At 39.2% G+C, this 203,450-nt stretch overlaps 1 protein-coding gene across 1 annotated transcript; it reads left to right on the forward strand.

Moving 5' to 3' along the window:
* Nucleotides 1–35,356: 35,356 nt before the first annotated feature.
* Nucleotides 35,357–196,392, forward strand: RAPGEF4 (Rap guanine nucleotide exchange factor 4). Its single transcript, XM_075710086.1, has 31 exons — nt 35,357–35,421; nt 48,453–48,595; nt 49,701–49,789; nt 58,023–58,169; nt 113,099–113,171; nt 116,038–116,102; nt 140,201–140,254; nt 140,553–140,659; nt 142,545–142,666; nt 144,135–144,318; nt 150,495–150,579; nt 153,624–153,684; nt 154,449–154,525; nt 155,656–155,802; nt 157,127–157,242; nt 160,480–160,568; nt 163,506–163,584; nt 168,059–168,209; nt 169,540–169,628; nt 170,092–170,122; nt 170,363–170,441; nt 172,287–172,433; nt 173,663–173,760; nt 176,755–176,880; nt 177,333–177,511; nt 182,207–182,297; nt 184,555–184,605; nt 185,238–185,325; nt 185,662–185,726; nt 194,680–194,734; nt 196,265–196,392. Exons 1-31 carry the CDS (start codon nt 35,357–35,359, stop codon nt 196,390–196,392), a joined length of 3,081 nt encoding a protein of 1,026 aa, XP_075566201.1.
* Nucleotides 196,393–203,450: the final 7,058 nt, after the last annotated feature.

Below are 203,450 nucleotides of genomic sequence, written 5' to 3' on the forward strand. Positions count from 1 at the left end.
CTCTTCTACAATGTGCTCCACAACCCTTTTTGATATTTCTTTGCTCCTCCTCCATGCTCCCTATTTTTCTGGTGTTCCTCCCACTCCTTCTGCTTCAATATGCTTTGTTACACAGACAGTTCACTTTTCATCTTGCTCAGTTAAGGAATTCCACTACAATAAAAGGAAATGGCCATGCAATTGCAAAAAAAATTAAGTCTGGGCAGTAGAACAAATGAAAACTACCTTCCCTACTGCTATTCTGCTGCAGGGGAAGTATCCCATCATCACTGTGTTGAGCTCTGAGGAAGGAACCTCAAAAATAACAACCAAGAAACAGGAAGCATTATTTAATATCTGAGACTGGAAAACTGGAACCTGAGTTTGTTCACTGGTATTTACTTGTTATATTGTTATAAAGAATATCACACATACTGTGTGTAGTTATATTACAGTCCTCTGTGAAGGAATAGCGTTGCTATTTAGCATGTGTATCTTCAGTGCACTAAGCGTTAATAGATCTTGGTCTTGAAAGAATATGGCTTTTATACAAAGACTACAAAGCAAAATTAAAGTATAAATAAGAAACAATGAATTGTGTAGACTGAAGAGGCTGAAGGATACAAATAATGTCATGGCAAAGTTGATTCCAGTTAGATCTTATGTCCTGAGCATCTCAGAATAATGAATATGATTAGTTTGGTTCAATAGATGATGTGTTCCAAAGAAACCAACTACCTGCTTTGTAAAAGATTTCCAAGGCACCTACCACCACTGTATAGAAATAGCATGAAAAGATGATTTAAGGCCTTTGTTGTAACAGATGAAAAAATTCGTAGAAGTGTGAATCAGTAAGGGGTATTTTGATATGAGTCATCTAGAACGTGCTTTGAGAAGGAAGTTGGACTAGATCATCTCCAAAGGTCCTTCCAACCCCAACGATTCTGTAGTTCTGTGAACCATAATTTTGTTCTGCATATAAAGTAAATCAATGGTCATGTAGTCTTTGTATTTGATCATTGACAGGAATTTACCCAGAACAAAAAACGTAAGAGTGTGTGTGCATGTGTACATTTCAGCAATAGCATTACCATCCCAGGGAATTTTACCCCCCAAACTGACATTAATTGCACGCTTATCAAATCAACTAATACAAAGTGATTTACATAGATATGTAAGAATTTCTTTATATGCATATGGAAATCTCCTGTCATCACTGGCAATAAGTCTGTTTTTAGCTTTTCATCAGAAGATTATTTAGGAGCTGGTTGTTGTTATTTAAATTAATTGGCTAGTAGTGGATTCAATTAGATAAAAGAAAGACAATTAAAACAATTTCAGTTTTGTTTTTAGTTTTAACCCAGAGTAATTACTATAATCTGCTCTTTGTAACATGGATTTGTTTTCAGGATGAAAAATATTTCACCAAAAGAAAATCATTAATTATAAAGCAGACATGTTTTCCAAGTCTTACAAATTGTTTAGGTGATCTTCATTGTTTAAAATACTCTTTAGATACAAGCACCATGTGTAGTTAGAAAAGCATTTTTCCTGGAAAAGTGGATTTTTTTATTGGAAAGTAATTTTTCTTGGAAATATACCAAGTGTTGAATTTTTAGGCAAATGTTGATTTTTTTTTTTTGACATTTGAATTCAGGATACATAACTAGAGGTACTTTCTGTTTCCTTTGGTGTCTTCAGATATATCTGATGGCTCAGAGATGTAAAACTGTTCTATACCTAATGATGGTCGAGAAATAACAAGATCTAACTTGTGCACAACTTGCATATATGCTCACAATAGTATAACAAGTCCTGACGCGGTTATTTCAAACTGCCTACAAGATGTATTAAATCATCTTTCCTTAGCTGCCAGTTCCCACTCTATTCTTTCTTAAGCATAGTAAGTATATTGCTGTGTTGAAGGGATTAACTTTCTGGTACAAGTATTTGCCTGGCTTAAGGTTTTTCAGGTGACTCTGAAAACTCTTGAGACCATTTTATTATACTGATATGATTATATTCATGTAATTTAAAAAAGAATATATACATTTAGATATTTTTTTCTAAGTTCCAGATTATTAGTCTGTCATTGAGATGCAGGTGTGTTGATGAAAAGTTGTCTGGAAGGTAAAGCAAAATCTTTTAAATGCTCTGCACAGAATCTGTATTGTCCTCAAAGGGTTTTCATTCATTGGCTGCAGCCTGTGACAAGAATCTTTTTGTTAATATTTCATTTGGTAGGAGAAAGGCATAAAGGCAATTTGCCTCCCCTCTCCAAATGCTGTAGTATCTTTTCTGAGGGTTCAATTATACGAAAAATTTCTCAGTCTTACTGTATTTATTACATCTCTTCTGGGTTAAGTGGTATGAATTCCTCTGTACAAAAATGAATTTGAAACTTGGAGTTGAGCAAGAAGTGTTGCAACCCTCAGAATATTTATATACCATGAAGTATTTGAAAACAGACTTATTTTAGTCTGGTGAATTGGGCCTGTACTATCTCAACTTGCAATGCAAGCTAATACATTGTGTCTTAGATCTATTCACTTATATTTAAAAGCATTAACTTTGTCAGTTCAAATGAACTTTAGTAAGAGCTGTTCAGGCCTAGGCAGCCCACTGGGTCAATATGGTTAAGGTTGGTTTCTGCAGAATTGTCCTGGTTTCGGCTGGGATAGAAGCAGCCAGCTTCATGTCTACCTGCCTTTTGCTCCTTATAGTAAGCTTTGCTGATCCAGTAAGAAAGTCCCCACATGCTTTGTACTATTCTAAACAAGACCTGTGTTGGCTATACTGAATATTCAGAAGGTAGGCTGCCTGAAAAGAAAGCATATGGGCACGTTCCTTTAGCTTAGAGAAATGTTTGTGCTTCTGGGAACATGCAGGTCACACACTAGCCTTGCCACACCCACTGTAATGCTGTGATCCCCCTTCTACCAACAGTAGAGATAAAATAGGATACGATCTTTTACAAAATTACTTTAGTCGTCATACAATTTCTGTAGTGACTGTCTTTGCAATCTCATGCACATCCAGTTACTTACCAGAAGAAAACTCATCTCCATAATGAAACACAGTGTGTGCAGACTTTCTGTCTTTTAACTTGTATAGATACTAAAATGAAAATCTTTCCTGTGTCTTTAATGCAACAAAAGCATCAGGTTAGGTTGATGCACTAGGACATGGCTGAGTGAAGTAGTCAGTTCTTAGTTTAAATGGTTGCTAGTTCTTGCCTACAACTGACCACACTGGTCTTTTCTAGCTAGCCTAAGAGATGGTGACAGTACAGCAACCAGCCCTTTTACAGGAACAGCAATTTAGATTTTGGCTAAACAGACCCAGTGAAGGTTCAGCAGTACATTGCACTTTACCTACGCAGATGATTCACCATCCTCCAAACAAGTATGACTCAGCCTTCGGCACGTCATCCGTGCTGCCTGAAGGCATCAGCTCCTGGTGCTCAGATTCCGGACCAAGATGGGAAAGGGACCCTGAGACAGTACATTCTCACTGGATGGTGAATGTACCCCAAAGGCTGCTCAAATTTTACTTCCTTCTGAAACACTACATTTAAGTTTTGAACACCTGTTCTCAAAAAGATGGGTAAAATAAGAAAAAGGATTAAACACAAAGATAAATGTGTAGATTTCCAAATGAGAGGGGCTGAAAAGTCTGGGACTCTGTAGGTTTATGAAGATCAGCAAACAGACAACGTAGAGATACAAAAAATAGGAAGATAGATTTGCTACTTTCAATTACTACTTCTCCCAATCCAAGATCAGTGCAGAGATGAAACAGAGAAGTGTCACACATTTAAAACCTAAGTTTAGAGCTAGTGAAATATATTTTAGACGTAACGTATAAATAAATTGAATCATTCACTAGTACGAGGTATCTGCAAAACCAATAGATTAGTGGGACTGAACAAAAGAGTAATTACTTTCTAAAGGATAGTGAGAACAGCCACAAATATTTTGGACAACACAAAAATAAATGATTGGCCCAGAAAGAAAAAAACATCTAGAATAAGGTACTTTGTTGTTGTCCTTTATAGGATTTCCTTGTGTTTTGTCTGAAATACCTAGTAGTTGCCACCATCAGAGGCTGAATGATGGGCTGGACAAAGCAATGATTTGATGAAGAGTGACAAATGTAATGTTTCTGTTCCAGAAGAATCACTAAACAGGCTAATTCCTGCATGCTATTTTAGCATTTTCCTCTGAGACCATTGACAAAGGTTATTCCTTGTGGCGAATTTCTGTTTACTTACTGTTTAGCATTCGAGAACTTAGAAGGAAATACATTGCCTGTGTGTATTTCTCTTCAGCCGCACATGGGTCATCTCATAGACTACCGATGAAAATGGTTACTCCTGAGACTAGTTTTGGCTTCGTGACATGCTGGTATGTTATGTGCCCTTCCAGTAACTCCGGAGAAACACGGCCCATTCTGGAGGGACTGTTCAATCCATGTGGAGGGCATGGGAGGGGGAAGAGATGAATCGGACTAAATGGCACAGGTAGTTGAACTGTCAAATTCATGCATAGTACCTCATGACTTTTTGTAGTAGAGAAAAACAGCGAGGATTTTCTGATAGTGATTTGTTTCATTTTCTTTATCTCAGTTACAGTGGTAAGTATCCAAATATGGAAATAAGGTTAAATTTGGCTCAGCTTCTGAAAATTTGAGTTTGAATTTATGCTTTAAAAGTGCAGCTGCAGTGTTGCTGTGAAATGTGCTGCTACAACTGTACATCTACAATGAAGGGAAAAAAGCATTTTAGAATCTCGTGAAAGATAAAGCTGCTGGCTGAAGGGTGACAGGCTGCTGTAGCAGCATTTTTTTATGCTAAGCTCTTGCTGTTAAGTAGTCTGGTCACAGCCTTTTAAATAAATTCAGAAATATTTCATCTGAAATATAAGCTTAGGTAAGCCTTGGATTTAATCACTATAATGATAGGATTTTGCAACTAATTTGGATTTTCATTTTTAGCTGAATGTAACGCTATTTTACAAACATATATTTCACAAAGATTCCCTCAGACACTTTAATAAATTCATTTATAGCTACTTGCTTACACACAATAAATAAACCACTGTCTTATTTGTATCGACAATCCATACAAACTTTGTGTAATGTTGAACAATGGCAAAAGATTAAAAAAACAGAAAAAAATAATATGATCTGTTATGTATTCTTCCCTTTCCTAAACCTATTCAAAGAGGTAAGTTATTCTAGTCCATATAGGGTAATTGCAAAGTCTGGATTAATGCGCTAGATTTATTGCTTTTTTAATACGAAGTTTACTTCAGATGGTATTACATTATACATATAATGGCACCTTTTCTTCTTCTTTTTTTTTTTTTTTTTTTTTTTTTTAGCCATGACGCTTGTGTGGTATTCTTTCCCATTCTAACTTTTGGACCAAAAATTAATGTGAGTGTGTATGCTCGGCTTGAAGTTTTAGATCCCCAAAATTCTGGAGGGCCAGAAATCCTGTTCTCATTGCTAATGATTGAGCTAAATGTACTGCATCACAAAGGTAAATCAAAATAGATATGCATATAACTGAAAGGTAGTAGTACCATTTTTATTTACTGGTATGTTGACTTTTAATATGAGTTCCTGGTTTTAATGAGTAAATTGGGAAATAGTTTGTGTTAAGTGCAGACATTTGTTTTTTTTACTTCTGCTTCTTGTAAAGAACAACAGAAAACATCTGGCTTTCAGAACAGTTCAGTGTATTACTTGTGTGGGGTATTTTATTGCTGTCATGCTCAGACAGGAATTGTCTCACCTTCTTTCTTTCTTTTCCTATTTCCTGTAGCTTGTATGTGTCATCTGAGCTAGATTACCAAAAATAGTAACACCCTTTAAAATATGATTAGAAATGATAGAAATTGCCTTTCCATTGGGAAAATAGCCTTGTTTAGCATGAATATAATAAAGGGACATCTTAAAGGTAGCCATTTCTCATGGTGTATTTGGATGAGGGTTCTTCATGCTGTCTTTGGAGATCACTGATCACCAGGAGAGCTATTCATGATATTATTATGTGTACAGAAAAACACTTCATGCTTTGGAATTGAGCTTATAAAGCATTTTAAGCACATACTTTGTTACTCATTTTCTCAGCCTCAGCATTAGTCCATGTGTAATGAAGATCTGAACAGTATTAGTATTTTGATATCCTATCTGCTTGTATGTAAGTGGTGTTTTGTGAGTGAGAAGGGAAGTTAAAGCTGGTGTAGTTAGTATTTAGAGTCCCTGCTTTCTTTTATACACCCACATGACTGGAAATATTCCATAACTTTAAAAGCAAATCTGAGGTCAAGAAAAAGTCAGTTTTATTGTTGTTATGTTCTTGTTCCAACAGTTCTGTATTATCATTGTTTGCTTTAAAATTGTGTTTTTGCAGAGGGGGAGTACTGTTCTTGAATTTTTTTCATTGTCGTTCACTTTATTGATCAAGTTTATTAAGTCTGGATGTGAGGGAAAAGCCTAATGAACGGATAAAAAAAAAGAATAGGGAAAGAAAAGGGAAATAGCTCTGGGCCATGCTGATAGCACGAAACTACTAGTGGCCCTCAATTTGGACACATATTGTAAATAAGTGAAATAGTAGCACAATCAGTAGGAAAAAAATCCATCTAAGGCAATAGTAATTAAGACATTAAGCCATAAATGTAACAGCTGATCCAATTTTCAAGCACTGAGTTATTTATTTTGTAATAAAACAGTTTTTACTTGCTTGTTATATATAACTACATTATATAAATATAATCAGAGAGATGCAAATTTCAGTAGTGTGACCTATTGCCTTTCCAAGGCAAATCCAAAAGATCCATTTGAAAACTTTGTATTTGAGCGATTAAACAAAAAGAGATTATCAGAGTTTGATGCCTGAACTGTGTAAAAACTTGCACTGAAAGGAAACTAATACAAACTGAATGTGAACAGAACCAGAACCTGTCCATTCAGACAGTGTACACAGGAAATTTCACAACTTAGGAGGGAGGTTGGTGTCTTAGCATGCTATCACTCCTCTCAATGAATCATGGACCTGTAGATGTGGTAGAAACTGCCAGAAGTCACCTAGCCCATCCTCCTGCCCTGTAATGTTATAGTTCTATCATTCCTGATAGACATTTACCTTATTTCTTCCTAAAAAGCTTTGATAACAGACAACCCACAATCTCTCCAGGCAATCTATTCCAGTCTTTCAGTACATGCATTGTTAGATTTTTTTTCCCTCCCAGTGTCCAATTTTAAACTTTGTTCCAGTTTATTACTTCTTGCCCTGTGCAAAGTAGACAGGGAAAACAATATTATTCTTCTCTTCAGAATGGCCTTTTATATCCTTGAAGACTGTTACCATATTGCCTCTAGTCCTCTCACACCAAAACCTTTCGGAAATACAGTGTTGAAAATTGGACATGGTGCTTTAGCTGTGACCTAAGCAATGCAGAGCAGAGCAGAGAGATTATTTCTTGTGCCCTGCAGGTTATTCTCCTGTTTCAGCATCTCAAGATCATGTTGCCATTTTGCTTTTTTTGCTTGTTGAAAGCTTTCCTTTTTTGTTTTGCTACAGTGTGCTCAGATGTAGAAAGATTTTTATTTTTTTTTTCCCCCTAATGCATGCTAGATGTTGTACATTCCCAGGACAAATGTCAGTTATTTTTAAAATATGTCAAAAACAAATTCTGACTCTAATTTTAACCTTCTACATGCTGATTGTGAGCAGCACTACACAACTTGCCAAAGATTCCAGCTGCCCTTTTTTGTCATTTTCCAAGCAATGCATACACACAAAATGTTCTGATCTGGCAGCCAGAGCCTGAATGGTAATGTGTAGAGCAAAGTGTATTATATTTATTTATTGTAAAGAATAACTATGTGCAGTCATATATTTATATACTTTCATATAGCCTTCTGCATGGGTACACACACACACACAAACACATTTTGTTGTATTCCATCCTATGGGGTAAGAAAAGCAGAGTAAATGCAAAAGTGCTGGATCTTGGTGGGTCTGTCTCATGCTACCCTGCTTAGGCTCCATTTTCCATTTGTTTGGGTGGAATCTGCTCAGTGCCTTTTACTTTAAGCAGCAGGAAGTCACCACTGCATATTTTGTTCAGCCAGAAATAAATCTGAATTTTAAAGTCTTTGAACTCTAACCTCTCAGTTGGATGGTTCTAAGAAATTCTTGACTGAGTGCCATTTGTATATGGTTCCATCCACGTTGGAACTGTTTTTTAGAATGTTTTTACATCATATTCCCTTTAAAGTTTTCCTTGACCTGTGTCTCAGAAGAAAAAGTATTTCTTTGTTTAAAAAAAAAAATCATAAACTGTTACTGATTTTCAAGTTACAAAATGGTGGTTATACAGAACAGTTAAGTTCTGTAAGCATTGTCAGTAGACTTAAATGTATCATTTTTGTCTGAATACAAAGTGGGTGGAGGCAGCTCAAAGGTTGGTTCAGTCTCAGAGAGAACTGTATCACAGACATTTGAGTCCTACCCTGCTCTTCCTAAAGCTGATGGAAGAAGTTCCCTGTATCGACACACAGACTTCTAAACTTCTGTCCTACATACATAGACCATAATATCTATGTGGGCCTTTTGAAATCAACTGGACTCCAGAAAGAGAGACCATACCTGTTTGGAATAGATTGGCATAGTAGGGATTTACCTGTATTTTTTCATATATACATGTATCTATAAAGGCTAGCTTTCACTAGGTGCTACAAAGGTAGATGTTATTTCTCTTCAAGGATTTCCTAAAAATCTTTATATGCAAACTTTCTGATAGACCAGAACTCACTTGTGATGAACTAATCATGTGGTACTTTGCAATGTCAAACATTTTTAACTTTTGATGCATTTTCAAGTATTTCTGGAAGCACAGAATGGAGTATCAGTGTGTTTTTGGCATTTTGCAGTAGTGACCTGGAGCTGTATGATGGGAGCACACTACTTTAAAAGAAATCCAGATAACTGCTTATGAAAATGTTCTTCCAGGAAGGAACGCAAAGACAACTTCAAGAGGGCTTAGAAATCTCTTTTGGCTTGTGTGCTGGGAGACTTTACTGCTTATCAGTCTCTCTTTTATACTTCTGGTTCCAAGTAATGCATTCACTTCTAGTCATCTAAAAACAACTCCCTTTGTCTATTTCCATGAGATCAGTACAGATGCATTCTTACAGTTCAGTGAAGTTTGACAGTCTGTTGAAAACGTAATTGCTGAATCATCACTGCCTGTCCATTACGAGTAATCCCTCTTACCTTTTGAACAACATGCCTCATTTTGAAGGACACAAAAGGTATTAATTATTGTTATTGCTTCTTGGCCTAAGTGGTTATCCAGAGTTTGAGATCCTGTTGGAAAAAAAGCTTGTGATAAGAGCAGGGGATCTCTGTAAGGAGCTGCATTGAAGAATGTATGAAGATCTAATTTTGTGCTTATAGGAGGGTCTGAACAACAAGAAGCAAATTCTTTTGCCTGTAGCATCACCAGGTTTCAGCACAAAATATAGGGAAGTTTTTCTAACAACCATTCTCCTAGTGCTATTTCAGGCTGTATTTCATGTTTTCTTAGTATTTTTTTTTTCTATTTCTTGTGTTTCTCTCTTATACGAAGGTAGATAGATATTTCTTGGAATCACCTCTTCCCAGTGCGTTTAAAATCACTGCAGTCTCATATGTACCCGTGGAGTGATTACACATGCTTGCACTGTGATTTGAAGCCATTCTTGTTTATCTACAAGACATTTGTTTCAGTAGCCTGACTGAACTTAACCCGTGCAATTATTATTATTCTGTAGCAGCTTGGAAGAAAGGAGCATGGTGCTTGTGAGTATCACCTGGACAACCAGCTCAAATTTAACATTGCAAAATTTCAGTTTCCTTCTGTTTTAGATGTTCTGCCTTCTCCCTCTGTCCAGACCAGCAACCTTGCTATCATATAAGATTCTCTTTTTGTCCTATGTCCAGGTTACAGATTTGTCTGACAAGTCTATGAATTGCCTCTTTTCTGTGCACTGACCACCTCATCTGTATCCCTTACAAAAGTACTTTTGAAAACGTATCAGTTCTGGACTCCAAAAGAAAGTAAGTGTGGAAAGGAGGAAAATTATGCTGCCATGAGACTGCTTCTTCAGACAATACGGAACATACAATCCTTCAGCTGGGTTATAGATATCTGTATTTCACACCACTCAAGTTACATGACTGGGGGAGTTTATGTCAGGCCAAAAATTAGATACTAATCCCTGCAAAGCCAAAGAGGTTGTGCAGATCTAACTGGCCAAACTCCCTCCTTTAAGTCTATTCTGGCAGAATCAACCTGTGCATTGGCCTAGGTGTTTCACTGTCATACTGCTGGCTGATGAGTACATGCACAAAGTGTTAAGATGTTAATTTTGTGTGGTATCCTGAGATAAGAAACCACCTTCTGTACCCTGGGCCTTTTGAGTGAACATCTGAAAGTCTTGAGAGCCAATCTCCAGACAGCTTTTACCCCATTCCCTGCACTACCCCTCACAGTTTCTTCCCTCCAGTTTTTTGCTTGCATCACTACTCACTTCTCTTTTTTCTTTTTCTTCTGTCTTTCCCCTGCTTACATCTCAGCTGAGTGGGAAACAAGTGCCTTAACTACATCTGTGGTCTGGCCCTATCTCCTCCCCAAGCCGTCCCTAAACTTTACTGTCACAATCTCTGGCTCTATCATGAATAATCTACAAAGCATCCAAGTCACCCCTCACTTTTTTCTTCTTACCCTGTATCACACAACTCTCACTGGTGTATGTGTGCTTCAATCCTCTGCCCGACTCGCTGTGTGTGAGCCTTCATTTCACTTACCAGGAGGCAGAAAGGTGGTCTAAGGAGCACCAAGTTTGGATACCCTCGCTTTTGTTCCATGGTGGGCTGGAAGGCTAGGGCTTGATTGTGGGAATCATGAGGCAATGGGAATCTCATATTGCAAGAGGAGACAATTTGGCCAGACAGCGGCGGTTTCCTCTCTTGTTTCAGGCCATGACTCAGACTAAAGCCAGAATTGCAGAATGTGTGATGGAAATTGCAAATTGGATGGCTACAGGCCAGTTAAATCTGTAACTTGGTCAGTGAGAGTACCCCACCTGCCTAACGCAGATGATACATTTTTCGCAAGGACCTTCTGTGTTTTGTATGGTAATGAGAACCAATCAGAACCAGAAAAAATAAAATATATGTTTTTCTAAACAGCCCTAAACCACAACTTCCTGGCACTGTTGGGGTCCTGCTGGACAGTGGTAGTTACTACTTTTCAAACAAAAAAACCCTAATATTTTTGAGCAAATGGATGTTGAAACCCATACAACAACCCATGTTGTTAATCACTTTGTTTTTTTCCTTATATTCCCAAACCATTCACCTGAGGAAGGATTTCGTAATAGTGTTTTTTGCAAAGCACATTTGTAGCAAACAAATGCTGAGCATTCCTCTTCTCTGCTGCAGGGTAATTGTGTTACAGTGAAAGGCTTTTAACTACGAATCTGACTGAATTGCTTAACCCCCCTAGGAGACATTCCTGAAACATGAATTTCAGTCTGGCATGCTGAACGCACTGTTCCCGCAGCTGCTGCTATTGCTGACCAGATCCTCTGTAGGAGGAGAGCACTTTAAGAGAGTAGTGGCAAGGCAATCCTGAGAGAGTGTGGGAGCTGTTTTGGAGCCTGAATGGCATTGATTAAAAGCTTCAGCATAGATTTTATAAGTGGTATAAGAAGCAGCAATTTATATACCCATCTATGTAATAAGAGTTACTGACTGTTGTTCTGCTGACCACGGCCTTCTAACTACTTCACTGTTCTGTTAATCAGAGTAATAGAATAAAAAAGGATGCACTTTTTAGTTTTTCAGGTTAATGTCGAACCCAAAAGCAATTAAATTCCATCATGTACTATACTACTTGCGGCGATGATCAACTGTGCATCAGATTGCCTTTTCTCAGCAGTGTCTGGTTCATACATTTCTTAACGAACATAAGCGTGAAAAGGTGCTTATTACAGAGTAGCTGTCATAATTTTGATTTATTCTTATGGAAGCATGGTGTTGGCACTAAGCTCCTGGAACCTTTTGCTTTTCAACTTGATCCACTGCCCAAAAGAAATGAAGAGGCTCTGTTGCAGTTCTAATTTTCTTCTGGAAAATAATACAGAAGCACACTTCAAATGATTTTACTCTCTTACTCTAAATGGCTGAATACATAAGGAAAGTACATAAGACTTAAAGAGTCTTTATACGCATACTATCTCTTATCGTCTTTATCTGATGTCAATTACTAAATTTCCTTTGTGCTTTCCCAAACAGAGTTTATTCTTTAGAAAGTTCAAATCAGCATTTTAAATGCTATCAGCACAATTTAGGAAGCCCTGTGCTCCTCAGAACTCTCCTCTCCCTGCCTGGGCTGACCACTTTCTGAGCAAGGGGGAGTCTTTCCAGGAACTAGTCTTGGCACATAGCTCTTTAGGTAGTAAAACACAGCAAACTGAGAACAGTGTTTTAATTCCTCATTGTATCACCTGTGTACCAGCATGTTGGTGTGATTAATCTTTCCTTCTATTCAGGAAGAGGTAGGTGCAAATGAAAACAAAGCAATGTGAGACAGGATACTTGGAATATAAGTGACTCATCTCTTTTTGGTCAGTGGACTGAGATGAAAAACAAAAAGGTTTCTGAAGCCTCATGACATGCACAACCACTATCCTTCTCTGAGGGTATTTCAAAGAAGAGTAATGCATGAGAAAACCCCTAAAACCATTTAACAGCATCTTTCACACCATCAACTATAAGTGGACTCAGGGCTGAATATTGTTCTGACAAGCAAAACATTGTAATGCACAGGTTTTTAAGGTTGTGCTGGAAGATAAATGGATGGGCAGGGGCAGTTTCAGGACACTCACCCACTGTTGCAAGGTCACAAAGTCCTAGAGGATGTAACAGCTCATCCATGCTCACAGGAACATAGATGCCCCAACAGCCTGAAAGAGAGAAAATGGGCAAAATGACAGTTTCAAACTGGAAGTCCACAACAAAAATATTTGAAATATAGGATAATAAGGGATCAGGCTATGGAGCCAGGGGAATGGGAAATGCTCTGAATTAAGGAAACTCCATATGAGAGAGAGATATTCCTTATGGCTAGACTGGGATCAAGCGTGTTGTCTACAGCTTTTGTGGGGGTGTTATAAATGTAGTGGGCTTTGCTCTGGTGCTGTAACTCAGGGAGGACTCCCGTCTATCATACAAGGAAGTATAAATGTGTTTAAATATGCATGTAGTTCTATCAAGGCATTTTTATTTTATTCCCTCTGAGAATAAAATCATACTTTATTTGCTGTTTATTTTAAAAGATCCTTCAAGAACACAGCATAAGTCCTATGAAAAGCTGCTTTTGTCCATTCAGATTTGGACTCTTTCAGATTTGTATGGTAATAAACAGCTGTCATTACTGGGGTACAGGATGTGATCTCAAGGTGTACATGGTAACTGCATCCTCATTCAACTTGAGGCTGAGTCCTGAGCAGTGTTTCTCCCCAGAGCTCTAACTTTCATGAACAGAAAGCCCTTCACATGTGGGCCAAAAAGTAGCATTAGGTGCCCCAAACAGGTCTCAATCCAGATGATGGGGACTCAGACCATGTGAAATGTTGCTGTCTATACCTGCCAGGTATATACAACCTGTAAATATGTATGTGTTTTCAGATCCCACATGGTAAGAGCTCCAGAATGAAAAAAAAAAAAACCCCACTCAAAAAAACCTATTCAGGGCTTAACACCTAGAAGACATTTGGCTTTAAAAGTTAGATTTTGAAAAGAAGTAGGAACTTCTGAAACTATTGATTGGTCTGATAGACAAGAAAAGCTGAAAAATCTTTTGCTACCTCTCCCTTGCTCTCTTTCAAAATGGTCTCAGGATATCAAGTATCCAGGTTCTGGGCTGTATCAGGAAATCTGCCAGATCTCACACGTTTCTTCTGCTTTCAAGCCTAGTAGGAGTCATACCTACTTTTCTCAAGCCTGTTGAATGACACAGGTACAACTTGCAGGGACACAAAGAACATTCTGGTTGATGGGATTATTTCTAACCTAAATGTGGCTCTTGGTTGAGGTAGAAGGAAGAGAACTTTTATTGGCCTGAAAACAAGTCTCCAAAAAGCTGCTGGACTGCAAACAAGGGGGAGGATGACAGCCTGAGGAGAACACTAGGCTTACAATTCTTTTATTCCTCATTTGCACCGTTTACAATTCTGAAAGTTCCTTGTCTTGTTGGCAGGTCTCTTTCCAAGCTCAGCCAAGAAGCAGCCTATTTAGTTTGCTTTTGTTGAAGCTCTTTTTGCCTATAATAACATTTAGGGGGATGTTAGCTCATACAGGTAGATCTGAACTCTTTAGAAACCATCATGTTAGGTACCTGTCTTACAGAGGTACAATGACAAGGATAAAAAAGAGCATAGAAAGGAGTTGTCCTCTCCCAAATATACCCAAATATACCAAATAACCCTGTAACTGGGAAATCTTATAGTGCTATGATGTGTGTAGCCCATACAAATGTGATTAACACGTAATCTGTGAAGGTTAATTATTATGCCTGAGGAATATGCATTATCTGACAGAGAATGGAATAGCTGGATACCACTGGGGCTCTCAGTGAGCTAATCAAAATACATGTAGGTCAGCACTAACATTGTGAGATTGCTCCCAGGACCCAAGATAGCTCAGGTGTCTCATTCTGTTGTCCAGTCTCTTAAAGAACTATTTAAAATAGTTACTACCATTGGTTAAAAAGGTTTGGGTTTTTTTCAAATAACAAATGTATTCTTTTTCAGTGAAACTCAAAATGGTACCCTTTTAATGTCTGTGTCAAAATATGAAAATATAAGCCAAGTTCTTTAGATGGCCAAATAGATATTTTTAATTTATATTTTAAAGATTTAGTTATTTTTTGAAATCTGAAACTGTGATAAAAATTGGTATAAAAATTCAAACTCCATAACTTGTCCAAGAAGTAATTATAATAGCAAATGAAGGATTTACTTGAACATTTTTTGAATGCTCATTCTGTACCTTGACAATCTGGGAAAAGAGATACAGTATTCTTCATACATACTAAAGCGATGAAGGCAGAGACATTGTCTTTGCTTTCAAGGTGCTCAGCATATTTTAGTAAGATGGTGAAATATAGTCATATGTGCAGGCATATGTCTTTTTCAGTTGAAAATCTTACCTGTTTCTATTTCAGAAAGATGAAAAATATCTACCAGAGCCTCTCAACAATTAAGCAGTAGCTGTATATTGCACGTTTTCACATGTGAATATATGTATTTTTCCACACTAGGGCTAATTTGTTGTGACATCAGTGAAAAGCAAAACAGACTTCTTTTGTGTTTTTAATGACCTTTTGCTCTTTTTAGATTTAAGGTGTTATTACTGAAAACACCTCACAGATACAACCCTGCAGAATTCCCATAATATTGGCATTATGAGGTTTTCTAACTTGGACTTTGCACATTGTCCAAGGCAGCAACTCACAAAGGTGGTAACTTCATTTCTGTTTAAAATTCTGGACTCAGAAGTAAATTTCAGGTGCAGTCCCCATTTTTTCCAGTGGAGTTGTGAATTTTTGATACTTCTTATGAACCCACTGGTGACTAATAGCTTGAAAAGTATGTTTTACTGTACATTGCTTGCTTGTCTAGAGACAGAAGCTGAAATACTGGTGCAGATTGTAGAAACGTATAATTTCATGTGGAATGACTCATGGGATAATTATCATGGCATTCTCATGGAACATGTATTACTGACCATCCAGTTCTCTTCATACTTGAGAGGTGTAGAAAAATTTTGACTTCTCAATAAATCCCTACGCATCTCAGTTGTATAAACCTGTACATATACCATCCTGCCTCTGAGAAAAGTTGCTTCTTGTATAATGCTAAATGCTCTATAAGAATTCCTAGCTCAGGAGTGAGTTGAACAGCAGCTCTGCTACCTTTCTTCATCCACTGAGACCCAGAGAAAGGGGAGAAGGAACAGGATTAGTAGGGATGGAGAAACACCAGGACAAACATTTTGCATAACATACTGCCTTAAAGCCACAGTAGAAGTTCACTTTGCCAGTACTACTATATTGCTGGGAAGAAGTATTTTTCACCTGGTTCAAGAGATGTGTTACTGCATTAGGCACAGATGTAAGCCTGTATTACTGGGATAGTGGCACTAGCATTGCCTGTGAAGGTGGCCTTCTAAATCTCTAAGTAAAAAGCCACTTTCAGTTTTATAAAGAAAAAATGTGATTGAAAAGCATTTCTTTAATTTATTCCTTATCTTGTTCTCCATATAATCATTCAAAACTATTTTAAGTTTTTGAAAGTATTGTGCCTGGACTCAGCATTATCAAACTGCTCTACTAATTTTTGTGTTGAGGATGATTCAGTTTCGTATTGGCTTTTTAAATTTTGATATGTAAAATATTGCAGATAAGTGAAATAAAGCAGCCAATTAAATCTAGACATTTTAGTTGAGGGGTGAGGGGGAGGCAGACATTGGTTAAATCGTGTTTCCGAGTCATGAATAACTGAAGTGGTGTTTCTGTGTTGCTTAGTTACAGTTTCTGTTTAGTTGGCAATGGAGTTCACTGAAAATATTTTAGCTTCTGCTCCTGACAGCTACAAACGTGTGTTCACATGTAATCTTATAAACTCAAATACCGTTAAATGCATGCATAATATACCTCCTCAAATGTAAGCAATGGACAGCATTGCCAAGTTGCAGAGTCAACACTGAACAGCACAGTCATACTCAGCTAATTACAAAAAGTATTCATTGGTTGGTCCATTTCTTCAGCTGTTAATACTCTGCCCTGCCACATGCAGAACAAAGTTCAAAAGCAAATATGGACAATTTGGTAGTCTGGTTGGCAGAAGCCAGGCAGTACTAATGGCCTCTCGAGACTGATGCTGACTTTATGCCAATTTCAAATCTCTGCTCAGCCTCCCCAGTTTACCAAAAAAGCTACTTTTCCTTCCACCCACACTGATAAGGGCTACATGCAGAAGCCTGGTATATGACTAATGCTTGCCAAGTGTTACAAGGCTTGAACGGAGGGAAATATGAAACCTTGTGACCTTGACTCAGAACAGCCAAACTCCATCTGCTCTGGAGCTTCAAATGGTAAGAATGCCTCTGTTTTTTTGCTGTGGACATGTTTGGAGGTAGGGTAAGGAATGGTGATTAACTCACTCTTGTTCATGTTAAGCTGCAAAATTTTCATGAAAATAATTGTAAGAATATCTATGCTTAACTTTTCTGTGAAGAATTAATCTTAAGAGATTGAGACTACCCTCAGATTTGAAGCTTAAGTGATGTGTTGGATTTAAATGCAGTTGGGAGTCTTAAAGTAACCAGTAGACAAAAGACTTGCTTGTATTGTCAGCTGGAGTAACTTCAGAGTTCAGAGTAGCTGCAGGAACACAAACTGTAAATGGAGCAAATGGATCCATTTACAACATACAGACAAAAATGTTGTATTATCATGAGGAGTTGAATGACATACCACACATCGCGTGTTGTCAGGACTGAAATATCTCCGGAATTTTAAAAGTTCTCAGTGAGCATTTCACAACTCAAGGAGTTGAATTCAACACAGTGAGATTCCATGAGATCCTATTTTGCAAAATAAAGAGGGACTAACCATAGTGTTTAAAATTAGTGGTAGCTTATCTTGAAAGGATCATATGATCACATTTTTATCTGCAAACGGAAACAGTGAGAACTACTTAAACAGTTGGTGAATTTGTGGCTGAGACAAACAATTACAACAACATTCTCTAACTTTCTTGGAGTATGAATCATCTTTCACATAGTTTTACATGGTAAAACTGTGATCTTATAAGTAATGATAAATTCAGTATTTTGTCTAATTTTTTTTTTTATATGACTTTATCGAGCAGGGAAAGCTCAGAAACTGCAACTACAGAATCTCATCAAACTAGAGAAGAAGAATGAACAGGTACTATAGATTACAGCATATTAATCAGTGGCTGAGAGTGTCTTTTACAGCAAAATTTGGTATGACCCATCAGCTGATATTTGGTGTGGGGAATCATTATGACAGGTATATATATATATGTATTGGTTGGACTGGATGATCTTAAAGGTCTTTTCCAACCTAAACGATTCCATGATTCTATATTAAAAACACCAATGAATAATACCACCGATTCCTCCTTACACAAACTGAGTCACCACAAGCTGGTACACCTGAAGCCATGTGTTTATACCCACACTAGAGGATGCCTGAAATCTCACTGACATTTTTCCCTGAAATATGAATATAATGCTTCTTTCACTATCCTGAATACTTAGGTAGTTTTAAAAAGAAAAATATTAAAGGATCAGTATGCTGTATAGGAAATACTAGTAACAATTCACTATGATTGCGCAGTTTAAGTTCAGTTTTGTCATTTGTCAGTCTGATAGTTGTCAATTTTGTGCATCTTGTTGGGTTCGTTGAAACTACCAATCAGGGAAACCCTAATCATTGTGTACCATCTTTACAGAATGGGTGCTTTTGGCTATTGTTAGAGGTCACTGGTATTTTGGTGAGAAATTATTTATTTATGAAATTAAATAAACTTAATTTCTACACATATGCTTACAATCACTGGCAAACAGTAGGTTTACTGTCCAGAATAAGGCTTGGCCTTACTTTCAGGTTTGGCCCTAATAAACTGGATAATAGTGTCAAAGCCTTCTTGTTGTTACTTTTTAAACCATCACCTTTATAGTGATATGACAATAAAAACCTGAAAAGAAATTACCAAAAGAATAGGAATGACATCCCTGATCACATAAAGACTTCATCATATGCATACTTGACTCTCCCTATTCCACTGGAATCCAGGGAGTTCTCAAATGCTCTAATGCTACAAATGTGTAAAAATTTTCAGAAATGAACATAAAATGTTAATTAGTTTATGCATGCTTTTTAAAATGATTTGTAGATACTCTTTGACAACAGCTAGAATGATAAGTAAGGTAACAGCCGTGGCTTAGAATAATCTAGGAATGTACTCCCATTGCCCCATATATTTAAACCAGACAATTATTTCCTAGATCTATATTCTTCCAGATTCTTTTTCCTTGTTTCCATGTTATTTGCAAAAGTAGTTTTGTATTGCAAGGTTTTCTAATCCTGCTTTTGGAGGTGGGAGAGAAGGTTGGCTTTTTTTCTGATGATTATGAAGTCAGAACATTTCTGGTGACAGCCAAAGCCTCCTTTACCTCCAGCAAGCTATTGTCCAGCAGCTTGTGAACTGTTAGTTGTATCTGTCTTCAAATAAAATCTGATTTAGTTTTTTCTAACTTCTCCAGTCTAAGAAGATTTGCTATTTTTATCAGAAATTGAACAAGCCCAGTTTCATAAATGAAGAAAGTTATTTTCAGATACTTTGTTTTGCAGAGGATTTCTGGAATTCTCAACATAAGCTTTTCAACACATTTTTCAGTCAGATGGTCTTTGCATTTCTGGTTTAATACATAGCTGTGCAGTTCACTTAAAAGTATTTATTCCTCTGTCTACTGTCTGGAAAACTAAATTTAATTATATTCATAGAGTGAAGAATAAAAGCATGGACCATACACACTGGTGAATGAAATTCACTTTGCAAATTGTTTTTATGGTAATGTTGGAGAAGTTAGCAGGTATTCACTTTGCAGTGGTAGGAACAGGGAGAACAGTTCTGTCTCTTGCAGTGGAATATTAAACAGCAAAAACATTGAGAATAATAATAATGACCTTTCTACAAAGCACCGCTAGGGTCACTGGCTGATAAGGTCACTTGGCTACACTTCTGAACTCATTCACATTCAGTTCCTTTTTTGTTTAATTTATGAGAAATCTAAAAAGCTGTTGTTAAGACTGCATACAAATCCTACTTCATGCACCATAAAAAGATAAGTGGTTTCGGTTAAAACTAAAATTAGAACAGTAAAAATACCAAACCCAAAAGGCAATAGTTGAAATTTCTAAACCAAGGCACAGTAAAAATTTAAAGAAAGCAGGAGGAGAGTATCATCAGAAGAGATACAAATCTCCTAAGCTTGCACTACAAATGAAGACAAGTGAAGCACAAAAACATTACTTTCAAATCCCTCTTGTGTAGTGTCTTATAATTGAGCTGTCTGCTATGGCATAAAATATTCTTCTGCCAGAAAATGAGCATCATTTTAATAAACTGTGCTTTTGAAATAATTGAAAATGCAGAGTATATTAGAGTACATTAGAGCATAATATTAGTTAATCTGATTTCATGTTGTAGCAGTTGCAACTGCAAAAGCGTAATGCAACAGTACAATTTATATCAACCATATTAGTCCTCTCAGAGTGCTTGTTAATAGTACCAAAATGCTGCCAATTTTTGTACCTACAAAGTGAATGTGTTTGTATTTCTTGTACCCAGCAGCCTTAGGGTGATGGATTACAGATCCCATCCCACTTTTCTCCAAAACCCCATGCAAGATAGCGATGAGCAATGTTGTCTCTGTGTCCTAGGTTTAGGGTCTACAGGATCTACACGGCCACTTCTGCATCACTTCCATGTGTATCACATTTATATTCTACTCCAATCTCACTGGGGTTAATGGCAAAACTTCTGTATCCCTGAGAGCTTTTTCTTGGGCTCTTGGCACATTATGGAACCAGCTGCTAGCTTGGTGTGGATCCCCTGTCAGACTGCTGCTGTACACTTGCTTCCCAGAAGAACCTGTATAAAACCAAAAGCTTTCAAGGTTTTCTTCTTCCTGTGCCCCATCCAGCTGTTAGCTTTAAATAGTATCTTATCGATAAACTAAAAGAGATTGAGTACCTGTGTCGGCTAGGAACACATAACAGGTTTGTGAAGATCAGTAGCTCTGGGAAGGAAGGCTGACTGTCTGCTGGAGTGCTTTTTAATATTGAGGCTATTGCATTAGTAAAGTACATAGTTCATAGAGGTGGATGCTTCTCACTAAACATCTCTGCTAAATATAACTGTATTAAGTCTTCTAGACTCACCAGTGAGCAAACATAAGAGCCTTACCTTATAAGTAATTAAGCTTACTGCTGTAAAGCCACCACTCCACTGCTGCCTGAGTCTGGAACTCATACGTGCTTGAAGCATTAATACTAAAACCCAAGCACGTCCCCAAAACGAGGCTGTATCATAACATCACCATAGGTGCACTTCAACACTAGTGATAATAATGTGACATCAAATATTTTCTTTGTAAAGAACAATACCAATAAGATAATGCCTGAAAATGTGGTAGGAAGTGAGTGTAGCACTGCAGCATTTTTATGTTAGTTTGATCTTGCACGATGGTGTCCCTCCTTTCCTTCCTGCCCAATACTATTTTAGCAATATTCAAGGTTTTTAAAAGATCAGGCCAGAAATCAAGAGCCAGGACTTGATTTCCATACTACTCACAAATGGCAGCTGTAGGGCAAACACAAAATGTCAAGTGATCTCAATCAGTGCCTTTTTTCCTACTGAAAAGACTCTTTCTGTATTCACATAGGGTAAACTCAAAGGAAAAGCACATAAAAATGCATTTTCTCTTCTTCATAGTATTCCTTTGGCATGGATAAGAAGTATTTAAAGTACAGCAGATGTGCTTCTGCTATACAATGGAAATGAAGTCTTTTATAACATCTGTTTAAATATTTTTACTTCAACACATACATTGCTGTAATTGGACAGTGGCATGTTATCCTCATGGTCTTCTTTCCCAGAGGGAAAGTTAGTTTCCCATGTTAGTTTCAAATATTTAAATGTTTTACAAGATTATAGTAAGATGACATAATATTTCTTGGTTTATTGAGGGCAAAACCAAGAATTCCTTAACAAATAAAAGTTGTACGATTTGCATATTTCCCTGGTTTGTCTGCTAGCAAATATTAACTGAAACATTTTTAGTGCATTTGTGTAATATGTTCTCAATAGAAGGATACCGTAACCTCATCTCTTCCCGAGAGGAGAAAACCTAGAATAAATCAGTCCTTCTGCCAAAGTGAAATAAGATGGGTTAGTCAGAGGCAATGTGTGCTTGTACAGTGTACATCCCTCAACATTCAAAAACCTTAGCTGAAAACCTAAAATCTTCTATGTAAGTAATCCTGAAAAAGATCAACAATAGCAGTGAATAAGCACTTTCCTTGTTTAAGTTTTCCTGGGATCATGCTGCAACAGAAAGACAAGTGTAGTATCTGTATCCCTATCGACAGTGATTTCACCCTAGAAAATTTATTAGGTTGTGTAAAAGGCACAAACATAACCAAATTCCCCAAACCTTTTAATTAAACACTGTTTAGAAACTGTTTTGGCAAAGGTGGGCTAACAAACTACTGCTATTTTGAGGGCCTAAATTACTAAAGAGAGCAAATGTAGGTACTTTTATGAACTTCTCTTTTGAGAGCTCTGCTAAGGAGGTAAAGGAGAAGGATAGGTGCATGTGCTTCTAAAAAATGTTTAGGGGCGGCTTAACATTTTTTGATAAGCACATGGCTCATAAATTGACCAGTTTTAGCCCTCATGCTGAGGCTGTGCCACATAACCATCCCTGGGGACTATGGCAACATGAGGTCTGTTGGATATTCTGAATATCCAGTGAGGGCTGGAAGTATGCCAAGAAGGTCAGCTGAGGGCAATATTGCTGGGCTGTACTGAGATCTAGCCGATACCCATCCTGCTGTGAAGTAAAAGGATCACAGGGAATCCTGGAGTGAACTGTTGCTAGAGATTCTCTTCCATCCTAGCCCTCTGATGTACCCAGTAGGTTCATTTTTATGGCTCTTGACTAGAGGAAAATTTACATGCAGTAAGGAAAGATGGCCACTATTGGTGGTCACGAATGATGTGTATCGGAACAATATTAAAATTGCAAAGTCAGGCACTCAAAATCTAGGAAATGGCTGGATTAAAATCATCCATGGCCAACTTGTATACATTTTTTGAAGTTTGTTATGACCAGATTCACGCTTTTTTTATGAGGATGCTTCTTCCATGCAGTGAACAAATGGACTATGCTTCCCCAATGAACTTTGTTTTCTGTGTTGCTCATGTCTTGTGTTTAATTTAATACAGTCTGTTCAGACCCTATTGTGACCACAAGGTTAATGATATTTTTATGAGCTTTTCTCTGTGCTCATCACTGTACAATCAAGGTGCTTTTCAAATATTATTAACTTTCACAACAGTGCTGGGAAATAGAGGTATCCCTGTTATTCCCTCTTTTCAGATGGCTCAGTAGGATAGACTTAGAGACTTGAGCTCCAGCCTCTAAGAGAAACATCCTGCATGTGTGTACTCTCACAGGAAAAACTGAAAACCTGTATAGATTTTCAGAAAGGGCATCCTTTCAAATCTCAGGTCCCTGTTTGAGACCAGGAACACAATAAAAGTGCTTAAAGAAAAGGTCTCCAGAATGTTCACAAAAGCAGAACAATGTATATGTCCTAAGCTGTTTGGGTGACTGAACGACATTGGCTGAGGCTTTCTGACCGAAGATAGACCCCAAATATGGAAAAATTCAGTTTAAGATTTTAAACTTTGACAAACCCATACTTGTCTGAAAAGAGGGTCCAAGTGTGAGACATGTAAAGCAACCTTAATTTTGTCACCAGCATGACCAATGGCAGGTCTGGCAGTACTGGCCACAGGAAGTCTGGCAGGTGAGGTCCCAGAATGCGCCCTCCAGTCCCACTTCTTTTTCCATCTCCCGTGGCTGGAATACTACAACAATTGTGCAATGAAGTTTAAGCTTTCTAGGAACAGTCATCTAAAACAAACTCACAGAATTTTGCCTTTCCACGGGGAGCTGATTGTGCAGGCCTTGACTTGTGAACTACAATGCATTTCAAGGTCCAGGCTTGGAATAATGAAAGATCTATTTCCCGTGTCTGTTTTATCTCATTTTATTTGAACGTGAGCCAGAAAAGCGCCCGTGTAGCACAGAAAGCCAACAGCATCCTGGGCTGCATTAGGGAGAGTATGGCCAGCACGTCGAGAGACGTGATTATTCTCCTCTACCCAGCACGGATAAGGCCACATCTGGAGCGCAGTGTCCAGTTCTGGGCTCCCCAGCCTTACAGGGGATAGCCCAGGAAAGGGTAATGAAGATGATTAAGGGACTAGAGCATCTGACATATGAGGAGAGGCTGAGAGAGCTGGGACTGGTTAGCCTGGGGAAGAGAAGACCCAGGGGGGATCTTATCAATATTTATAAATACTTGATGGGGAGTGGAATAAGGAAGACGAAGCCAGACTCCTCTGAGGGATGTCCAGAGACAGAACAAGAGACAACAGGCACAAATTGAAGTGTAGGAAATTTCACTTGAACATTAAAAAGCATAATTACTGTAACAGTGATTGAATAATGGAACAGGTTAGACTGAATAGAAATAGAACATGAGCACAAAAATCAAAATGTCAAAAAATGTTAATACGGAATGAATCCCTGCCTTGTCAGGAGCAAGTTGTGGCTATGGGAGGATAATAAAAGCTGCCAGCAATTGTGCAATATTTTGTCACTTCTCTTTCCCTTTTCAGGAAAGCTTCCAAATACCATATAGTTGATGAGCCATTAGGTCAACGAGGAGGTACTTCCTCACTGCATTTCTTGGCTGCTTCTAGAATCCCAACTTCTGCTTAGTGTCTGAGAGGTCGTTGTCTCCTGTTACTTCCCCAGTGGTATCTTCATTTTTTCTTTATCTGCAGGGAGTTTTGTAAATGAGATTCTTCTCTATGGTCCTTGAGAAATTCAGATCCTGTACAAATTTGGAGTCAATGAACTGCTGACCCAGCAATCTCTTTTCTTTCCAGTCTGATGCTCACCCCTTACCCTCTTTTTGTGCTGGCCTCTCATTTGCTTTTTTTCTTAGCTTTTGTTTATCTACCCTTTCCATCTTTCCACTATGAAAGAAGCATTAGAAAAATGGGCATTTCAGGATAATTTAAAAGCTGCTGTCAGGCATGAATGTTGCTCATTTCAGGGGACAAGGGAGAATGCGAAATGCAGAGACTTTCTTCCTTCAGGAAAATTAGAAAACACTGAAGACAACAGAGCATCTCTGTAAAGATCTGCTGTATGTTGTACAGTCTCTGCTTAAAGCTTCCAGATTTGTGTAACTTTTCTCTAGAACCAATACAACTTATATGTGAATAAAAACATGCTTCAAACAAGGTATTGATTGGTTTATGCTACTGTCATGTCATTAACATATTTTTAATCCATCCAGGTCTCCTCCTGTTGTTTTCACACATGAGGTAGCACCTCATGATTGCTATTTGACTACAGGGCTGCTATAGCTGGGTTTCCTGTTACACAACTCAACATTCTGGTCTTTAACCAACAAATGCAGCCTGTCTGTACCAGCCAGGGTGCAGCCCACAGCCACAGCAGTTTCTTTCCCCACTTACCAATTGGTTCACCCTTTTTTCTCAGCCAGAATACATTATTAGGGCTGCCTATGCTGTAATCAGCTCACTCTTAGCCATTTGGTCTGAATTATTTGTGTGTATAGGCCTGCAAGCAAATTTATTGTACAGTGTATTTTCAAAGCTGTGAAAAGAAGACTATAAACATATATATAATCTGAGGTGTACTGTGTCATTTTTACCACATAAATAAATGATTGAATTTGTCTGTCTTGTTTCATTTGCTTAATTTCATTATTTGTTTTTTTACGGGTGTGTGTTGGTGCCCCCAGCAGGCTGTCAGAAAAAATAAATCTGTAATCCTGGGAACCAAACCTTGCAGAAAGAATTAACTTGTTTACTGTATTTTGATGACTAGAATAGCTGCATTGAACGTATATGAAGCTGCGCAATGAACTACTATACAAATGTGTTGTCATGCGCAAATATGTATCATGTATGATCTTTATCTATAACAGACCATACTGCACTGTACAAGTAAATATAAAGTTCTGAATACTTTCATTAGTGTACTCCTAGTATGCTAATTACAATCCTGTCCTTAGAGTAGTGAAGAACACCTATGTAAACAGGACAGTCTCAGACTTACTGAATGTCCTTGACTTTCACTGAATGTATTTATGAAATTATTACTTGCACTGAAATAATTTGCAGGTTTTATCTGAGTTCACTTTACAGAATTGGACTCATAGTTGCCTATCTTCTTGACTGAAAGAATTTGCAGAAAACTAGAATTTGAAGAAAATAATTAAAAGACTTGTTTCCTTATTCACTGAAGATGACAAGTCATTATTTCATGTAAGGTCTGATTAAATTACATGTCTCGGTTATACAGGACTTATTGACAAAGCTTTTTAGAAGTGTTTATTTTATGATATGGATACTATTTTACAGATCTCAGTTTTACAAACAAGGAATCAGTAGCAGAGCTAAGGTTGCTCACTTCTATTTAAAAACAACAGGCATTGGGAGCTAGAGAGGGAAGGCTATTGAAATCACCTGTGAACCACAGGACAGGAATTTTATTTGACAGGAATCTAAGTACCATGTCCCTTTTCCCCTTGAAAACCTCTTAATGCTAAGGAGAGGTGTGGTACTCACAAAACCAAAAGTCTCTACTACTGAGAGGCTGTATCATGAATTATCGTGAAAGAGCTCAGGGGGACTGCCTTCAACTGATTTTATGCCACACATCTTGTGAATAATACAAAAATAGAGATAAATAGAAGAATCCCAACATTGCATCAGAGCTTTGTTTTTTAAGTACTTATGCATCAATACAAAAACAAAATTGTGAAAAGAATTATAAATAGATATATTTGATTTCTGGAACTGATTGTTAGGAGAAATGGGGAACAGACTTTAGGGAAAATGAATTTCCTATAGTGATCACATAAGGTTGGAAATGAAATCTATTTGAATTTAGTATGGAAAGATCAATTATTATAAAAATAAGGGACCTAAGGAGGATCACCTTCTACCCATTACAAATTTTCTTGCTGAGCTATCATTTATGAGGACATAGCGACCACAAGGATGTTTATTGGGGCACCTTTCTCCCAGGAATTCCCAGGCTTTCCCTCAGACTCCACCCAGTAAAATGATGAAAACTAGTTACTTCATAACAACAAATTATGATAGCCTAAAGGCTTCAATAGCAGCTATAGCAAATTTAGGGGCAGGCCATGAACTAGTGCTCTTCCTGCCCAGAAGTATATCCATCTGTATCTAGCAGAGAGAGCTGACGCTAAGTTGTGAAGATAAAACTCGGCCTGAACAGTTAAAAATGTGTTCATCTGGCTCTGCAGCTAAGCAAAACCACCTTTCCTTTCAGCCTTTGACGAAAATTTATGATTGTTGAAATACAGCAAAGCTGGCAAGGAAGGATAAAGGAATAAGGAATTATGCATATAGACAATAAGAATGTAATTTGCTCTTGTACCTGGGGTGAAAGAATGAGTGAATAATTACAAGCCAATGATTAATTTCATTAGGTATGGTAAGTTAAGTATGTCCCAGAGAAAGTGAGACATTGAGCTGACAGTGCAGTGTGGATAAGGTACAGTGGAGTTTCTAGGTGCATGCTGTTTTGTTATAAATGAACACTTGCAGGGTCAGGTCAGGGCCAGAGGCGGCACAGCTGCTTTCAGACAGTGGGGAGCTAAAATAAAGTACCCGTCAGGCCCTTGTGGGTATGTGGAGAGTCAGCCTAGCGCTCCATGAACCCTAGTCCTATGACTGGGCCTAAAGCCAGACCCTCTTGACCATGTCTGTGATTCAGCCCCGGCTGATCCGTTCAATTCGGGTCCGTTAAGAAGCACTGATGTGTCTGCCCTGTACTCACAGAGTAAGGAGCATGATGGCAGGCTGTGTGGGTCTAAGGTGGCACTAAGTTCTACTGCATCCTGAATGTTGTACTGAATAGGGACATAGCACAGTGAGTCCCAGCCTGCCTCGTATCTTTGGCAACTGCAAAGTATTTTCCTGATATTTATCATCCTGAAATTCTTTATGTTGTCCTGAGTTGTGCATACAAAGTTCTGTTTAAACCCAGTGTGTTGATGTGTCTGTAGATTTAAACACTAATAAATTAAAAGAACATTTATGTAAAGTACTGCATCTTCAAAGAACTATACTTCATCAGCTAATTAATCTTCACAATACTCTTGTGACTAAGTTAGAACTTGTTGTTTATTTATTCTGGAGAAGAGGAGGCTGAGGGGAGACCTTATCGCTCTCTACAACTACCTGAAAGGAGGTTGTAGCGAGGTGGGTGTTGGTCTCTTCTCCCAAGTAGTTAGCGATAGGATGAGAGGAAAGGGGCTTAAGCTGTGCCAGGGGAGGTTTAGGTTGGAAATTAGGAAAAATTTCTTAACGGAAAGGGTGGTCAAGAATTGGAACAGGCTGCCCAGAGAGGTGGTGGAGTCCCCATCCCTGGAAGTGTTCAAAAAACGGGTAGATGTGGCACTTGGGGACATGGTTTAGTCTAGTCTACCCTTGATTGGTTTAGTGTGGACTTGGTAGTGTAGGTTAACAGTTGGACTGGATGATCTTAAAGGTCTTTTCCAACCTAAACGATTCTATGATTCTATGATTCTCTTTCAATATACTTTCTTTTTCCTGTGAAATAAGATTCTGAGATTCTGCCTTCAGTTCCCAGCCCAGCTATCTAGGTCTTGACATAACTGGGGAAGTGGATTAAACAGAATAGCCCCATTCATAGTTTCCCCTGCTCATCTAGTTTTGTAAGACTGGAAGAATTTGACAAAAATCCTATGGAGAAAACCCCTATTCAAAAGAAAGTAGTTAAAGTAAAAATATTAAACTTGTGCATACCCATCACGTTGTCAACATTAATAATTTGAAGCATATTTCTTACTGTGTGGTTTCTCTGCGTCTTTTTGGAATTAATCTCAGGATATGGGCTCAGATTTCAGATGTGCAATTCAAATGACCATCTGTTTAAAATGCAACTCCACAGAAAGGCTTTGATATTGGTCATCAAACAGAAAAATGTTTATAGCACTTCTCTGCAACATGCTGCTAAACCTGTGCCAAGTAATAATACAAAAGGTGATTGCTGGATCGTGTTTTCATAATGAGAAACGGCACCACAGACTCATTGTAATTCATGCTATGAATTTGAGAGTATTTTATTTCAAGGAGTATAAACTAATACAATCCTCCTTGTGTTGGCCCTTACTATGATATGGACAATGCTTTTATTTTACATTCATTAGGAAGGACAATGTCAAATAAGGATGGGTCAAATCATACAAAATACAGCACTAGATGTAGAATATATGCTATAATCAGAAAATCTCCACAACTAGTAAGACATATATAAAATTGGGCATATACTGTAAATCCAGTTACATCTTTTGCTTTCAGGAATTTAGGAAACAGTTCTGGTCCTGCTGAACACAACAGCAAACTGCCAACTAACTTTAAAGAGCACAGAATCTGAACTTCATTGATTCATATAAATATTAGTTCAGCTGTGTTTTCTCCACCTTTCACCTGTGCTCATGCTATGCCTTCTATATAGTACACTGTATGTTTTCTTTCCAGTGTATCTGTTTCTTACCAGTCTATCTCACTTGTATCTGTTTTGTTGTTGGCAACACCGAGACCTTTTCCAGAATATCATGGTAGAGCTATCAGGAGAAGTGTGGTGGAAGGGTTTCCTGAATGATGGGGGGAAAGGCTTGCAGTGCCATGGAATTTCTGAAGAAGGTGCTTTGAAGGGAACAGGGGAGTTGTCCTGAATCAGTGAGGAGGACAGGAGCAAGAAAGAGATAGAGCAGGGAATGATGCAGGAAATTAATTTGGGAAGGAAGTCCTTACTAGTTCTAAAAAAGCCTTTGCTGGGTCATTATATGCTGGGTTTAAGGATTAGCATTGGAGAGGAGAATCAATATGTTGCTTGTAGACTTTACAGGACAGTTTTATTAATATATTGTGTTTGGTTTTAACTTTGTACATCATTGCATCTTTTTCAGCCCTCACAGTGTACAAATCCCAAAAGAATTCATATGTAGGTTTCTCTGCCTTTATTCCACTATGTCCTGATCACTCCTTTGAAGTCAGTAGGTGTTGTGTATGTACAAAGGATAATACATTTTGCTTCCTACAACCCTAACCACACTGAATGTGGCACTGCTGGATTCTAAACATGCATCATAGTCGTGTCAGTCTCGATTTTACTTCCAGGGCTTCCGAGTGATACATTAGTTTAAACTATTGTTTGAGGTAGAATTTATGCGCTCATTCTGGACTTATGCTAATTAATTTGGCTTCCATATAGCAACACAAAACATGCTTAAAATCAGCTTAAGTGACAAACTCGAGATTCTTCTAGAGAAAGGAAATCTTAAATGTTTTAAAGCTGCTGGAGCTGGCCTTATCTTACCCTGCACCCCAGTTGTATTTTAGGGACAAAGGATTGTAGCCAATGCCTTGTGCTATCAGTTAGATTCAGTACAGTCAGTCTGAATTAGAAGAGTCCTGAGGCTGTGCAATACTTCAACAGACATAGGAATCAGGGGAGTACACTGGTGGCTGGAAGCTAGCTGTTTCCCCTAGGTACTCTCTTGAACACAGATGGCCAGAACTGAAGACTGAGCTTCTGGGGTTTTGTGCGAGTTTGCTCTGAAATTCAATTGCTTCAGTTTGCTAGCCAATGGACAGGTTATAGATTCTGTGTGCACTAATTCCTCACTATGTCATAACTGCAGTTTCATTACTATGGAGTATTATATGTAGTATCCAAAACTGCTGTAGAAAATAGGGCAACCCCTACTGCTCTTTGTTTTAACAGTATTATTGCAGTTGCTTGAAACTTCTTAAAGTCCTTGACATAATTAGTGGTGTAAAGTGGTTTCCACAGTAGGCCTCTTTTGTACCCTACTACTGTGCAACGCACACGTTAATAAATACATTTAGTAATCTTTTTCAAGCTCTAACAACTATCATTTAGTCTTTTGGTTCAAGTTTTTCATAGCAAGTTCCTGTTTGAGGGGAATTTATTTTTTTCTGTAAGATTTTAGCAAGAGCTCTTTGGCCGTATTTGAGTAAAAAAGTGAAGGAATGAGTATTTGCATTGGCAAGAAAAAGCAAAGAAATAGTCAAGGTATGAAATTCAACATGATCTGCCTTATGTCCCATAATGCAAACAATAGTTTGGACCCCACACTTTCTGACTCTTAGTCTTACAGGCACAGGATAACTTGAAGGCTGGCTGATTTCTGGTTTTCTGTGGCTTAAGGGCTTCTGCATGGCCCTGTCACTCCTTTGTAAATTGTGGAAAGTTAAAAGGCCAGTTGATCTTTCACACACCTCAGCTGGCAAATCTCCATTTCCCAGCAGCAATCTCCTTTGAAAGCAGCTGCCATCCCAAATTTTTGGCTGCATAATCAAGTCTCAAAATCAGACTGTAAAAAGTCCCATTAGCCTTCTGTTCAACAGGGAGAAATTAAATCTGAAACATTACCGTGGAGTTCCACAAATGCTGAAAAAGAAGGATGTGTTTCTGAGAAAGGTATTTTTGCACCACCATTCATTTTAATGACACATAATCCTTTATGTTTTCTCAGGTGAAACTTCACAAAAGCTGTAGTAGAAGGCATGTGTATATATATAGGTGAGACTGAGCATAAGTGCATTGTTGGCCATTAACAATCCTGGGTATCAAATATCTTTTGGGTCATCTCTTTTTCATACAAGTGTGTAACTTAGAAGAGTAATGAAGAATGGGCACTATTAGGCACCAAGAGGAGATATGGTCCTTATACTAACGAAGTGTGCTTCAGCATTTTCCTTCTAGCATATGCTCTTACTCACAGGTGAATGGGCACTTGACCCCATTAACATAAGGCCAGTATTCTCAAATTATGTGTTTCCTAGGCTTGTTACGGTCTGAATTCTTAAGAGTCACAGGATAATCTGCATTCTATTTGACTTGTCATGTGAGATATATACTGCTTATTTGGTACCTTTTATCTCAGGAGAACATGCACTAAGCTGTGGTCCAGGATTTCTGATTTCAGTAGTCAGAACTGACATTCCTGACATTTCTTTGCAGTTTGGAGACCCTTTGGTTGTCAAAGGCTGATACCTGAACCAATCAAATATTTATTCCCTGCTTCCTAGGTTTCTGTGAGAAGTTTCACTCACGTCTTAATCAGAAACTTATGTGATTACTCATAATCCAACTGCCAGAGGTACATTTTGGCTGTCTTGCTCTAATTGCAGTGTAATTGAGACACTTCTGAATGAAGTATGGATATACCCAGGGTTCCTAGCCCACTCTGGGCCTGTCTAGCTTGCACAATCCACAAAGTGTTAAACTCTCATTTAATGAAAAAAAAAAAAAAGGTACATCTCTGAGCGGTGTCTGCCCACAGCCAGGCATTTGGGCAACATCCCCTCCATGCCTACAGGCGCTGCATTCCTTGGAATCAAAAGCATTGGTAACTGCAGAGGGCTGTCCCAGGGCAGGTAGTTTGCTTGGGCAAGGGTCTGTTCATGAGCACCGACAAAGGTTTTCATAAATTGCATCCCAGGAGAGAATTCCAAAGGCCTTGTCTTTACAAGCTCGGCCTATTTTCTCCTAGTCATCTGCTTACCAAGGAAATATCCCTGCTTCCTACCTTTTATGGAGGCCTATCCTGTCCTCTAGTGGTTGGGTCATTAAACATTATATGGATGTGTCATGGTTTAACCCCAGCCAGCAACTAAGCACCACGCAGCCGCTCGCTCACTCCCCCTGGCCTGATAGGATGGGGGACAGAATTGGAGGAGTAAGAGTGAGAAAACTCCTGGGTTGAGATAAGAGCAGTTTAGTAATTGAAACAGAGTAAAATAGTAATGATAATAATAACAATATAATAGCAATAATAATATACAAAGCAAGTGATGCACAATGCCATTGCTCACCACCCGCCAACCGATACCCAGACAGTTCCCCAGCAGCAATCACTGCGCCCTGGCCAACTCCCTGCAGCTTATATACTGACCATGACGTCATACGGTATGGAATAGCCCTTTGGTCAGTTTTTTCTGGCTGTGCCCCCTCCCAGTTTCTTGTGCACCTGGCAGAGCATGGGAAGCTGAAAAGTCCTTGACTAGCATAAGCAGTACTTAGCAACAACTAAAACATCAGCGTGTTATCAACATTCTTCTCATCCTAAATCCAAAACACAGCACTATGCCTGCTACTAGGAAGAAAATTAACTCTGTCCCAGCCAAAACCAGGACAGGATGGAAGAAGACTTGACAGAGGTGGCTGGAGTGAACACTGAACAGTTGTGGCACCATGGTTTTGCTGAGCTACACTCTTGCTATGTACAAAACTGCTGGTAGTGGTATGTGTGATGCTGTTTGTGTCAGTGAAACAGCCCGTGAGAAAAGATAAAGGCCTTCAGCTACGAGCCATTTCTGGGCTCCTTCTCAGGCCTGATGCCAGTTAAAAGGAAAGAGCATCTACTGCAGCTTAAACTGGGTTGAAGGGACAAAGGGCAGTAAGGGCTGCCTTGTCTGATTGCTCTGGAAGGAAAACTGTAATTATGTGGAATAATGTGATGAATGTTTTATAATGGAAGTACAAAATTAGTGAGCTTTATTGATTCATCTATAATGTACATACTATGTTATAAATCATTAAATTGAGAATTGAAATGTCTTCCATTTGAAGCTCTTGTTCTGTTGGTTCCCAAACACTCACATATTGAGGAATGAATAGCATTGATCTTCCTCAAGTAGACTGATTGCTTAGATGCAAGAATTTCTCATTTTTTCCCCCACAGACTATAGCAAAGGAAGAGCTGCAGCTTTGATCTCACTGACTGGCAGCCTCTTCTATTCCTCTGGCACGCACTTTAATTTTTTTAAGGCAAAATGAAAGAATTGGCTTTTGTGGCATTCTCCTCTGCTATGCCAATTTCTTAGCTGTATCCTTTCAGCAAAGGGGATTTTTAGATATATTTCCTTAGATTTTTCATCATACTGTTCAGTATCCTGATGTTAACATTTATTTCTGTTAAAGTGCTGAAGAAGCTGGGGCAGCAATGAGGCTGTTAAAAGGTAGATACAAATGTGAGGTAGCGTATGTATGTAAGAAAATTACACTTGGTGCAGCAAAAGAGATTAGAACAGAGGGCAGAGAAGATAGCCCACGGAGAACTGTAAAAGGCACTGGCAAATTATCAGCATCTGAATTAATCATTTGTGTCCACACTGTAAAGCAGAGAGGAGTTATAAGCCTGAAGGGAGACACAGTTTGAGTTTCACTTTGCTATCATCTACATGTAACCCCAAACATCCTGCTGAGATTTGTGTAGCTTCCTACCCTTCTCCCACGCTACTCAAGGCAGGTTGTGTTGACTGTAAGCTGAAGCTTACGGTTATAGACAGATTACTTGGGAAGATATGATCTAGAGCTGGAAATACTTTCTAGAAAATATTTCACATAGAACTTTGCAAAACAGGGGAACCTGCTGCTCTGCATTCCTTCCCCTGCTCATGACTTTTTTAATCACGTATGCATTAGCATCCTTAAAAAACCGGCATCCTGCAGGCCACGCTATCACAACAGAAGGGTGCGGATGGTTTTCATCGCATACCAGACTCACCTTTCTCATGCTGTGCTGAGTTCCTTCCAATCGCTAAATCCTATTCACAGGCTGTGCTGCCCAGCTCATTTTTCACCTACAATAAACCAGAGCCTTCAGGACACAGTTTCACGGGCGATGACAGGATGGACAGCAGGCTGGAGGAAGGCTTCAGAAAAATTCCTGAAGTGTGGACTGCGCCTTCCTTCCGCTCAGCTACTGTGGGTCTACTACGTGGGGGGACAGACACACAGGGCTCTGGAGGGCTGCTAAAATACTCCTGAGCTGCTTGTAAGAATTAAAACCCTTGTATTTCCACCGCCCCCAACCCCAGCCAGGGACACCTCTGGTGAAGCAAGGGTAGGGACCTGTAAGCCGGGCTCCAGCGTGCGTACCGAGGAGCTCACGAAAGCGGGGGGAAGACGACACCACCTTCCAGGAGGGGAGGAACTCCTGCCCGACCCCTCCCCGGGCCGCTGCCTGCCGGCTGCGGGGCGGCAGGGCCGGGCGCTGCTCCCGGGCGGCCGAGGCGGCGGCGCCAGGGGACAGCGCTGCCGGGGGCCGAGGCGGGCGGCGGCCGGGCGGGCCCGCAGCCACGCGCACCGCTGCCTGCCGCGGGGGCCTGGGCGAGCCCATCGCGCCGCGCGCGGAGGGAGGGAGCGAGAGGACGGACCGGCCGACCGACCGGCGGGCGGGGGGAGCCGCCGCCAGCCGGGTGTGAGGCGACCTGATCCCTGTCCAACATGGTCGCCGCTCACACCTCCCATTCCTCATCCTCCGGCGAGTGGATCGCTTGCCTGGATAAAAGGTATCGGCATCTTCACAGGAGCGGCTGCGGAGGGATGCTGTGTGCGTGTAACCGGCCCCCCCTGCATGCGTGCAGGCATGCATGCATGCATGTATGTGTGCGCGTGTGTGTGTGTGTGTGCGCCGACAGCCTCCCCGCTCCCCATCGGATCCTGCCTTGCATGAGGAGCGTGCAGGTGGGAAGCAAAATGCCCGGAGGAAGCAGAGCCGGGGCGGCGGGGCAGGAGGAGGGCTCGGCGCGCTCCTGGCAGCGGAGGGGACGGGCAGCCCCCGCCGGGACAGCTGCCCTCCGCCGGGCTCTGCTGCCCCCAAAATGCTGCACGTGGTGGAGGAGGGGGAGCTCCGGGGCGGGGAGCGGGCCCCGGGGGCCTGGGGCTGCCGGGCGGGTCCCGCCCTGCCGGGCCGTGGCAGAGGCGCTGCCCGCGGTCTGCGCTCCGCATCGCCTCTGCCCACCGCCCCTCGCCTCGCCTCAGCGCACCGGCCCCGGCCCCGGCCTCGCCTCAGCGCACCGGCCCCGGCCTCGCCTCGCCTCAGCGCACCGGCCCCGGCCCCGGCCTCGCCTCGCCTCAGCGCACCGGCCCCGGCCCCGGCCCCGGCCTCGCCTCAGCGCACCGGCCCCGGCCCCGGCCTCGCCTCAGCGCACCGGCCCCGGCCCCGGCCTCGCCTCGCCTCAGCGCACCGCCCCGCCATCTCACAGCCCCCGGCCTCCCAGCTCGGGCGGGAAGGGACGGACCCTCGCCTCGGAGTGGGCTGTGGCGCAAGCCGGTGCAGGACCGCCGGCCGGAGGGGCGGGCGGGAAAATGTCCGCCCCGAAAGAGGCTGCCGGAGGCTTCCCTCAGCGGCCGCAGCCTCTTCTCCCCGCTGCGGCGTCCCGGGGGCCTGCGGTCGCCCCCCGGGCCGGCGGCAGCGTTTGCTGCGGGTCGGGGGCGGGCGGGCGGGCGGGTGGGAGTTACGGCTGGCGAAGGTGTGCTCGGCGGGGGCGTGATCGCTTCTAAAAATACGGGCGCATTATTTATTTATTTCTTTTCAATTCTTCGGCGTGGTTTCCCTGGGTGTTGCGGCAGAGAGCGAGTCGCGCAGCGTCGAGTCGCATGGTGGGTGGTTTGAACATCCTTTGCTGTATTCCTTCAGCGCGTGCTGGGTTAGCTCGGAAGCGAAGTCATTTGATCTCTGAACGCTCGCTGCGTCTCCTGCAGTCTAGGAAAATAGGTAACAAAAATTTAGACCATAAATAGGCGGTACGGGTCAAATAAAGCTATGGGAGGCAATTCACTTCCACGGCGTATAGCGGTTTACTGAGCATCATTACCCAGCTTTTGGCGCTTGATGCCATTTGGGGCTGCGCTGTGGGGAGAACCCTTTGTGCGCACGGAAGGAACCTTCCTCTTCTCATCATTTCTACCATTGCCAGGTAACCTCCTACTGTTGTAGGACTGCACCTCTAATTAGGTTTTCCTTAACAGTCTGGGCAGCAAACTATATAACCTGATGAAACTTTTGGTCTAGACACCTACCACTAGTACTGATCCCCCTCTGTTACACGTGACCTAAAAGAAGACTAACCTCTTAGAGGTTAAATAATATGTATACATGTTGAAAGTACTCTAAATGTAAATACAAACAGAACTGGTGATGGTAACCTAGCCATATAAAAACCAAAGTGAAGCAGAGGGCCTGATTCTCCACTCTGTAAACTGACACTGAGCAGATGTAAAGAAGCAGAGTATGAGCCCCAGTACTTTTAAATAGGTGACCCTGTCATTTCTCAGGTTTCTTGAAGGCAATACATTGTAAGATCTAAAGTGTAAACTAAAATTCAGGGGTTCATGCTTGATGAGGGGGATAGCCTTGGGGAGTGAATGGTGTTTTTAGGAAACACATATGAGGCATTTCATTTAGAAATATCTCTGTCATTATATTTATATGAAAATTAATATGCCCACCATTTTTATAATGGGAATTTCACTGGAGCTATTAAGATGAAACTTTTTCTTCCCTTTTTGTTACTTGGAGTAAGCTACTAGCACCAGTTTGTTGAGTGGAAAGGATCAGTTCCAGGTGCCCTGAAGGATTATGTATGATTATCCTTTTCCAGAAGGCAATCTGGATGTAAGGACAAACCCAAGACATGAGAGATTGTAAGTTTTTTCCTGGTCTCTGCCATGCTTTGCTTTGTGATTATAGGAAATACACTTAACACCCTTTGTTCTCGTTTTCCATTTAAAAAATGCAGTTAAAGCTATGTTGGAGAAGCACTACAGGAATCTAAGTACTATTAGATAAAGCTTTTTTAAATAATTTACACATGTGTATTTCTAGAGTGTATTTCTTGTCTACAGATGGTCTATCAGTGTACTCAATTATTATGTAATTTCTGTGTGTTTTAAGCCTTTAAAAAAATCGTATAGCATTTTCTGACCTAGGTGTAGATTCTGTAAATATAGGATCATTAAATGAGTCAATCCTCTGTAGGATACCATGTGTTTTTATTAAATAATAAAGATAGTTTTAATATGTTTTAGTTAATGAATATATATTTTCAGGAGAAAGGCAGTTCTAAAAGTGGTATGCTTTAGAATTTTAGATGAGCCTCAGCAAAGACAATTAAAATGGCATGTAATATGGATTATCCAACTTCATTCTTTGAAAAAGGAGAATTAAACTCTAAATGGAAATAACAAAATACAGGATGTACAGATATGGTGTATTTTGTATATGTTCTTTATGTTTTTCCTCAAGTCAAATATCAAACTAGAACTATTAACATCTAAAATGAGAGCACATATAAAAATGAAGAACCACCAAAATGTTTCAGGAGTAATGTTATTACTGTGTAGGGTACTGTGGGCTAGGGTCACCAGTGCTATAAAGTCACAAGTGCAAAGGGAAGGAAAAGCAGGAACAGAAAAGGTCAGAACACTGTGCTCTATCAAGAATATTTTATTTTTGCAGGAGAGAGAGGTAATTAGACGTGAGGAACTGTATATCCTGGTTGTACCTGGAAACATAAATAATTTTTGTGTTAAGGAAATCAGTCTTTTTATCTTTGAAGTAAATAGTTGCCTTACCACTGATTTCCTAGGGAGCTGAAGCATGCCTGCCATCTTAGCATTTTTCTATGTGTCCTATCTGGACATAATTAAAAGAAGGTTGCTGATTTATGCAAGTGTGTATAATTAGCTTAAGAACAATGTCTTCTCTACTCTCGTGGTTTCTTTCACACCAAAGGCTAACTGGACAGGAAATTTCCATGTTGACATATCTTTACTGTCTGGTAGACAGTGTTCTTTACATCTAAACCTGATCACAGTTATGAATTCAGATAAATGTTTTAATTGGATTCAGATACAAACTTTTTAATGATGTACAGCATTCACAACAGAGATTGCAGGATTTCATACCGGCCTATGGCATCTTGTGTTTTTTTCTCTGTATTAAATATAACCTTCAGTGCCTTAGCAGACTGGAGGAGCAGATCATAGAGCAAGTATGTAACTTTGCTAGCCTGTTGTGCTAAGAATGTTACGATCTTTGTTCAGCTATTTATAAATTATTTAAATATGAATGGGCGTTTAGAGGACGTATTGTACATACTGAGCTTTTATATCCTTGTCATCCTTGTTAGACTTTTGACTTGCATCATTTACATCTAACAAAACCGAAGTAACACGTTAAGAATGATATCTCAGATCTGTACCTTAAGCCAAGCTCCCGTAGATTTGAGTGTAAATTCAGACTGAAGTTATGTAACAGCAACATATTTGAGTTAGGATTTGTTTTTTAGTTCATTGTAACATATATTTGGGATGTAAGTTATTTGTATATGTTTAGTAGTCAACAGGTCTCTTGTGAGTATGCAGATAGGCTAGAATGAAGAACTGATATTCTGAAAGAATTGTAAAAGAAATATGGAAAATGCTTGTCATCCTCTATAACCTGTAATTATGTCAAAGGTAATGGGATATAGATTTATAATCAGGCAATATTGTGAGTATTTTAGAATAGCTTTATGATGCTATTTTATTTACTTTTAAAAAATATTTTTATGTGATTGGTAAAACATACACTGACTTCTATATATTTTAAATTTCTACCCTTGCTTTTTATTTGTAACAAATCCATTGAAATAACAGTACCATTTTTCACATAGTTTGGGTCTGAACAAAATCACGGACCTACACTGCAGCTCCTGTTGGCCTGTGTGCTTGGTGTTTTCTCTCTGTATGTAGTATGTGGCTAGGCTGGTGTATGCTTGGATCAAGTCTGTGTGGGGATGTATCAGCGGCAGGCATCGCAGTGTGGAAACTCAGAGACAGAGCAGTATGGACATAGCCTAAGTGCTTTCTAGCACTCACGGAAAGGTGCAATCTTCTGAGAGTGATGAATAATAACAAATTTATCTTTCTGCATCATGCAACTCATTTTCTAGTCCAGTGCAAAGGTGCAGTCTTTGATGAATAATAAAAAAGCCCCTTTTCTTTCCGTATCTCCTCAGAGAGACCAAAATAATTGTTAATATAGCTTGCCATAAGCTTGTACGTCTGTGCATTTGATTGAATATATGAATTCAAAATAAGTCATAGTGAGAGCAAGAGTTGTATTTTAAACAAATTCAGGCTGGTTTGTTCTCTGCTCATGGGCTTAGGCAGTCCTAGTATCAACTTCCATTTGTTACATGTGGTTGCAGTAAGTTACATACTTGCTCTATCGACAGGTATTAAGAGGGACAAAAAGTGATTGCCCTGGCATTCATGAGTATAAACATTGTCATGGCTCACCAGAGCAAACTAGTATGTGCATATGCCTGTTAGGACACGATATATTCAAATTTAGTTGGCAGTCTTGTGAAGTGGCCATGTGATTGGTGAGGTACTTGTGCCACTGTAGGTTTTCTCTTTTACCAGATGAAACTGGAAACTTGTCTAAACTGTCATTGCCTGAGTTATTTTTGGCATGTTGTTAGGATTTGATCTCTAAAATGCTGTATTCTGAGCAGATTAAATTTCTTTTAAAACAAAAACTCATATTCCAGCAAAGGAATAAAAAACCCAACAAACCAGCTAATTGAAATCACGCCCTCAAAGTCAGGTGGCCACCAGATATTTGTCAAATACAAGTATTTTTCTTATCCAGTGTGACATCTGGTTTTGTCTGCATCTTACAATTTGTTGCATTTAACAAGCTCATCATTCTTGTGATACTGCCTTTGTTCTGTTAGTATTTTCTGCACTATATTTGGCACGATCACTTGCTGCTCCTGCTGCTTTATCAGTATCCTCAATGAATGTTTTCTGAACTGACTTGCCACTTCATCTTTGAATTCAGCGGTTGTCAAAATGTATGTCAATGTAAATCTGTAGAAGTTATTTCATAGGTGCTGTAAGTTTTAAATTTTCGTTAGCTGTAACAATGCAGATCCTACATGGGTAAAGGTGCGTTTAGCGTAGTGTATTGATGGATGACAGTGGCCAGAGTTTGAATCAAAGGATATCATCACTTGTGCATATTGTTCAATTACAAATTTCATTTGCAATGTATCTCAGAGTCTTTCTTCATATTAAAGTGCTTTTAATGTCTATTATGAAGCTACAGTGCTGGTTAATGTAATTTCATCCAGATCTACTTCTGTCAAATGGAATTTTAACTGTCCTGAGCTCCAGTTCATGTTTATGAAAGTTGGAGGGTTTATTCAATAAGATTTATTCACACCTTTGTTGCAAAGCATGCACCATACATAAAAATTTTCATAAATGAAAGGAGAAAAATCTCCTTGCAGTTTTCTTTTTTCTCTTGAATTATTTTGTCTTTTTAAAAAGCATATGAAGGTGAAAAAAATTATTATGTTTTGTTTCCTATTATAGCTGTATTGTTCAGGTTGTGTGTTTTTAACTTGGGATAAATGTTTATGAGTGTCATTACCTAACAAATACATCTTTTGCCATTCCACTGTTTATACAGATCTGAAAATTGACCTGTTGGAAGGATGCATAATTTGTAGAGCAGGGTATGTAAAGAAATGAAGCGCAATTGATTGCTCTGTCTAATCCTCCAATAATTTTTCAGTGCATTGACCAAACTGAGTTGAAGGCACAAATACAATTGAGTCATGTAATAACGAGATGAGTGTGTAGGTAAAGGAGAGTCCCCCATATTTCCATTCTTTTGGGCCTCACTGAGGAAGACAGAACTCAACTATTACAAATTCTGTCTGACTGAAGCTGACAGCCAGTCGGTCTGCATTTAACTGACTGGTCAATCAGTACCTGCATAGATCAGGATTAGCTACAGCATTTCTTGTGCCTTGCATAGCAGGACATGAGAGATTATCACAGGGGTTCTGAGTGTAGGTGACAGTAGTAATTTGTTGGAAACTAAGCACCAGCAGTTTTACTTGTGTCGCTTGCTTTTTTTTTTTTTTTTTTGGTAACTCTGGACTGATTTGTATGTATAAGGGTCCTAGGGAACAGGGTTTAAATAAAATTTTATTTCCTGTGCGTCAGGGGAAATGTGAAAACCAGAATCCCAAAGACTTATAAAATGGAAATCAAAATAAAAGAACTGTAATTTGATTATTGTTTGAAAGCCTCATGATGAGGCTTTTCCCATGGCAAGGGAAATAGGAGCTGAAATGTGAATGTTGAAAACATGGTTTTGGTAATACTACTTATTAAACCCTTATCTGGACATTTACTTCAGATTAAAAGTAACTTCATTTATATCTAGCACTTAAATCTCTTCCCACATGTCTAAAGTGCTTTGATAGGTGACTGGTATCCCCCTCTTAAACTTCCCTTTCTCAAAGAGAAATTAAAAGTCAAAGAGCCTTACAGCATTGCCTGGAGGAGAGAGGTGCTTCAGTGTTGTCTTGCTCTCACTAAGGGAAAATGGTACTAGTAGTATTCTGCATCCTACCGCTTTGCCGCTCTGCATGTCAGGAAAGGCTAGGAGAAAGTGCAGGTAGCACAGAGGAATGGTCTGGTTTCAATGGCATTCCTTGCTGTTCTCTCCCTGCTCGTGTTTCAAAGCAGAATATACTTTAAAATACTATTAAAATTTACCAAATGGTCCATGGTGGTGGTTACTAGCACCTTCCAGCTCATAGAGTTTGCCTTTGCATCTTTGAATAGGTGCTTCAGTTTTAACCCGGAGATGAACGAGTTCCATTTGTCTATTATGTAATGTGACACTCTGTTTTCTACAAACAGCCTGGCCAGTGGAAGAAATGTGTCATGTCTGCTCATCCTTCATGGGCTGTTGGTTGCTGTCTGAAATGCAATATTGCCCTTTTAAAGAGTTAAAAAAGAGCAAGGGAAGGAAATGGACATCAGTGTTTTCATTCAGTTAGAGTAGGGTTCAGATTTTTGAACAGATGTTATAGAAATAAACGTTTTAAAATTCTAGAGGCATCTTGGCAAAGAAGGTAAAACTACATATCTTCTGTTTTTTCTTTTTCAAGTGTCAAACCAATTATGAGGAAGAACCTAAAAAAGGACATATCACATGGTAGAAGAGAAAGTAATAGGTTATAGTTAGATAAACTTGATGAAACAAAACACTCCAATTTGTTCCTTTCTTCTACTTTAAAAAGTCTTTCACAGCATACATAAACATTAAAATATTTAATCTTAACACCATCAAAATAGTTTCTTTTATAAAGCTGTATATGCTACACATCAACAGAAATACTTGCCCAAATTGTGTATGTGAAGAATTGTAGCAATTATCCTCTGTGTGTGTTTAAACTTTGAGCTTGCATAGTTTGCACTTAAAAATATGAAACAGTCTTCTGAAGATACACTTCTGGCAAGTTTTTTTATAATCTCCTTTTACAGATAGTCAAGCAGACATTGTCAAGAAAATTGTTTTATCTCTATAAAATACATGCCTGAAATCTTCACAACCAAATAAATCAGGGGTAAAATACCCTTTAAAGAAGCCTTATTGACATAATTGAATAGAGATGTGTAACTAGCATTGATGCTGTCACTTGTATATGTATGCTGTGATGTTGTATTGAAGAAGCAGGAGAAGATAGATGACGTCTATTGTGAAAACAGTACTGCCAGATAAGACTTACTATGCTCTGAAGAGGCAAATTAGTAATATAAATAAGGAGCTGGATAAAGCATTCAGTGGTGAAACAAAGCAGAAGGGCTTGTAGGATAGTGAAAATAAATTAAATACTCTTGCTTTTTGTCATTTCCTAATCATTTTGTAGCCCTGCTTTGCAACACTGGAAATGCCCACCTCACTTTGGCCACAGTGAAATGGGATGTCAGCGTAGTACCCTGTTGAGATACAAATTTAGGGACAATCGTATTAAATTGAAGATTGGAGGGGCGGGTGTAGGAGTGTCACCCATGCGTAATCCTTCATGGTAAGAGATACTGAGCCGAAGTTCTCATTTCCAAATCACTCATTCCTCCCACCTGGTTTTGTCTTGGCATTTGCTATGGTCATGGCATGATACCTTCTCAATTATGGTTGCCGGGCCAGTTAGTGAAGTGTGGTTACTACAGCAGCTGCTAAAGCTCTTTCTGGGCTTGTACCCTGCAGACAATGGAAAATGGAGATAAAGCAGCAGCTGTCCCACGAAGGTGCTGAAAACTTCAGAAAAAGGAGTAAGAAGCTGCTTTTTTAAGCAAAAAAGATGAAGAAAAATGTAACACCTCCACAGTTTGTTTTACTTAAAATTTATTTTAAATTGGGTGAGGCAGCCTTGGTAGTGGGTGCTTCACTGGATAGAGTCATAGATTTTATACAAGAAGGATGGCCTTGCCTTAAAATGCTTCTACTCTAGCTGATAGCTCTACCAAACTGTTGAGAGCTGAAGAATTTTAATTGATTTAAGAGGGTTGTCCACCCTTTTAGATTCATCATGGTCCTATTCCATACATTGGGCTAGAGCTTTCCGACACAGGAGTGCACTTAGAAAAGGACAGAAGCTTTAGTAGAAAATCCAGTGGTGATTGAAGTCTCACTGAAATGCAATTTTTAACTTGTTATGCTCATGGATATTGAGTTATAACTCTGCAGCATCAGCAGTGAGGGCACACAAGTAGCATACCAGCATCAGTGTCACAGAACAGAACCGAAGGACGTCCTCACCAGCACTAAGTTAGCAGAGGGGGCTAAGCTCAGTGAGATTGCTCTCTAGTGAACAGCAGTGGTGATAACAGAGGAGTGACTTCAGGTACTCTGATATGGTCTCTGGAAAAGCCTTTCCAGAAGCTTTTGGAGCTGTGTAGGTGGTGTGAGGAGATTCACCTCCTTGGGGTTGACTTTTGCAGCCCATCTCCCAGGTTTGGGGAATGGTTTCTTTCTGGATTAATACTACTGCCTCCTATCAGTGTAACTACAGTGATACTAAAGCTTGAATAATACTCCATCTGCCATCAGTAGTACTTTCCTAATTAATAGGTTTAATCATTAATGTTCTAAGGAATATATCATAATATTAGCTGTTTAAATATTATTCCAAACTATGCTTTAAAAAAGCCAAGTTTACAGCAATTTAGTAAGATAGCTGCGATGAGGAAGTAAATTTATGTTGTCCTGTACTGATGTTATTCCATGCTAGGCAGCTTGTACTTAGGAAATAGAAAACAAAATTTGGCATCGTAAATAGATTCATTAATGTTAATTTAATGATGATGACAACAGTTACAATGATGATAATTTTATTAAAAGATACTTTGTAGAAAGTGGTCAAACTTTGCCTGAGTTTTGCAGGCATGTGGAAAAGCAATTGATTGATGCCATGGCATTTGATTATTCTCATTATGCTCTCTCACTAAGTAAAACTTTCCTTTTGAAACCAGTCTCATTGTTATAGATTATAAGCACTTAATAGAAATGAGTTTGAGTGCTACTACTGTTACTATTACACTGCAATCTGGAGTTTTTACAGAGGCAAAACTCCATGTCCTAGTAAGGACTAGGATCACCTCAGCTTGGGACACCTAGTGTTAGTTAATTCCTTACTCCTAAACATCGAGGATACTTCCCAGGAGCACTGATCAAATCCAAAGGCATTTTGTTGTCAAACAGCTTGGATCCTAGCTCATTTTTATGTTTATTCACGATCTTAACCAAACAGCTATGTCTTAAACTAGGTGTTTGTCTGTGTGTCTCATTTGAGAGACATTAGTAGTTTGCTATTCTGGGGTACAGTAAAGATTCCTTGCATGTTTCCCTGCTGGCTGCTGCTTTTCTTTTTTTTGGTAAAACACAGCTGGAGGAGAAGGTACCTTTTCTAGGATAGATTAATGGTTAAATCATTCACTGAAAGACTCTCCCAAATTCTAGCTTCATTCCAAATGTGCTGGATCAAAATGTGTGCCCTCCCAGTAAAAATATTTGTCGAAATTTAGTTACACACAGGAATATTAAACCCAGTATGTTTTGAAGAAAGGCTACTGAAACTAATGGCTTGCAGTAATGGCTTGCAGTAATGAGTTATTAAGAAACATTGTAAGGAATATAAGAATTTTCAGATTACTACTATACATATTGCTTAGAAGTTTGGATTCCTCTTTTTGTTTAGAGCATGTCCATGTGTTCCCCTTCAAATGCCCACTTCATGTACTCCAGGTGGAAGTAACTGCTGCTTGCTAAAGCAAGCCAAATACAAAGCAATACAAAGCTCAGCTGCTTGCTAAAGCAAGCCACTAGGAACACACGGCTTTAGTTTTTCTTTCCCAATAAATATGGAGTTTGGTTTCTCACTGCTGTGCTGATGTTTAAAACTTTGAAAAGCATGGCTCAGCTACCTGTGAGAATGCTTGTCCTTCCATGATGAGTCACTTTACTGGGGTCATGAAGCAGTTTTGTCAGAAGAGCTTTTCCTGCAGTTCATCTGTCTGACACAAGACACTTCTTGGCACATCAGTGGAAGTGAGCCCTACTCTCACCTTCTTCTGAACTAGATGGAAACCCCATCTCTTCAACCTTCAGCAACTCTCGGGAAAAAAAGCTACACAGTCTATGAATTAAATCCCCCCAAATCTTGTCCTTTTGACAGGACCAGAAGTGGAAGAGATTTCTGCACTCGCATTTCAGAAAGAGCACTGAGAGAACAGTGTTGATTAAGGTTATAGAACCTGATGCATGTTGTTTGCTAACCCTGTTTGCTTTTTCCCTGCCCTACTGCATCAAACAATTAAAACAACTGAACACTGAGATCCTACAGTCAATTCTATGCAAATTAACTGATGGGCTTGAATGGAGTCAGCTATGAGCAGCTGTATGAATGAAACAGTCTCAGACACAGTTTTTCTAGGTAAAGGAGATATTCTGAGAATGATCTCCATTTTTTTCCTTGTCGGGTTTTGCTATTAATTTTGAGAGTCCATAGATTAAGGGAGTTAGCGTTCCAAGTGCTAGTGTAGTTTGGGTAGGGATCTTATATAAACATTTTAAATCTGTTTGCAAGCTGCACCTCCTAATCTTCTTAAAAGGATTTTGACAAGAGAGTTAATGCTTATTAGTACCTGTCAGCTAGTGCACAGTTAAAAAAAAGGAATGGGTGAAAATCTTACTTGAAGTATTTCAAAAGGGAGCTGTTGTAGTTGGTTGTGGTTTGAAGTGGTAAGAGGATGTCACTGTGGTGTAGAAGCAACTGTATACACCAGAGAGTTATTATTATCATCTGTAGTTAATAAAGGTGAGTTGGAGTATAAATGAGGATAGAGATTTAATCCCTCCTAGACTTAATTTAATAAGAAAGATGAGAGACACAGATTCAATGTGAGTAGGATCTGGGCTTCTTCACTGAGGCAAAGATTTGGATCTCTTAAGTCTTTGATTCCAAAGAGGAATCTTTAAAAATAATCCTGCTGGAAGGAGTGCTTACACTTTAGGTGTAACAATAAGATGGTAAAGGTACATATTTGTGAACTTAGTCTTGGTTCATTGTAAGCTACCTGACTTCTGTTAATTTAGAAGCTCATCCACTGGCTAAAACCATTTTTGTCAGTAAAATTAACTAGTAGCACTTAGGCGAGTGATAGGTCTAATGATCACAGACAGTTGTCTATCTTTCTGGTACCCCTTTATACATAAATGGTTTCTGCATCTGATCCAGCATGGTCTCCTAGGAATGTTATGTGTTTCTTTCTGTGCATAGTGGTAGGCATTTAGTCTGTTATGAAAGATTCTTTCTAATGCTGTCAGTTAGTGGTTGGCTTACCTGCTGATTCATAACGTTTGATAATCGCATTTAAAATGTGTGTTATGGAGCTAATTCACTTCAGTTTCATAAAAGTAGTAGTCTTCTGAATCTGCTGAACTGCTGGTCCACATGCTACTTTGTTGGAGTTCTACAATTTTATTTTTCTTGAAGTCTTGGTTTTTTTTAAAGATCTTACTGTCATAGATTTTAAATATTTTAAATGTTTGGATTAAAACTCTTTACCCTTGCCAATGAAGAGTTGAGATTCTTGCTTGCATATTTAATTTGTCCAACATTAAGAGACAGGAACTGCGTGAAAGAGAATGTACTTATTAAAGTTGTCTTCCTTGCTTGCAAGTGAGAAAACAGAACACTCAAGTTAGTTTGTACCCAGTAAAATGCAGAAGAGAGATGTGGATATAGGAGCTATCTAAAGCTTTCCTTTTAGCCAGGTAGAGATCTTCTATTTTGAGCAGAGATTCCACAGACCTCTTATATGTTTGGACATCTGTTTATTTGTGTTCCCTTACAAACTTAAAACTACATATGACTCTAAGCTCTTTAGAATAAGGACTGTATTGTCATACATACTTTTACAGTAATTGCTACAGCAGGACTTTGGTGCTAAATGGGGCTTCTGGACACTGCCTGTGTTGAAATGATAATAATCATGCTCAAGTTGATAACGGACAGTTTTTAGGATGTTTTGGAAGGGTTTCATTGTATACCTGTGTAATGCATTTTAATTGGTTTATATTATAGTGTGATGTTTCATGCTAACATTTGTAAGTTTGGTGCATGCAGGTGGGGATGTTTCTCTGATAAAGCCCTTGAGAATTTTGTCCTTTGTTTTCTTGCAGACCTTTGGAACGTTCCACTGAAGATGTAGATATAATATTCACACGACTGAAGGAAGTGAAAGCTTTTGAGAAATTTCATCCAAACCTTCTCCAGCAGATATGTCTCTGTGGATATTATGAAAATCTGGAAAAAGGAATCACATGTAAGAGAGCTTCATATGATGATCTGTTTTATGTAGATAAAATTGGGGGTTAGGCTGGGATTGTCTCTAGGAGATTGATGAGAGCACAATCAGTGGAACAGCAATAAAAATGTTTAGAGTCATAGTCATGGGGGAAGGCAGGACTAAAGTGCTGCTTGCTCTACAAATAGTGTGTATTGAATCTATGGTAACAAGGCACACATTATTGGATTTAGGACTCCGCCACTGTTTTGTTGAAAGATTAGAAGCAAGTCATTGCACTTAAGCCTCGTTCTTCCCCTGTAAATGTATTATTGATCTCTTTTGTAGGTGCTTTGTGATGTCAGGGGCACAAGGGTATCACCTAGGCTAGGCATATCACTAATAACATGTGGTTTGCTAACACAAGACAGATTTGCAGAGCTGCATACTGCTGTGGAGTGCAAAAGCTCTGTGCCTGCTCTGGCAGCCTGTGTGCCAGATGAAGATGGACAGCTGTGCTTGGTCTGTGAAGCTGAGGTGGAAATAAGGGGTGGTCCTGTGATGGCAATGTGTGAGTTCCCACAGCTGTACCAGGGTAATAGCTGATGGAGACCTGTGGTGTTTGGTAGAGTCTCAGGTGCTCCTCAGGTAAATCTGGCATGCTTTAGGCATACAGCACTGGGGTTTGCTTAGAGCAATGGGAATTCTGATGCTCCGTAATCACGCAGTTGGAATGTCTGAACATCAAAGTCCTGCAGTTGCTTCTCAGCCAGAACTCTTACTGAAGTCAGTGTCTGCATTGGAAGATTCTGAATTTCAAAGGGACATTGTTCAGAAAGTCTTTTTTGGGGGTTGTTTGTTTGTTTTGTTTAATTAAGAAAGAAGTAAAAGAGAAGCAAACTGGGGAGGAGAGTGAAGCAATTCTATGTGCTTTCATTGTTTCTGTAGTGTATTGACCAGTTTACTAAAATATGTGCTTTCCAGTGTCATTGGAAGTACTATTGTAATAGTAAGTAAGTAGTCGGATACGGCAAATTCTATAGTGCCAGCAGTGACTACAGTAATACAGTAATATAAGGGAAAATGTTTGTTACTGTTGCTAAACTTAGAGATAGCTCTTATTTACAAGATTTCGTTTTTCCAGTATTCCGTCAGGGTGATATTGGGACGAACTGGTATGCTGTTCTGACAGGATCACTGGATGTGAAGGTTTCTGATACAAGCAACCACCAGGTAAACCAGATTTTTCATTGAAACCATCCAGTCGGTAGTACAAAGAAAGGGTATGGCTTATGGTGAGGTAGATAACGACATACATTGTATAGATATTTTGTCTTATCACAAGTATGTTTCTCTGTGTCTCCTTTAGTCTCAGTTGTCCTTTGTCTATGGAGGCAAATCATGCCATTGATTTCAAGAAAAGTGAAGTGTAATGCTCTGAAAAGGGGTCTACATTTTAATACGAAACAAGTCTCCTCTGTCTTTTCTAATAGTGCCATATGAAGTTAAGCTAAAGATCTAAGAGTTGTTAATTCATTCCCTGGAAATATGTTAATTCAGTCCTTGTTCAGAAAGTTCAAACCAAACCCACCAACAGTGCAGTCTGGTAACAGCATACTGCAGTCTCCACTGCAAGAATGGGAAAGTATTACAGTAATAGCAGAGTATTGGGACTGCTGCCGTGTTAGACCAGAAGCCTGGAGGTAATACCTATTCAGTGTTAAGAAATAGAAGAACAAGTAAAATTCCCTCCAAATTGCAAGTGATTTCTCAGTGTCTTGGCAATTCTGGATTTACAAAATTGGGAATTTAGAGTAAATACAAAAAAAGGGTGAGATATTTCTCCTGGAGAGAGTCTCCCACCCATGTTGTCTAATCTCATGCTGACAAGTCATGCACTTCTTCCTGTGAGCTGAGTCTTCTGGGAAGGCATCATGTCCCATTCCCTGCTCCCATGTTTGAGATCTGGGATTGTCCCGTCATGTAGCTCAGCATGGGGTTGTACCTCTGACATGCGACTCACTGTGCCTTCACATGAGTGGTATAGCTACCCAGGACCTGAAGTATAACACTACCCCTTTTTCCCACCTTGATTGAATATAGCATGCATGGGGATATAGTGGTGGTGTATTCTTTGCCCAGAGTTTGGCTGATTGGGGAAGGTTTCTTGTTGGCAGAAATTGGATTTTTCACTTTGTTGAGCACTGCATCGCCAGTGAAATTGGGTCAGAATGCAAGTCAGGGCAGTGTGTGAACACTGGGTCTTTCTACTTCTTACAGTAAAATGATAGACACAAAAGGAAGTTATATCATTATTTTTAGCAACCTCTTCACTATACCAAGTAGAGACTGATTGAGAGTATAATTAGCCTAATTTGAGCAATTCTCAGCATGGCCTGGCTGTCATTGGTATTGTCACAATTTGGAACAGTACTGGGCTCTTATGAGACCCTTTTCTGTGCAAGTCTAAAGCAATCAGGAATATTTTCCGTTGTTTGTCGAAAGATGGCACTACACTGTTGTTAAGGACCAATGCTCTTTTACTGAATCAGAAAGAAATACTCCCACAAAAGTGTTCTGGATGTGGAAGTTAAACTAATAATCTGTCTGGAGTGTTGATTTGTTCCATTAGGTGGGGGGTGGAACAATGCAGCCTTTTAAGAAATCTAATGTAACTATTTTTTTCTGCTTATTCAGGTTCACTGCATTTTCCTGCCAATAGGAAACTGCAGAACTACAATTCATGTAGCTCTAGTTCTAGAAATTATATTCTGCAGTAATTTCTTAACCTTGCACCTCCTTCTCACAGGAACAATGAACTGAATTCTTACCACTGCCTAGTTGCCCTAGGATACAGCTTCACTGCCAAAAGGACAGCAGCTCATGCATTTACCTTTCCAGTCCTGGATAAGTTTGGTGATTGGGGACTCCTAAATAGTATTTGAGTCCAATATTTTCTCTGGTTTTGCTCCAGCTTGGTGTTTATACCAAGTCCCTCCTTGTCCATCCTTGGTCTCCTGCTCCTTGTCCTGCCTTTAGCTCCTGGGTGCCCTGTTCCAGGCTTGCCTGAACTTCCTTGTTGGCATGGTGCTAGTCATTCTTGAGCTTGAACTTGCTAGCGCTCCCTGCCTACTGTGCTCACTACAAACCCAGATGAAGGAGGAAATACACTGTAGCTCCATAGCTGGGCACCCCTGACAGACTCAGTTCCCAGCATGGTGCTCCCACCTAGGAATGGATGACCAGTGCTTAAGATGTAGGGATGCTTGTAACCTACCCTGGAGCACATTTTCCAATAACAGCACCCAGGCGTCAAAGCTTCCTTTGCAAAGTCATAGTAATGATTAATTACTATTATACCATAAATGGCAATAATGCTAATGAGAAACTTCCAGCAGAGCAGAAGAGATATAGAAATTTACCTGACTTTACAAGTTTAGAAGTTTGTATTCTCATGTAAAATTACAGAAGGACTATGCCATCTTTTCTAGGAAGACAGAAGCTAACTTTGTATTTAGGCTCCTATTGGTTAAAAAGTCTTTAGGCACAGCTAATAATTGTTTAAGATGACCTTCTGAGTTTTCTGGCAGCTTGAATTATCCTATGATTATGCCTACAGTGTTAATGTAAATATGGAAAATCAATTTTCTTGATTAAAAATATTAGTCCCACTTTTACTAGGTGTTTATCTGTCTACCCGGGGAAGTTAAATTTCAGCAACCTGGGAATAAATGCGTTATGTAGCAGGTACCACGTGCTAACTCTTTATGCAGTCACCTTTGGTGTTTGGTAGCTTTCTCCCATTAAAAGCGCAGTAAGTTATTGTGCACTTGGTGCTTACTAAGAATGTCTTTCTTAATGGCCTTTGCTCCTACAGAAGCATGTAGTTACATGTCTTGCACTAGAAATTATATCTAAATGCACTAATGGATCAAGACTTCAGTGTAGCTAGTGAAGTATTAATTCAACACATTCTTGCTGCATGTTAGCTTACTCATGCAGACACCTGTGACTTCTCACAGAAAATGTTAGTAATACTGATTAGGACCAACTTGAGAATTCATATAAACAGAAATATTAACATTAGATATTATTTGCTATTATGATAAGAGGAAGCATTCCATGTACTCTATTTAAATGTTTTGATAAAGACAAACACACATATTTAGGATCTCGTAGATAGCCTCACTTCCATCTTGGTTTGGAAAAAATCCTTTCTGACTGCTTGCAAAACTGTATTATGTCACAAGAGGGCAGTGTTAGAATACATAACAAACTGAGTACAGGCAATATTTAATACTAAAATAGCTCGTTTGAAAATCATATTTGACTATTTACAATATACCTGTTTTAAAGAGTTTGACCAGAGCAGATTTCTCTGTTTAGTTCTGTTCCACTGAGATGGTAAAATATGCTAGCTGCTGCTGATCATGATGGTAATTTAATTTGCCATTGAAATGGGACAATACAATTTACAATACAGAGTTCTGAAGGATTACCCATCCAGTACATCCTGAGTGGTGGCTGGTCTGCTTTCTGTACAAATTATTTATGAATTTTCTGGCTATTCAACAATCAAGAAGAGACTGAAGAGGAGTCTTTTTTTTTAAGGTAAAATGTCACACTATGAATTACAGAGGTAAGTGTAGTGAACTGTTTTGGTCTTGCCTCAACTTGTTTGTAACAAATACCCTGATAAACATTGTACTTAAAAGTCACACAAAGACTAAGTCCCCTTCAAAATAAACAGAAAATGCAGCCTGGTTAGAATCTATCAGAAAGAGGTCTTTACCCTCAGTTATGAACAGATTCTGAATTTAATTTTTATTTGACACTGTTACCTACCCAATGTTACAGCCGCGGTATAGAGTAATAAAAGTTCCTCTTATCGATATTCCTAGTTTGGTGTTGTCTTAAAAATACTGCTGACTGCTTTGTGTATGTTTAATTTTTTAACTCAGTTTCAAAAATGAACAGATTCTGAAGGATGACTGTTGGTAATGTCTCAGAATAAAGCTGGGAATAAATGCATTATGACAAAAGCATCAGTGTGACATCTTTGCCAGATTCTGCAGCATTGTGTTTTACTGAATTAGATTCAGAGCCTTTTACCCCAAATGATTAATATTTATATTACTATCTGATAAAACAGGAAGGAATGAAGAGAAGAAAGACAAAGACCAAATAGCAATTTGATCTGCAGTCCTGCTGTAGTCTGCCAGCTGAATCATAGTGTGCACTGGGGGCTATTGCTAGTTTATCTTGCCTGTGTTTTGGTGGGGTTTTTTTAAGCTGATCAGATTTTAAAAACAGACCAAATGGAACACAGGGCATTGACTTTACAAATAATTCACCTTTTTAAGAAAAGCTTCAAAGGAGCAGCTGTGGGTGCTTGGGTGGTGCCACAGTGTCACTTGTAGGAAGATGCAGAGGGCTGGGGGGCAAAAGCCAAATAAGTTAGTGGGGTTGCTGAGAAGAATGACTGTGAAGAAAGATGTTCAGATGTCCATGTAAGAAAGGGAATAATTTCCTGTCTGTTTGAAGGAAAGGGATTTTAAGAGGACAAGCCTTGCAATACTGCTTTCTGCATGTAAATGCCATTATGTATTTTGGAGATAACCTATGTGTAGTCGTGACATAGGTTTGTACTGTAGTCTCTAGTGTAGTGTAAATACGCCCAAGCTAGCTTTAAATTACTTAGTTTGAGCATGAGAACTGCTCTACCCATTGAAACGCAGAGATTGGCTGGACTAATGAAATCAGCTGAGAAGCAGGGTGTGTTGGCCCATGCTAAGCTCCACATGTCATGGTTGTACTAATTTTGGTTTTAAACCTAGTTTATTGAAAGTTAATATAGAAAAATCATTTCAGTTCTGTCTGCCAGGTAACCTAGCAAAAAGCCCAAGGCATTGCAGGTAGCTTTTAGAGGATCGGATAGAAAGATATGGAAATAATGAATGTTATTACAGTACAATTAATCTGATCTGTAAATATTTTAATTAGGAACTGGAAGAGAAGTTGGTCACAGTCTTTCTAGAAGCATCATGCCTCCTTTAAGCAAATCACCCTGTCTTGTGTAAAGAGGATGGCCTGACATATGATGGCAAACTGCAATTCTAGTGTGGGAGGATATTTCTATGTTATCTTTAAAAGTAGTTTGATAAGGATTTCCTGTCTGAATGGCTGAAACATACTCCAGTGGAGGTAATGTACCAGGAAAATCACTTCATAGAACAGGCATCCTTTGGTTTCTCTGTAATAAAAGGAAATTTTTGCTGAGGACAAACTGAACTGTGTCAAAGTAATAATAAGCAAACTTTTCAAAATGCCAGCTTTTGCAGAACTCCAATTAAACATGTAGATGGTATGGAGTCCTGGAGGGACACAGGTGCAGAGGTGAGTTAAAGGTACAAGGTGTGGGAAAATGATGAAATTAAAAACAAACTAGCTATGACAACTCTTATAAACTAAAAGCATTTAATAACCTAAAATTTCAAAGGAAAGTGCCTAATCCCTTTCAACCTAGCACTCATAATTTTTTTTCCCTATTTTCTTCATTTCTCTTTCAGACACCATGATTTTGTTTACACACAGTACAAAAATTCTGTTTGCCAGGTTGGAACATAGGGAGCGTCGCAAGTCAGGGAGGAGCATGCAGGGATGTGTCTTGTGATGGTGGGGGAGGGAGTAAGGCAGAGCCCTGTTTCTAATTCTTATCCATTCCATAGAATGGTCTTACAAATTCAATAATGTTTTAGATTGATGGGGGGGGAGGTTTAACAACTCTTTCACTGCATGTGTCTCACCTGCCAGTGAGAGTCAGTGAAGCTGAATACACAAACAGCCTCTGATATGAATGCTACCATTTTATAGTGTGCTCACAGGACAGATAGCAATGGAAACAATCTCATCTTTTTAAGTCTTTAATACTGCCTTTTAAATAGCTGTGTGAATTTTAGCTGGTTATCAGCAGCTAGAACCCCCTGCTGCTTCTGGGATTGCAGAGGGGAACAGCAAACTGAGTTTTGAGCTGCCAGCAATCCTCCTGAAGTCTACACTGAACAGCAGGAGACTCTTGAGTGTAAGGTTAACAGGTGTAATAGGAAATGCACACCTGATTCCCCCGGAGGCTGGAGATGTATAAACAAAGGGCAGAGAGAAAATGGGGCTCTGAAGTCTTGAAGAGGACAGATGGGCTTGCTTCCTAGCTGACTGCAAAACTGCATCTCAGTGGAGAGTGATGATGGCTGGGGAAAAAAACTGAAAGAACTTTCACTTGATAGAAGCCTGGACTTTTCTTTAATGAACGTAGATAGGACCATTCCAGCTCCTTGACTTAACACCCCACAATGTTAATTTATTTCTCAGGTTGAACAGCTGCCTCGTCAGAAGTTATCTTAGAAAGTGGTTCCTCAACCAACACCTTTCCTTCTCTCTTCTTCTCTATTCTGTCTTTAAAGATATATTCTTTAGGGTTGTAAAGAATCAAAAAAGGTGAGGCATTTCAAAGGAGTTTATTTTTTTGGAGGGAGGGAAGGAAGTGAGAAAGAAGTTGCAAGATTTAAATATTGCTTATGATCCACCTAATGGAAAAGTTTCTTCTTCTGCTAGGCAATTTGGTTACTCTGCTCTAAACAGAGATCTATCTGAACTTTCTAAATAAAATTGAGAATAATGTATTGGAGACCTGGAGATCAAATTTTGTGTGAGCAGTAGGCACATTTTCTTTGTAGCTCTTTTGAGTGCAATTGTGAGTATGCATGCATATAACATTTCAGCTCTGAAAGGTAAGCTTGTTAAGGCAGAACTTTAGTAGCATGTATTATAGGCTGTTTGTAGAGACATCGATTTAGGTGCCTAGGTGCTCATTCCCAAATATTCTTTCTTTTAAACAGTGTCTGTTCATATCTGCCTGCCTTGAAAATTTATTTCTGACAGTTGGTAAATTCTTCCTAGATCTTTTCTAAGATGTAATTGATTTTGTTTTCCTGAACACATAATTTTATATTGTAATATCTGTGCAAAAGCAATTTGCTATGGTTCAGGGAACTGGACTATTATGGGTATTTGTCTTTGTAATGCAATTATAAAGCTACTAACTTGATCTTAATAACATTTGCCTATTACCACTTATTAGATGCATGAAAGGAAAACAATGCAATTTTAAACACAGAAAATGATGCTGAAATATGCTCATGCATCTCTCCTGGATTATCAGACATAAAGATGTAGTGGATGGGATGACAAAATTTTCTGCTTTTATTTTTGTAGACATTTCATGAGTCCTACATTTTAGAATTAAACTATATTTCTAATGTTGTATCAAATAAAATTAACATGTGTTTATATATGTTTATGTGTATTTGTCTGTGTGCATGTGTGATTTCCTTAGTAAAGTGCAGTTTGTATCAGTTTAAATTTTTAACGCTGTTGCTATTTTTTTTAATTACTCAACAGTCACTTAAGGTCCAACTTAGAAAGAGACATATGTAAGTGTTCAGCTTCAAGCCTGTGCTCAGGAACATAGCAACTTGTAAGCCTAAAATAGAACATGTATCTAAAGATCTTGATTCAGCAAGCTATTTATTTTTGAGTACTCTAATTTTTTGTCTACAGTAGCTCATAATTTATATTGGAACTATTACAGAGGAGTTCCTGGCCAAGGGGGATTGTTTTAGACATCTTGCCATCTCATGAATGGCACATGCTCACATAGACTCTTTTGAAGTGGACTTTACTGCATGTTTGGGAACACCCTGAATACTCTATTCCAGGTTGTTTCGGATTTTTAATAGTTTTCTTGAAATCCCTGACTTATGTGAAAAGGATTTTTTTTTCTTTTTTTAGTCTGGTACTTAATCAGCAGGCATCTATTAACAATTGAGAGATTTGCTGGCATTTTCAACAGAAAGGCCAAGAGTTGATTAAACTGTATGACTGCATTGCACGCAGTCCTTGTACAATAGATAAATGCATTATAAATACAAGAGGATATTATAATTGAAAGTTATGTTTAGTGAGAAAACATAACAGTCAAATTTTCTTTCTGATGAGAGTAGCTTATACAGGGCAGGAATTTATATTCCAGGATTGCATTTCTGATGCTAGTTGTCTTCTGATCACCTCTGACATTTCTAAAGGATCTCATCATCGCAACAGCATTTAGAAGGAGATGAACAGAGTCATAACTTTCTTCCAAAGGTGAAGGTGACTTTTGTGTTCTCTGCTTTGCAGACAGGAATGTCTAATTCAACTGATGGTCATAGAAAACAGCGGTGCTACTTGCTTCCACATTGAGGTTTCCTGTGTTGTTCATCAGCATATTGATTTTCTTGTTGGCACTTTTAATTAATTTTCTTTTAAAGCAAATTGCTGAAGAATCTTAAGGCAGTGCTATTAGCAAATGTGACATACAGACTCTTAAAACATCCTGGAATATCTGTGTCCTTTTATTTTTAATTCAAAGGATGCTGTGACAATATGCACTCTGGGAATAGGAACTGCTTTTGGAGAGTCCATTCTGGATAACACTCCTCGCCATGCTACCATCGTTACCAGAGAATATAGTGAGCTCCTTCGAATTGAGCAGAAGGACTTTAAAGCACTTTGGGAGGTAAATTCAGATTTATTTGTAGTTTATGCAGAAAAAAGTGATTTAACCTTTTAAGTGTTTGTAATGAGATATAAGTATATTTATACCATAAGCAAAGTAATAATTCTTTTAAATCAGTTTGGACAAAAAGAAAAGTCTTTTTTCCTTCTTTTTATTGCTTCTTATTCTGCATGATTGCATACTCCTGTATTTCTTTCTTGCACGCTTCTTCTAGCGAAATAATTTAGGTGAAATTTCTGGTGGAACTTATTTGTACACTGCAGGTGTTGCTTTCTTAGCCTTAAACTTGCTTTTATTGCCAGCATTTATGAGGAGAGTCTATCCTTAATATACTCTGATATTTTAAATTACTCTTCTTTACTCCTGTCTCATCACCAGCTATAAGTGGTTTAGAATTTGCAGATGGATCAAGATCACTTAAAAATTAAGTTACTGATTTCATGTGAATTCCCTTAAAACTTTCCTTTGTGGAGAATGTACTGCTGAGGTTCTTCATTCTATAATCTGTATGTACTTTAGTATGAATGCTGAGAAGACTTCATTAACATGTTACTGTGATAAGTTACTGAGCTTCAATCAGATTGCATTTTTGTAAGCATTATACTTTTCAAAAAGTGTTCTGGGAATTGGAAGGCATCCTGTTGGCTGGGCCTACACTATTGCCAATTTGTACTGCCAGCTTGTTTTAAATGGTGACTGTACAAATTCAAGTGTTGTGTAGAGCTGTCAGATCGTGTGACAGTGTCCTAAAGTTGCACGTCCAGAGACAGTAACTATATTTAAGAAATAGATGCTGGTTGTAGCATTTTAGTTCAGCTTCTCTCCTAAGTGCAGACAGATGGGGGTTTTTTGTCTTGCTCTTTTCCTGAGAAAGAGCAGTATTATGCTTCAAATAATTGTCCTAAAAGCAGTACTAAAGTAAGGATATTGGAAAGAAAATCAAATCCACAACTAGCTACACTGACTGAGGAAACAGCACTAATACCACCTGTCTGCAAATATGTTGCCTTCAGCATAGTTAATGGTGCAGCATGACCAAGGCATGAAAGACCAATATGTGAATGAAATATGCTTGCCAGTGAATGCTCTGACAACACCAGATTTCAGTCTTTGAATTGCATAGCCATAATTTGTACTGTTTTTTGACAATGTCTACAGCTAAAATAAAATGATCTTAAAGTCTCATAGCAAATTTGAAGAAATTCACAGTGCAATATATTTCTGCAGTTCATGATTTTTTCTCTACAGGAGCTGCATTATAATTTTAGACCCTGGCATTAAAAGATTAAATATGCCAGTGGTCTCATCTGTTTTAACATACGCTACGCTTGCCAGTGGTCAGAAAATTTTACTGTAAATAGTGCTTTACAAGCTCATGATGGAGGAGAATAAATCCAATTGTAGGTTTCTCAAGTAACATTTTTTTTTTAATTCACTTTTAATTGGTATAAGCAGAGTAATTTCTGCTATTTATATGAATTTCCTGCTAAGCATTCAGAGATTGTTGGTTCCCTATCAGAAATATTGGAGGAGTGGAGGTTAAGTTCCCTTCCTAAAAATTTTGAACCTTAAAACATATTTAAAGTTGTTTTAAAACAAAAATACCAATATCATTTGCTCTTTAATCACTAATACAATGTTGTTTCTAACAATTTTGCTGATTTTGATGAGTTGTTTGATGATAGATGCTTTTGGAAAAGGTCATGTGTGTTGAAAGTATTGGGATCTATCAGAGGGAGCCTTAGCACACGTTTTGTATACTGCAGATTTTATGAAGTTGTGCAGTAGAGCACGTCACAGATGCTGCAGGTGTCAGTCACAGACCACAGTTTAGCTTTGTGGTGCTTCTTTGCCTTTTGTGCAGTTTTACAGTGAACTTTCCATGTATTTTGGTGTGCTTTCTTTCAAGGAGGCTATCCCTGTGCTCTTAGTGAGTGGAAAATTATGCCGTGAAATATAGCTGTGCTGTTTAGTCTGAGGTAGAATTAAGTTGTTCATTTTTTTCAAGGCAATATTTGTTTCCTTGCAATCTGCTAATCCCAAAGCCTACATAAACGGCAGCTAAAGTATGATAAACAGAGAATGTTCAAAACAGACAGAAAATTATTTAAGAAAATTCCCCCAAAATATACTAGCAATAGCAGCAGTAGTATATTATTATTGTTATCTGAAGAAAAGTAAATACTTTTCTTCAGGGAAACTTTTTGTTATGTTTTGGATGCTGTGTTGTTCTGTCTACTTTATCCTAAGATTCATCTATCTTTGCTGTGACAAAGCCCATATGGCGAAATGGTTATTGATACAGTGAGGTGCCATTCAGATAATTTTTTAATGAAAACCCACACAAAGTCAAGAATAGATCACAGATACTTACTATCTGTGGTACCATGGGAAAAATGGGAGAAGGCAACAATGTCAGTATCATTACAATCCAGATATGGTAAAAACTAAAATCTAGTGCATACAAATTTCAACTCTCCAGATACTGAGAATTTAATTCCAGAAAGCAGTTGTTTCTCCTTAAAAAATACTGAATTCCAAAATAATATAATACTGTACTTTAACAACAACCTAAATAAACTGTATGGTTGAAATTGTTAAAATGGTTACTGCTTTTATGAATGTAGGATTTTTATGATTAGTAATAGATGTGCAAAAAATACATTTTATATATGATTTTTTTGTTTGTTTCTTCCCCCCCCCCGAAATTTACTTTTGAGGAAATTTACGTTTTCCTTCTTTTGAGGGAAAGAACAAATGAAAAGTCTCTGTTAGGTGATTAAAGATTTTTGGCATACAGAGCATGGAAATTCCAAGACTGCAATTTTTTGTATTCTTTTTTATTTTTAGGTTTGCAATTTTTTGTATTCTTTTTTATTTTTAGGTTGTGAATATAATCTTGGAAAATGAACCAGTATAAATTGATTCAGTGTTGACTTTAATTTATTGTGCAACTAATCTGAAATGATAGGACTAAGAGCTATGAACTATCTTCCTTTATAGTAAAAATTTGTTAACACGGAAACCTACTGATGAAGTTCATGTTTGCAACAAGTGTTTTTCTACCACAAATCTATGCAGTTCTTTGAAAGACAAATACATATCCATTTATACTGCTTATGAAACTTTTAGTATAAAACCTGAAACTAGATTTGAAGAGAAAGATATAATACCTATCTATTTTAGCTATGTCTAAGTTTAGAAAGAATTTTCAGAATCTCTATAACTTCATATTATGAATTTACAGATTTTTCTGAGTTTTGTTTAAATTGAAAAGTTACTTTTCCTGTATTAGCTGTATTGCTCTAAGGAACAATTGTATTGATAGAATGTTTCACAGACCAGATGTGGCTTATTAACATATTTAATGCCCAACATACAGCAAAGTGTATTAATTTCTTTGGGTATGATTACAATTGGGTCTATATCTGAAAGAAAGAGATTGCTACTTCTAAACAGACTTTTTTCTTTTTTGTCACTATTCTTCTGTCAGTTTTAGAAATTTAAATACTCTTTGAGGAAAAGATAGGATATACTTTATCAAAAATATAATAAGATTCCTTCTGTAATATACAGAACCACATATTCAATCAACCCTTTAAATACAGAAAGATTTTCTATGATCTCCAGTTTTAACAGTCAGGGAATGCTGGTCAAAACAAATGATATTGTCCTGATAATAACAATTACCAGTTAAAATGGCCTAAGATTTTTCTCTAATGACTGCATCTGTTGAAGTAGCATTCTGTTCGGGAACATCTGTTGAACTTCTAAGTTTACTCATCCTTGGAGACTTGTTTTCTATCAAGGGCTACTATAGCAGATTGGAGATGATGAAATCTCTGGTCAGGTTCTCACACAGCTGAACACTGTTCCCTGATGAAGAAGCTCTAGGAGGTTATGGGAATCACTGGTGACATGCCTTTTTGCACCAGTTGTCCCTGGCCTTCATCTCTGAGGAGCACTAACAAACATAAAAAAAGTTATTCATCACTGTTACAACACTGTAGATTTTGAAGAGGCTCTATGAATCTGTAGGAAGAGGTACTCTTTGTATTGATAAGAACTTGCTTTGCCTCTTTAATGAGTTAGTGTGGTGCTAGCTACCTTGCCGAAAAAAGATGTTTCAAAGCACAAAGGAAAATACATCCAAAAATAAACATGAAAGCAGAAGGCTACACACGAGGAGTTCTGGTCATGCACATCCTGTTGGGTCACTGGCTTGCTCCACCCCTAATAGTTGGATTCTTTTAAACAGAGTAGGAGTGAAATGAGTGTATGTGAGCAGTGTTATCATTACAGAAGTTCTCTGTAGTTTATCCTCAAGCTTTGTCCTTTCACGCAGTTGCAAACTGATTCAAACCCAGACAGGAAGGGAGTGAATCTGCTGAGAGGTGACTTATTTTTAGAGGTCTTTCCTACCACAGTGAATTACTCAGCCTTCCTTGGATAACATACAAATAACCAATTTCCTTTTGTGTGGAATAAGATTATGTTAGAAGTTACTGAACATGCCTTGAGAAACATTTGATCTTGAGTAAATGAAGAACAGCTATTACTTCGGTATGCAGTAACTTTGGAGAGAGGGAGTCTTGTCCCCTGTAAGGTCAGAATGAATATTTTAATTCTTTTTTATTCATATTCAGCAACACTTACACATCTTGTAGTCTGATAAACAGTAGCGTAACTTGCTTCCTGCTTTTGCCCATCTGATGATAATCCAGTAGCCCTCAGCAGACTTCACTGCTCTGAAATGATAGCTTTGGGAAAAGCAGCTTTCTTACCATCTTTGTTTTCTGAACACTGTCAATGTTAGCTTTTAATGAGCTAGTTTGAAAACAGATCCTCTGTCAGAACAGAAGAAATTTTGCATACATTTTCAATGGAATGCTGCGTAGGAAATACACGTATGAAATGGCATGCTGACTTAAATGTTGTAGCACTGTTCAGTCAGATTTCTGAGTAAGGCTTCAGTTCATCAGAATTGAGACCACAGCTCTCAGTGCATTTGTGTGTAATATCGGTTTGTCTTTTTAAATATCTAATCATATCCCTTATATCAAGGTATAATATAATCTTATGCCTCATTTTGTATGTCAGGATTATGGCAGTAAGAATTATGAAGGCACTGTAAAAATACATGAATGAAAGTGAACATGTAAGGATTTTCATTTGTTTTACCCATTTGGCCATGCTGCAAGTACATTATTTATCAAAGTATGTTACTGAATCTCATGTAGGTGTTTTGCAGTGTAATGCAGTAGGTAGCATTTCAGAGAGGCAGCCTTTTCCTTGCCTTAGGCTGCTGGAAAATATATGTTACATTGTTACCTGAGAATGTTCTTGCTTCTTTCTCTACTGGTAGACTCCTGAATACTTCAACATGCTTAAGGAGTATTAGGAATCTCATGTAAATGTCAGTAGTTTCTAATGCATCTTTTCACCAGTGAGTATTCCATACCAGAAATTCTTTCCAGTTCATTTATGTGAGAGATATTAAATTTGATCTGAGAAATGAAATATTGGGAGGAGGGAATCAAACAAAAAAATAGATTCATGTCCAGCCCCTAAACTATCAGCTGGACTTACGGTATACTTCTCTGCCAGTTTATTGCCCAGTTATCAATTGCAGAAGTCTTTGCTCTGATTTACTGACTGCCCATAGGCGAACACAGTAGAGGTATAAAACTATAGTTAATAAAATACAGAATATTTAGCTTTGCAGGATGGATGATCATGTGATTTAAAATAGTGAAGTGCTTGGAGACCCACAAAAGTATAAAAAGGTGGTCATGGAACGCTCAGCTGTCTTTACCTGCTTCATGTCACAGTCTCCATTGACTGCTCAAACTCTACCTTGATGATTTGTCTCTCTAATGGGGTTTTATTTGAGAAACGTAAAAGTGATCAAATTGTAGTAGCCTGCATTTGCAATGTAGCTGGAATACTGTGTTCACCAACCTCTGAAAGAGCCATCTTATCAGAATAAGGAAGATTTATTCCACATTGTCAGATAAAGAATACAACACAGAAGGAAGATGTGGAAGGACCCAAGTGTGTGGAATCTGTTGCCTTATGCTGTCTGCAAATCTTCAGCTGATGACCAATTCAAATTTGTATGCAAAGAAACAGAGCTAGCGTGAGAGACATTGAAAAATGAAGTGATGATAGGCAAGCAGATTTTTTTCCTAGAGTAACACATGGAAGGAGGAGGAATATAAAAAAATTCCTCCTCCCCTCCTCAGCTTTAGAATATGACAGTAAACACAGAATTGGCAAGATGTGAGCAAAGCTTTGAAAGTAACTAACATTCCACCTTCATACCTTCTGTGTTAGTACTGATAAAGCATGCAAGTGAGTAGCAGGGAAAGATTCCAAAATTGTTATATTATAACAAGAAGAAGTGCCAGATTGCACTCCCAGTTTTGCTGGTGTGAATTGAGTCTATTTCAAGTGAAAACAGTACAATTGCTTTGATACACATGGAGCTAAGTGGGAGCAGAGTCTGGCCTTTAGTGCTGCTGTTACATTGGTTTTGACCACCCTTGTGATATGCTTGTAGGGTTTTTTCTCTTGTTTTGCTTTGTCAAACATTTCTAATTTTAACGAGCGATGCTCTGTCTGGTAGAGCAGATTTAAATGACTATGGAACGGCATTCTGTCCTCAGTAGCCAGACTTACATCAGAACAAGCCACGTTTCTCAGCATAGCAACACAGTGACTGCTGCTTTCATTCAGATGTATTGATCACTTCACATTTTAAAAAATGGATGCAGATTTTGTGAACACTGTTTATGACAGTGTATCTCCTAAGGTAACCTTCCTGGCCATTGGCAGTGGAGAAATGTATCTAGGAATTAATCTAGATTTTTCACTTCAGTAACACAGCTTTTCTCTTGCCATGATATGTACTGATGGAAGTGTACAAGTCTTTTGATAGAGTCTTTCTATGATGTGTTCTTTTCTCAATAATGGCATTATGACTGAAAGTTCATAATTATCCACTCTGTTCCAGATAATTTGCTGTGCCATTAGGTATGATATTCAATATTGTCAATAAAGCACAATTTCTGCAGAAGATCAAGGGATCCAGTTAGTTTTAACTCAGTGAGTTTCCCTTTTTTTGTTGTTATCGTTGGTTTAAGGTGACAGACACAGGCACTTCAGACGTCCCTTAAGAGACTGAAAAGATTGAAAAATAACAAGCTGATTGGAAAGGCCTGATCCTTCCTCATGTCTCTCTGCAATGAACTTTCCTGATGCATGTTCTTGTATGTGTCATCCCTACAATCAGTTTTCACCTCAGCCTCCTGGTTTATTCTGAATCTATTTCAATAGCAATGTTTTATGATTGTGTCACTGATCACTATGTGGAGAGATGGAATAAGGCTTTGTAGACCTGATTTCTCTTAAACCATACTAGCATGTCATTTCTTTTAGGTGCAATTCTGTATCACTGTAGTAATGCCCATCAGCTTGAAGCCCCTGTTGAATCCTATTATACTAGGCACTGTGCAAAAATATATTGTCATTCCTATTTACAACCCTTGTAGATGTTTATATGTTTATTAACACTTCAAAGAGTCTTAAATTATATTGCAGAAAGCTTGACTTATTTGAGGTTCCTTCTTGGATAAAAAGAAATAGAAACATCCAGCAAGCATGTCAGTCTCCCTGTTAAGTAATGCCTTTATTGGTTTTCTCATATTTTATCATGGTTAGAGCTAAAGTTGAAAAATACAAATTCATCCAATTTTCAAGAAAAGAAATTATTTTGATTAATTCCTAAAATATTTAAATTACAGAAGAACATCTGACAAACTGAAATGTATACACTTAAAGTCTGCAGATGTTTTTGAGGCTGCTATTTTTCTTTGAAGCTTTACTGCCAAACTTGCACTTTCTATAACCAGCTTTTTTATTAGCAAAGAAAGTGCTTTTCATCCTCAGCAGATTGTATTATTAAATGTGGTATCTCTACACATGATGTGCTAAATGGCAAAAACATATTGCAAAACACAACTGGGAGCCTACGAATCTTATTTCAGGGAGCAAACTTCTGGTCTTTCATTTGTTCATTTTTATTAGGTAAAAATGCCTTTCAGAAGAATCATAAGATTTGAAGCTTATAAAATAGTTTCTAGCTTTTTTCTGAAACATACATTTTAACTATCAAATAAGTGTTTCGTTCTCATCTGTCACACAGAGAAAAAATGCATAACAGAATTATGTCTTTGTAGATATGTTGTGTGTGTATATATTACTACATTAAATTCATATTTGCCTTGTCAAACTTATGTGTCAAATTGCATGGAGCTTTGGTTCTAACTGCATTTGTGGTTGGCAGTGTCCTTCCCTGCCTTAGAATGGATACCAAAGTGCATAACGCTTTGCTTACACTTCTAAACTTTTGGATTTGACACAGACCGTCTGTTCCCTTAACTCAACCATGGGTTCATACGTGGATGAGGTTATTTTTGGAGATTGACCCTTTCTGATCTTCTGGTCAGTGTTATCATCTCAATTCTTGGTTTCTTTTCAGATGAGTTGTGCTTTTTCTTCCTCACACAAAAGGTTAACTATTATTACTGGTTCCTCCAGGTTCTTGAGAAAATTAGTAAACCCTTAGAAGCTTCCTTTTAGCAACGAGTTTTTGTTGCTTTACAGTGATGGATATGGTTGTGCATTCCTCCAAGGCATTCCTATAGAATGCGTGCTTGCATGCTGCATTTGAATGGGTGCTTTCTGCTTGTACTATATAATGGGTCAGGCAAATAATGTGATACCATTTATTAGATCAATGGATATGTTTCAATATTGACATTTTAAAAATCCATTAGCTTAAACCTGCTGGCATTAAAAAAACTAGAGATCTTTGACAGTAAGATCTGTGGCAGTGGAAGATCTTAGCAGATTAACACATACTGAAAACAAGGCTATTATATATTATTTTTTTATTCTGACAGTCTTGTTTAGTTTATCAAATATTTTGTAAAAATACTGTAAAAGTGTTCACTTTCATGTAGCAAGAAAAATGTAACCTACAAGTCCTGTTTAGCGGAATGTAAATTCTTCCTTCCTTAAGAAAGCACTCCCTTGAATGAGCATTCAACACCTTAAAATTCAAAAGAAGCTAAACTCCAGACATTATCAATTTATTAGGTATATGGATTAATAAATGGGCTCAAAAAGAGAGTGCCCTTTGCTTGCCTTAGATAGAACAGTTCTCATAGATGTCTTTTCCTGGTCATAATCAGAGCTGTAAGGTTCAATTCCTGGTCATAATCAGAGCTGTAAGGTTCAATGTTTGCCCTTTCCCTTAGACTGGTTCCTCCCCTCTTTTTATCCGTGGTGAAACCCTACCTTATTGACTTCAATGAGCATTGTGGGATTTCAACCCAGGTAATTACTAATTGCTTCCTTCTCCTTGTATAATATGCAGCACAGGCTGTTGGCACTAGATTTAAATCCTCTTTACCCCCTTCCCTTCTGTAACATTTTCTATCCACTGACGTAGTTGGTGCAATATGAGAGCATGAGGCTGGAATCACTCAAATGATTTTGTGGCTTAGTAGTTCAGGCATGCTTAACAAAATGGTCAACTCAATACTTGTACTGAGGTAAATTGTATCAAAGCCTTACAAACTCTAGGCATCTCAGAGGTACGCTTAAAAAGAGTAAGAACTGAATATGGAATATCTCTCTTGTGGCAGAGAATAAGAATTACAGGGCCCACCCAGCCTGTCACCTGTGCTGATTATGACCAGTCCCAGATATCAAGAGTAAGAGTTTTAAAAACCCAGATAATCCATGTGCTTGCTCTTGAATCAGTCCTTGTTTCAACCTGAGCACTCGAACTCCAGCACTTAAAATTCTCAGGGTTAGTGGGTGTTGCTCTAATTCCATTAGTTCAGTGAGCTGCAAAATTCCTAGAAATCTGTTCACCAGCAATGTGAAAATATCAGGCCTGAAACATGCCCTGAGGGGCCTGTGGGCCCTCTGAAATGTTTAAATCTCAAGGGGATTTATGGAACAACTTGTTCATGGATATATTTTTTTCTTTTGGTGAATGGTTGTTAATGCCACAAATATTCAAGAACAGCACATAATAAGACACAGTGGCCTTCTAAGGCATGTGCTCCCAGTATTTTTATACTCTGTAATGAAGTGGCTGTTCACAGAATTCCTATTTTCGTCTAATATTTCTGTTATAGGCTGTTGTTTAAATCAGTGGTTTATCAGAATTTGTGGATTCATACAATCAGTCTGGTGTAACGCTTAAGGCTCAATTTCTTTATCCTTCGTCTCATGCATGATTACATAAGACCATTAATGTGTATTTCCTCTGAACTCTGCTTAAAATAGTTTCTCAGTTAAATCTCAAATGAAGAGGTTAAAATAAAACTGAAACTCATGAATAAAACTTTGCACACTAAATATCTTCTGACCTAACTTTACGAATGTTCATTTTAAATTAGATTGATACAAAACTCTTGTCCTTCTAGATGCTGTACTTAGCTCTAAGCCAGGCTTGTATACCATTTGTTTGAGGGTGATACATAATCAGCATTTGAAATTAAACCTTGCCATCCTGCATTTAGTAGTTATTGATAGAATTCAGCTTGCTTACATTTTAACTTCTGGCTGCTTCCTGAGTAATTTCTATTTAAGTTTGCATTCCACTTCTCTCTTAACCTTTGAAAAATATCTTTTCTGACTACCAATCCAAACAATTTTCTTGGAGTATGAACCACTTAATTTTCCAAAATAGACAGACAAGCTTTATTCTGTTAATTTCCACAAAATCCTATCCAGATATTCCTGAGTACAGTTTAGTGGAAACAGGTGCAATGTCATTGCTTTGTTTTAGCAGAATAAAAATATACATTACAATATGATTTTTGTATGACCTGGTCTTTGAGAAACAGTCTTTCAAAGAAATCATGCTGTTCTGAAAGGACTTGAGTTATAAGGGAACTTGTTTGAGTTATTTAGGCTTTTATGCTTAATTCTCTCTGGGGATAATGCTGGAGACTCTCAGTACAATTAGGGAAAGATTAAAAGCTCAGTACAGGCTTATTTTCTCTCTTCTTTCTTTCTGCCAATACCCTTCAAGCCTGTATCCTCTCTAGAAGCATGAAACATCCTTCAAAGGCCTTTTTTCTTTCTGCCATCATTTCTCGGGCAGTTTTCTGGTACACTTCTCTTCCACAGATTTATGAATGTGGTTTCTCTTTCTGCATTTGTGACTTTTGATCCTGCTGGCATTTAATGTCACTTTTGTTGATATCTGGTTAAGAGTTCATTGGGTATTTCTCCTTAGGTTTATCTGTGACATTTAGATCCTATTAGATAACCAGGGATCACCAAGCAGTTAGGAAATAATTCTTGCACTGTTGGTCGGTGAGAATTATGCCATCACTTATTATTTCTTAGTACATTGGCTCTGCAGAGCTAAAGGACTGAAATCTAGTAAAAGTGTAGACAATTAAGCAGATATGTCTGAATACACTGGTGGAGTAGCAGATTAGATTACTAAGAAGGTACCCCTTTTACATAATGCTTTATCAAAGAAGAGTTACACTTCAATCTGAGCATGTAATAGCTGGAGCATTTACCTATGTTGTTGCTGTGGTATGGTTGAAAGATGATATGATTTGAGATTACAACAGAAGTTCATATCAAAACTCTCATCTTTGAAAGTTGTTTCTGTCTGATGTGTTTACATACATCTGCCATATGGAGATGCCTTATAGAGGGTGTTAATTCCATCTGATCTCATATACAAAATGTACTTTGTGTCATTTTATTCTAAGAGACAGACTTTTCCTGTTTTAACAACAGAAGGTGGATTTTTCTGCCTTTAAACCTTTCTGAACAATTCCTTGATATGACTTCAGAAAATGATGCATGCTACCAGTCAGCCCACAAGTATTGATACTTGAATGGATTGTTGTCAAATTTGTACTCTAAAATTATGTAAAGGTGTGAGGCACAGGAAATCCTGGAAATGCTCCAAGCCCTAGCGATGGTAGGAATACAGATTTTACTACCATAAGAATTCTCTAAGGGAATGATTTTACATGAGCATCCATACTGTTAATCCCAGCATCATTACAGAATGATAGGTGAATTACCTTTCCTGGTATCCATTAACTGGACAATGTCTTTGGATAAGAATTGAGTTAATCTGTATTGAATAAAATGTAATGAATGGTTGTGATATCCAGAAGCAGACCATGAGTTACATTTTCCCTCATTATTTAACAAAATAATTCATACTACTAGTATGAATTTTATGCTTTTTAATGTGTGAGAAAACAGTAGACCCACAAAAAACAACCCTTGTGATGCTGTTCTTATGCAAGTAGCCTTTGCAGGGAGATGGAGAGATACTTTATATCTGCCTACTCCCCTGAGGGGGTATAGAACAATGGCAAAGCTCAGCCTTTATGGTAGTATGTATATGTAAAAATAATATCAAATGTCTAGAAAAAAATAGATTCTTGACTATGATTGGCTATTTATTCTTCCTTGTGCCCAGCTAATGCAAAGCATGTTTCTTCTGTCCTCGCCATTTAACATTTCTGTTGATTTTTCCTTTTAAGTGTACCTTTACTGATAAAACTTTTTTCTTCTTTATTTCAGTCTACATATGCATATCTTCATTATCTGATAATGCTGTTGCCACATGTGCAAATGAAAATTATTAATTTAATATGCTAAAGAGCTTTTTACAGAAGGAAAAAGGAACTCTTACTTTGAAAGCTGTTAAAGTAATAATGAATGCTGTCTTCATATTAGATGTGTTCTTTTTAAATGAACGCTTTTGAATGGCTTGCTTTGTGTGAGTAGAATTTGCTATAAGAGGTGCCCATGTGACTGTCCCCAAAATCAGATTGCTCAGCATGATGAAAATAAATAGAAACATATGGAAGTTCTGATACTATAGAAAGGAAAATCTCTTAATGTTGCTAGTTTAATTTTCAAACTTTAAGCAGGGCATGTGCTGCATTATTTGGCTACTCATGGCTTGGACGGGCATACTCTTTGCTGGGCTAAACACTGGCTGGGTGGCAGGGCCCGAAGAGTTGTGGTGAATGGAGTTAAATCCAATTGGTGGCTGGTCACAAGTGGTATTCCCCAGGGCTCAAGTGTTCGGGCTGGTTCTGTTTAATATCTTTATCAATGATCTGGACAAGGGGATCGAGTGCACTGCCACTCGAGTTTGCAGACAACACTAAGTTGGGTGGGAGTGTTGATCTGCTTGAGGGTAGGAAGGCTTTGCAGAGGGACCTGGACAGGCTGGATCAATGGGCTAGGGCCAACTGTATGAGGTTTAACAAGGCCACGTGCCAGGTCCTGCACTTCGGTCACAACAACCCCATGCAACGCTACAGGCTTGGGGAAGAGTGGCTGGAAAGCTGTCTGGTGGAAAAGGACCTGGGGGTGTTGGTCAATAGCCGTCTGAAGATGAGTTGGCAGTGTGCCCAGGTGGCCAAGGCCAACAGCATCCTGGCTTGTATCAGGAAGAGTGTGGCCAGCAGGACTAGGGAAGTGATTGTCCCCCTGTACTTGGCGCTGGTGAGGCCGCACCTTGAATACCTGTGTTCGGTTCTGGGCCCCTCAGTACAACAAGGACATTGAGTTGCTGGAGTGTGTCCAAAGAAGGGCAACAAAGCTGGTGAAGGGTCTGGAGCACAAGTCTTATGAGCAGTGGCTGATGGAACTGGCGTTGTTTAGTCTGGAGAAGAGGAGGCTGAGGGGAGACCTTATTGCTCTCTACAACTACCTGAAAGGAGGTTGTAGTGAGGTGGGTGTTGGTCTCTTCTCCCAAGTAACAAGTGATAGGACGAGAGCAAATGGTCTCAAGTTGCATCAGGGGAGGTTTAGATCATAGAACAGAATCATAGAATTGTTTAGGTTAGAAAAGACATTTAAGATCAAGTCCAACTATTAACCTAACACTACCAAGTCCACCACTAAACTAATTAAGGGTAGAGTGATAATTAATTTCATGTTTCCTGGCTTGGTGGCTGGATTATGTTTTAATGAAAGTAAAACTAAGAATCACCAAGGTTGGAAAGGACCTCTAAGATCATCAGTCCAACCATCAACCCAACACCACCATGCCTACTAAACCATGTCCCGAAGTGCCACATCTACCCGTTTTCTGAACACCTCCAGCGTTGGTGACTCCACCACCTCTCTAAGCAGCCTGTTCCGATGCTTCACCACTCATCGAGTAAAGAAATTTCTCCTAATATCCAATCTAAACCTCCCCCGATGCAACTTGAGGCCATTTCCTCTTGTCCTATCACTAGTTACTTGGGAGAAGAGGCCAACACCCACCTCACTACAACCTCCTTTCAGGTAGTTGTAGAGAGTGATAAGGTCTCCCCTCAGCCTCCTCTTCTCCAGACTAAACGCCAGTTCCCTTAGCTGCTCCTCATAAGGCCTGTGCTCCAGACCCTTCACCAGCTTTGTTGCCCTTCTCTGGACACACTCCAGCAACTCAATGTCCTTGTTGTACTGAGGGGCCCAAGACTGGACACAGTATTTGAGGTGTGGCCTCACAATTGGATATTTGGAAAAATTTCTTCATGGTAAGGGTTGTTAAGCACTGGAACAGGCTGCCTAGGGAAGTGATTGAGTCACCATCCCTGGAGGTATTTAAAAGACATGTAGATGTGGCACTTAGCGATATGGTTTAGTGGTGGACTTGGTAGTGTTAGGTTAACAGTTGGACTTGATGATCTTAAAGATTTTTTCCAACCTAAATGATTCTATGACTCTATGATTACTGGTCATGAATATGCTGCCTCCTGTAATGGGACCTCTATCTTGGCATTTTTACTGCCACAGCAGTGCTTATGTATTTACACTAGGCATTAATCACAAAGTGCTGCATAAGAGAAGGGGAGGGGAAGATATTCTTATTTTGTTAGATACTCTGCATGGTGAGAGAGCAGCAGCGTGGATTAAGTATTTGGAATCTTAAAACAAGATGATGTAATTCCATTAAGTTGTTTACTCTTGTTAACAGTATGTAGAAAGGCACAATATTCTTAAGCCAAACCTGCCCAATTCCACTAATTTAATTGCAGTAATGGACAGTAGAATTTGCCATGCCTGTGGCAAAAGGTTCCATATACTGTGTATTTTGTCTCTTGTTGTGACCAATACCTGCTATTTCAAAGAAGCTTGTAGAAAAGCCCTTGGTGAACTGTTTATGTATTGTAAAAATGGAGTGTAACAGCATAGCATACTGCATGAATAAGAACCTGTCATGCTTCCTTCTCCTCAATCTTCAAGAGCAGGACTGGTTCTGTCCCTTCTTTTGGAACTAAAATGATGTCTTTATTTAAGGAGATCTTTATTTCCATTTCTCTCATTCCATTCACTCTCTCCATCTCCCTTCCAGAGAGGTATTGGTCTGTATTGTACGCTCTTTAAAGCTTTGTCTTTGCCCATTTTAAATATCTATGCCAAATGGGTGCTGCTTTTGGAGAAATATTACACAGCCAAGTGCATCATATGCTACTAACAAATTTATTCTGATTTCCCTTCCAAAATTTGGTTTCAGAATTCATTCTTTGGTTCTTATCTGTACTGCTTTCATGCTCCTCAGGTGATTTCTCTCTGTCCTCGGTATTTGTATCCTTCACTATTTGCACACAGTGGTCATGTCTATGTTTTGTCATAACTTAAAAAAAAAAAAAATCATATAACTGTTCTTCATTTTCCTGAAATGCCATCATGTTTCTTTGTATGAGCTCTCTGCAACACAAAATTGTATAACCCTTTCTTTCCTGTATATCTGGAACATACCTAAGCTGATGTTTACTATCAGTTTTACATGCCAGAATTTGATAATTGTTGAAATAACAGCATTTTACTACTGTATTAAGAAAGACTGTCACTGTAGTTAAACTTGCATAAACATCTATACAGAGCTAGAAACGATGGCAGTGGGAGGTGTGCTGTATACTCCAGCTATGTTCAGGATTATTGCTTCCTACACTTGTCTCACTCATTAGCTCTATTTAAATGATGTCTCCATTGAATTTTTCTAGATGGATCTTTTCCTCAGCATTGCTGTTTCCTTAGAGTCTTATGTATTATATTTATTTTTTGTCCAGTGTTTTTATCTTCTGTCTCTAGTGTTTTCATAATATGTTAAAAAGTTTTTTATTCTCCCTTTGAGATTATGAATATAAAAAAAAATCAAGCCCTGGCCCTTTACTACTTCTTTAGACGCCTCCTTTTTATGTGTTGCTGTGTTTCATTATCTTTTGTTTGCAGTCATTTAGCCAATTGTTCATTTGCATGACAGTACTTCTACCCAAGGCATTTTCAGTTTTTTAAGATGAGCCATGACCATTAAAATATTTTACTGATATCCAAATATGTGACAGCTACTGCATTCTTTTTTTTCCACTACTTTAGTGATTAAAATTAAAAACCAACAGCTACCCACCTGTAAAGACTCCAACTTCAGTTAAATCAGTTTTGCTGCTTTACATATTTGTTTCTGTTAACTATAAGTGAGGGCTCTCTGATCTAACTGTAGTGATGTTTGCTGCTTCACTCTTGAAAAGTAATTTCCAAGTAGTTTTGGTTTTGTGTTAATTGTAAGGTACCTTAGTACATGGTGCTAGATACAACTCGGTCTGAACTGAAGTGGTGTAAATTATGCTATCCATGTGCATTTGATGGCAAACAGTGGAAAATCACCACAGTTCTGGTGTTGTAAAGTTTTACAGAATCAATTGTGAAAATTCACTGTCAAAAAAAAGAAGGAAAAGTGTGTTAGAAAATATTGACAAGAATATATAATTCCAATTACGTTTCTCTCTTACTCACCTATTTTCTCCCAAAGACTTAATTTCTCTCCTGAGTTATTCGTAGTTGTGCCAGGACAAAATTCACCACAGCATAAACTGGTGCAACCTGCATTCCATTATTCTTTGGCACATCTGCTAACATTTAAATTAAAGCAAATTAAGGTTTTTATCTGCACTGCTTCACAATGGCCTCTTATCATGATTATTGTTCTGCTACATTTGCCCCTCTATCAATATGTACATCATTAAATAAATAAAAAACATAAATTCTGAATCATCTCTTGTCTCGGTGAATACTGTTGGTTACTCTGTAATATGATAAAGTATTTATTTCCACATGTTGTGGATATGTTCTGGTGTTTGTGGAGTATCCCTTTGTGCCCATGTTGCAAGAAAGCATGAAGAGGAAGGCTCCAACATCACCTTTTTGCTTCATGTCACATTTTCTTCTCCAGTCAAAAACTGTCTGGCTAACTGCTTAGTAGCAGCTAATCAAGGTCAGGAAGATAGAGCAGAAATACAATAATTATACGCTATATTTTGCAGAAGCCACAACATTCAAAGTGTTCACAGTTGATTTCAGTGACGAGTAGAAAATACTTCCAATCCCCTTCTGTGCAGGATTTCTGTAAATATTCAAGTGAAAGTATACTAAGCAACTTCATTCTGTTTTCAGGATGAAATTGTTCATCAGAAGTTTGATTATTAATGTTGTGCTCATCCCTCTGACATGGCTGAAACAAGTAACTCTTGTTTCTGTGCCCACTCAACAAACCTGTTGCTTGTTGACCTCCTGACGATTACTCATTTATTACTCTTTGATTTCCAAGATGCAGTAATATTAAACAACCATAGCTCATTTTTCAATAGCATTTTAGTACCAGGTCCATCTCCTCTTTGTACTCTTGGCTTTTTGGTAGTGCATGATTGCCTTTACCTTTTGCAGCACACTTCTTTGAGAAAACTGCCTCATACAAGTCTCACTGATTGAGATTAGAGGGTGGTCTAGGAACCAGAAACTTATAAAAGCTTTTCTGCACAGAAAAGTGAAAAAAATGCACTAAGTATCATGAGTTCTCATAATCAAATCCAGGCTCGTTAAAAACAAAGAAAAGTGTGAAAATAATCCCCTGCTGAAAAGAAACATTGTACTTAGCATGCCTAGATTTACTTATTCCAAACTTAGTTGCAGGTGGAGAAAAAGTTATAATATGTAATGAACAACTCATGGCATTGATCTCTGGATAAGAAACGTGGCCCGTCTTCACTGTATGTAATGTTACCTCTTTACCTAGGGTAGCTGTTGACATTTGCCAAAACAATTTTTCCCTGTTCTCTTCACCCAAGCTGGGTTTTGAGCTTCTCTAATGTTTTTTCTAAGTGTGATCTGAAGTGTGTCTTACAATGGCCTTTACACATGGGCATTCTGAGGTTTAGCATTTTTTTGTGAGGCTGTATCTGTCCATTGGGCAGATGCACCATTCTCAATCGAGGAAGCTATTTCATCTGGCTGGGTTTGAAGGCATTAAGGCTAAGTTTAGCTCTCTTGGTTATTAAATATACATTTAATGATAGATTCAGCATGCCAAAGATTCTTTAAGGGAAAGCAAGGGATAAAAGACTTACAACGTTATGTTGCCATGCAGTAAGACAGTTTATAACTGTCGTCCTTTATTTCGTTTTTAACCTGTAGTCTGACCTGATGTGGGAAGTGGAAAAGGACATTTCACAACACTGCCAGTAAAATGCAAGCAGATATACAGGGCCATTTTCAGAAAAGTGAGAAATTCAACTTCATTGTAACACTTGTTCTAAGGCAAAACACAAGGCTGATTGTTAGCTATTTAGAAGGATAAAATGTAGGCTTGTGCTTCCTACTATTCAGCTTTTTCCAGTGATTCTCAGTACAGTGTTGTTTGGCAAGTGGATTCTGTAGTCCATGGGACAGCATATGTATAGTTTCTTCTATTTTTTTTCTTAGTTGATCCTTGCTGCTTACATAGCCCATGTTATGGCCTGTGCAGTTTGCAGCTAGTAGACTCCCCTGATTTTTAGACATCTCTGTATTTCAAATCCCTTCTCAACTTTTATTTCGAAAAAAAGGTCCATGTTTTTCTTGCAGAGAGTTTTTCTTTGTTTTCCATGCTATTTTTCTTGCAGAGAGCACCTTGAAATGTAAACTGGATACCTGAAGTTAAAGTGTTCCCACTGATTTATTTTACCTAAATATTATTGATTATTTGGTCTTCTATTCACTAAAGAAGTCTCTACTAAAATTTTGCTGGCGGGGCTGTGGGGAAAATGTCATAGCGTCAGGTTGGGAAAACAGGGTTTTTATGTGGTATAGTTAGCCTAATGAAGGACTGGTATGAAGAATAGTTGTAAAAGAGCTTTTGCTGGCATAAATTGTATTATCCCTAGGATAATTTGCTGACTGAGGTTAAAATGTAGGGCAAGCTCCAAGTTGGCCTTTTGAAACTTGTAGTATATTCCCTTCATTTTTCCCTGTCGTGGCGGTGCTCCATGGGAGGAATGGGCTGTCACTGATTACACAGACTACCGGTAAATTCCTGTGTTCTTCCCCGTGGAAAGCCTCAGATATAGAATCATAGAATGCTTTGGGTTGGAAGAGACCTTTAGAGGCCATCTAGCCCAACCCCCTGCAGTGAGCAGGGACAGCTTTAACCAGATCAGGTTGCTCAGAGCCCCATCCAACCTGACCTTGAATGTTGCCAGGGGTGGGGCCTCCACTGCCTCTCTGGGCAACCTGTTCCAGTGCTTCACCACCCTCATTGTAAAAAATTTCTTCCTTATGTCTAGTCTAAATCTATTCTTCTTTAGTGTAAATCCATTATTCCTTGTCCTGTCACAACAGGCCTTGCTAAAAAGAATGTCCCCATCCTTCCTATAGGCCCCCTTTAAGTACTGAAAGAATAAGTACACATATCTTATCTGTGGTTTTGAGGACCTGCATTTTTTTACCTACATGTATTTATTTGTTTGAAATTGAAGTGGGCTTGGAATCAAGAATAAATTAGAAATACATTTAAAAGGCTGCTTTTAAAATAATTTCTTTTCCTGAGCAACACCCTCTTTACAAAACATTGTTTTGTTCATTCCTTTTTTCCCCCAATTAACTATTTTCCCTTTTAGTAAGATTTTAATGTATGTTTTTCAGTAGAGAAGTCATGTTTAATTAAAAGTTACTTGCATGTTTTCAATTATAGATGATAATTTGTTTGACTTTACACTCTCAATTGCCTTGAGTAATTTCCTGTAGAAATACATATAATCCATTTGCATGTTTGAAGTATTAGTGTGTCATTTGCATAGCTTGTGTGTAACACTTAAGCAAACCACTGGGACTTAGGAAGGACAGATGATACTTTTTAGTGGCAAACAGTGATACGATGGCTATTCTTTCTTCTTCCTGCTGAATAGATATGGAACCAACTTTGTTGAGAGAACTGGAAATTATGTTATCAAACCAACATGTTGTTTCAGTAAAAAATTGGGAGTTAAGCAAGTTGGCCAGCAGTAATGTCGTATTCATATTTTTGCTTAACATAAGTCAGTGCAGATTGATGTTGATTCTTACTTCGTGGCCTCATGTAGTATAGCAGAGAAAATATATATTAACACATCACAGTTGGTATACGTCAGAATTCCATCACAGATAGAGCTGTTGTAGTTTTTAGCTGCTGGAGATGAAATGGTAGGAAGTTTAAATTTTATTCCAACCATGTATTAAAACCACAGTTTGTTTGGTCTACTAAAATAAATCCTCTGGTAAGTCCTTGAGTGGAACACAGTATATATTGTTCTGCTCACCCACGTGTAGAAGAGATGAACTCAAAGTAGGATAGGTGCAGAGAAGGACTGCCATGGTAAGGGAAATAGAGTGTCGATTTTATGTGATAAGACTAAAAGAGTATGTCTTGGTTAGTCTGTTGATGTGAAAGCTGATAAGGAATATGATTGCTGTCTACAAGTAGGTAAGGTGACTGTTCAGGGGAAATAAACCATCAGAGCAATGAGGTTCCAAAACAAACTTCTAATGGGAGTCTGGGGGCAAAAAAAATGGTACGTTTAAAGTGGAGCTGAATTATTTTTTTTGAGTAATTTTCTGTGTGTACCTGCAATAGCAGCTCCAATGCTGTTTCTACACCACATTTCAGTATTTTGGCTAACATACCTTTTTCCTAGTACAGCAAAGACCTACATGAAACCATAGGGTCCAAATTTTCTTTCAGTTCTTAGTGAAAGTGTCCGTACAACTGATACTGCCTTTAGAATTGACAGCACTTTTCACTTTTGTTTCCCACATCCATGTTACACTCCTTTTTCTTGGTGGAAGCCTGTTGGGAAAGTCAGCACTGTTCTGTCCCCTCTCTGATGTAGTGAATCTTGAATTCTTTTTTGGTATTGTAGCACGTTTCTCCACAGAAGGGGTATGGGAGTAGAGTGGAGCTATCTCTTTAGGACACTGTCCTGAGGCATTAGAGTTGGGAATTTGAATCTCATTGCCCACAGAAGGCAACTGAAGGTAGAATTACTGCTCTTTGTGTGAGTCTGGTCCTGAGGAGGATTCAAAGCCAGGTGGGAGCACAGCACCCCATCTTTCTTGACATAGAGACCTTCAGTTCTTTGAATGTGTGGTGGTAGGCACCTATCATCCAGAGAGTCTTCTCAAATTCAAAGTCTTAAGATGCTTACTCAGCATTTGCAAGGAGCGGTTTGGAGGTTGGGAGGGCATGACTTTGAAGGTACGTCAGCTCCTCAGTGTTTCTGTTTAGCCAGCTGCTGGCAGCTCAGCATTGGGGATGCTTTGAAACTCTTTTTTTAGGTATCTTTCCTCAGGAGATTCTCACTCTGGGTTCTGGATGCCCTTCTGCAGTCACCCGTTTCATTCCTTATCAACACCACGCAAAAAGAGGAGGAAAGCTGGGTAAGCTTGAAGAAGTCATGTGCAGTCCCCCACCTAGATCTAAAACTGGCTTTTGTAACAATTCTGTGCTAATGAGCATGCTTAGGTCTTTGTTATGTTCTGTCCCCGACGTTGCTGTGCTCCTGTGGCAGGTGTAAAAATAAGTATACATAAAATCCAGAAAGCACTTTGAAATGGATGTTGCCACATTTTGCCACAGTAAACTTATACATTAGAGCAAAAATAGCCCCTCTTTGGTTTAGGGTTTATTATAAAGTAACAGTTTAATTCTATTTCTTTCTTTCTTTCTTTCTTTCTTTCCTGGTTTCTTGTTTAGGGTAAGACGCTCCACGTAATGTTTGTTTAAAATTAATGCTGATAATAAACAAAGAATAGGTCTTTATGAGTAGCTGAAATTTTTCTGCTGTTCAAATATTACTGATGATTAAATGGCACATATCTTGTTTAATATTCAGGTATGGCATTTGTTTCTTAAAGACCGAGAGGAATACTTCTGTGATCAGAAAGAGTAGCAGCTAGGAACAGCAGTGATGTGAGTCATTTTGACAGTGAGCAAACTTGTCAGAATGTTCACATTTTCAAGACTAGATGGTCTAAGACATCCATTTTTTCCTAAATATCTTTCAAAGTCCTAATGAAAATTTAAACAGCTGCGTCTCATGGTGTCTTGAATTGAAAAGATCATGAATTAACAATTGCAATTTACTGCTAAAATACTACTTGTTTACTGGAAAGTCAAAATAGTAACAACAACGTTCAGTCAGGTTCTTTGTAATACTTTTAATAGCTGAATTTGACAATCCCATAATGTAAAATATGTCAATCCTAAGGAGAAAAGAGAGAATTTGTAATGAACACATACACCGTAAGGCACTGAAATAATTTTTAGCCAAATGAGTTTTTATGTTAAGTACCTTTAACATATAAGGTACTTAACTTGCTTTTTTTCATAAGCCCTGTTTGCACTAATCACTTTCACATTGTCCCCTTCTTTGGGATAAACTAGAATTTCACTGCATGCATATAATACCTTTGTGTTACAAAGTGAAATCCCATGTTTTTGTCTGAAATGTTGGTGTATTACAGCCATCTCTTACCTAGGACCTCTGCATGGGAGAATATTCCTTTAACAGAATAAATCACAAAAAGACTATAGCAGACTTACTGGAACCATTCTTCTGTATCTCTGACTACTGTTCTTGCCAAAGATACTAAGAAAGAGGCTCAGTGGATAAAAACATGATATTTGTGTGAAATTACCTGCTTTGCAATGGTTTCAGAAAGAAAAAAAAAAATTTGCTACATTCACTGGCTCTTTAATTCGGATTGCCAATGATAATGCAGAGTCTACCGCTAAAGGAAGGTAGGATGCAGAAGCAGAAACATTAGGGCTAATCTGCTGCAGAAGGACTAGATAAATCAGCACAGCTCTCGTACATCACTAAGAGAGAAGCTGATTGCAACTTGACCATGTGCCTAAGTGGTCACATCAGCAACAAGAACAGAGCATGGATAAAAAAACTAAAATGTACCCTTAGGGCTACTTGCTGTGCAGGACCTATAATAACACATCAATGTAAGTTTAAGATTTCTTTATTTTTTGTTTCTTTCTGTTGTAATTATTGTTGTTTACAAGATTATATTTTTATTTTGCATAGAATTAGGGAAAATATAATAGAGCGAAGTATAATACTAAGCAGGTGCTAGTTTGATACTGTTTATGTCTGTGAATAATAATGGTCTGTATTACTGTGTTTCTCAACATAGTTCTTTCTTTGAAGATGTTTTAATATTTAATCCTAACAGTCATGTCTCAGAAATTGAGTAAGGTTTTGGGTGAGATAATAGTGAGATCTTTCTTCTTCATTTCTGTCATCTTATGTTTCAAAATTATTTGAAAGATAGAATGCCACAAATATATTTTTATATATATTGCTTCTACCATGAGAATTTTTATGGTTTTTTATTCTTTCTGTTAAGAAAAATGCTCACAAAGAGTGATTTCTGTGGACCTTTTTGTTCCTGAATTAAGTGCAGATGGTAATTTTCCTACAATTTTTAAATTTTATGCAATTGTTTAATTTAATGTCACTTAAGCATCTGCAAAAAGGGAAGGCAGGGATACGATGGAAACTGAATAAGCATTGATTGCTAGTCTGAAAATTAAATTTTAAAAGTTTTTGTAGTAAATCTGATTTTAGTTCATTTCTTACTAAATTAGATTATCATATTTAAATTGAGGCTGCTATATAGCAAACAAATGTGTGAAACTATCCTGGATAGCCCACATTTCCTGCTGTATCGGACTATAAAGATGTTGTTGATTGTAGCTACCCAGGAATACCCTAACTGTAGAATTCAGAGCAGCGTGTTTAAATAATGCATTGGAAAATAAAAAGGAAAGGTTGAATTTTACTGTTCAGATGTTAAGGTGATGCTTTGTTCAAAGAGAAAAAATGTATAGTAAAAGCTATTGATGTGGAATCTCAGGCTGTCTCTCATGGCTTTAGGGAAAGAAGCAGGGAAACCCAAGACAGGTCTTGCTGTGCAGTCTGTAAGTGAGGCAAATTTGGAAGCACTTCTAAGAAAAAAACAATAATGCTTTATTTATTTACTTATTTTTAGGGAAAGATAGGGTCTTCAAGCAAACAAATTTATGAAATATGAAAAAGGAGGAGTGAAGGATGCTTCAGTGATAGGAACTTGATAAAGTAAGTGTAAAGATACAGAAGAACATCCATTTATTTTATAGTGTTGTAGCTATGGCCAAATATAATAACAGGAGGCTTAGAAACAGAAGTAGCCTGTGTGTGTTTAGTCTATAAATGGTTTATTTTTATGGCAGTTGAAAAATGTAGGGATAGTTGTATGGCTATTGTCCCCATTCACAGAGCTAAAATACTCAGAATGTGGGCCAGTTTCAGGTCTTGAGACACAGATATTTTGTGTAGGTCTTAGCCAAAACAGAAGTTAAGGTTTATCTAGTAATAGTTGCACCTTCACTACAAGAATGATAGATGGGAATGGAGAAAGGGGAAGGTAAGGCTTTATGACAAAAAGGACACTCGTTCTTCCGAGCAGAATAAATAACCAACTTGGCCAACTGGCAGATGAAACATGGACCAAGTGGAGAGTTTATTTTTGTACAAAATATGTATATGCATGATCACGCAGACTCTCAATTGTACTCAGCCCCTGAAGCTGAGGTCCCATTGGGAACCCATAGCTTTAACAGTCTGACTTACAAAATAATAAATGCAAAAAGAGTGGAAACCTGTATGGCAACAGAAAGCAAAGAGGATTGGTGATTTCTTTGACCTTGTTACTTCTGTTCTAATGTACCCAATGTGGTATTAAGTTGTAAACTCGATGGCAAAGATGCCTATATTTTTGTTCTGTGAAATACTCTCCTTTCACATGTGACACAATAATGTAATCAATCTGGCTACTCTTCGTGGAGCTGGGCTTCTGTTGGTAAAATAAAGGCATCCTTTTTTTCTGTGATCTCTGTTCATTGGAACAGCAGGAGATTACTCTGGTTTACAAAGATAATGAAACAAGTAAGTCGTTTTCCTTTTCTTGTAACTGGACACAACGTGTAAAGGTTCCTACCAAAGTTGTTTTGAACACTTAGAAATGCTGTCTGCTAAGATAGTCTACAGTTGTGTTCATATTGTGAACTTAAAAGAACATTTGCTTCTGTGTGTTTCTGTGAATTTTCATAATGCAGTCACACTTAAATTAGTTGCTAAATGAATTGCATTGGATGTGACAAAACTGGAGTTAGGTTACTGCTACTTTTAAGTTTCCTTTTTAGTTGAAGAGACAAAAGTCTATTGAGTGCCTTTTGTAGGCTGAATTTGGTCTTGGATGCAGTTTCCATTAGTCAAAATAAGGCACATCCTCTTCCTCTAGAGTGAAATTCTGGGTTTATCTGTTTATTATGCTGAGTGTTTCACTGTTACTTGTAAGCTGTTACATGAGACTCCAACCTGGTCTTCATTTCCACCTTTAGTTTTAGTCAATAAATTTATGCTAATTGTAGTTTCTTGTACTTCAGAGAAAAGTGTGCTAATGGACACTAATCCATGCACTTTCAGAGCTGCAGGGGGCTCACTGATGCCGATTTCAGTATATTGAGTTTGCTTATACCTATGGTATTCAGGCAAACACCATACAAAATATTCTTACTCCCATTGAGTTCAATGGAAAAGCTCCTATTAAGCAAGGTTACCAAGGCAGGGCCTGAAAACCTTGAAGTGGCATGAGCCCTATGGTGGTATCTCACACAAACAAAAGGCTGTCCCGAGAAAAACACCTCAGTATAATCATAGGGGTTCAAAATGTTTTGATTAAATAGCATTTCTTCTAGTTTTCTGTCTACAATACAGTACAACTTCCACTTGAACTTGAAAGTCTGGCCTCTACTATCTCTGTGTTGGTCGCAAAAGAAAATTGTGTTGCTCCAGGGAGAGGCCCTTCAAGTTCTGTGATATCAAAGGAGAAAGTGTACTGCTGTATTGCTGCAGTGAATATGTTCTGTTCCCATCCTGAAGCTTACCAGTTCTGTTGGCCAGGACAAGGAGTGACATGGCTTTCCTTCTTCCTGCTCCTCCTTGTCCTTTCTGGGCTCTAGTCACTTCTGATAAAAGGAGACACCATTTCACACCTATCCCAAGAGACCTAAGAACTGTAGATCTTTGAAGTATGCGAGAAAAGCTCCCATCTTGCTTTATGCACACAGGCCTAAGAGCTCATTGATTTCTTCCACAAGTTCAATAATCACTAATCCATCCACTGAATTGTGTCTGGAATACTCCGTAGCACAACCAGCTTCCGGCATAAAATGTTAACTCACAAGCTACAGTATATAAAGTAGCCACAGATCAACTTATGTACTTTCACAGCATCAGTTACCACCTGAAGTACACTTAGAAAATTGTGATAAAGAACTTTGCCCTTGGACAGCATTGCACATGCTGTGAAGAGAATACACGTGATAACTGTTTCAACAAAGTGAACTCTCATCCAAGTATCATTTTCTTCTAGGGAAACACTGAATCTCTGGAAGGGGCAAGAGAATTTTACATCTAAGTTGACTATAAAAGAAATAGTACCAATTACAGCTTAGAAGAAAAACAAACTTTTATAACTCAATTGGGTCCTCTAACCAAATCTTGGAACCTGTGCTGAAAACCATTTAACAATTATAAGCTATTATGGAAGAAGATCGTACCTGGAAAGGAATTTCCTTGGTATCTCTCCTTCTAGCTTTCAGTTAGTCTTTCCAGCCTTGCTAAATGCTGTCTCTGAAGTGGATTTCTTCCAGAACATAGTGAACTGCATGGTATCAGACTCTGCTGGGGCACACACAACAATGATCTCAAACAGATAGCTCCTAAGGACAACCACTCATGAGATCTTTCAGTCTTGTCTCATAACGAAAATATGTTCAAAAAGGGGATCATGCACACTGATGTCTATAACTCTGCTATTCAGTGAAAATCATAGACTCCTAATTAGGGTGACAATGTCTCATGAAGTTTTGTGAAGCTTTTAACAGTTTTTGTTACCTCTCTGTTATTATCCTGGAAAGTAAATAGTTACATATTGGATAACCATATGGATGATGTGTTAGTGTATTTTAAGAAGATTGCTCAGATGGCTCAGAGCCCCTAATGGCAATGCCAGGATTTTTATGTACTGAAAATCTAAACAAATAACTAAAAGATGGAGGGAGTAATCACTGAAAGGAAGACTGAGCAATAAAATGTAGAATTCACCTTTAGCATTGGTGACAGAGATCAAGGCCATGGGAGAAGTATAGTGTGACTTCTCGTACTACACTTGGGCCATGTCTCAATTAGCTTCCCAGTTTGAGCTGGGGGAGCAGTATGGGTGGTTGTTCCTTGTTTCCAGTCACAGTACTAGGCTGCCAGTGCTCTTTTTAAAACTCAGTGTTCCTGCCTCTGTTTTGTATTTCCTCAGTGAATCCAGCTGAACTTCCCAGCAGAAGGGGTGGAGACTCAGGCTGAACTTTTCACCACGAGTCCATACAAACCCCAATTCTCAACTTACCAACTTACCGTAACAACTTCTTGTCATAACAAGGCCATTGAATAACCTGGCGTTATTTTCCTTGGACAGATGATGAGTGGTGAGAGGAAGGAAGGAGGCAAAAAGAAAGGTGTGAGGAATAATGCAAGGAAAATTCTTGAGAGACTGAGCAATTCCTTCAGGGAGGTGTCTCATTATTTTTGTTTGGTGCTTCAACACTGCTCATACAATATATACATATATTTTCAGTCTGTTTGAGTGAAAAAGGACCCTGTAATCCAAGTCCAGTCATTGCACTGTAAATGTAACCTCACTGAAGGAAAGGAACTGTTTGAAACACTGACACATTCATATTTTAGTCAGGATTTATCATGATCTGTAAAGCACATAATTCTCATAACAAGAAAGCTTCAGATGTTTTAAACCCTGGCAATTTTTCATCCAGCAAAGAGATTTGAGAAATACCCAGGCAGCAAGCCTTCTCTCAGACGAGACAGAGTGGGCTGTTTTGTATCAGGAGCTGCATTTCCTACTTTGCTTCCTCTGCCAGAAATTCTCTTGCCAGAAACTCTGTCATTTCAGCTTTTATCTGTTTTTGAGGGGAAGGAAGTTAGCCATCCCAGTAACATCACCATCACTGCAACAAAAAGTCTGCAGACAGTGAAAAGCTACAGAAAACTGGTAATTGCACACAAATGCATAATTTCCCCAGGCCACGATAAACAGTGATAAAATTGCCAGCTCCATTTTACAGTGGGGAGATACTTCAGTACAGATCAATGCCTTTAATATTAAAGTAATCTGTAGACAATTCTGAAACTACAGGGTGGCAAATATGTTTGTTTTATGTCTGTTACTACTTTTGCTGTATTGCTACATATCCAATTAACTGTTACAGCCAGTACCATGTTCTGGTACTGGAACTGTGTCTTTGAAGGAACACATAAGCACAGGTTAGATTTTTCAGAATCTTAAAAAAATTAAATTTAATCATGAAAAATTTCAATGTTTGGCTACAGGAATCAACACTTTGTCATCTTTAATCTAGATATGTATGCACAGACCACCTAGGCTTTAGTGGGAAGGCCCTTGCATGCATTTGATGGAGAATTTGACCAAGAGTCAGATAATGGAGCAAGCAAGCTGGAGACTTAAACACACATGAGACAGCCTATTTTTTATACCATGTGATAACAGTGTTTCTGATTTCTGAGTTCCTTACTCTATGGGTGGGCTGTATGTTAGTAGAGAGCATTTGAATGTAAGTGTGGAGCTCAGCTTGCTGAGAGTTAGTACATAGTGCTCAGCAGTCAGACCTCTCTCAATTTCATTTGCTGCTAGTCATGTCAAGAATTACTGTTGTGGTAAATGGCAACATCACAGATTGCATCTCAGTCAAATGGATTATTCTTAAGAGCAATGCTTTTCTTGCGAAGAGAATATCCAGGGTCCAGATTTGAAGGGTCTTCTCAGTTTTGGTGAACTCACCTGAGAAGAACAATCAATACTTTATGCAAGTGTAACTGCTGAAAGTCTGTAATGTATTTGCTATCTATGCCAAGAGGCCGTCAGTGAATGCTTGCAAAGGGAATTTTTCTGGTGAGGAGTAAAAAAACATAACTGAGGAGAGACTGTGCCAGGGATTAAAGTAACATATGCTGTATCACCTTTTTTTTTTTTTTTTTTCAATTTAAGATCTGTAGTGTGCTAATAACTTCATGGCAGCGATGACTAAAATGGTTATTATCTTTGTTGTACATGCGTAACAGCCAATTTTGAAAGTGCCTAGCACCTATCCAGAAGATTCTGTGACATTTATGCAGCAGTGGTGATAGAGGTGGTAGTGGTGTAGGGTGTTGCAAAACAAGAAGGTTGAGCAGAGGTGAGGCACAGATTTTCTGAAGGAGCTGGAGCACTGGAAGACTAACAGAAAGCTGTTAATGCAGTATAGCTCTCACTTCAAATATACAGAGAGCAAGTGATCAAAAATACAAGCTCACTTGCATTCTTTGTTATCTGAGAACATTTGTTCCCATTGCACATAGTCTTGAAGGCACTGATGCTGCTTTTCACCCCAATATGCTCCCCCTGATTCACAGTATTTTTACTCAGATATGTATATAAAGTCCTCCAAATAATCTAAGCACAAAAATCCTGCACAGAAAGGATTTTATAAAAAAGTTGGATGTTAATGCTCCAAAGGAGACTAGAGTATCTCCTGGGATTAGTGAGTAGGTGGGAGGAGTTGATTGCCTCAGACATAGCCCAGGGCTATTAATTCCAGCTAGTCATTAATCCCCCTGTAATGCCCTACGCTGATGCCACAGTTCCTGTTACAACACAGAAGTAGAAAGCTGACTGACCTATGGATTTTGATGGGTTATGTTATTCGTATAATGATTGCTTATATTTTTAAATGCTCATCACTATAGTGTGACAGAGTTTCAATTTATAACCTTCATGTCTTTCTAGAGAGTTAGTGCTTTGTGTGTAACTCACAGGAAGCCTGCAATGATGTTACTAGTATTCCATTCTGTCCTAGCCTTTAAAAAAATCTTGAAAACATTGTAACCTATATGAGGTATGCTCCATGTATTCAGTCCTGGGAAAGCAAAATTGATATAAATACTCTCTAAAGATAATTAGCATACATATTTCCATATCTAGAGAAAACGAAAATTGAGCATGTGGTTCCTTTACTCTGTGGTTGTCATGCGAGGCAAAGTGCGGTCTAAGTTGCATTTATTTCAGTTTTTGGTTTGATTGCTTTTAAAAAAAGTCCTGAAATTTTAGTGAGTTTATTTCAATACCCAAAGAAATGGTAATAAAGGAGAGACAAGTTATAAACCATCTAGAAGTAACTGCCATCATGTGCCCTTTCCATGCCTGCTCATGTACTCAGCAGTATACAATAAAAGCATTGCTGGGCAGATCTTAAAGTGCAGGAGGAAAAAGTTCAAGAGCAAGAGACAGCCACCAGCTTCCAGCTTAGCAGATCATGTGAACACACATGACTAAGCAGCACAGAGTTTAGGTAGCAAACAGCAGCTGTGAGAATTTCCAGAATGATAGACTTGCATGCCTGTTTAAATTATCCTAAAATGTTTTTGCTCAAGAAGAAAGTTATTAATCTGACCTTTACGTAGAGTCCTTCTTTGTCAGGGATCCCAAAGTGTTCTAGAGATGCAGAGATTCAGTACTGACATGCACATGTCAGAGGGAAAATTAACAGACTGACTGCACCGTGGTTGCACAGAACTTTGGCAATGCAGAAATATGACTACAGATGGGCTTCACTACTACATTCCCTGAAAGACCATACAGCAATACTGCGTAGCAGCTCAGGTTGGGAGGTGTGGGATACTTTACTCATCTGAAAACATAGGTGAGTTAACAATGCTAGACTGTATGAGAACAATGGTAAACTGCTTTAAAAAGAGACGAAGCAGCAGCTGAGCTCTCTATTTTAGCACTTGTGGTGAAGACATAGATTGTATTGCTGAAATGTGAAATTCCGGCACTGCATTGATTCCAAGAAAGAGACTATGAGGTTGTTAGAGGGTTGATTTAGGATAAATAACCACTTCCTACAGTGCTGTCTGTGCTCATTATTTACCCAGCTGGGCCTTGTTTAGTTTATGAATTCAAAACTGGTCACAGCAGAGAGTGTTGGGGCGTATTAGAGCAAAAGAGGAGGCTTGGGATAGACTGTCTTTTGGTATACTAAAAAGGTCTGAAATTTATAGAATATATTCATAGGAGAAGTTGTACATAAAGTTTAGCAGGCGGTATGGAAGAAGCTTGGTATATGGATTTTTTTTCCCCCCTCCTTATATGTGAAACCTCTTTGACCCTTGTGCCCATCTCATACACATAAGAGAGAAAAGAGCCTAGAGCCAATGTTCTTTCATTTCAGAAGGACTAGTTGGAATTCTTTTCTGTTCAGTTACGTTCTAATTCTAACAATTCTAACATTTCAGCACCTGTCCTTGAAAACCAGCGTTTTCAGAATGGGTGTTTTTCAAATGCTTTGTGTTGTTCCTTTTCCTTCCTCTGACTTTACTGTTATAGTTTGGCTTGCCGCTGTGCAGGAGGAGGATGCATGAGGGAAGGAGGAGGTGGTAACCCTCTTTGCCCTGCTTACTGCCCATTCTCCCCCTTTCCACTGACTCAAAATAAATTCTGTACTGTTTACAAAGCTGTCAGAGAAAAAGAGGGATGGGAGGGAGGAAGAGGAGAGAAGAACAGAGTGAGAATGGGAGGAAACCCTTGTCCTCTGGGGTCATTGTAAGGCAAACATGCATCCATTCACCCATCTCCCATCTGAGAATCACTGCAATGTAAATTAGACCATTTTAGTGCATAATGAGGATTTACTCTCCTACAAATGGGAGTTAGCTAATAAAGTCTTAATTTCATTTCTCTGTGATCCAAGAATTTTTAAAAACCGGACAAGTTAAAAGATGAATTGACTCAGCAAACTAGTCCCTTAAAGGGTATTTACCAGGTGAATCAGGGGAGCTGGCTGAGGTGATCCTGATCTTCCACAAAGGTATGGGTGAGGCTTTATAAAGTACTCCCTATTTGCCTAAGCAGTCCTGCAGAAAACCACAGAGGATTGTACTAGTTGGCAGTGTATGCACAGTACTGAAAAATTCATGTGGAATTAGGGGTTCGTGTCTTTATCCCAGAAAGCTGAAAGTAGTTTCTTCTGTTATGATTCTTTTTCTCAGCAGATCTCCTGTCTGTTAGCTTTGATCATCTGTGGGGTCTGCAGTATTCCAGGCTTCTGTTTCAAAAGTTGTTCTATAGATAGGAGTGTCTGAAACTGGAGGGAGGGTGTACCAGAGCTCTGTGCAGATATAACTCAGCAGAGTTTAATGTGTGTTGGACACAAATGGAGGGCTGCAGTACCTGTACCTGCAGGGACAACTGAAAACCACTGGGCTAAACCCGTCCAAAGACAGTAGTGACTTCCTGCTCCTTGCCTAACGTGTTCCAGAGAAGGACGAGCAATCCTTATGTGCTGTTTCCGAAGACATGTCACTGCAGTTTGATGCTGACTTATTGCTATTTGAATTTATCTGGTTTGAGTTTCCTTTTTCTTTGAAAGGACTTTTTTTCCAAATATTTTTAAACTTCCTTCCTGATGTTTGTCTTTTTTCCAGATTCCAAAATTAGATCAAGTCACATTTCCTCATGGAACTTCTGCTGCAAGGAGGCATTGAGCTTTTGCAGCCTCTAGTCTGAAGGTGCCTGCTCCAGTGGATGACCTGCGCTGTCATGCACGCTACCCAAAAACAATTGGACAATGGCAAACTTTAAAAGTTAATGCATGTCCTGATTCCTGTCCCATCCCCCTCAGCTTGTGCTTTCTGACTCTTGCTTGGTGTTGCTGAGTCCTATTTGTTGAACGTACTATTTAAGCCATGACTTGCCTGCTGCATTCTCGTTTGACCTGTTAACTGTTAAAACAAAAAAGTTATTTTAAGAATTGGCTTGTCAAAGAGAGCGTATCTCCTCCCTTCATAAACCTCTAAGGATGAATATTTGATTAAAATGTGACTGCAGCATTAAAATGGGTGCCCTGTGTCTTTTTGTAAGTGAATGACTAGCCAACGTGTGGACTGTCTAGTTTTTAGTTGGCAAATTATTCAGTGAATGCTTTAGGGGGAATTGCAGGGGAGGGTGAGGAGTTAGTTGATTTTTAGATAAATTCATCACTACTTTTATTCCTAGAGATAGTCTGAAGATGACTGAATCCCCAGATGCATTCACAGATTAAGTTTAAATTTCCTCTCTGGAAATGAGGAAGAGGACATGCTCTAAAACATGGGATAAAACCCCAGGTCCTGACTTGGGCAGCCCCACATCAAAACCAGGAGGTTAGGTTTGTGGTCATCTTAGCGGTGGCTGTACGTATGACCCATGCAGCTGCTGCACCATTCTTTTTGCCTGCTGCTTTCTTTATGAACTCCAGTGAATGGCTGCTGATAAACTCTGCTCTCAAAAGGGCTTGGAGACCAAATGTCTGTCCATTTTAATACTCTGATGGATCAGAAGGACAGCCAAATCTTTAGATATGATTATATGCTCTACAGAAGACTTTAGGACAGTACGGAGAGGGAAAAAAATGGGTGGACTTATTGTACAGTTACCTAAATACACTACTGCAACTCTTAACACTATCAATCTACTGGAAAATACTGTGGAATGGGGTATCAGGACAAGCAAAAGCAGCATAGCTTCAATCTGTTTAATTTTAATTTTGAGTTTGAAAGTCTTGATAGCACTTTGTAAAGAGAAGAGACTGTCCTATTTGATGTGTATGAGTTTGATGTTGCTATCTTTGCTTCTGTAAGTAATGTAATCCAATGTAACAGCTCATGAGAACTAAGATAAGACACAAAGGGCTCCAGAAACAGTCTCTTTGAGTATGTCTCTTACTGGGTCAGCATGGGGCTTGTACAAGGGTCTTTGACTAATTTTCTTTTCTCAATAGTTTGCTGCTGACTTCTTAGTAGACACAGAACAGCAGAAGGTATTTTAAAATGAAAGAACAAAGCCTGAAGAGCTACTGTTATTTCCAAAGTGCTCTCTTTCAAACCAGAAAGCTTGGTAGGAGTGAGATATGCGGGCAACCTCGAGTACCTAGATTCTCCCTGCCCTGTGGACAGGCCAACGAGTAGTGGTGCTAGCTGCAGTCAGAGATTTTTTTACATGCTCCGTGATCTGGAAGACATACAATTGGAAATGGTTGACTAATCTGGGTATCCATCTTTGTACAGTTGGAGACAATGAGACATTGCATGCAAATTCAGGGTGGATGGGAGTTAACTGTTGTTTTAGCTTTTCTTTCAGTGGAAAAGGGACCATTATTTTTAATGAGAAGAAAGATTATACAAATAGATCTTGAATTACCTTTGTGTTACATTTTTCTTTTTTGGCTGATGTTAATTAAATTGCTTCAGTGAGATACTCTGAAATGCAGTGTGGAGTGGAATATATGCAGTATGTATGTATGTGTGCATCTCCATTTCCATTGAAAGACTGCTAAAATGTATATATAAGATGTAAAAACAACTTATTGTAACATTGGTAAGCAAAACCAAGTGCTCTGTTGCTTTTTTAGAGTTTTATAGCGTGCTTTGGTTACTTTTGTAAATGTCTAACTAGTCTTCTGCAGAAAAATGTGGCTATTTTCTCATGTTACAAAAAGGCAAATATTGTCTCAAAATTTGCCTTGCCCCTTTCTGGCTATTCTTTCTTGGCTCTGCCCCAATTTCTTAAAGACCCAAATCTGTTCACTAATCCCGGTTCACAGTAGGGCCTCCTCCCCAATCTTTGCAGACCTGGCCAAGAAGATGGCATGTTGGGCACAGGAATAGGAGCCAACGGCTGGCAGGGCAGAGGCCATTGTTGCGTTGAATGCTTTGTATTGTGGAATCACGGCCGACAGCCATGGGCTGCATGGGAATGTGTGAAGGGATTGGATGTAATCTGCATTTGCACTGGTTCTTCAGAAAGGGAATTCCAAGAAAAGAGATTTATAGACAAGAGTATCGTCATGCAGTGCCACTCAATATCATCAGTGTCTGCCACAAAGTTTTAAAGCTAGGCTTATAGGTAATTAGATGCTGATGAAGAATAGACTGCAGGAGGGAAGAGGGTTGCAAGAGGGTGGTAATGAATAGCTACATCCATTGTTGACTTGAACTCCTTGAAGAATACATTAGAGTTGTACCTGAATGAAAGCTTAGCATTTGAGATCTTTATAGAAGTAGGCCTTACTATGTTAGGGGAAAAAGAACAATTCCAAAAATTGTTTTGTTACAACTTTTATTTATAGTTTCAAGGTTAAAAAAAGGTGCAGCTGACATGACTTCTATGACTAACCTAAAAATCTCAGTGGGTTCATTCCAGGTGCACTCCTCTCTTAGGACTCCCTGGTTTTAGCAAGTAGCTTTGGTTTTACTAATATTGGTGATTAGTGTCACCTCTTAAGAGGACACTGAAGAGCCAGGAATGGGTTTTCCAATGATCTGCAAGATATATTTTGAAACATCACAGGAAGGTTTTGAATCTGGGCTGACCTTACTGTTGGGTAGCAATACCCCAAACACAATGGACTGGCTGTCATCATCTTTGTAGGGCTGCTCCTCCTGGAAATTTCAAGGGTTGGTCGTATGGCCTGGTAATGAGACATATGTAGTAGTACCTCATTCTCTTTAACATAACAATTTGAACTCAATATCAGCTGTATGTATCATATACCCTTGTGGTTTAAATTGTAATGGTATGCAACAACAGCAATAGCTCAGTGAAAATGTATTTAGAAAAAAACGCACATGGTAGATTAAATTATTATTCTAACCAAAATGTTTAGAGTCTAGGTATGTTGTGTTGAATTTGGACAGAATGGAGGCCTGGGGGGAATATAGAATCCCTGTAATTCTGCTGGACAGAAATTTCTTTAGTCGTAATGGGATTGTAATTAAAATTCCTACTGGTCTTTCACCGATGGTCCTGGCCATCCTCTGAGCAGAATGCTTCTGAAATGTAGTTTGTCATAACAGAGTTTCTCCAGCTTTCCCCCAGCTTACTCACAATGGGAAAAGGTTTTCCAGTTGGCCAGGAGATCCTTGTCAATCCCTAGTTACGCCTGTGCCCAAGCTCCTGTTTTTGTGCCAGCTTGCTTGCTTACCCTTAGCCGTATTCATCTCCCAGGGAGACAGTGCTGGCTTGCCAGACTGGAGTTGCCCTGAACAGCCAGCATAATGGTTCAAATTAGGGCTGCTGTTTTCAGAAGGTGCCTCTGACATTAAAGGAAAGAGAATTGGCCCAGTGCTTACCACTTTGGAAAAGCCATCCTCTTTGGAAAAAGCATTTTAATTCTGAATAAAACATTGAGTTGGCTTTTAGCTCATGAATAGCACTCTGTTCCACTTCAATAGATACCAGTACCGACAAGTAACCACATCGTGTCATGACCTTACATAAGTGCATGGCAACATTCCAAGTTAATTTTGGCTATTACTTCCACAAATGTGTAGGACAGGTTTTTGTAGGTATTTGATTCCTAGTTAGGCAGTGCTTTTGCAGACAGGGGCTGTAAAACAGCCTGACAGCTCTCTAGGATCCATGGACTAGTCCTGGCTTCAGACACTGACAGTATCTCAGGCACTTCCTTCCCAGGCTCCTCCGGAAGAGTTTGCTTCTTCAAGGAGCACATGACAGTTGAACGTTGACAGACAACTGAAGAGCTAGAATTTTATGGAAAGGTTTGGAAAGCAACATTGCTTTATTAACAGGGAAAGTTCAAGCAATTAAAAGTCACTAGAAGACAAATGCTCTCTCATCCTGCTTGTGCTCGCCAGAGTCCACGAGGAAGGGATGTCTAGCAGTGTGAAACCAGGGAAACAAGTTTTCTTGCCTCACTAGGCCCCTGCTTCAGGCAGTCTGCTCTCTGCTTGGACAACTGAATGAAACACCAAATGCCTCATATTCTGCAGCTTTAGAAGCTTCTAATGCTACTGTAAGGTCACTCACTGCACAGTCCCAACCAGCAGTTGCATGCCCTTGGCATGTGCTGTCATTGCAAAGGTGAACTTCTCCATCATGGTTCCCCTTTTTACAATTGTATTTGAATAGAAGGTCATCTTCATTCAATAACCCTCTTACTGGAGTTGGAGGCTTGATAAAGATAGGAGTTCATAACCTCACATGGGAGTCCTAGGTTGTCATATGTTTCTTGTGGGATTGTTAAGAGAGCCAGAACTTAGGTAACTGTGTCTCTGAATGCTTAAATATCTTTAAATTCTGTCCCTGGGGTCACTGAATGTCAGTGCCGCGTAGTTTCTGAAATGCCTAAGTTATTGCTATAAATGGAGTGTGGTTGCTTAAGTTGTTCTGGTGCTTTGGGAAATTTTGTACCCTCAGCTTGTTTGCCAATTAAATAGGGAAGGTTATTTTGTTGCCCATGCTTTGTGTAGGCTATCACTTGAAATATTAACATTAGGAAGTGTAGACTCCTGCCAGATTTCTCTTGGCATTTTTAATTTAGTGCAGAGAAAAGCAGATTGAGGTTCATCATTTAGTGTTTGATGGAAGGCCCTCTCTCTCTCAGTTCTCTGTTACTATACAGCAATCAAATCCCACATACTGTACTATGTTCTGGCAGGAAATCAGCTAACCTTTCATACAATATGTAATAGGTTTTATATCCAGTGCTGCAGAGCCATTTTCCATACAGGAGGATTTTCAGCTATTTTTTTCTGCTGCCTTGGTGAGATCTGCAGTGGTTCCTTCTACACTGCCAGATGTTGTATATAAAACAGGAAATTATATACCGTTCTCCTGCTTATTGAGCAGAGAGAAGAATCTACTTTTAAAACCTAGCTGGAAGAGGTTGCTAGAAATGCCAAGTTTAAAGAGGCAGATCGAGTATGGGAGATGAGAAGGCAAGACAAAACTTGCCTGCATGTGATGATGAATGCTAAATCTCAACTGAAACAAGTTGAAGTACTGACATTAAAGGGAATGTACTGAATATATAATCATCGTGGATATATGCATGGGTTTTTGTATTCTAAGGTAATCAAATGGGTAGTTCTTTGTACATACATTTACTGACACTGATGGGAATCTCAGGAGAGTTCTAATGATCTATATTTAAAGAGATATCAGCCCAATCATGTACCACAGTGTTCGTCTGTCTATTCCTGAAGGAATGCGATGTCAGAATAATATTAGTTTGGTTAGCACTTCTGTGGGATTCTTAATCTGCATATCTTGAAGTGTTTTACAAATATTAAGCACTTAATTCAGTAGCATTCCACTGGGCTGTGTTCACAGCGATGGTGATGCACTGGTTATAGAGTTCAAGTTAAAGAGTCCCACGTGAATAACCCTGGTGCTCAACTGGTCACGCCTGGCCTGCAGGTTCTTTTTACTTGGCCTATGGCTTTTTCCTGTCAGGTACTGGGGAACAGCTGTTTGGCCACCATGCTGCCTAATAGCCAAGTGCCTCCTGCTGCCCCTCAGGCTGTTTCAGTGTCTGCAAACTGAACTCTGCCACCTGTCCGCAGAGGAAGAGAGTATGGCCTGGGCTGCGTGACAAGCAGCCACCACAAGACTGGCCTCTGGATGCTCTAGCTTCAGAGGTTTGACCCTTCTGCTGCAAGGCATGATAAGAAAACCATAAAGGCACACATCAAACATAGTATTAATTCTCATTAGTAAGCAACACCTAACATGTGACACTGAGAATTATAGTTCTAAGGGGATACATCTTTCATCTTTCAGAAACTTCTAAAACATACTGATACGTTCAGAGATGATTTGGGTCAGGCTCTTTTGTAGCCTTTTCTACTAGACAGAGCGGCTTTAGGAGTTGTTTATATGCATGTGTGTTACTGTTCTTTGAACTGTTTAGGACGATGGTGAGAGATCTAGATAAAATGTAGCTCTGTGCAAGTTAAAGAAAAGACAATCAGCTTCTCCACTGGGACTGCTGCTCCAACAAGGAGTCAGTTGAGTCCAAGGTCTTGTTACTTTTACCTTTCATCTTCTGGTAGCTTGAAACAGCTTTTGTGGACACCGTCATCTCCTTCTGCTGCTAGTATACACTCTGGAAACCTCTTCTGAATTATATCTCTGCTGCTCTAATTAACCTGGTATAGAAGCATTATTTGAGTTTTACATCTCTTGGAAAAAAGTCACACTGGCATGAAATCGGAGTAACGCATTGGTGCATCAGACCCTTAGTTTCTGTCTTGAGGCAGAGCAAATCAGGCCTGTGCTTGCAGTGTTGGTCTTGCTTGGCATCTTAGTTAATTTTATATCTGCTCTTTTTTGCTCACTTCTTTATTAAAACGGCACCTTTGGACACTTGTAGATATAGATAAGAGGCCAGATTTGATCCATGCTATTGTTAACACATGGTTCCCTGTGAAGTATTCAGGCACTAGCACTTTTTTCTCTTGTCTGGATTTTCCCACTTGTTTCTGTTTGCAGGAAAGATTAGCTCTATCTGAAGCTAGCACTACTGACACTCGCTGGGCAGTGCAGTCCTTCAGTAGGTCTGCAGGCCTGTTTCTGCTGCTCTTTCTAATCATGTCAGATTTGTAATACCTGTCAAGTTTGCTAAACTTAGGTGATACCGGTGATGTGAAAACTTTGTGATTTTGCCATGAGAAAACACCAGCAGTTGTTTTTCAAGGCAGTGGCAAGAGTATCTTATACCTATTTCATAGAGCTTTTGTTTACTGCTTTTGGAATCTACTGTGATTTCCTGAAGTTTGGAGGTGAAAACAATTTCTGAAATTGTTATGTGATCCTTCTGTAGCATCAAGGCTGTGGTGGGGGCCTTTTAACTCCTGCACTCACCCATGTTCCCTGTTCACAAGGCAATGCAACAGAGCCTGGGAATAGAAGGGGGCCAGGACACGGCTGGAATGTAGGCTGTTTGCATGTGGCCCTTCCCGAGGATGAAATTTCCTACTGCAGAAATGAACAGCAAATCTCCTTAAGGCTATAGGGTAGTTAGACTTCACATTTCCCAGTTTGAACCTGTTTTGGATCAAGTATCAGTACGATGAGTGAGTGGCATACTTGGGAATATGGCAGAGATCTCCTGAGATCTAGTCTTCAGTACTAGTTAGTGGACAATATGCCTTGCTGTTGGAAGACAGGTGATCATTAGTGCTATTGTAACAGATCAATGAATACACGTCGGTTTTGTGCTAATTTATGTCAACTGAGGATCCATTCCAAGACAGTTGTATATAATGGACTTTAAGGAGTTACGCAAATAATAATCTTATATAAAAGACAGAGATTATAGTGACTGTCTTCTCTAATAGATATCAAGATTTTCACAGAAAGCTGAAGTTTATAAAACTGAAGAGACAGTATAATGGTAAAATTGCATTCTGTGATGCTCCCTAAACAAGGAGCTAGCAGTATGTAGGGGAATACTTGTAAATTGAAAACTAGCCAGTTAAATATGTTAGGCATATGTGTACAGCTTCCTTATTCTATAACACTGAATACTCCTCAGTACTGTCAAAGGAAGACTGATCAGATAAACAGCAGTTACCATGTGAAAAAGAAAAGAATTATATTGTATGGAAAAAATACTTTTGCCTTATTTCCAATGTGTTTCATTTTTATTACAGTATGGTTTGCAAAACTCATCTCTAATATGGTTTTAGAGTTGTAAGTTAACAGAAGAATTACATGAAGTGGACTTAGATGTGAAGGCAGCTTTTTCTGTCTGTTAATGAAACCTTTCTTAAAGGCTGTTCTATAATTACACTTGGATGGATAATGCCTTGTTCTCATATGCAAGTCATTTGATTCCTCTGGTGCCTCATAACACTCAAGAAGCATGGACTCTTGCAGTGTGACTCATGCTGTAGCTTATTTTACTGCATATTCTATATAAAGACTTTCTTTGAACCGTGAGTGGATACACAGTATCAAAGTGACAATAACAAGCTTTGTCTGTCTTGCTTCATGACAGAGAAGGAGCCCTACAAAAATGGACTGAAGTACAGGTCGTTGCAAATTAGGTAGCCCTTCAATTAAGAAGTGTTCTAACTCTAGTATTACCAGTGACCTCATCTTGTCTTCTAGAGGGACTGGAAGTCTTGTCCCAGTATAGCAATCCACTTGCTTCAAGAACTAATCATTCTTTTTGCTGTTAGACAAAGGGTGAAGTATAGCAGATTACTTCTCAGTACAACCTGCCTCTCTTCTGTCAGGAGTGCATAAGAATGCCCATGTATATTTTTCACCACTGCAACAGCAGGCAATAGCAATGCATTCCAAAACAGAGCTGCCCGTTTCAGATGCTTAGCACTTTCAATACTGGTGTCCACAAAAACCTGAAAAATTGCAACTTTAGGACATTGGTGCGTGGTCAGAATGAAAACACTTAGAAGAATTACTAATAATAATAACTGGAGTTGCAAAATAAGTTTGGGATAGAAATATAATCATAGCCAATGAAAATGATTGAAAAGTTTTTCTGTGAGTGGAAGGACTGAAAAAGCTTATTTCCTTGCCATTTTTGCTCTTTCCTGCCACCAGTACTTACCATAACTTCCATCTACTTGATGGTAGACAATGTATGTGGCATTTGGAGTTATACCCATGAGGATTAGCCAGCTGGTGTGTGTGTACAGACTGGTCAGCTGGCTGTTACCTAGTCAAGTGGGTGACAAAGAGTGCTGCCCTCTTCCCTTAGTAGTGATACTATATTCGGGACCTCTCTCCTATCACTAATTTTTATTTAGCTTCTGGGACCTTATTTGAGCTCTATCTCAGATTTGGTTAAAATTTTTCTACTGTAATCAAAAAGGTACTGGGAGGAGGGAAGAAAAGGGAGGAATTTCCTGCCAGGCAAAGTGGTTGCATTTCATTAGGAAAGCAGACCAGCAGAACAGTCTTTGTACCCACAGTTTGGTACAGGAGGTCTGGCACATTGTAGCCACAATTATTACACAAACAACGATTAAGTTTCTTTGGGTGTGCTTTTAATGAGAAGGTTGGGAAAATTATCAAGGACTGTTCAGTGTAAGAGAAATGGACAGAAAGATGAGTGGACAAGATGCTCTCTCCTCTCAGCTGCCACTGTGCAGGCAGAGCCAGGGTTATTGACTGCATCCTCCTAGAAAGGCCTTTTAAGAAGAATGTTGCAACGTCTGTGTTGAGTCTCTTTGAATTTTCAAAATGTGTTTGTGCAATAAAAGTCTTAAACAATCCATTCATCTTCATTTGATAACCTACAGAAATTATTTAAAATCATAGTGCAGTAATATTGTGCACTGTTATTTTTCCTCCTCTACTGAAAACCAATTTAGTTTGCTCTCCATGTAAAACCAGCATATTTATCTAGTACTGCTATTTGTTTTATGTAAATATTATCCCTTGTAATACGTCGTTTCCAATGGGTTTAGAACAAGAACAGCCAGAGTTCATGAGAAGCAGGTGGTGGGGCCTCCCCAGCACAGCCTGATGTATTTATTCTAATACCTTTTTGTCATCCTTTAAACAAACAAATAAAACATGATTCCATAAAGAAGGAGCAGGAAATACAAAGATATCTAAGAAGTGAACAATTGAAAGCAATGGACTAGAAAGATGTTTTACTTTCAAAATTAATGATCTACTGTACATCCTGGCTGTATTAAACCTATCCATCTAGTAGGGTAGGTTGAGATTTCAATATGCTAATGAAATTATTTTTAGCCATGTGCGAGGGGGTACCCAAAAGAAATGGCTATTTGCCCAAGTGGAATGGAAACATAAAAGTTCAGAAAATTGATTTGGTTCCTAGTGAGTTTGCTATCAAACAGATAACTTTTAAAAACAAGTGTAAGTTTTAGAATATACTTTTAAAAGCCAGGTCTTTCAGAATGGCGAACTAAGTGCCACGAATGTTTCCCTGAGAGCATCTTTTAGCCAGTTTGACAGAAGTTGTCTCTCCCCCGAGAGGCCAGTACTTGGGCATTTGTGCTGACAGGTTTTGGATGCTTGGGCTTGGCAAATTGTTTCTGGAGGAGTCTTAGTGCAGGAATCAGCTTTTCTCATTGCCCCTCAGATGTGGAATTTCCTTGCTAAATTGCCTCACAGAACTGCTGTGTTGTTACATACGTAGTATATGGCCAAGGTTAATGGTCTGTTAGTGAGTCTTCAGCAACCCCCTTTCTCTTACAGCTGATGGTTTACAGTTTTCCATCATCATCATAATTCGTGTAGTCCTTCCACGTAAACTTAATAGTAAGAACTGTGTCTCTCTGAATCTGGTTATGTCTAGTTAAACCTCTGTTTGGGATAGTGTTGGCTCAGTTTCTTTATTAGTTGCATCCCTTTTTGGTAGTATAGCTTTAGTGCAAGAATGTAACAAATATTCTTTCAGATGGGAATGCGTTTCCTAAGGCATTTTCGTTTCAGCCTTCGGAGGTCTGTCCTACGATGGATGCCAAAGCTGTGAACTTCTTGTTCTCACTTACCTCATGCTCCGGTATAATTTTACTTGCTTTATTTGAACAAAAATCCCTGGTAAAACATCCTCTTCTTCTATTTAGTTAATTTGTGCCATTCTGCACCTTTCGTGCTGTGCCACTTGCCGGCTTGCATCCTGCCTCTAAGTGCACTGTGAGCCTTTCTGGGTGGGAGGAGGGAGAGACAGGGTCTGACCTTTCATTTTGTGTGTAGAAATTAGCAAAGCTGGACCCCAGTCAAGCTGATTTCAGGGCTGTGTTGGACAGAGGAGGAGACTGATGTGATGTTAGACTCTTCTTCCACCCTTCTTTCTTTTTCTGGAAAGATTATTACTCAGTTTAGTTCAGTACTTTACCCTTCATGATCTTGTGAGTTGTCTCCATTTTTTTATGTTCCTCTTATTTCATTTTTCTCTTTTGGTCATGTGTGGGTTCAGCCTTAACATCTCTTTACTATTTTTTCCACTTCAGAAAATCTACAGTGCATCTTCATTACTGTGCCCAGTTGCATATCTCAAATGCTGTTTTAATCTTGATGATAGATAACATGACAGATCATAGTGAGAATGAAGGCTGGTAATGAGGAATGAAAGTCAAGGTGACCATTTTTTGTGATTATATATTGGACTGTGAAAGAAACTCCCATTCAAAAAATGATATAAATAGAAAACAAAGGCTTTTTAATACAAAATTCCTGCCCACACTGAAGTGTCAGCCTAGTCAAACAAGGCTACATGCTTGATGCTCAGCTCAATTGGAAGAAAACACAATTTGAGTAATTTTAAATGGTAACCAAAAGGATTTGGATTATTTTTACCCAGCTGAATTAATCTGGGAGAATGTTCTGTAATTTCTTTAAACAAGTCACTCCTCAGAATCTCAGAGTAGTTCAGACTCTGCTTGGCTTATACTATTTTAATCCTTTAAAACTCACATTTTCTATCCTATTTTCTTCTAATTTTGCTTATAATTGACATCCTGGTGCCACAAGATAGAAAATAACAAATGTAAACAACGCTTCTCTATGGAATATAGAGATTAAGTTTGTGATTGGAAAATTGGGAGAGGCTTGATGTTGTATTATGTGCAGTTCATCTTGATCTGCAGAATCTTTAAGCCTAAACTGGCTCAACAATTTAAGGAGCCTGGCTTCCGCCTATTGTGAAATTGCTTATCTGTTTCTAAGACATCAACAGGTAGAACTGCTTCTTCGGTGGCAAGAAGAGAGAGGAGGGAGTTCATTTATTAGGCATATCTGTCAGCCAGTTCACACTGTCTCTTTGTTTTTCTTTTTTTCTCATAGTGTGCCCTCTTCCCTGAAGTCTGTCCACTCCTTGTGACATCTCATCTGTTCAGTGGACTGAAGGAGTCCCTTTCAGCTATGTATTGCACTCCCCTCCTACCCTTCACCCATTGCTCCCTAAAACGTTTTCACTTCCTTCCTTCTTATTACTTGTTGATATTTCTTTCCTTTCTAACGTTTAACTTCCAGTGGGACTTTTTTCCTTCTTTCCCATCCCTGTGTGCCTCCAATCCTCACTGTCCCCTCTCGTGATGAGGTTTGAAAATGTTTCTAGGGCTGAGGTGAAATGAATAATGTTACATTACTTTTTGCCTAAAGAAAGGATCATGTGAGAAACAGCCACAGCAAGACCCTGGGTTAGAATTGCGGAACAGCACTTGGTGTGCGGGCTTTTTAGCAGCTAAATAAAATGTCTTTGGTTTGAGGAAGTCACTTGCACTGACTACAGTGAGAGGGAAAAACCTTGAAAACTTTCCCATCCAAATAAGGCTGTTGCATTGCAGATTGTTAATGCAGTTTATCTAATCCCTATGTTACAGTACAGCTAAATCATCATTATTAATGCTGTTTGCATTTCAGTTTGAGAAAAGTCAGTCATTCCCATCCAATACGTTTTGGTATCTTCAGATAAGGTGCTGTTGTACAAGTCTATCAGAAGACAGGCCTTTATAAGGAGCTTCAAACATGAGGGACATGAGATGTTGGACTGTGCATGTGGATGTAAGGCAGTATGACTAAACGCTGTGTTAGAAAATAGCTGAAATATTATTGTGAACTCCAGTGGGGAAGTACCACGGGCAGCATTTATTATATATACTACACTGTGCATGAAAGGGACTCCAGATTTGAGCAGCTGGACCCATGAGAGATTTATGCTGGCAAGGTAATTCCAGTGGTGCCATTGCACTGACTGCTGGCTGAGTTGGAGGCCCAGGTATTTTGGGGTCCTGTTAAGTGACATCAGTCTGAAGGTGAGTGATTTTCTGCATCAGAATACACCCTTTTCCATGCACTGGAAGGAGGAAACTATGTTCAGTCATACTTCCTGAATTATAATTATTTAGTTTGTCTTTAGGTTTTCTCCTCTTATTTTGTATTGTACTTATTGTTTTGATTTCACAGCGGTGTTACTGAGTGAGCTGCACAAGCTGCTTTTAAAGCAGCTCACACTGTAATCAAAATAATATTTAAAAAGCACTGAAGAAAGGCTAATGTTATAAGGAAAATTCCCTTGTATGTTTACTTATTTACACTTATGAGATATTCTCACTATTGTTAGGCACAACTGAGTAGAAACAGTCCCTTTGAGGAATTACCCATGAAAAGGAAGCCTTTAATATCAGAAGAGTATTGGAAGTTGGTATGTGCTTGTTTCTGTGAGAAGCAAAAGCACAGTGTTAGACTGACCCCACTGAACTCATTAAGAGGTTTATATTGATTGTAGAGCAATTAATATTTAACCCAGAGTATCCTTCCAGATGAAGACAAGTTTCTAGACCAACATACTTCTGTGCTTAGAGGTTGTAAATATGAAAAGCAGAGTTACAGATCAGCTCACCATTTTGCTTTTTCTTTATTTGTTTCAAATCTCCTTGTAAAAAAATGTAAAGGGAGGGAAGAAAAGAAGCTGTTTATGAACAATGGATAAAGCCACTGCTGCACATAGTGTCAACGTAAGGCCAATGTGTCATTTAAGTTGCACTTAAAACCTATTTTTAGGACTTCAGTACTGCACAGGCCTTGTGGTGACCTTACAGAATTTCCCTATAGAGGAACATGACTTCAACCCACTGTCAGAGCCCAGCCTGCCCTGGGAGGTTTGCAGCTTTACTCTGTCTCCTAGTTCCACATACATTTCTTCAGATGAAGGTTTTTTAATAACATTCATGCAAAGATATGTTGGTCATCTGTATCAGGCCTTCTGTATTTGCAAGGTGGCAATCTCAGGGTGGAATAATAACTTGGTTTAGAGGCTCTTGCTGACTTCTGACTTCTCTAGTACACACAATCCTTGCTTTTTGCTTGCTCTGCAGGTTAAGATAGACGATCAAAACCAAGACACATATGTTGCTGCAATTACAGAATTTACCATTCTGTCAAAGCACTTTACAAACATAAATGTCTTCCTGGTGTACCCTTTTGTCTCAGCTGAAGCTCTGCTCCAGAGAAATGCTAAAGATCAGTTCAGGGAGGCACACCATATGGAAGAAATAGTGTAGGAGGCAGCCCATAGCTGCCCAGGCGAGGAGCTGAACAAAGCCAGCCTCATCCTGTATTTGCAAGTCTCACATTACCTGTCTCTGATCTTCCTTGCACACTGTCTTGCACAGCATGCCCAGACGGAGCTCACCTGAAAGACTGCATCTTTGCTTCTCCCATCATTAAAAAGGTGTATCTGAAAATAGGAGGTGTGACTGCCTGAGGGTAAAAGGAAGTGTTTTGTGCCCAGAACTTTAGGAAATTGTTCTTGGAACAGGTTTCCCTTGTGCATGACCCATGAGATGATGCCAGACTTAGCTTGATCTAAGTGCTGTCAATGTCGGTTTAAAGGTTGGCTGTAGTGGTAAGAAAATTATGTTAAAACGGTACCTTTTTCTTGGTCATTCTGCTCTTTGTTTTCGAGACACATCTGCTGGCTTTGCTAATAAAGATGCAGGTTTACAATTGTCAGTGTCGCAGAACAATTTGAAGAGGAGTGAGGTTTTGTTCTGCTACTTGCATCATTCAAAAAATTCCAGCTAAGGTGTGATTTGCTGCCTCTCTCCTACAAGTGATAATGAAAGGGGAAGAAAGGAGAGCACAGCTTGATTTTTTGATCTTGTATTGAGTTTGAAGCACTGCTGCTGACAGTCATCATCATCTGATTTTAAAGTGAACAAATTCAACACAGATATCACTGTGAAAAAGTAAATATGGAATTGTATAATGCTCTTTTTCAGCCACTTTTGAAAACTTGAACTTGACATTAAAGGCAGTTAAATTGTTATATGTTTTTCCTATAAATACATTAGCTATTCTATGGTTACACAAGTGTAGTAAAAGAAAACACATAAATCAAATGGACTGTTTGTTCTTCTTTACGTATTTTCTTTGTCCTCTTTTAAGTATATGCAATCTTTCCCACCCCTCCCAACCAAGTCCTGTCTCCACCCAACTGCATTTCCTGAGTGGATTCCTCTAGGAGACAGAATCGGAGGGCTGCATGATGTCATTTCTATATTTAAATTAGATGGAGCAGAATAGGCTGTGTAATTTGTTTAATCACTGCTCATGCTCTAATTTCCTTGGATTTGATTTTTTGCAGTGCAGTCTTATCTTTGGGTTTCTATCTGGTAGCCAAGTCTGCTATTTGGCATGATTTCAGGGAGCTGGGTGCATTTTTCTTTTCGACTAAAACTCAAGGGGATTCTGTGATCAAGCAAATTCTGCGCACAGAGCTTTTCAAGCACGATAAATTGATTTAAGTGGGAATGTGACAGGAAAATATATGCCTCCAAAACAAAGAGATCAAATAAAATCTAAAGCATAGTTGATTAGAGCCATGCAGAAACATTCAGAAGATGGTAAATAGGTAAATAAATGGAAAAGATGCAGATTCATCTGCTGTTATATAAACTGTACTAATTCTGGGATCAGGATTCAGCAATTTCAGTACAGGCATTTCCTGTATTTATTTTAGCTAAATATGACTGAATGGTACTTCACTTCTGCTATTTCAGGCCTTGTCTATCTCATTTTAATGACTTGATAGACTGACGTGCACAAAACAGTCTCTGTTCAGTAAGTCGTGGTAAGATCTTCACATGGTTTATTTTCTATTTTTCCACAATACATAAAGATATGTTTTTGCTATTGTAGCATTATTTTTTCCTAGTTTGTATTTATCCTTTCCTTTAGAAATACCTCAGTTCTGTTCTCTTACCTATACTGTGAGTAACAGTGAATATATATATTCTGTGAATGACAAAGGCAAGTATTTAGTAATACACAGGATACTTGGTGTTCTAGAGTGAAGCACCAGCTTCAAGCAGTGATTTACTGTCCGATGTTAAACAGCCATGGATCAGGTCCTTTTTGTGATGTCCAGTTAAGTGGCATTGACCTGAAATATATGGAAATTTTCTGATTGAGCTTGCTTAGAAGAAATACGGTTACTTATTTGTAAATGTACTAAGAAGGCAGTATCTGAAATCAGAATTATGCCAGAGTCTTCTGTGGGTCTCAGCACATGCTGTGGGGCAATAGTAAGTGTGTTTGGTTTCCCCTTTGTAACAAGATTTGGGTAAAAAACAACTATGAATATGATTTTCAGTTATTTTTTTGTGAAATTTTGTAAGAACATTAGGCACTTTTTGTTGGAAAACACAGATAGCAGGCAGATGACCTGAGATTTTACCTGTCAGTTAGTGCAGTGAAGAGCAATCTTTGGAGCATCAGATCTAAAGGCAAAGATCTAGACTTTGAGACAGCAATCTCTGCTTGGTTTGGTGGGTGAAAAAGGATCCAGAGATCTTCAGGGGCTCTTTCACATCTCTCCTTATTGCTCTGTAGAAAAGAGAAGAAGAAACAATGCACCGTGGGGGTGACACACCCTTGTGAGTGGTTCATCGCCAAAATGGTATGACTGGTGCAGCCCACTTAGAGGAAGAACAGAGTTGTACTGAGAGCAGCAGTGATCAATTATTTATTGTCAAAAGAAAATAGAGAAGCTGGCCCACACTGTCAAGCTACAGCATATATTCCCTAAGAGAAACCATTACAGGAGTATGGACAGCTAGTACAGGAGGATAGCAGAACTCAGGTAACAGTCAAAATAACAGCATCTAATAAAATAGTTACACAAGGTTTTGAAAAGCGTGTGTGGAAAGGGCACCTTGATGTTTGGCCTAGGATTTCTACAACTGAAATGAATTACTTCGCATTACTTGTATTTGCAAGTAATGCAGGCTCCGCCTTGTCACCTTCTCTGCTGCCAGTGGTAGGCAGAGTAGGAGGCAGCAGAAGTGCATCTGGTCAGAAGCAGCACTGTGGGTTGAGATTGTGAGGGGGGGAGAAGGAGGAGGAGGAAGAGAGAGAGACCATGGATTCCACCAAGCACTTGTTGTGGTCTACAAAACCTCTGATGTTACATGACACTCACTTCCTAGTATCTGGCCACATAGAATCATAGAATCGTTTAGGTTGGAAAAGACCTTTAAGATCATCCAGTCCAACCATTAACCCACACTACCAAGTCTACTCTAAGCCAATCAAGGGTAGACTAGACTAAACCATGTCCCCAAGTGCCACATCTACCCGTTTTTTGAACACTTCCAGGGATGGGGACTCCACCACCTCTCTGGGCAGCCTGTTCCAATTCTTGACCACCCTTTCCGTAAAGAAATTTTTCCTCATTTCCAACCTAAACCTCCCCTGGCACAGCTTAAGCCCATTTCCTCTCATCCTATCACTTGTTACTTGGGAGAAGAGACCAACACCCACCTCACTACAACCTCCTTTCAGGTAGTTGTAGAGAGCAATAAGGTCTCCCCTCAGCCTCCTCTTCTCCAGGCTAAACAACCCCAGTTCCCTCAGCCACTCCTCATAAGGCCTGTGCTCCAGACCCTTCACCAGCTTCGTTGCCCTTCTCTGGACACGCTCCAGCACCTCAATGTCCTTCTTGTACTGAGGGGCCCAGAACTGAACACAGGTATTCAAGGTGCGGCCTCACCAGCGCCGAGTACAGGGGGACAATCACTTCCCTAGTCCTGCTGGCCACACTCTTCCTGATACAAGCCAGGATGCTGTTGGCCTTCTTGGCCACCTGGGCACACTGCTGGCTCATGTTCAGCCGGCTGTCTACCAACACCCCAGGTCCTTTTCCGCCAGGCAGCTTTCCAGCCACTCATGTAGGTTTACCTTGGGATGGGGAAGTGTCAGAAGCTTGATGTGACTCCCTAGTGCTACAGACCATCACTACCTGGGTCCTTATTACACAGCCCATCAGGTAACTCTTTGCTGACTGGAGAACTGCTGCACTTGGGGGAGTATCTGGTGTGAAACCTATGTTCAAAGCTTTATACCCAGGAGTCTTCTCTTCATCAGTCCTGAGTCTTTCCTGTTAAGAGTGCTGTGGTTTTGCTACGCAATGCATGTGGAAGACAACAAAGGCTCATCTATTTTCTTCACATCTGCCTGGCTTGTTTTGGAGTGTTTGTATTGTACAGATCCCTTTTTTGCTCCTTCTTTCCCTTTAAACAGGTATTAGCTCTTCAGTACTTGCAGCAGAAGAGAGGGACTGACTACAAAGACATATTTTATATACCTTATGTACACTAGAAAAATTTGTAGAGAAATTTAAAGGTAGCTTGCATCAGCATTATAGTAATTGCCTTTCTAAACATTAGCATATAAAAATATACCAAATTATGTTCACAGAGTAGAAGAAAATCTACTGTAGCCATGAAAACCTTTGAAAGTAACTGCAGCTAACTGCAAATAAAGTCTAAATAAGACCATGTGAAGGAACACACTGAAAAGCCTGACAACGAGTGGCCTTAAAAACTGTTGGTATGAAAATTCACCCACAGCACCTCCCCAGTAAGGCAAGTGTGTGATTCTCTCTCCTCCTTTTCTCCCATCCCCAGCTGTTCCTTGTCAGCACTCTTCTGTGGTTTAGGCTACAGCAGTGGCTGAAAAGGTCGTGTTAATTTTCACCACTGCACAAGTATGAGGTGGTCAGTAACTGGAAGAAAAAATACCATCTTTATTACTCGTGCTGTCAGACTAAATGCAGGAAGTGTCTGATCTTTAAGCTGTTGCTTGACAGAGTTTATAAATTGGTAGAAATCTGAAGACAGAGTGAATAGGTCACTGAGTGTAGTTTTAAAACCTGCTGTCATGTTGGATTTACAGAACTTGAAGACTTCTGGTAATAAACAAGCTTATGATGATTTGATAGCTGTTGTTGTCTTTCATCAGGAAAGCCTTTCCAGAGTTCATACCACCAGTGGAATACATTTTCAAAAGCCTTTTGTAAATATTTAGTCTGTTAATCTTCAGGGTGATTTTAAATGCCACCTACCAGTACAATTTAACTTATTGCATTTTCTTTTCATTTACGGACATTACGGTAACAAGATGGGTCTCACAGTCAGTATTGTATTTTCCTCATTATCTCAGCTTTGAGAGATCTCATGCCTGGAACTTCATTACTCCATCTGATACTGTGAATCTTTATGCAGTTATTTACATCTCTGTGGATATTTAGGTTTCCCAGCAAACAGTGTTTCCCTGACTTCTTGACAAATAAGTGTCCCTTGACATTTAATTTGATTGATGCAGTGACACAATTTTAGGCTCCTATGTCAGCCTGCACCCCATCGAGGTATCTTCATGGGAGACCGTGTGTAGGCAGTCATATCAGCCTTCCCTCCAGATACCCAGATATAGAAGGTAGTTTCTTTTATGCAGTTGGTCCCCTGGAGAAGTCTGAACAACTGAGCTTTCTGAGGGCATGCCTTGAATTAGTGCCTCTTCTGGTAATGGTGCCTGAATTGCTTCACAGGCAGTGCTGTTCACTGGGCTTGCTGTATCAGACTCATAAGTAGACTCATGCCACGGCAGGGTGGGACCTTCATGTGGAAGATGACAGAGTTGAAGTCCTGGGCAGCCTGTGCTTTTGTTCCCAGTGGACTTTGGCATCCTGAGCATGAGGTGGGGCTGAATGGGGTTAAGGTGCCTCCTTTTAAATGTTATATGCAACTCTGGCTTATTCTACCTGCAGGTATTTTTGTTAAGCTAGGCCCTCAAATCAGGAAAAATATTAAAGAGTTAATCAGAAGGGAAACTGCCATACAGTGTATGATGACTGTGAACATGGTATAGGAAATAAAAGAGAAAATTACTGTCTTCCTACAATTCAAATTCCTTATCAAGGTGGACTAATAATGTATTTCTGGGAAAGTGCTATTTTGGGAAAAACAGAACAAAGAAATGGATATCATCTGAACGGTGAGGAAGAACAAAAGAAAAAAACTTATAAAATTTGATTTTATCATATCCCAAATAAAACATTTCAATTTTCCATTTCTAAATCACATTCCAAGACCAAATTCAGTAGAAGGTAGAACAAAACGCTTACCTACTGTTTGGATAAAATGTTACTTCAACCTCTTGTGACATGCTTTCCTTTTTTCCATTTGGCCAACCAAAATGAGTTTTTCCCTTGTTTTATGTGTGTGGTTTACTAGTTGAACTGAGAAAATAATTATATGTTCTTCCTCTCACTGAGTTCCAGGCATAGGACTGGATGCAGAGTATGGGAAAGTAAATGGTTTGGGAAAGAAAATAGGAGAGTTTTATCCTCAAATGAAGTAGCATTTATTTCGTGTGACTGATCAGGGATATAACATAGTTTTGCTCCTATGAGTTTTCAGCTGGATTATGGGTGAGATTTAAATAATACATTACTAAGCTTTAGGATGTAATAGCTTGTCTAAAAATAGGATTGGATTATTAAGATTAATGTAATCTTTGTGGCTTTTGTTATTATTTAGAATGAAGACATTCAGTCTTTAGTGCTAGAATTGATGATATTTTCATATCTATTTCCAAGGAAAAAAAAAGTTAAAAGGATAATTTAAGCATCTGGTAAAATCCAGCAGACAACGTTTTAAAAGTGAATACATCCAACAGCTCCACAGAGCAAAGGATAAAACTTATAAATTAAAATTGTACTATGAGGGAAGTTTTCTGTCTCGATTATGATGTGTGCTTAGTTGAAACCTATGTGAATTTCAGCTGGTTGGTTCACGTTCAGCTCACTGCACACCCTAAGGACTGCATGACACATTTTGTTTATGCTGATCATCAGCATCCCTGTTGCACAGGATTGTTTTCTGACAGTTCCGAAAGGGAATTATAATTGTTTACCCTTAAGCATGACAGTAATATAGTATGATTGAAACCAAAAATGTCTCACATTCATTGAATGATTTGTATTTGATAAAAGGACATTTTTTTCCTTTGGTGTTATTTTTTAGCTTCTGTGAATTTCTTAAGCCCTAGACAGAGCTTTGAATCTTATTGATCATGTCACCAGCATTCACTGAAGAAAAATACCAGTTACTCTCATCAGTTACAATTATGTAGTTTACGGTGGTATGATGGACATTATTTTTACAGTTACAAAGGTTCATCTGATAATACAGTTTTTGTGTGCATGTATACATAACATGAGGTGCTGTGTTTGTGTGTTTCATAACCTTGTAGTTTCTGAAAATCAAACTTAGTGTGTTGGAATTAAATGTTTAGAGTTTTTGCACTAAATCGTGTATATTTCAAATCTGACACCAAAATTGTAGTGGTACATGATTCTCATGAATCCTTAGTTAACAGCCTTGTCTCCGTTTCCATCCCTACAATAAAATAGCTTTCTAGCTTGAGTTCAGCTGAGCAGTGTAATTTCAAATGAGCTTTAAGACAGCCTTTATGGGAAATCACACAACTAAGTAGAGTATTGGTTTATTAGAACCCTCAAAGTCATGCTTTGGGGAAGATGGAGGGAACTGTTTTAGCACAACTTTTGATAAAAGAAAGGCAGTGTGCTCCAGTCAAGAAAGCAGGCCTTGTAACATTAGGAGTAAAGACATGTTTGACTGCTTCAGATTGCTTGTGTGCATGTGAAGCACGAGGCAGCAGACACACAAATGCAAATACCACATCATCCATTGAATAGCTTTATACATCTGTACCTGGCTGAATGTGCTATCGCTGTCTTTCAGAAATATCGACAGTATATGTCTGGACTTCTCACTCCTCCTTATGGTGTTATGGAAACCGGCTCCAACAATGACAGTAAGTATGAGAAAAAAGAGAAAAGAGAAGAAAGGGGAAGATGAAAGTCCTCTGATTTTGGGTGTTGGAATTTAAATTCAGTTTGGTATTATGACTTAGTCCATATTTAGTTTTAATTTAGTCTATGACTTTGGGCTCCATCCTGTCCTCACTTAGGACAGGAGAGGTGGTGTGTTGCATGGAGTTACTGGTCACCAAAGCCAGCTCAGGTTGGGTCACTGCTGCAGTTGCACTGCTTCTTGTAAGGCTTGTCCTCCACTAGTTCAGGTGGTTCCTGCTATAGTAGTTCCTATAACATGCAACTCAAATAATGGGTTACAACAATTTAAAGGTATTTCCATTACAATCTCCCCTGGCCCCTTTGGACCAGACCATAGGGTTTAACATTGCAATGAACTCCTCCCCTTGCCCCTGCTCTGGCTTGGACTTATCCACAGAATGGAATCCCTTAGGGGTGTACCTGCTCCAAGTGGAGCCTTATCTATGAGCCACAGTCTCTCCAGGGGTATACCTGCTGCGGCATAGACTTACCCACAGCCACAGTCACTTTGAGGTGCACCTGCTCCAGCATGGCCTTACCGACAGCCACAGTCCCTGCAGAAGTAAACCTGCTCCAACATGGCCCTATCCATGGCTGCAGTCCCTCCAGGGGTGTACCTGCTCTGTCATGGGCTTATTCATGGCCACACGCTTTGAGGTGCTCCAGCATGACCTCATGCACAGCCACTGATGTTTCAAGGTGTACCTGCTGCAGCATGGACATTACCCACTGCCACAGGTGCTTCGAGGTGTACCTTCTCCAGCGTGGACTCCTTGGGCCACAGCCCTTCCGAGGTATACCTGCTGCGGCACAGACATGACTATGGCCACAGATGCTTCGAGATGTAGCTGCTCTAGCATGGGCTTATCCATGATGCTTCAGGGTGTCCTACTCCCGTGTGGACTCATCCAGAGGTCACAGTCCCTTTGACTCGAGTTCACACTGGTGTTCTAGCCTGTCCAGTACAGCAGCAGAGAAACAGCAGTGATGCCCTGGCCATCTGCCAGCCCATGCGCATCGCCATGGCTGTTATCAAAACGTTCCCAGGCACAGCAGAGTAAGATGATAAGCAGTACAGCAGTACAGCAAGCAGCGAAAGCAAAAAGCAGCCACTAATGAGCACTAGACTCTGATATACAGTAAGGCAAGCGAGCCCCATGGCAAGCAGAGAAGCCTGCCGATTAATAGCTAAACAACAATAACAGCTATAAATTCCATCTAGCACATTACAAACAAATCTGTAGTTATCTCGAACCCTTCAAGCCCTACGTTGGATGCCAAAAAAGGACCGTTGTGGTTTAACCCCAGCTGGTAACTAAGCACCACACAGCCACTCGCTCACTCCCGCTCCGGTAGGATGAGGGAGAGAATGGGAAGGGTAAAAGTGAGAAAAATCATGGGTTAAGATAAAGACAGTTTAATAGGTAAAGCAAAAGCCGTGCATGCAAGCAAAGCAAAACAAAGAATTCATTCACTGCTTTCCATTGGCAGGCAGGTGTTCTGCCATCTCCAGGAAAGCAGGGCTCCATCATGCGTAATGGTTACCTGGGGAGACAAACACCATCACTCCGAACATTCCCCCCCTTCCTTCTTCCCCTGGCTTTACATGCTGAGCATGACATCATACGGTGTGGGATATCCCTGTGGTCAGTTGGGCTCAGCTGTCCCGGCTGCGTCCCCTCCCAGCTTCTTGTGCACCCCCAGCCTACTCGCTGGTGGGGTGGGGTGAGAAGCAGAAAAGGCCTTGACTCTGTGTAAGCACTGCTCAGCAATAACTAAAACATCCCTGTGTTATCAACACTGTTTTCAGCACAAATCCAAATGTAGCCCCATAGTAGCTACTATGAAGAAAATTAACTCTATCCCAGCCAAAACCAGCACAACTGCATATAGTAGGAAATACTTTGGAACTTGCCTAACTGCATTCCCAGCTGCATAAAAGTGTACACAGAGCTGTAATCTGTGCTATGAGCCAGGCCTGTTGACTAAAGCATACTGTATAATGTCATGTAACATTTATCTGGTTGTAGGTGTTACGTGAATTCCATGGAACATGGCCATGAGTCCAGCTAGTAAAATAAATATAACCAACTGGCTTATTTAGGAAGGGCTACACAACTTGCTTGGGAACCTGGGTTAGTGCTTGGGCAGACAGCCTGCAATAAACATGCTGCTCTCTGACCTTAGTTACATAGCTAAATTAACATTTGGGTATGTCTCTGCCTCATGAGAACCTGTCAGCTGTGGGGTAGAGCTGTAGACATGAATCCAGGGGCAGCCTTTGGAACTCATCACTTCTGTAAATCACAGTACTTTTATTTAGTTGCCAGAGGATTATTTAGATGCCAGCCAGGACAATATCTGATGGCTAGCAATTGCATCTGCAAATTTTGTCCCATATGTTATGCGTTCAATATGTTCTATTTGTGAAACAATAGCTTAGTGTAGCATAGCATAGCATAGCAAAGCAATGCTAGTTAGTGCAAACTCAATGTCACGTTTGACTTCCAGGTACTCAAACACAGATACTGTTAAATGAAAAAATATAAATAATTCCTGTATGCATACTTCAAATATTAAGTTGTGAGAAAGTACTACATTTAGCAAGCTGTTTATAGTATTTATACAAGTTAGCTTTTTGTCCTTTTTGTGTTCACAAGAGAAAACTTTTGTCCGAATAAATCTGTTTTGCTCTTAAAAAATCGTAGATTAATGTGTTTGTTATCAAAGTATTGACCCCTCCAATTCCCTATTCTATTGATAAGTATCTCCACTGTTACTTAAAAAATGTACAGTACGTATTTATTTTCTGTATTCTTTTTTTAGGAATGCCAGATAAGGAGAGTATGTCAAGTAGTGCACTTTGCCAAGTTTCTAAAAATTGTAGTAAGGTAAGTCCCACCTAGTTTTGCCTTTGTTTTTTGATGGGGTGGGGGAATTTGGTAATGAAAAATGCAAAAGTACAGCATTAAATTGAAAAGAACCAGGTGCAAATGCAAAGCATGTGGTGATGCAAAAGCATGTGGTGATGCATGTGAGTACAGTATAGAAATTAGAAGGATGCTTTAGACATTGTATCATGTAACTGGAGAAAGCAACTGGTTCAGGATCAACATCATTAGAAAGTGTACTGCTGCTGAAGTTTGTGTAACAATCTGGTTGTCCTATCTTTGTCAGAAAGATGCTGAGGATAAAGAAAAGCAGCACTGTGACAAGACCAGTCCATAGCCAATGGATCATAAAATTCATAATTAAATCCCATTTTAAGGCTTAACTGAGTCTTAACTGATGCATAGACATTGTTCTGGACCTTTGCTCAGGGTGAATTTTCTCCTGTGTTCAGAGAGCAGCTTTACGTCCCTGTTCCCCTTTGTAAAATAGTTCTGTGCCTTCAGTCTCACCAGATGAGGACCCGCATGAAAGAACTCATGAATATTTCTATGCTGAGTTTAAAGTAATTATAATAGTGGGAAGAAATAGTATCAGGCATTGCTGTAAAGATTAATAACTTAGATTTTTTTATGGTGGGAGTAGAAAAGTTAGTAATAAACAGATGCTTGGATGTCTTCTTTACGGACATAAGAGTTTAATTGGATACATTTGTGTGATGTCTTTAAAAGGTTAAAGGTATTTTTGTTACACAAAAAACATATCTTGACAGCAGATAAAGACAATGAATATTTTAGCGTGTTTCCTTAATGCGAAAATAACTACTTCCACCTCTCCCTGTCTGTCTGTCCTGCTTCCTCAAGGGTACTGACCTTTCTTAATTGTCACATTCAGCCTTTATTAAATGTATAAATGTAACAGTATGCAGTTCCTTTTTCTAGAGTCTTATTCACTAATGCTATACCACTTCCTGACACAGCCTTATCCTGTATGAAAATAAACATTTTTCCATGCATTGAGTAATAATCCTTAGATATTTAGATAGCACCTTTCATTCTGTAAGCATTTGACAAACAGTTATGAGTTAAGTCTCAGTGCTTCTCTAAGATGTTGGCATTTCAGTGCTATGCTTGGAGTTAAGCCAGATCAAGGGTCTTGCTTGACCTCTCAGTGAAAGAAAGCCCCAGGTGTAGAATCTAAACTGAAATATGTGTTGGATTTTCTGAAGCAGGTAGAGGCAAGAAATAGAGGTAACAAGGTAAAAACATCTGTCTTTCCTAGAAGGTGATATCCCCCCAGTAACGGGCAGTGATGCTCAGCTAAGGGTGGTATACACGTTCCGGTACAAAGTATTTTAGAAACTGAGCAAAGTTGAGTGATTAATACTGCTGCCAATAGCTGGGCTTTTCTAGCACAACAGGACTCTTCCCGCACAAAGTAATGTTCACCTGGGTAGGAGACAGAACTTGGCTGAGGCAGGCTCAAACTGTTCAATGACTTTTGCAGGAGTAAGGTCCTTTGCAAACCAGATTAACTTCCTTTCCAAGACACATATATAAAACAGCCATCCTTCTTCCTCCCACTTCTGTGGAGAGAAGATGAGAGAGTAAATATGTGACAGATGCTTGTCACCTTGTTTCATCCTGAAGGAGCTGAGACAGTCCCATGACAAATGTGGCAGAAGAACCTACACAGCATAGAAGTGGTTCATGAATCCTAGTTCTGTGTTTTTGCCATATGGCCATGGTTCTCTTTAATTATGTTAAGTGAAAGGTAAGTGCAGCAGAGATAAATACGCGAGTATTTTGTTTACTGCAAGCAAGCTTCGTTCCTGCAATTTTGAACGGTACAACTGTTACAGTGCTTACGCAACATGTCGATCTTCATGCCCTGCAGTCAGTATTGAATGATCAGGGAGGTACTGGGGTTGCAGGGCCAAATTCCCAGAATTGTTGCCAGCTATTCAAAATACAAAATAACAGGGTACCAGAAAACAGCCCTGTGTTTGTAGATTTTATATATTTAGCTTATTTTAGGGTGAATGGCTACTGCATCAGGGAGGGGCATTCATCCAGGGAAAGGGAAGTGTTTGCAGGGCATCTTTGGACTATTTTATATCATTAGATTGCCAGAATGATGCCTGTGGGACTGGCAGCAAATACAGCTCAGAGAGGCCTGCAAGCTACTCTGTAATGTTCAGAAAAAGACTGAGTGAGGAACTTTATGAGATTCAGAGGAAGTTCCTCAAAATCTTCATATGGTAAGAAAACATTACACTCTTAGACAGAAGGAGATAACGTCTTCAGTAGTTCTGATCATAATGATGCATTTATTTTGGGGAGTATGTGTGTTATTTTAATTTCTGAGAGAAGTTTATAACTATAAATAATTTGCTTCAAATGAAATTTAATGTATTCCACTCTTAAAATATGAAGTGCCTGTTTTTCTCTTCTAGCCTGTGCTGAGTCTTTTACAAGCACTGTAATAAATGGTTTTCCATATTTGCTAATTGTTTGAGTTTCATCTTCATAGCTTAATTTTTTTCTTCTGTCACATCTATTAGTTTTTGATGAGTAACACAAGATTTTTCTTTTAATACATGCCTTGAAATTTTCTCACCATATGGGGATGTTTGGTTTTCCTAGCTCATTAAAATCTATAAAAAAATTCTATTTGGAGAGGGCAGCAAAGAGATTTTCTTTTACCAAACACAAATTCATTTGCATTTAGGGTTACATTATTGCACATCATTTAATGCAATATAGCAGTTAAATTGAGCATAAAATACTGAGACAGAGTATGCTACTGTCCTCAGTTATATTTTGGGGAACGGAAACAAAGTCAATTTAAAGCTGTCTTATGTAAGGGAAAATAACACAGCTTCGGTCTTTTTAACTAGTTAGTCTAATATCTGTACACTGGTCTCTCTAGCTCTAGTTTTCGAAAATTCTCATGGGGTAGAGTTGGATATAACTGGATCTGTGAGATGAATATAACCCTAAAGTGAAAATGACAAAATCAATAATAATTTCAAATACATTTTTGGAAAAGATACAGAAGAGTACTTAGAACGCAGGGGAGGTCGGGTTCCAGCGTGCAGACAGAATAGGTAGTGGGTCTGTTTTCATACATTACCAGCAGAGCTGGCAGCAGGGTTGCATGGTGCTTCCCGCTACAAGATCCTGTTCTTACAATTTGGCCACTTTTTCACTGTTTACGCTGAATTTGCCATGCTGAGAGTATGCTTCTGGCTGATTTTTAAATTGAAATGGATCAAACCTCTCTGACATTGAGGTTGGGGGAAAATACATAGCACATATTAAATGGCTTTTCCCAGTGATACACTAGCAATCCTGTCCTTTGGACTAGGAGCTCAACATTTGGGGCTTGTTCTGGCATAAGGAGTGCCATTTGCGACCCCCTACAAAATAAGCCGTATTGTTAAGCCTTGAAAAATCTCAGTTCAAACCTACTCACTAGAGGCTCATTACAGTGTAACTGCAAGCTTGTGCACACAGGCTGTGCGCACTGCCTGTGCAGAATTACCACACTGTTCGTCGTTGGTCCTGGGCTGCTTGGGCATTCCTGTGTCGATGCTTAACGGTGTGGGTTTTCTCACAATCACTCACTCTAGTTGCTAGAGCAACATTTTGATTATTATGAAGCCAGACACTCACTGAAAACCACAGTTCTTTCCCCTGTGCTTTTATACTCTCTACTGGTGCCCAAGTAGGAAATTAGTAAAGAAATAGCCTATTCTTCTCTGGAGACATAAGATATATATTAGTTTTAAAGAAGAGGGCATTGCAGAAATGAGTTGTAGGGACACAGGAGTTAATGTGGGTAAGAACAGAGGACAGACCCATCTAGAGCATGAATCTCTTCTGTGGAGTGCGGCGCTGAATGCTTTTTTCTGCTATTGATAGATGTCTTAAACTCCTTTGCAAACTGTGGATGCTGTGCCTAAAAGAGGAACGATCCACAGAAAGAATAGAAATCTGTGGTTAATAACAATTATTCTATTTATTCAGGTAGTTCATAGTTAGAAAGTCCTAACCCTGCTAATGATCCAAGCTGAAGTTCTGTGTTGTTTTCCATAATGGAATCTCCATATTGCAGTTTGCTAAAAGAACCCCCACATCCTCAAGAAACTGCACAAAAAAAATTCTGCTTGAAAGGAAGGCTGAAAAGTTAAGTGCTCAAAAGCAGAGAATTTCAAGAATGGAGGCTGACCGAGCAGTGTTAATGAAGTCCTCTTATCCGTGCTTGTTACGGTACGGACTTCAATTCTTTGTGTTTATCATGGTACAGACTTTGATTACCTGCTCACGTATTTTTTTCCTGTGACACGCTCAATTAAAACAACATCTCACCTCAAAAACCATGCTAGCTTTCTTTTTGTACAACTTAATCCTTTTGACTGTTTAAAACCTACATACATTTGTGCCTTCTTGATGGAAAGCACGCATCCTGAAAGGGGGAGAGTGCTTCTTCATCTCCTTTGTACTGAGGGAACCATACTGAACACAGAAGATATAAGCAGATTATGTTGTGCAAATTCATACAGTCGTTCTTGCTATTGGGTGAAGAATATGTCTTTTTTCTGAAATCTCTCTCATGCTTTATTTCCATTATGTTCCCTGTATTGTCTTTAGGTTTCTATTGTGCTAAAGAGTTGCAGGAGCTCCCCCTGGTGCACGAAGTAATATTCGAAAAACTCATGGATCGAGTTTGTGATGCTTACAGGCTGAAACGTCCCCTTTATGTTTTTCATGCAATGACTCCAAATCCTCTAGGCTGGAAGCTTATTGGAAGTGAAATATTTGAAGATATTTTGTATAGCAAAGCTCCTATAGGATGTGCTGAAACACTCCTCTGAAAGCTACCTTTTCATCCATCATCTTCTCTGGTTAATTTGATGTGATAAAATCTAGATTCCTTTTCTTTACTGAATTTTCAGTAAGGCTTAGGTGCTGTGCTGATTTTTATGCATTTAAATAATTGGAGTGATTGTGAAAACATGATTGCTATTTTATCAACTAATGGCATTTAGTAAAATTGTATCAAAAAATCTTTCAGTTGACAGAGAAGGACATAATCTAAGTGTTAATCCTCAAAATACTGCAATTTTCAACATGGCTAGGCAAATGAATATTCACTTAGTCAAGCACTTAAGTATAGCTCTGGGCATTTGGAAGTATACTGTTAGTAAAGATGACATTACAATTCACTAGATGCATCCTTGAAGAGCCCACACAAGACACCAGTAATAATCATGTTCATTCACCATATTAGCTACTCCAGCAATAAACATAATAATTTTACTTCTGATTTCCCTATATTTCAATTTACTTTTCCCAGATGACCAAAAAGAAAGCTTATCTTTTAACTTATTCAGTAGATTGTCAAATGTGGAATTTGATAGAGCATTAGCAGAATGCTAAGGGAAATGTTTCACATGTTTATGAAATTGTGACCCTACAAGAAAGAATTAAAAAGAGAGAGAGAGAGCAGGAAGGTAGGCAGTGTTCTAGCAAGATTATAGATGCAACGACAACGTATGTGTTTGGAAGTGGTAACCTCTCCAACATTCACATGAAAATTGTGTTATAACAGAACTGATTTTCTATGTGGATGGTTTGTATAAACTGTCCAGTGATATGTGTGCATTAATTCCTATCCTCTCTTGGACTCTGTGTCAGAGTCAATTCTTGTATACAATGTTAGCATAGGGTTAAAAAAATAATTCCTTTCATTTTCTGTTTTTAAAGTGGTTGCATAAAAGCACTATGTGCAAATATTCCTAAATAATGTCTTCATGCAGTCATAACTGTACCAATTGCTTTTAGGGGCTGTTCTGATATTTTGGCACCAATTTCACATATATGAAAGTAATTTGCTTAGAGGTCTGTTCAAATTCTTCATTTTGCTCTAAGTGGAAGTGCTCAGGGTTCAATCATTATCACAGCCTGTAACAATTTGGTTAGTGCAGAGGCTGTGCATATAGTTCCTGGCAATGAGTCGCATGGTTACAGCATATGGCAGGAGAGATAACAAAGACAGGAGTGTGAGGAGAGTAGGAGTCTGTGAAAAATACAGTTTTCATAAGTTAGTAATGAACTTCATCATGAAAAATGTGAAGGTCTTTATATGTCATCAGAGCTCTTTAATGTAAACAAAATTGTTAGTAGGTCTGCTGGCTTACATAAGTAGGCTTTGCATAAACTAAATTGTTGCAGAACCACCAGGGAAAGTTTTGTTACATCACTGTCTCCAGTTCTAGCCATATGGAGATGATACACAGCTGTAGGCTTCCCTTCCAAATGCCAGTGTGAACAGCGGTGCCTCAAAGAAAAGCTTGCACCACCCCATCTGTTATCCAATTCAGCTGCCTGCTAATCTGTGAAATATCTATGACCCATGATTTCATTGTGTACCTTGAATTCTGGAGGCCCTAATGGCAGCTTCTATTGGAAACAGTTTCTTCTGCTGTATCTAATCATATAATTGAGCTCCAATCTGACCAATACAGAACTAGCCAGAGTAGTCCCAATATGAAACCTGCAGATATGATTAGTGATTCTCATTTGATCTGTTACTATACAGGAATAAGTAGCAGTGTGGAGAAAAAGAACAAAATCCTCAGTTTGGGTTGCTGTGTATTTACCAGTGTACATGTCAAACTAACTTAATTTCTGTTCAGTGCATACTTGATCCAGTTCAAGGATCCCTGGTCCTTGAAGCCCTTCCATGAATTTGGAAGAAAAAATATGGTCCCTTCTTTCTACAATGAGGAGTTTTCATTGTGGTGGTTCTAAGGACAGCTCTAAGGATAAATAGAGCTGTCTACAATGAGAGTGAGATTGGTAAGAGATGGAGGTGAGACTTCTCTTGATAGATGAATTAAACTTTTTGCAGAAAAGGGCAGAATTTTGTGACCTACAGATGCTAAAGGAATATTCTTATTTTAAATTTCACACTCATTTTCTAAGAGCAATAACAACAGAGGATTAAATATATACAGGTGTAGTTCAGTTTTAAAATATAAGCAAATTGCCACATTTATCTTGGAAGAAGATGAATAATGGGAAAAATAGTGAATAGTGTCCAGTAGCACAGCACAGTTGAATTGTCAGCACCTGAAGACAGAGCCTCCCTTTCTGGTCACAGCTGCAAAACATTCCAGAAGCAACCACTGCCCTTTGCTCAGGAATGGAAAACTGAGCTTGGAAAAGTGTCTGCATCTGTTATCCTTCTTTAAAGTGCTGCAATGATGTTCTGAATCATTGTGAAACTACCTGCAAGATCCAAATCAAGGTAGTGTGGGTTTTATCATGAGGGAGAACAGAAAAGATGAAGAACGAGAGGTACGGGAGAGAGAAAGAGACATCCTCATCAGCAGAACAATCCATATACTCAAGTCAATGTTAGAGCTAAACTATATGAGTTTTTAGTTCCATGACTTTTACATCTGAATATTAATATGTATGATCTCCACAGTATCTGTCTGAATGAAGAGTCCCCTCAAGCAGTTATCATTGTTATTTTGGTGCTCTCCACTTATCTTTCTTTTTTTTTTTTAATTTTTATGTCAGCCTTTATTGCAATTCATGTGTATCCTAAAGCCTTGCAATTCTTGTTTGTGCTGGGTGCTGTGATGCAAAGGAGGGGTCGAGGTCTCTGCTGCAAAGAGCTTGCAGTCACAGAAAAGGTGGAGTGACCATCAGACAGAAAGATGCTGGTTTACTCAGAACATTGTAAGGCATGGGATTCATGTGTGTTCATACATTTCAAATGAGTTTTTGTATAGGAGCTTATTGTGATCAGTCCTTGATGTGGTAATCCTAAGAGACACTGAGAGTGGAAGAAGTTCAGAAATCAACAGACAAATGAAAATATAAGTGATATATATTTATTTGGTAATCTTGTAATTTGGAGGGGATCTAACTCACACTGTTGGCCTTCTTCAGAGCATCAGAGTAAGCAAGTACTCACCTCCTCCCTGAGTAACCTTCTCCCCACAAAAGCGTTACCGAAGTGCTTGGGGTAGCATGGGAAAGGCAATTTGACTGAAGAGATGTTTTCCCTTTCTGACTCCTGTTGCCTAGCTGAATGAGTGTTGCTATCATAGTTTAGACGAATAAAATAAATAATGGAAAAATAACAGAAATTCCTAGAAAACGCTAGAATTTGTAAAATACTCAACATTGTGAAGTAGGTGTGGGACCTTCTTTCAATAGGACCATCACTCTCAGTTCCAGTTGTCTGGGGAAACAGAATATTGCCTTACCTGCCAGTGGTGGCAAGGGCAGTCTGATAATATATACTGTGGAGTCACATTTGATTACTCTTGCTCCTTGGCTGTGTCTTCTGTGTGATTCTGCCCCAACCCATAAAAAACATGCACATATGCTCCATTTATCTCTTGCAGTTGAAAGGCAGAAAGAGTGGGTAATTATCCTGAGAAAAAAAGATAGTCCTTTTCAAGGTTCATGTCTTCAGACAAGTCAAGCGTATACAAGCAACACATTTGGCACTTATATTTGAAACAGCAAAATGAATTTTTTTGAATCTTGTAATTATTTTCTCAAGTTTGGCAGAAAAATTGGATCAGGGATCTTAAAATCAGATTCCTTCTAGTCACTCATATCATCTCTAGCAGAGCATTTTGACTGCCTGTCCTACAATGCATGCTGGAAATTGGTATTCCACAAAGTCAATTATAGTTCTGAGTCAGTAAGAAGTAATCAATGTGTCCGATCTGATCATTTAGCAGCATCTTTCTTTGTCTGTGTACAGATGACAAAAATTTGAGAGGTTAATAAATAGTGGGGAAAAGCTGCCCAGTGATTTTGATCTTCTTTTTGTGTTAGTCAAGAACCAGGAGCCCGTTGTGCTGGCTCCACGCAAAGAGCACCACCACCTTAACAAGTGTTCAGTTTGTGGTGCTCATTTAGGGCCATTCCGAGTTAGAATTGCTGAGACAAAAATGTCAGATATCTACGACAGAGCCAAAAATGTAATTGGACTATTATCTCCAGTGATGGTTAAGGAGCAAGTGCTGTTCAGGTATTTAAAGATTTATGATTTATGACTTCTCATTATTTATTCTTTTTGTGAATTTCCTTCTGGAAGAAAGCTTGGCACAAGATCGTGAACATGTTTGATCTTTGTGTGCTTTATCATCAGTGATGCAGCTGTCTTAAAATTAAAGATAGCAGTTAGTAAGGAAATACAAATACACATAGCTGAGTTGACTAGTAGAGACATGAAAAGAATACATAATTTAGGTTCCAAAATAAAAATAAAAAAAAAAAGATTTTACTTCCAATAACAGTTATTACACTGCTGCTAATTAGGATTACTCAGCCACACTTGTTTTCATCTTAGGAAATGAAATTATATAAACAATTTGTATAATAACCTTATATATGGACTGGATGGAGAAAGAGCCAGTAGCTCAACAAGGGAGAATTATGATTAAGTCTTTGTAAACCTCCCAGTACTGCTTTGTCCATCCTCACTCTTTAAAGTAGCTGACTTTGAATGCATGAATCTGGGGGGGCTAAAGAAACATTTCTCATGCTACTCTTCCCTTGTAGCCTTTTGCACAATCACTCAGGTGGTTTTTCACCCAAACCCATTTTCTGACCCAGCCCACCTTAGAGCCACGTGAAGGCCAGCAGTGACACCAGGAGCAGAGGTAGGAGAGGGTGGCTGCGAATAGGAAGATGGTGGGAGCATCAGCTCCCAGAGCAGAGCACATTTGGGCCCAGGGAGAATCGCGGGGCTGTGGCTTCCACAGCAGCTTCCAGTGACCTGCACCAGGACTGTAGGGCACCTGTCCTCCCCTGCGTGGCCCCCCAGCATCCCTTCTCTCTACATCCAGCTACGCATGCCCTCTCCTCCATCACAGACTCCTGCTTGCCTGGTGGTAAGGGAGCAGAACTGTCAGAAACACATCAACCTTTTTTCTGAGCTTAATTTTATTCTGTTCTGGATGAAAATTAGCTTCCTGGCCAGGGCCAGCACAAGCAACAGGGCAGAGCCTGGGTGTGGGGTTCAAGGAGGGGATGGACCACAGCGGTCCTGTTTGAGGCTGCTGTGAACTGCCTGCAGCCTTAAATGTCGAACCTCCGCACAAAGCACCACCAGGTCTGTCAGCTACAGGCAGAGACTCTCTCCTGCCCCAAACCTGGCATTTCTGCCAGCCCACGTAAGCTGCAGGGGAAGCAGAGGGACAACTGGCAGGGGATGCAGAGGGACAACTGGCAGGGGATCGTTTTGTCAGGCCAGCTTGCAGCTCCATTGCAATTCACTGCTAAATCACAAATCAGTGTGTGTGATTTCAGTCTCCTGTATTCAAATACAGATTTGTATGATGTATTCCTGTTGTTGCTGTAATACACATACAGATCCAGGCAAATGTTTGTTCCCCTCTCCCTCCCTCCCTCCCTCCCTCCTCTTGAGTTGCCTTAATTATGCTCAGAGCCAGTCTAGATTAGGGATTTTCAGCTTGTGGTCTGCAGGCTGCTGGGTTCTGGCAGCTATTCCAAATGAGCCTGGGAAATAAACCTAAGAAAAGCCTGTTGTCGCTAGCTGCACAAGGTAGCTCATCTCGAGTGGCAAAACTAGGGGGGCCCACAAGATAAAGGAACCTAACACCCCCCCGCCCCGCCCTTTTGTTTCCCCCAATTCAGTTCACACTCGGCTGAGTGTCAGTGTTAGCTGCTGCAGATTCTAGGGGAATGTTGGAAAAACCTGTGTCGACAAAACTGTAACAGTAAGGTTTCTGGCATTCCTTATACTATAAATGTATAGCCACTGTTCCACGGCAGTCCTGGGCCTATGTAATAGAATGGCTCTCTCGTCTTCCTGGTGTACTGGTCCAAACTGGGGGAAGGAGGAAGAAGAAAAAAACCAGGAGGTTGCCTTGCTCTAGAGCTCCTGAATGCTACGTAGTCTTAGTTCTTCAGTGTTACAGTCAGTATTCTTGAAATGCTGTCTTTTGTGTTTTGTCTGGCTTTTCTGCTGTGATGTTTGGGGTAGAGAACCTGGATTACTGCCTGGAAAGTGCTGTGTGAGCTTGTGGCCGTACAGATACAGGGCAATCTGCAGTAATATTTGACTTTGCTGTACCAGAAATTCTTCTGGGGAGGATGTATCTTCCTTTCCCCAAGACAGTCTCCTAGACCAACTGCCATGGAGAAATTGAAGATTCCTGCATTGTTGCAGAAATGATGGTGTTTTTTAACACAAGTTAGCTGGGAATACTCTATGTACATTCAGTATTTCCAGGCAAGCTGGTTTGGATTATAGTAATTAAACTTCTCTGGAACAGCAAACATGTTCACATTGTGATTTGTTTAACGTAGTGCAACAGTCCTTACCCTTTATACAGCCCAGGAAGAGACACTAAAAGTCAGTTAAGCCAAAGAAGATTTTGAGATTATGTTTAAAAAGGAGGTGAGTGGTCGAGAGATGGCAGGGACAGAATTTCAGCTGGATGAAGCAGTATTTTTAGCGATGATGTGAAAATTAGTGCCAACATTAAATAGAAATAGGAGAAAGGGGATAAATTAAAAAATACATGCAGTAGGTCCCTTTCCATTTCACAGAGACAGGGCTGGTTCTGTGATATCCCTAAAAGCCAGACATCACTGAATTTACACAGCTTGGGCTACATACTGAGAGAGGTAAAAAGAGGTCACCTCTTTCAGAAACATACTATGGTGAATTGGGATGTAAAGAGATGTGGTTTGCTGGGGAAAATGTCAGGTAGAGTAATTTCACCTCTCCATATTAGTCTTGGGTTAATTATTGCACTGTTCTGTGTGCTTTTGTGGAGCCAATTTTTTCTCAAGTTGCAACATTTAGCAACGGGGGCAGCTCGGAGTATGTTTAGAAATGTCTGTCCCTCACTAGTTATCAGGGAAGATGAGCTGAAATTCAAAACAATAAGAACAAAGTTGAACAAGCCTGGTTTAAATGGTATCAAGTTAGACAGCTGCAGGCTCTGTAGGAAGTTAGGAGGAGGGAAGGAGCAAATTTACAAATATGAAATATTTACTGTTTTCCAATGCTAATTATATTTTGTTCAGATTGGCAGGAATTAACAGTATTATTCTTTTACTGTTTTCTTGGGGAATACCTACTGTTCACACAGATGCACATTAACTCAATGTTTGTAAATTATTTGCTGATTATTCCCATTGCATCATGGAATTAATGTGAAAAATGAGGCATATTAATCCATGTTGTTCAGATCTAATAATTTGATTCCAAATGCCTTTGTATGTTTTTAATCAATACAATTACTGCCAGTAAAGTATCTGAAGAACACTGAATTAACTGATTAACTAATACAGCAGTTATGAGTTTCATTTCATGCTAGTTAAATGTGTGAGACTGCAATTGGATTTTACTGTAAAAGAAAAATGAAATCCCTTACCCTTCATAGCCAGTATTTCCCCCCTGAATTTATGCTGTTGGACTTTGCTCGTTACTGAATCAGACGATGATGTACCCTCATAGCAGGAGAAGGTAATGATGTTGATGGGTTGTCCTTATGACATGCATGTTGTCTCTCCTGAGCAGGTCCCTTCTGTTTTCATAGAATCATAGAATATCTCAAGTAGGAAGGAGCCCATAAGGATAATTGAGTCCAACTCCCTGCTTCTCGCAGGACTACCTAAAACTAAACCATATGACTAAAAGCGTCATCCAGACGCTCCTTGAACTCTGTGCCATGACCGCTTCCTGGGGAGCCAGTTCTAGTGACCGACCACCCTCTCAGTGAAGAACCTTTTCCTAATGTCCAACCTGAACTTGCCCTGACGCAGCTTCATTCCATTCCCTCATGTCCTATCGCTGGTCACCAGAGAGAGGAGATCAGCACCTCTCCCTCCGCTGCCCGCCTTAAGGAAGTTGTAGACTGTGACGAGGTCACCCCATGTTTTGGTTAGATCCGTCTGGTCGTGAAGGTTCATTGTCGTTAGCAGAGCTGTGGGGGTGCTAACACGTCCCAGTCAGGGACAGGAGCTGTCTCTTGCATCAGAAGCACTAGGAAGAAGGGTGCTACCCTAACTAGACTACAGTCCAATTTTGAAACAAAACCACCCGATAGATAAACTGCACATTCTGAAAGACTTGGATGGGACAGGATAGGTGGCAGGTTCAGCACATCAGCAACCTCCACTTTGACAAGCTTTTTGTAGACATCATGGGAAATAGAAGTTTAAGGAAGATAAGAAGGTTGTTTTTGTGGATATTTGCCAAGAGCAGAATGCTTGTCTTTTCCACTGACGCACAAATAGGTAAATTAAACGGAAGTGCTTTAATGGTTTTTATGTTTATGACAGAAGACTTAAAGCTGTTGAAGTAAAGCAATACTTGGCTGAAAGAATGTTTGTGGCTTTTTTAAAACGCATTCTGGTCTAACCATCAGAGTGGGATTTCTTTCCTCTATTTACTTTCATATACTACAGAAACAACCATTTACCTCTTTTAGGAAATATATTCCATGTAGATGAAAAACATCTGCATCGATCATTAAAAGTCTCCTTCTGTGAAGTAGGATAACAGAAGGTATTGCACTGGATACTGTTAGATTATTCCCTTTCAGTTTCATTTTTAGCAAAACTTTATTTCTGAAATGGATGAAGGGAAGAAGAATGAGGAGTAGGTAGGGCAGCTGGAATCTGAGGCAGGTGTGCTGTACTCCTTCAATGTTTCTTCATTTCATGTATGTTCACACAATGCACTGTCCTGAACTTGGAGAACAAGGAGCCTGGAATCACCAGAAAAGACACAAAATGGGTTTCAATTAACTCCTCTTCCCCACTTCCCAGAGGCTTTGCCTTGTTGCTGACCTCCCCAGGGAATTCAGTAGGTAACCTTCAATGCCCTCTAGCCCTGTCTCACTTTGATGACTTTTCCTTTCTGTGTTAAAAATCGTTGTAAAATGCTCAGGATTAATTTGTAAACATTTCCAGGATTTCAGATGCAGCATTCGGCAGTGTTTTCAGTTTCTCATTCTCATCACTTGTCAGAGATGTGAGTAGATACTCTTGTCCCCATTTTACAGATGGAGAAGTTGAAACAGTGACTAGCTGGGGTCATGCAATACATAAACTGCTATCACCCAGGGGACAGTGGTGCTCTTGCCTCACTTGCGTGGCATTTTGACTACACTAAAGTCAAGAGTTTTACCATTGATTTGAATTCATTATTTCACCCCCTAATTCACACTCCATCTGGTTTTTGGCACCTTTATGTTTGGCATAAAACCACTTCATCTAAAATTTCACCACCTAGTCCTCAGAGAGCAGTTCTGGCATCTGCATGTGATCAAAGCATAGGAGAGCCCCTCCAGTCCTGTTTGCCTAGAGGCATGCCTCCTGGGAGACTTGGAGGCGGGAGATGTGTGCAGAAGTTACAAAGGTACCTGGGGACAAGGGAAGTAAATCCTCCAGAAGCTCATTAATCTTTAACTTCCCTTCAGTTTGCCTTTTGAATAGTTGCTGTTTACCTATAGCATGGGTGAGAGGCAGGTCTTAAAAACCAGTAAGCTTGCTGCCTAACATTTATCATACTTTTTCATCTTCATCATTATAGTTTGTAAATAATTTCAGGTAAATGTACTATTAAATCCATGGATACTAAGAAACCAGTAATTCTCATGAGAGACAATGAAAAAAATACTTTATTCTTTTGTAGGTTAAAAAAATGCAGCAGGAGAGAAACCCGTGACAACACTGACTTGAGATTCCTTATGACAACTGTATTCACACCTCTATCAGAATATCGGGAATGCTCACAGCAGAGTTAGCATTTTCTGACATTTTATTCAATGCATGCAGTGTAGTTATAGCAGCTGTTTCATTGTAGCAGGGAAGTAGAAAAATGACAGGAAAATAAGACATCATTAGCCATGCTCTGGGGGTTTTTGTGCACTGGTCATAGTCTGTTTCAGTATTCTTTTTCCCTTTGACATTCACAGTGAAGTATCATTTTTGGTAATGGCTGAATCATTTTGTGTTAAAAGGACGGACATTTACAGTTTGTCAAAGAAACATTGTAGAAGTGTTAATAATGCAATTTCAATTTAACTTTCTAAAATAAATTTGCTACACTGATTGTATTTGAGAATTTAAAGGGACACATTTTCCTGTTTATGCTATTAATACATGTAGATTACTAAAGAAAAGCAATTTTAGAATGTATTTTAAAATACAGCTTAGTCTTCACACTGTATTACATTTAAAGAACATAGATTTTAAAACAGTCATCATTACTCTGAATATTTTGATAGCAGCCCATTTTCTGACAGTATTCAAAGCCTTTTACGAAGGTAGAAATTATTAGTATTCCTCTCTCCAAAAAGGGGAAAATGAAACACAGTGTGATTATGTGATTTGTGCAAGGTCATGCAGTCAATTAATTCAGAAAAAAAGAATAAAACTGAGCTGTCTTAACCACTGGTCCTGACAATTTCTACTAGTCTATTTTGCTTGGCTTAGTTAGTCTGTAGTTTGGGGTATTTAGATTACAGGTGCTGTAGTTTTATGAAACTCAGGAGATTTTAAAGATGTGATTAATTCCTGTTTCTGTGGAAGTTCCCTAATTTTGCAAAAATCCTTGTGACTGTGTTTTCCTCCATCCATGCCTTGCCCTGGTTCCCACTTTTGCTGTTTACAGATGTTTCTTAAGAAACTATATGGTTGTCTTTTGTGACCATGGGTGGTTTGAAGATGCTTTGGTAATACAATTTTAGACTATCTAGACTGGCTATGGGTCCTTTTAATACTTGCATTGTTTGGTAAACATAGATGAAGAGCAGAAACAAGTGCTCTTTCTGGGTAATTTGTCCTTTGTTAATCTCAAAGTGTTGCTAAGTCAACCAACAGACCTGGCATGAGGTCAGTCATTGTCAGTTTTGGACTTTTCCAGTTAGGAGACGTGAGCAGGCACTTTGCTCTTTGGCTGCCAATACTGTCTTGTGGAGAGTGCTAGGGAGGACAGGTTCGTTCTCTCAGCTGTTACATGCATTTGTGGCGAGATAGTGAAGAGGTGACTGAAATGTTTCCAGCATAGTAGTGATGATTGTATTTCTATTTCCACTGTTCTTGTCTTCTGGAGGAGCGTGGTAAGGTCTGTCTGCAGATATGACTGTGATCTAAGTTGGGCAGAGCTCAGTCCTGGTAACGTGTCCCAACCATCAGAAGTCCCTGTGGCAGGGAACGTGTGCCAAGGTTTCTTACAGACTGTGCACCCTGGGCGGCTGGTCGGAGGTCATGGCATAGGTTGCTTTCTGATGACAAGAGTTGGTCAGTGTATCAGCATGTTCTGCATAGGGCTACTCCAGAGATCCAGTACAGGCTAACAGAGCACAGCAACTCCTACAATATTGGTTACATTTTCCTTCAAATTTTGACAAAAATGCTTTTCAAAGGACCTTTTTATGACAGGAACTTTGGCCAGCTGCTTCTCTGATGTTTTTCAGCAAGCTGCATTCACTAAGCATATTGTTTTACCTGCAGCATCCTAGCGGAGGTTGGTGCAGTCTGCATAGACACACTCTTTCTCTGCAGATGGAGATAGGACCAACGGAGTTGACTTTAGGATACTCTATCCAAGACTGCTTTCTACCTGGAAATGCACTCACACAGCTATGATACTGTATGCTCATCTTTATCCCTGCTCTATGGTTATTGTGTAGCGCTGGAAATACTGGTTTGTGTTGGAAAAAGAGTCATCTATACAAAGGCCCCTCATCTTTGGAATTCTTATCTATGCCTTTGCTCTGAAGTAGCTCAGATAGATGACATATTACGAAAAAGGCAACTTTTTGGAAATGGATGTGTGGATTTGAGAAACAATTATAAGAATGGAAGGGGGAGGTGTTGTGTGGGAAGGCTGTGGGGACTTTTGCTAATGTCAGCTGTTTCTTACTGACTGGCTATACTTTCACCAATATTGCGGGAATCGTTTTTTGTATGTTTTATTTCCTCCCATATGAACCAGGTAGGGCACTGATAGCCTTTCAGGAGATGTATACAAGGATATTCAAGCATGAATAAATGGCAGTCATCAGAAGCCGTTTGGAACCAGTAAGAGCTAAAGATGCTCTGCTTCCTGAAATACACTTAGGAAAATCAAATGTGTGGGCCTTACTCAAAACCCCTTGAGTCAATTAGGGACTTCCCAGTGATTTCAGTGGGATTTGGATTAGGCCATAAATTACCAATAGCAGTAAATACTGATGGTGTAAAACAAACAGACCTCTTAGTGATGTGGCTGTTGCTGCTGCCACCTTTCGACTTGTGTGGCTTTTGTCCTTTGTTTCTTCTGGGTCCCCTGCCAGCCAACAGGAAAACAGATGTCGCTTGCAACTCTTTTCAGTGCCCCAGTTGGAAATAAAGGGATCAACAGTAGTGCACAGGTTTATCTGATCACCTTGGTAACCTCACATGCCATGCTTAACTCCAATGAATACAGAAACTTGTTCTCTGTTCAAAGATGAGCTATGCTGAGGTCATGGGAAAAACATGATTCACTGGCTTTTGTTTTATTTCTTCTTAGCTCTTTGCAGTACACATTTCCTACGTTAACATTTGAGAGTGCTAAGTTAGGTCCCCTCCATCATTGGATTCTGTAGATCCAAATTACTGTAGATCTAAAGCTTTCATTCATATGTAAAGGCTCAGAAGAAACATCCCTTTACAGCTATTTAACAAGGGGAATAGAAAAATGTATTTTACAAGAGATGTTCTTGGATTTTATTTAGCAGATTCAAATAACTTAACAAATACAGACCTCATGTTATGTGTCTGTTATTGTTGTTCATTATATTATTTATTTGTTTGCATATGGCTTGCTCAGTGATGTAAGAAGCACAGAAATAACGGCAGCTCTTGCCCTATAGCTTGTAATCTAAGGCCTATTTCTCCAGAGATTAAATGCGTGCATAAAATTATACACATGAATAGTCCTATTTAAATCTATGGTATTGCTCTCATGCATAAATATTTGCATCTTCAAAGGAATAGAGGTTAAAATTGTTACTTTCCCTATTTCACCCCAATTTAAATAGGGAGTTTTGTGATTGGCTTCATGAGGGGTTTGTTTGAATGGCCCAAATGTGAATCTATAAATGTACAGATATGGAGTTTGTCAATGTTAGCGCTGAAAGCCATTTTATCACAGTTTCTCATGATCATTTACTGCTTCCCGTTACCAACACCTGCAGCATTCCCTTCTCTACCCTCCAGACCCATATGCAGCTTCTCCCTTACAGGGGGGATCAGCAGATCATAGTAAACTGTCTGTGTGTGCACTAGTTGGAAAAGGGCACGATGCAGCTAAAGCTCAAGATGGTACTGCTGTGTTGCTTTATCCCATGCTGAAGGAAAGCTAAGAGCAGGTACACTTGTCACTACTGTGGCCAGGAGATGGGTAATAATTTGTAAATTATTCCAATTGACTTGCATATTTGAGCACTTCACCTGATAACTTTTCCCTTATTCAGAAATCCTGAAAAATGTGATCATCAAGTAGCTGCAGTCATACAGCTCCGTGCAACATGTATGTACTTTAGTCACATTAATTCTTCAAAGATACCAGAATGTGTTAAGAAGGTAATTAAACACTCTGCTCACTCTCTGCTGTTTTATAGGGAGAGCTACTTCTTTTTTAATAAGTTCTTTATAAGCATCCCTTACTGGGAGATCCAAGATTGTAAAGACTTACAAAACATTTCTTGGACTTCAGCCAAGCTGTGATTATTATCCTAAGAAATGATCCCTTACAGAATCCATTTTCTTCTGACAGGAAGTTGTTGCAGGAACACGGTATCCCCTATTAACTAATTGATGTTACATTTCTTTGCCTTTGAAGCATGACTTACCTTTCTATAGCAAACTCAGTCCAAGCCCTGCAGTTCCATTTGTTGCATTTAATCTCATTGCTAGTGCAGCCAGACCTCACTTCAGTAGCTTTGAGAGGCTGTAATTTTGGAGGGGACTCTTTGCTGAGCATGTCTTTTGGATGGCAATGGCGTTGTTTCTTAGTAGGAGTGACTGCTTTGCTTTCTTGAGTCCAGGCTTGCTGCTCTGGGCGTTGTATTATTGATCATCTCCTTAAGCACCACCTTGTGGCTGAACTAATTTTAGACACATAGAGGTGTCCTCAAAAATTGCATGGTGAGGCTAAAAGGTACTTCAGGAAAGCATCTAGTCCATCCCTGAGCCACATGCACAGTTCACTATAGCTGTGTCACTCCTGACAGATACCTTACGTATCCCCCCCAAGTCTCTGAAGATGGAGGAACTACATCTCCCTGGCAATCTGTGCCAGTATTCACTGTCCACACTGTTACAAAAGCTTCACCAATGTCTAACCTGAATCTTTCTTACAGCTATTTAAACTCTTTATTTCCTCATCTCTGCATGATGGACTAGGTGACTTCTTTCTTCTTTTCAAAGGCCTTTGAAATCTGAAGGCTTTTTTATCACACTTCTGCTAAGACTTGCCTTTCCCTTAGCTGAACATCTTTGATTGTTGATATTGTGCTTTCTGGTTATTGTTGTTGCTCTCCTCTAAATACTGTCCAGTTGTTTTAGATATTTTTGAAGTAAAGTGGGCAAAGGAGATGCAGTGCTTTAGCTTAGGTCTTAACTAGGCTGACCAAAGCAGAACTGCATTATGTATCTAATCTGTTATTACATCCCAGTACAGTATTTGTTGCTTTCACACAACTATGGCGTTGCTTACTCAGTTCTATTTAATATCTATTATAAACCTTATTTCTTTTTCTATGGAACTGCTGCTAAGACACTTGTTTCCTACCCTGTTTTTATATAGCTGATTCTGCCTGAAAAGTACAGAATCATGGAATCATAGAATGCTTTCGGTTGGAAGGGACCTTTAGAGATCATCTAGCCCAACCCCCTGCAGTGAGCAGGGACAGCTTTAACCAGATCAGGTTGCTCAGAGCCCCGTCCAACCTGACCTTGAATGTTTCTAGGGATGGGGCCTCCACTGCCTCTCTGGGCAACCTGTTCCAGTGCTTCACCACCCTCATTGTAAAAAATTTCTTCCTTATGTCTAGTCTAAATCTATTCTTCTTCAGTTTAAAACCATTACTCCTTGTTGTGTCACAACAGGCCTTGCTAAAAAGAATGTCCCCATCCTTTCTATAGGTCCCCTTTAAGTACTGGAAGGTCGCAATAAGGTCTCCTTGCAGCCTTCTCTTCTCCAGGCTGAACAACCCCAACTCTCTCAGCCTGGCCTCATAGGAGAGGTGCTCCAGCCCTTGGATCATTTTTGTGGCCCTCTTCTGGACCTGCTCCAACAGGTCTATGTCCTTCTTGAGAACAAGCTGAGAACAAGCTGAGTAGTCAGCACTATCTGTGTTGCATAATAGCATCATATTGTAAACTTATTCTCCAAGGTACACGCAATCCCTCCCGTCCTGAAGTCTCCCGCAGAATCAATCAGTGTACATTCTACTTCATCCCGTGTTAATATTTAATAGTATCAGTTGTGGTACATTCTTGAGAACTGTTCAGAGCAGACCTCTGATATGACTCACAATTGGATAGTGTTTCACTGGTAATTGCTTTCAAAATATACTTTTCCAACTGGCTTTGCACCTATTTTGTAAGAATTTAATCTGCCCTTTGCAGAAGAGATTATCATATGAGATGGTTCCAAAGTCTTACTAAAGTAAAGGGTTGAAAAAGTACTGTTTCTTCCCCAATCTATCTGTGTTGCCACCTGGTCATGGAAAGAAATTAGATGAGTGTGGCATGGTTTGTTCTTGATTAATATATGTCACATGAGACTCATCTCCCTGTTCTTTTCCAAGTGGTTACAAATGGACTTTTTCTAGGAATACAAGTTAAGCTGATGTGTCTATAATTTTTCAGCTCCTCCTTTTCCCATTTTTCTGTCTTCTGCTGCCTTTCTTAGTCCCCAGGAATTGTCAGAGGTGACTGCTGATGGTTCCAAGATGGCTGCAGCCCTCTTTAAGTTTCTTCAAGCTCTTCAAGTTTCCTGCATAAAATTCTACAAACCCAGACAATCTGAAAATAGCTAATTTATGTAGTATTTTCTCATCCATTCTTTTGCTTTTTCAGGCTGAGATTTTACTTCTTTCACTCTACTACTTAGGATATTAGCTATCTGTCTGCCACTGATCTTTCTAATGAACACTGATACAAAAAATAAATGAACTGCTTCTGGCCTTCTTGAATTATCTGTCAATAGATCTCTCTCTGTTGAGCAGTGGATCAACACTTTTCCTTCTCTTTGTTTTACTACTAATGTATTTGTGGAATATTTTTTGTAGCTCTTGACATTTCTTGATAGGTCTGTCTCATTTGCTCATTTGCTTTTCTAATTTTGTCCTTCATTATTCAAATTATTTTTTATACTTGTCTTTTGTAAACCCCTTACTTTATCGTTTCTGTACATTTCCTTCTTGTATTTCAGTGAAGAGCTCTTTCTTTAGCTAAGTTAAGTCTTTACTACAACCTCTAGCTCTGTGCTAGGATATATTGTATGTGCAGTTAGTATTGTTTCATTAAGTAACTACCAGCTTTCTTTAACTCCTTTTACCTTACACTTGCTTTCTCATGACCTGCTCCAGGAATTTAGTGATCAGTATTCTGTTTTTATGGGAATTTTTCTTCCTAGTCCATTGTTTCTACTTTAATGTTCTTACTTCCTTCTGTAAAATTCTGACACTAGATCATTTCATGATCACCTTCACACGAGTTACCTTCTGTCTTCACAGTTGATCCTTCTGTATTGGTCAGGATCAAATGTTGGTGAACAAGCCTTCCTGCTGCTTTCCGCAGATTCTTGTGCTGTGCCTTAGCTTTCACCTTGAGTGTTTTCTGTACTTTTGGGTTGAATCAGATTTCTTCTAAATGCTTTCTTGTATTCTGTTTTGATTAGGATGGGAGATTTATTGACAAATCTTCATCCATATTCAATTTTTTCAGCTACTAGTTTTATGCATTTTTGTTGTAGCTTAACAGAAACTCTGAAGAACAAAAACGTGATTCATTTTCACTAGTCTATTGCTGGAAAAGTCTCTCATATTTTTTGTCTTATGCATTTTATCTCTCCTTTGAAGTATATTCCTAACTAGAATTAAAATCTGGAAGCTAGATTGAGTATATTGAGCTTTATTGATTTTTAAAAAATCTTTTAAGAATATAGAATTTAAAAAGAATTTTCATAATGACTTTAATGTCAATTTAGCCAACCATTTAAGTATATATTTACCTTCAGTCTCATTGAACTTGATGAGGACTTGAAATCCTTTTAAAAGAAAATGGAAGCAAAAATTATTAATACTTAGGGGCATATATCTGACTTCATTATTTATTTACCTGTTTGAAACTGTTATCCAATGGTTTTGTTTGCATTAGAGGCATCTTTCAAAAGATTCTTGCTATTCTTAACATGCTTTAACTGTAAATGTAGACTGTCTAAACATGTTCCACACAGTTCCAGAAACAAAGAAATTTTGAGGGATGTCCCTTCTGGTGGGACAGAAATGTTTATAACTTAAATGAGTCTTTGAAAAATTGTTAACTTATTAATGAGAAAAATCAGGAATCCCAATTTAATTGTACTGATTTGCCTTTTCAGAGATTTCTTGTAAGGTATGGGTAGAAATGAAAAAACATTTTCATTGTTTTCCATATACAGGCCTCTCTGTTAAGATTATCTTATCTTTATTGATTTCTGTCACATGCTTCCCTCATTTTCTCCTTCCGGGCTGACCTATAGTCTCCTGGTGCATTTGTAGCTCCTAGCACTATTTGATTACTAGAAGGACTTTGTCACATCATTAAAATCCTGTGGGAGCTAACGAACAGATGCCCAGGTTAAGAAAACTGATACCTGGCAACCCAGCAGTACACGGCATGTGTTTTACCGTACTTCCAACCTGGCTGCCCTCCCTTTGCTGCACGGGCGTACGGGAGCCGTGGCTGCCATGGGCTGAAGTGCAAGGTCTCGCCCTTGTGGGAGACCTCTGTGTTTGGTGTGATCTGCCCTGTCAGCGAGCCCACAACGCCAGCCAAATTCAGCCCTTGTGTCGTGTCTCCTGACGTTTCACACTGGAAGTGAATTTGGTCCATGCTATTAACTGCAAGTCCCAACAAAGCAAAATGTCTTCCAGTCATTCTGAGATGGCTGCTGAAGTTCCGTTTTGTTCTCCTTTGGCTCCATTCCTACTGTCCTTTAAGCCTCTGCTTTCCTTTTTCCTCTGTGTTGTGCCATGTGCTTCCTGTCTCCCCCTCTCCTTTTACCTGTTCGTTACATGCCTGTTTTCCCATTTCTTTCATCCCCTTCTCTGCTTCTCTCTCGTAGAGCCCTGATAGCCTTCCCTTTCACTCTTCCTTTTGCAGAACCAAGTGACCTGCTTTACTCTTCTTTTTCCTTCACCAGCCCCTTTGTGAAACTCCTTACCTAGGTCTCTGCAAGTGGCCTGCATGCTCTTGCATTTCAGAGAGCTCTAGTGAGCAGCTATAAAAGGGTTGCCAGCTAGGCCTGATATTTAGAAAAGACAGAGAGTGGGAGCAGAGCTTTTTCTTCATTGCTGTTTTCTTGTGTTATGCCGTAAGGGAAAAGAGAGCCGAACAGAAAAAGGTGCTGAAGAAGGAGAGAGTTTTCATGGTGGGGGACTGAATGGCGGAGGCAGCCGCACGTGGAGGAACGCTGTTGTGCCCACTGCGGGTCGAGAGCAGCAAGCGGAAGAGCTAGCTGTGCCTGCGTAGCCTCAGATCTGATACGATGTTTGGCCATTGCACGCTTCATCAGTACTTTAGAAAGTTCAACATACATTTGTTTCTTCATCTTCATGTGTCATGTCACTGTTTTAATTGGCTGAGTATTAAGAGCCAAGTTTGTCTTTAGAACGTCTTCAGAGAGCTTTTGCTACTCACGTCTCCTGGGCAGAACTTGGACTTATAAGTCATTCTTTGTTTTTACAGCTTCTTTGTTCAGTTTTTTATTTTAGCCTTATTTTATTTTACTGCTCAACCTTTAAAAATGTAATTCATTTTATTTTATTTTGCAGACACCTCTTATTGAACCTCACATCCCACATCGTCCTACTAAAACCATTACACAGGTAATAGGACATAGGTGTGCTGTAGAGCCAGGCCACTGGACAAATGGAAATAACTCCTATTTCCAACAGTGTGATGAGTATCAGATGAAGTGATGCTTTCTGTTAGATGTGATAAGTATGTGAGACTTAAAATCCCGAATATGTACTACACTGCTCTGCAAAAGTAAGCATCTGTGCAAGGACTTTTAATTTAGGGAGAAGAGAACTTGTGTTTTGTTTTTCAGAAGGCAGTACAGAGATTGCGGAAAGTTTAAAATGTGTGTGTCTTGGTCCCTTTTTTTTCTCCATGATCACCAAGGTTCCTTCAGAAAAGATCCTCAGAGCTGGAAAGATTTTGCGGAACACAATTCTGTCCCGAGCCCCTCACATGATAAGAGATCGTAAATACCATCTGAAGACTTACAGGTGTGTGAGCTGATTGTATAGAGGTCTCTGAATTTTTATGCCTGCCATCCTCTGATTTGTGATTTATGCCTTACCATACTTGCAGGTCTCAAAAGGTCTGAAATTATTCTGTGATGCTATTTGAGTCTGGATGTTATGCAGTCTTTAATGGGCCTGGTAAATCTTTTCTGAAGTAATTTGACTGGAAATTGAGTCCATGATTGTGAACAGAGTATTCACATACAAAAACTCTTCCAAAGTTAATAGCATAGTTAGCTGGAATATTCTGTGCAATATCGAGTTAAAATGTAGATTCTGTTCTCTTTGTGTATCAGTAAGAGATAATAGGAAAGCTCATTAATGTATTATGTTACTGTACTGATTGCTACAGCGGTGTTGCTCAGTGTGGAGTTCTGAAAATTCACCTGGTGTGAAACATTCCTTATGTAGATTTTCTGTTTTATTTAAAATTATTTTCTTCAGTGTATTGCCAGGCTTTCTTATCTTCCTGCTGGTGGCAGCACTGTCTTGCTGAAGTGGGATAACAATAGCACTTGTAGAATAGGAATCTGACTTCAAGGAGTCAGGATCTATCTACTGTTGGCTTAAGGAACAATCAATTTGTTTTACTGTCTAATGTTTAAATCAAATACCTAATGCATTATTCAGAGTATATTTAAATAAAAATTGGTTTAAAATCTCTGAGTATGTCTTTTTCTAAAGAGTAAATCAATATGTTGCTGATCTGCTTTTAAGATAAGTGCATTGATTTTCCATATTTCAGTCCAAAATGTATTTAAGATGATGCAAGGTATTTGGAGCTTGTGAGTTGATCTGAGAATATATGACGTTACCTAGAAGAATAAAAGAGCATGTATGATAAATGAAGACCAGTGCTGGTCCACACAACAGCGCCATTTTATCTTATGCATAAGTGGGAAAAACTCTTACTGTTCTATCCTTGTTTTTTTTAAAATATGGAATGCCAAAATTAAGATTGGATCCAGGTGAGGGCAAGTTTTGTCGTCAAAATGGGATTTGAATTGGAAGAGCATTATTTAAGCTAAATTTCAGCAATTTCAGTATTATCTATTTCCTTGGTTTCTAAAAGTGATGCAAGGAGTGTGGAGCCACGAGAGCCTGTCTAGAAGGACTAGCCAGCTTCCTCTCTGTTCTACGTGTGATCAGTTATAGATTTGTAAGTTTTTGATCACATTGCTTTTTTGCTTCTGTTCTGCTGAGCTAGTGAGTGTTAGGACAAAGAATTTTACTTAGTGATCATGGGCTTTTTGCTTTTTTCTCCCTCTTTGGCCATTCTTCAGAACTTGAGGCCTGTTGTTGTCTGCCTTTGGGTCAGTCAGGAGCTGCGAGGTGACCAGCACCTAGCATGAGAGCGCCTCAGAAACACTGTAGACCTACAAACATATGTCCCCAAATACAGTATGGCTGGAGTGTGGTTACAAAGGAAGGAACATCCTCATAACACTCACTCTTCCTGTGGAGGCTGTTCTCGTTGGCAAAGCTCTTGCAGTGTTAGATGATTGTTTTCATGCAGGATTCTGAAAAGTGTGAGGCTTTTGCTATCCCATGGTATACAGCGAAGGTTTCCTTTGAAATCTGGGTTGCGCTGGTGCAACAGGTTTTGTACCAGGTGGCACAGGGTCACTCTGATCGTCTGAACTTTGCTTTTCCCAAAACACTTGTTGTTTTGCTGAGGAGATCCTCTCAAAACTGAACACCTTCATCGGTATTTCAAGCATATACGCATAGATGGTGATGTGTTTTCTGTAGGGAGATTTGACTAAGGTTATACAGAGTTTAAGATATCACTGTTCTTGACAGACACTGTGTGATCTCTCTCTTGGCTAGCTCCCTTTTCATTTCTATCTATTTATTTGTCCTTCAGGCAATGCTGTGTGGGGACAGAACTAGTTGATTGGATGATGCAGCAAAGTCCTTGTGTCCATTCACGAACCCAGGCTGTTGGCATGTGGCAAGTATTGCTGGAAGAAGGTGTTCTTAACCATGGTAAGATAAACAAAATCAGCAACTTGACTAAAACATGGGCGATGTGTGACATCAGTGCCTCTGTAGATCTCTTTCATGAAAAAGAAAGGGATCATGAGCTCAAAAGAAATGCTGCAGAGCAACCTGTTCATTCGTAAGTGCAGGTGCAACACACAGACAGTATTACATGAATCTTGCTACCAATATACCTTTTTAACTTATGAGAATAGTGAAAAGTAAATGAACAATTTATAATGATAACTCTATACTTAGGAATACACTGGCTTGTGATTATATTGCAAGAGCTGTATAGCACTCAGGCCAAAACCAAAAGATGTATTACCATACATAAAACTGATCTTCATCAAAGATTTTCAGCATTTGGAAGTAGATGTGAGCATTTGTGTTTGCTCAGATCCGTAATTTTGGAATGATTTTTAGTGGTTTTAGAATGGTTCCCAAATTCAGCACTCCAAATATTCCAGTGCAGAGATCTGGGATTTTATGTTAGTTTTCTGACTGTATTTTATATTGACCTTCAGTTTCCATTTGGCAGGATTTACTTGGTAACAGGACATTATAATCCTCAAAAGTGTAGCTTTCTAAAGCAATATTCATATTTGAAGCTTTGCATGTACAGTTTTAGTAAGTTCAGAAGAGCAGCTCTATTACAATACACTTCCATTTATCCTCTGTTGTGCTTCCCATATCCCAGGGAGAAATTTCCACACTGAGAAGACAGATTGTTTCCCCCGATTCCTTACGCTAAGGGCTCTAGCTTTAATTCCTGCCAAATACTGCCTTGAACTTCCAGGGGAAATCTGTTGCAAGCTGTATCACAGTATCCAACTCAACACATCACTCTGACTTGCTTGGAAGACCAAGGGTTTGTCCTTTGCCATATCATAGCCTCTCTTTAGAAGTCTTCTCTTGGTAGTATTTCCATTAAGTTCTTCCACCAGAACACAGGTCAATGAACTTTCCCCTGGAATTATATCTTGATGATGTACATTTCTGGTACATCAGAAAGAGTTTAGATGCCTTTGTTACCTTTTAGCCCTGTCTGAAACACATAGGGCAAGGTGTTCATGCTAGAGAACACCTGTTAGAAATTCATGATGTAACCGTTTCCCCAGTGTGAATTGTTTGCTTAAATGAAATGGGTTGAAACAATAAGAACAAAACCAGATCTAACAGGAAAAACACACACACGCATGCACACACACATATATGTATACACACCCACAACATACATATATACAAGCCTTTTGGAAAGTATTTGCAGTACACAATCTAAAAGTGTACCCTCCAAGCTACATAATTTGGACATATGTGAGAAATAAAGGTGTTTCATACTCTTGCAGTTTCTCTGTAGCTTTCTTTCCCGTCTTAACTAATATAACTGTGCCATATACGATGCTACACAGATTTCTATGAGGTTAATTTTAATGAGGAGAGCTTAGTGTTTGATATGTTATGTTGTTTTCAGTGGATCAGGAACACCACTTTCAAGACAAATACTTATTTTATCGGTTTTTGGACGATGAGTGTGAAGATGCCCCTTTGCCAACCGAGGAGGAGAAAAAGGAGTGTGATGAGGAGCTACAGGACACTATGCTTCTTCTGTCTCAGATTGGGCCAGATGCTCATATGAGGATGATTCTCAGAAAACCGTAAGTAGATTAATGAGTTGAGATTATGCATGGGCCTTCCTTGTGACGTGGAAACAAGAGAAACCTACATTTATTATCAGGCATCCTTTGGCCAGTTATTCCACTTCAGTGCCAGTTTGTTCAACCTGTAAAGTTTTTAAGTCTATATTAAGTCATTTCCAGTCCTTATTAATGCTTGTAAGTTGAGAATAACCATCAAAGGCCATGAATGCCATCATATTCACCTTGAGGAAATGCTGCATTATGAGTTTGTGTTTCATTTCTGAGTCTCCCCAAAAGTAAGTTGCAGGTAATAGAAGAATCTTGCTCCGTTAACACTTTTTGTGTAGACGTGCCATTCGGTTAACTATGCTGCTTTCAGTTATTGTGAGTGAGTGGTAGGATGGCACAGCAGGTACCTTTCAATTACAGTCTTCAGTGGCAGCCATTAATTGGATTCATCCTTGGTAGAACTTTATTGAATTAAGATGGGCTGGACTTGGCCTGTTGTAGTTTGCTAGCAAGGTGTGAAATGTGGCTCTGTGGGTTTATTTATCCATTCTTATTGTTATAAAATCAATACACTGGAAAAAAAAATGCTTTCTGTACCTAGACCACAGAGGATGTCTGCCTAACCTTTTCACAGCTATCAGATTATGTCCTCTCACCCATCGGTTGGCTAACCATCCTTTCAGCAATATGTTCTGGTCACACTGAAAACTGTGCTAAAGGCCTTTTTTACAGGCAGCTTTGTAGTGACTTCAAAGCAACCAGTGTAGACTCTGTTTGACCCTCCATTGAAGGCAACGTCTTCATTATGCAGGTAGTGTTTAGGGGCCACTGAAGACATACTTTGTTGCTAATTAAGCGCACTGAGAATAACGAATTACTTAAGGTCATCTTCACTGAAGATTTACTTGTAAAGGTCAGTTCAGAAAAGCTAAGTACACAAAGCTGGATCCTGCTCCCTTGAGGCCATTGGCTAAGTTTTTCTTTGTTGTGGGATAGGATTGGGCCCTGCCTACAGTGTGAGAACATTTTTTGTACTAAAAATGTTTTGAATCCACTTAACACAAGTGTTTGCTCCTGTTCTGTTTGCATCTGTATCCTTTCCCTGCTCCATTCTTGACCCTGTGTTGTCTGTTTAGATTGTAAGCTCGTTTAATGGCACTTTTCCAAAAAACTGCTAAAAGCATTGAATTTCAAAAAGTGACATCAGATACTTGTGCTTGTAAAAATAGGTAACACTGCCATCAACCAATAGTTTAAAAAGTACAAATTCTCTTTCCTCTGTTCATTAGTGGCCCAGTCAAACACAAACAAAGGAGCACTCACTCCCTGTCACGCAAAATACATAGACAAATCAGACTGGGAGCATGGGGCTTCCATAAATCCTTATGGTGTCAGGGCAGTGAGGTGTTTTGTACTCACAGAGATGTCCTGTGCGTTCTCCACTGAGGAGCGAAAGAGGGCTTCTTGCACCCATGAGCAGCTGCCAGTCGTTAGGAGACCGTGAGCAGTGCTATGTGTGCTGTGACCCTGCACCTCTGCACTATCTCCTTTGCCTCAGGCTGACTGAGCAGGTTGGCTCTTGGAGAATTGCCCCCTTAGGTTATCATGGTTTCTGGCTGCCTACTACATTTGCTTTCCACCACGACTTTCAGAGCAGCCAGTGTAAGTTTACCCTGGCAGGATCAGCACTGATTATCATTTGCACTCCTTGCAGAGAGCTAGAAGGCTGGGATGATGCTGTGGAAAGTACTGCTCTCCCCTCTGTGTCATCACTTGCGCAGCATCACCCAAAAAAATATTCACAGGAGACTTTTCATGCCATATAGTGAGGGGAAAGAGGTTTTCTCAAGACTGACAGCCATCTGATGTCTTTCTCTGTCCCTGAAAGTGCTTATTTTTGCTGCCCTTTGCTCATGGAAGCAAGCTTGTACTGTCGGGCACCATATTAACTACTGTTCTAGTATTCAGTTTACATGCGTTATGATTTTGTCAGTTGAAAATCCACCCTGGGCTGTGCTGTATCAAAGCTGTTAGAATCTCCATGAATCCTCAGAGTCCTGCTAGTTTTGACTAGACACCATTACAGCTGCCAAAAGTTCAAGGCATTGTCAGGGCTTTAGAGACACTGACTCTAGCTGACCTGAGTAGGACCCACAATTTTCAAACCAACACAGCTGCATTTTACAATAGTCACCATTTCCGGAGAGGTTGCAGAACTCGGATAATTACCCTGAAAGAAATAAGACAATATTCTTTGATGAGAAAATTACTTTGAGAATTTGATTGTATAATGAAGCTTTTGCTTTGAAAGGTACTTTCTATTGTTCAAAATCTGAAAATCTCTAGCAAAAAGTGTCACTTGTTTTGACAGCCGACTTAAAAAATTCTCTGTTTATTACATTAACTGCAGCATTTTAACTGTCAAACTGTGAAAGAATGTTCTATAGTTTAAAAAACAGAATAGAGCTCAGGGAAATTTTTGGCAGGCTCTTGTTGCTATTGGGTGGGTTTTTTTTCTTTGGAAACACATACACTGTGAATGTGAAAATAGCTTTTTGTGAAGTAGCAAACACAGCTCTCTGCTCCTTATAATGCCTGGAGCACAGATGCAGACCTTGAGCAAGTCCCTGGAAAAAATATTATAGCATTAACACAGCTCTTCTTTACAAGTGTTTCAATCCTTCAGTATGAAAATACATCCTGAAAACATTTTTCTAGTTACTTTATTTTAATGGTGTTCAGATATAGCTAACTTGATGGTAAACCCTAATTGAATAGGATGCTTTAATACAAAGCTAAACACAATAATAACAGGAGTCTTTAACGGCAGAATGATATTCAGCAGACAACAGTATTGAACTCAGATGATGTTATGGGTTATGTTCTTTTTTAATACTCTAGGCTACAGTAAGATAGCAGTATGACTGAAACAATAAATCTGTCATATACTCTTGGTGACTGCACTCAGCAAATTTTTTTCACTTGCAGAAGTAAGGTCGACAGGGTGCTAGGGAGAGGAAGAGAAAAATCTAAACATGGTAAACAGCACAAAATATATCTATAATAAAATAACAATTTAATTATTGCTAAGAATCTATAGCTTCTTGAAGGTCTTGTAAAAGTTGATCAAGACATATTTATTCTCTTGTTCTTAAAATGTTTTATTTAGATATCCCACCCAGCTGTTAGTAGTAAGAATCATACTGGATTATTAAGTTCTGTAGTCCTTGGTAGAGTTTCCTGCCAATGACATTTAATAAACCAAGTGTTATTCCTGGGACAGGAAATACAGATTATCTTTCCACATATTAGTTCACTGATGTTTATGGGTATTATATGTAGTAGATGGTATTTATGGAGTTAATCAAGGAGCACTGATTCAAGTACAAAGATTACATAATTAGCTTCTGTGCTAGAGTAAGTGAACATGCATTCACTTTCACACTCAGACACAGGTAGTGGGTAAAATTATTCATGTCTCCTGTATATTCTTTATGGTACTTGAAGACAAAATTTGTGCTCTGGAAATATATGTTTATTTGACATATAATCACAATGTTATGGGGTCTCCGATCTTCTCCCTTGTTCTTACTGAGAATTTTCTGGTTAGCTGTGTAATAAAAATTAGCAGTGATATTGCTTGTATGTACATGGTTTATCAATGGCAAAGTACTATGTTATTGTCAACATCCTAGTTACAGAGAAGCTCCATGTCTCTGACCTTGATAAATTCTCCAAACACTGAACAGTTTTTATTGATCACTTAATATCACCTGAGTTGTCCTGTCCGTTAATGTGTAGCCTCGTTCCCTACCTATTCCATTTATTATCCTGTCTATAACCAGCTATTGCTGTTAGAATGTGTCCCCTGCAGAAACTAGGTCTTTACACAGCAGGATCCTACAAATCAACATCAGTGGGTCACCACACAGGTTTTACAGAAGCAGTGATGCCTAATATCTCTCAACGTGACATCTGCAGAAGCAGAAGTAAAGACTGGGTACATCCACTATAGATTGTCAGTCCTCCCAATGTGCTAACCCAGGAGGCAAATGGACATACTGAAAGAAGAGTGTACCCTTTTGTCTTGGTAGAGATCTGATGTAGTAAGACATCATCCTTTTCTATTTTAATTTCATGTAGAAATGTGTTAATTTGTTACACTATGTTTTCCATTGTCCAAGACATGCTGGTTTTGCAAGCATGTAATAAAATCAAAGTCGTTACCTCCTGTGGGAAGTATTATTTGTTAAAATCCTTACTTAGTGTTTCTTAAATCTCCAGTGAAAGGTAGCTAGTACTGGCTTAGCTTTATTCTGTACTTAATTAAGCTGCTAGTACCCCACATAAATCACTAGAAGTGGCAGCCTTGTAATTTCAAGCCAGATTTAGAAATAGTAAAGAGTATTTTGAGTCACTAGAGGGCATAGCAGTACCAAACCAGTTTCTGTTTCTCCCTTAACAGTTTATTCCATTTTGTGTAAGAAAAGAATAATTTCATCCAAAACGTTTCTTGTCTAAATTGGTCTTTAGTCTGGGTAATAGTAAATGTATGTCATTGGTAAGTGAAGAACAGATGAAAAGTATAGCTTGCTTAGCAAAGATGATGTCGGTTGTCCTTATGTTTCCTATGACTTCTTTGGCACTTCCTTCATCCAAAAGAAGTCTCCATCAAACTTCTTTTGCAAAAAGATGTAATATAACTGCAGAGTGACAGGATTGCTGAGTACTCCCTCTACCTCACACATGATTTAGACAGACTGTTGATCCAAGAGGTTATTAAGCAGAAAACCTGTAGAGCACTATATTTCTTTATATGACTTTCCTGATTCTCTGGATGCTAGAATCTCCTGTAATGTTGACATTTTAGGAGGAAAACTGCTATCAGAAAGGTTCATTGTGACATTTCTTTTAGGGCTGTCCAAAGATTGAACTGTGCTGTTAATTCTTTTGACACCACACATTGTGGACAGTGGGGTTTGGAACTGTGCACTAGCCTGTTCTTAATGTGAACATGTAAACCTTCTCCTTTGAAACTCCTGCCCCTGGCCTGGACTTCCTGTATCCCATTTCCTCACATCTTAAATTTATCCTCTCTCCCTTCTTATGACAGGTTGCTCTATTCTTCTGTTCTTAGCCCATTGATTTAATTATTTATATTCTGCTTTTCACAAATCTAAAATATATGGTTTGAAAGGACTTAGTCCTATAAAAGTAACTTGGGATAATGCTCTAAAGGATTTTTTCTCTGTGTGTGTATGTAACTCCAATGAGCTGCCTGAAATTATCACAGGAGAATTTGTCCTTTTAGAAAATAAAGTTGTATCAGACACTTTAACTGAAGAGAATCTTGTGAGTGAGAAAAAGATTAGGAGTTACTCACACGCTCCTACAACTCCTTCTCATGGGTACTGTTCATGATATCCTCTGAAGTATCTCTGACACACTGCAGTCCTGAGAGTATTTGTGTCCTTTTTTAGCAATCAGAAAATTTTCTAGTGTGTAGACTACAGAAATGCAATTATTTCTATCACAGTGGCAGCCTCATTCCTTGTTGTGATATAGGAGGATTATTCCTTCATCAATGCATGCTTTTTATTAATGGCAGCTTCTTGTATTTCTCAGTGAGAGAAGTTGAATCTAGTGAATGGTTCTTATTTACTTTTGTGGCTGAACAACAGCACTCAGCATTAACTATAGCAGTCATTTACTGTCCTCCAAGATGCACTGCTGCCTCTGCCAATTTGTTCAGCAGAAATTCATGCACTCCTTTACAAACCACTACTGGTGTCTGTTTCCTACAACTAATTAGTGCCATGTGAAAAATAGTGCAGGTCCCACACTCAGGACTCCTTTTGAAAGGAACAGATCTTTATGTACCATTTCTGATTTATTTGACCATTTTACATATAGAACACTTGATTTCATCAGGAAGGCTGCCTAATCGGGGTGTCTCTAAGGTGGTTGCCATGGCTGCTGCTCGGTGTCATTCAGGTGGTTTCATAGCACTTCCATCCTTTGTGTGCTTCAGTCCTCCAGCCAGAATCATCGTTCAGTCCCTGTTTAGTGAGGAGGTACCCTTCAGTAGACAGTACAACAGCATTTTGTGTTGTTTTGTACTTGTGTGAAGCATTTATTTTGGGCATTTATTGCATTTTGCTGTCCTTTTTATCTTCTCTCTACAGGCCTGGCCAGAGAACTGTAGATGACTTAGAAATTATATATGAAGAACTTCTTCACATTAAGGCCTTATCTCATCTTTCTACCACAGTAAGCATTTTTAAAAATATAACTCATCACCAAAAGGGAGGTTGAATTTTGATTTCTGGTGCTTTATTAGAATTGGAGCGCCTACAACCTTTTCCCTTTATAGTTTCCATGCAAAGAAGTTATTCTCACCTGTTAGGACCACCCAAGCACTATGCAGATGTGGGTTGTCTTTTGGATATAAGATATAATTCTCTTCATGTGTTTCTGCACAGCCCCTACCTCACTCACTTGGCACAGGTGCCTTCTTCTGGGTCCATATATGAGTTGAAATTAAGATGCGTGTAATCTGACCTGACACCTGAGACTGTGGTGCTACTGCATTTTGCAGAATAGATGTCTGATTTATGACCTATAGGAAGTCTTGGCTTGAACCAGTTAGGAGGAGGAATTACACAATGCAGAAAAGCGTACTGTGTAGTGCTGGCTGATTGGAGTTTGGTCACTGAGTGAAGGAAACCTCATCAGACACCTTCTCTCTGAGTGGGCAAGAACAGTGCAGAGAACCAAGAATAAATGAAATGGAGAAAATGCCTGGAGGAGAGAATGCAGCTGTTTAAAGTCTCACCATCGTTGACACTGTGTAGGCAATTGAAACAAGCTAAATAGCACTTTACTTGGTAGCAGCAAGATGTGGGTGCTTTCAGAAAAAGGAAGCCAGTCAGAAAGTAGATTTTTGTTTGACAGTAGCTTCTTTGGAAGCTCTTGATATTCTCAATAATTCTCAGCTAACTTGGACAGATGCAGCTAATTATGAAGCTGCATTACAGAAAGGTAGTACTCCGTGCAAACATATAACACCTGAGCAATGTTTTACAAAAAGAATATGCATCCAGAGTTGGTAACTGAGCTAAGAGGGAACAGCCAGCCAAAATCCTTAAGCATCTCTGGGATGTAGGAAAAAAGTATCTAAAGAAAGGCTTCTGTAAGATCCAGAAATGACCCTTTTCAAATCAAACAAAAGAAATTACCCAAGATAGACAGATACTGAGAGGGAGTGGAGAACACTCTTGATACTACAGACATAACCAAGAACAAAAAATCCGAAACACAAAATATTTCCAGCTCGGAAGAAATTCAGACTTGAGGTCAGAATCCACAGGAAGTAGCATATAGAACAAGTATGGCAAATGATACAAACTGCAAGAAATACCCGACATTTTGAAGAAGAGCAGTTCATTCCATGTTTTTAGTAAGAATTTGGAAATGCCAGCCTATTATGTGCAGCATGAACTGAAGCAGAGGACAGATACCATGACTAGCTTAGAGCAAATCTTCAGAAGAGCAACAGACAGCATTGCTTATATGAACCAGAAGATTAAGGGTCAATCGACTTGAAAGTAAATGGAATGTTTATTCATTTTAAGCAAGGCATAATTCCTAACATAATAAGTTTTCTAGATACATCACAAGCAGCAGGAAGTAAAATAGATAAAATTCAAGTTGCATGGTCCCTGCTAGAGAAGCCTGTGAAGTTAATGTTTAAATGAAAAACAATTATATAATACAGTGTTAAAAACAAATCAAATTCTTGACTTCATCAAGAGGATTCATTCACTGCAGAGGCAAATGACTGAAACACCTGAGAAGACATCTGAGGACGTACATGGACAGGAATGCTCTCTAAAATGTGCAGAACAGTGCTAATGGGGTTGTATTTCCTGTCCTTATGAAAGCGTCATTGCCTTCAGGCAGAGGTTATAAAAGAGTTTGGTAAGCTAATTGTTATAGAAATCACAGGCCTGTGGGTGCGTTCACTGGTCAGTGTACTAAAAAAACCTGTCCAAACACCTCTATTTAACCCTCTTCTCCTTTAGACTGCAAACAAGGAGTGCTTTGCACTGGCTGTCAGGAAGGAGTTCTAGGAGAGGTGGCTGACGTGCTATGTTTATGCTTGGTGCCTGAGCAAAGGTTTGGTGCGTGCCTTTAGGACATCAGAGCCTGAATTTGTCCACCGATCTTAGGAGATGCAGCCACCAGACTCTCAGCTGGATTGTGTCCAAAATTTGAGAGTTCCTCCCCCCTCCTCAAGTTTTTCTTCATGGCCTAAAAATTTTCTTAATTTAAACAGTTGGGAGAATGGTGTGAAAATACTACTACTAAATATATGTTGGAGCCAGCTTTTGATCTGTATTTGGCACGGTTCAGTTACATAGTAGTACCTCCGAAACATGGATTGTCGTTAGCTGACTTTCTCTGAAATGAAGAATCCCACTGCTTGGAAATTGGCCCCCAAGTCCTTGGAAACTTGTGGTTGTATGAAGAGAGACATAAAGCATATAGGAAAACTCAGGAAAATGCGATGTTCCCAGTGCTGCTAGTATTTTGTGAAAGTAACACTATCAGTGTTTACAGTGAGAAAAAGCGGTTGTAAACAGCGTCTCACTAGAGGCAACTGCCCAGTCAGTTGTAAGAGCTAATCACACCAGAGCAATACAAACCCAGTGAGGAGCAGGCGCACACCAAGGGCAGTGTCGCATTCGCCAGTTCCTGGAAGAGGTAGTGGTCTGGATGTTTTGCCTCGGGAGCTATCAGGCGGAGAGGGGCCTCAGCAGGTCCAGGTGGCTGTGCCTCGCAGCTCGACACAGCAGAAGTGGCCAGACTTACGTCAGTAAGGGGAAGGGTACTGATTTCTCAGGGAAGAACAGGAGTACCGCAGAGCCCCATGGAGTAATTGACAATTGCCAGCTATCTTCTGTAACAGATTAGCTGTTACCATTTGAAATTTTCCATCATGTTAATGTTAATTATTAATGATGGTTTCACATGTGTGTGTATGAAGAAAGATGTGGAGACCTGTATCTCAAAGATGCCCTTGTGTGAGCCATTTGGAGCCAGGAGATGCAGATGCTCATGTTCCGTAAAGCCAATCAGTAGGAAATAGGACATCAAGCAAAGCAGACAGTTGTCTGCCTGTGTGACTCTGAATGAGTGCTGAACGATGCAGGGGGAAGGACAGCAGCAACCGGGGTATATTATGTGACTTCCTCCCACCAGGAAGAATAAGATACATATAAAAACTGTAATTTCTCTCTATCTATTTTAAGGTAAAGCGAGAGTTAGCAGGTGTCCTCATTTTTGAGTCACATCCCAAAGCAGGAACGGTCTGTAAGTAAATGGAGTCCTGTCAGATCTTCTTTCTCACCTGTGGCACGAACATTTAAATTCTTAATGTTTGAATGACAAGAGCAAAACTCGGATGCACTCTTCAAACTTGACTGGCACTCAGTGTTTAAAACCTGGGGTAATAGGTGTTGGCTTGGTCTGTTGCCGATTGCAAGGACAGTACCAAAATTAATTCTATATCCTTGGTTGAATATATGTATCACCTACAATTTGGGTGCATTTTTATTTAGAATTTGGGTTGGACCAATCTCTATTTAAAATGTATTTTAATAATATCCTTGTAGTAAAAAAAAAAAAAACAAACCAAACTTGCTGCACAAAATAAAGGATTTAAAATCTTAGATTACTCAGACCTGTTTATACTGAGAAGTTTTAGCAAATGAATGTCAAATTCACAGCCACTAGAGAATTGGGTTAGAACATGGTGCTACTGGGGGGATCCAAATCTGTGTGCTGATTAGTAAGTGATAACCTGACATGTATCAATAAAGTAGTTGTTGCAATTGTCGTGGAAACTAAAAGCAACTTTCACATCAGTGTGATAAAATAACTACTATATGGGTGCGGGTTTTTTTTCCCTAAAATCTGAAGGCAATTGCTTTTAAAATCATAATATGCCCTTTTTCAAGGTAGACATTAATATGACTGCAGTACAGTTACCTTGAATTTTATTGGGTGCAGAATCTGGCCCATTTATATTTTGAGTAACTATATTCTCACCATAAAATCTTTTCTCTCTCTTGTAGTATTTAATCAGGGAGAAGAAGGTACTTCTTGGTACATTATCCTAAAGGGATCAGTAAACGTAGTCATTTATGGCAAGGTATTTTTTTCAGAAGCCTTTTTATATGATTCTTACTATTGAAATTGTAAGAGTAAACTTTGAAGGAATACAGTTTAATTTAGGGCAAAATTGCTTTGTCTGAGGAAACAAATTGAATGTAATTTTATTAAGAAATGATCCAGTGGTTTCAATGATTATACTTCCAGTTGATTGATGTATAATTTTGGGATATATTACACACCTTCTGAATATAATTCAGCAGAGTTAAATCAGTATCTTTAGGACAGAGTAATTTGCTGGAATTTGGTGAATTGCCAGACTTCTGTCTCATGGGGGTTTTTGCCCTGTCCCTTTACCACCATATCCTCTTGCATTTGTATGGCTAACTTCTCTCACGCATGTCAGGCATGTCTGACAGAAGTACTGCTTTGTGACTAGTGGTTCTCAGGTTGGATGAACCCCTCCCAAATTTATGCCAGCTCTTCATTTTAGTTAAGCTATAGACTGAAAAGCACCTCTATTAAATTTCCTGTTTATGAGAGAGATTTTTCAAGGCAAAAAATAGGACTTTGGTACACAGCAATCCCTTGAGTCTTTAAAAATACCTACTTCCCTATTGATTTCTCATTCAGTGACTGAGAATCCTCCATTCTGAACACCAAGCATTTCACCAAAATCTAGCATAGAGGCCCTGGTGCTAAGTCTGTTCCTAAGTAACCCATATTTAGCTACATCTTTTACATCACTGGGTGAGCCAGATCCTCTGTTACTATAAATTGGAGTAAATGGAGCACTGCTGATTTACACCAGCTGAGGATGTGGTGTTATATGTTATTTCTGCAAAAGTGATCTTATTTTTTAGGGCCTCTATAAATAAAAACCAAACAACTCAACAACTTTCTGTCTTCAGCAGGGCTGGAAGAGTCCTTCAAACTGAATGTAATTTCGGAGAACAAGCCAATTCTTTTCTTTTCTTTTCTTGCCTTTCTTTAGTAATAGTAATAACCAGCTATCAAGTATTGTTTCCTAGTCATTATTTTGGCTGTTGATTTCCTGCCAAATAGATTTGTTTTGGTATTTGATTGTGAAGTCCGGTGTTTGTACAAGGACTTTCAATAGAATCCAGAGTAATGAGGGGTTTCTGCATGTAAATGTTTTGCTCTGTGCAGGGTGTGGTATGTACTCTACATGAAGGAGATGATTTTGGCAAGTTAGCGCTTGTGAATGATGCTCCCAGAGCAGCATCCATTGTTCTGCGTGAAGACAACTGCCACTTCTTGAGAGTTGACAAGGAGGACTTCAACAGGATCCTTAGGGTAAGAGTGGGAAGGGCCGCCCCGACAGTGTGATATCAGAACTTGCAAATTTTTCTAGAGTCTGTTTTATTTCTGTGGATATATTGATATTGATAACCTTGTTTGAAGTGTCCGTAATTGCAGAACAGAGATGCGACAGTCTAGAAGATCAAGTAAAGAATATATTAATCATCCTTCTTTTTTTCCTATTCCTATCTCAGACATGAAAATGGGACCAAATGGAATCTTTTGTCTCTCACATTTCTGTGGTCTAGAATATGCCAAGTGCTCAGTTTTTCCTTATTCTGTCCAGGATTTCAGGGTGATCTTGTATCCAAATATTGAATAAAACAACATCACCTGTTCTGCCAGATAGGTCAGTGTCAGGTACCTTAAACTCAATAAAGGCAGAATCAAGTGGCAAATTAAATAAGCTACAGCTAAATACACACTTGTCTTTATCAGAGAGCTCTAGAAAGATATTACCAAACTAATTTTACAGATACTCCCAAACTAATTTTACAGTTATTCACATTAGGGCAAATGTGTTCCAAAGTCCAGCTGTAATTCTGTAAGTATGGGCTGTTTTGCAATCATTCATAGTATAGGAAGTCAAAACCAGTATCATCCTGTATTTGAATGTATACATGCCCAGTATTGCAGCAATACAACTAGTCCAGACAGAGTACTGTGCTAGAAAAATGAGATAAGATTGTGTTTACTGTACAAAAGGGAATAAGGATCCCACTGGCAGTAAGGTTGGGTTGGCCATGGAGACTTCCAACTGATTTAGGTTTGGTTGATACTTCAAAGAAGATCAAAGTGCATGGTCTTACTGATTTTCATCTGTGTTATTTGAATGCACGTTATATTTCATTATTCTTTTTTTTTGTTTTCTACTATGATCTTGTATTAGAAAATAAAAAGTTTACTGACAGTTTACTGAGCTAATACTTACCATTTTTAAGTGCCATTTTCTTTTTTTTTTTTTTTAAAAAAGTCAGATTATAGATAATAATGTTCATATATAAGTGGGGATAGAGATTACCTTACATATGGAAATTCTGGGGGGGGGCGCTGTTTTTTGGCAAACTTTTTTCTTTTGCAATAGCCAGAGATTTTTCACATGGTTCTTGCTGTAGTCCCACAATTCTCTGTCTCTTCCCCCAGTGCCAGTGCTTCCCTCTTGATTCAGCCTATAAGAAAAGCAGAATAAAGATAGATAAATACGGGGGAAGAGACCCAACCGCAGAGTCTTTTGTGTTTGAAAGTCATGCACTTTTTCAGAGTAACTAATCAGCCAAATCAGGTGCAATTACTTTATTAAAAGTAACTTGTCTTGCAGGATGTGGAAGCAAATACAGTAAGACTCAAAGAACATGACCAAGATGTCTTGGTGTTGGAGAAGATCCCAGCAGGAAACAGAGTTTCTAATCAAGGAAATTCACAGCCTCAGCACAAGTATGTTTTCATTCAATAGTGCAAATGTCAGACAATGATTAACCTTTTCATATGGTATTATTATCCAAACAATGGCATGTTCCCCCTTTCTATGGAAGAATGCAGTGCATATAAAGTTTCTCTTTTTTTAATCATCAGCTGATCACATGCCCCATACTGGATAATATATCCATTTCCAGCAGCACACCAGTTCTATGTCTTTACACAATAATTCTCTAAAGATCTCACTGTAAATACTTATCTCATGTAATAGCTTCTAAATAGACTGCACATGGAGAATGCTGAAACCCTATTAAGCTGAGCTACTGTGTAAAAGATGTGTGGAAAATACATTGTTTTATTGTTAAGTACAGATATTTTCATTTTGGATTTTGAGCTCTGGATTCTAATAAGAGTTTGCTAGGTACAATTTATATAAAAAACGAAGATCTCATGCAATGAAAGTGCACAGCTTATCTTACAGAATAGGTTTGAACTGTAATAACAATATTCATTATATTTTTTACTTTCATACTGAAAGGGAAAAAGTACAATTCTGTTTGGATACTACTGTGATAAGAGCAGAGTGAGGCTATTATCATTCCAAATGTTGGTAAAAACCCTAAAGGCTTTGTAAATGTGTTATTTGCAAATGGATGCACAATTTTCTTCAGAAATGCTCAAACAACTCCAACAAAATAAGCACCAAGAAGTTTTGAATCCTTTACCCTGGACCTTACTTTTTCTCAAAGAAAGAGCTAATTTACTGTGAGATATTTTGGGTACAGTTTTTATCTGATTTGGCATTTCATATACCTATTTTATCTGCAAAACTGAATATAAAGATTTGTAAAGATCTGTGAAGGGTTGAATAAACCATTTCTTGTACTTTATATACACATTTCACGTATTTCAGAAACTGCCATTTCATCTTTCACTTGATCTATTGGAAAAACAAACTATGCTATCAGGAAAACATGTACAAATTTTCTTTGTCTAAATCAGGGCAACCTGACTGCAGCCAGTGGATTTGCATCAGCAGCTGCAATGCATGGCAACTTGGTCATAGATTTAAATCCATTTTCTAGGGTCTGATACATTTTTCATGCTTTCAAAAGTGAAAGTTTCATTCAAACGTATTTCAAACACCACCTTCCTTGCAAACTCTTTGCACCAGCATTATTTGTATTATTTAACATTTTCTTGTTCAGAATTTGATAAAAATAGATAGAGACATTTATGGTCCGTGGTTAAGTTAGGCTGTATTTTAGAGCTTACATTCCAGGAATATTTTCAGATAAAGCTCAGAATTTCATTTCTGTAAATATTTTATGCATTTGGTCAGCTTTTGGGTACTATTAATGTGCTAGCAAGGGAGCTTTCGCTGATAACAATGACAAATAGACATAAGCTACACAAAAGAGGAAGCTACCTTGAGAGTTCACTGTCTGCTTTTCAGGTGTCAGATTACTTTGTTAATAGTGTGTTGGCAGTGTCTTTTTGTTTTAAAATCTTTCCAAGTGAGTTCACTGGTTTTGAAGATGACATTTCTTTTGTTTCTTTTGTTAGTAAATCGAGTAAGTGGCTACATTTATGCTTGAGAGTCCAAATCAAAGTCACTGATGTATTCTGATTTCCAGAATGTGTTACTGGAATGTTAGCTGAGCGTTTAGTGCTTTTGAAAATCTCTGTGCCCAAAAGAGAAGCTTAACAGGGACCTCTTCTTAAAGGCTTGCTGCTTTGCCCTTAATTGGGTAGCTCACATCTCTGATACCTCTTCAGATGAGCTGCCCTTTGGGCTTTGCTCCCTAAGCAGGTACATAGCTTTTGCACTAGAGAAGTGTTCTGCATCTCAGAGTTGCTCCCTGAGATATCCAGTCAACCAAGAAAGTAATTTCCTTTGTCTTAGTCTTGGGGAAAACTTCACTTTGGGAGCAGATCCTCTCAGTTGCAGTTTGGATTCTACTGCCTCCTCTGCTGAGGAGGTGTAGCTCTTACAGAGCTCCCCGAGCCACGCTTTCAAACAGTGACAGTGTCGCTTCGAAGGACTAGCTCTGAAGTTCTCACTCCCAAGATCTAACTCTTTATGGGTGATCACACTCATGCAGGGTGAATTCAGCAGCCCTGCAAGTCACTTCACTGTTCATTTTCACTTTCATATTCAGAGTACAGCAACCTGTGATTTCTCTGCTTCACTCACTTAGATACTTGGTTAGTATCTCTGCGAGAATGTGCACGGGCTTAACAAGTGTTTGTGTTCTTGGGACATCAATACAGTTCTTCCAAAGGGGTTGGCAGGCAAAAGAACTGTGACGGTCAGCTCTCAAAGTGAGGAGGAGCTCCCAGGAGCTCAGCTCCACCACTTATTTCTCAGCAGGAGCAGAGTATGTTCACTTCTCCGGGTTTTTTCTTTCTCTCTTTTTTTTTTTTTTTAAAGTTTCATACTTTATCAGTTGGATTCCAAAAAAAAGGGAAAAAAGATGCAAAGATTGAAAGAATGGAGGGAAAGATACAAAAATCCAATCTCAAGGAAAGAAAAAAAAGACAACAGGACAAGTTTAGCAATATCCTATGCCAGTACTTAAAATCCTGCCAGTGTTTTTGCATGAAGCAGAAAAACCTGACTATTGCACTAATTCTTTCACCTCCTTAAGTTTACTCTAGGAAATGGTACAATCCTAAGTTTATCCACTTGAAAAACTTACTTCAGCTATCTTAGGCATTGCACAAATTTGAAGATACAGCATGCTATTTCATTATCTGTCCTCATCTTCTCAGACCAACCCGTCAGTGATGCTGAAATTGTTTCCTTGCTCTGACACCAATACACACCAGTTCTCATTTCATGCTCATAGTATGTCTGTTAAGACCCTCTAATGGCTGCGAATTGCTGTCATTACTGAGATATTTATTCTCAGTGGAGAAGCATTTCTGATTGCACTTCCCCAGGTTTGCACCAGTGCAGCTCTGCTGGCTGCGGTGTAACTGTGGTGATGTTATACTGGAGTACCTGTGCGGGGAGGGAGCTGTCTGTCATCTCACACTCCCTGGGTAGAGTGGAGAGAGTTATTGCTCCCATTTTACAGGGGGGAAGCCAACAAAGATTGTGAGTGGTTCTGTCCTAAGCCACACAGAGATTCTGGTCATGGCAGAATTTGTACTCTGGCCCTCGTCAGTCCTGGTCTTCTCACTGATACAACTGTTTCTTGATTAGCTGTTTTGCCTATGAGACACTAACTGCTTCTTTCCCTCCCTCAGGTATATTGTGATGTCAGGAACCCCAGAGAAAATTTTAGAGCACTTTCTAGAAACTATGCGCCCTGAAGCAACTTTAAATGAAGCAACAGGTATCTACATGACAAAGGCTGTGTTATTATTACTGCATAAGATGGTCTTGCTGGGGGAACACCACAATGTGATGCTTTGAAAAGCAGCTAGTGGTAGTTTTTCCCAGAATAAGAATTATCCACTGCTCTGAAACAACCCTGAGAAAACCTAGGAAATCCAGGCTTAAAGATAACAATTCACTCCTCCTAGCGCACTCTATTGTATTTGTACTTTTGGTTCAGAGTAGAACAGCAAAATCTCAAAAGGTGCCAGACCACTAGCCATGACTTTAATTCGGCACAACTATAACGCCAGGACAGAGCATGCATTACCACCCGATGATAGTGGTACTCATACTTCTTGTTCTGGATGTCACTTAATACTGTGAACTACCTTGATATCTCCAGCCATTGTGTTATGCTAGTATAAGTATTCCCAAATTTTCATATCCATATCACATTTAAAGTATCACTATTTAAATTACTTGTTTGTGATACTTTCCCATGTGCAGGGAATGAAGAATTGTTACTCAAAAGAGAACAACTCAGCACACCATGGGCCAAGTCCCAAGCAAGCAGGTTGCTGCAGCTCCACTTAATGGGCTGCTTGTCATTAGTGTAAAGAGAACAGAGAATTTACATCTAGGGATATAGATATTTGCTGACTTACTATTAGTAAGTATTTTATTTTTAAAAAGAGTCAGGCACAAAAAATTCCTCCTAATTATGATAAAGTGATACAGAGACTTTTATATTAAGCTACATAATATTGCTTTAGCAAGTTCTTTTTACGTTGCAGATGTCTAAGAAGTATATATTCAAAGGTGTTCTTAAATCCAGTTAATCTGTTACTGACCTCATAGTATTGGAGAAACCTGTAGAGTGGTCTGTAAATGGTAGAAGAATTGAAAGATTACAGAAATCCTTTTACCATGAGTGTTTTAACCATTTTGAAGAATAAAAATGATCCTTTTCATAGATACCTTTTTATTAAGATTACAAGCAGAACATTGTTCTTTAAGCCTGCAAGTATATAATCCCAAGTTTACTATTCATAGTATGCATGTGTTATACATTTATCTGAACCAAATTATTTTTTAAATCTTTTAAAACTTTTTCCCAAAACATCCAATGACAAGATTATACCTATATCCTAGTGGGATACAAAATGTCACAATTCACAGACAAAGCTATTTTTAGAATATAGACACTCAGAGTGCTGGAAAATTGAATTTTTAGTTTACTCATTCCCTTAATTTAAGAACAGTTAAAATCCACTTTGCTCTGGATATTACACAAAGAAATAGTAAAGTCCCACCCTTCCGGAGGTGAGCTTTGTCATCGAGAGATTGTCGTGGTTTAGCCCCAGCCAGCAGCTAAGCACCACGCAGCCGCTCGCTCACTCCCTCTGCCCCAGTGGGATGGGGGAGAGAATCGGAGGAGGAAGAGTGAGAAACACTCCTGGGTTGAGATAAGAAGAGTTTAGTAATTGAAATAAAGTAAAATAGTAATGATAATAATAACAATATAACAATAATAATAATAATAATATACAAAACAAGTGATGCACAATGCAATTGCTCACCACCCACCGACCGATACCCAGCCAGTCCCCCAGCAGCGATCGCTGCTCCCCGGCCAACCCCCCCCCCCAGTTTATATACTGAGCATGACATCATATGATATGGAATAGCCCTTTGGTCAGTTTGGATCAACTCTTCTGGCTGTACCCCCTCCCAGTTTCTTGTGCACCTGGCAGAGTATGGGAAGCTGAAAAGTCCTTGACTAGCATACGCAGTACTCAGCAACAACTAAACCATCAGTGTGTTATCAACATTCTTCTCCTACTAAATCCAAAACACAGCACTATGCCAGCTACTACGAAGAAAATTAACTCTATCCCAGCTGAAACCAGGACAACGGGGAATGAACAAACATGAGCTGAAATATTAAGCTTTTATTCTTGTCTGCATTAATTTTATTGCACTTACGTTAACAGGCATTTGCCTGTGTCAAAGGGAAATTTGGCACAGCAAAAAAGCCCCTATCTGTGCTAAAGTGAAATATTTGGATATACTTCTCTACAAGTGTAGAGATCTTAGCATAAGAAGAATCAGGGCTGCCACACCTGGGTACCTAAGAAGCGCTGCTGCATTTGGCTTTAGGGAACTACAATGCCAGACAGCACATTTAGTGTATACTACACAGGAGAAGGCAAATAATTTAATTCTTTGCTGATTTTCTAGCAATGAGCAGAAGGCCTAAAAGAGTTAAATGGACAGTCAAATTTCTAGTTTTATTTTGATTCAAAAGTGTCACAGCTGCTACATTTATGTTAAAATGTTACATTAAACAATATGATTGACATTTTCTCTGGCAAAAAATAGCAAGCTATTTTTTCTGTCAAAATTATCTGTGGTAGAGCTGGTGTAAATCCCAGTTTGCCTTATCTTTGTGACAACAAGAAGGATTTATAACGCCTGGCTGCAGAGGCCAGAATAAGTTTGGCAGTGAGAATAAACTTTATTTTACCTTTAAACTATGCAAGTCTTATATAGAATCACTGAGAAACAATAAACACAATACCCTGTGGTATCATTTCTACAGTGCAACTTTTGAGATAAGAGAAACATTTAAAAACCCTGTAAGAGATATCAGAAAAAATATAGTGAGATAACTGTGTAGTGTAATATTACATCATTGCTTCCACTGTAATTTATATATGAAAATATAGGGGTAGGGGGAGTGAGCGAGCGGCTGCGTGGTGCTTAGTTGCTGGCTGGGGCTAAACCACAACACCTGTTTTCATACTTAATGCCTACAAACAAAGTGCAAAAAGACCCCTTTATTATCTATCTGCAGAGGGCTGATATTTTAGCTGAAAGAAAACTCATCCTTGTGGTCCCCAAGCTGTTTGCAGGGGCTTAATTGACTGATTTCTTTCTTCTCTTTTCACAGATTCTGTTTTAAATGATTTTATTATGATGCACTGTGTTTTTATGCCAAATAGTCAGCTCTGCCCAGCCTTGATGGCACAATATCCTTTTGTAAGGGAAAAGTTACACCCCTTTAACAGCTATCCCTATCGGTGATGAGACTGAAGCTTCCCTCTCTCAAGAAGTACATCGTGTTTCATGGAGGCTGTGCCTTGTGGGTGGGTTCTCAGTGTCTGACTAACAGCTGTCCATAGCTCAACAACTCTGAAATGGATAGTGTATACGCATGATGAGATACAGTCCCGGAGCATGAAAACTGTATCTTTCCTGTGCTGATTACTATTCCAAGGAAAAGAGATGTACTGTCCCTCCACCAGATAAGTGAAATTATGTAAAAGTTTGGATTACCCTTCCTGTATCCTTTCTGTCTTTCTTGGGTTTTGCTGAACTACAGCATCTAGATTTTAACTAAGATCATTATGTTTTGGTGATTTCAAGGGTCCACTTTATAGATTACAAGCTGCAAACTGCCTCAAGCAAAAGGGTACCTAAACTAGTAGAAGAATGAGTAAGTAGTTCCTAGGTGCTGTCATAATAGTTATGAATAAAAATCATAATATCTTTAATAATAGTCTATAGCAAATGTTAACAAACTGCAAGAAACTTCAATTGCCTGCAAATACCTAGGAGATGAAAGCTGACAGCAGATAGCATCGAGAGCTGGAGCTGATTCTCGTACTGTCTGCATGTTTTACAGAAGGAGTCTGTGAAATGTCCATCAGTCGGTTACTGGCAGGTCATTTAGTTTGGGGAGCTGTTGGGCACCGAGAGTTTTCCTTGTGCACAGTGACTTCAAGCTATCAAGTGACTGGGAGCATTAAATAAACATATAATGTTTTCTGTTTTATAGAATTCTGACAGGGGTATAATAACTTCAATTCCCTATTTATTTTTTTAGAATCAGATTGGTGTGAAAGTGTGCTTTCCTTGAAGCTCAGCGGGGCGAGTGACATCTAGGAAAGTTAACACCCTGAAACCACAAAATAGAGCATCGTGTCCTTGTCTGGGAAGCTTAAGAATCCATTTGTGTTACTCCTAGCAAGGACAGTAATTGTTTTGAAAACCTTTGGACCCATAAAACTGGTCTGCAGAAAATTGTTCGTACACCTGAAACAAACACATTTTCCAAAACCACATAGTTTTGGATATCAAAAGTATTATGAAATGCTGTTGCTGACAGCTTTGAGAGGGGAAGAAAACGGCAGCACTTTTTATAGTTTGGGTTTTTTTTTTTTTATTTATCTAGCTCATATTATTCAATCAGTCCATTTGAGACTCAGGCTTATCTATCCTCAGTTATAATAGTATACCTCTGATATCTACTAACCGGGAAAATCAGACACATAAGCAAAATGTACCTCATTGTTTACAGGGGAAAAGCTTTTCTGAAGATCAAAGTGATAGTGTCAGTTATGTATACGTATTCACTTGCTATGAAACCTGTTCTGGAGAGGAGGCTAAGACCATGGTCTTAAGTGAGTCATGGCAGGCATCATGCTAATTCTTTTCAGAAAGGAGGAGGAAGGCTGGAAATAACTGGTATCCCACTGCTTTAGTGTCAGCTTTTCCTAGAGCTGAATTATTGTTTATTTGGTCCATTCTGAATATGGAAAATCAAACTGTGCTCTGTTGATTGTACCATTGAAATTTATTGTTAGAGTTGAAAGGTTGCTAACAAAGCTCATCTTTTTTGAGCAAAACCACTCTACAAAAATGTTTGCTGGTGCTGTGAGACTAAGGAGAGATTAGTTATGCTCAGTGAGGAGATTAAAACAGAAAAAGAAAAAGAAGAAAGGTGATTCAGTCAGAGACACTGTTTTTGCTCCAGCTCCCAATTTTGAATCAATATAAGTCTATTTTCCTACACCCACTTAGGATACTATTTTAGCTGGCAGCATGCAAGTATGAGTAGAGCTAGACCACTGTAGTGCTTTCAAGCATAGTACCGGGTATAAATTATTTGGGTTTTCACTTCTTTTACAGCAGCATTTTGTCATCTGTAAGTTCTTTAATCCTGAAAGGAATGGACGGGTGCACCATTTTGGCTAAGTAACATTATTGCATGCTGTGGATTCAGTGCTTATATGTGCTGTCCCTTGGCACACCACTCTTTTTTAGTCATTAAAATACATAGGGATCCTGCAATATTAAAAAAAATCACATACTTCTTTTTTAAAGGGAAGCAAAGGGCATGCACCCCTGTCCTGGATCAGGACATCAGTCCTGAGTGTTGGATCAAGGCCCCTGTTTCCCTGTCTTCTTCACAGAGATGGAAATGGACAAATTCGCAAAGCTACAGCTTGTTAGAGGGAGGCAGGACAAAACCCAAAAGAAAACTTGGAGCAGCACCTCCAAAAGTGCACCTGGGATAGCGCAGGTGTGTGAGCATGTGTGCAGGTGTGCATCTTTACAGGACCACTGTCTAAATATTTATGAAGTATAAACTCCTCTTTTGCTCCCTGTAGATGATCGTCCTTTAGCAAGTTTCTGTATGAATGTTTTGTGCACCTCCTTTACCAGCATGCCAGCAAAATAGTTTGCATTCTACTGGGTGCTGATTTTGCACAGCTCCTGACACGGTTAAGTGTTCCCACGCAGGGAAGAACAGACTTCAGAACTGCTTCCATTTCCTAGCATATGCTAGACATAATTAGAAATATATATATTGAACTCTAACCATGTTGGTGTTGATAAATATTTTACAATTATCTGACACGTGTTGCAAGTATACATGATATTTTACTTCTGATTGCAGTCTGCAGTGAAGCTGCATCCTGTCGGTCCCATAAAAATGGGAGAACCCTTCATTGACTTTCCCTGTGATAATGTTAATAAAAGAGCAATTAATAGAAATGCACAGTAAAAATACAGAAAAATTACCAGTGCCTGTGGTGAGTCAGTTAATAAGAAAGTAAAAATACATGAAATAATTACAGTGTTTGAAAGGTAAAAATGGCATGAGAAAAATGACTCAGTAGAATATTAAACTTGCTCCCTGAGACATTAGAGCACATAGCTTACAATATATTATTTACTTCTTATGACCCTTTGACTTATTTACTCTCATAAACGTACTGACATGTTTAGTTCTCTACTCATTTTAAACCTTTCTGAATGAAATTAAAATGCAGATTTCTAAAAGTTTGTCAGTCAAATGAGCACCCCGGTAACCCTGGTAGCATGTCAAATCTCTGCAGGGGTTTTGGGCAGGAGGATCATTTGGAAAGTGTGAGTTAAGAGATACTTTTTCCCATTATATTTTACTAGTATTTGTTAGGTAAATGCTTTGAAATGAGAAGCGTAAAATAAATATCTTAGATAATTTTGATTTCTAATTAATATTTTAATTTTCTAATTAGTATTTTTAAATCTTTTGTTAGAGCAACTGAAAGTGCACCTTGAAAGGATGCTGGACTTCGCTGTGAGTGAGGGTGTGTCAGTATTTTAATATTAAACATCGCTATGTAATTGGGAATAGTGTTATTCATAACAATCTGTAATCAGAACTTCAGTATCTGGGAAGAAAGGTTGAAGATGTAACTGCACTCATTCTGTGCTTACTTCACATTCAGTCATCAGTTTATTGAGAGAAACAGTTTAAATATATGTTGTTAACCTCTGATCAGTGAGAAGTGGGCACACAAATTGTCATATCCTGTTTTTGCTGGGGAGTCTTCATTTTCACATAGGTTAAAGGCTGAAATTATCTTAGTTTATTGACCATCGTGCCCTTACATTTTTCTTGGTTTCTTCCTTTCAATAAGTGTTACTTTTGGCCTTTTTGCAATTTGCATTTTTTTGTAACGTTGACACTTCATTGTGAAAAAGGTCAATGAAGTGTTTCCTATTTTTTCTTATTGTTTGTCACAAAATAACTCTCACAAAGTATTGTGTCCCAAATATGCTTTATTTGATAGTGTGGAAACTTCTGATTTCCTCATATGTAAAATGAGGCTACTACAGAATTTACTGTTTACCCCATGTCTCTATAGTCAGTCTAGGCTGTAAACTTCCAGGTCCCCTTACCATAAGGGGACTGAGCTTCACCTTGGGTGACAGTAACTTCTAAATATAAAAGGAATAACACTGGTGGTTCATTCTGGTAGTCTTCCTCACAAATGGAAGACTGGAATTGTTAATAAACACAAAGTGACATTTTCCTTTTTCTTCAACTGTCTCCAAAGAAGAACAAGGAGAAATATCCTTCTTCAGTCCCCACAGTTAATGCTCTTCTCTGTTGTTCCAAGTGTCATTTCTGTTCTGCTCTCATACAGCAACCGTCTCTGTGGTGGGATTGTGATCATTCCTGTGCTCCTTAGAGAATTCACTGTCTTTTGACTATGAATGGGAAAGGTTCACAAGTCTTTATGCTAGCAGCAGTGAGAAATCAAGAGTATATATTGGAAAGTTGTGTTTGAACACCATGCAAATGGTTTGTTGGAAGTCAGTTGTTTGTGAATTCATACTGGTTTTGATATGTTCAATCACTGAGTGTTTTCCTTGACACCATGGTACCTATCATGCCCAGCCTTCCCAGGGTACAGAGCAGGAGAAAATGGATTATGCCCTCAACAATAAAAGGCGAGTCATTCGACTGGTTCTGCAGTGGGCTGCTTTATATGGAGATTTACTACAAGAAGATGAAGCAGCAGTGGCCTTTTTGGAGGTATAAAGGAATCGTTGTGTCATTGTACTGAAAAGTACCTACCAAGCAAGATAAGCTGAAAGCCTGTTCCCAGTCTGTAGAATTCTGTTACGAACTAAAGACAAGTAGGTCATTTCAAAGTGCAAATTCATAACTGTTTTCTCGGGTTGAGCTGCAGACAGTATACGCACTACGACAGTGCTTGAACCATTGTCAACCTCTGGACCTCTGAAAATACCTGCTGGAGTTGCAGACCCCTTTCAAAGCGCTGCATGGGTAGATCACTTTATAGCAATAGATGAATTTGCTTGTTTTGGTATTTTCTTGTGAATAGTTCAGAGGCTCTACAGGTTGAACTGAGGGGCTGTTTATGCCTGCCTGAGGTGTGTCAGAAAGGATCTGGAGGGTTCTCACGCTACGAAACTAAAAATCCTTTCCATTTGAATGAAAGCTGTACTGCAGCTATTGGAACTTAAGATCCTTGCCTTCAGAACCCTTCTGATCCCTTAAAATCATTTAATTCTTTAGACATTGGTTGTAAGGTCTTTGTGGTAGGTGCCATATCCTTATATTTCTAAAATAAGATGCACTGTCAAGTCATGTTAAGTCATTGTGATTGTCATTATTATATATTGTGTTTATGGAAGACAGCCCCATATGTTACTGGCTGAATGGAAGTTCTTGCCCCAAAGAGCTTAAAACTGAATCTAAGGTAAGAGTTAGAAGTGGGGAATAGAGAGGGGCCTTAAGTATGACAGATATATAGCAAGCCCACATGGGAAAGCTTTTCATAATAGACGAGCTTTGGAGACAGACATAATGCTTTCATTAGTCCAGAAGTTAAAGAACAATTACTAGTTGCAAGCACATAGATCCTTCTTTGGGTCAGTTTTATGTAGATGTGGCAGGAAGAGGTTTGAGTAGGGTTTAAAAAAGGGTAGTATTTTAGTGGACTAATGTAGCTGAGAGTCAGCAATTCAGTAGCAAATGAATCACTAAGGACTACAACAGCATTGTGTAAAAAAACCCTGTCATGCCAGATTATTTGTGAATTTTATGGTCTTTGTCTTTGATAATCTGAAAATGTATTTTTTGCACAAGCAGTCAGTGGTTACGCAGTGAGCTAAGGAGCCTTATCAGGCTTCCCTTCTGCATGTGTAACTCTTGCTTTAAATCAGCTGGAGATAAACAAGTAGAAGTAATAGAGGGTTGGGCCCAGCATGTGTTCCTCTATGCAGATTATCATTCTTTATAATCATTAAGCTATCAGATGTCATCTCATAATCCTCTATCCTGAGTACTGCTCATTTACCCCTATAGTTATTTAAAGACTATTCTGTATCATTTACAGGAATTTTATGTATCTGTATCAGATGATACCAGAATGATTGCAGCACTAAAGGAGCAACTTCCAGAGCTAGAGAAAATTGTAAAGCAAGTGTAAGCACAGTTTTTGCTTCTTTCTTCCCCCCACCCTTTTTCTCAGTAAATAGATGAAGAAAATTTATTGCTTATATCTATTAAAAATCAATTCTATGAATGACACTCAGTCATACAAGACTGAATGTTTGCATGCAAGCTTGTTTGGATGAATGTCTGTGGTCCTCTCTTTCCACATCATTCTTGCAAACACCAAACTCTCATTGAAAGGTTGACAGAAGGAATAAGGAATTATGTACACACCATTGAAACTAAACTGGATGCTTATTTCATGCTTACATGGACTTTGCATAGTATTTTCCCTGCCTTGGTCATACACTAACTATCTAGTCTTTTCATATATGCAAACATGAATATGTTGATATTGTAGTTTGACAAGTGGTCCATGTTCTATGGGTGATTTTGTATGCAAAATCTTCCAGGTAATATCTAACTATGTATTCTATGCTTTACCTTTTTATAGTTCTGAAGAACCTAAAGCACCACAAAAGAAGGTAAGATAATTTATTTGTCCATTTTCTAAAGCAAAAGCTTTAGCACAGCAAATCCATAAGCATCTTCTCTTTAGTAATCATGGATATATTAAAACAACACATTGAGAAATGGCTTTTAACATTGTCAAATTTTGCATTGCTACTCTTTTTCCTGCCATTGATAAGAGATCTACTGTAGCTCACGTCTACCCCATAATGTTTCTTTTTGCTTTAATGTCAATCCTGATGATTCATTTTCAGCACAAAGTTCTTCTGCAGCTGTTCAACACAAGTGATGACAGAGCACAGAAACGCCAGCCTATCAGGGGCAGTGACGAAGGTGAGTTCCTTCTCTGCAAAGTTTTCTTGAGCCACTGAGATTTGCAGTAAATTTGTCTCTCTCAAAAAAATGGTCTAAAAATAAACAAAAGTTCCTACCTACAGTTTTGAAGCCTGGCCTGAAGCAAATTCTGTTTGCTTTTGCTAGCCCAACATTCTCCACCATTGATTTGAAGTGCTTCTGGTCTTTTCCCTTAGTTACTTGTGCTGTCAAACACTGTGCTTCCTCAGAGGAAGATGTAAAAACCTTTAAAATAGGGAATGAACAAAACAGGTAAGAACCAGTACAGACAGCATCCACGCAGGTAATGGCAGTTCAATAAATAGTGGGTGCTGAAGGTCATGTTTGAGCCTCTGTCTCCCCTGCGTAGTTTGAGCTAACATGTACAGCTGTTCCTTTGTGAGATAGGAGTGGAGCAGATAATCATGCCATGGATCTCTGCCCTGTGGCACACAGCCTAGAAAACAAAATCTGCTGGTTTGGCCCATTGCTATTGTTTGATTCTCTGAAGAGATTAAAGTAAAATTTACGGCAGTGTATCGGAATATCATTTCCAGTTGTACTGGCTTTTCATATTGTCCTTTATTTCAGGCAGGTTAAAGCACTGCTATTTGAACAAAATCCTGAGCTCTGCTGATGAGATCTGTTCAGTGTAAACAAAAATACATGCCCCTTAAAACTCATAAATCTGAGGATTTCTTTGCAACTGCTAGGGCCAGTCTCTCAATGGTTGTTTTGGTGCATCTTCATCACAGAAAGTAGCTTCTACTTCAAGGTGTTTGATATTAAAGGGTAGCTCTCGCTAGTGAACGACAGTAAAAATAAGGGAACAAAATGCAAGGTCCTATAGCTGAGAAAGCTGGTGGCGTAAATCAAACCAACAGAAGAGCCATTTCAAAAGCTGGAAGTAACTGCGTGCGAACAGCAGACATCCTGCCAGGCATGCAGCTTCTGTTGTCCGTATCAGTGTTTCTTCTGGGTCTACAAACACTGAAACAGTTGCTGCTGCCAGGGAAGTGCTACTTGTGTCTGTGTGGACAGGCAGGAACTGCCCCTTTTGTATGGCTGCACCTTTCTCATTCGTAGGGCAGGCAGCGCGCTGAACATTGACAATCCACGGACAGCTATAACCCCAGGGGCTGCTTGGCTTGGCTTGACAGCTGAGCTGAAGGAGTATTTTGCGAACTTCTTCTGTCTTAAATTCATGTCACTTTGGGCTGCCTTGCTTTTTGCAGGCTAATGTACTATCATATTGATTTCTAGGCAGCCAGAGGCCTGGGTTCATGTATTACTCTGTCAGCCAATTTGTACTGTACACTCAAGTGTATTCGTCTTGTTAGGGTATTTTTCTTCATCGTCTACCACATTCTTGATTCGGCAATTATATGCTTGCTTGTAAAAAACAGGTTGCAACACAGTTTGATTTAAGTTCTGATTGTAACAAAAACTATTTTCAACTCTATTTTGTAAATATGAAAATTATTTTCCTGTAATTAAGAGAGTTTGCAGCCAGTTTTCCTGACTCTTGAAAAGAAGTGTTGATTTAAAATATTATAATGTCTGAAACATAACAAAGTGCCAGATTAAATTGGCATCCATAAGTAATGTAGCAATACTGAAACACTAGTACTTCATGGTTTACTAAAAGGTCTGGGAAATCAGAGATTTCTATACTAGAAATTGTAAAACATCTCAGGAATGGGGAGCTATCAAAACTGTAGTGATTTATTGTTGCTTTATTTGTTTCATTTGTAAGGAGTGGTTACTGAAGTGAAAGTAATTTGTTCAGTAAAGTCTCTGTGGTGGTTACATGTGGCATACACAGCGCAATCTTTTTTTCTTTAGTTCTGTTTAAGGTGTACTGCATAGACCAAACCTATACCACTATCCGGGTGCCAGTGTCATCTTCTGTGAAGGAAGTGATCAGCGCAGTAGCAGATAAGCTGGGTTCTGGAGAAGGCCTCATCATAGTAAAGATGAGTTCAGGAGGAGGTACTGGTTTTGCATCGTCTTTAACACTTCTTACTTACAGTGCAGCAGAATGTTGTGAGGGATTGAAAGACTAATTCAGTCAAGGCTTTTATATCCATGTGCATGTTTGGCTGGTACACAGGACTGCCTTAGAGGCACGTCCTTTCCCTACTGCAAGCACAGACTGGAGCTCACATGGGAGACAGGAAAAATGGAGAAGTTTGTGTATCTGCGTGTTACAGAGCAGAGCTACCCCAAGTTTCCTCCACTGTAAGACTTGTAACAGTTTTTTAACAACAAAAATGGGAGGTAAGCATGGATAATGTCAGGCTAGACATATGAATCAGCAACAGCACAAAACACTGCAGTGCAGACATTCCAGTAGTGGTCACTACCATTCTGGCCACTCTGTCCATGCAAACCACTACCGAGCAACTTGGTGCCAAGCCCACTGACCTAGTGTTTGCAAAGGGTCAGGAGTCAGCCCCCCACTATATGCTGTGGAACTGGGAGAGTAACTGCAAGATGAATTCTGCTGGAGAATTGGTGTTGCTGAAATGCTCTGGTTGAGTATGACTGCGTGGACACACACAGAGCTAATGAGAGCTGTGTTGGAAGGCATTTTTGCAAACAGTGACGCCTGCCAAAAACAGCTCACTTCCTGAGAACTGACACCAGGCGGCTCTACTTTTTGCAGTTGCAGCAATTTTTTATTGTCAGATTTGCTGACAGCCAGCACATGCTGGAAGAGACTGTTTATAAGTTACTTCATTATCTTTTCTTTACCTGTGATGTGATGCTCTTTTAGAACTGCTGTAATGAGATTTGAATACAGTTGCATTTGATCACCTCCTTATGCAGTTACTGTCTTCCAAGGCAATTTCAATTAAGAACATCTCTCCAAATGCTTACAGCTCAGAGAAGAATGAATGGAGTCCCTAATTATGGCTAAATTTTTGCAGGTAGTTTCTTGAGATGGCAGCACAGTCTTCTTGACCTGTATGTACAGTTTGGAGCTGGGATTCTAGTTCTATATGCCAGTTCTGTAGGAGATGGATTTGGGCTGAGCTTGTCACATTTCTTCAATAAAGAGGACCTTGTTGTCATCTATTTTGTATCCTGGACATTGGTTTACTGTGCAAAATTTGTTCCCAGAAGGGTGATCTGTGCAGCTGTTGGATCAGTCCTGCTGTAAATTATATATATATATATAAAAATATATAAAATAATCTTTTGTTTCATGTTTACAGAAAAGGTTGTGCTCAAACCTCATGATGTTTCAGTGTTTACAACTCTAAGTGTTAATGGACGGCTGTTTGCTTGCCCACGTGATCAGTTCGATTCATTGGTATGTATGTTCACAGTTCTCAGGAAGTTCAATTCTTCAGTTTGTTTGAACATTTTGCATTATCAATGCTTTAGATAAAAACTAGTGGAAACATTCACAGCAAAGGGCTTGTCACAGTGCTATGGGATGAGCCCTGAAATTAAAACAAGGTAATGTTATAATTTCCTAAAGTAGAGCAGAAATCCATCTGTTCCACACTGACAGCCCTTGATCCCAGTATCCTCTGTGTCACACTGGGCATTTAGGAAGAGCTGAATATTGTCACTAAGACATGCAGTAATTCCTGATTACAGAATTATCTCCTCATGGCCACAGGGATGTATTCTTGAAGATAGATGTTACAAATTAAAGCATTCTGGAGACTTGATTCCAACAGTAAATTCCTTAAAATCTTTTATTTCTCAGCTCCATAAAATCCTGTGTCAAAATCTCAGCTGATTCTAGGTAGAATCACAGAAAATATTCCTGGTAGAAAGTCTGTCTTTTCTTAGGTAGAATTGTTCATAAGTACTTACAGTTTATACAGTAATTCTAACAATCTCCATGGGGTCTGCTTTTATAGAGTTTGATTTGACTGTACTTTTTGTTCCTTTTATTTCATTAAAAACAAATGTCATTGCCAAGTCATGTCAGCATGAACTCTATTACTCCTAGCCTTGTTTCAGCCTCCTGTATGCTTTTAACAAGCCACTTAGTATGTATGCCTGATTTCTTTTATAGATATGGTAAAATCTATGCTTTGCTGCTGCTTTCAATTTAGTAACCAGGGAATGTACATCCAGCATACTGTAGTTCCATGCAGAGATATCTCTTGTTCACTTTATTAAATTCTGGTGTTCCCTTAAGGTTAATTAATCCTGCCAAGTAGATACCCTCATGGGGCATGCTACTCTAAAGCAGGGGTGTTGCGTCAGTACGACGACGCTGGGTACTTTTATATGGCTCTGCATTGTCTGTGTAGACACAGCTTTGGCAGCAAATTGTGATGACTTTCTGTGTCTTTTCCCCTGTGGCATTTGCCATGGATCAAGTACTGGAAATGCTACAGGGAGCTCTAAGATACAGGGCTGCAGTGTGCTAGTTTTCATCAACTGGACTGACTTTAGTAGGAATTAGGGAGGAACACTCAGCACCTTAAAAAAGGCTCTCAACACTGCATAACACAATACATCCCCTTATCAGCTGCATTTTTTCGAAGAGGTATAAGCAAATTGAAAAATGTTACAACCTTTCCTGCCTCCCAGTTTAATCCTTTCACATTCCAATTTCTGGCTGTTGCCTGTGCGTGTATATTTATTCACATTACACTTGGCAATTCCCATGTGAAAATTGTTCTGGGTTAGATGAATTTTCAAATATGCAATGAGTTTGCATCTAAGTGCTTCTTTCCTAGCCTTGGAAAATATGTATTTGTTATGGTAACAGCTATGTCGTGTTTGTCTCCAAATAGGGGAAAAAAGCCCTCTTCCAGTCCATGGGCAATTCTCTGTCCACGGATTTCCACAAATTAGGATTTTCTACACAAAACTGCTGTACTTTTAATTAACGCTCTGTCTTAAACTAAAGAAATTTTGTGTTTCTGCAAATCCCAATTCAGAGCAATCTGCAGGCTGTTATAAGATTGATGGCTGTCCTGGTTTTTTTTAGATAGTACTTTGCTTAGATACACTATTTGTTAAAATTGTAGATGGAGCTTTTAAGGTAATAATGCCTGTGGTTTAGTTTAATGATTTTTAATTAGTTTGTATTATGATATCTGAAAGACAAGTTTTCCCTGGAGTACAAAGCAAGAACTCACACAGAAATAAAGCTCCTACACACTGTGTGTTATTGGGAAAGTGATTTGATGTATTAATGCAGTCAGTCCTTTTCCTATTGGTAATACGATATTCTTATATAAAAAGGGATTCATTTAGTAAGCTCATTTTTTATATTCCAGTACATAAATATGGTCTGTTAGTCTTGCAGACTCTATTGCGTTTGTACGCAGAGAGGAGCCTGTTGACAATTCCCAGCTCTGTGGATGTCTAACAAAGACCCCATGAGATATTGGGAAACTTGTAAGTGAGCTCTACTGCCCTCTCCTGGAAACCAAACGATTAAAGCGAGGGTTCACAGGCAGCTTTACTGGTGGCAACGCATTTGGATTTGCAAGAGGGTTGGTTGTTAAGATTTCAGCAGCGCTGGTTCAAACACTTTGACCCTAATATATACAGGAGACTACTTCAAATCTGACTTATCTCAAGCCATGTTTTAAATCTCTCTTTAATATAAGATTTACTTGTGCGCAAAACTGTAGATCACGTCTCATTTACTGGGTGGTATGGAAGTGTCTTTCAAAAATGTTTTATACTTGAATGACTTAAAGGATTCTTTCTCATAAGACTGTGGGCATATAACTTTAATGAGCATAGCCAGGAGTTCTGCAATCACAAATAGTGCATCCCTGTACTGTCAAAGAGAAAGTATGAGGCTTATTTTATAAATGATCAGAAGATCTTGCAATCACTGCAGATTTCTGAAGTATGGCAGATGTAATAATTCTCATAATTAGAATCAGTAATTTGCAAAAGTTATTTGTGTATGTGAAAAATGGAACCGATAACAAAAGCTTTGTGGAAAGACCTGCGCTCCAAAACAGACATGCTTTAGTAGCACAACGTGCATTGAAGTATTTATTTCTGGCTTCAAATTTTAGAACAATGCTAAAAATAACACACTGAGAACAGTCTGTTTTATTTCCTTACAGTGCCTCTGAAGAGCTTTCAGAATTTTCCTGACTGTCCTGTGCATAGTGGATACTGGTTTTGCATAGGGCTTCTCATTTCCTAATGCCAGCCTGTGGTTAAAAGCAAGTTTCAGTTTTACTATTAGAAACACGCTTAGGAAAGTGGTCACACTGAAGAAAAAAAATCAGAAACATTATGGAAGAAAAGCACCAATCATGCAATTTAGTATTTCTAAAATATTTTTATACCATTTTTCCATTCGTAGACACCATTACCAGAACAAGAAGGACCATCTACTGGTACAGTGGGAACATTCGAACTGATGAGCTCAAAAGACTTAGCACATCAAATGACAGTTTATGACTGGGAGCTCTTCAACTGTGTGCATGAGGTATGAAGATCTATCTATTCAGCAGATTAGAATCTGTTAGAAAATGTTTAGTTGTACATTGTACGTTTGTGCATTATTTGCAAAACTTTCTCTAAGCTTGATTTTCAAAAATACTACAATAAAGCCACCTACAAGTTTTGAAAGTATAAGGCATTCTTAATTTTATAGGCAAAATGCAAAAATACAGTTAAACTTCTCCTGAATATGTGCTGCTTATTGAATTACTTTTGTATGTTTCAAGGTATTAAGCTATTTATACATAGTCTGTAGCTATGCTCTTAGTATGCCTCAGCTTTTGTCTATTGGATTTGCAGCAGAATCCTTGTCATCTGTACAGCAATAAACGTAAACTGCAGAGCAAGTTTCAGGCTAGATACTTACGTCGTCATTCTTAGCCTCTTTCCTCTGTCCAAAAGATGAGATTTCTGAAAAAACTGTTTTCTTTTTCCTAGCTGGAATTGATCTATCACACTTTTGGAAGGCACAATTTTAAAAAGACCACAGCAAATCTGGACTTGTTTTTAAGAAGATTTAATGAAATTCAGTTCTGGGTGGTCACTGAGATTTGTCTTTGCTCTCAACTCAGCAAGCGTGTTCAGCTGTTAAAGAAGTATATTAAGATAGCAGCCCAGTAAGTATACAGTCATCTGTGAGCTGGAAATGAGGTTCAGTATAGTCAATTTTTTGTTATTTTTTATTTTCAGACAGCCACACACAGAGCCACACACAGTAGAGGTTAAAATGTTGTCTATTTGGTAGTTCTGTCCATTTTCATATAGGGCTGTATAGAACCTTGTTAATATATATTCTTCTTTCCTGTCGTACTCTCCATTGCTCCTTGATCTGTGATCAATTGCTCCTTGACCTGTGATCACTTAGGGCCATGTTTTCACGTAACATTTGTGAGTAAATATATTTCAGTTCATTAGGAGAATCCTCCATTTACCCTTACATGCATTAGCAAATATTAATATGTGAATTAGTAAATGATAACAAAACTGAGCCTTAATTTTTCTGAGAACAGAAGTATTTCTGGTGCTGTTCAGGAAAACCTTTCTCAGAATTGCCACAAGTGGGAAAACCGAGAGGGGAGAGCAAAGAGATGTAGTATGGAGATGACAAGGCTCATGTTACCTTCAGTCTGCTTGGTATATTTCTCCGATACTTTTGTTTAAAAATGCAAAAATATGAATGTCCTCTTTTGTTACTAACTGCTGGGTCTGAGGTTGGCTAGCAGGCAATTCTTGGTGTCTTCTCTTCTTTTATTCATATTAAAACTTAAACTCTTGGAGCCTTCATGCCACAGATGTCAGCCTTGATTCCTTATCGCTGAAGTCAAGGGCAAGGGTGTGACTGACTTCAGAGGGAGCAGGGGCATGCCCCTGCCCTGCATAGCTGCAGTTTTTTATCACTGTTACTCTCTTCCTTCCTTCCCAGTTCGTGGTGTATTTATTATATTCATCGCCATCTGAACAAACAGTTTGCTGAGGTGTGCGGTGAGGAACTGCCTGTTTGTTTGTCTACGACTTTGTGCATTGTGACTAGAGGCCTTTAGGCAGCCTTGCCGAACAAAGAAGTTATTGCTTGCAGTTAAACCATGCGCTTTAACTTTTTTGCATCATTAAATGTAGTTGTGTGAAGGAAGAGATTACTATTACAGCTGTGATGCTGCCCTCCTCCCAGTTAATAATTCCACATAGCTGAAATCAGTGTTCACATCGAAACTCTGCATCAGCTTGGCTCCCTCCTCCAGGACAAGCCCTGCTCTGCAAGCACCGACTTCCTTCTGGGAACTGCTTTGGGCCCTCCGGTCAGATGAGGGTTGGTCAAAGCTGAAGACTTTCAAAATCTAGGGGTGGGCATGCAGGTTTATCAGGTTTATCTTCAGAACAGAGGACACAATTTACCTCTTTAATTTCTAAAAATATATATACCGCATATTCCATTATCTCATTCCGCAGAGCAAAGCTGGGAAGCAAGCCGCCAGTCTGGCGGGCTGTGTCCAGGAGAGGGCAGTGGCACCCACACGCAGAGGCATCAGGGTCTTTTCTAAACTCAGAGGCATGAAATGGGAAAATGCTGCAATGTGGTAAATCATGATACAATAGTAATTTCCATAAACACTTGAAATCGAGTATCCTAAAAATTACAGTTAAATATCTCTTTAATAAACTGCCCTATCCTCAGTGTCATGGGTTTAATCCTATGCTATTTACAACAGCTTGACAACCTCCTGTTTACTTCCATGTTTCTGGTATCACTACAATGCTAAAAATAAATAGCTAAAAATGGTCTGCTCTGCTGAGTCCTCTTTGTCTCCTAAAAGCAGAGAAATCCGAAGCACAAGATTTTCCTCCGAACAAACCCAGCGGGCCGGTTTAATTGCAGCCGCTGGAAGTTTTGCCAGGCTGCTGCCCTCTGTGCAGTGCTGCCATGGCAACAGGCGCTACGGCACGCGCTAAAACAAACACAAAGCGCACCGAAGTTAGAGGGGAGAAAAAGCCAAGGAATTGGATCAAAAGATGCGGGCCCAGGCCTTGAAGCAATATCTTTGAGGAAGTTTTGCTTGTGAAGATCCTTGAGACCTAATGAGAACTTTACCCTACCTAGAAGTACTAGACTCATTAGAAAAGTGTTCGGGGAGAAGAGCTCAGCGCTGCGCTATTAATCTTAGGCATGACTGGTGGTAACGAGATGCCTTGCACATAGCAATTTTCAAAGATAACTGTTACTGAGAACCCTGTGTCAGTTCTGCGCCGGGGGGCTTAGACGCCATCAGAGAAGGCACGTCATTTTGCGTCCGCCACCCCACGCACCCTCTGATGTGCGCTCCCTGTCTGCGCGGGCAAGCGCGAGGCCAAGTGCTGGCTCCAAGTGCTGTGCACATCTGCTTTCAGTTCCAGGAGCCGCTGTTGCCTTTGCATCTGCGGGGAAAGGATGTAGAGGTTACCAGGTTCATCTCTTATCTCCAGCCGTTGTAGGATTAAACTTTCAAACAAAGGGGAGAAGCGAACTATATTTCCTACAGTGAGTTCTTCCCATATTAATTGTATTAGAAAGGCCTTCTAGGATGTACTTGCTCCTACTCTTATGGATAGCCACAAACCCAGGTTGTATATATTTCCTCTTTGCAGATATACTCACAGGCTATTTAGAAGCCTTCTTGTGTATCACTACACTTGGACACTTTCATTCAGTTTTTGAAAATCATTCTTTCCATACACATGCACATGTTATAAGCCCAAGGAGCCTGTAAGAAATTTTTGAAGGGTGTGTGTTTACAGGGAAAATGCCAAGACGAATATGTTCGTGTAAATACCAAGAGATTTCAACCACACGTGTGTTTGTGTTGGAGCCAGGAGTGTGTGCATATGTGTGTGTTCACAATTCATACTAACAGGAAGATTTTTCCAGTACAGTCTGTTTTGGGAGGCAGAGGGACCTCTGCTCTGAGCACACTGTGGTGCTTTGGAGGATTCACTTTCTGACATTTTACAGGCAGCATATATGCAGTGGAGCCATGCAGCACTGTTTCGCCTTCCTTACAGTGGTCCTCTATCTGGAACTGAGCTATTTAGTGTAGAGCCTGTAGAATTTACAGAATATTTGGTGTAGAATGTCATAGATCTAGATGGATTTTAAGAGGGACTTTGTCAAATTACATTGCTTAACAGGGTATTTGGCAAAACTTTTCCTTTTTAAAATGAAAGATAAATTCAAATTACATATTGCAGAAAGATTTGCAGGTGCCTACTATGTTTGAGCACTACTGCTGTGTGGTACTAATTATTTTTACCGTGCCACAATTTATTCTCAATGTCACAGGCTGTGGACAGATACCTCTTTCTGGATTTAGTTGTGCCTGGGGAAGAGGTTATCACTGACAGCCTATCCTGGCTACTTTTCATCCTTATCTCCCCTCAGATCCACTAATGAGGCACTCCCTGACCTGCTCTAGTCAGAATAAGTTGGGGTGGCTTTAGCATTTCAGCTTATCTTCTCTAACTTTGCTCACTGTCCCTAATCTGATGTGGGAGAATTTGTATGAGCAGCTCTGCCAGAAGGTCTGAGGGGGCAGCAGTCTCCAACAGACAGACCATCAGATGGGAGAGATTGTTTTTTCATGCGCTCAAGTGTTCACACAGTGCAGACACAAGTGAGGCCCAGATCTAGAGGGCTCACCCACTCAATACATCAAGTCTGGTGAAATGCAGGGACAGAAAGAACAGAATAACGATAGGGTGATGTGGCAATTATGGAGTCCGACAGTAGGATGTGATGGTTGTACTAATTTCGTCTGGACCTGAGGATACCTCAGAGGAGCTAAGAGCTTCAGTGATGAATAAAAAAATCTATCTGAGGATCATAGCTTGAAAGTTTTCTTGGTAAACAGCAAAAGAAGCAGAGACTGGGGTGCTGAAATCAGGTGTTGGCAAATCAGTCCTGAAAAAAAAGCAAATTATTTGCAGGAACCTAGTGAGACACAGATTTATGAGACATAGGCTTTGTTCTCTTTCTTCCTGTCACATTGAATCCATGAGCCACCTGATGCAATCCCAGCTGAGCAGTTGTGTGGCCTGTTCCTGTCAGATAGTGTCTACTCCTGCATATGGTGTATTGGATCTTCCATAATACTCAGTTACATGTTCCAGTTTTTCCCAATTGGTAACAAAAGTTCTCCTTTGCATTAGGGATGAAACATGACCTAGAGCTCCTAGTGCCCAGGACCTCTTTATTGCTTGAAACATCCTAAAGAGTTCCAGAATCTACAAGTACTAGTTAGAAATCATATAGATTTATATACAAATCATATACAACGAGAGAGGTCACTGGCACACAGGCATCTCTAGACAGCTGGTCTTTTCCCTTTACAAAGACTCAGTGCCCCTGTAAACTACACGAAGATCATCTAGGGAGAGCTTCCAGCATTCAGTAGCTGTTCAGAAGCTGTCAGCAAGTTCTGCAGCAAATGAGGTTGTAAACAGCCGCTTCCACTGTTTCTGCTACTCCCTGGGAGTGAATTGAGCCCAGTTTCTGGACTATGTTTCTGGGTGGGGAGGAGCTTCAAAGACTCCTTTAATGTCCTTGCAGAAGCTGGCACCCAGTGCAGTGGAAGCAGGAGGTCATTTTAGGAGGGAGGGGAAAGGAGCCTCCAGAGTGTGGTGAATTATTCACACATTGGGGAAGTGGTGTGCCGCAGGCGTGCTGGCCAGGGCTGCCCAAGTTCAGTCACATCTATGGTAGATGCCTGGGTTCAGCATGTTGTCATGTGTACTTCTGCCCTGACTGGTATATACTACTTAAACCCTGGCGCTTTGTGTTTCAGCTGTAAAGAATACAAAAATCTGAATTCCTTTTTCGCTATTATTATGGGACTGAGTAATGTTGCTGTGAGCCGTCTCTCGTTAACGTGGGAGGTAAGTCTTAGCTAAAATCCAATTCCAAGAAGTTTGACTGGGATTTATGCTTTTAGGTAGCAAAAACATGACTTGGGCCTTTATTGTTGGTAAAATTAGATCTACTAATTCAGCTCCTGAGCATAAGCCTTTAGCTAAGGCTGACAATTTTTATTAGTAAGGCAGTATACCCAGAGATGTGTTGAATACTCCCAAGCAATTAACAAGTGACAACAGCAGCTTCTGTTGATGAGCTAAACCACCCAACAGGATGAGTGAGTTAGCCAGTTAACCTCTTACACCAGCCCATCCTCCGTTTGACTTTACTGATCATTTAGTGAGATCACTCCATGGATACTTCTCTAAAATCCATCCTCTGTTTATACATATCATTTTCTGATCTGGATATGGACTCTGTTGCCCTATTAAAATGTGGGTTTGTCCTAACCAGTTCTGGTTTTCTCTCTGGCATGTGTTCCCCTGCTTACTATCAGTTTGGTCTTCATTCTCACAGCTTCCACCTTTTTCTGTGGCTTTGCTCTTTTGTATGTGAGTATATAAAGAGGGTGCAATGTCTAGCAGGGTAAGGTGGTAAGCACATGCAACCACTAAGAACATACCGGTTGTCAAAAGCAGTGCAGATTTGAATGTGCATGTATTTTGTTCGTTAGAAATTCAAAATAGTTAGCATGACTGAGGTCATTGATGCACCTGAGACCAAAATTTGAACACCTTTAAAAAAGTGCTCTGAAACAGGAGATCAGACTAACACATCTGAGAAGACACAGTGCCCAGTTTTCAAAAGTACAGGCTGCAAGTGGCATATCCAATCAGTGCTAAAGACAAAGATTTGCAGGTCAGTTTCTCAAAATAATGACCCTTCATTTCTGGCTACTGAGAGGAATAGTTAGGAGTGCTGAGACAGTACAGGAGTAGTATGAAGAGAAAAGAGGGAATTGAATGTATATACTACATACAGCAATCTGAAATGGGCACAAGGACTGAGCTGGAGGGGCTCAGATCATTTGCAGGTGTGGGGTATGAACTTCAGGGAAGTGTTATCACACTCTGATTCTGTAGGGCAGTCAGTTTATCAAGAGAATCTCTGCAGCTTGATTTTTAGCCAGATATATATACAGAATATACTTAAAACCAAACATATCAAGACCTGATTTTTGCTATAGTATCATGCATTTACATTAGTTGCATGCACAAATTAGATATTTGCAGGTGCAAATGTCCAATTATACCACTTATTTCACAAATACCTAATCTGCATGCATATGCAAACTAGGCACACAGTTGTTGACACACATCATTAAAAATTAGGCCCTTGCTGTGGCACAGTGTAAATATCTTGCTAGGGTACACACTCCAAATGTAGAAAGTATTGCAAAAAATCATTTCTGCACTATAAAGTCTCTATTAATTTTTAATGTTACCCACTGCCAGTAGTTGTCTGATTTAATCAGCAAACATAGAGAAATTTCTTATTAAAACTAGAAAGCGGACATATTCTGAGTGTGCATAAAACATTACTGTGATCTCTGAAACTAATTTATAACATATCTTATAGACTTTACAGTAAAATTATTGAATATGTATAGCATAACATGAGGGGGAAAGAAAATATTTAGTAAAGCCCATCTCATGCCAATCACTGCATGATCAACTGACCATCATTTATTTGTGTAGGTATTGTGGACTGAAAAACTATTCATTGATTTATACCCCAGAAAGCAGTAGAGGCCCTTGGCTGCTGGGCATGTCAAGAATTTGAGCAATAGTTGGTGATACATCAGCATGAACAAAAAACCTCCTGGAAATGCCCAGGCATGGATTTGAATGTTGCAAGGGCAGTTCATCATAGGTATGAATAATTAAGCTGAGCTACCCCTACGCAAGCTGTGTGTAAAATATATTTTCAGATAGGCTATAATCAGGAATGTCCTGAAACCATTGACCTGAACTTTCACTTACATTCTGAATTCAGTGATTGTGATGTGAGCCAAACAAAAATCTGAATCTAAACATCCCAAAGGAGTAAATTCAAGTTGGGGTTTAAATCAGGATCCAGGTTTCATGGCTGGTCCCGTCTCTATTTATAATCTGGTTGCTAGGAAACATGTTGTATTTTAGATTAGCACATTGTTAGAAATATCTGGCAAAAAGAGCACTTTCCTGACTTAGGGCGTTGTAGAAGGAACTAGCATTTACAGTAAAATTACCACACAAATTGGATTTAATTAAGGTTTGCTATTTTTGTTTTTATTAACAGAAACTTCCAAGCAAGTTCAAGAAGATCTATGCAGAGTTTGAAAGCTTAATGGTGAATAGATCCCTTATTCTATGCACAATCTGAGCTAATTCAGTTTCTGAGTAACTGATTTGAATTCCTTGATTCAGAACATTTTATATGTCCTTGTTTGACTTTAAGAAGTTTATGATCCCATTTTAGAGCTGCTAAAACAAGTATGTATGACTAATAAATTATACTCTTAGGAACCTACTCTGAGAGAACTTATGTACCACTCAAAGTTAATCTGGGAACTCAGAGAAGCTTTATCACATGTTTTCTGATAGTACATATGGGAAATTACATTTTCCAACCTGGATTTTTCCAGGCAATACATTTTAGTGTTACGACATATGCAAAACTGGATCTGCAGCTACAAGGAGGGAGGAAAAACGTGTGGTTCCTTTTATGAACAATTTTTTTGTAATCATATTTTACCTTGCTATTTGGCATGACAAATGTTTGTGTTTAGCGGCTGCATTTTCATCACGTAAGCTCTATGGGAGAATGATGAAAGGTGTCTTAGTTTGCAGATGCATTTTTAAAGCCACAGGAGAAAATAATGATTTTAATAAATGCCATGACATCTAAATGAATGCATACAGTGTTGCAATACATATAATAATACATATTAGTAATTATTTGATTTCTCTTTTCTTCTTAAGGATCCATCAAGAAACCATAGGGCCTACAGACTAACTGTAGCTAAATTGGACCCTCCAATAATTCCTTTCATGCCACTACTTATAAAAGGTAAGCTTGGATGTTACCAGAATTATTAACTTGAAAGCTATTTGTCAAATATTTGAAGAATAAGAGTAGCAGCAAGAAAAAGCAAAAATCAATCTCAGTGTGAGGTATGATCTTTTTCCATTATAAAAAGCATGACACAGAGACAGGAAAAACTGCTTTAGTACATCTGAATATCATACCTCAATTTTACTAGTCTCAGAAATGCTGCAAATTAAAAACTAAATGTTTTACTTTTATAGCTGCTTTGATTTTTGTAAGGGATAGCTAAAATGTGCTGCTGTTTTGTATGGCCATGATTCAGTAATGGACTTTTATGTGGCTTTTATTTCCATACAGACATGACGTTTACTCATGAGGGAAACAAGACATTCACTGACAATCTAGTAAACTTTGAAAAAATGGTATGTATGGCATATTTGAAATGAAAATTTAAAAAGACCTCCCTATACATCTCTTCAAGAGTGAACTTCTCAACAATGACTTCCAGAGCTAGAGAAAGTGAAAGCAGGACCAAGAGCTGCCAAAAATAGTCGGTGTTGTGCACAGCGCCTGGGACCTCTGGGTTTCTGGAAAACCTCACAGAGGTGGAGAAGAAACTGCCCACTGAGCCATGCACAGCCAAAATGCTTCCTAGGAGAGGCAGCAGCAGTGACAGGAAGCAGAGCTGTTAGAGGCAATTTTTAACAGCCAGTTTGGGACCAGGCTGTGATTTTAACTGCTGTTCCTTCAAACAGGACTGAACTGCCTCAGGCTGGGATAGTTCTGCATTGCTCCTCAGAGAATGAAAGGAGCCTTAATGCAGAATGTGGACAACATCTTATTTTCTTCTTTCCTTTAACAAGTGAAAGGAGACTTCTGTGACTTGATTGCTTTCGTATTGGAAAGGGGGATCAATGATAGAAGGCTAGATTATGCTCAAATTTGATTTATTTTAAATCCTGCACCTAAGCTCTCATCATTTCAAACACCTTTGTCAAATACTGCAGGCAGGCAACTTCCCATGGCAGAAATCTCAACTGAAACTCAAGTTTCTCAGCACTGAGAAGCCATTTTCTTGGTTGCTAAGGCCATGTTCTTAATTAATGTCATTAATGACACCTGCATTTGAGAACCAGCGTTAGCCGAGCCCAGCTATGAGCAGCTGCACTGCAAAATAAAATCTGTCTTACTGTTCTGGCAGTAAAGCTCAGCAGCCGTGCTAGAGCATATCTACCCTGGCACCTATATCTGCTTGTTCTTAGTACTACAGTAACCAGAACCACTCCATGGTTATTGTCACTGCAGTACAGAGGAGCTTGTCTTACCTTCTGAGCCCTGACACCGCGGAGGGGAAAAAAGGAGGACTTTCAGCTCTTTAGAAAACACAGAGAAGTGATCATGGCTCTGAGTGAATTCTTCTCTTAGATTTTAGTCTGTAGCTCCAGGACAGCCTCTGTCCTAGCATGAAAATACCTCTCCACTAAGCTGAGACTTTTCTGTGGGTAAATGATAGTGCTAATGCCTGAGTAAGAGCCTGACCTCACTTTGCAATAATGACATTCTGTAATTGCATACGCAGACTGTGTTGCCACCTCCTTCCAAAGGCCTTGAGCCTTCTACCTGCAGAAAAGGATGATTTTCTGGACTACCTGTTCTAATTAGATAGATAAATATATATATTTTAGTGTAGCTAGTAAATATTTTGGGGAACTCAAAGGGATCTTGGACTTGGCTGGAGCACCTCCAAACCAGGAGGGATGGCAGCTGCATTGCTATAGCCATGGCTATGTGCCTGGCGCCATGTTCTCCACTTCACTTGGCCTACTTACAGCTCTTGAGCCAGAAGAGCCGGTACATCCACAGGCCTCAGAGCTGTATGCCTCAGGCTCTTCTTTATGCCAGATTATGTGCAAAAGCCATTACAGGAGGCAGGAGGTGTCCTATGAGCACTTGCCCATAGACAGAAGTTCAACCCATTTAGAAATGGTTCTGCACCACTCTATACCACAGTTTGGCACTCCCAAGGCCAAGAGTGAATTTTATAGCAGCTTAAACCGATCTATATCTAGGCTGCTGCAGGTCTGCCCTTTCACCCTAGTCTGCACCTTGCCTTATCTTCAGGAGTGTGTTATCTCTAGAACATGGATTTACTAGTAGCACCCAAAAGTTTAAAATAAAATTTTATACTGCATAATGTAGTGTCACCCATTTTGATCAGTAATCTGAGCTTTGAGCATTTCCTTTTGGGGGGGGAAGTGAAGATCAATTAATGTATTTCTGACGCTATATATTTTTCAAAGAACCAATATAATGTCATGTTCCTCCACACAATGGGAAGGCAAACATTCTCCTTTCTCAGTATTCTAAACCTTTCCTCAGTTAGTGTTCTACCTAAAAGCTCACTCTGCTTTTTCTCCAGGCCTTACTACAAGTATATCTTTTGTGGTTTTAATGTTCTTCACTAGCTATTCTGCATGCTTCAATGGTGTTTTTACTGCTTCTCTCAACCCATAGCTCTTCAAAGCAACATGTATTCAGATTCCACCCACATAATTCATTCAAATCCTAATGTGGACCTGGCAGTTTTTAGCTTTTTGCATGTGTCATCAGGTCAAGCAAAGAAGAAAAGCCTACTGTTAAACCTCAGTCGCTACCGCCTACTTGCGTTAAGCTTGCAACTGTCATATCCACACATAATTGCGAGATATTAACTAGTGAAGACAAGACCACTCAGCCAGATAACTCTTAGATAAATTCAGCTCTCTTTTACATAAGTATAAACTCAAGGTAAATCTGTGATGTTATTTGCCATTTTCAGGAGAAAAACAGAAACCAGATTTCCTCACAGGAATCAAGCCCTGCCATTTCTTTTTTCTACCTGTTTGTTCTGCTGCACGATGTTCTGTCACAAGCAGATGGAGATGCCTCTGAATATTGCTGAGAGCCACTCTTACTGATCTGTCTAAAATATCTTCGTTCTTTGGAAAATTATTTCCTTTGATCATCCTTATTTTGATGCTTGATGAAGTTTATGAATAAAAATATCTGGGTAGTTGCCACTGGTGATGCCATTTGCCACCGGAGGAGGTGGGTCCCTCTGACTCTCGTGTAGGCACAGTGATGAAACCGAGAACAGCCTCTGGCATCGTGTCTGCATTCTCACCACAGAGCTCTGATCCCAACAGCTGATGTGCTGCTGACAACTTTATTCCTGTAACTGGCAGCCAAAAGTAGAAGTTTGATCTAGTGGCAACTCTTCAGCTGAAACAGCTTCTTTTAAATCTTTTATGATTTCTGATGTTTCTGTTATTATTTGTATTAAATGATGCATCTTAAAACACGCAGGAGCTGTCAGACAGTGTCTGAGCCAGGAGTTCCCCTAGTGCCAGAAACAGTGAGGCCTGGTTTCCTAAACATTTGCGTTTCATGGCTGCCTGAGCTCTGCTCAGAGCTTTCCTCGTGGCTGGGGCACATCTGGCTTCTTCATGGCTGGGGAATTCTGTGTGAATAGGCTTTTGTCATAACATAGGAACTTGCACTACAGCCTTTTCCCTGAAGGCGACAGGAGAAGAGGGTGCTTACACAATCTTTCTCTTGTCCATAGCCATCTATTTTCACAGAAAATTGGTAGGAGCTTTCTTATGCTTTGAAAACTCTGGGTTCTTTTTTCAAATTTGACAAAATTGTCTAGAGAAGGTGGCAAAAACAGGCAGGTAGTGGTAAACTACATTAGCCCAGTTTTTTTAGCAAGTCAAGCTAAAAAGGAAAGGGACCGAGTCAATTTTCTCTTGCCACACTTTCCTGTAAATCGGTCTTCTCAGAGGTGTAGTGACAGAACTGTGGTATTGGCAGTAGTGGGGGACATCACTCTGCAGAGCATTGCCGAGCCTTACCTGCTGCTGCCTTTGGAACTGCCTGCTCCTTCTTCCCCTTCCACATCTCCTGATCCCCAAGGATGCCTCTTATTTGGAGGAGGCTGTGAGGAGTGGGAGGGCAGGGACTGCTCGCCAGGGAAGAGAATACCATGTGTGGTAGAGCCACAGCTATGTGTGAAGAGGGAAGTTTGTAAGCGGGCCCATTTGGTTGTACAGGATGTGGGCAAACAATACTGAATGTGCCAGAAATAGGTATACACTTTGTATTTGCACTGTACTTGTGCTCTTTACTATGCCATTTATTGCATGAAGCGGCAGGAGAGGAAACAAGCATTTGGCCTTAAAATCCAGCCTGGAACATGTTATTTATACTTTTGTCAGTAAGTAGACAGAATAACTGAATTACTGGTATTAGTAGTATAAGTCTTTAGTAAAAGGCTTTGTCTTCGGTACCAAACAAGACATGGTTTTAGAGAAGTATTGAAGGTCTTTTACTTATCTCACTGTAAGAAGCTGATGGAGACAAGGTACAAGCTGTTTCCACCATGGTGTTGCTCAGATGTACCTTCTAGGTTGGTATATACTCCATGACCTTGTATGGTAAAAACTACCTGCATCTTTTCTCCACTAGTGAGTTGACAGTAGATGTTAGTTGTAAGTGTTGCTTTAGAAGACCCATCTATGTAAAAAACGAAGACATACTTGTCATAGAGAAACAAGGAATAAATAGGCTTGTAAAGTTTTTGAAATGCTGCAGTTGTAGTTTGGCAGGTTGAGGATATTTTGAGAGCTGCAAGTAAGCGAAAGATAATAAGATGGCAGTAGACAGCAAACACAATTAGTTTGTGATCTAGAACACACATTTGTCTTTTAGGTCCATTAATGACCCTCTTCGCACGTGAAGGAGAGCCCCCAAAGCTGTCAGTAGTATTAGTTCCTATAAACCCTGTATGATTTAGCAGATACAGGACAACCTACAACCTGCAGCGCAGTACATGGCAATACATAACATTTAAGTGACATTGCTTTCATAGCTGTATATTTAGAAAAAAATGTAAAAGCCCTCTCCTAGAATTATATCTTGCCAGGGAAAGAAGAGAGAGGAAAAGTGAGGAAAGTACTGAGCATGACTCTCCTTAAGGACAGGCAATATTTCATACTCCTGACCACTTACGGATTTCCGCTTTTTTCAAACCTCAGCTGCATAATCCTGCACTCTGACTGCCAGTACAGAATTTTGCATTCATAGATAGAGGGAAGATGCAATTTTTTGGGAACTTTATCAGTGCCATTTCTCAAATCATCAGACAGCCTAAACAAAGATCACTTTCTATGGCACCATCTCCATGTTGCGCTACCCGGCATGTCTCAGAAATGGCACCTGAAGAGGGAGCAGAAGTCACGAAAGAGCTTTGAAAGTGCTGACCTGCCATGGCAGCACAAGACAGTGCCATGATGCTGGCCACCGATGCTTCTTTTTGTCAAGCCTCTTCACCCTTCAGGTGTGAAATGAGGATTAGAGAATCTGTGCATATTGGTTTTCGGGTGTTGTGGAGATGAACAAAAGGGAATTCACACTCTGATCCTTATGCAAAAAAAGGGCAAACATTCTTTCATTTTGGAACATAAAGATTATGCAAAAAGTATGTGACTAAAGCCCTTAGTAGTTTTCTATGGCATATATGAATATTTATAACATTTAGAAACCTGGGTTTGGAATGGATTAGAAGATAATGTGCTGGCCTGCTGCCACTATTCCAGACTGTGTAAAACTTGAAAGGGTATTGTCGTGTATATATAGCATGCTGGTAGTAGCGGTTGCTTGTTATATTATGCAGTTGATTCTGTTTCAGAAAGATCCAAATTTAGGTTTGTATGGCTTTTCGACAATGGTCTGTCTTAGCACAGTGAGTAAACAGAGGCATTAACTAGAGGCAATCCTTTATATGAAGAAAAATCGTAAGGAGCTGGCAATTAAACTTCCACCTGAACATTTTACCTGTACATGTTTCTAGTTTTCTTGACTCAAAAGAAGACAATCCAACTTATCTACAAGATCCAGGAAGAGAAATTCACTTTTGCTTCATATGCTGGTTTTCTGTTCAATCTGCACCTTCCAAAGAGGAGTTCTTTTGAGTTTATATTAGACAGTACAACAGCACTTGGAAAAAAGCAATGTGATAGGAGCTCTTCAAGGATACAGAATGCTCCAGAATCTTCCCCGTTGGGTTTCGATGCTGTCTTCTGGCCACAGTTTCTCCATTTATTCTACCTTAACACCCACTTCCTCATTCCTTTGTGTTTCCTCATTGCCAGGTGTCATGGTTTAACTCCAGCCAGCAACTAAGCACCACACAGCCACTCGCTCACTCCCCCTCCCGTAGGATGAGGGAGAGAATCGGAAGGGTAAAAGTGAGAAAACTCGTGGGTTGAGATAAAGACAGTTTAATAGGTAAAGCAAAAGCCGTGCATGCAAGCAAAACAAAACAAGGAATTCATTCACTACTTCCCATCAGCAGCCAGGTGTTCAGCCATCTCCAGGAAAGCAGGGCTCCATCACGCATAATGGTTACTTGGGAAGATAAATGCCATCACTCTGAACATTCCCCCCTTCCTTCTTCTTCCCCCAGCTTTACATGCTGAGCATGACATCATACGGTGTGGGATATCCCTGTGGTCAGTTGGGGTCAGCTGTCCCGGCTGTGTCCCCTCCCAGCTTCTTGTGCACCCCCAGCCTACTCGCCGGTGGGGTGGGGTGAGAAGCAGAAAAGGGTTGATGCTGTGTAAGCACTGCTCAGCAATAACTGAAATATCCCTGTGTTACCAACACTGTTTTCAGCACAAATCCAAAACATAGCCCCATAGTAGCTACTATGAAGAAAATTAACTCTATCCCAGCCAAAAGCAGCACACCAGGATACTTCTCAATGCACAGACTGAATGAGATTATGCTCAAGAATAGACAAAGTAAGGCCTTAAAATGCAGCCTTTCAGCCAACTGAAGGAAGCCAGGCAGTTCAGCCTTTAACCAGAAGTTGGATGAATTCATTGCCACTTTGGTTTTCCTTGCCTGGGATAGCCCATATAATGAGAAATTCAGAAGTAGTGAAAACCTAAAAAACCTTTGCTACACACATAATTTGTCTTTCAGTACAATCCATCATTACAGTACTTATTCTGAATGCTATGCTTTTTTTCAGAACAAATTCCCCACATAAATTAAGAGTAAAATGATTCCACAGAACACACTTTTTTTTTCTTAATACTGAACTACTCAAACACTGAGCCTACACTCTAGCTACAAAGATCACTATGAAATGAGGCTTCAAAATCTAAACATTTACAGGTATGAAAAATTAGGGTGTGTATTAACAATCCATCTAGAAACCGCATCAAGGAACTCTAGCTATCTTTGTTAAGTGTCTCTAGCAAAGCTTCCCTTGAAGTTAGACACTCTTGAAACTTCATCAGGTTGGCCGGTGCAGTTCAACTTTCTGGTCTCTCCTTGAAATAGTTATTTTAGGGGAATACTTTTTGAAATGGTATAAATCAAAATAGCAGCATCACATAACAGAGCCAAATATGAATCCATAGAGTTATGAAACATTCATGTTTACATGTTCATGTTGTTTTGATTTTCATTTGATTGGGTTAGACTTGAAGAACCAACACTGTAATATGCAGTGCGTTCTGTCTCAATCCAGTCTTATGATGGGTGCTTATCTTTGAGTATTTAAGAGGTTCCACTGAAGTTAATGGGGCTTATTCACATGCTTAATGCTAAGTGAATTGTTTGCAAGATAAGTGCCTTAGAAAATCTGCCTAGTAGTAACAGCTTGAAGAGGTATGAAAATTAACATAGGATAAAAATTATTCTTACTTGAAATCTACTTGTTTTCCACATGTAAATACATACAACTTTAGGAACAATATAAGCAGACCCATATCCAAATTCCCTAGATCTTTTGGGACCTTGTGTTTTAGAATTAAAATATTTTAGATTGGCTTCAGAATAGCTACATTTAATTTGATTATACAATGTGTAATCCACAAAAATGTAGTACATGATATATCAGTAGTGTTTCTAACGCTGACCACCAGCCATACCCATTTCTGTATGCTTGACAGTGCATTAAAATGTCTTAAGATTATTCAGTATGCGTGTAAGGAATGTTTTACATTGGTGCTTCCCCACTTTTGGAATGACAGATTTCACAAAGGTCTTTTATTTATAACATCGTTTTCATGTAAGATTACAATTGTGTATTAATTTTGAGGAGCATATGGCCTAGGTTTTACTGTTTACTAGTAAGAAACATAACATTCCATTGTGTGAGGGCTTATGACTAGCTTGTTAATCTCACACAAAATTTCAAGAAGGTATGAAGCAGCCTGGTGAGAGTGTGCTGTGTTAAAACATGTAGCTGCGTTGTAATTGTTGGACCATGTTAAAGTGCTGAAACAAACATTAGACTCTGATTAGGAATAGCATTTTGCTCCTCCCCCTTTTCTTAATCTAAGCAAAAGAAACTGAAACAAATGTTGTCCTTTTAACAAACTATCTAGCTAAAGAGGGCAGTTTTACTGCTGAAGTTTCAGTTTTTGGTATTAGGCAGAACAACCAGTTTTGCCCCCGCGCTGGTGGGTGCATTACCTGTGTGGTGCTAATCACACAAGCCAGTTAAAATTTTGCAGTCCAGAACTAAATCTGAAATGTTTTGCTTTATGACTTACCTTCATTGCTGTTCTTAAAAACTATTGTGAAATAGCATCTGATTTGTCAGAGCAGAATGTATTGATTAACACCAAAAGTGAATCCACTTTTCATGCTGGGTTAGATACACTAGTTCATGCTGGGTTAGGTTAGTTAGTGCAAGCTAACACTGCCTAACGGGGCTGTTTGATGAAACTTGCCTACAGGGCCACACTTCTAACGGTGGCCGCCTCACCTGTGAATCAAGCGCACTTCCAGAGGGAATCAGTGAACTTAACACCCTCACATGTTCGTTTTACACTGTCATATTCCAGGAGGGCTGCATTTTAAACTCAAACTCATACAAAAGGTGAAAGCTCTTTAATTGCCGAGTATGTTCTAGAAATGGGCTTGCTGTTAGGAACTGATAGTCTTAAAATTAACATGTGTACATACACCAAGGTGTTCTACATGATATTGCTTTTGCTTTTTAACGCAGGAAGATGTTATCAAAGAAATGCACATTGAAGGGGCTGATTTTCATTCTTAGTTAAGGCCTTTTACAGCATCCAAGCAAGGGAAAGGGTTCTCTGAGCGCATGTAAATTACACTCATGCTCATTTAAAGCCTGTGTAAATGCAAATCACACCCTACATATGAGGGTATCAGCATTAAAATTATATTTTCATTCATATGACTGCTTTTATTGGCATATGTCTTCACACTCAGGCACAGTTAGGTGCTTCGTTTAAATGATGATGAAATACAGTGCTTGTTCTCTGATTGCATCCCATCTTTTCTTTCCAGCGCATGATTGCCAACACTGTCAGGACGGTGAAATTCTGCCGAAGCCAGTCTTTCAGTAAGTGTATTACAACATCTGCACAGTCAGCATTACCATCAGTAGCTACAGTAATTACAACTAATTCTGTGTGTACCAGAATTGAAAAGCCTGGTTTCCAGTGATTCTTCCATGTTTGGATCCTCCGATGTTTCACAGGGTGAAATGTCCTTCAGGAAGCTCTAATAAGCCCCTTCTCCTCCATCTCTTTTGCAAGCATGTGAAGGAGCTAAATATCTGTGAGGTCTCTACACATCTGTCAAATTAGAATCGGTTGTAATTAGCCAGTGTGTTCAGAAGTGGTTGAAATAAGGCTAGCAGACAGCAGCACACAGATACATGCCAGATAAACTTGTTTGGATAAACCCTGTTTTTATAGGAAACCAGTCCGGAAACATGACGTTTATAAATGACGTAACTGCGTAAGGTGATGAACCTAAAACCTGTTTGTCCGTGTAATTACCAGAACTTACTTGAGGCCACGTAAGATGACAGAGCTGTATGGTCAAACAGGCTTGCTCTGTGGGTCTCATCCCATCTAGGTGCACTGTCAGTCCCAGTCAAACTGGCATTTCCTCAGCGCTTCATTCATTTTGCCTCACAGCAGCCTTCCTCTTTCTCAAAGAACAGAATAAATAATACATTTTTATAAAAATAGTTTCTTTCCATCTGGGTCAAAGCTTAACTCGAGAAGATCAAGTTAAGGCAGGGTTGTTTCTTATTTCTCCCACCATCAAGCTTTTTCTGGCTATGTATCTTTTAATTTTAACATATTAAGCACTAGTGAGACCTCCACGTATTTAGAAATGGAAGTAGATTTTCACTATACATGATATAACAAAATGTCAGTATATAGATGTACCATATCTAAGTCCCATGCTTTTTGTGTGTGTGCATGTGTATTTATATATTGTAGATGCTTCAGTATCTTTCGTTTAGAGAAGTTACCTAACACATATTTCATTAAATTGTAAGCTGTTCACTGTGAGGCTGAAGATACTCAGATTTTAACTCAGTGGTATTTCGTAATTGTTGTTGGAGTAGGGATAATGCGGTTATGTTAAGTAATGTAAACGGGTAGTAAATTTTGAGGCTCGAATGGAGCAGCCACTAAGCACCACAGTGTTACAGATATGTAATACTGAGCTAGAAATGGGAATATTTCATGAAAGGAGGCTTAAATCAATTACATAGTTTTGAATATGTGTGAAAGCTGCTGGTTCAAAAGCAGATGGGCAGCTTTAAATCACTCTAGTTAGCTATATAATATATAGCTATTGACTGGTAAGGTGATGTATAAAACTGTAACCAAGGGCCATCAATTTGAGTAAATGTAGCCAAGGATATCTGAGAGAAAAAGTTAATTTGTGGAGGTAGTAACCAGAAAGACTATCAGATATGGAGGAAAGGTTTCAAAGCGAGCGATTTCTAAATATTTTTTAACTCACCAGGAACTGGCGTTTCCTGTGACAGCTTGTAAAGGGTTATACATTCTGTTCAGGCATTTGTTCGTTTAAGTGTATCAATCCTACATCATTTCTCTCTTCCCAGATCCCGACGCAGCCCTAACTAATAAGAACCATCAGGATGTTCGGAGCTATGTGCGGCAATTAAATGTGATTGACAACCAGAGAACTTTATCACACATGTCTCACCGACTAGAACCGCGTCGAGCATAAACATTTGAAGCAATGATGAGAAATGATCTTTTATCCTGTCAAGGTCACTTGTTAAGAACTTCACTTTCTCTACTACCGCACTGCCACTACAAAAATAAGCAAAAACATATCCTAAGGTCTTAGGCAACGCACAATGTACCAGCCTGTCAGAGAACTTTGGCTGAGGAAGCTGTAGCTGTACGGGTGGCCATGTTGTGAACTGTTAATTCATCTTAAAGGGTAGTAAATGATTTCTCCTGTGGATAAAAAAAGGCAAAAGTTAAAAAAGGATAGCTAGTGAAAAATGCACAAAAAGTTTCTAACAATTCTAAGGGAGGTAGTATTTTTCTCCCTAATTAAAAATCTGTATTTTATGATTTATTCTCCAGACCAGGACCAAAACTGATCATCAGTTTAGCATGCCCAGCTACTGTTGACCTCAGTAGAAGATGTATGTAAGCATCTGATGAAAGAATGTAGGTTCAAGAGAGGTCCAAGGTATAGTTCCATTCAGAGAAGACTTACAAATATTTCCACCTGAAATACAACAGATACTAAGAAAAATTTCTAATCTTAATTGTACTGCGTACTACTGCAAGCAGCGTGGCCATTTCAGAAAACTGACAGGACTGAAAATATTTTGAATGATAAATAGATTAATCTGTGTTTACATTTTACTTGTTTTTTAAGCTACCAATCAGGTTTTTACAAAATTCCACTATGATAGTAAGGTTGTCGAAATCAATAGCATAAAGGTAGCAAAGGACTGGTTCAAAAAGAGCACAATATGCACAAACAGATTTCAAGAGAATAATTTCCTGGACATTAAAACCTTAAACTTCAGCTATAATTAATTGTGGCTGGTTAACACGTATTTTCTGGTCTTAAGCATTTACAAATATCTTAATTTTCAGCCAATTGTTTTGCACTTTCAATAGACTGTAAATAAATGTTAATTCATTATGTTCTAGAATATTTATTTATATAATAGCTATTGTGCCAAAATAATTCAGTTTTATTTATTTTGTTCAGCATGTTATGAGAGTGCCGCTTTTGTCTTTATACTTTGTGTGCATTTTATGTGTAGGAATTGTGTGATGTATGTTTTCTGTAAATAACACGCAGTACCTTATTAAATGTAATTGCTGGAAAGGTTTAGTTGCTGGCCTTATTTGCACTTTCAGCTTCATTCCTGCATAAATACCGATGCTATTAATTGGCCGATATAGCAAACTTCGCTTGTCATTTGCTGGGCCTCGAAACCGCAGTTAGCCTATATCCACCGTCATATGGATAACCATCAGATCCAGCCCTGCCGCAGGGGATGAGAGTCTTGCAGTGATGTAACACTACGGTTTTATTAGCCGGTTCATTTAGAGTTTCTAAGGAGGCCCCCTACCCTCCTGTGTAAAGACAGAAAACATTTAAATTGGAAAGGTTTAAATGAAGAAGGGATGTATTCTTCATTTTAGCTATCTGACTGATTTGTAGTGCTCGGTCACTAATGTGCACTGCGAGTTACCTTATCTTGGACAGGATTTTACCTCAGGTTGGCTAATGCAAGTTGAGACCTTGGCTAATGTGGCACTCGCGAGGCCTCTGGCTTCAGCCACCTCAGGGAGGTCTATCAGGTCCCGAAGCCATGAGGGAAGGGGTGATCTGGCACGTAGCCCTTCCCCTCCAAGATCACTTGTGCTAGCCCGAATACTCCATGGGATGGCTGTACTGCTGCTGGGCAAGCACTGATGGTGGCCAAGCATGTGCCAAGGGAATGATGATGTTCAAGTGGCAAGAGGCTTTCCTATTGCATTCACACTGGCTCTGCTCTGCAAAGCTGGATGTCATAAAACTGATTAAGCCTGAAATGACAGGTTGCAACTATTATCTCATAATTAAGCTTCAGAGATGACCTCATTGATATAGTCTACGTTTTGCCTCAGACAGAGTAGACTTTTCTTGGCATTGACCAGGACTGTGTGGAGTCAGTATACACAGAACGATTTTTTTTTAATCCATAAAAATAATTACATCCTTTTAGTCAAAACATAAATTCTGCAAAAGCTGAGAGTCACCAGGGAAATGCTGACACATAGAACCACTATCTGCTCAGTACCTGCATTCTGCAAAGGAAAGAATTACACAGTTAAGAAATATTCTGCAGCATGATGAAATAATTTATTTTAACTTTGCTGTCTGACTAGAAGTTCAAGATGATTCAGAGGAAAACCAGCTAATAACGTGGAGACAAATTTGTGTCATTATTTCAAGTGAGAATGATTTCCATTTGTACTGCTCTGTGAATATACTTCATATGGCTTCCTCAGATACAGAATCTTCCCAGAAGCAAAGTATGCAGTAGAATAAACTACAGGGACACAATTCATTCAAAAGATGTTTTTATCTTTACAACCAATTTATAACATTTGTGAGTTCATGATTTTATTTGTTCCAGATTTGTTCCTATTGTTTGGACTTTCATTTATTTCTGTGTTAACTGGTTTATAAAGCTGCCAAATTTCAGCTTGGCTCTGCACATCAACCAATTCTTCATCTGTTTAGTATGTTTTTATCCCCTTGGTTTATTCTTTTATTCCCTAGAATCTCTAACTGTTTTACTTATTTGTTGCCAAACAGCCTCTATCGTGTAGATATATCCCAGTGATACAACTAGAGGTTTTATGGCACCTCTGTATCAACAAATGAATGCAGTTTACCTACTCCATGAAACTGGAATCTGGCATTTTTTAATTTTCCAATAAAGGGTGCTGTATAAATAACAAGTGTTGCGAGCTCTGTATCTAACTCATTCAAGTGGCTCGGATAGTTGCTATGGTGCTGATCACAGTCTACATACCTAGAGATTAAATGAATAAAACTGCCTTTTGGCTCTGGGATCCATAGCGGGCTTCTCTTGCTGCCTGTGTTGACTTTACAACAGGAAGGCAGCTGTCAATACATTGCTCTGGCTGTACGAAGTCTAAGTGACTGTTGCAACAGTGTGAAGAATGAATAGGAACTCGGGAAATGTTGAAGTGTCAAAACGCCCATGCTGTCTTCACCCTGTGTGTGCAGCTGCAAGTCACAACTTCATGCCGCTTCAAGGGAGAGACACCCCTTATCTGCTGACTCTCGCGGCTGGTCTGTAAGCCCCAGCTCAGATGCTGTGCCAACGCAGCCAAGCAAAAGAGGGTAAGGCGATGCCCAGACCTGCACGGCTGGTGGGCCATATGGCTTTAGTTGTAGCACGCTGCTCGGCCTAATTTTGGTCCATGCCAACCATGGCATATGTCTTCAGTGTCCAGTCATTAGTTGTGGGGTAGCATGTACCAGGGACCACTGCCAGTGGGAAATATGGACAAGCCTGTCCGGCCTGCCTCCATCCCATCTCCGTCCCCTCCCCGCAGTCCTCCAGCGGGTCCCACGAGCCTTCGCACCTCTATCACCCACTTGTGTGAACAGCATGAACACTGCAGCACAGCTCCCTCCTTATTTCAACACTTCAGACTGAAAAAATACAAACCTGTTCAAAATAATGATTATGCCTGAGGGTCACAGGTCATACAGTGCCGACATGGCCAGTCCATGTACTTGGCCTCAGGCCCCAGAGCCCCTGACCCTGTTTTAGTTACTGGCAGAGTCATAGCTATAGTTTTTAGATGCAAGGTGACCGGGAGGCAGTGTCCATGACAAACATCTGCTGCCGGCAACGGACCCGGGATGGTGACACCTTGGGCATTTTGGAAAAAGTTCTGCATTACAGGGTTCTACTATGGATGCGGCTTTTTGCTCAAGCAGCAGTACAGAGCACAAACACCTCTGTTTAGGGCTACAGAGCCTAGAGTCACAGAGTGCAGCTCCCCCCCTCCCCTGGCACATTTCACTATTGTTGCTTTGTTAGGATTTGCTGGTTTTCTCAATGGCCAGGCCCAGTGCTGGCCATTGCTAGACAGAGCCAGGGAACAAAGGTTAAATCCAGGGAGGCTGAATCCAACATACCAGGAGGCTACTACTGTTTGGTAAAGGCGGGATCCAAAATATTTTCCCCGGACATCTTATTCAAATCCGATCAGCCACAGAGACATGATAGTGCCAGATAAAAGAGTTCAAATGTATTTGCAGGACTCTGCAGATGGAGGGTTTGGGTTTTTTCCTCCTAAGGAAAATGCTGTGAAGGCACACAGCCTCTGCAGACCAGGTACAAAGAGAGAGACAGAGACCAAAAAAATCCCTCTTTTCAAAGAGACACTGGCAAAACAACCTTTTAAGTACAATAAGTTTAAATACAATTTAGAAATCTTATGAAATAAGTTAGAGACAAATCAAAAGGTTTAACCTGCAGGGGTACCAAAAGAGAAATTAATTTTGCTTAAAAAAAAAAAAAAAAAGAAATATTTTAACAAAATGTAACGGCAGAAAATTGTAAGTCTAAATTGTTAACATAGCTTCTTAGTAAGGTCAACTGCATAATATACAGTACCTTAACCTCTTCCAGCAATTTTTAAACACCACGCAGCTTAAATAGACTACTTCTGAATTCAGCGGTATTTCTTCTGGGAGCTCTGAATGCAAATCAAGAGGTAATAGTGGAAGAAAATTAAAAGATGTGCTATTCTCATTTCATTTTTTGTGCTGATAATAAGGAAAGCAGCATAGAGAGTGATATGGCAAAGTGAACCTCTAACTTGAATAGCTTTTCTTTCACTGTTAATCTGAAATGCATTACACCCTGCCTTTTCAAATAACCATAATGTTCTTTACTGTAGACTGCATTAAAGTTTAGCAGGCACAAGCAGCAGCTGTCACCAGAGGTCAAGGTATTAGCAATCAAAGAAAATAATGACCAGATTAAAAAGTTATCATTAAAATTACTAAACCAGAAAGTTTTACAGCAGCTTATCTTCACCTCGAGCACAAACAGCCAGCGGAGCCCTGCCTCCAGGGCTGTAGCTGTGCCCAGGAAACCTCCGCCACCATCGGATGTCTCCCCGCAGCAGTGCCGTGGGGCTGGCCGGCCCTTGGCTGGGGTGACGGCATGGCCGGCCTCAGCAGCCAGAGGGGACCCTCACCCCTCCGCCTCTCTTGGGAACAGGCACTGCCGCCCCAAACCAGCTCCTGCAGGACAGGGAGCTCCCCGATGTGGCTGGTGGCTAAAACCTGATCTCCAGCTTCTCACCATGGTGAAAAGCTGTGGTCAGTGTGCCACAGGAGCGCCCAGGGTACATCCTCCATGCATTTACCTGCATGGTGTCCAACAGCATGTAAGACTGGCTCATTTCATCTGCCCCATACATGCTTTGGCAATAAAATACAGCTCTCATACAGTACCTAACTAAGGAATTAACTTGTAAATTCACAAAGGAAAGTAATCCAACCACAGCCTTGCTGTTTTAGACTCAGGTGATGGGAGGACTACTGTAAAAAGGAAGATTCTTGTAGTTAAAAGGGCAAAAAAGACAGCATGTTCAGCTACAAAATCTACCATTTACCTCTAACTGCTGAAGGATATTTCACAAAGGGTTCATTTTTAATAGGTTGGGCACTCAAAGGTGATTTCTGAATTCAAAATAAACTCAGAAAACTACATGAAAATGCATAAAGAATGCATAATTACTGACACGAATTGGAGTATTTTTCTTGGAAACTCCATGTAATAAAAATGTGACACACAGGGGTACTGGTAAGAGACTGACCTTTATTTCCTGGCCCTAATCCATTTGGGTCAGTGACAAAAAGCAAAGCCTTTGTCACATGGCAGGAGTCAGCCAGTCGTGTTTAATTTTTTTCCTCTTTTTGCTTTCAAATGCAAATAAAGCGCATTACCAATGAAAATAATGATTGTAAATTAATACCTCAATTAAAGGAAATTTACATAAAGATACGTAGCATAGAGGTGACAGTAGATACTCCAACATCCTAACAGACAATAATCCATTTCTTAATCAACTTCTGTCAATAATCATAAGCTTCCTGCTCTCCATGGTTTCCTCATTATAACACCACCTCTTGTGTTTTTAAATAGTTCTTTCCTTAGATGCTGTCCGAGCCAGCAAGTGAATCCGCTAGCTGTATTTGCCGACTCTTTGTGGTTTTTCACAGGTGTACATTATGTCTGCGCAGGAGTACCGTCGGCAGCATTGTGGATGTTCTCAGATAACAGAGAGCCAGTGTTGCCTTGGGTTTTCTTTAGATGTCCTCATTCTCAGTAGGACTGACCCTTGAGGGCTGCGGTACTGGCAGGTTGCTGCCTAGTGTCTGTTTGAAATCTCACATTTCCTTCCATTTGTAATTCCTGCCCTAATGTTTCTCCTGTTCCACTTGTCTGGCATGTAACTCCTTTGTGATGCTCCTGATCAGTTAGTGCTGTTGCCAGAAACTAGTTAGAGGTTTGCACAGATTTTTTTCCTTCCTGTCACAACTAGCTGTTGTTAATAGTGTGCTAGTGTTTGGGGGGGGTGATCACCTTTTTTTGGAAACACAGGCAAAGGGTCTGAGCTGATACAGCTAAACAGATTTATCGAGGATAAGGGCTTTTCTAAGACAGTCTAATATTATGGACATTTTCTAGTCTTATTTCATCTCTAAATCCAAAGAGAAAAAGATGTGATCTTCAACAGACAGATTTGTTTCTAATTAATGTACTCTGGATTAAACAAGCAGCAAAAAATGTAAGCTACTAATACTGCAGTACATCATTAAAAGGAGGTAATATTTTCTTTTTAGTTCAGACCGACTCCCTGTCAGTGGTGGCCAAAGTTTTCATGATTCCTGGCTGCCTTTACTTTCCAAGAAAGGTAAATGTACTAAATAGCCAGATACTTATTAGTTTTCATAAAGAAAATAGCTTATGATGCTTTAAACCAGCTGTTGAATGTTCTATGTTGTAATCTTCCTTTGGTAGTCCTCAGAGGTGGAATTGTGCCTGCCTCTCCCCAGACTCCCTACAACCGAGCAACCTATTGGAAAAAAATTACGAGGGAAATGAAGGGACTGTTGCTTCAGTGGAGCTCGCAGTAGTGTGGATTAGAAAACACAAACGGGCACAGCAACAATAAATTCAGTACAGCTTTAAAACAAAGAAA

Source organism: Pelecanus crispus, chromosome 5, assembly GCF_030463565.1.
Source record: "Pelecanus crispus isolate bPelCri1 chromosome 5, bPelCri1.pri, whole genome shotgun sequence".
Taxonomy (NCBI): Eukaryota; Metazoa; Chordata; class Aves; order Pelecaniformes; family Pelecanidae; genus Pelecanus; species Pelecanus crispus.

Bases quoted from the DNA above. Each gene is read 5' to 3' on its own strand.
- RAPGEF4 (XM_075710086.1), top strand. From the start codon at position 35,357: ATGGTCGCCGCTCACACCTCCCATTCCTCATCCTCCGGCGAGTGGATC. The intron at 49,790-58,022 runs GTAAACCAGATT...TTTAATTCAAAG, and splicing joins CTGATACAAGCAACCACCAG to GATGCTGTGACAATATGCAC. The intron at 173,761-176,754 runs GTATGTATGTTC...TTCCATTCGTAG, and splicing joins GTGATCAGTTCGATTCATTG to ACACCATTACCAGAACAAGA.